General features: G+C 36.9%; 1 pseudogene; it reads right to left on the bottom strand.

Annotated features, from left to right (window-relative positions):
• Window positions 1–253,533: 253,533 nt before the first annotated feature.
• Window positions 253,534–254,435, bottom strand: LOC138442957 (EKC/KEOPS complex subunit GON7 pseudogene; annotated as a pseudogene).
• Between the last annotated feature and the right edge of the window lie 33,923 nt (window positions 254,436–288,358).

Raw genomic sequence — 288,358 nt, 5'->3', positions numbered from 1 at the left:
TATATGCCAAACACTGCTATATCCTAGAAGCTTATAAACATGAGCAAGCCAGATTTCTGCCTTCAGAAATCTGAGCGTCTACAGGAGACAATGGTACTCTTTGTAAAATGCTATTAAAACTCCTTATCTATATACACTTAAATGGCTTCTGAATTGAATTACAGACCCCTTTATATCTAGTCAATTAATGATAATAGTAAGTAAAAATGAAATTATCACACATTAATAAAGAGCTAAGTAGGTCACAGATAAAGAAATCTGTGTCTATGAGGCCATGATATGTGTTTGATCACCATGCTTGGTTTACTTTACTCTTTATCCATTATTCTAGCCTAAACACTTAAAACTATGCAGTTTTGCAAATATGATTATGCCAGATATCATGAATGTTTCTACATACATTCCCATTTTGGACAAATATTTTTAAAATTGGTCAGTAGCATTCTCTGGATCTACAAAGGCCAAGACCTGTTCTTCAAATAAGCATTTTTTAAAAATGTATTGCCATGAGGCATTTGCTTTTTTGTGGTTAAGGTACATGCCATGTTAATATTTGTTTATGATGGCATCATTTTACAATATCTGTTGCAGGTAAATTTTTTAGAAAAATACCTTCTTCCAACTTAGCAATAAGCAACCTGCCCTAGATAGAACTGTCATCCCTAACTTTGCTTTTCCAATGATGTATTTTATTGCAAAACTAAATGTTTTATGGGAAATAGATGGGAAACAGTGGAAACAATGTCAGACTTTATTTTTGGGGGGCTCCAAAATCACTGCAGATGGTGATTGCAGCCATGAAATTAAAAGATGCTTACTCCTTAGAAGGAAAGATATGACCAACCTAGATAGTATATTGAAAAGCAGAGACATTACTTTGCCAACAAAGGTCCATCTAGTCAAGGCTATGGTTTTTCCAGTGGTCACATATGGATGTGAGAGCTGGACTCTGAAGAAAGCTGAGTGCTGAAGAATTGATGCTTTTGAACTGCGGTGTTGGAGAAGACTCTTGAGGGTCCCTTGGACTTCAAGGAGATCCAACGAGTACATCCTAAAGGAGATCAGCCCTGGGTGTTCATTGGAAGGAATGATGCTAAAACTGAAACTCCAGTACTTTGGCCATATCATGCGAAGAGCTGACTCATTGGAAGACTCTGATGCTGGGAGGGATTGGGGGCAGGAGGAGAAGGGGACGACAGAGGATGAGATGGCTGGATGGCATCACCGACTTGATGGACATGAGTTTGAGTGAACTCTGGGAGTTGGTGATGGACAGGGAGGCCTGGCGTGCTGCGATTCATGGGGACGCAAAGAGTCAGACAAGACTGAGTGACTTAACTGACCTGAACTGAAATGTTTTATCAATGCAAGAGCAGTAATTTAATTTAATAAATATATTTGTATTCACCAGACAGTCAGTACCCTCAATTATGATATATAAACTCAGGCAATAAATTAAAAACATCTAGAATATAGGATCTTCAGTATCATCTTTCTAAATTCCTCATATATGTGTTAATATTCATTATTTATGTTTCTCTTTCTGACTTACTTCACTGTGTATAACAGACTCCAGGTTCATCTGCCTCATCAGAACTGATTCAAATGCATTCCTTTTTATAGCTGAGTAATATTCCATTTTATATATGCACCACAACTTTCTTATTTGTTCATTGGCTGACGAACATCCATTCATCTGTCAATGGGCATCTAGGTTGCTTCCATGTTCTAGCTATTGTAAATAGTGCTACAATGGACATTGGGGTATATGCGTCTCTTTCATTTCTGATTTCCTTGGGGTGTATGCGCAACAATGGGATTTCTGGGGCATACGGTAGTCGTATTCCCAGTTTTTTAAGGAATATCCACACTATTCTTCATAGTGCCTGTTCCAGTCTGTATTCCCACCAACAGTGTTAAAAGGGTTCCCTTTTCTCCACACCCTCCCAGCGTTTATTGTTTGTAGATTTTTTGATGATGGTCCTTCTGACCAGTGTGAGATGATATCTCATTGTGGTTTTGATTTACATTTCTCTGATAATGAGTGATGTTGAGCATCTTTTCATGCATTTATTAGCCATCTGTATGCCTTCTTTGGAGAAATGCCCATGTTTTGATTGGGTTATTTGTTTTTCTGGTATTAAGGTACATGAACTGCTTGTATATGTTGAAGATTAATTCTTTATAAGTTGTTTCATTTCCTGTTATTTTCTCCCATTCTGAGGGCTATCTTTTCACTTTGCTTGTAGTTTCCTTCATAGTGCAAAGGCTTTTAAGTTTAATTAGCTCCCATTTGTTTATTTTATTTCCATTACTCTAGGAAGTGGGTCGCAGAGGATCTTGCTGTGACGCAGTGCAGCAAAGGAGACACAGATGGAAACAACGGACTTTTGGACTCTGTGGGAGAGGGCAAGGGTGGATGATTTGAGAAAATAGCATTGAAACATTTCCATTATCGTTTGTCTAATAGATGGCAAGTGTAAGTTTGATGCACGAATCAAGGCACACAAAGCCAGTGCTCTGGGACAACTGGGAGGGGTAGAGTGGGGAGGGAGGTGGCAGGGGGATTCAGGATGAGGGGTACACATGTATACCTGTGGCCAATTCATGTTGATGTACGGCAAAAACCGTCACAATATTGAACATAACAATAGAAGTGTTCCCCATCCAGAATGGGAACACATGTGCACCCGTGGCTGATTCATGTCGATGTTTGGCAAAAACCACTGCAACATTGTAATGTAATTAGCCTCCAATTAAAGTTAATAAATTAATTTAAAAATAAATAAAAATACAAAAAAGATAATAAAAGTGTTATATGTTTTCAAAGTTTGGTATTAAAAGTTTGGCAAAAAAGATCATGGGGTGAACATTTTATTAACAGCACACAACGTTTAGAAAGGTAATAGAGATCAACGAATGCACTGATGGTTTTGTATCTACTATGATGTATAAGATTGCTCCTTTTATAGAAATCACTTACTCTGTTCAAGTTTCTGCTTTCTCTCCCTCTCAAATCCCTTGTGAGCTCCACCATCTGTTTTTAAAAGAGCAATATACCTGTCTAGCCTCCAGCTATTTTGCCTGTGACTCAAGCAATCAGATGAAACAGTCAGTAACTTGACAGAAATGGCAGTTCTTTTTGTTTCTTAGCATCTCTCCAGAAACAGCATTTTAACTCTCTCCATTTCAAAGCAGTAAGCCAGTTTTCTTAGGATGTGGCTTGTCAACCTAACAGCTCTGTGTAGAGGACCTGAAAGTGAGTGGCTTGCAGAAGCTGAGAACAATGTCTGGGTGTTAGACAGCAAGAAAACAAGGACTTGAGTCTTACGGGAGCAAGGGACTGGATTCTCCCAACCCAAACACATCCCTTTCCCAGGGCCTCCATATGTTATTGGGCATTTACACTGTTTAGCGTTAAGAGTGTTGTTTCTGAAGAAAGACTACTTACTTTGTATTTCTATTATGAGCTTGCTGTGTGACTTTGGGAAAGTCATTTAACATTCCTGTGCTTTACTTTCTACAAGGGTAAAATGTGTCTAACAATAGTATTTAATCTATAGGGTTACTGTGTAAATTAAATGAGTTAATACATTAAAAATTTAGAAGAATTCCTGGCATATAGAAGAGTTCTCAATAAATATTATCTGTTTATACAGTATACCATATTTTTGGTTTTTACACCTGTTAACACAAATGCCTAGATGAGAAATGTAGTGACAAATAATTAAATCACTAAGAACAAAATCATTTTCAATTACAAAAGGTAGCGAAGTATAACTTATAGAGAAACTTGAAAACAATGTAAACCTGTTTCTCCCAGGGGGGAGGGAACAATTTGCAAAAATGACTAGTACTTGACTTATCCTACACTCTCAGAACTTGGATAATAGTTGAACTCTTGCTTTATCCAAACTGAGAACAATTTAGAGTTCTTAATTTCCATGGCTCAAATAACCTTTCAATTGGAGAAGGCAATGGCACCCCACTCCGGTACTCTTGCCTGGAAAATCCCATGGATGGAGGAGCCTGGTTGGCTGCAATCCATGTGGTTGTGACTTCACTTTCACTTTCACTTTTCACTTTCATGCATTGGAGAAGGAAATGGCAACCCACTCCAGTGTTTTTGCCTGGCGAATCCAAGGGATGGGGGAGCCTGGTGGGCTGCCCTCTATGGGGTCGCACAGAGTCAGACATGACTGAAGCGATTTATCAGCAGTAGCAGCAGCAGCAATTTGCCTATACTGAATTATTTTAAATTATCATTACAAACTATTAGAAGAGAGGTGACATAAACCCCTCAATACATTAAAAAATGGTGGCACACTTACTGCTATAAAGTTATGAATCAATACAGTGCCAAGTACAAATAGAAATACTAATTCCCTAGGGAACAAGAAGGAGGTTTGCCCCTGCAAACCCTCATTAGCTAGAATTGTTCTCTAACTTGGGATTTTGCTAAAATGCAGATGCTGAATCAGCAGTTCTGGCATGGGACCCAAACCTCTGCATCTATAATAATGCCCCCAGTAATACCCTCATCTTTGACCCATAGACCCTCTTTGAAGGCAAAGGGGTGGGTGGAGCATCACCATTGCCCACAAGAACAGCATGTTCACATGGTCCGTTTACCATAAATCAAGGACTTTAATTGAAGTTAATTTCTCTAACAGTTTGCTCAAATTTCTTGGAAATAAGCAACAAACATTTGAAGTATATATGAAAAGAAATAACTTACAATAATCCCCAAATCACTACAACTTTTAAAATCAGTTTTAACTGTAGAGTAGTATCATTTCCAAGATCAATGTGAAAACTCCTGGCTATCAGAATTAACCTCCTGTGCCTAGTTGGTGACTCAGAAATCACATGTGGAGTATAGGCAAGGTTACCCAGAGAATGTCTTCACTTACATACAAACCACTTAATAAATTCAATAGTCCAAGGACACTCAAAAAACAATATTGACTTAGAGCCCATTGGTAATTCTTGGGCCACGGCCAGTTATACCGGAGAACCTGCTATAGAGGCATATTTGCACTGGCTTTGCTTTTAAACCTATTTTATTTACAGCATAAATTGAAATTACTAGGCAGTAATAAGCTTTATCTTTTTAATTTCCTTCTTTTAAGTTCCCGTCATGATTTTGCTCTCTAAAAGCTTTCCCTTTGTTTGATTAATTAAACAAATTTATACACCCATTTACAAGGCATTTCCCCAAGTGTTACTGGAAAAACTAAGCATACATTTTGCACTGTACATAAAGGAGGCTTGAATTATAAAGGTTCCATCTAAATGATACATAAAATTTCCCCTTTACAATTAATATGCACACCAAAAAACTGCAGCCAGCAGGTTAGCACCAGATGAAAGTGCTTTCACTGGATCCATCATTTTCTCAGTAGCAATCTCTGACTGACTCTGCTCTTAGATAATTAAACAAAGCTCCTATTAGGTTTAACTTCATTAAATGAACTAAGTATTTTCACTTTGTCTCCAATCTGATGACAACTTGCATAAGGAAATGGAAAGAAAGTAAGGTAAATGCAGTTTGCTGCTGTTTGACTTCATGAACAAAAGGAAAGCACAGCTACTGCCAGTTCCTCTTCCCTGCCTGGAGCACTGTGTTATCAGAATATACTTCCTTTGGTCTTTTAGATGGCCCTGATTGGGGCAGGTAAGGTATCTAAGACTGAGTGGTTAAGTGGTGCTTTGCAATACATGGGGAGAATTTTTCATTGACAAGGCAATGAGACAGTAGTTAAAAGTGAATTCGCCTTTATCCATTCATCTATTGATGGACACTTAGGTTGCTTCCATGTCTTGGCTATTGTGAAAAGTGTATATATACAATGGACTACTATTCAGCCTTATAAAATAATGAAATAATACCATTTGCAGCAACATGGATGGACCTAGAGATTACCATACTGTGAAGTAAGTCAGACAGAGACAAATATTATATGGTATCTCTTACATGTGGAATCTTAAAAAAAAATAGTATAAACGAACTGCTTTGCAAAACAGAAAGAGACTCATAGACATGGAAAACACTATGGTTATCAAAGTAGAAGTAGGGGAGGTATAAACTGGGAATATGGGATTAACAGATACACACTACCACATATAAACTAGATGAACAAAAAGGATTCAGTGCATTAGCACTGGGAACTATGTTCAACATCTTGTAATAAAGTATAATGGAAAAAAAACAAAAAAATAATATAGATAAGTACATTTGGTCACTAGTTCAGTCGCTCATTCGTGTCTGACTCTTTCATGACCCCATGGCCTGTAGCAACTATGCTCCTCAGTCTGCGGAGTTTTCCAGGCAAGAATATTGGAATGGGTTGCCACTTTCTCCTCCAGGGGATCTTCCTGATCCAGGGATCTCTGGTCTCATGTATCTCCTGTATTGGCAGGTGGATTCTTTACCACTGTACCACGTGGGAAGCCCCTATACATATTTATGCATAGCTGGAGCAGTTTGCTGTATGCCTGAAACTAATGCTATGTTGTAAATCACCCCCACATCAATACAAAAAAGAGAAAACGGTCCAAAGATTTAGGAAAAAGAAAGTCACGATGTTATTATATAGAAGAAAAGATATATGAACCAAAAGTTCATACACATTTAGCTACCATTCCTTTCTCTCTGGGAACAACTTCAAAATACATAGAACCCCTCCTGTTCCACAAGGATATAAAGTTAATCATGACAGAAGGAGGCAGTGACTGAACTCTCCATTCAGCATGTGGTTTTGTCTGAAAGGACTGAGCTGAAAATTAGATTTTAAGTTTCATCTACTCTACTTTCACAGACAAAACTAATGGACATGGTCATAGGAATTATGTTGGGTCCTTACTTGTATGTAAGGTGCAAACAGAGAAACCATGTATGAACACAATGCCTTGACATGCACTGAGGTGACTGATAGAAGTGGCTGACACAGGAAGTCTTCATAGAAAAGTAGCTGTCAGTTTCAAACTTGCAGCGTTAGATAATCCATATACTTAGGTAAGAAGGTAGCAAAGACACTCCAGAAAAAAAAGAACAACTTAGAAAAACTGACCTGGCACAGTCTCTTGTCCCCAGGTCTGCCCAGGTGCTCTGGATGCCCAAACTACATCCACTATTATCCCCTGCACATTACCAGCATCAGCACCACACTGCCACGTATACATGCACACTCTCTGATTGTGCCTTAACAAGAAATCTAAATGAGAAATTAAACATCTTCTTTTCAAAGTTAAGACACTTTGGGAGGAAGAAGCAATTGCTCTTTCTCTTACTGGAATAATTTTCTTCATTCAGGTGCTCACACTTCTAATATCAGAGACGGGTCATGTCCATTAGGTGAGAGTTTAGTTTAACAGGTAAGACAAATGCTATTAGAAAATCAAGCATGCCACAATGGAGCAGATATTAGAGACCTGATATTGGAGATTCTCATAAACAATGCTTCCGATTTCAAAACTGTGCCTAAAACTTATCGTGAGCAAGGGGACAAAGAATATATCTCTCTTCCCTCCTCTCCTTTGTTTCTTCCATCTTCCATCCTCCTTCTTCCTTGATCTCTCCTACCTTCTCCCCATAAGCCTCCTTTTTCTTTATCCCTGCTCCCCTTCCTCTGCCTCTCCTCTTTTTCCCTCTTCTCTCTCTCACTCCAGGGAGGAAGCAGTAAGTCAGAAAAAGGACTAAAAGCTGAAAGCTATAGTTCTAGTTATTTATGAATTCAATGGACTTCAACAGCCTGTGCTACACAACCAATAACTATGTAAAACATTTCCATGGAAAATATTCTGATGCAAACAATCAACCTAGGTATGTGCACATTTAGAATATAAGGCTTCCCAAAGCACAGAGGCAACACCAAGGTAATTCCTTACACTATCATGCTTAGCCCAAAAGCAAGATCCAGGTTTTGATGTGTTCTTGAGCTTACAGTTTGTTTGATATTCCCCTTAAAGAAAAAGAATGCAAGTGCATAATTGGGCACTAATTGACTAGAGATGTCGTCAAGAAAATTAGCGATACCAAGGGAATATTTCACGCAAAGATGGGCACAATAAAGGACAGAAATGGTATGGACCTAACAGAAGCAAAAGATATTAAGAATAGGTGGCAAGAATACACAGAAGAACTATACAAAAAAGATCTTCACAACCCAGATAATCACGATGGTGTGATCATTCACCTAGAGCCAGACATCCTGGAGTGTGAAGTCAGTGGGCCTTCGGAGGCATCACTATGAACAAAGCTACTGGAAGTGATGGAATTCCAGCTGAGCTATTTAAAATCCTAAAAAAATGATGCCTTGAAAGTTCTGCATTCGATATGCCAGCAAATTTGGAAAAGTCAGCAGTGAACACAGGACTGGAAAAGGTCAGTTTTCATTCCAGTCCCAAAGAAAGGCAATGCCAAAGATTGTTCAAACAACTGCACAGTTGGCACTCATCTCACATGCTAGCAAAGTAATGCTGAAAATTCTCCAAGCTAGGCTTCATAGTATATGAACTGAAAACTTGCAGATGTTCAAGCTGGATTCAGAAAAGACAGAGGAACCAGAGATCAAATTGCCAACATCTGCTGGATCATAGAAAAAGCAAGGGGATTCCAGAAAAACATCTGTGTCTGTTTCATTGACTATGCTAAATCCTTTGTGCGGATCACAATAAACTGTGGAAAATTCTTAAAGAGATGGATATACCAGACCACCTCACAGGCCTCCTGAGGAGCCTCATGCAGGTCAAGAAACAACAGTTGGAACCAAACATGGAACAATAGATTGGTTCCAAATTGGGAAAGGAGTGCATCAAGGCTGTATATTGTCATCCTGCTTATTTAACTTATATGCAGAGTACTTCATGCAAAATGCCAGGATGGATGAAGCACAAGCTGGAATCAAGATTGCCAGGAGAAATATCAATAACCTCAGATATGCAGATGACACCACCTTTATGGCAGAAAATGAGTAGGAACTAAAGAGCCTCTTGATGAAAGTGAAAGAGGAGAGTGAAAAAGCTGGCTTAAAACTCAACATTTAAAATACTAAGATCGTGGCATGCTGTCCCATCACTTTATGGCAAATTGATGGGGAAACAATGGAAAACAGTGACAGACCTTATTTTCTTGGGCTCTAAAATCACTTGCGATGGTGATTGCAGTCATGAAATTAAAAGATGCTTGGTCTTTGGAAGAAAAGATATGACAAACCTGAATAGCGTTTTAAAAAGCAGAGATGTTGCTCTGCCAACAAAGGTCTATCTAGTCAAAGTTATGATTTTTCCATTAGTCATGTTTGGATGTGAGAGTTCGACCATAAAGAAAGATGAGCACTGAAGAATTGATGCTTTTGAACTGTGGTGTTGGAGAAGACTCTTGAGAGTCCCTTACAGTGCAAGGTGATCCAACCAGTCCATCCTAAAGGAAATCAGTCCTGAATATTCATTGGAAGGACTGACGCTAATGTTGAAGCTCCAATACTTTGGCCACCTGATGTGGAGAACTGACTTGTTGGAAAAGACCCTGATTGTGGGAAAAATTGAAGGCGGGAGGAGAAGGGGATGACAGAGGATGAGATGGTTGGATGGCATCACCGACTCATGGAAATGAGTTTGAACAAGCCCTGGGAGTCGGTGACAAACAGGGAAGCATAATGTGCTGGAGTCGGTAGGATTGCAAAGATTCAGACTCAGCTGAGTGACAGAAATGAATTGAACATAATTTCATAACAAAGTGATGATTCCTACTTGAAAAAAAAAAGAACTCACAACAAAATATTGAAGGTTTGTTTGTAGACTCAGGTCCTTTTTTGCTTCCAATTTTTTAGAGAATTTGTTAAAAATGTTTTCATAAGAAGGTATCCTTACTGCAAGTTGATTTTTCTTCCCCACCTAGAACACTCTGTGCATATCCACGACTCTCAAAGGCCCTAAGAAGTGAAAAGCCCTTCTTCAGAAACTTTAAAGAGTTTCTTTAGCTTTATGCTAAATCCATCTCTGCCTAACACATCCATATCCTTTCAAATGAATTTAATTTCTTTTAAGAGAAGAAAAAAAAGGACAATTTAAAAAACAGGTTCTTTGATCATTTATTTTTGAGACTCTCAGAGCTTACATATGTACCAGTACTGGTTATTACTGCATGAATTTTTAAGGAAAAAATTTCCATCTTTTATATGCATCAATAAAAAGACTTAAAATAGTTAATATTATTTACATATCACTTTAACTATTTTCAATTATTTAAGTACTTGTCTATTTTATGTTTATTAGATTGTTTGCCATATTTGTCTATTCTAGTTATAGTTATCCTTATAGTCTAAAAAAAGGCAAACATGAAATGAAACCTACCAGTAATTCAGCATATATCCAGTTTGGTTGTGTTCCTTGACTTTTCTTTAATCAGGTAGTTTGAAAATTTAGGAGGGGTGAACTAAACTGTTTCTTTCCTTTAAAATCTTTCCAGCAACTCAAAACTGCATTAGTGATTTGAAAAATAAAGCCTCTAATATCATGCACCACATTTATTATATAGTGGCAAGGTTTTCACACTTCATCATCGAACCAAGAATTCTGTCATCTTGTGAAAAGATAGCAAAATTGCCTATACTGGTGAGATTTGTAAATTGGAGCTGAGTGTGAAGGTACCATGATGAGAAAGCACATTAACCAACCCAGAGTTCAATACAAGATTAACACTTCAGCCTAGACGTGTGTGAAAGGTTGCTAACGCAAACTGAAGATGCAAAATTTAAGACAAAGATTCGATTACTCAGTTACACAGTTAAACACAATTTCTAAAAACAAGAAGCATAACATGTCTTGCATCCGAATTAAAGACAATTTCATACATTTCAGGATAGAACTTATTCTAAACAAGATTCAGCTACTCTAGGAGCCTGATATTTTTAATGCCTCTCCTTTAACAAAAAAAAAAGACTAGAGTTAAGCTGATGTTCAGAAAGTTAGATTAAAATTAGCGGAGTGAGAGCACACAGCCAGAACATGCCTTCATTACTAAGCACTCATGGAGCCTGCAACTGAAGACAAACTTCCTTCAGTTACCTACCTCCAAGTATTGTAATGATCCCCAACAGTAGGTTCTTCACTCATCTAGCACTCCTTTCTCTTCTTGAAAAAAAAAAAAATATATATGTATATATTAATCAATATGCATTTATGTTTCCTTTTGCTACCTCCAAGCCCTGTTCTTCCAATCATCTCTTGGTATGTTTAATAATCATAAAATTAGTTGTAGGTGATACCCTTTCTTGTTGCTACAGGTAGACACTGTGTTAGAAGCTTTATATTTATCGTCTTGTTATATTTACCCAACACCTATATGATTTAAGTACGGCTTTTACCCAATTTTTTAGATGCAGAGGGTTATCTGACTCTTCTTTTGCCTTGTTCTAAATCTGTGCCTTTAAGAGATTTCATCCTCTTTATTAACAAACATAGTCCTTTCCCTCTTTCCTTACTTTTCCCAAGTTATCTACTCCCCTTTCTTTACCATAAATGAATGTGCCTTTAATGCCATCTTTTCTTCAGTCTATCCATTTATTTCCTTTTTCCTTTCAGTGAAGAAAGATTTTTCTTTTTGGAACTGCCATCTATAGGACTTTCTGTCAGCAGTTTTAAACTCTGGTTAACTTTGACCCACTGAATCTGGTTCAGAGCCTGCTGACTTGCTGAAACTGCTCTGTAAAAGATCACAACCACTGCCAAGTCAAACTGTCCTTAGAACCTGACCATTTGACTTCCATATAGCAAATAATAACTCAACTTTAACACAATATGAAAGTAGAGTCTCTCAGGGTGAGTTTGATGTATGATGCATGGCACCCAAAGCTGATGCTCTGTGACAACCTGGAGGGATAGGGTGGAGAGGGAGATGGGAGCGGGGTTGAGGATGGAAGGGATACATGTATACCTATGGCTGATTCATATTAATGTATGGCAAAAACCATCACAATATTTTAAAGTAAATATCCACCAATTAAAATAAATTTAAAAAGTAGACTCTGAAACTGGAAATGTTATAATTACTTCCACTTTTCCACTCCTGTTATTAGCTATCTATTGCTGCCTAAAAGATGACACATTTATTAACTTATATTTTTCTGTGAACCAGGAGTCTGGGTACAGAAAATTGGGCTCTTTTTTAGGATGTTATGATGCTATAAACAGGGTGTCATCTAGACCCTGCTGTCTCACTTAAGGCTCTATTAGAAGAGGGCCCAGTGAAAACTTACTCAGGTTGTTATTGGCAGAATTCATTTCCTTGAGTGTATAGGATCAAACGCATGAGTTCCTTCCTACAATACCTTGAAACTAATCAGTAGTATCTGTTGAGAACACAATAGAATTAATAATAATATTACTATTTAACTAATACACAAAAATGATCGTCATGACCCAGATAAGCACGATGGTGTGATCATTCACCTAGAGCCGGACATCCTGGAATGTGAAGTCAAGAGGGCCTTAGGAAGCATCTCTACAAACAAAGCTAGTGGAGGTGATAGAATTCCAGTTGAGTTATTTCAAACCCTGAAAGATGATGCTGTGAAAGTGCTTCACTCAATATGTCAGCAAATTTGGAAAACTAATCAGTGACTCCAGGACTAGAAAAGGTCAGTCTTCATTCCAATCCCAAAGAAAGACAATGCCAAAGAATGCTCAAACTACCACACAATTGCACTCATCTCACACACTAGCAAAGTAATGCTCAAAATTCTCCAAGCCAGGCTTCTACAGTATGTGAACCGTGAACTTCCAGATGTTCAAGGTGGATTTACAAAAGGCAGAGGAACCAGAGATAAAATTGCCAACATCCATCGGATTATTGAAAAAGCAAGAGAGTTCCAGAAAAGCATCTACTTCTGCTTTACTGACTATGCCAAAGCCTTTGACTGTGTGGGTCACAGTAAACTGTGGAAAATTCTTAAAGAGATGGGAATACCTGACTCCCGAGAAACCTGTATGCAGGTCAAGAAGCAACAGGTAGAACCAGATAAGGAACAGACTGGTTCCAAATTGGGAAAGGAATACATTAAAGCTGTGTATTGTCACCCTGCTTATTTAATTCACATGCAGAATACATCGTGAAATGCTGGGAAGATAAAGCACAAGCTGAAATCAAGATTGCTGGGAGAAATACAAATAACCTTAGATCTGCAGATGACACCACCCTTATGGCAGAAAGCAACGAAGATCTAAAGAGCCTCTTGATCAAAGTGAAAGAGGAGAGTGAAAAAGTTGGCTTAAAGCTCAACATTTAGAAAACTAAGATCATGGATCTGGTCTCATCACTTCATGGCAAATAGATGGGAAAAAATAGAAACAGTGAGAGACCTTGTTTTTTTGGACTCCAAAATGCAGATGGTGACTGCAACCATGAAATTAAAACACCCTTGCTCCTTGGAAGAAAAGATATGATCAACCTAGACAGCATATTAAAAAGCAGAGACATTACTTTGCCAACAAAGATCTGTCTAGTCAAAGCAATGGTTTTTCCAGTAGTCGTGTATGGATATGAGAGTTGGACTATAAAAAAGCTGAGCATCAAAAAAAGAATTGATACTTTTGAAGTGTGTGTTGGAGAAGACTCTTGAGTCCCTTGTACAGCAAGGAGATCCAACCGGTCCATCCTAAAGGAAATCAGTCCTGAATATTCATTGGAAGGACTGCTGCTGAAACTGAAACTCCAATACTTTGGCCACCTGATATGAAGAATTGACTCATTGGAAAAGACCCTGATGCTGGGAAAGATTGAAGGTGGGAAGGAGAAGGGGGCAACAAAGGAAGAGATGGTTGGATGGCATCATCAACTCAACAGACATGAGTCTGAGTGAACTCTGGGAGTTGGTGATGGACAGGGAGGCGTGGCGTGCTGCAGTCCATGGGGTTGCAAAGAATCGGACACGACTGAGTGACTGAACTTACTCAATATTTATTGTGTATTTTGTATGTGCTAAGTGTAGCCCTAAATTCTTTCATGTTTTAACTCATCACAAAAATCCTATGATGTAAATAAATACTCTATGTTACAGGAAAAAAAAAAAAACAAACAACTGACCCAAGAATAAATTAAGTGAATTCCCAAGTTCATATAGCTAATAAATAATGGAACTGAGACTCATGAAAATGCCTTTTGAGATAAGAATTAGCACTTCTAATCACCCTACCATAATAGCTTTTTTAATATAAATTATTTATTCTTTTAAATCTGGAAAAGTGGAAGGAAGTCTTGTGAGAAAGTAAATGATGTTTAGGTTCCCAGTGAAACTGGAATTCGTTAAGCAAACATTCCATGTTTTTATTTTTTATTACTCCTAAGCTTTTTAACATCTATAAAATCAGGCTAGTCATTAATGCTGCTAAGTGCTGTCTTGCCCCTCACACATTTTAATATATCAATCTTGGGAAGATGGTTCAATCATGAATAGACCCTTACTTAAGATAAAATAAATGAGATGCAGTGAAGGGCAAACACTGAAAGGAGTCAGACTGAACATAGACTGGTGCTATTGTCATGAATATTCTTATTCAGATAGATACATATATGCCTTCTTGGCTTCCTCCCCTAAATAAGTTACTAAAGCATTAAAGTAAGTAGTAAAATAACATCAGTCAGTTGATGTTCCATAAGTATTTCTTAATCTGTATCCAGTTATGGCCACATTCACCACAGACAAAGATGCCCAGACACTTGAATAAACTGCTTTGAGACCAAGAGTGAGATACCAGGGTGGTAGGTTATTGATGTCACTTTACTTTGATCATTGAAGTTAGAGGAAAGGGGATTGAAATAGACAACTGATTCAAGGTTATGGCTCTTGTATATACTACCTTGAATTGTCAACATTGAGTGAATATGTTCTAGAATCTAAAGCAGCTAACACGCAATGCCCATAACTTTATAAACTTTGGTTTCCTCATTCATAAAAAGGAAGTAGAGAGTTACTAACTTCAAATTAAATGTTAGTTTATTAAAAATTAGGTAAGTTAATTCTAGAATAAGGCCCAGATCCCAAGTGTGCTGGCAAAGAGTAAGACTTTAGTATATACTATTTATTAATATTAGCCCTTGTAGTATTGTTACGAGAATTAAATAAGATTACATATAATATATATACTGCTTTAGCTTGAAAATTTATACTTATTATAACAATATTATTTAATTATTAAATATTATTATAATTGCAGTATAATACCATGCTCTCATTAAGTGCAGAGAAGGCAATGGCAACCCACTCCAGTACTCTTGTCTGGAAAATTCCATGGACGGAGGAGCCTGGTAGGCTGCAGTCCATGGGGTCGTGCAGAGTTGGACAGGACTGAAGCGACTTAGCAGCAGCAGCAGCATTAAGTGCTTGCTTTTTGGCCAACTTATACCCAACCTATCAAACAAGGATTTCCCAGTGAGATCTTAGAAAATATCACATGTGCTACTGAAAAGTTTGATATAATTTCATTAAGATTGAGAAGTAAACTTAATGTTCCTTATTGGATTTCTGCATGGACATGGAAGGACTTTCATGACAGCCAATCTTTCCTCTAGAAGCACTTTCAGATCTACTTAAATAAAATCATGCTAAAATGTAGAAATAATATAATCAAATAAAATGTGAGGTCTCACATTGCCTATATTACTAGAACATTAGAGGTTTCAGGGATCAATTCTGTAATCCAAATTCTTCAGGTTCTGCATGCCATTTTGCACAAAGTAGTAGGGGTTTTACACCGAAGTTAAACATCAGTCAGGATATTTTTTTACTCCATTTAACAACAGAGACGGGCTTCCCTTTTGGTTCAGTGGTAAAGAACCTGCCTGACAATGTAGATGTGGGTTCGATCCCTGGGTCAGGAGAAGGGATATGACATTCCTGGATCAGGATCCTCTGAAGAAGGAAATGACACTCAGTCCAATATTCTTGCCTGGAAAATCCCATGGATAGAGGAGTATGGTGGGCTACAGTCCACGGGGTCACAAAAGGGTAGGATGTGACTTAAACAACAGCAGCAGAGGTAAATGGAAGAGGATATCATCACCAATGGCATTATATTCATATTCTTAGTTGATGCTCTGATAAGTTTCCTAATAGAAAATGAAGAAAATGGTTTCAATCTAGGGGAAAAAATCAATAGCTGATGTTGCAAACGACAAAACGGCTGATCTGAATGATATCTCAATATAGATAAGAGGAATAAGACAAGAGGGATACAAAAGCAAGAACCCTACCATATACTTAGTAAGTTGATTGGTATTGTCTCATTATCCACTGAACTTTGGAAATTAATGATTAGTATCTTCTTGTATGTCAGGAATAAAACATGGACATATTCTCCAGCCTAGTCTCAGGCAAGGTTACCAAGCTCCCACTTAACCAAGGAAAGTTTCACCAAAAACATTAAAAACAACTGAGTGATTCCCTGTTATTCCTCTGATGAAGGATACAATGAGCTTAGGGATAAGTAGAAAGGAAGATAAAGAGAAGGACGGGCATGGATAAACCAAATCAACCCCTCTTTTTGTGTGTCAGAGTTGGCCGAATATCAGTCACAAACACAGTTGGTTCCATAAATCCTCATAGTAGTTAAAGCATTTTATCAGAGCTTATTAGACTGTGATAAAATGTATAGTTCAGTAGATGTCCTCATATATTCTGGAAATTACCAGCACCCATTTATAAGGAACCTGTATTACTAGTTTTAATTAACTGAAATCATCTGCTTGAAATTATGCTCTCAATTTAGCTCACATTTCAATCTCCATAAATTCTTTCTCAGTGTTCTACTCTGAGGAATGCAAATGGGTCCTGTGCCAATCCCCAGGAATGCCTAATGGCATCAGGCAGCGGCATGATGTAAAGCGTTCAGCAATACACAGAATGGGGAGGGGGTACTATACTAAAGTAGCCCTGTTACACTGATTTAACCTGAAGAACAAGAAAACTTTTCATTTACACTGAATTTACCACTCTGGTTGGAAAATTAGTATTAATATTTGAATCAAACATAGTTTACTTGACCTATGGATATTATATCTTTTCCATATAGCATATAACATTATATTTCCTTGTTTTTGGCCAGGCAGCTTATGGAATCTTAGTTCCCCAACCAAGGATCAAACCCGCATCCTGGGCAGTTAGAGCACAATCTTAACACTGGACCATGAGGAAATTCCCAATATTTGTTTTCTTTAATGGAATTATGGGTGAAATTGACAGTATTCTTCATAAAATACTAAATTTTTCTACAAAATGGTATCTGATGCATTTATCTATATGAAAAGAAAATGATATATGTATGATAAATATATATATATATATATATTTGCCATATCAAAATTTTTTTTACACTTTATTTCCTTTCTATCCCTTTTACTCGGAGAAGGCAATGGCACCTCACTCCAGTACTCTTGCTTGGAAAATCCCATGGACGGAGAAGCCTGGTGGGCTGCAGTCCATGGGGTCACTAAGAGTCAGACACGACTGAACAGCTTCACTTTCACTTTTCACTTTCATGCATTGGAGAAGGACATGGCAACCCACTCCAGTGTTTGTCCCCCAGGGACGGGGGAGTCTGATGGGCTGCTGTCTATGGGGTCGCACAGAGTCGGACATGACTGAAGCAACTTAGCAGCAGCAGCAGCAGCAGCAGCAGCAGCATCCCTTTTACTAAATCTAAAATGAAATGTTGTTGATAAATCTCAACATTTAAAATGTCACTACATGAGAAAATAGTTTAACCACATTATTTTATATATGCAAGTGATAATTATCAACTGTATTGTAAGCTAAATAATGTTTAGTATCCAGCTTTGAGAAGAGTAAACTAGGTGGGGTGAGACAGGATGTTAGAAACATTAAAAAAAATACTTTAAAATACTTGCTGAGTAAGGTTTATAAGTGAAGAAAAGGTAGTTATTTGCTTCTTTCTTTACTGTGACCTGTCTACCGGTTCTGCTGTGAAATGCATGTAAGTCTTTACTGAGTTAATTTTACAAACAGACTAAGAGAGTCAGAATTTGATGCAGTTTCATCTGACTTGTCTCTGCATGAATACTGTTTCCTCTCTGACTATCACCATTCCAAGAATAGTTCTCTGTAAACAGTAGGTGCTTAATAAATATTGTTCATTAACTATGCAATTAAACTGGTAGTACATATTCCTGTTTCTAATGCTTCTTGGCAATCAGACTAAAAGAATACAAAGAACTAATTTGCATCACATGGGTGAGCACAGAGAGTGTTTAATTCAGTCTAATGTTCTTTCCAAATGGTTCAATATTTCCTTGAATTGAGTCTCTTTCTATGATCAGGCAGAGTGAGTAAGATACTCTCTGGGAATAAAGTGCTCATCCATGTGATGAAAATTAACTCCTTCAGAGCACCAGGGAGTTAATGGTAAATTATTTCTTCTTAGGTACCAAAATGAATTAAATTGCCAATTAATCACTTCCCAGGTCGTGCCAAACTACAGGCTGCAGTTTTTGAAAATGTCTTGGGTTGCTGAATCTTTCCCCCTGCTTCGTGCTCTTTGCTTTCCCCTCATCTAGACCAAACTTGAGATGTGTGTGCACAACGAAGAACATGAATAGCTTCTGGACAGACCAGCTGGCCTGTAGCATCAGCTGGCTGTCTGGTCAACAGTACCCCCTCTTGCCATGCTGACAGAGCCCTGCTTTTATTTCAATGCACAGAATGTTTCACTGTCAAAATCAGAGTTCTGGTGTTTGTTTTCTCAGGTACCGTGACAGCGTAAGGTGAGTCGTGGTAGTCTCATTTCCCTTCTCAGGGTGTAGTTTAGGTGTGGATATATGACCCAGTGTGATCTCTGGGGTGTGAGGAGAAGTCTGCTGGGGTAGTGCTTGGTACAGGTTCCTGACAAAGTAGGACACAGAAAGAAGCAACCTTTCTTCTGCCATGTGGTGTCTGGACCTCTAACGGCTGTAGTCATCTTGGCAACAAGAGAGCAGAGAGGCGCAGGATGAGACTAAGGCTGAAGGCGATGGGATATAGTTGTGGAAGGAACTGTGTCCCTGAAAAGGTCAATGAGGCCTCTGATGGTGCTGGGCCCTGCATCGCAACCTTAACTCCAAATAAGTGAGAGGAATAAATCTCTGGCACACTATGAAACAACATATTCCTTATTGCTTACATCAGTTGAGACAGAGTTGTCTGCTAATTGTAGACTAATGAAATGCCTCCTTTGAACCTATTTTACACCACCAGAAATAAATATTTATTTTTATAGGATCTGGGAAGTTCTCTAAAATTATCTGTTCTTGTCAAAATAAGATCCCTAAACAGAGACTAGGTCTTGGTTGCAGACATTAAGAAGTTAGTTTTTAGAATTCTACATTCTCCCAACAGACAAAGTACAAAAATACTGTTTATTATTAACTATTTAAATATTTCTGAGTAAAGCCCAAATTTACTCCTTTTAAATATAAAATAATATCCTTATTTATTTTTAGTGCTTTGAAATATTTACTGGGAGAACTGAAGTTCCCCATTTCTAGGTGGAAACTTTTTCATTGCAATGCATAGCCAATATTTTGACTAGGCTTTACCATAAAAGCAGAACTACTGTGTGCAGAGAATCTTCCTTTGAATGGTGACCCCAAGAACAAATGCAAAATGAATTTGTTGGAATTAGGTAAAAGAGAAATAAAAATAAAATGGAATACTTTGGGGTAAAAACACATACTTTGTAAATAAACTTACCAGGGACAGAGATAGGAGGATATAAAAGAATAAATATGTAAATGGAGGCTTATTCACAGAAGCTATTTTATATTTCAATAGCACCTGAAGAAGTAATATGTACTCTGAATTGTTATCCAAAGATCACAAATCAATTTTTAGATAAGTGGTCCTACAGCTAAATATCAAGAAAGAGTAATACATATCATAATGACATTTCAGATGGGAGAAAAGCACATTTCATAGTCCTAAAAATAGTAAAACATATTCATTTGAACATCTGGTCACTTCAGATGGAAAATCTAAAGGTTTGCCGTGTATGTTATTATATTAAAAGTCAGAGACAAGTACTGGTTGGGAACAAAGGCTCACTTGTGTGCTTTTTCACAGCATTAGAGTGAAATTAATTAGTATTAGCTGACACTCATGAATATTGTTAGTTTGCAATAATGCCAACTGAACAGCCCTATTGAGTGCTCACTATAATTCTGATAACCTTGAATACAAAACAGAATGGCATTCACATCTTATTTTCATTTATCTGTAAAAAAAAAATGATATGTTCTTTCCTTAAAATAAAACTATCCTTTCATTGCTCCTAACTGTGTGAAATACAGTTATAGTTGAAGGAGAATTTGCATAACACTTTGAAGGGCTTAATAGCTATAATAATTTTAATTTACCATGGAATGTTTATAATATACAAAAAGATGAATTCTTTATTGTGAGAGGGGATTATTTAAGGCATATCATCTAATCAAGAAAATAATGGTAATACATGGGTAGATGACACACAAGGGTTTATTTTTTGCAAATAAGTTGGAGATTTTCCTGTAATGATTTGGACAATGAGTCTCTCTGGAAAGGAGCTGCTTGGAAAATGAGGTTCTTTTTAAATGATTTATCTTAAAATTGGCTTGTTGTCTTCAGTGAGATATCTTCTCTAGCCTTTGGAATTTTGACTCACATTGTATGAAAGGATCCCTATAGTTTCTCTTATCACCCTGCTTTTGATCTGACAGTATGATTTCTTCACCCCAGAGTTCTAGATAGAGACAAAGACACAGTGCAGAGCTCTCTGGTGTATTCTGTCAGATATTAAAATCTATAATCTGTATAACATCACTCTTCCAGGAAATGTCAAATGGCGAATTTAGTCATTTGATATTAATTATAATAATTAATCAAATCATTTTTGAGGGAAAAACTAATTTCCTTTTCAATAATTTGCATATTTTTTCTGATTAGCTTCCCTCCACATCTAACTGCTTAAGAACTAAAGCCTTGTGTTGGCATATGGAACAGTTTACCAGTTAATTGTGTAACCTTTCTGTTGGTTAGTTAGATTCTTTATATATGAAATTAATATAGCAAGAATATAAAGCAGAATTATCACTATGATCAAATGAGGCGGTATATACAAAAGTGATTATGACATCACATATATGCTTATAGATATGTATATGTGCTGTAGTAAGTAATCAATAAAGTACTTTTAAAATGATGCAGTATTGCTAAATTTTTGATAAATCAACTCTGTTTACTCATTTAAAATGAGTTCCTTAAATTTCCAGCATCAGTATGAATGACTTTTCCATTCTATGCTTCAGAACATTTTGAAGGGACTAATGAATGAATAATTACATATAAGCATATACCTGTATACATGAATGCTATATACTTCTATTTATTGCTTTAAATAAAAGAGTAGCTTTTAAAAAAAGTTAAAAGGCATTTAAATATCCTCAACTATTTTTTCCTATAGCTCCACCACAAAATATTTCAAGGTTACTGAATACTGATTTTAGAAGTTATCAAATTTTGTGAGCAACTGTATTTTCAGTCAGTATGTAAGTAAATGCCAAGTCAGAATTTTCTATTGTACATGTGAGATGCTGACATGATCATTTACCAACATGTGAAACTGTGCAGAATCCAATGCCAAGACTGTACAAGGCATATGCTGTACATGAAAAATAATGTTGCATGTAGCTCATACATTTAATAAATGATTCATAAGAAGTATTCTTATAAGTCTGAGAAGGCGCAAGTTTTCTATCTAATACAATAAATGTTTATACTTTAGTAGGATAAGTTTAATGGACTTTTATCTGTATTTTATCTTTTTCTCCTTTTCCCTTTGCTTATTTAGATGCATTACTACATATTTATGGAGACTTTGATTCCTTCTAGAGATAATGTTTTAGACATTTTTAATACCACATCTAGTTAAGACTTTAAATGTTTTGGCATCAGTTCAGATCAGTAAAGTTGCTCAGTAGTGTCCGACTCTTTGCGACCCCATGAATCACAGCACGCCAGGCCTCCCTGTCCGTCACCATCTCCCGGAGTTCACTCAGACTCACGTCCATTGAGTCAGTGATGCCACCCAGCCATCTCATCCTCTGTCGTCCCCTTCTCCTCCTTCCCCCAATCCCTCCCAGCATCAGAGTCTTTTCCAATGAGTCAACTCTTTTCATGAGGTAGCCAAAGGACTGGAGTTTCAGCTTTAGCATCATTCCTTCCAAAGAAATCCCAGGGCTGATTTCCTACAGAATGGACTGGTTGGATCTCCTTGCAGTCCAAGGGACTCTCAGGAGTCTTCTCCAACACCACAGTTCAAAAGCATCAATTCTTCGGTGCTCAGCCTTCTTCACAGTCCGACTCTCACATCCATACATGACCACTGGAAAAACCATAGCCTTGACTAGATGGACCTTAGTCGGCAAAGTAAAGTCTCTGCTTTTGAATATGCTGTCTAGGTTGGTCATAACTTTTCTTCCAAGGAGTAAGCGTCTTTTAATTTCATGGCTGCAGTCACCATCTCCAGTGATTTTGAAGCCCCCCAAAATAAAGTCTGACACTGTTTCCACTGTTTCCCCATCTATTTCCCATGAAGTGATGGGATCAGATGCCATGATCTTCATTCTCTGATTGTTGAGATTTAGGCCAACTTTTTCACTCTCCTCTTTCCCTTTCATTAAGAGGCTTTTTAGTTCCTCTTCGCTTTCTGCCATAAGGGTGGTGTCATCTGCATATATGAGGTTGTTGAAATTTCTCCCGTCAATCTTGATTCCAGCTTGTGTTTCTTCCAGTCCAGCGTTTCTCACGATGTACTCTGCATAGAAGTTAAATAAGCAGGGTGACAATATACAGCCTTGACGTACTCCTTTTCCTATTTGGAACCAGTCTGTTGTTCCATGTCCAGTTCTAACTGCTGCTTCTTGACCTCCATATAGATTTCTCAAGAGGCATGTCAAGTGGTCTGGTATTCCTATCTCTTTCAGAATTTTCCACAGTTTATTGTGATCCACACAGTCAAAGGCTTTGGCATAGTCAATAAAGCAGAAATAGATATTTTTCTGGAACTCTCTTGCCTTTTCCATGATCCAGCGGATGTTGGCAATTTGATCGCTCATTCCTCTGCCTTTTCTAAAACCAGCTTGAACATCAGGAAGTTCACGGTTCACGTATTGCTGAAGCCTGGCTTGGAGAATTTTGAGCATTACTTTACTAGCATGTGAGATGAGTGCAATTGTGTGGTAGTTTGAGCATTCTTTGGCATTGCCTTTCTTTGGGATTATAGTGAAAACTGACCTTTGCCAGTCCTGTGCCCACTGCTGAGTTTTCCAAACTTGCTGGCATATTGAGTGTAGCACTTTCACAGCATCATCATTCAGGATTTGAAACAGCTCAACTGGCATTCCATCACCTCCACAAGCTTTGTTTGTAGTGATGCTTTCCAAGGCCCACTTGACTTCACATTCCAGGATGTCTGGCTCTAGATGAGTGATCACACCGTCATGATTATCCGGGTTGTGAAGATCTTTTTTGTACAGTTCTTCCAGGTATTCTTGCCACCTCTTCTTAATATCTTCTGCTTCTGTTAGGTCCATACCATTTCTGTCCTTTATCAAGCCCATCTTTGCATGAAATGTTCCCTTGGTATCTCTAATTTTCTTGAAGAGATCTCTGGTCATTCCCATTCTGTTCTTTTCCTCTATTTCTTTGCATTGATCACTGAAGAAGGCTTTCTTATCTCTTCTTGCTATTCTCTGAAACTCTGCATTCAGATGCTTATATTTTTCTTTTCTCCTTTGCTTTTCGCCTCTCTTCTTTTCATAGCTATTTGTAAGGCCTCCTCAGACAGCCATTTTGCTTCTTGCCTTTCTTTTCCATGGGGATGATCTTGAACCCTGTCTCCTGTACAATGTCACGAACCTCATTCCATAGTTCATCAGGCACTCTATCTGTCAGATCTAGGCCCTTAAATCTATTTCTCACTTCCACTGTATAATCATAAGGGATTTGATTTAGGTCATACCTGAATGGTCTAGTGGTTTTCCCTACTTTCTTCAATTTAAGTCTGAATTTGGTAATAAGGAGTTCACGATCTGAGCCACAGTCAGCTCCTGGTCTTATTTTTGTTGACTGTATAGAGCTTCTCCATCTTTGGCCGCAAAGAATATAATCAATCTGATTTTGGTGTTGACCATCTGGTGATGTCCTTGTGTAGAGTCTTGTCTTGTGTTGTTGGAAGAGGGTGTTTGCTATGACCAGTGCATTTTCTTGGCAAAACTCTATTAGCCTTTGCCCTGATTCATCCCACATTCCAAGCCAAATTTGCCTGTTACTCCAGGTGTTTCTTGACTTCCTACTTTTGCATTTCAGTCTCCTGTAATGAAAAGGACATGTTTTTTGGGTGTCAGTTCTAAAAGGTCTTATAGGTCTTCATAAAACCATTCAACTTCAGCTTCTTCAGTGTTACTGGTTGGGGCATCGACTTGGATAACTGTGATATTGAATAGTTTCCCTTGGAGATGAAATAAGACCATACTGTCATTTTTGAGATTGCATCCAAGTACTGCATTTCAGACTCTTTTGTTGACCGTGATGGCTACTCCATTTCTTCTGAGGGATTCCTGCCTGCAGTAGTAGATATAATGGTCATCTGAGTTAAATTCCCCCATTCCAGTCCATTTTAGTTCAGTGATTCCTAGAATATTGACCTTCACTTTTGTCATCTCCTGTTTGACCACTTCCAATTTGCCTTGATTTATGGACCTGACATTCCAGGTTCCTATGCAATATTGCTTTTTACAGCATCGGACCTTGCTTCTATCACCAGTCACATCCACAGCTGGTTATTGTTTTTGCTTTGGCTTCATCCCTTTATTCTTTCTGCAGTTATTTCTCCACTGATCTCCAGTAGCATATTGGACACCTGATGACCTGGGCAGTTCTTTTGGTGTCCTATCATTTTGCCTTTTCATACTGTTCATGGGGTTCTCAAGGCAAGAATACTGAAGTGGTTTGCCATTTCCTTCTCCAGTGGACCACATTCTGTCAGAGCTCTCCACCATGACCCTCCCGTCTTGGGTTGCCCCACGGGCATGGCTTGATTTCATTGAGTTAGACAAGGCTGTGGTCTTAGTGTGATTAGACTGACTAGTTTTCTGTGAGTATGGTTTCAGTGTGTCTGCTTTCTGATGCCCACTCCAGTACTCTTGCCTGGAAAATTCCATGGATGGAGGATCCTAGAAGGCTGCAGTCCATGGGGTCGCTGAGGGTTGGATGCGACTGAGCAACTTCACTTTCACTTTTCACTTTCACACATTGGAGAAGGATATGGCAACCCACTCCAGTGTTCTTGCCTGGAGAATTCAAGGGACAGGGGAGCCTGGTGGGCTGCCATCTATGGGGTCGCACAGAGTCGAACACAACTGAAGCGACTCAGCAGCAGCAGCAGCAGTCCTCTGATGCCCTCTTGCAACACCTACCATCTTGCTTTGGTTTCTCTTACCTTGGGCGTCGGGTATCTCTTCACAGTGCTCCAGCAAAGCACAGCCGCTGCTCGTTACTTTGGACGAGGGGTATCTCCTTACCGCCGCCAAATCTGCTTGCTATAGACCTTGTAGATAGATCACTGCTGTTTCTTTTGGTCACTTTCATTTGTCAGCACTGAGACAAATGTTGTAAAAGGATGAATGAATTATATGTTTATTTGCAATGAAGGTCTCCTTGGTTTCCTGTCCTGGACTATGATGATTCTGCAAGATAGCAGCTGCATTTCACAGGAGATAACATCTCATTTCTAAAGAGGATTAAAGTGGCCTCTGAAAATGTGACCTGTAAAGATATCATTGGAGAAACACCATGTGCAATAAAGTTACATAAGAAATATAATGTTGCTGTTATTGTTTAGTCGCTCAGTTGTGTCCAACACTTTAGCGACTACATGGACTGTAGCCCCCCAGGTTCCTCTGTCCATGGGATTTCCCAGGCACAAAACTTGGGGTGGGTTGCCATTTCTTTCTCCAGGGGACATTTCTGACCCAGGGATCAAACTGCTTGGCAGGTGAAATCTTTACCACTGAGCCACCTGGGAAGCCCAATGAATATAATAACTTTAGTATATAAGTTAATTTATTATATGAAATAATACCTGCCCTATAATTTATACAACCCACACGTGCATTTAAACATGATGATGTGATGCTTTTTGTACAAATAATTCATTTTTCCACATGCATTTCATATGACTTAAAAGTTATCTCAAATATTTGCTTGTCTTGTTGTACTGTTCCTATTACTTTGAACAGTGCTGGAAATACCCTGGTTTGAGAAGATTCCTTAGAGAAGAGAATGGCTACCCACTCCAGGATTCTTGCCTGGAGAATCCCATAGACAGAGGAGCCTGGCAGGCTACAGTCCATGGGGTTGCAAAGTGTGGGATACAACTAAGCAACTTTCACTTTCATTGATAATATTTTAATTTTCATTTTAGAAGTGTAGTACATTTATCTAATGACTATAAATGTACATTTTCATATTCTACCTTTAATGACAGTAAGAACGTCACTGTCAAGGGGCATTCCTAATATCACCTCACACTAAACATGCCCAGAACCATTCTAGGGCCAGAGAGGAGACTGTCATTAGGACCCAAACAGACTCTATAAAGTCTCACAGACTTGAATATGTCTGACTGCCTTTCTCTACCCTTTGCTACTTGATGAAAAGAAAAAAAGAAAAGCAGCTACAATGACCGTATCTAAGAACAAAGTCAGTATCTGTCACCAGTATGTTCTCCACAATCCTATACGGGAACATCTGGAAACTAAAAGCCATGATCTTTGATACATGAAATTTATTTCCACTTGTGTGTCTCACATGGGCCATGCTTTGGACTAAGAAGACAACCAATGAAATTTTAATAACCTAGAGAAAACACTAAAATTCCTTTATTACAATCCTTGGAAAAATGCACAGTAGATTATTTTTAACTGCCCTATAAAATAAATCCTCTGCCTTAATTGTATATTCTCGGTTATTTTATGAGCACTCTCAACTAGGCACAGTGTTAGTTGCTGGGTATGTGTTAGCAAAGAAAACAGATCATAAAGTTCCTTATAGACATTATAATCCATTGTAGAGGAACTGGAATCATACAGTAAACAAATTGATTAGTAATTTTTCTTTATCAGTTGTCAACTTCTTCTCTGGAATAAATGAATTTCTTATCATATCCTATTACTTAAGTGATCTAGTTCAAAGAACCTTATGCATTTTTTCTTTTTTGCAAGATGTGTCAACTCATAAAATTGTACTATGCAGTACCAACAATTGTGGAATCAGGTCAGCTTAACACAATATCTAATGAAACCATTTTATCTGTTCCTGGTTCCTCAAACAAATGGACTCCCTCTAAAATTCTTCCAGAAGATGAAAGAGTATGGATAAACTCAATGTCCTGCTAATCTTCAGTTCGAGCTTCAATAGTAATTGATCATTAGGGATTCTCATTTTAGTACAGTTCACCTGTAGCAAAAGGCAGAGGGGAAATAGTCTTAGCAGAATGTAGTAGCAGATCATAGAATAAGAGGCTGTAGCAATACAAATGAGGTTATAACATTTGTCTAGGAGAAATCTGTCAAGGAAGGAGAATGCAGTGAATTACAGGCCAAGAATGTGGCTTTTGTTCATCTCTAAAGTGTTTTGAGGAGAGCAGAAGTATTCATCAGGATTGACTTCAGGGAGATGTACTTGCAGTATTCCATAGAATGAGTGATCTCAAGTACTCTATTTTATCTTTTAAAAAGCAGTTAACAATGCAATACTCTCAAGCTCCTAAATATTGATCTATCATTTGCCTCCTTATATTCTATATTAGTGTGCTTCCCAGGAGGCACAGGCGGTAAAGAGCCCACCTGTCAATGCAGGAGACGTAAGAAACTTGGTCCCTAGGTTGGGAAGATCCCCTGGAGGAGGGCGTGACAACCTACTCTAGTATTCTTGCCTAAAGAATCCCATGGACAGAAGAGCCTGGTAGGCCACAGTCCATAGGGTTGCAAAGAAGTGGACATGACTGAAGTAACTTAGCACGCACACATGCTATATTAGTACAATGTATGTCTGAGCCAAGCCATATGATTTCCACATAATCTCCTCAATCTCATTTATTCTTTAAATCAGTACGGTGTGGTAGTTAGTCACTTGGTAGTGTCCGACTCTTGCAACCCCAGGCTCTCCTATCCATGGGATTTTCTAGTCAAGAATACTGGAGTGGGGTTCCATGCCCTCCCTCCACTGGATCTTCCTGAGCCAAGGATTGAAACTGCATCTCTGCTGTCTCCTGATTTTGAGTCTATAAATCAGTATAATTATAGACTCAGAATGGTCAGGCACCATAATATTCATGGGTTTATCCATTAATTTTGTCAACAGCTATTTATTGATAGCCTAGTGCATGTCATGCTACTATTCTAGTATGACATTTACACTCTGGGGTATAAAAGTGAACAAAGTAGGCTGAAATCCCTGTCCTTATTAAGCATACATTTTCCTGGGGAGAGAAAAATCAATAGAAAAAAAATGTGCAAATTTATAGCATATTGAAAACAATGATTAGTGTAATTTGGAAAAATTAAGTGGGGAAGCTGAATATGGAAGCCAGAGTAAACTAGAGATATGGAGTTACCATTTTAAATGGAGAAGAAGCTATTTAGAAAAGTCTTCACTGAGAAGATAAACATACTTATAGTAAAAGGACTAAAATGGGGTTGTATTTAACCCTCCTAGTACACATGCACCTATACCTGAATATGATCATTTAACACTTTCAAATAAATCATTTGATGGATACCACATTTCTACTCTCCTGCCATTAGGAATCAGAAAGGAAGACATTTTCTTCTTTTAAAATGACATCATTGCACTATCAGAAATCAGAATGCTTCTTAAGAAGCCAAACAAATTGGATGTGATTCTCGGAGACCATCCGTTACATGGCAGCTAGGCTAAAACTAAATTTGCATTTGGCATCGTCTAACTTTACTTGAGCCACAGTAAATAATTCCATCAAGAGTCCCTGAGGAGTACATTTTGCAGCTCACAAACTCAAAAGGAGGCAGCACTACACCCAGTCGTATATTCTAGAGAGGCCAGTTGAGATTCTACCTCTTCCAAAAATGATCTCAGCCAGAGCCTTCCCAAGCTACACGGCGCGGATCTTCGTGGGACTAAATCCTGGTGAGCAGATAAACAGCATGCTTGCCCTCTTGTCTATGGCAGATTTTACTAAGAGGTCATGACAGTTTTGCCACAGAGTACTGAAACTACCTCAAAATTCTCAAGTTAGACTTCTGGGAAGCACCAGTGTAGCTGAGATGGCCTTTAAGATAAAGCAAACAGTCTTCAGTTGATAGAGAGTCAAAGCTCTTTTAAAACGGATCCTACCAATTGCTCCCCTACTGTTTATTTCCATGTGGACAGGGGATGACCCTCCAAGTGGGCAAGAATATAATTCAACTCCTTAATTTCCATTACAGATTGTAACCTTGCTGCCAGACCATCTGGTATATTTTCAATCATCAACATAGATTTGTGTGTGCCAGGTACTTGCCTGAGAGGTCTGTTTCAAAATAACCATTATTTAGCTCTAGGCAAAATATGGCTGAGGCAAGAGCTTCTCATCAATAATGGTCTTTAGGTAGGTTCAAGTTATCGCACTAGAAAACAATGTACTTGGGCTTACTTCTTAGCAATGATTTGTTGCAATTGATTCTCTTGTCAGTTTTCAGTATTACCAATATATATCTAACTGATGACACTTTCTTCGTTTTCTGCAGATATTAAAGACATTGTTATTTAATATCTTTTGCATGTGATACATTATTACTAAGGTTATAAACAAGAAAATGCTTATTTTTCCTGAAAGCTGACTCTTCTCTTTTAGAATGACTAGAAGCCGTATGATTTCAGTTTGCTTCCTATGTTGGCAGCCACAAATTTCAAACCTGAATGTAAAGCTGCAACAAAAGCTTCTTCATATTTATAATTTGGTTCTCACCTTTCCTGCTGGCTACTTGTCTAATTTTATTCTGACCTTTTTAAAACTACTGTGTGAGGAATATCAGTTTTATTTCAGCCATCTTCAACATACATAGAAGTAGGCACATGTGTATTAAAAATTTAAAAATCCATTCAGACTTTGTTGTGTGGATACTGCTGTAATGAATACATATACTCCACTTCACTCTCTTGTCTGGGCTACTGTAGCGACCATCCAGCAGTTAAGCCAGCTCACAGCTCTGTACTCAGTGGGGGTTGCCCTCGATGTCAGGATAGGAGCAACCCGGGCTCTGTCCTCCCTATAGGAGGACTTGTAGTCAACCATAGGCTGCTGCAAGGACATAAAGGCTCTGCCTTTCATTTCATCTGAAGCAACTGAAGAGCTATTCTAGTGCCAGCACTGCACATGCAGTCGGATGAGGCCTCACTTGCAACTGCATTGTAGATCAGAATTCCCTGCTCTATCTTGTCCCTTGAGGTGAATCGCTTAAGAATGAAAAGGTGCAAGTATTAGTTGTTCATTTGTGTCCAACTCTTTGCAACCCCATGGACTGTAGCCCACCAGGCACCTCTGTTCTTGGAATTTTCCAGGCAAGAATACTGGAGTGATTCTCCAGGGGAGTGATCTTCTCCAGGGGAAATTTCCGACCCAGGGATCAAACTTCTGTCTCCATCATTGCAGCCAGATACTTTACCATCTGGTCGTTTCCTACTGCAGGGGATCTTCTCAACCCAGGGATCAAACCCGTGTCTCTTGCTTCTCCTGCATTGGTAGGTGAATTCTTTACCACTAGCACCACCTAGGAAGCCCTCACTCCACTTCACTCTCTTGCCCGGGTTACTGTAGTGACCCAGTACCAGCTGTTACTGGTCACTGGTAGCTGTTACCAGTTCACAGCTCTGTACTCAGTGGGGGTTGCCCTTGATAATGAGGGAAACACATTTATCTCTAGATAAACATGTACACAACTCCTTATCTCAGAGTGTGTTTACAGGAAACCCAATGTGAGTTACCATCTGAGTTTCATTTGCTTTTTCTTTTATTTGTGTTGTTTTTGTTTCGACAGGAAGACTATTTCCTAGGCAATGACAATCTAAATACAATTTTGATGAATTAATTCAGATGGAGAATGTTATTACTTGTTCTAGTTCAACATGTTCTTTTACCAAATAGTAGAAGGGAACTCGCTCAGTCGTGTCCGACTCTTCACGACCCCATGGACTGCAGCCTACCAGGCTCCTCCATCCATGTGACTTTCCAGGCAAGAGTACTGGAGTGGGGTGCCGTTGCCTTCTCCAAATAGTAGAGTGGGTCTGTTAAATGAGCTTAACCTACCTATTATGCATACTTTCTATCAGTCTTTTCAAAGCGATTTTTCAGGGTTTGTATAAGAGGTAAGCAGATATTGGAAATCATTTTACTCATTTTGTTTGTTTTGGTTAAGGCATTCAAAACCAAACTATGGGATCTCTATGACTGGCTGCTGAATGTGGGAAGACGGAGTGTAGCTACTATAAATTTCTTTTTATTAAAATTAAATTTATTTATTTTAATTGGAGGCTAATTACTTTACAATATTGTATTGGTTTTGCCATACATTGACATGAATCCGCCATGGGTGTACATGTGTTCCCCATGCTGAACCTCCCTCCCCATCTTAAAAGTAAAAACAGATGATTTTCTGAACATACATAACATTCTTCTACTAATAAAATGTACATATCATAGCATTATATTAATCTTTGAAGCAGGAAAAGTGATTGTAAATTTAAGAAATTACACTCCTGTTTACATTTTTAGTCCCAAAGCAATCTTTAAAGTGACAACTTGCCATTAGTTAATGTTTACAATTGATGGGTAAAATTATTTCCTAAATGGACTTCATATGTTTTCGTAAAATGTGGTATAAGGCACATTTATTTTAAATGAACAATGTATTCATAACAGCAGATATTATGCTATTTCTACCATTCACTTTGAGAAAAAAAAATTAAAGAATATAATTTTGGATCTTTGAGTTTAAAGATGTTACATATTTTTTCAGTTACAAGTACACAAATCATTTGCTAAGGGTTTATACATAAATTTTTCAAATTTCCTTTACATCCTTGAAAATATTCTTGACAAATGTATTAACTAGTTGGGCAAAATTGGTCAAAATCCTACATTCTTTCAGTCAAGAAATAATCACTGAAATGAACATGAAGAAGATTTATATTTATTCCACTATACATGTCAGGTGGCTGACAACTTCTATATGCCTCTGAATATAATGCAATACATGTAAACAATTATATTTAATTTTCTGCTATTTACATTAGTCAACTAATGGAAGTAAAGTGAAGTCACTCAGTCGTGTCTGACTCTTTGTGACCCCATGGACTGTAGCCTACCAGGCTCCTCCCTCCATGGGATTCTCCAGGCAAGAGTACTGGAGTGGGTTGCCATTTCCTTCTTCAGGGGATCTTCCCAACCCAGGGATCGAACCCAGGTCTCCCACATTCCAGGCAGACGCTTTAACCTCTCAGCCACCAGGGAAGCTCTTATAAAAACAATAAGGGCTTCTCTAGTGGCTCAACTGGTAAAGAATTCTCCTGAAATACCAGAGATCTGGGTTCGATCCCTGGGTTGGGAAGGTCCCTGGAGAAGGGAACAGCTATCCACTCCAGTATTCTGGCCTGGAGAAATCCATGGACTGTATAGTTCATAGGGTCAGAAAGAGTTGGACACAACTGAGCAACTTTCACTTTGCATTTTATATGAACAATAGCAAATAAAGATAAACAGTATTTACCTATAAAACTATACTGAAATGGAATTATATTAAGCATAATTTTAAAACTTTTCATGGTGAAATGCTTCACATATATAGAAAGCAAATATTGTTAACATTTTGCTCCATTATTTTTAGATATTTTTTAACATTGTATAAAACACACATAATTGAAGCTTTTGTTTGTAGCTTTTCCTATTTCTAGTCTTTCCTTTCCTCCCCAGTGTTAATTACCATTCTAAAAATCGGGTCTACTTTGTCCATGTTTACTATGTAGTATGTGTTTGCAAATGATATGCAGTGTTGTTTTGCATAATTTTAAGCTTTATATAAGTGCTTTTATATTGCAGGCATTGTTATGCAACCTGTTTTTCCTTTGTCTTAAAATTTTTAGTTTGTATTGTGGTGTAGCTCGTTAACAACATTGTGATAGTTTCAGGTGGACAGTGAAGGGACTCAGCCATACATATACATGTATCCATTCTCTTCCAAAATCCACTCCCATCTAGGCTGCCACATAATATTGAGCAGAGTTTCATATGCTATATAGTACATCCTTGTTGGTCATCCTTGTTAGTTTTAAATATGGATTTATTCCTTTTAATTTATGTAATACCTAGGACATTTAACTTCCATTGTGTTCCCTTGTATAAATATGGTATCTAGATGGCTCAGTAGTAAACAATCAACCTGCCAATGCAAGGAGACAGAGGAGATGCTGGTTCCATCCCTGGGTGGGGAAGATTCCCAGGAGGAGGAAATGGCAACTCTCGTCAGTATTCTTGCCTGGAGAATTCAATGGACACAGACCCTGGTGGGCTACCATGCATGGGGTCACAAAGAAGAAGTTGGATGCAACTGAGCTCCCGTGCATTATATTATTTTATGCATGTATGCTCAATAGTGTCCAACTCTTCTTTGTGACCCCTTGGACTGTAGCTGGCCAGGCTTCTAGGTCCATGGGATTCTCCAGGCAAGAATACTGAAGTGAGTTGCCATTTCCTCCTCCCCGGGATCTTGCTGACCCAGGGATGGAATCAGCGTCTCCTGTGTCTCCTACACTGCAGGCAGATTCTTTACTGCTGAGCCATCGGCTGCAACTTTTTAATTGTTCTCCTAGCATAATTTTGATGTTTTTGTTATTATTGTTTGAATATGTATGTTTAACAAATAAGATCTTCCTTATATATAGTATATATGTGCAAAAGTTTATCTTATAAATGTTTGATGTATACCTAGAAGTGTCGTTGTGAAAGATGACGCCAATTTCTTAGATAAAACAAAGTTAAAAACCAGGTTATTTTTATATTTACACACCCAAACTAAGATAGAAAACTACTGGTTTCTTAACACTTGTTTCTCTGAGGATCTCAAACCTACACATTTCATAGTCTTCTATTTCTTACTTTTAATGAATTTTTATCATCTTTCATAAATTTATCTTTCAATTTTATTGTTATCCTTCTCTGCATTAGTTTTCTCTGCTGTTTATTTATTTTCATCAAGTGATTCCTCCTGACTGGGAAGTGTTCTTTGTCTTCCTCTTATCCCCTCCTCTGTGCCTCTTCCTCCAGTTGTATACCTCCCCCCACCCCCCCACCCCCGGCCTCCAGTCTATCATTCTCTCAAGATTCAGCCCTGTTTGTTATGCAGTTGCTCCCATTTCTGCTTTTCAGGATTGTAGGTCAAGCATCAGATTTTATAGCACAACATTTTAAATCAACTATACTTCAATTAAGAAAATAAAAATAAGAGAATCAGATTTTATACATCTCCTCAGAGATGATATCAGACAATTCGGTCACTGAGTGAAAGGATTGGCTCAGTTCTCTCAGCTTAATTCTTTCTGCCTTCCTCCTCCCCAGACATATGGCTTCATTCAGCCTGAAACACCAGGCAGCTGCTGGAAGATACAATAGCTAAACCATGGAGTAAGAGGTGAAGGAGGAGGAAAATCCTGCATATACAATATTTTCCTGAGTTCATATTATCTTCATACCTGCTTTTCAGTTTACATGTCATAAATATACAATTTTGCAATACACTTATATTATTCCTTCAGTGACTCTCTAATAGATTTTCATATGGATGTACCATACTTTAACTAATTCACTCTCAATTCAGTTCAGTCACTCAGTCATGTCTGACTCTTCGTGACCCCATGGACTGCAGCACACCAGGCTTCCCTGTCCATCACCAACTCCCAGAGCTTACTCTAACTCATGTCCATCGAGCTTGTGTTGTCATCCTAACATCTCATCCTCTGTTGTCTCCTTCTCCTCCTGGTTTCAATCTTTCCAAGCATCAGGGTCTTTTGCAATGAGTCAGTTCTTTGCTTCAAGTGGCAATGCAAAGAACATGATCCAATTTGGAAGCACTCTGTTGTTCTGTGTATTGGAGTTTCAGCTTCAGCATCAGTCTTTCCAATGAATATTTGGGACTGATTTCCTTTAGGATTAACTAGTTGGATCTCCTTGCAGTCCAAGGGACTCTCAAGAGTCTTCTCCAACACCACAGTTCAAAAGCATCAATTCCTTTTTTTGATGCTCAGCTTTCTTTATAGTCCAACTCTCACATCCACACATGACTACTGCAAAAACAATAGCTTTGACTAGACAGATCTTTGTTGGCAAAGTAATGTCTCTGCTTTTTAATAGCTTTTCTTCCAAGGAGCAAGTGTCTTTTAATTTCATGGCAGTGATTTTGGAGTCCAAAAAAATAAAGTTGCTCACTGTTTCCACTGTTTCCCCATCTACTTGCCATGAAGTGATGGGACCAAATACCATGATCTTAGTTTTTTGAATGTTGAGTCTTAAGCCAACTTTTTCACTCTCCTCTTTCACTTTCATCAAGGGATTCTTTAGATCTTCTTTGCTTTCTGCCAAAAAGGTGGTGTCATCTGCATATCTGAGGTTATTGATATTTCTCCCAGCAAACTTGATTCCAGCTTGTGCTTTATCCAACCTAGCATTTCTCATGATAAACTCTGCATATAAGTTAAATAAGCAGGGTGATGACATACAACCTTGACATATTCCTTTCCCAAACTGGAATTCTGTTGTTCCATGTGCAGTTCTAACTGTTGCTTTTTGACCTGCATACAGGTTTCTCAGGAGGCAGGAATTCCCATCTCTTTAAGAATTTTCCACAGTTTGTTGTGATCCACACAGTCAAAGGTTTTGACATAGTCAATAAAGCAGAAGTAGATGTTTTTCTGGAACTCTCTTACTTTTTTGATAATCCAACGGATGTTGGCAATTTTATCTGTGGTTCCTCCGCCTTTTCTAAAACCAGCTTGAACATCTGGAAGTTCACAGTTCACGTACTGTTGAAGGCCTGGAGAATTTTGAGCATTACTTTACTAGCATGTGAAATGAGTGCAATTGTGCAGTAGTTTGAGCATTCTTTGGTATTGGAATGAAAACTGACCTTTTCCAGTCCTGGGGTCCCTGCTGAGTTTTCCAAATTTGCTGGCATATTGAGTGTAGCACTTTCACTGTATCATCTTTCAGGATTTGAAATAGCTCAACTGGAATTCCATCACCTCCTTTGTTTGTAGTGATGCTTTCTAATGCCCACTTGACTTCACACTCCAGGATGTCTGGCTCTAGGTGAGTGATCACACCTTCGTGGTTATATGCATCTTTAAGATCTTTTTTATATAACTCTTCTGTGTCAGTATTTATTTATTTGTATATTTCTGTTACCATTAAACCTTGCAATGAAGATATTTAAATGTATGTCCTTGATACATTTGCTCAGTTTTTCTCTTAAGATAAATTCCTAATAGAATTTGTGTATTAAAGATGTGTATCTTTCAGACTACAGAAAGAATTGCAGTAAAAACTTTCAAAAGCATTATTTTATCTTTAAATCTGGAAAATAATACTTAGAAAAACTCAATCATGTAACTAAATCTTTATTTGGAATTCTGTCTCATAGAAAATTAAGTTGATAATATCACAATTATCAATTAATGAAAAGTAGCAAGAGTCAGACACGACTGAGTGACTTCACTTTCACTTTCACTTTCTTGCATTGGAGAAGGAAATGGCAATTTCCACTCCAGTGTTCTTGCCTGGAGAATCCCAGGGACGGGGAAGCCTGGTGGGCTGCCCTCTATGGGGTCGCACAAAGTTGGAGATGACTGAAGCGACTTAGCAGCAGCAGCGGCAGCAGCAGCAGCAATGTTTATTCATCTATTATTCATCTATTCAGCACTGTATTATATATTGTAGATATTATAAGAAACTAGTTGTGAAACTTGGTTTCCTCAGGACTTCTTAACATTCTTAAAATAAGTGCTATTTTTAATGTGGACAATATCTATCAATATTTATCATATTAAAATAAAAACTATGAAGCTTTAATATATATATTAATTCATTTAAAACAACATTTATAATCTCATTGCAATTTAATGTAAATTTAAAAATTAAAAGTAAAATACTTTTATAAAACAAAAAACAAGTAACATTAAGAGTGGCTTTGCTTTATAATTATCCAGTTCTCTTTAATGTCTTATTTAATAGAAGACATCTGGATTCTCATAACTTCTTCTTCATTCAATCTCTTGTGAAATATTTCTTTGGTGGAAAGATGTAAAGGAATCCAGTCTGTCATATTAAATAGTTGAAAAAAAAGAAAAAGAACTTTTGCAGATTAATCATGGATAGTCTTTCTTGTATACCAAACTCAATGTGTGGTAGTTTCTTAAATGTAAGTTGTGATTTGAAATCTGAAATCTTCTAAAAGAAATGGTCATATTCTGTTTTGTTAAATTTTATCATTTTATCTTCACTCTGAACAGATTTTGGAGTACCACACATTGGTTCTTTGAGGAAGATAAGTTCACTGGGTTCTATACATCTTCTACATGTCGACAGAGTCCAATATTTAACAACAAAAAAATCATATGTCTTACTATCACACAAATCTCATCAGAAAAGTCTTTAGAATTGGGAGGCTGTCAAACTCATGCTGGTGAATACAAGTGTTCCAAAATTATAATTTTTACTCCTAATTTCAAATGTTATTATTGAAGAAAACGTACTGTCCAGTGTTTTTCTTAAAATAATGAGCTCATTTTCAAGATATGTTTATTAAGTGTCAAAGTCTGGATGTCTATAGTTCATTAGTACTTTCAAATAAAATTGTATTTCATGAAAAGATAGCCAGGTTAATTTGCAATGCAAATAACTACATATGTGATTTTCCTCAAGACAATGATCATATTTTGGTACGCAGTAGTGCTTTCTGCTTACATTCCGTTTCGTCATACAGCATATTAAAAAGACAGTATTCAGCTAACTGAGATGTGGAAAGGATGTTAAGGGCAGTAAGAAAATAATCTTCTAGGGAAGACCAGCTGGGAAGTTGTTGCTGTAATCTGGGCAAAAGATAATGAGAGTCCAAGCAGGAAAAAACAGCTTTGTGAAATATTCAACAGTTTAAATTATCAGAATTTGGGTGATTAGATGTAGGAGTGTGGGAACGGGTCACGTCCCCATGAGAGGATGGTTCTTTCATTTCTGGCTTTGACAGCTGGGTGAACAGTGGTAACACTGAGATCGGGAACTCAGGAGGAGAAGCAGGTTAGTAAGGGGTAGAGGCAGGGGAGAGACAGTTCTCAGGGGAGGAAAAAGTTTTCCTCAACCTTCTTAGGGTCCCTGATTGGGTCTAAAAATTAAACTCATGAGGCCAGATTAAGAGGAGATTGCAGGTTAATAGATTATGGGATATGCAAACCTTCACAAAGGTATGAAGACATGAAGAAATGGTCAGACCTTTGTTCTTTTATGCTGCTTTGATGAAGAGTGGACAGCTAAGGGGAACACGACAGGTTAAGAAGTATGAGATAAGTATAGTAAACTTGGAGGAATTCAAGAAGACCTATTTATTAGGATTCTTCTTGGCATTCCTTTGTCTGCAGAGATGAGGATGCTCTTTCCTCCAGATATAGAGAGGGTCCCTATCACATGAGGAAATACATTATAGCCTGTTTCAAGGAAAGGTGAAGCAGGGGGCAGGTAAGGGTGCGGGAGTTCAGAGCGATGTTCCTGCTTCTGCTGCTTTCTCAGACTCCTTCAGCTTAAAAGAGTCTGTTAAGGTGACATATTTTGTGTGTCCACATCAGATTCATTTTTAGTAATATGTATTTAATGTATTTGTAAGAGATCTTGGGGATACATGGTGTAGACCCGAGCAAGGAACAGAAGGGAGAGAGTGGGTCTCTATCTGCAGATGTGATGAATACAAGTCCTCAGCATGAAAGTGGTCCAGCAGACAAGGGTATGGAGCAAGGTGAGCAAGGAAGTAGGGGTAAATCTGAGGAACACAGCATTTAAGCATGGAAGAGGAGCCCACGGGGGAGACTGGGGTGGAGGGATGGAGGGGGAGGGGATGTTGTCTCCTGTTCCTGGAGTCAGGAAGGGACCAGGCAGGGATCACCTGTCTTATCAGCAGAGAAAACAAGAGGAATCTTGGCCAGAACAGGTTCCAGTAGAGAACTGGGCAGAAGCCAGATGAGGAAAAAGAAATCTGAAGGAGAGTCTTCAGATCATCTAGAAAGATGGTGGCTGCCTCCTTAAAGGGCCATTTCTATCTGCTACTGCAAGGTGATGCCTGTGTGTGCTCAGTCCTTAGTCATGTCCAACTCTTTGCAACCCCGTAGACTATAACCCACCAGGATCTTCAGTCAACAGAATTTCCTAGGCAAGAATACTGGAGCATGTTGCCATTTCCTACTCTAAGCGATCTTCCCAGCCCAGGGATTGAACCCACATTTCCTGTGTTGGCATGTGGATTTTTTTTATCACTAGTGCCACTTGGAATGCCCCCTGCAAGAGACCACCAAAGTGCAAACCATCTATGGCTTGTGTGATGCGTGCTGAATAGGTGGAAAGCAGGTACCTGAGGTACAAACTGGCCAAGTTTCTGACAGTCGGGTTTTTCTTTCAGGTAAAGACCACAGGGAAGGCATTTGATTAGACGTGGGCAAACACTGGAGTACCACATGTGGTAAAATGGGAATATTATGGAATATAAAAAGAAACAGAAGTCCCAGAAAATCCAGATGCTGGGTGGATCTGTAAAAATGGTAATGGGAGACAATTCCATGACTGCTGTTTACCATTTCAGTAGGACAAAAATAAGCTATGAAGAATACCTAATCTAAGAACTACTGAATAAAAGAAAGAAAAAACAGTGGTAGACTCAACAAACAAACAAGCAAACAAAAAACAGATGAGATGAGAAAAAAAAAGGAAAAATAGAAGGCCTAGCTTCACACAGATGATGACCTAAAGTAGGTGGATCATAGCCACATATTCAGAGAATAAGGAATCATGAAAACAAAATTTTGCACTTAGAAATTTTTTTATGTCAATCAGAATGTAGACTACAAAGCAGGAATTACTTTATGTTCAGCGTCTAGGATGACAGATCCTGAAAAGCTCTCATACTGTCTCCTTCGATAAAGCTGGTAAGTTTGGTGGACTTAACCCCAGAGAGAATTTGGCCCCATATGGGCATAAACACAAACTTGAATGCTTAGAAGTAATGACCTTTGTTTTTTCTCTTTTTCTTCTCTCTTCCTTCCCTTGCCTTTTCTGTTCTTTTTTTCATATATTTATTTTTGACCAAGGTACCCAAATTTTCAACCAATTCCGAGAATCATAGCTTCTACTCAGTCAAGTTTATGCTCAGATTTGCAGACATCAGGGGAAAGCAGGTTACTATGAAATTCCATGTGGGAATGACTTCTCCCAATTCAGGTAGCATGCTACTCTTCCCTTCTACCACAGTCTGTAGAATTCCCCCAAGCTGTCATCTATCATATCGTAGGATACCTCTGGAGTTGAGAAACTCACTCTGCCTTCTGAAACCAATGCCCATTAGAACAGTTTTTTCATCATACTGCATCAAATTTTGACATTTTATTTCTTTAAAAACCTTTGTCCTAGAACAATATAGTAGGGAGAAGAGAATTTTATATGCTTTACTGCAATCTTACAGATTCTCTGTTTCATTGAAAGTGTGAAGAACACATTACCTGGCTCACTTTAAGCAAACAATAATCCTCAAGACTATAGATATAAAATAATTAGTAATTAATAAAATTATTATATCTTACTACTTCAGCATCCGTAAGTAAAATTAATTTTTTTCTACCCCTGTGAGTGTATGACATTTGAGAATATAATGGCTTAGACTAAGTATCTTGTTGCCACTGCCTTGATTCAAGTTAAGGAATCAACTATTTTTATCCATCATTGCCTTTTATCATCAGTGCCAAGGTCAACACAGTAAAAAAGTCAAATAGCATTTTGGCATTATTATAAAAACAGCTTTGACCTCACAGACACTTGAAATGTCTCAGGTATTCCCAAGAATCTTTGAACCACACTTTGAAACTAATTCTGTAAGAAAAGAATCCCTTTAAAGAAATAATTAGGGAAAAAAACAGCTTTCATATTTTGAATATTTCAGATGCAATTTGTTGCATGTTACCATTCTTCTTAAAGATAAATTTACATTAATTCCTCTAAGTAAATGGTTTATTTATACACTGAAGGTTTTTATGATTCTTTGGAAGTACTCATATCACATTCAATATTAGACCACTAATAAATTTTTTGATGCAAGCTCATGTTTAGTTCCAGAGAAGGCAGTGGCACCCCACTCTAGTACTGTTGCCTGGAAAATCGCATGGATGGAGGAGCCTGGTGGGCTGCAGTCCATGGGGTCACAAAGAGTCAGACACGCCTGAGCGACTTCACTTTCACTTTTCACTTTTATGCACTGGAGAAGGAAATGGCAACCCACTCCAGTGTTCTTGCCTGGAGAATCCCAGGGACGGGGGAGCCTGGTGGGCTGCTGTCTCTGGGGTTGCACAGAGTTGGACACGACTGAAGCGACTTAGCAGCAGCAGCAGCAGCAGCAGCATGTATAGTTCAGCTATATGTGCACACGCTCTTTTGTCTACAGTAACTGAAAATGTAGCTTCAGTGTTTAGAATAAGGATAGCTTACACCTCAGCTATTGGGAAATAAAATCTTGCCTTGTTATATGATAACTTAGTAATTGTTTATTGAAAAGTGCACTCACCTTACTCTTAATATATGACACCAATTATTTAAGATGTATTCAGATTTCCCCAGTGTTTGCAGAATAATTAAGCAATTTCTGAAAATGGTGTTTATGTTTTCAGTTAAAATTTTAATATAACTTTCAAAGGTATCTAATTTAAGATTGGCTACTGGAAGACTCTGACTCAGTTTATTATATAATTGGTATATGGGAGTTATGGGCAATATCGTGGTGTGAGAATGGAGCACTGGTGTCATAAGGAAGCAATAATAAAGCTGCATTAGACAGCTAATTCACCTATCTTGAAATTAAGTAACCAATCAAAATTAGATGCTTTTCATTCTCCACCATTCTCTCCAAATTCCACGAAAACCCGTACATAGTAGATAATATCCAGAGAGCTCACAAACACCATTCCTCAGTAAGGCTTTCCTTCCTATACTTTTTCTAATATTTCTGGTAAATGCCACTTCTCTTCTATTTCAGTAACTGTGACAAGTAGGCTACTTTGGTTGAAAATCAGAAATTCATCTGGTTCTATTTAACCTTAAGAAATTAATCGTATTGGGAAAACTGGTCACTACATGCAAACGAATCAAACTGGATGACTTTCTGACACCACATTAAAAAATAAACTCAAAATGGATTAAAGATTTATATGTGAGATCTGAAACTATAAAACTCTTAGAAGAAAACAAGGGCAGTATGTTCTTTGACATTGGTCTTAGTTGGATACATCTCCTCAGTTAAGGAAAATGAAAGCAAAATTAAACAAATGGGACCTAATTAAAAATTGTTGCACAGCAAAGGAAAGTATCAACAAAATTATAAAAGACTACTTATTGAATGAAAAATGATATTTGCAAGCAACATATCTAATAAAGAGTTAATATCCAAAATATACAAAGAACTGAAGCAACTCAGAAAAAACAAGTAACTTGATGGAAAAAGTTGGCAGAGGAAATAAATAAACGTTTTTCCAAAGAAAACATACAGGTGGCCAACAGGCATGTGAAAACATGCTCAACATCATTAACCATCAAGGAGATCAAATCAAAACCACAATGAGATATCACCTCACTTCTGCTAGAATGGATATCATCTCAGTTCAGTTCAGTTCATTTGCTCAGTCATGTCCGACTCTTTGCAACCCCATGGACTGCAGCACACCAGGCTTCCCTGTCCATCACCAACTCCCAGAGCTTACACAACCTCACGTAAATAGGGTCGGTGATGCCATCCAACCATCTCATCCTCTGTTGTTCCCTTCTCCTCTTCCCTTCAATCTTTCCCAGCATATCATCTAAAAGACCACAAATAATAAATGCTGGCAAAGGATGTAGAGAAAAGAGAACACATGTACTAGTGTTGAGGATGTAAATTAGTTTATGACTATGAAAACAGTATGGAGTTTCTTCAAAATAACTAAGACTAAAACAACCGTACAATCTAGCAATTCTACTTCTAGGTATTTATCAGAAGAAAACAGAAACACTAAATCAAAAAGATATATGCACACCTATGTTCATTGCAGGCCTTCTCTGGTAGCTCAGTGGTAAAGAATTTGCCTGCCAAAGCAGGAGACGCTGGTTAGACCCCTGGGTTGGGAAGATCCCCTGTAGAAGGAAACAGTAACCCACTCCAGTATTCTTGCCTAGAAAACCCCGTGGACAGAGAAGCCTGATGGGTTACACAGTCCATGGGGTCACAAAGAGTCAGACATGACTTAGCAACTAAGCATAGCACAGTATATATACAGAGGAGCCTGGTGGGCTACACTCCATGGGGTGGCAAAGAGTCGAACATGACTGAGCAACTAACGCTTTCACATCCATATATATATAAGATGGAATCAGTTCAGTTCAGTCACTCAGTAGTGTCCAACTCTTTGAGACCCCGTGGATTGCAGCACCACCAGGCTTACCTGTCAGTCACCATCTCCCAGAGCCTAGTTAAACTCATGTCCATTGGGTCAGTGATGTCATCCAACCATCTCATCCTCTGCTGTCCTCCTCTCCTCCCACCTTCAATCTTTCCCAGCATTAAGGTCTTTTCCATTGAGTGGGTTCTTCGCATCAGGTGGCCAAACTATTGGAGTTTCAGCTTCAGCATCAGGCCTTCCAATGAACATTTGGGATTGATTTCCTTTAGGATGGACTGGTTGGATCTCCTTGCTACTCAAGCGACACTCAAGAGCCTTCTCAAACACCAGACTTCAAAAGCATCAATTCTTCAGTGCTCAGCTTTCTTTATAGTCCAACTCTCACATCCATATATGACTACTGCAAAAACAATAGCTTTGACTAGATGGACCTTTGTTGGCAAAGTAATGTCTCTGCTTTTTAATATGCTATCTAGGTTGGTCATAGGTTTTCTTCTAAGGAGCAAGCGTCTTTTAATTTCGTGGCTGCACTCACCATCTGCAGTGATTTTAAGCCAAAAAAAACTTAAAATCTCTCAGTGTTTTCACTGTTTCCCCATCTATTTGCCATGAAGTGATGGGGCTGGATGCCGTGATCTTAGTTTTCTGAATGCTGAGTTTTAAGTTAACTTTTTCACTCTCTTCTTTCACTTTCCTCAAGAGGCTCTTTAATTCTTCTTTGCTTTCTGCCATAAGGGTGGTGTCATCTGTATATCTGCAGTTATTGATATTTTTCCTGGCAATCCTGATTCCAGCTTGTGCTTCATCCAGCCCAGCATTTCACATGATGTACTCTGCATATAATTTAAATAAGCAAGGTGATAATATACAGCCTTGATGAATTCCTTTCCTGATCTGGAACCAGTCGGTTGTTCCATGTCCAGTTCTGTTATTTCTCAACCTGTATGCAGATTTCTCAGGAGGCAAGTCAGATGGTCTGGCATTCCCATGTCTTGAAGAATTTTCCACAGTTTGTTGTGATCCACACAGTCAAAGGCTTTGGCATAGTCAATAAAGCAAAAGTAGATGTTTTTCTGGAACAGTATCAATATAAAGGAATGAAATCTTAAAGTCTGTGATAACATGAATAGGCCTAGAGGGTATTATGTTAAGTGAAATAAGTTCAGTTCAGTTCAGTCGCTCAGTCGTGACTGACTCTTTGCAACCCCATGAATTGCACCACACCAGGCCTCCCTGTCCATCACCAACTCCTGGAGTTCACTCAAACTCATGTCCATTGAGTTGGTGATGCCATCCAGCCATCTCATCCTGTCGTCCCCTTCTCCTCCTGCCCCCAATCCCTCCCAGCATCAGTCTTTTTCCAATGAGTCAACTCTTCGCATGAGGTGGCCAAAGTATTGGAGTTTCAGCTTTAGCATTAGTCCTTCCAAAAGAACACCCAGGACTGATCTCCTTTAGAATGGACTGTTTGATCTCCTTGCAGTCCAAGGGACTCTCAAGAGTCTTGTCCAGTACCACAGTTCGAAAGCATCAATTCTTCAGTGCTCAGCTTTCTTCACAGTCCAGCTCTCACATCCATACACGACCACGGGAAAAACCAGAGCCTTAGAGAAAGACAAATACCATATGATTTCACTTATACGTGGAATCTAAAAGACAAACAAACAAAAAACCACAAACATAACGAAACAGGAACAGAGTCATAGAGACAGAGAACAAACAGGTGGTTGCCTGAGGGAAGGTGCGTAGAGGGATGAGAGAAATAGGTGAGGGAGACTGAGAGGCATACACTTTTAGTTGCATAAGAAAAGTGAATCATCGATAGAAAATGTATAGCATGGGAAATATAGTCAATAATGATGTAATATCTTTGGCAACAGATGGTATTTATTGTGGTGATCAATTCAGAATGTATGGAAATACTGAATCATTATGTTGTGCATCAGGAAATACCGTAGTTTTGTAGGTCAACTATACTTCAAAACCAAACAGACCAACAAACAAACTCACAGAAAATGAGATCAGATTTGCGGCTTTCAGAGGAGTGGTTGGGTGGAAGGGGAATTGGATGAAGGCATCAAAATGTACAAACATGCTGTCATAAGATAAATAAATACCAGGACTTTAACGTACAGCGTGATAAATATAATTAGCACTGCTGTATGTTACATTTGAAAGTTGTTAAAACAGTATATCCTAAGAATTTTCAAAATAAGGAAGTATTTTTCCCTTTTATTTTCAATCTATATGAGATGATAGACTTTCACTAAATTTATTGTAGTGATCACTGTTTTATGTAAGTCAAATCACTATGCTGTACACCTTAAACTTATTCAGTGAAAGCGAAAGTCGCTCAGTCATGTCCGATTCTTTGTGACCCCATGGATTTAGTCCATGCAGTGCTGCTGCTGCTGCTAAGTCGCTTCAGTTGTGTCCGACTCTGTGTGACCGCATAGATGGCAGCCACCAGGCTTCGGCGTCCCTGAGATTCTCCAGGCAAGAACACTGGAGTGGGTTGCCATTTCCTTCTCCAATGCATGCAGTATTGTATGTCAAACACATCAATAAAACTGAATGCAAAAATAACAAATTTTTTTGAGAGATGTTTGTTAAAATAGTAAAAGTTAAATCTATTTTGAGGCTTACAAGATGTAAATTACTTCTTTTATCAAAATTCAGGTGATTTAAAATTCTATTCCTAATAAATAACATATAAGGTTATAACAATTGTATTAATGGTTATCTGATCTGCACCCATCATGGTAACCTATTCTTGCAGCAATCTACATTGTTATTTCTTTTCCATAAATACTGCTATAAGACGCATTTTAAACAACATCTGACAAACAAGTTGATGACTGAACAAGCTGTCATTTCAACTACTGACAGTACTTCGTGATTCTGGCATGATGAAGCATCCCACTATTTACAAGCTAGTCATTATCTTGCGCTCTAAATAAAGATACAGAATTCAGTTTAATAAGCATTAATTGACTATGTTGCTTGCCCAAGACACAGTGCCAGGAACTGAGGGTACATAGTTCTTGGCACAAAGGAGATCTCAATTTTGTTAGAAAGAGAGTTGTATAAAGCAAACTCTAATGCTAGGAGGTCTGTGATAAATACTATAAAATAAATTTAAAGATGTTTAATAGGAAAGAATTATCTCTGACTGGGAAGAAGGGCTGATGACTTCACAGAAATGTTGCACCTCAAATAAAGACTGCATTTTGACAGCTGAGGATGGTGCCGTAAAAGTCTCCAACACCTGGTCATGTGGTTATAGTCTGAAAATATACAGCAATCTGGATATAGCCCGCAGGTGGTGCACAAAGGTTCTAGGGAAGGTGGGGAGAAGGACTCAGTGACAAAGAAAAGGGAGGAGTGCATTCAAGTGAATTCTGAAACTTCGTTGATGAAAACTTCTATTTCGTCCTTTTTGTCTTTTTTGCTGGAATTCTCAACTGCAGTTCTCAACGTGCAATTAAGTGGCACATTATTTTGCCAACAAAGATCCAGCTAGTCAAAGCTATGATTTTCCAGTAGTCATGTATGGATGTGCTGCTGCTGCTGCTCCCCCGTCCCTGGGATTCTCCAGGCAAGAACACTGGAGTGGGCTGCCATTTCCTTCTCCAATGCATGAAAGTGAAAAGTGAAAGTGAAGTTGCTCAGTCATGTCTGACTCTTCATGACCCCATGGACTGCAGCCCACCAGGCTCCTCCGTGCACAGAATTCTCCAGGCAAGAGTACTGGAGTGGGGTGCCATCGCCTTCTCCAGTATGGATGTGAGACTTGGACTATAAAGAAAGGTGAGCACCAAAGAATTGATGCTTTTGAAGTGTAGTGTTGAAGACTCTTGGGAGTCCCTTGGACTGCAAGGAGATCCAACCAGTCCTTCCTAAAGGAGATCAGTCCCAAATATTCATTGGAAGGACTGATGCTGAAGCTGAAACTCCAATATTTTGGCCTCCTGATGCAAAGAACTGACTCACTGGAAAAGCCCCTAATGGTGGAATAGATTGAAGGCAGGAGGAGAAGGGGATGACAGGGCATAAGATGGCTGGATGGCATCACTGACTTAATGAACATGAGTTTGAACAAGTTCTAGGAGTTGGTGATGGACAGGGAAGCCTGGTGTGCTGCAGCCCACAGGGTGGCAGAGTTAGACATGACTGAGCAACTGAACTGAACTGAACTGAATTAACTCCCCACAGACCCAAAATAGATTCTGGAGAGAGAAAATTGATTGGTCCATTCATACTATCTTTCTTATTGAAAAGGAGTGAAGTCACCAGGTTGAATAGGGCTGGCTGAATAACTAGTTTATTCAACAAACCTTGGTTATTTAATGTGAGCCAAAAAGTGAGCTGCGTGCTAAGGGTACAATGGTGGAGAAAATAGAAATGATTCTCATTCATACAGAATGTACAATTCATTTGGGGAAATGGATGTTAAATAGCCATAGAAATATTTGCTTAAAAACAGTTAAAATGCTCTGAAGGAAAAAATTAAGAGTATAATTAGGTTATTTCAGATATTTCTGACTCATAAGCCAGGTTGGCATTTGCGTTTCTCTCAGTGGTAGACATAGGTTTCTAGATTAAATGGTTATTTGTGTACACAGTTTATACCTTTCACAATAGCAACATTCAAGGGAATGAACTCTGAAATAAGGATTTTCATTAAAAATCTGTTTCAGCTAACTGTCACTTAGCTACTGTCATTTGATCCTGCTTTTCTATAGGGACAATAATTGCTACCTTATAAGGTTGTAAACATAAGAATATGCATATGTACATATGCATATGTACAAAGGTCTACAGATGAAATTTCTTATATTAACTAATATAAAGACTATCAACACCACTATGGAATTTCAAACTAACCCAGGGTATCATTCAGAAAACACATCTCTTAACTTGTATCAGCTAAAATATGGACAAGATAACATGCTTGACAATGTCAGCTTTTAAAGTTGGTTTTTAATTAAACACTATCTCTCTTATCTTATCCCCTATAGTTAAGAACTAATTGATAAACAGAAGAGTGTATCTCTTAATGCCAGTTGTATTTCCAGAAGTGCTGTAATGGGGAACATGATTGGACTGTAAAGGCAAATTAGTTCCCAACCATTATCTGTAACCCACACGCTCAGTCTAAACTTTGGGGTAGTTCATCTGAGAAAAAGTTTGCCTGCAAGAAGGCAAACGCTACATAAACAGCAGTAAGGGTAATCACTCTATATTATTTTTGATGTCTGATAGAAGGAGTCTAATGAAAAAAAAAAATGTCTTTAAGACCTGCTTCTTAAAAGTTAACCTGGCCTGACCAAGGTCTGCTCTCCAATTGAAAGCAGACACACAGCAGAAGGCATCTGCCTGTCCAGGGGTGATGCTACTCTTAAAGAATGGCAGAATGGCCCCAAGATGTTCATGTTGAGTTCCTTCCTACAAGTCAGAAATGTCACCATGCTTCACACCCTCTAGGAAACACGATGGCAAGCAAACAGAGTCATCATAAAGATCCATCAAATGCAGGAATAATGAGGGCAACCCAGACCAGAGGTGCATGGGATTATGTGGGCAGAAAAGTGAATATGAAGGTGAATATCAAGAATAGATTGAATCAACTTTATACTTTAGCTTAAAAAGAATCATCACTGTATTATTCTAAAATAAGTTGCTCACCACCTTTGACTAATGATACATATAATGATCCTCTCCAACCCATATAAAGGGCTTGCTTTTCCTTATCAAACATATTCACACCATATTCCATTTGACCTATAAGGTTATAACTGTATGTAAAATCATTCCCAAGGACTATTGATAGATTTGTGTCATAAAAAAAATGAACATAGTTTTCTTAGTAAAAAACCTCAGAAATAAATAGAATATAATTATGACAATTCTACAGTTATTACTTTAGCATTTTGAGCCCTTGACAACTAAGCAAAAGAAAACAGCTCTCAATGAGTTCTTGTTCAGTCGCTCAGTCATGTCTGACTCTTTGCGATCCCATGAACTGCAGCACCCCAGCTTCCCTGTCCTTAACCATCTCCCAGAGTTTGCTCAAATTAATGTCCATTGAGTCAGTGATGCCATCAAACCATCACATCCTCTGTCGTCCCCTTTTCCTCCTGCCTTCAGTCTTTCCAAGCATTAGGGGCTTTTCTAATAGTCAGCTCTTCACATCAGCTGGCCAAAATATTGGAGCTTTAGCTTCAGCATCATTCCTTCCAATGAATACTCAGGCTTGATTTCATTATGATTGACTGATTTGGTCCCCTTGCTGTCCCAGGGACTCTCAAGAGTCTTCTCCAACACCACCGTTCAAAAACATCAGTTCTTCAGTGCTCAGCCTTATTTATGGCCCAACTCTCACATCCTTAGGTGACTACTGGAAAAACCATAGCTTTCACTATACGAACATTTGTTGGCAAAGTAATGTCTCTGCTTTTTAATGTGCTGTCTAGGTTGGTCATAACTTTTCTTCCAAGGAGCAAGCATCTTTTAATTTCATGGCTGCAGTCATCATCTGCAGTGATTTTGGAGCCTCCCAAAATAAAGCCTCTCATGGATTCCATTGTTTCCCCATCTATTTGCCATGAAGTGATGGGACCAGATGCCATGATCTTAGTTTTTTGAATGTTGATTTTTAAGCCAGCTTTTTCACTCTCCTCTTTTATTTTCATCCAGAGGCTCATTAGTTCCTCTTTGCTTTCTGCTGTAAAGGTGGTGTCATCGGCATATCTGAGGTTATTGATATTTCTCCCGGCAATCTTGATTCTAGCTTGTGCTTCATCCAGCTTGTTATTTTGCACAGTGTACTCTGCATATAAGTTAAATAAGCACAGTGACAATATACAACCTTTTCCAGTTTGGAACCAGTCTGTTCCTTGTCCAATTCTAACTGTTGCTTCTTGACCTGAATACAAGTTTCTCAGGAGACAAGTAAAGTGATCTGGTATTCCCATCTCTTTAAGAATTTTCTGCAGTGTTTCGTGATCCACACAGTCAAAGCATTTAGCATAGGCAATGAAGCGGATCTCTGTCTGGAATCCCCTTGCCTTTTCTATGATCCAATGGATTTGGGCAATTTGATCTCTGGTTCCTCTGCCTTTTCTAAATCCAGCTTGAACATCTGGAAGTTCTTGGTTCACATACTGTTGAAGCCTAACTTGAAGGATTTCAAGAATGACCTTATAAGCATGTGAAATAAGTGCAATTGTGCAGTAGTTTGAGCATTCTTTGGCATTGCCCTTCTTTGGGATTGGAATAAAAACTGACCTTTTCCAGTCTTGTGGTCACTGCTGAGTTTTCCAAATTTGCTAGCATGTTGAGTGCAGCACTTTAACAGCATCATCTTTTAGGATTTGAAATAGGTCAGCTAGAATTCCACTGTCTTCACTAGCTTTTCTCTTAGTGATTCTTCCGAAGAGCCAGCTGACTTCACACTCCAGGATGTCTGGCTCTAGGTGATTTACTGCACCATCATGTTTATCTGGATCATTAGGGTCCTTTTTGTATAGTTCTGTGCATTCAGGAAGTTTATCCCTTCACTATCACTTAATTCTCTTGAAAGATTCTCACTTTAGCTTGCTGTGTTCCTTAAAGGGGTGGCACTTTTACAGGTACTTGATCTTTTCAAAGACCTCAGAACTTTGGGAAAAAAAGAAAGTCCTACTATCTTTAATGGGCTCCCCAGTGGTTCAGGGGTAAAGAATCCACCTGCAAGGCAAGGGACATAGGGAACGCAGGTTCAGTCCCCAGGTGAGGAAGATCCCCTGGAGAAGGAAATGACGGTCCACTCCCATGTTCTTGCCTGGAGAATCCCATGGACAGAGGAGTCTGGCAGGCTACAAGGGTCACAGAGAGTTGGACACAACCGAAGAGACTGATCCTGCCTTGTTTTTAATAACTTCTGATTTCCATTTCATGATATAATTCTTGAAGGACCTGTTTGAGCTACAAATAAAACATTCCAAGTTTTTACCTGTATCATACATACTTCATATTCCACCCTTCTGTTATGTTTTGTTTTCAAAGCTACTTAGACATTTAATTTAATTTTATCTTTACAAATAGGATGGTGGTAGGAAGAAAGAAAAATATATATAACTTGCACTATCACATTCTAAAGTACAAGGCATAAAGTTGTCACATGTGAAATCTGTTTTAGGCTTCCCACTTTACAAAAAATCAGCTTGCATTCCTCACTAAATTCCTTTGAGGGCTCAGGGAATTTTGATGTTTTCCTTTTAACTGGACTAACTTGTACCCTGCCACGATCATCTTCTAAGCCCTTCTAATTCTACCAGGTGGTAATATTTGTGTGTTAGTTCTAACTATGGTGTTTTTGACACGTCAAGTCATAAAGCAATATAATCCTTCATTATAAACCTCTAATCATTTTATCTCAATACTGTTTTTCCCATACAGGCATCAATTTCCTTTTCCCCTCCCATCTCCCAAGAAACAAGCTCATTTAATTAGACATTTCTGGTCTGTCCAACCTTGGTGAGCTCTACAGTCAGTAATAGGAACAAAACATTAATAGGAAGAGCAAGGTATAATCTATAATAGGGGCTCCCTTCATTATGAAACACCTCCTATTCAGCATTTATATTAATGCATAATTAAGTAGCTGTCTCGTTAAAGCCTTTACTTATATCAAAGCTATATCTCCAGAACACCTCATTTTCCCTGAGAGTGAATGAGAGTCCCTAAAGAATTCACTTTTTAATGTAACTATTAAAAATGCAACACAGGAATTGAAAATGTGGCTAAATCGTTTAGTAACCTCTTTTGACATTTTCATTACATCTCCTATTACTGGAATCAAAATGAGAATAAGATTATTTCAGAAATTTAAAAGAAACCCTGCATGGCAGTCTATGCGTGACATGCAGTGTAGAATTTCATATTGTTGAATTTATCATATTAAAAAAAAAACAGGACAGAATAAATACAACTTTGCATTTTTCATCCCGGAGGACCTCTTTCCTGAATATATTTGGGAGCAGGCTTCTCACCAGTGGCTATGAGAGCTGAGTATCCTTCGCTGAGGATTTTATAGGCGGGATTCAAATATGCAGTAGGAGGCTAGACTTATTATCACTGCTGCTGCTGCTGCTAAGTCGCTTCAGTCGTTATCACTAAAACATCTTTTAATTGTAATAGTCTGATTTAATTGTAGTTACACAGCTAGCAGGTAGACTTCTAGAAGGAGTTTTCCTCTTTGCCTTGTCCTTCTGAGGCAGATGCGTAGCTCATGGGATAAGTAGGAAGCAAGGACTTTTAGTACGCTCTGTGTTTTCTACCACCAGTCAAACGGTATTTTTCTTTCAGATGCTTGGAAAGGCTCATCATTGTGGCCATGAGCCTCTAGCGTTAGTGGACAACAGCCAAATAGTGACTGTTTACAGAAATATTATTTTTCAGACATAGTGGTTCAGAAAGTAAAGAATCCGTCCACAATGTGGGAGACCTGGGTTCTATCCCTGGGTTGGGAAGATCTCCTGGAGCAGGGCATGGCAACCCACTCCAGTATTCCTGCCTGGAGAATCCCCATGGACAGAGAAGCCTGGCGGGCACAAAAAGTCGAACACGACTGAGCAACTAGGCACACATGGTGCTTAGTATTTTACTTGCATTGTCTAATTGTCTCATGTTAATTGCAGGGTTTTAATAATGCTAGTAGTCCTTTTGACAAAAACAAAGGCCTTACTTAGTCCTGTTTCTTACTACTTAGTCCTATTTCTTACTAATGCCAGGGAATGGTGTGAAAGTTGTTGGGCTGGCGGAGGATGCAAAGTGAAAGCCGAAGATTTGACTTCTTCCTATGCTGTCAGTGGGGTGAAGTGGGCTGTCCTCTTGCCTTGTGGGGAAAGGCATGCGCCAGCAGTCTGTGTTCAGCTGGTAAGGCATTCCACCACTTATACTTTTATTTGTTTGTATATTCATCCATTCACCAATATTTATACATTGTCTTCCAAGTGTTAAGCATTATGCTTGCTGATAGAGATTACATTAAGAATAAGACGGACATCTGTTGTGCCTGGTAAAGTATAAAAAGCGACTGAGATCTATCTTAGATTGTTAGTAGTGAGCTGGGGTGCTAGGAAGAGGAAATAGCTTTGGATTACCCAGTGGGGAACTGTAGCATAATACATAGTATTACAGCCATTTGTCAGAAACTTCTCAGGGGTGATTTATCAAATAGTTGACGTCAGAAACTCAGTCCTTAATATTGTGGGGAAAATCTAATCCTCTCGTGACACGACTCCTAGGCCTTGCCCAGCTCATCCGGCTAAGGCTCTCCTTTCGGCAGACATCACAGATGCCTGGGGAGTGGCTGAGAAGATACCTTTAGCCTAGTGGGCTACTTCTCTTCTCCCTGTGTCAGTTTGTAATGAAGCTGTCAGCCAAGGTGATTTATCTTTGTATCATGTGCTCCTTTAAGAATTTCTTTCTTGGATAATTGAATGTCACTCATCCAGGGAAGATCCTACTTCCTACATTAGGATGTCAGGGGATGCACAGCAATCACGAGCTGGATGGCCACATATGGGAGCACACCATACATTACAGGAGAGGCTCTGCATGGCTGATTATTGTACAGAGAGAAGCAGAGCAGCCTTCCAGCTGGAAACCCCAGCAGGCTGCAGAATATGCAGAAAATGCCTTTACCTCACTAACTGAAATGTAAAATTATAAAGTTAAATGTTGAGGCAATGCCAGAAGAGTTACTTCTGCAGTATCCTTGCTGCCTTGACATGCCTTCACTTAAATGGAATACAAACAAACAGAACTGCTTCCAAGTATGACTGCTTTGACTGTTGCTCCCATCTTGCCGTATTTTATTGTGTCCAGATATTTGAAGCACTCTCCATAAATTAATTCTAGGTGATGTATGTAAGTCAGTATTTATTCAATAAAAAATGTCTGAGAGGAGAGTGAGTTAACAGTGATAATCTCTGGATGGTGGGATTATGATAGATCTTTAATATCCTTTTTTGACTTATCTGTAGTTTTAACTTTTTACAAATACATATGAGTTACTTTTGTGACAGAAACAATTAGTTTACATTTTTGTTAAAGTCTGTCATCCAATAAATTGAGAAAAAGTATGTTATCTAAATAAAGTAAATAACCAGTATCAGAAATTCCTAAATGTTGGGTCAATATGATGGTTCAAATGGTAAAGAATCTGCCTGCAGTGCAGGAGACCTGGGTTCAATTCCTGGGTCAGGAAGATCCCCTGGAGAAAGGAATGGCTACCCACTCCAGTATCGTTACCTGTAGAATTCCATGGACAGAGGAGCCTAGCAGACTATAGTCCGTAGGGTTGCAAAGAGAGTTGGACATGACTGAGTAACTAATACTTTAACTTTCTTTTCTATCAATTAAGAAAAAAAAAGTATGTTATCTAAATAAAATAAATAATGAGTATGACAAATTACTAAATGTTGGGATCAATATTGTAAAATGGAATATGTGATATTAATTAATATTACTCACATTTTCCATTTGTCTTTAGACCACAAGTTGGAAAAACTGGAATGCTATATTGAAAGTAATAGAAACTGATTTTTTTTTAAACCTTATAGTTCTAAGTAATGAGTTTCTCTACTGCTTTGGCATTTTGCTTTGTAGAATACCTCTGCTTGTTAACATATTTAAGTTTTTTCTTTTTCATGAAATAAATTTGTTATGCATGTTCTGGGGTGTCTATTCATTAACATCCTCCTGCTGTTCACATTTTATTAATGAAACAACCCATCTCCCCCCTACCAGCAGACACTTAATTCCTTCCTAGAATCCATCTGCTTTTCATGGGCTTCAGAGGCCAAATTCCCTTGCAAGATCAACTCTAACAAAAGCTTAATTCGACAGATGAGTTAAATACCAAAGATAGTTAGCTATTTCCCAGTATCAGAGCTCCGAAAGTGTGTTTTTACTATGACTACTACTCACATGACTGAGGGGTGGATGATTAGGGAATTCATGTTCTACTTGTAAAACTTGTCACTCAAGTTTTGAATACACACTTGGCAAATTTGGCTACTTTCATTTATCTATTTTGCTGTGCTTCCTACTTTTTCTTTTCTTCCTGCTGCCTCTCCCTTTCTCTCTCCTTCCTTCCCTTCCTCTTAATGATAAATATAACAAACATCTTATTGGCCCATTTATAATTTACTTGTATCAATATCAGCCAGCTCTTGTCAATCAAACTGAGTCCAAGAAATCTTCAAGGAGGAACATTTACTGAAGTTGTATGATATGGAGTGTTGCTGTGTTATTAATTTTGAGAATCTAGAGTTCTGAGAAAATTCAAACCTGCACTGAGGTTAAGTTCAAATCCATTTTAAACTTGCAAAGTCTTCTGTGTTATATTATATACACATATATATCAGCATTGTATAGATGTGCTAATATCAAAGTATTATAAACACAGTTTAGCTTCTGGTCTCTCATTGTTTTTCCTACTTTTTAATTTGTGATGTATTATATTTAATATTGAACCAATGGAAAAATACTCAACTGTTGTTCTAGCTTAGTCTTGGACCCTTTTCTTTTCTCCTTCCACAGTTACCGCTTTGGTTACTTCCTCTGGCCTCATGCCTCTAGATACTAACTGCACACGGATCATCCCAAATTTTATCTCCAGTGTGGATCTCTTCTCTGAACTCCAGACTCATAAACCCAGTTGCCAAATCAAACCTCTGCTTAAATGTCAAATAGTCATCAAACTTGACATGTTCAAAGATGTTTCCATCTGTAGTCTAACCTACTACAGCCCTACCTTCTCAATTAATGGCAACTTTATCCTTCTGGTTGTTCAGGCCAATATCCTTGATGTCATCCTGGTTTTCTGTCTATTTTTACATCCCATACTTTACCACCAAGGAATTCTATTAGTCAGACTAAAAGACTATCGGAATATGGTTATTACACTATCTCCAGCAGTTTTACCTCCTGCAAGGAATGATAACCTCTCATCACTATTGCTGCAAATCCTCAAACTAGATTCCTTACTAATAGTCCTTTTTGTTACAGTCTATTGTCTCTTCTTGACAGAGTAGCTGCAGTAATTGAAACAGACTCAACATGTCCTTTCTCCTGGATCTCTATCTCCCTCAGAATAGAATAATTTGTTTATATGATCCAGCGCCTCACATCTCTCAAGCCCCATTCCTATTACTCTTTCTTAGTCCATATTCTTCCATCACCGGTCACACCCACAACTGCACAACTGGGTGTTGTTTTTGCTTTGGTTCTGTCTCTTCATTCTTTCTGGAGTTCTCTCCCCACTGATCTCCAGTAGCATATTGAGCACCTACTGACCTGGAGAGTTCATCTTTCAGTGCCCTATCTTTTTGCCTTTTCAAACTGTTCATGAGGTTCTCGAGGCAAGAATACTGAAGTGGTTTGCCATTTCCTTCTCCAGTGGACCACGTTTTGTCAGAACTCTCCACCATGACCCGTTTGTCTTGGGTGGCCCTACATGGCACGGCTCATCATTGAGTTAGAAAAAGCTGTGGTCCATGTGATCAGATTGGTTAGTTTTCTGTGATTGTGGTTTTCAGTCTGTCTGCCTTCTGATGTAGAAGGATAAGAGGCTTATGGAAGCTTCCTGATGGGAGAGACTGACTGAAGGGGAAACTGGATCTTGTTCTGATGGGTGGGGGCATGCTCAGTAAATCTTTAATTTAAGAGATCCAATCAGTCCATCCTAAAGGAAATCAGTCCTGAATATTCACTGGAAGGACTGATACCAGAGCTGAAACTCCAATACTTTGGCCACCTGATGTGAAGAACTGACTCTTTGGAAAAGACCCTGGTGCTGGGACAGATTGAAGGCAGGAGAAGAAGGGGATGACAGAGGATGAGATGGTTGAATGGCCTCACCAACTCAATGAACATGAGTTTGAATAAATTCCGGGAGTTGGTGATGAATCGGGAGGACTGGCATGCTGCAGTCCATGGGGTCACAAAGAGCTGGACACGACTGAGTGGCTGAACTGCACTGAATCCATATTCTACACAGGCCACACTGGACCCCACACTGTTTTACAACCAGTTTAGGTCTTTGTCTCTCATGGATGTCTCAAATAGACTTCCTCCAATTACCTGCATGGCTTGCCCTCCTTACCTGCATCATGTGTTTGTTCAAAGAAAAGGGCAGAGAGATGTAAAGGCAAAGAGCATGGATCCCAGAACCAGGTTACCTGTGCTAAGTCACTGCTCTGTCACTTCCCAGTTTTGTGGTTGGTGGGCACGTTAACCTTCCTGTCCTTCCCTTTTGTTTTTTATGCCATGGAGTTAATAACAGCATCTGCTTCACAGAGTTGTCATGAGGATTAAATGAGTTAATATTTGAAAAGCACATAGCCTGGAAGATAGTGTTATACAAGCGTTTTCATAAACAAAACAAAATGTCATTTTCTTAATCAGGTCTTCCCTGACTCTCTGTGGAAAAATTTAAACCATCTCTCACCCCACCATTCTGCAACTCTCTTTCCTGTGTTTTCTCTTGCCCTTTGTTCTTACTTCTAAGAATTTACTCATTTATTTCAGTACTTACCACTCTTAATAGATGCTATGCTCCATATAAACAGTGATATTTTACTGTTAATTAACTAAAACAGTTTCTGGAATATAGTAGATATTCAATAGCTATTTGTCCAAAAAAAATGAAATTAGTGATAATGCTATATTTAAATGAAACTTGGAAATAAGCTAAAGCCCTTAGATGCATGGATCCTGCTTTGGATTCCATTTTGAGAGTCCTTTAGGGTACAACATGTTATAATTTGAAATGCAGCTGCTGATATTGTTTAGGTTTTTATCCTATAAGAACAGGGTCGTTGGTTTTCTCTCTAGACTGACATTTTGGGTGATGTCACCTTAACTATGAAACCCTGCTTGAGATAAATTGCCAATATAACTTGCAGGCAGAGAAGCCAGATTAATGCTATTTGGCTGCATTCTAAATGTCATTGTTTTTATTTCAAAAGGCCAGGAAATAACATTTTAAATACTTGTAGCACCACTATTCAACATCAATGCATTCAGCAAAAAAGGCAGAATCTGAACTATCTCTATTCAATTTTTACCATTTTAGAAACAGAGCTTTATAGAGATGAAATATCTCTTGACACATAGTAGGCATTGGTGTAGTGAGAGAAAGCACAATGATTACATCTTGTGAGTTTTTGAAAGCCCACTATTCCCAAAATGAGAAAGAAGAATCAACATGATTCTTAAACATATTGTTGATTCCTCAACAGCCTTATAACGGTTGATAAATAAATAAATAAATATAAGTTTAAATCAGATACATGTATTCTGTTACTTTTTTATATCTCCCCAAAGATGGATAAATAATTACTATCCATTTAGGAATTATGAATAATTAATAATAAATTATAACATTAACTTTCTCTCTATCAAAAAGTCATTTGGATAGTGTGCTTGAATGTAAACAGTAGAAAATATCTTTTCCTAGATTTAATTTCAATATTTTGTTGACACTGGTGTTGAGTTGCAAATGAGACACTTTGAATCATTCAAAGAAGCACACTAGGAACTGGCAGCATCTCTCCCAGAAAGCTCACTCAATAAATATTTATATCTCATGTTTCAAAGAACATTCCATGAAGATTATATTTCATATGTTTATTTTAAAAGGATTAACATGTAGTGGGATTTGGGATCTTTAGATACTAGAACCATTAGCATAATTGATGAATAATGTAAATCACAATAGAGAAACCATTTTTTATTTTTCCTTTATAATATATTATTTATCATTAAATTGATATTATAGAGTTTTTAGTTATAAAATTAAAAAATTCTAACCAGCAATTTGCATTTAAAAAATTAATACCTTAAGAGAATGATGAAACTAGACTATAGAAAATGTTTGCAAATCACATATCTGATAAAGGACTTGCATTCAGAATATATAAAGAACTTTCAAAATTTAATAATAAAACCACAAACAACCCACTGAAAAATCTGGCAATCAATCTGAACAGTACTTCTTCAAAAAAATATACACAGATGGCAAACAAGTACATGAACACAATTCTCAGCATTATTAGTCATTAGGGAAATGAAAAATGAAATCACAAATATTGACTCATACATATTAGAATATTTAAAACGGCTGACTATATCAGGTGTTGCAAACATTTGAATAAATTGGAATTCTCATAAACTGCTGATTGGCATGTAAAATATGCCACTTTTGCAAATAGTTTTGCAGTTTCTTACACGGTGAACATACAGTTATCTCAAGCTCAGTTATTTTACTGAGCATTTATTAAAAATAAATGAAAGCTGATTTTCATCAAAAGAATTTTCTTGGATGTTCAGAATAGTTTGTTTGTATTAGTCTCAAACTAAAATCAACCAAAAGTCCTTCTAGATTATCAAATTTTATATATATACACACACACATATTGCACTCTTATTAGAAATAGAAATAATGAGCTACTGATATATCTAACAACATGGATGAATTTCATCTAATGATACCAAGTAAAAGAAGCTCAACAACAAAAAGTATACAGTGTATAATTTAATTTATATAAAATTCTAAAAAAATGGAAACTAATCTCCAAGACAGAAAGCAAATGAGCTGCTGCCTGGGGGATGAGCCAGTAGGGAAAGGACAGAATGAGGAATTAGAAAGAGGCACAAGAAAAATCTGGATGGAAATGGATATTTGCTATATTGACTGTGTTGACTATTTTGCAGGTATATGCAAATGGCAGAACTTAGCAAATTATATAGTTCAAATACACGTTGTATGCCAATTATACCACAATATAGCTGAGAAAGGGCTTCCCTGGTGTCTCAGATGGCAAAGAATCTGCCTGCAATGCAGGAGACCTGAGTTTGATCCCTAGGTTGGGAAGATGCCCTGGAGGAGGGCATGGCAACCCACTTCAGTATTCTTGCCTGGAGAATCCCACGGACAGAGGAGCCTGGTGGGCTACAGTCTATGGGGTCACAAAGAATTGGACATGACTGAGTGACTAATACTTCCAGTTCTTCCATGATAGCTGAGAAAACATACACATCGGAGTAAATATTTTATTTACATGATAATGATGGACAGATCTAGTCCACAAAGAATCTATATCACCACCTGTGCAATCAGAACTGTTGGTGATCAGCAGGAGGCTGGGGACTCAGACCCTCCTGTGGAGAAGTGCTTGATCCAGAGGTGAATGGGCTCATTGTGGACCAATTAAAGGAAGCTGTGGTGCTTAAAGACCAGAATAGGACATCCTAGCCTCAAGGCTAATTCTCCCACCATTCATCCATTTTTATTTTGGAAAATTTCAGTTCTGTGAAAATTTTAAAGGCCAGTAATAATAATTACTTACATTGCTGTTGTTTTTGTTCAGTTGCTAAGTCATGTCCACTTTGTAACCCCATGAACTGCAGCATGCCAGGCTTCCCTGTCCTTTACCATCTCCTGGAGTTTGCTCAAATTCATGTCTATTGAGTTGGTAATGGTATCTAACCATCCCATCCTTTGCCACTCCCTTCTCCTTTGGCCTTTGATCTTTCCCAGCATCAGTTTTTTTGAATGAGTTGGCTTTTAGCATCAGGTGACCTAAGTATTGGAGCTTCAGCTTCAGCATCAGTCTTTTCCATGACTGATTACTTACATGTTGTTCAGTTGCTAAGTTGTATTGAACTCTTTGTGAAACCATGAACTGTGACCCAACAGATTCCTCTGTCCATGGAATTTTCCAGGCAAAAACACTGGAGTGGGTTGCCATTTCCTACTCCACAGGATATGTGGAGGGAAAAAAAAGAAGAGATACAAAATAATTATCTGAGTAATAATGAGTGAAACATTCTTAAAAGTTATGACAAACACTAGACCATAGGTCAAGGAAGTTCAGGATAAATACCAAAAACCCACCCTTGGACATATTATACTCAAATTGAGGAAGACCAAAAAAAAAGTTGAAAATCCTGGAAGAAGTCAAGGAAGCAGTGAGGAGGTTGTAGGGATCTTACCTATATAGGAATGAGGGAAAGAATTACAGACAGACAACTTTGTATTGGAAAACATGTAAGCAAGAAACAAATTGAGTGAAATGTTCAAAATATGTTGGAAAAAAAATATGATCAACCTAGAATTGCAAATTCAACCTAGAATTACACTTCAAAGTGAAGGGTATTACCAGTTTCCAGTTCCACATGTAAGGAACCTGGAATACACCACTTCATCTTAACAGCAAGTAGAAAGCTCAGCAGACTGGAATATCAACAACCCTTCTTAGATTCCTAAGAGAGGTATGCCCCCAACAAGAGGAGACAGATGAATGCGGAGAGTCATGGTTTACCTGAGGAGCCTTCTGAGTGGAAATCTCCAGGGGACCAATGCTGGAGTAGGAAAACTTGAGCTATAATTGACACATTACCGGAAGCTCAGTGTAGACAGCTCTGAGAGTTAAAAACTCCAGGGAGAATCCAGTCACTGGAGAGCCAACACAATTTTGTGTGATGTACATCTAGGAGCTCATCCAGGTTTTCACAGTAAATGATGGAGGAAAACCCCCTTTTGGCTTCCAGCAGGAAGAGTGGAAAGGGAAACATTTTGAAATATGCTAGGGCACTCTCACAAAGCCTGCCCTAAGGAAAAACTAGTTTATCAGAGGCTAATTTAGTGGAGTATTATCAGAGCCTAACTGACCTATGGAAGGGAAGTGACTGACTCCAGTCAGTTCTGTCCTTCCAAGTGGTAGAAGGTAAATACCCAGCTCCAGGCCAATTCAGTTATCCTCGCCCATAAAAGGAGGGAGAAAAAAAGCTGAGAAACACCCTTGCGAAGTTCACAGTCAGAGGCATAGTCTCGCTAATGGATTGAGAATGAATACTGGATTATATCCCAATATATAAAACAAATATTCATGAGCTTATGGTGATATAAATAAATAAGTAGGGGAGAATATGGAAACCTTCTGTGCTGAATAATTCCAAATAATTTCTATAGATACTCCACCCGCAATTAGCTGGAGCATACTCCTCACTCCTTAAAAATGAGTTTCAAAAGTTACTTCCTTACAAAGACTACAGCATGGAAAGGGGGTAGAAAACTTTAGAGTGCATAGTCCTGACAAATGTCCCCTAGCCAGGCCATTAAAGTCAGCATCAATAATGACAAATCTTATTGACAGTACATAACCTTGATACAATACAATATCATGATAATGACATATCACCCATGTGGCCTCACTACTAAAAAAAGTAATGTCAGTCTGATTTTGAGAAAAAAATATCATACAAACCTAAAAGAGACACTACAAAAACCTGACCAGTATCACCTCAAAAATTTAAAGGTCATATTGTAAATAATGTTGCAATGAACATGAGGAGTGAATATATCTTTTCCAGTTAGTTTTTTTTTTTCATTTTCTTGGATAAATGCTCAGAAGTACAGTTGCCAGATCATATGATCTTCTATTTTTATTTTTTGAGGCTCTTCTGTGCTGCTTGCAACTCTACTATGAAACTATAACCCAGGAACTTTTTCTGCTCTGTGCTCATCCACCAGGGATCTCCTTTTAATGGGTTCTATTCCTCCCTATCAATGAGATTAAAATCAACAAAAACAACAAGGTTTAAAACTCTAACAAAAAATTGGACATAGAACTTTGTTTCCTTCCAATTAGGAGTTAGCATAGGGATCTTGTGACTTTGTTTCTGACTCAGTACTTGCTGTCAATAGGAAACTATAGTGACCAATAATGACAGCGGCTTTTGGAGCCTGACAGTTCTCTCCTGTTTTGAGAGTGGTGGATCCCAGTGAAGGGCTCTGAATCATTAGAAATAATTGATGTGATTGTCCTTGTTGCACTGTCCTCTGTTTTTATTTGAACTAGCTTCTTAAATCTGCTTTTATGTTTCCCATCTTAAGCGCACTTTGGTTTCTGTGCTCATTCTAACTAAACTAAAAAGTGTGTCAATGACTTCTTTCCTCCCAAGATTTAGAGTTAAGTCATCATCCTAGACCCAATGCCTTGGAGATTTAACCTTAAATTATTGTAGAATGCAAGTCACATTTCTATCCCTGTTTCTAAAACCTTTAATGTTGGCCCCTTTGGTGTAAATGTTCATGGGGTTCTCAAAGCAAGAATAATAAGTTGGGTTGCCATTCCCTCTTCCAGATGGTGTATTAAAAAGCAGATATTACTTTGCCGACAAAGGTCCATATAATCAAAACTATGGCTGTGGTTTTTCAGTAGTCATGTATGGATCAGGGAGTTGGACCATAAAGAAGGCTGAGTGGCAAAGAATTGATGCTTTTGAACTGTGGTGTTGGAGAAGACTCTTGAGAGTCTCTTGAACTGCAAGGAGATCAAACCAGTCAATTCTAAAGGAAATCAACTCTGGATATTCATTGGAAAGACTGATGCTGAAGCTACAGCTCCAATACTTTGGCCACCTGATGCAGAGTCAATTCACTGGAAAAGACCCTGATGCTGGAAAAGATTGAAGGTAGGAGAAGAAGGGGATGACAGAGGATGAGATGATTGGATAACATCACCAAATCAATGGACATGAGTTCGAGCAAACTCTGGAAGATAGTGAAGGACAGGGCAACCTGGTGTGCTGCAATCCATGGGGTAGCAAAATGTAGGACATAACTTAGCAACTGAAAAAAACTGATGTAACTAGGTTTCTATCTTACTTTACTCTCTTATAACTTTAATTACACTTTTCAGTGTCAAACACTCCTCTAGACAGGAGTCCTGCTCTCAAACTCAGCTCACACACTAGAAGTGTTTTCCCGAGGAATAGAAAGACAAAGCAGGTATAGAGTGTGAGACCATACACTCAGGGAATAAAACTAGATTCTGTTTCCCTTTTCTGGTATCATCTCAGTTTCAAAACTGTAATAATAACTGCAACTAAGGTTTCTAATTTTTCATGTTTACTATATCCCAGCAATTCTTTTCCACAACTCAGTCTAAGAAACTTTCAAGACATTTTCCCCCATGTACCTCTCTCTTCTTCAATCATGTCACTAATTTATAAAATGATAAGCCTATGAATATGCCACGATAGTTAAATATAATTAAGCTAAATGCCCTGTTTTTAAAAATGTATGTATGTTTAATAACATATATTAATATTATTTTATATTATTTATAATTATTTTATTTATTTTATAACAGTTATATATATATTTTAACAGAACCACTGGTATATATTTACACTAAAATAACACAGCATTTAATATATATTGGGACTACTGGTTTTTTTGACAGTAGGAAAAAATAAGAAAAGGAGACAGGAAAGAAGTGATGGAACAGAGTAGTTATGAAATATTCACTGTATTTTAGGAATAAATTTGGATCTAGCCTCTGAATGATCTTGAAAATATTTTCATCTCTCCTTCATGGGAACAGATATGTCTCATATACTAGATCTATTATTTCAAAATGCCATTTCATAAAGTTTGCTAAAGATCTTTTGTCAGCTTAAATACTATCAATCCATTCAAGAAAGAAAGTTAATTTCCACCTTTATTTTCCAATGTTTTCAGATTTGCTAAAAATTCAATACTGAGTAACAGAAGTTTTTTTGCTAGTTTCTCTTTTTTTTTTTTAAACCCTCAAGACAACCCCAGGGTGATATATTTCATTCAATTCTGAGAGCAGGCCAAACTACTTGAGTAGGTAACATTTAAAACAATTCACTAGACTCTTGAGGTGATTGCTTTTAGGCCCTGGGGCATTGCAGCCACATTATAGTGGGCTCACTGAATGCTTTCAGACTCAGATGACATCATCATACATTTGGTGTCTGTGGTGTTCTAAGAAAGGTACTTCTGTCCTCAAATATTAATGAGTTGATGATATGATGAAAGAAAGAAAGAAAGTGAAGTCGCTCAGTCCGACTCTTTGCGACCCCATGGACTGCAGCCCACCAGGCTCCTCCGTCCAGGGGATTCTCCAGGCAAGAATACTGGAATGGGGTGCCATTTCCTTCTCCAGGGGATCTTCCCGACCCAGGGATCGAACCCAGGTCTCCCACATTGCAGGCAGACGCTTTAACCTCTGAGCCACCATGATATGATAGGTTACTCTTATTTGGGAAACTGGTTGAGTATTTCTTTAGCTGTGAACATGGATTTAATGTGTCTTTATAACTTAATAGCTAGTGTTATAGGGCTTCCCAGGGGGCATAGGGAGAAGGCAATGGCACCCCACTCCAGTACTCTTGCCTGGAAAATCCCACAGACGGAGGAGCCTGGTAGGCTGCAGTCCATGGGGTCGCTGAGGGTCGGACATGACTGGGCGACTTCACTTTCACTTTTCACTTTCCTGCATTGGAGAAGGAAATGGCAACCCACTCCAGTGTTCTTGCCTGGAGAATCCCAGGGATGGGGGAGCCTGGTGGGCTGCCATCTATGGTGTAGCACAGAGTCAGACACGACTGAAGTGACTTAGCAGCAGGGGGCACAATGGTAAAGAATCTTCCTGTTAATGCAGGATGCAAGACATGAAGTTTCAATTTGTGGGTCGGGAAGATTCCCTGGAGTAGGACATGGCAATCCTCTCCAGTGTTCTCCCTTGGAAAAATTCCATAGACAGAGAAGCCTCTGGACTTCTCAGGTGGTGCTAGTGGTAAAGAATCTGCCTTCTAATACAGGAGACATAAGAGTCATGGGTTCAGTTCCTGGGTTGGGAAGATACCCTGGAGAAGTCCATGGCAACCCACTTCAGCATATTGCCTGGAAAATTACGTGGACAGAGGAGCCTGGAGGGTTATAGTCCATGGAGCTCACAGAGTTGGAGTGATTGAGTGACTCAGCACATACACATATAGCTATCTTGCTGCTGCTGCTGCTGTTAAGTTGCTTCAGTCGCGTCCAACTCTGTGCAACCCCATAGACGGCAGCCCTAGCTATCTTATACCTATATAAATACAAACTGATGATACCATCTATTAATATTATTGCCAAAAAGCAGCTATTGAAATTTATATATATATATGTATATATATATATATGTATATATATATAAAGTAAACAAAATGATACAAAGCTGCTTATACTGTTTGATCTCAACTACAATACAAACACTCAGAAAAAATAAAAATAAAAAACTATCCTAATTGTGGCATTTATTTGAAAAATAGAATCATGGATGACCTATTTTACTTCTTTATACTTTTCTATACTTAACTTTTTCTCCCCTCTCAGAATATACAAAGACATATTTGTATAATCACATATGAATATAAAAATAAAACCTTATTAAATTTAACAATGAATTAAATACAAAAAGTATCAATATTCTGCCAAGGAATGTTCAATTCCCAGCCTTTCCCTCTGGGATCCATCGACTATCTATCCACACCTTCATAAGAACCCTAGTTGGTGAACCCTAGTTGGTTAAGCAGGGTAATTTACAGCAACAGATACAGAGGTCTAACAAGCAAAGAGACTCACCCAAGCTGCCAAAATTAGAAAGTGGTAAAAAATTAAAGTTTCTCAGGCTCCTATTCAGATTCTTCTCACTGTGCCGCATTGTCCTGTTTGCACTTCTGAAACTTATTAGCATAAGTAGTACAAGGTCTGTGCTGTGTGCTTAGTTGCTCAGTCATGTCCAACTCTTTGCAACCCCATGGACTATAGCCTGCCAGACTCCTCTGTCCATGGGAAGTCTCTATGCAAGAATACTGAAATGGGTTGCCATGCCCTCCTCCAGGGGATCTTCCCAACCCAGGAATCAAACCCAGGTCTACCGCATTCCAGGAGGATTCTTTACCATCTGGGCCCCCAGTAAAGCCCAGGGCAAGATCTGAGGACTGCATTTTCAGAAGCAGTGCTTCAACATTCGTAGTCTTCCCTGGACTTATTCAGCAATATATCTGGACCTATCTTTTGGTTTTAAGTTCTATATGAACTAGTATCAATCTTTCTGTCTTTTCATTCATACATCAAATGTATTTTGAGCATTTAACATTTTCATAAGTTTTTCAAAGAGATGGGGGAGGTGTTGCATAAGACAGAAAAGGTCACTGCTTTTGTTTTATGTGCCAAATAATACGGTAATTTCAGGGAGCAAAAGTTTCCGGAATAAAAAAGGTTATATGGAAAGAGCAGATTGGGTGAGTAAAGTACTTGATTAACAAGGGAAGGTAAGGAAGTAACATCATGATTGAGAAAAGACTGGTGACAGGAGCTAGCTACACAAAGAGGCGGGAAAAAAACCTGAGAATGCTAAGGCAGAAGAGAGTCTGGCAACTGAATGAAAAGAAAGAAAGCAAATGTTTCTGGAGTATAGTGAATATGGGAGCAGTAATCCAAGAAATATGCAAAATTATATCATGACTGCCAGTAATGAGTTTGACAAATCATTGGACTTATGCAAGGAAATGGCATGAGCTATATATATGCTTTATAATGGTCATTATATGAAGACTAGGTTTTAGAGTGTAAGGGCAGAAGCAGGAACACCAATTAAGAAGTTGTGAAAATAGTCTTAAAACAAGGTAATGGTGTCTTGAATTAGAGGTATAAAGTGGGAAAAAAAATGAGCAGATTCAAAATATTTATCAAAGGACTTGCTGATATCCTGAATGTTTTGAGTGAAGGGATGAAAGTAATCAAGAATAACTTTGGGGATTTTAACTGAACAATTGGATATGTGATCTGCCATTTACTGATCTAAAGAAGACTAATGAAGAGATGATTTGGAGATGGAGGGAGGAATAAGGACTTTATTCCAGATATGTTCTGTGTAAGAAGACTAGTATATATCAATTTGGAGACATAAATTTGTAGTTAAATAAAAAGTTTTGAGTTTAGGAGAACTTGAGAAGATTTACAGGAAATTTCATCTTGAGTACATGGGTTATATTTTAAGCTGTGGCCTTGGAGGGATCAGCAGTGGAGGGGGTGGAGAGACAAAGCAGAAATGCCCTGGGTTCAGCAATATTTAGCAGTCGGAAGATACTGAAATATCGACCAATATGCTATGAAAAAAGTCAAGAGAAAGAAGGAGATGGAAACTGCATAAAACACTATTAAGAACCTGAATAAGATGAAGACAGAAAAGTAGGGACAGAAATGACAGCAGATGGAAGGCTTTTTTATTCAAAATGTCACACTGAGTAAATGACATTGTACTTCTTATTCCTGATAATTAATATTATAGAGAGTAATTTAAAATGTTATAAGCCCTCAATAAGTCAAAGATAAATTTAAACCATATGTTATTATGTCAGCAATTCCAAAAAGAGTAGAGAAAAAGAGAGAAGGCATCCCAATCTTAAACTGCTTCAGAAGTTTGGACAGTGGGTGAATACTTTGGAACTGCCTGATAAACTGTTGAAAATCTCAATAGGCATGTCAGAAGTAGAATGAGCCAATCAAAGCAATGATTGGTGACACCAGTTGCAGCTTTAGGAGGACATGGGGAAATGGTGCTCATAGAAAGAGCTTAATATAAATGAAACCCTCATTTCTTTAACCAAAGGTTTTTCTGACATCACTTGTGAATGTTCTCAAGTATTTACATTGAGTTACCAACATTCTAATTACTTCTTCCAGCTGGGAGGTAGAAATAAATGTGCTTGTAATATACAATAAGTTCCCCACATACAAGTGAGTTCTGTTCCCAAACTGTGTTGGTGTGAATCCAAAAGTGTGAGTCCAATTTTGTTCCTAGGTCCAACAAAGTTAGCCTAGATACCCAGCTAAAACAATCAGCTATATAGCACTGCACTGTAACAAGTGCTCACACATAAACATACATAAAAGAACAGAGAAAATGAAACAGTTTATTATTATATATAGTACCTTGAAAAGCACAGTAGTACGGTACAATAGCTACTGCAGAGGGACTGGCATGCGTGTTTCCATCTTTGAAAGTTCACAACGTAAATGTTTGCATGTAGGGAACTTACTGTATGGGAAATTTCCTAAAATGACTTTGGCTAGGTGAATAGTTCATACTAGTCAATGGTGGAAAAATTAAGGAAAATAATAATACATGTGGAATCAAATCAGTAGAAATCTTGCAGGCCCTGAGTTATTCTTATAGGTATTTTTAAACTTAAGGATTTATAGTAATTATTTAATATGAATAAGAAAAGTCAACTATTCCCACAACAATATATGTAAATGTGTTAATGGATCAGTCTCTAATAGAGTCTTAAGATTTCTGATTCCCAGGTAATTATTTTTAAAATTTGCTTTTAAACCTAATTTTGGTATAGAATGTCAGACAGCCTTACCTACCAGAAGAGCAACACAGTGCGAGTAAAGCTACACCATTAGTGAAAGTGAATATACAATTTTGTTCTACCAACATTTTTCATTTCATGAGGTAAATGGGATGGTAGTATCCACAGGAAATAACTAACTACTATTTTTCATATAAATGGAAACAGAAGTAGTTTTCTATTTCTTATAAAATTGAGAGCAATGGAATATTAAAAGAATGCCTTTAGCCTTTTATATTTTATTCAACCAATTTACACTGAGAGGTTAAAACATATGAACTAAGTTTGCTCTTTTTAATCTTTAAATGGTTATTTAATTATGAATTACATATAGCAAATCTGGGTAAATGTTTAAAAAGACTTAATCTTTCCAGAATAAAGTTGCTTATATTAATGTATAGCAAAGTAATGACCATACCATGACAAAGGCTATTCTGAATTAGGTGGTTTAAACTCATCACTTGATTTATAAAATTGCCAAATGGGGATAATCAGGCACCACTCAGAGATTTTCTCCAATAATTGAAAACAGAAGTTTCTCATCTTGATAAGTGGACCTAATGATCCAAGTTTAGGCATTTCCAGTATCTGCAACTGTTGATATTTCTTTCACCCATTCTCGAATCTCATATATTTACTCCTCTGGACATGGCCAAGAGTTTATGAGAGAGCTATTGACTAGAAACAGAGGGAAGCTCTCTAGGTCTGAACTGAGAAAAAGTAAAGCTCAGTTGAATTTGCATGCTTATTCTCCAAAGCCCTGAAAACAGCTCATTTTAAAATATCAAATAAATACCCTTACTTTATGTTTCCCACACGCTTGAAGGTTGAAAATAGTGCTCTGCATCAGGAGTCTTATTTCCATGTCACCCTGTCAAACAGTTGTTGCCGTCAGCTATGAAAGTGCTACAGTCTTGAGAGTGCCATGCCTGAGTTTTAATTGACTTCAAAGAACATCCGCTCAATGAAATGAAACTCAGTGTTGGAAGGAGATTGTCCCAAGGCAAATCAATAAGGTCATTTTAGGGGCTCTAAGTTTGAGAGGGAGTTCCCTCTAGTATATTCTCTCATATGCATCCAAATCTTTTTACTTTTTTTTTTTTTGTAAGAAGTCTAAGTCCATATTATCCCTTTCTTTCATGTGTAGCTATCATTCAGGTGGTTAATTTAAGGGCATTGTTGGCTCACTTTAAATGAGAACCACTGAAATCCGCTTTTGATTTACGTAGAATTTCTTTAAAATGATAGATCTCCAAAATGTTTATGTTGTGATAAGAGTAATGTTAATTCTCAGTAAGTCTGGAGTAAGACATTATAAAATATTTATTCATTTTTCCCCTATAGCAGGATACCGTTTCCTCAGAAACACATCTCCTATTAATATGATATGTTCAATTTACATCATGACAAGATCTCTTATGCTTCATTTCTGATGGAATTTTAAAATATTCACATAGTTGTATATATCAGTGGTTCAAAATATTTGTATGTAAAAAGACTTGTAAATTCTTAAGTGTAAGGTTATTTAGATATGAAGTGATTTTGAGAAGATAAAATTTAGCAATTGTGAGAGACTCCTTAGGAGCTATAAAGTGTTAGTCCCGATCACTCTCTAAATATAGCCTATATTCATATGTTGGAGATTTTAATTAACATATATGCTTTCAGCAAGAGGTCTTATATGGTCATCACATTTAGTTATAAAACATTTAAGGAAAGGAAACCTTTAAATAATTCCCAAACATCCTTGCAGTGCCTCAAAGACTAATTATTCTTCTGAGATAGCAGATTTCTTTAAAGGAACATTATAAAGAAATGTTATTTACAATGAAAATAGTACTTTATCCTTTAGATGTAGTGTTTTGCCTGCAAAGCGTAGGTCTTAGTTATAAAATAATGACAAGCTTGGCAGTGAGGATACCAGGATACCAGAGGATCACTGAGCCTTCCCCTGCTTTGCTGTCAAATTTGATTTCTTCAAACAAATGAACTACTGGCAAAAAAAAAAAAAAAAAGAACATTATATTGAACACATGTCAACTGATGTAGTCCCTAGTTACTTACAAAGCTCATAAGATTTTGAATAATTTGACTGCTGGCTTTGTGAAAAAAAAATCCCCATTGCCTATTGAGTGGTATCAGAAACACTTTCATCAATCACATCAGATTTGTTTTTTAAAGATAATAAACAATTCAGATAATTACTAGGTTTTAATAGCCTCTTGAGAAATCTGTATGCAGGTCAGGAAGCAACAGTTAGGACTGGACATGGAACAATAGACTGGTTCCAAATAGGAAAAGGAGTACATCAAGGCTGTATATTGTCACCCTGCTTATTTAACTTCTATGCAGAGTATATCATGAGAAACGCTGGACTGGAAGAAACACAAGCTGGAATCAAGATTGCAGGGAGAAATATCAATCACCTCATATATGCAGATGACACCACCCTTATGGCAGAAAGTGAAGAGGAACAAAAAAGCCTCTTGATGAAAGTGAAAGAGGAGAGTGAAAAAGTGGGCTTAAAGCTCAACATTCAGAAAACGAAGATCATGGCACCTGGTCCCATCACTTCATGGAAAAGAGATGGGGAAAGAGTGGAAACAGTGTCAGATTTTATTTTGGGGGGGCTCCAAAATCAGTGCAGATGGTGACTGCAGCCATGAAATTAAAAGACGCTTACTCCTTGGAAGAAAAGTTGTGGTCAACCTAGATAGCATATTCAAAAGCAGAGATATTACTTTGCTGACTAAGGTCCATCTAGTCAAGGCTATGGTTTTTCCCATGGTCATGTATGGATGTGAGAGTTGGACTGTGAAGAAGGCTGAGCGCCGAAGAATTGATGCTTTTAAAGTGTGGTGTTGGAGAAGACTCTTGAGAGTCCCTTGGACTGCAAGGAGATCCAACCAGTCCATTCTGAAGGAAATCAGCCCTGGGATTTCTTTGGAAGGAATGATGCTAAAGCTGAAACTCCAGTACTTTGCCACTTCATGCGAAGAGCTGACTCATTGGAAAAGACTCTGATGCTGGGAGGGATTGGGGACAGGAGGAGAAGGGGACAACAGAGGATGAGATGGCTGGATGGCATCACCGACTCTATGGACGTGTTTGTGAGTGAACTACAGGAGTTGGTGATGGACAGGGGGGCCTGGCATGCTGAGATTCATGGGGTCACAAAGAGTCGGACACGACTGAGCGACTGAACTGAACTGAACACTATATTTAATGCTGTGTTTAATACTGTATTGCATATCAAGAGGAAGTCATCCCTATCCCATCTAGAGATGTCCATCATTATCAAGGTGGGATTAGTCTATTTTTATAATGAAAGTTCTCTTTTTTGTTCCATCCGTTTGTTTCCCACACACTGACAGCCTTGCTAAGGCATGAGACTTCTATGCTCTGTGCATCTAGTCTCTCATTTCTCCATCCTTGTGACCTGATTCTTGCATGGATCTAGTGAGTCTTGTGGCAACTGTCTCCCTAATCTGGACAATACCTACTTAGTCTGTGCACAGGGCATAGACAAGGTATTAGTTGCTTTGGTTGTCATAACAAACTGGATGGCTTAAGACAAGAAAAATTTAGTGCATTACAGTTTTGGAGCCTAGAAGTCTGAAATCAAGGCATTTGCAGAGGTCCCTCTGAAACTGTGGAAGGAATCTTTCTTTACTTCTTCCTAACTTTTAATAGTGGCTGACAATCCTTAGTACCCTTTGGCTTGTAATTATATCTGTCCAGTCTCTGCTTTTTTCACCACATGGCCATCTTTCTGCCATCTTCCCTCCGAGTGTGTCTGCTTAAGTTTCCCTTTTTAAAAAGAACATTAGTCGTACTGAATGAGGGTTCACTCTAATTGCCTTACCTTGGCTTGACTAAATCTACAAAGAGTATATTTCCAGATAAGGTCACATTTTGAGTTACTGTGGGTTAGGACTTCAATATATCTTCTTCTGTGGAGTACCATTCAACCCATAACAAAGAATATAGTTTGCTTACTTTTTAAAAGATTATTTTCAGAGGTGAGGGATATACTCCTAGACATAAAGAGCAGAAAGACGAAATTCTGATTTGTTTGTTTATACGTTCTGTTTGGTAAGGAAATTTTGGTGTCTTCAGTTGCACTATTTACAGTCTTTTAAGTCTACACTATTTAGTACATGGTTTGTCAAATAAAAAGAATTCTTGTCATCATAAGACATATCACTGATTATTGAATTTCCAACGTAATATATGTCATGAAATCAACAGAGTACTTGCTAGTTGCTAGATCCTTAGGGACATTTAAATAGGACAGGCAGTCAAAACAGTGAGGCTTTAACATTTCTTTCCCTATCAATTTCTTTATATATATATCTCTCTCAAATATTCAGCCTTTAGAGTATGTTTCTTCCTTAGTCATTTCACCTCTGCCTTTTATTCTTCCTTTTACCAAGTCCCAGAGCTTTGAATTGTGGTGATTTATTCCAGGAAACAAAAATAGCATTTTACTTTACCATAGCATCTGTCAAGGAATGGACATGCTGTTTCTGCCTTCCACTGAGCCATCTCTGCTTCACTGATAATTAACGTGTTTTGCTGTTACCAAACAGTACCTGCACAGAGTAATGTTTTCAGGTGCCATAAAAGTCATTTTACCTGAAAGTGTCATTGATTTACTTGTGGCAATATAGGATTCCTTGATTAAGAGTTTGACAAATCCCCACTGAAGCTGCATAATAAATCAATCTTTTACTGGAAAAGCCTGAGAGGGGGGTAAGTGAAGATTCTATACATTAATACCTGGGGGAGAGTTACTAACCTCTGTTCTCTGGTGATCAATCACCTTGGCTGGGTTGGACTGACAATGTCTGGAGGTCATCTGGTTAATGAGACAGCACTGGGAAAGTCCTTTCCAGGATTACATTGTATCAGTCAATCATTAACATCCATACTAGACACACAGATCCATTTGCTACATTTGAGAAAAAATCTAGTGAAATATATTCAGAGTGGACTAATGATTATAAATGGATTACATAAAAAACAGTTAAGAAAAATATGACTTTGCTCTTAGAGTACCTTCATTGGGAAGAATTATAACAAAGTTGGCTTGAGGTTTTGTTATCGGCCCCCAGTCTTTTTTGAATACTGATTAACAATTGAGAAATTACATTATTTTTGTTTTAAGTGGATCAATAGTGGCGATATCAATATTTGATTGAGACTGCAACACTGTTGACCAAATATCAACATGTAGAACATGGAGGTCTGGAAATTATCTCAGGAATATGTGTGCTTGAAAAACATGGAAACCAAACTTCAAATAAAGAAAACATTTACCTTGCATGATTCTTTTCCTTCTTTCAGGAATATTACTTTTGGCTATTAACTGCAGGGCTGAATTAAAATGCATACCTTTCTTTGTTTTCTGAGAAAATAAAAGTGGAAAAGGAGTTAGGGCCCAGTGCTCATTTAGATTTCATTTTTAATCTCTGATAAACAAGGCAAATTACTTTATTTCTCTCAGATAAATAGCAGACATCATTCATCTTTATATCCTCAGAAACTAGTAAGGAGACACTTGGAAACTGTTTCGTAAACAGTTTTTTCCTTTGTTTTCTTTATAACAATTTAAAATTATTCAAATCTCATACAAAATTGATATTCACTACTTGTCTTTCTAAAGAAGAAAAAAATCTTTAAATTTTACCCAAGATCATCTATCTTTCTGTGATACTGAAGTATAAACACATACCTTATAGAAAGGCACATTTATAATTTAGTATCTGATATAAGTGCACATTTACATAAAACTGACTTAGACTGATAAAATACTGAAGATTTCTATAGCTACTAATATTAGAATTTTCTGTCATAGTTGTCTGATAATTTCATTTTTTTCTCCTTCTCAAAGTATGTGAATAATATACTTTTAAGTTTCTGGTTCTGTATTATACTTGTCTGTTTATAAGTCTATCTCCTGATATAACTTAAATTTCTGGAGATTGTTGATACTATCATGTTCATTTAAACATAAGTGATTGGAAATAGTCATAATTCATAACTGATCATTTTTTTGCACATCCAGTTGATTTATAAAATACAGCTTAATTCATAGTTTTAGCAACTTTTACTACACTTAAAAGCCTGTACACAGGCTCCTGTTTTAGTTATAATTAATTATAAGTAAACCATTTACTTATAATTAATGCATGAATGAATTTTAAGTTTCATAACTGAGGTGTTCTTAAGAGAAGCCTTCTGAAAATATTTTCCACTTACAGATACAGATTAAATTGTTTTTTATTTATTAAACTTATTTTTTTGTGTGCTTTCTGAATTTCTGTATATACTACTTAACCTAAAACTAACCTAGTAACCCTACATGCCACATGATCCCTGTGGCAGTATCTGTTTGTCCAAGGATAGCTTCACTGCTATCAGCAATCACACAGGGTCTTCTGCTGTGTGACTTTTCCACCCCCATCACATGGAAGGCTTCCCTGTGGCTCTGCTGGTAAAGAACCTTGCTGCCAGTGCAAGAGATGCAAGAGACATGGGTTCCATCCCTGTGTTAGGAGGATCCCCTGGAGAATGAAATGGCCGCTCGCTCCAGTATTCTTGCCTGGAAAACACCATGGACAGAGGAGCCTGGCAGGCTCCTGCCCATGGGGTCACAAAGAGTCGGACACGCTTGAGTGTGCTTGCAAATGTCAAGTGGTAAACTCAGGCACCTTTCCCTTGCACCTGGTATGGCCTGCTTTTCTCAATTATATCCGTAGAAGATGGTGCACACGATGCTGCATGCTTTCTGAGGCTCAGGAAAGGAAGTCTTGCAGCTCTTGCCTCAGTCTTTTGGAATCCTCATTTCTTCCTCTTGGAATGTATCCTCTCAGAACTCCCCTGGCTGCTTTGAGAAATGTCAGTCCCATGAAGGGAGGAGGAGATATTAGAGTTAACAGTCTTAGCTGAGCTCACATCCATGTTATCCCAGCACAGGAGTCAGTTATGTCACAGAAAAGCTTCCAGATGACACTGGTCCCAACTCACCTGAGACACCAAATGCCCCCAGATGTTTCAGTTTGCAGCCAAGGTTCCAAATATTGTGCAGCAGAGATAAGCCAACCACTGATCCTTTCCTGAACTCCTGACTCACAGAATCTATATTTGTGCGATACTGCTAAAATTGGGTGAGTTATTGGAACATTTTCTCAATAAATACCTAATATTCTTAAATATCTACTTCTGTAAAACATTGAATATAATGCAATGGGCTATTTGTATATCCACATATGAGCTTTCTTAATATTTTTTAAATAAAATAATATCAGAGATCATATGTAAAGTAATAACAATATGGGAAATATAGGGCTATCTCATTATTACCATATTAAACAAGAGAAATCAATCAGACAAACTAATTCCCTGATCCTGTACAATGTTACGAACCTCCATCCATAATATCTCTATCAGATCTAATCCCTTGAATCTATTTGTCACTTCCTCTGTATAATCATAAGGGATTTGATTTGGTCATACCTGAATGGCCTAGCGGTTCATTTAAGTCTGAATTTTGCAATAAGGAGTTCATGATCTGAGCCACGGTCAGCTCCCAGTCTTGTTTTCACTTACTGTATAGAGCTTCTCCATCTTCAACTGCAGAGAATATAATCAATCTGATTTTGGTGTTGACCATCTGGTGATGTCCATGTGTAGAGGTGTCTCTCGTGTTGTTGGAAGAGGGTGTTTGCTATGACCAGTGTGCTCTCTTGGCAAAACTCTGTTAGCCTTTGCCCTGCTTCACTTTGTACTCCAAGGCCAAATTGGCTTGTTACTCCAGGTATCTCTTGACTTCCTACTTTTGCATTTAGAGCCCCTATGATGAAAAGGACATCTTTCTGTTTTTTTTTTTTTTTCATGTTAGTTCTAGAAGATCTTGTTGGTCTTCATAACTTCTCTCTGGCATTAGTGATTGGGGCATAGACTTGGATTACTGTGATATTGAATGGCTTGACTTGGAAGCAAACTGAGATCATTCTGTCATTTTTGAGACTGTACCCAAGTACTGCATTTCAGACTCTTTGGTGACCTGTGAGGGCTACTCCATTTCTTCTAAGGGATTCTTTCCCACAGTAGTAGATGTGATGGTAATCTGAATTAAATTTGCTCATTTAGGTCCATTTTAGTTCACTGATTCCTAAAATGTTGATGTTCACTCTTGCCATCTCCTGTTTCACCACTTCCAATTCACCTTGATTCATTGACCTAATATTCCAGGTTCCTATACAATATTGTTCTTGACAGCACTGGACTTTGCTTTCACCACCAGACACATCCACAACTGGGTATCATTTCCATTTTGGCTCAGCCTCTTCATTCCTTCTGGAGCTATTTCTTGGCTCTTCTCCAGGAGCATATTGGGCATCTACCAACCTGGGAAATTCATCTTTTAGTGTCATATCTTTGCCTTTTCATATTGTTCATGGGGTTCTTAAGGCAAGAATGATGAAGTGGTTTGCCATTCCCTTCTCCAGTGGACCACATTTTTTCAGAACTCTCCACCATGAGCTGTCTGTCTTGGGTGGCCCTACACAGCATGGTTCATAGCTTCACTGAGTAGAAAGGAGAGATAAGAAAGCCTTCTTAAATGAACAATGCAAAAGAATAGAGGAAAAGAATAGAATGGGAAGACTAGAGATCTTTTCGAGAAACTGAAAGATACCAAGGGAACACTTCATGCAAAGATGGGCACAATAAAGAACAGAAATGGTATGGACCTAACAAAGGCAGAAGATATTAAGAAGAGGTGCCAAGAATACACAGAAGAATACATGGAAGAACTATGCAAGAAAGATCTTAATGACCCAGATAACCGTGATGGTGTGATCACTCACTTAGAGCCAGGCATCTTGGAGTGTGAAATCAAGTGGGCCTTAGGAAGCATCACTATGAACAAAGCTAGTGGAGGTGATGGAATTCCAGCTAAGCTATTTCAAATCCTAAAAGATGATGCTATCGAAGTGTTGCACTCAATATGCGAGCAAATGTAGAAAACTCAGCAGTGGCCACAGGACTGGCCACTGTTTTCATTCCAATCCCAAAGAAGGGCAATGCCAAAGAATGTTCAAACTACCACACAGTTGCACTCATTTCACATACTAGTAATGTTACACTAGTAATGCTCAAAATTCTCTAAGCAAGTAATGTGATACTAGTAATACTCAAAATTCTCCAAGCAAGGCTTCAACAGTATGTGAACCATGAAATTCCAGATGTTCAAGCTGGATTTAGAAAAGACAGAGGAACCAGAGATCAAATGACCAACATCCACTGGATCTAGAAAAAGCAAGAGAATTCCAGAAAAACATCTATGCCAAAGCTTTTGACTGTGTGGATTACAACAAACTGTGGAACATTCTTAAAGAGATGGGAATACCAGACCACCTTACCTGCCTCCTGAGAAACCTGTGTACAGGTCAAGAAGCAATAGTTAGAACCAGACATGGAACAATGGACTGGGTCAAAATTGGGAAAGGACTATGTCAAGGGAGTATATTATCACCCTGCTTATTTAACTGATAGAGCAGAGTACATTATGCAAAATATTGGACCATAAAGAAGGTTGAGCACTGAAGAATTGATGCTTTTGAACTGTGGTGTTGGAGAATACTCTTGAGAATCTCTTGCATTACAATGAAATCAAACCAGTCAAAGGAAATCAATCCTGAATGTTCTTTGGAAGGACTGATGCTGAAGCTAAAGCTCTAATACAATGACCATCTGACTCGTTTGAAAAGACCCTGATTCTGGGAAAGACTGAAGGCAAGAGGAGAAGGAGATGACAGTGGATGAGATGGTTAGATGACATCACCAACTCAATGGACATGAGCTTGAGCAAACTCCAGGAGACTGTGACAGACGGGGAAGCCTGCTGTGCTCACAAAGAGTCAGACGCGCCTGAGTGACTGAACAACAACATCCCTCATCTGGACTTTTATGAAAAATAATGCTAAATATATAATCTGAAATCAAGATACTTAAAACCTTAAAGCCTCATAGTTAAAATAATGAGTAGTGTATTATTATTATAAAATAACAGCATTACTTTGATTAAAACATGCCTTCTTTTGATTTATGTATTTATTATCTAGTTCATTCATTTAATTATATAAATACTGGTGTATTTAATGCACTATTGAGGTTTTCTCAAGAAATAAAAGCTGTTCTCCCAATCATATTTCAGTTGTTTCCTTTAATTTAGTGAGGTCCAGAGTAAATTATAGATTAATTGTGGTAAGTTTGATCACATAACTATTTTCATTCCAAATACATATGAATCTTGGCAGAGCTGTAATAAGAGTAAATATTTAAATAATGTAGATGATTAGCCAGGCATCTTTCCAAATAATCAGAGATCTTTATTATATCTTCATAATAATAGGGATGCCATAATATGCTACGCTTTTTATTCTTTTTTTTTTTTTAACAGAAGAGGAAAGTGAGGCGTAATTTACCTCAGTTCACTCAACTAGGAAGTGTTGGAGCTGGGATTAAATCTTAGCCATCTGACTCCAGAGACTGAGCTCTGAAGCCCCACACTGTTGACTCTGCAAAGGTAGAAAAGCAAAGCAAGAAAAGAGTTGGTTAGAATTTAATGAACACCCCAGTTAAAATGAAGTTAGAGCATCTATAGATTCTCTTGCAATCATTTTAGCTTTGATGCCATGCTATAACTTAAAAATTCAACAGTTGAACTGTTTTAAGGTAAAAAGGAATTGAAGTCACTGTGCACCTTGTTTATATAAAAGAAAACCAAAATTCTGTTTTGTTTTTATGAGTTTATACAAATCATAATTAAGATAGTGAAGAACAGAATTAATGTTACATTGCAAGGGACAAAGAACACCAGGAGACAGAAGGCGTCTGGCTTAGCGTCCAAAGGAGAGGCAGCTGTGCTTTGAAACATGGGCATGTAGCACCATGACCTGCCTGATACGCGGCAATTCAACGCCTGACAGCATGCACACCTGAACTTCTTTCTAACTGGTCCTCTCCACATGCACTTCACCTTGTACACACAGCTTCAATAATTACTGCTTTGTCAACATGTAAAATCTTCATGAAAAGGCTTAACGTAATTGCAATCTATTAATAGGACTCCTCTTTATCTTTTCATCGCCTGTGCCAATGGCATTTCTTTATAGTTAATTTCATATCTTTAATGGACAGTATAAAATACTATATTCAGAAAATGACCACTTTTACTATTCACTTTTTTAAAAAAATTGAATTTGTAGCTAATTCCCGCAACTTCTGAAGAAAGGAAATGACAAATGCTATTAAATCAAAGCCCTATCTTCAAATCTAATTATGTGAGGCCAAGGTATGAATATCATTATTAATATCATTCTAGTAATCTGATTGAATATTTTTAAAAATTTATTTGATGATTACATATTTCTTTCTCTATATCTCTCAAGTCCTCCCACAAATCCATTTCTTCTAACCTTCTCCCATACCTCCAGCTCCTAATTCCTTATAAATCTCTCTTTTAAGGAAAGAAAAATCAGTAAGACTTGATTAGATCATTTGAGCAATGCTTTGGTTTCCAGCATTCAGAACTAACTCCCGTTTATTGACCATATCAAGCCTCCAGAAATGGCCAGCATGCCCAGCAACGCAGTATTTGATACAAGCTCACTGAAGTGGATATTTCCCCATGTACTCCTCTCTCTTTCCTTTGTTACTAAGATGGATGTAAGGCATAAATCAGTTAATTTCAATTCCCTACAACTCTACCAGATCCTAGCAACTGTTCTTGGAATATCAACTGCACAAACTTCAAGCAATTATAAGAAACTTAAAGCTCTTTCTTTTCTTCTCAACTTTTCAAGTGTTCCTTTTAATATTATTAAAGTAGTCCTTGCTGAAACAAAAGGCACTTGATAGGTGTCTGAGGAAGACAAGGATTCTATATTGTGAACAAAATTGGAGAGACTTAACGTTTGTTAGAAGAGATGTTCTGGGTTGGAATTATGATAAACAAGTTTATCTAAGGCTTGGACATGAGAACTCTACCTAGAAATGCACTTCAGACAATGAGATTTATGGTGAGTTGGAATGGGGCAGAAAGAGAAGCATTTAGAGGAAACAGGGAATGTCTGGAATAATCACTCTAGTTTATTGTGATTGAAGATGGAAAAATTATTAAATTAGACTCACAGTACAGAATTACATATTACCCTCAATTATTTATACCAATAGATATTCTGTTCTTTATAGGAAAAATGACTCTGTATATTTACTAAAAGGATGAAAGGAATAGGTGATTATACCTTATTGGTAAAATTCTAAAATAAACTTTTATACAGTGATTTGCTCATTTATTTTTAGCTTATTCTGGAAAGAATTTGAATATATTGATGCTCAAAAATGTATATAATTGTAAGGCTAAAACAAATACTTGAAGAATAATGTATATTTTAATAGTAAAGATAAGATAAACAGTCTGAAATTAGTATCCTTAAGACATCTCATATGCTATCGAATGACAAAAAAAAAACTGGTTTTAAATTTACAAAATGTCAAAGCAACAAGCACAGATGATGTAACATTCTTAGTTTTTTAGATAAATATCTTTTTTTTTGGCTGATAAGATATGATCCCAATTTTCTGCATGAAGTGAAAGCACATGGAGGACATCTATGACACCATGAATAATATCCCCCAAATAGACACAATATCAAAGTTCAAGGTACACTTAAGTAAATAGATGTAGGAAATCTTTGTGTATTATTCCTGTAATGGATTTTTAAATCTGTGATCTTTAACAGCTCTAAGCCAACTGCAGGAGCTTTGTTTAACAATGTGATTATCACTATTTCTTCATACTGTTACAGAAATTTATATTGTTAGAAACCAAAAAACGTTCTAAGGACTTTTTTTCAGTGCTGGCCTTGTGTTGGGAGATGAATATAAAGTGAAGCAATTCAGACATGACCTCTAATTGGGCTCTACTTCTGTCTATCTGTTTTCTCACTTACCTTTCTTGACCTATGCTATTTGACCTATGATCACTTTTATTGTATTTGTGATAAAAAATTCTAGTTTAGGTCCCTGTTTCAAATACATTTCTGATCATTTTTTGGTCCCAGCCTCACAGCTTGTGTCTGCCATTATTTCATTTGTGCAAAATCTTGGCATTCTTAACCTCTTTGATATTTTATGACTGCTGAAGTTTGGAGGTAGAAATAAAGAGAAGGAAAAAAAGGACACAAAAGAAAGTCTAAGATAAAGTGGGTACAGGAGGGAAGTAGAAGAACACAACAGTCATATAATTTGTTCACACAGTGCTAGCTAGCCTAGGAGACTAAAGGAAGAAAGTTAGATTGTCAGGTCAATTTCATATCATTGTCCTTGAAAGCTGAAATAATCCTACTCATATTTTAAAAATTGATCAGAAATGCATGTAATTTTTCATTAAACTCATATACTTTCTTAATAAAGTTACTGAAATTCTGTATGTTGTTCCAGCCAAGTAATCATATATAATAATGATCAAGTACTAGTCATAAGAATTTGCTTTCATAAGAAAGGACAAAACTAAAACAAAATGAACAGAGCACTACCACCCTAATGAAAACTTTACTGAGAAGAAGATATTTAAAACATATAATAATCTCAAATACTCTAAATGATAGAACAAATTTATTTGGTTGTCATGAAGAGACCAGAAAACCTTCTCTATTATGCTAACCTAATTGGATTGGGTTATTTCCTTTGAATTTGCATCTTTGATTCTTCCCTTTCATTAACTTCCCAAATGAAAATCATCAGGAAATCTCCTCCAGAATGTATCCTGACTCTGACTTCTTACCATCTCCTCCTCCATATCTTTCAGTTCAGTTCAGTCGGTCAGTCGTGTCCGACTCTTTGCGACCCCATGAATTGTAGCATGCCAGACCTCCCTGTCCATCACCAACTCCCGGAGTTCAGTCAGACTCACATCCATCAAGTCGGTGATGCCATCCAGCCATCTCATCCTCGGTCATCCCCTTCTCCTTCTGTCCCCAATCCCTCCCAACATCAGAGTCTTTTCCAATGAGTCAACTCTTTGCATGAGGTGGCCAAAGTATTGGAGTTATAGCTTTAGCATCATTCCTTCCAAAGAACACCCAGGACTGATCTCCTTTAGAATGGACTGGTTGGATCTCCTTGCAGTCCAAGGGACTCTCAAGAGTCTTTTCCAACACCACAGTTCAAAAGATCAATTCTTCAGCACTCAGCTTTCTTCACAGTCCAACTCTCACATCCATACATGACCACTGGAAAAACCATAGCCTTGACTAGACGGACCTTTGTTGACAAAGTAATGTCTCTGCTTTTGAATATGCTATCTAGGTTGGTCATAACTTTCCTTCCAAGGAGTAAGCGTCTTTTAATTTCATGGCTGCAATCACCATCTGCATTGATTTTGGAACCCAGAAAATAACGTCGGACACTGTTTCCACTGTTTCCCCATCTATTTCCCATGAAGTGATGGGGCAAGATGCCATGATCTTCGTTTTCTGAATGTTGAACTTTAAGCCAACATTTTCACTCTCCTCTTTCACTTTCATCAAGAGGCATTTTAGTTCCTCTTCACTTTCTGCCATAAGGGTGTTGTCATCTGCATATCTGAGGTTATTGATATTTCCCCCACCAATCTTGATTCCAGCCTGTGCTTCTTCCAGCTCAGTGTTTCTCATGATGTACTCTGCATAAAAGTTAAATAAGCAGGGTGACAATATACAGCCTTGACGTACTCCTTTTCCGATCTCACTGGAGCCTCCATATCTTCAGTCCAGATTATTACATTCTCTTGTCTGAAATACTACAATAATCTCTGATATGGTCTCTTTCTCTTCTTGATTCCAAAAAATCTATTCACTACGCAACAGTCAGGGACAGTATTTTAGTGCAATCATGCCAATGAGATATCACCTCATATTGGCCAGAATACGTATCATCAAAAAGATTATATAAAAACAAATGTTGGTGAGGATGTGGAAAAGAAGAGAACTCTTATTCTCTGTTGTGGAGAATGAACATTGGTGCAGCCACTGTGGAAAACAGTATGGAGGTTTCTCAAATTACTAAAAATAGAATTACCATATGATTTGGCGATTCCACTCCTGGGTATAGATTAGAAAAATATTATAACACTAATTCAAAAAATACATACACATCAATGTTCATAGCAGCATTATTTACAATAGCCAAAATATGAAAACAACTGAAGTGTCCATCAACAGATGAATGTCTAGAGAAGCCATGGAATGAATTGTTTCCATTTACAGCAATGTGAATTGACTTGACGGGTATTATGCTAAGTGAACTAAATCTGACAGAGAAAGACAAATGCTGCATGATTTCACTTATATTTTGAATTTTAAAAAATACAAGAAACTAGTGAATAACACAAAAGAGAAGCAGATATAGAGAACAAACTAGTTATCAGTGGGGAAAAGCAACATAAGGGTAGAGGGAAAAGCTATTATGGGATTATAGAGAATCATGAGTGAAATTTTTGAAAAATTTAAAGCACTAGATTATTTAAAGAATCTTTCCTTCAAAAGAAAAATGTGAAGAAAAAGTAACTAAAGAAGGAACATCATATTTCACATCTACATGGAGTAAAACAGACATGAAAATATAGAAGTGTAAAATTCATGCAAAATAAAAATCTACGCATTCATTTTTAAGCTAAAAGCCAAATAAAACATTGTGCTATCATGCCAAACTTCTATCCCATGAACTCAATGTCCCATCAGGCCATCCAAGGTTTGCACCCCTGTTCCTGTCCCTCCAAAGTCACTTTCTGCACCTCTCCCCATTGTTCACACTGCTCCAACCACACTGGCTTTCTCGGGGTAGGAGAACTTGAGCTGTTCTTACTTTGCCTAGATACTACCTCCGGGAGAGAGCCACAGGACCACAGCAGTTTCTCCAAAATGCCTTTAAGTATATGCTTAAATGTTATCTTAGGAAGGACTTTGCTGTCTCTTTTAATCTCTTAGTAAAGGAGGAAATAAAACAGGCTCTATCTTGAAAGCAGGACTCCATCTTGAGCTGGACTGTGGATGTTGAGCTATATGCCCAACGTATCTATGGAAATGACATACCAACTTGAAAACCAGGCTCCCGGAAGGAAGAGCCCCAGGGCTCTCCATCACCTAAAAGAATACCCTAATTATCTGTGTAACCAAATAGAATCACATATTCTATTACGCTTATTGGGGAATGACCACAAGCCTATTGATAATTGTCCACTGTTAACTAGTTAGGTTTAAGGCATATGAATCACGGGTTAACTTTGATTATATCTTTCTTTTTCCTTTGTTCAGACTAGTTTCAGGGAATCTGGGGAGGTGGGTTTGGGCAGGTACACTTAGGATATATAAGGTTTTCACAAAAACTGGTCAAGGTCCTTGGTTAAGAGGAGACTCTGCCTTGGGCCTGCCAGTATAATAAACTGAACTCCATTTTCTGCATTATCCTTCTGAGTGAGTTTGTTTCCCGGAACCTGTGGCTACAACATTAGAAGCAGGACCTTCCATCTTACCCTATATTTTTTCTTTCAGTTCTTTAGACACTTTTAAATGTGTACTATATCAAACATATTAAAGAAGGTAAAAATAGGTATATGTGTAGAATTTAAAGAAGCAAATTAAATGAATATGCCTGCTACTCAGTAGAAGGAACATGATTTTATCAACCCCTGTGAAGCATCTATGTACCCTTCACAGACTGCACATACTTTACACCACATCCTTGTCCCTGACGCCCAACAGAAGAACCTACTATGATTTTAGTTTCATGCCTTTTTCAATAGGCTTACCCCATATGTTTGTACAACTGAAAGATATATTACTTAGTCTATTTTCTATGAAAAGAAAGATACTTTCAGGTAATCTATGGTTTTTTGCCTCAACAAAGTGCTTTTCTGATTCATCCATATTGATTCAGATGGATAGGACAGATTAAATTCTACTACTTAATCTATCACACGAATATCAATAATTCTGAAAGGCCTGAGATTTAATCCTACTCAAGGGCTAACCAGTTAACCTGTCACAGTTTCATGACTGTTGCTAGAAGACACAAAACCTCTTGGGTCAGAGACAAAGAACTTTATTTCTCACACAAAAGAAGCAATAGGAGTAACAGAATCTTTGCTCAATACCCCAAGCCCCAGTTTCCACAGGGCAACAAGAGGAGGGCCAGGTGATACTTGCATGCACAGTGGATTGTGTCACAGGAAAGAACACTGAGATTATGAATACAAATCTTTTGTAAAGAGTATTTAGCATTTTTGCCCTTAGCTGTCCAGGAAAGAAAAGGAAAGAAAGAAAAGATAGCGCTAAGTCATGTCCCAGAACAAGATGTGCAGAAACATTAAAGACCTATGAAAAACAGTCCCTTGGTAACTAGTAATGTACAGATAATTTATTCTATACTTGTTAGATGAGTGAATAGTTTCCAGATTTTTGTACTATTAAAAATATTGCTGAAAACATTCTTTTACATGTGGTTTGGTTAACACATGCAAGAGTTTTTAAGGGAATATTCCTAAGAGGGGAGTTGCTGGGCTGTGTTTTCACCAACAGCATATACTCATTTTCGTTCCATTTCATCCTCAATAGTCCTTTATATTGTCAAACCTCATATTTTAGCAGTTTCATGGGTGTAAAATCATCATTTAGTTTCAATTTTTATCTGCTGCTGCTACTGCTGCTGCTAAGTCGCTTCAGTTGTGTCCGACTCTGTGTGACCCCAAAGATGGCAGCCCACCAGGCTCCCCTGTCCCTGGGATTCTCCAGGCAAGAACACTGGAGTGGGTTGCAAATTCCATCTCCAATGCATGAAAGTGAAAAGTGAAAGTGAAGTCACTGAGTCGTGTCCAACTCTCAGCGACCCCATGGACTGCAGCCTACCAGGCTCCTCCGTCCATGGGATTTTCCAGGCAAGAGTACTGGAGTGGGGTGCCATTGCCTTCTCCTTTCTATCTCTTAATACCAATTAAATTGATCATCCTTTTTGATGTTTTTGCTTTTCGGAAAATCCTGTTCACAGTTTGACCCATTGTTATACTTAGATATCTTTTTCTTATTAATTAAGTATTCTTTATGTGCCATGGATACTACTTGGTTAATTTTATTTGGGGATATCTTCCAGTTTGGGGGTTATGTTTTCTCTATCTGTATGACATCTTTGAAAGAACACACTCTTATTGGACTTATTTTTAATGTAATTAAAATTGTTACAGTGTCACTGATAATGTGTTGTTTTGCAATATGTTAAATAAATCTATTTCGAAAGAGGTCATAACAACTTTTCATTGATGATTTTGTTGTTTTGGTTTTGTTCCCCTTCTACTTAGGATAAACTAGTTTCTGGAATCTGAGAATGCATGTCTTCTAGAACAAATCCAAGTCATTATTATTTTGATTATTTCTTCTCTCTCATCTTCCCTATTCCTCTCTTTAGGTGGTCAATAACTATAAATTGAATAAGTTTTATATGCCAAACTCAATTTAATCATGTCAGTTCATCTCTTTGCTTCAGAGTTTTTAAACTTTTTTTTCCCCCCATATTTGTCTCTCTATTTGAACTGCATTCATGGATGGAGCAGCCTGGTGGGCTGCAGTCCATGGGGTTGATAAGAGTCGGACACGACTGAGTGACTTCCTTTTCACTTTTCACTTTCATGCATTGGAGAAAGAAATGGCAACCCACTCCAGTGTTCTTGCCCGGAGAATCCCAGGGATGGGGGAGCCTGGTGGGCTGCCATCTATGGGGTCGCACAGAGTTGGACACGACTGAAGTGACTTAGCAGCAGCAGCAGCAGCAGCAAGTTATTTATTAAAATCTACCAGTTCACTAATTATCTCTTCATCTGTGTTGAATATGATTCCTCTCCTATCTGCTAAGTACTCAGTGGACTTTTTATGTTTTGAAAATTCAATGTATGTTTTTTCATTTGACATAATTTTCATTTTTATTTATACAAACATTTAAAAATAGAATATTTCTCTCTGAATCTTAAAAATTCCAGTGCACTCATTTCTACTGTTTGGTTAACTTCACTCTATAGTTTACTTTTACTGATTTTTACTTTTCCAGCTTTTTATTTATGTGTCTTACAATTTTAGTGTGAGCTTTTTTGTTTTGCACTTTATCTGTAGAACCTACTCATCATCAGGTTACAAAGTGTCTTTTCCTAGGATTTCTATGCTTATGTAGGACAGTTGGGAGTTAAAAAAAAAAAAAAGTGGCAACAAAGTTAAACTTTGGCATATGGAAGGAGGAGCAATAGCTACCTAAATTGAATTCTAGCCCATATAAGTACAGAAATACCAGGATGAAGTGTTGTTTTGATTTTGTTTTGTTTTGTCTTATTTTGCCTTGTCTTTTCCCTCACATTACACCTAGAGCTGTAAACACAGTAATATTCTTTAGTTTTATTTGTCTACAGGTTTTTTTAATTTTTCCTATTAGATAAGAAAAGTTATCTTCAGCAATGTTCATTTTATATAGGTATTTTGACTTTGTTAAATTAATATTTGTTAAATGAAGTACAAGGGCTCCCCAGGTAGCTCAGTGGTAAAAGAATCTGCCTGCCAATGCAGGAGATGCAAGAGACACGGGAAGATCCCCAGGAGAAGGAAATAGCAATCCACTCCAGTCTTCTTCTCTGGAGAATGTCATGGACAGAGGAGCCTGGTGGGCTATAGTCCATAGTGTTGCACAGCATCAGACGCGACTGAGAGATGGAACAAGTGAAGCACAGGATGCCCCATGATGAATCAGGGTTCAACAGACCTTACGAAAAATTGAGATTGAAAAATTTATTACCGATCGGTTCTAGAGAAGTACATAACAAGACCCAAGGTGCCATATGGAGAGGTTAAAGCAGGGTGTAGAGAAAGGAGAAAGAACCTGGGCACATAACTTTGTTAGGGTTAGTGGATGGAGATGTTTGAGGTTCCTGGGCAAAGGTCAGGCACAACCTGGGGTATGTTGCATCTTTCACTGTTTTTTTGGGTTGTGACATCACAAGAACAATTTTGCAGGTCTAGATTAGTCATACTATGCCATGTGGGACCCCGTATTTCTGCACAGACCCCCCCCCCCACCACACACACACACACACACACACACAAAACCAATCTGACTGATCACCTCTGTGTCATTTAATTGACTCTCCATTTTGCTTTGCATTCGTATGAGCACTTCTAAAGACTGAGTCTTTTCCCCTCAGCTGTTTATACTTCAACAGAAATCAGTCATTCCACTAAAAATTATTTTGACAATCAACTATAATTTTTAACTCCAACTCTGGTCCCTCTTCCACTCTCTCCATGTCCCTACTGCCTATAGGACACTTCAGTTCATATGATTCACTCTAGAAACTTAATGGTTGCTATGCTTTTACAAAAGTTATTATCTTCCAGGAAATATAAATCGCTTATTTGCATGTCTCTCTAAATCCTATAAATAATGTCATTATTCTTCAAATGATCTAGGCTCCACACCAAGGGTCAACTTGTACTTTCTCTTTATACACCGTCATTTCCTCTGGTATCATTTCTTACTATGTTTGGCATCTCTCTTCTATATTGTTAATATTATAATAGCCTTCAAAGGGTCTCCCTGCTCTAGAATTCCCTTCCTTCTTCAATTTGTCCTACCTAGGACCAAGTGAACCAGCTGGGAGAGCTTTATAGTGAAAAAAGGGGAAGACTTCAAAGATGCTCTGATCAGAAGCTTCAGCATGGGGAAGCTGGAGGGAACTGATTAGAAGCAGGCCATGACCTTTCTGACTCAGGTATCAAACCCGAGTCTCTTGGCAGGTGGCTTCTTTATCACTAGCACCACCTCGAAAGCCACTGCATCTTACAATGGAAATCATTTGACTTTCTCTGATTGGCCCTGAGTTGGAAATAGGGCAAAACGTAGGGAAGCTGGCAGTCACTGATCAAGTCTTTATGGTTCTGTAGCCAGTCACTACAGAATTTGTTGATTGGCCTCATGGGCTGGTGGCTAAAGAATTTGTGGGTCAGAGTATGTGCAGCTATGGTCTTATCATATGGTCTGTCCAGTGTAATTCAATCTCTTGATATAGATGCTTTATGAGTAAAATCGCAAAATGTATTTATTTAAAGCTCTTGTGTAATGTCTGGCATACTACATGTGTGTGTGCTAAGTCATTTCAGTTGTGTTTGACTCTTTGCGACCTATGACCCTATGGACTGTAGCCTGATAGGATCCTCTGTCAATGGGATTCTCCAGGCAAGAATACTGGAATGGATTGCCATGCCCTCCTCCAGGGGATCCTCTTGACCTAGGGATCGAATCCACACCTCATTATGTTTCCTGTATTGGCAGGCAGGTTCTTTACCCTAGTGCTGCCTGGGAAGCCCCTGGCAAAGAAAAGCACTATGTATAAAACATTGCTAATATTAATAACAATAATGGTAATTCTTATTATTGTTTACATTCTAAACTAAGAAAACTAAGAAACCTAGCAACAGCAAGACTGGAAATGTTCTGTTGCCTTCCTTTTGACTATGTGTGTGTGCTCAGTTGTTTCAGTCAAGTCTGATTCTGTGTGACTCTATGGACTGCAGCCTCCAGGCTCCTCTGTCCATGGGATTTTCTGGGGAAGAGTACTGGAGTAGGTTGCCAAGATCTAGGGGATCTTCCTGACCCAGAGACTGAACACATGTCTCCTGTGACTCCTACACTACAGGTGGATTCTTTACCACTGAGCCACTGGGGAAGCTCATCTTGACTAGAGAGCATGTCAAATAAGAGTTATATTGACTCATTGGAAATTGTCATTTGTATAGGTCAAAACTGTTTAAATATCTCCAATTTTTAATGGCTCCATTACCAAAATTATTTTGGTAATTATTTAAAAATTTGCTATATATTAAAAATTACATGGTGGTCCATATATTTACCTTAAAACCTTTATTAATAATCTCCTTCCTTTTCTATTGCCTCCGTCACTTATTTCATTCAGATGATGTCAATTTTTCAGAGGAAAAACATGTATAACTACAGACAGACTGATAATCACATAGAATGATTGGCACAAAACAATTGTTTTAAAAGGGAATAAATCAGTAAGCATAAAAAACAGGTTGTTCACACTACTTTAATATTTCTAAAATGTATAGCATCTCTGAAGGAAGAAAGTATTGGAAAATCAATCACTTCCCTGCTGCGGTATTTTGCAAAGTACATTTACAGAGAAGTACTGCATAAAGGAATGAAATATTTGTGACTTTGAGAATGTGAGTTAATTTGCTTTCTGCCACTTGGAGAACTCTCACCTCCAAGTCTAGTTTGCTTGCTTTCTGTGCTATCGCTGTATGAGGTAAGCCCAGGTACTGCCTACCCTATAATTTGCGTATGATCACTCATATTATTTGGTGATGATGCTTTTAAGTCTATTTTTATGTAAATGAAGAACATGGCAAAATAACTCTACAATAAGCCTAATGGCATTGTTCAGGTTGTATATCTAATTGCTTTCTTTATTATCCACTTGACTTTCACACATTTAGGCAAATTGAGTGGGGTGGAAGCCAACACATTTTATCTTAAACAACTGTTTAAATTTTAGTTTACAGGTGATACAGCACCATTAACCAGTTATGATTTTTATCCTACTATCTAGGTGAGCTAAACAAGAAAATTGGCTCCAAAAATAACCCTTAGAGGTTGACTGTAGGTAGCTCTTCCTAGACATCATCATTCACTGTATTAATGATGTAAATTCACAGAGGGATCAAATCAATTCAATTTTTTTATACATAGCCAGGATATAATGAATACTTGCTTTACTTCTTCTTTGTAAGAAAACTTTTGTTTTGTAATAGCTGTAAAGATGTACATAAAAAAGTGACTAAACCTGAATTCGAGTGATGCTTTATTTATTTACAGCTATAAAGGAAAATTTCATAGGGTAAATTAATTTCCAAGTATGTAAATATTTCAGAAGAGAAATTTTCCTCCATAATTAAGTTTCATTGTTATGAAAATGAAGGCATGCTTTTGCATATGGTAAGTTCACTCTTGGGGCTCCCAGTTGGCCCTAGTAATAAAGAACATGCTTACCAAGGCGGGAGACACAAAAGACATGGGTTTGATTCCTGGGTCTGGAAGATTCCCTGCAAGAGAGAAGGGCAACCCACTCCAGCATTTTTGCCTGAAGAATCCCATGGACAGAGGAACCTGGAGGGCTACAGTATGTAAGTTGCAAGCAGTAGGACACAACTGAAGTGACTTGGCATGCATGCAATGTCACTCTTAGCCTCTCCTACCTTCCTATGTGTAAAGAGAAAAGTAAACGTCCTTACCAATTCCTGAAAGATGTTTCTTTAAAGACTTTATTCTCTTAAGAGAATTATTTGGCACGAGTACAAATATCACTGAGCTTTTATTAAAGTGTCTTTTACACTGCAGCATTTTTAATGTAATCAGGAGAGAAGCCAACATATATAGACTAATAAATAACTTAATGTCTTACAATGGATATCTGCTGTGGTTGCACATAATCAGAATTATTATCTGCCCAGCAGATGGGTGCTTAGCCAGTTGGATAAAACTTCTATTTTAACAGCTTTCACACACACAAAAATGCCTCAATATTGGAGAACGTTTTTCCTTTTGTCATCTATTTCCCACAAAATAACTGAAATAACTTGATATCTAATTGCAAAGTTTCAAATTCTTTTAAAACATACTAATTAAGGGGTAGTTATAACACCTTTTATCTCTTTACATTTACTCGTCCTTAATTTTACAATTACTGAACTAACAGGGAGTGCAATGAATATAAAACTAACTGCAGAACTTCTTGGGATAATCTCCCAGGCATTCAGCAGCCTTTAGCCATATGGGTTTTGCATGTATAGTTCCAAAATGGCTCTTTTCCATATGCATTTATGGAGAAATAAAAAAAAGGAAAATATATTTGGGTGATATTGAAGACAAGTGTTAGCAACTACTAAACTGAGTTTGCCATAGGCCAGATAGCATTCATTTGTAAACCTCTGGATACAGGCTTGCCTTTGATGTGACCAGTTTATGTTGGTTCTTATCTATCAGCAGCAGTTCAAATAACAAAGACTGGAACTTTTTATTTTTGGCTTGCTTCTTAAATTCAAACCCAGTATAAAACTGTTTTAGTACAAGTACTGTTTCTTATTAGAATTGTGCAGCTGACATCTTGCATCCCTGAGAGCCTGTGCACCCATTCCCAGAATCTCTGTGTGTTGCTGTGAGCTTAGGAAAATTGTGTGAGTGCTTGAGGCTACCATGCCCAGTAGAAGCAACAAGTACCTGGGAATTTATTTTCTGCTGATGCAGCCAGGCCTGTAGGCAATGACTGACTAATTCTCCTGGTAACACTGAAGGAGTTAGGGAGGGAATCCTAATTCCCTCATCCAAGAAATGACTGGCCACTCTAGAGCCCCTACCCTCAGGAAACAGGCAGAGGCTGGGACTTCATCTAAAATTACAGCTTTGCTTGACTCTCTTGTTTCCCAATCTTGCTTTGCCCATATTGTTTCCCCAGATCCTTGGCTCAAAATCTGCTTATCAGAGAAACAACTGAGGACAAGTTGTATCTGTGCCTTTCACAGTGAGTGGTGTATGATAAGGGGTTGATGGATAATTGTGGAATGAATACATACTAGCAATGTGAGAAAAGTAGATAAAGAGGTCCTTGGTTGAGAGATTTAGGTAAATTTGATAATTTTCTAATGTCTTTTTTCACCTTTCCTTGAGGGAAAGATATATTTTAGCACATGCTTGCAAACTGTTTTATGCAACTGTTTGATATTCAGTTTTAAATGGCATTAGGGAGAGGGGCATGAGGTACATATAGACATTTCACCACATTGAGCAAATCTCTTTATCTGATTCTACAAGTGCATAAGAGTTGCAAGTATTCTCTGTGACTGCAAGTAATAATCACAGTAAGCTCTTGGGACAGGTGTCAGCACAAACGCTAACTTTAATAACTTACTAAGAAAAACAGAGCAGCATAAAGAGGATTTACAGGAACTTGACTGATAATGCATATGATGAAAATACAAATACCAAATCACATATTCTAAATTTTAAAGTTTTAATTTCAACTTTAATTGAACCACAGTCATTGTAAAGCTATTTTATCTGCTGTTAGAATGAACCTCAACACTATATGTGGCATAATAACATTAAGCTTCTTATGAAGATCTAGAAACTTACAATAAAACTCAAACACAATTTGAGTACTAAGAACTTTGCAGTCCAATACTATATGGTTATTAATGTATGCATGAGACATAGAATCTTTGACTTTTTCCCTAGAGATGTATTTCATTTTAACAGAAAATAACACTTTCAAATAACTATGCATGAGGTTTTTAATGATTAAATTGTCTGTCATAATTCTTGATTCTAGTCAGTAAGATACAATAATTAATGAATAAGTTAGTTGCTTTTAATGTTCTATAGTTTAGTGATATACAATTTACAGTGTCTCAGAATCTTTCAGAGTTATGCCTAGATGAGCAGACATCTGATATATTGCTTCTTTGGTAACGGTATAATAGCCAAAGAACAATTACTAGCTTTGTGAGGATGACATTTTATCAATGGAACTTCCATTAAGTTAGCCTTCCATCTTGTTAATGTCATGCTCTTTTTTCAGGACCTTGACATCATTATAATGTGTCACTGTAAGGGGAAAAAAGATGTACTTTTTAAGTGCCATAGATATAAATGTGTATTCCTGTCTCTGGTAAATTAACATTCAAAGCTTTCTCACTGCAGTCATTTTAAGGACTACACAGGAATAATATAGATATAAAAAGTACATCATTTTTGACAGGAAAAAAATACTAGTTGCCCAACTGCTTGTTAACATTCACTCTTTACATATGGCATTCCGAAAAAAGTAGTTTTTAAAAGTGTTTTCATGGTATAGTCAGCATTCTGCCTCACTTGTCCTAATGGTAAAGCTTAATCTGAATTAAGTTGAATATTCATAAAGAAGACATTTTAAATAGCTCTTCCATATATACTGAGTCATCTTATTGGTTAGAAATGAAATGCTTTAAAAAAATGAAATGTGCTTTCCTCTTATGTGATTTGATTGTTACTGTGTTTTGTGAGGACAGAGTAGATGAGGAAGTATAAAGTGTAGTGAAATTAATGATTACCTTAAGCATTGCATGCTATTCAAAGTGGTTATGCCTGCATCAAGCCAAAAGGAAACATTAAAAATTCAAAATTTCAGGCATATAGCCAGTATTCTGATTGATTGGACTACAAGTGACTGATCTGATACAATACTTTTTCCATCAAGGAATTGCCCAGTGTTTGATGAAGCTGACCCAATCTGTCAACTCTGTAGGTGGTATCATATTGAATTAGGAACATATCAATGCCCTCTCAATAAAACTGTGTGCTTTTATTTTTTTACTAGCTAACCTCATATACTGTAACTCTGGTCATGAGGTAACTATCCCTTGATGTATTCAAAATAGTTAAAAGTATTCTCCTATCCATTTGGAGATGAAAATTACAGAAAAATATCAATTCCACTAAAACAAGAAACCTGTCATATTTGGCATATCCATTCCATCTTTTTTACCAGTGACTTCTTTGGTTATTTTAATAAATGTGGTAGAGCTCCCTGTACTTTTCAAACTCCTCAGATTTTTTCTATTATTGTGTAATGTATCAGTCAAATATACAAATGAAATCAATTTCAGGTATTCCAAAGCAATGTAAGGAGGACTTTTCCTGTGGATAAGAGCTTTCTAGGCTTCACAGTCCCAATCATTGACCTAAGATTCTTCTCCCTTTTAGAGATACCTCAGACACTAACTACTGCTGGACAAGGCAGTTGGAGGCACAAGGGTTATATGTTAAACCCTTGTAATGTTTTAACCATAAAGAAAACACAGAATCCTTCTCTTAATTCCTTGTTGCACAAGTGAAACCCAGCTGGAAGATATAATCACAGCTTAAGTAAGGGTTCATGTATTACAGAAGAGAGATACAAAAGTAGATAGGTTTTATTTTTTTAGATTTAATAACTCCCTGCTAAGGACTCCCACTGGAAGGCCCCATACCCAACATCCCTTGACCTTTGGCCTTACCCAAAGTGGGGGAAGACAGGCATCACCTAAGACCCACTGTCAAGCACACACAGATTTTACATTTCAGAACCCTGCGATTCAGTTTCATGCACATGCATACACACACACACACAATGGTAATATTTCTGAACTACTAAATTCTGTCTTCTAAATGTTGGCTTCCTGTGTCTTTCTTTATTAAAAAGGACCAACATTCTAATACAAAGCAATATATGTTCACAAGAGTTGTGCACATATGTTAAAGCTCTTCTAATGCCCTGAATTATCTTTCCATTTTTCTTTCCTTTTGTGACTAGGCTTTTAAAAGAGTAATTTTAAAACTACTATTTTTCTTGCTCTTTCCACTGTCTCTTGCACTGGGACTGCTTGCAATCAGGTATCTACCACTGCATAGCTTGAAACTGACCATCTAATCACAAAATCAAGTGACCCTTTCTCAGTTTGGATCTCTATCAATTCCTCTGTAACTACCCACACAGCTGACTATCTTCTTAAAACTGTATTATCCCTTAGATCCAATAAACATATACTATTCTGCTGTTTCTCTTGATACACAGCCTGTTCCAATCTTTTATCCTTTACTGACTCCCCCTGTTTCACTACTGCCTAAATGAAGCTGTGTTACAGGATTCAAAGTCTTACTTCTTTTCACCTTTATTGGTCTGTTTTCTTTGGCAGTACTAACCCAATTAGTTAAAGCCATCTCAACTTTTTGAGTACTTCCTAAATCTCTGAACCTTGATAACCCCTGACTGATTTAGTCTATAATCTAAAACTATCTGTTGTGTTATCTAGCTGAATATCCTGAAAGACCTCTCAAACACATTTTAAAATGATATTCATTTCAATCATTAAAACAACTTTATTCCTAATTTCTCATATTTGGTTTTTGATTATTCTACTTTTATTAATTACCTGGTTCCCACAAGCCTATATAGCATTTTACTTCTCTGTGCTCTTCACTTCATATATCTAATCATTTTTCAGGGAGGTTTTGTCTTTGAATTATATTTTGACTTTGTACTTTACTTTCAATAGGCTTTCTCCCTACTTAAGTTGTTTTTCTCTTCAAGTTTGACCTTAGCTGTTTCCATTTTTATTTTCCAGTAGGTCTGATTATTAATTCTTATTCACAGTGAAAAAAAACCTAATGAAATTTGAAGTTCTCTTCTGGCACAAATACTCCATTTTTTTCTGCTGCCACAGTTTTATGTGCATCAGTCCAAAAAATTATCATTCATGCACACAAATATATTTCTAAATCATTTCCAAAGTAGCTGAAACAATGTGCTCCTAGCAACGTATGAAGATGCGATTTCTCTACTCTCTTCTAAACCTTGTGTTATCATACCTTAATATTTGCCAATCTGTTTCTTTATTGTTTTAATTTGCATTTTATTATTTATGAATAAGATTTAACATCTATTCATATGCTTACAAGTAATTTGTATCACTTTTTCTATGAAATGCCCATGCATATTATCTCTTTTTGCTTCCCTTTTTGTATTACTGCCTCAAGCCTCTTTTATCTTTTATGATGATTACAGATTGTTTCTAGATTAATTTTACTAATTCATATTTCCAGAATAATTCCCAGTTAAATACTTTAAATTATTGTAGATTTTTCAACTGATTTAGATCTCCTAAACCAAAAGTTCTTATATACAAGTACTAGGAAGCAGAAATCTGAATGATTTTAGCTGAAGGCATTTCCTTAGGAGGACATTGAGAAACTCACAATCTATGACAGTGCTTGAGAACCATATTTACATGTCATCCATTTGGGAAAAAGAGTATCCAAAATTATGCTACTAAAATCTGTCATCAAAGATACCAGTGATGTTGCTCTGTATCATCAATACTGAAAAAAAAAAAGAATGCTTTCAATTAGGAACACCCATGGACAACTTTGGAAAATAAGCGTTAGCTGATCCGTTTGTTACCATACCTACCTGGTCACTCACTTGAGATTAAGCAGCTGAGATGTGTCTATCTGGTTGTTCTACATCCTTTCCCTGAGCCCTACATTCAACAGAAGCATAGAAAGCAATTCTCTAGCACCTTTCACTTCTATAGTTGGATGTGTGCTTTGCTCCACAAGTCAGTGGATTCTCCACACATAGAAAGGGTTTCAAAAGTTAAACACTATGAAGAATGACAAAGGTCTACTATACTCTAAGAAAACCATAATTCAAAGAGACACATGTACCCAGTGTTCATTGCAGCACTATGGATAATAGCTAGGACATGGAAGCAACCTAAATGTCATGTCCATCAACAGATGAATGGATAAAGATGTTATATGTATATATGTATATATGTATATATGTATATATATATATATATGTATACCCACACAACATGCATATAGAATGGAATATTACTCATCCATAAAAAAGGAATACAATTGGGTCATTTGAAGTGATGTTGATGAACCTAGAGTCATACAGATTGAAGTAAGTCAGAAAGAGAAAAAAATATGTTGCATATTAACACATATATATGGATTCTAGAAAAATGGTGCAATGAACCTATTTGCAGAGCAGGAATACAGGTGCAGATGTAGAGAGTGGACGTGTGGACTTGGGTCGGGGATGGGGAGGATGGGATGAATTGAGAAAGTAGCACTGACATATATATACTACCACAAGTACAATAAATAGCTAGTTGGAAGCTGCTATGTAGTACAGGGAGCTCAGCTCCGTGCTCTGTGATGTCCTAGAGAGGTGGGATGGGGGGAAGGTCCATGAGGGACGGAATACATGTATACATGGGGCTGATTCACTTTGTTCTATAGTAGAAACTAATGCATTGTAAAGCAATTACACTTTGATAATGAAATTTAAAAATAAAGTTGCTATTAATCCCCTTATATGAATAATATTACTTCTTTACTTCTTTTAAAGAGCTAGTTGCTTTATTCTTAATATAGCCTATGGTCAGCCTCTCTAGACATAATACAAACCTTGATTTTCTTGCATGCTCCCTTATTTCATGCTTTCTGCCTAGTCTGCTTATCTTCTGGCATCTCCTACTCATTAAAAAAAAATTCTACTTTAAGCATCTTTTCTTTGAGGCAGCCCTATTAATTTATCCTCTCTCAGCTGTCATTGAATCTAATTTCACCAAACAGTAATACCCACTGCACTTTTCTTTCTCCAAAAATTGTTCTAATATGTACCATCTTATCCTATTATTCTGAAAGCACCAGTTTTATAGGGAAAATACCATTTCATTTTTTCAATGCATTAAAATATTCAGATTAGATATCAATTTAAAGAACTCATCAAAAACAGATTTCTAATTTCTTGACATTCTTTCACTGATTCAGCAATTGAGTTCCAACTGTATATGCCAATATTCTGCTTAGAGCTACAGATATAATGAAGAACAAAGCTGACTCAACGTTTTATAGATCTTAGAAATGAAAAAACAAACTACAACACTAACAAAAAAAGTACAGATACATTAAAATTTCAGTAAAGTTTTTAATGCTTGAAATATGTTATGAAAATTAGATAATTTTCTATGTAAAGTACAGTTTGAAAGAGTGCATTAGGGAAATGGTTTGATTAGCTAGAAGGGTTAATTGTCATATAAATGAAAATGATAACCGCATGAATTTAGGTAGTAGCAATGGAAGCAGAAAGAAGTAACAAGGATTCAAAATGTATGTTGCAGATATAATTGACAGGACTAATGATCTACATGTTTTATGGGAAAGAAAATGGCAAAGACTGCACTGTATTTTAGCAGAAATGTTTTTATTTTTCCACCACACTTTTATCACTCTTCACTCCCTGACCTTCCATAATACTTTTTGTCTTTCCAGGGTATTGTACAGTACAATAGATAATTGTGTTAAGAACACTACAAATCCACACTTTTCAAATTCAGCTGATCCTATAACAGCAGAGATATATCAGGAAATGAAACCCACAATATGAACGGGGAAAATTTAGTATAAAGAATGGTTAACTATGACTAGGGAGCAAACACAAAGAGTAACAAGAACTCCAAAGAATGTCCTAAGGCTGAAAGGCACACAATCAAGGAAGGAAGGACATTGGGAGGGAACTCCCATTCCAAAGCTGGAATTCAGATCTTACCGGACCAAGTGTGAGTGCAGCACACTGGATGGTGGAGAAACTGCCTGAGTTGCAAACAGTCACTGGGCTAGCAAGAAATAACTTTCATGATATGTAGGCTAAAGGTGACAGGTCAAATACACCTCTCCAAGGTAGGGGGCCGCTGAGACTGGCACAGTTACAAGGAGTAGAGTTATGTACAAAACAGCAGCTGGGACTGGCAAGCAGGAAACAGCGTTCCGGGGTGCAGAGGGTCTGAAACCAGAAGACTAAGGTGTAGATTTATTCAGAATCTAGAAGCTGGACAGTACAAAGTCTAGGGTTTACACTGTCTGCATAAGTGGCCCACTGTGAGTCAACCGCCCATCTACTGAGGATGAGGACTCAAGCTTGCCAAGAGAGATTACACACTCTAGGTGCACAGCTGGGACTGACCATCGCTGGTTGTTCCTCTTTCACACTACTGTAAACCACACAATAGAAATGAAAAGAATCAAAAGGAAGGACTCGTTAACCAGAAAGAAAAACTCTGTCCTCTTGTAATGGTCCTCTGGTACCTCCTACTATCAAAATTTAAAGTTGTACTTGGAGCAAAAAAGAAATTTATGCCAGCACAAGCTCCATTATCACTATGGAGGTACCGAGGGTGGATTAAGAGCTGACAGGAAATACCCTGATAACTGGAAGAACTCACTTTTGTGGACACAATTTCCACTGGCTTCTGAAACACACATTTGAACTTCCATATGACAATGAGGCAACTCTGTTTTTCCCACCTAACAAAATATAGCTGTCCTTCTTAGAAATGAAGTTTTTACCATTTCTCCAAACTCACTATGACCATAATATTTTATCACACAATCTCTGATAATTTCATTAGCTAAACACTAAATAGTTTTCTCCTATAAATTTTATATAAAATAAAAAGGAAAAGAAGGAAAGGGAAAAAATTGCATAGTTCTATATACAATTATGCATATACCGATAATGAACAGAGAACAAATATGAAAACATGCTTTAGTCCTCCTTTCTGCAAATGGTCTCAAAACTGTAACATATGTGCTTCCTTCTTCTAATTCTGCATAATGCATTTCCCTTGCACTCATGTAGAGCCTCAGTGGTCAATGAAGCACAAGTCATAGCCCCCCACCTCAGAATGAAGGCCTTAGGTTTCAAATAGTTTTCTTTGCCAAAATTTGTATAACAACAACATAATTTCCTCTGACAACTGAAAACACTTAATCCAACTAGGAGGTTGTGTGGCATAAGATCTTTAGAATGGCCAGAGAACAGTCTTTCCTTCTAACTGAATGTAGCATTACTTTCACTTTCCCAGAAAGTAGTATAAGTAGTCATCCAACTTGGGCCACGGACCCAGAAGATACCAGGGAACTTGAGTATCTGTGTGGAGAAACATGCTTCGGTAATTTTGTGACAAGTTATCATAAGACATTCACAGCATAGACCCTTGGAGGAGCCTATTCTGTGTGCTGCAGAGATTATTCTTTAAAAAGTAGTTCTTAGTTATTAGATCTTAGGAACCAGGCATATAACAAAGGGGCAGCAGCAGTGACTCTGGTAAAACTGCTCATCATTAGTCGCTTTGTGTACAACTCATCAAGTTGAAAAGTGTGGTGGGGCCAACAGGAATACATTATAAAACAGAAATGATGAATCAGGGATCAGGCTTAAAGGCCAAAGTAAACTGCATAGAGGTGCTCCATATGTCAAAGACACCCACCACTAGTGCACTGATGCCAGCTCACATCTATGGCTTCAAAGTAGAGAAAAACATATATATCTAAGAAAACAGGATGACTGGAAGAACAAGTAAGTGATAACAAGAAATGAGACTGGATAGAGGAAGAAGTCAGTCATGAACAGCTTTATAAGTTACATGAAAAGATTTTAAACTTAACTGTAAGGGCCGTTATTAAAGTTCTCAGCTGGGTTAATCCATGAACAATACATGTTTTAGAAAAATCACTCTGACTTCACTCTACTCAATGGAAGGTGTGCGGGAGCCAAGAGAGGGAAAAAATGTTTCTTACCAGGTGGTTGCAATAATTAAGCAGTAACCGAGGAGATGGCCTTCACTAAATTCTCATCTTTACGTATGCATGTTCCTTTCACTAAGTCTACAAAACATCTACTTATTCATTTTAAATTGTGTACGCCCCCCCCCCCACCCCGCCACAACAAAGTTAGCATTTCAGAGAAAATGCTATTTTAGCTCAAGGACTAATCATCCACATGTATACAATTAATATGTCACAGAATTGGGATTTAAACTCAGTCTGTATGATTTCAAAGCCAGAGTTCTTACAGAAAAATCCAATGGGGAAGGCAGATATGGACATATACTGATAAAATGCAATGTAGTTTAGAACCCTTAATAATGGTTGAATAAAATATCATAGAATCACTGTAGACAGCATGTGATTGCACAAATGGATAAAATTACCATAAAGTCCTAAGACACAGAATATTGTTAGTTTACTTGGGCATTTTTAACTACTACAAATTGCTATATACAAGGAACCCAGTATTTGGAAGATTGCCAATTACAAAAAATTCATTGTTTTGTCTTTGTGGCTTAAGTGAAAAATAACACATAGGCATATCTACTTTTGTTCCCAGGACAAGATTTTGCTGTACACTCTTCATTCCTCAGTTTGTCAAGCAAAGGGTATTTGCTAATTATGTGATAAACAAGCTTTCAAAAATAGCTGAATTTTATTACTGTCTTTTATCTATTTTTCTTTGCTTTTGCTGTCATTTAAAAAATCAATATAAGCTCATTTGATAAAATTTCAAGCTATATAGAATTATAGAATGTATAAAGTGAGAGAACTTTCAACATTTTGCTTTATCTTTTCAGACAACTTCTTTGCCAGATGTGAGATTCTATCATAGCCACTATATTTGAAAAATGTTTAAATCTTATGAGATAAAGTATTATCCAGAAAGAATAATTATGTATTCCATACACAGTTAATGGGAACATATAATTTTACAACTAACTTTGAAAAATTGTGAGCAGTTATCAAGTAGAGAATATGCATAGTCTGTAACTTTATTGCAGTTCAACTCTTTAGCATATATCTTGGAAAAATGCTTGGAAGTGTTTATCAAGTGATATACACATATCACATGTATATTTTTGTTTTTATTTTCCAGTTGCTAAGTCATGTCAAACTCTCTGCCACCTGATGAACTGTAGCACACCAGGCTTCTTGTTCTTTCACTATCTTCCAGAGTTTGCTCAAATTCTAAAGAGCAAGCATCTTTCCTGGCTGCAGTCACCATCCACACTGATTTTGGAGCACAAGAAAATAAATCTGTCACTGTTTCCACTTTTCACCTGTCTATTTTCCATGCACTATTGGATCAGATGCCATGATCTTCATATTTTGAATGTTGAGTTTTAAGCCAGCCTTTTCACTCTCTTCATTCACCTTCAAAAGGCTCTTTAGGTCCTCTTCACTTTCTCTAACTAGAGTGGTATCACCTGTATAACAGAGGTTGTCGATATTTCTCCCGGCAATCTTGATTCCAGCTTGTGAGTCATCCAGCCTGACATTTTGCAGGATGTACTCTGCATATCAGTTAAGCAGGCTAACTATATACAGGCTTGACGTACTCCTTTCCCAAGTTTGTACCAGTCCAATGGTCATGTCTGGTTCTAATTGTTGATTCTTGACCTGCATACAGGTTTCTCAGGATACAGGTTAGGGGGTCTGGTATTCCATCCCTTGAAGAATTTTCCACAGTTTTCCATGATCCTTATAGTGAAAGGTTTTAGCATAGTCGATGAAGCATTTGCAGATGTTTTCTTGGAATTGCCTTGCTTTTTCCATGATTCAGCAGATGTTGGCAATTTGATCTCTGGTCCCCCTGCCTTTTCTAAATCCAGCTTGTACATCTGGAAGTTCTCAGCTCTCATACTGCTGAAGCCTAGTTTAAAGGATTTTGAGCATAATCTTGCTAGCATGTGAAATGAGTGCAACTGCTATGTAATTTGAACTGTCTTTGTTATTGCCTTTCTTAGTCTTAATGTCTTTAATATCTAGTTCCCCAAAGAGGAAAAATAGGAAGCAGGTGAAGAGGGGAGGGAGAACACTGCTCTTTGAACCCTGGAAATCACTTCAGTTGGAGAAGGGCCTGCAGTAATGTGAGAAAGCACAACAAAATGGCTGCTCATGTTTTTGTCTGCATCTCTGTAGCCAGAAGGGCCTTCTCGGCTGGCTCAGCAGTGAAGAATCCACCTGTAATGTAGGAGCTGCCAGAGACATGGGTTTGATCCCTGGGTTTGGAAGATGCTCTGGAGGTGGGCATGGCAATCCACTTCAGTGTTCTTACCCAGAGAATCCCATGGACAGAGGAGCATGGCAGGCTACCGTCCATGGGGTCGCAAAGAATTGGACACAACTAAAGTGACTTAGCACACACCCATGCACTGTAGCCAGAAGCAACAATCAACAATCAGAACACACATCCTCAATATTTGGAAGGCTGAATCTTCTTATCCAGCCTTGCTTCCATAAGCTGTGTGTAGGTTGATCCAGGCACAGGTGTATAGCTGCCTGCCATGGGGCTGGGGCTGGGGAGTGGTTAGCATCTACTGTGCTAAGAGCTGAAACTGATCAGAAATAACTGCAACTGACTGTACAAGCCTTGTTCTAGAAGTTACAAGCCTTCAATGGACCTCAGAGTTCCAAAATATTAATAGCTGAATCAGATATAGATTTTGCTCATTTCAGGTGGATTCTTTACCCCTGAGCCACATGGGAAGCCCAGTCTTCTCAAAATGCTTCCTCTTAAAAATCCATTACTGGCTAACAATTTCTATTAAAAATAAAGTCCTTTGAAGCCTTACTATAGTAAATGCCCATCTTGTTAGCCTCATTTCATTCCATTTTTTCTGTTTTTATTTTTGCAGCCAAATCTGTCTTCTTTTTGTACCCAAATATATCAGTGCTATTTCCCATTTAACTTTGCATATGTTTCTCTCCTCTGCCTAAAAGTCTCTTCTCCAGTCCCTTTTATAGAAATAATACCTACTCATTCTTAAATCTCAGCAAAATGTCCATTTTCAGGGAATTTCTCCAGACATATCACTCTCCATAATTTATGTACACATACAGATACACATTGTTAAGGCTGCCTTTTGTTTTCTTTATACTATTTTTTTTCTTTTTTCAAATTACACATTTATTTGTATAATTAGTTAATTATTATATTTTTCTCTTCTGGATAGTTCAAGAAGAGCAAAGGCCATGCTTATGTTTGCTTTATGCACTAATTCCAGGGTCTAGAATAGCGTATGGGACACAGCAGTTATTTAGTCAACACCACACGGATCTCCCACTGCTTCAGTCATGAGACAGCTTCTATGTGGAAGGACTGATTTCCCCTTTTCTATTATAACCTGGAGTTAATTGTGTGACACTTCTGTCTTGATCTACTCCGACTTCCTCATCCAAATAGTCCAACAAACAGTGGTATTTTATTAATCTTCAGAAAACACTGCTGGGATCATGCCACTTTCTTGCTCAAATATCGTGTCTCAGAATCAGTGACTCCTCATTGACTCTAAGATAATTCCCAGTTTTTGATATGTTGGTATGAAACCTGTTCTCTCTCACCAGACTAAATAGTCACTATCCACAAAACACTGAAATTGATTTGCTCTCTCTGGAGATTTCCTCTCACCATGTGTCTTGCTTGAGTTGCCTTGCAATATTCCTGCTAACCTCCTCCTTAGCCTTTACCCTCTTTGTGCCTTACCATCACCACCCACCAAATCTGTGATATGATTTCAGACCACTGAAGTCCTGAGTTCTGCTCTCAGCATCCCGATATAAAGTGATGATTCTGCCTTCTGAATGCCTAATGTGCTCATCACATCGTCAGCAATTAATCACTTACTTCCGGTTCCTTCCTCTCCTAATGGGGCTTTCACTCTCATTGTGATCTATTACTGATATTTAGGCTTCTTACTAATGTCTTAAACTTCCAAGTGGATAGATCATAAGCACTTTAAGAGCAGGAGCTGCTTTTGTTTCTTTGTATCCTCAAATGCACCCACCACAGTGGCTTTCCTATTGTGTGTGCTCATAAATATTTTTATTTGATTTGATTTTACTGAAATTGTTCCAGGCTATGCAAACTGTGTTCTGCACAATAATTGCTGCTTTTTTCAAAATGAGCCATGTCATCTTTTGAGCACAGTATGAAAGTCAGTAACTAAATTGAGGCATCAGACAATTATGGCAAAAAGATGAGACATGTAAAAGCTGGGGATGGAGAAGGCATATGAGTGAATATAGAACAAAAAGGAAAAATAAGATAGAAAACAAATGCATACCATTTATCTTATGTAATAATTTCTTGTCAATCAATAGTAAATACAATTTTGGCCTGAAGAAGCAATAAATGGTGATAGAAAGGATTGAAATTTTCTGACCTTAAGTGAAAATAAAACAAAAGAATATGGAGACATGGCTTTTGCTTTTAAAGTTTGAGCCTGGTTTTTTGTCATTAATGGTATAGTGGTCTTTCTTGGATCAGTTCCTGAACTGAAGTTAGTAGCAAGGATGTCATTAATCTATTTGTCTGTCCCTAACAAAGGCATTGGTATACATTCAGCACAAATGAGAAGACAGAAGTCCTCTCAAAGGTTGAACTACATGTTAATTTCTAGAATTAAGACTCAAGGAAAATTTTTTTCTGAGTTTTATGTGAATATATTCTATTATTTGATATATGACCCTTTTCCATTTTTCTCTCACATTTGTACTCTAATTCATGAAAGGATCATTATATAGTTTGATTAAAAATTATGTTTCCATTACCAAATAATGTATTTTAAATACAGTTCTTCTAATAGTCTGCTGCTCAAAAAAAAAAAAAAGGGACAAATACTAAGAGTAACAGGAAAACATGTACATACACACACATTATATACATACCACACACACACACATATCATATACATACCACACACACATATTATTGTTATTGCTGTTTAGTCGCTAAGTTGTGTCCAGTTCTTTCTTGTGGCCCTATGGTCTGTAGCCTAACAGGCTCCTCTTTCCATGGTTTTTCCCAGGCAAAGAATACTGGAGTGGGTTGCCATTTCCTTCTCCAGGGGATCTTCCTGACCCAGGATCAAAACCATGTTCCCTGCATTGACAGGTGGATTCTTTACCACTGAGCCACCAGAGAAGCCATATATATACACACATATATATAAATTAATAAGTATTATGTAATTATTTACATGACTAAAACCATCTTTCAATATGACCTTTAAAATATTCCCATCTATTCTGACATGTTCAATCATAATGTCCTTTTTCAGTTAAAATAATTTAATCTTTTTAACATTTTTTTTCTTTCCTTTGATTCATTCTGGTTGAATGAACTGACATTAGTTTCAAATAGTAGGGTGAAATATGAAAGGAATATGTTTAGTTCAGTTCAGTTTTGTTCAGTCACTCAGTCGTGTCCGACTCTTTGCGACCCTATGAATTGCAGCACACCAGGCCTCCCTGTCCATCACCAACACCTGGAGTTCATTCAAACTCATGTCCATCGAGTCGGTGATGCCATCCAGCCATCTCATCCTCTGTTGTCCCCTTCTGCTCCTGCCCCCAATCCCTCCCAGCATCAGAGTACTTTTCCAATGAGTCAACTCTTCCCATAAGGTGGCCAAAGTCCTGGAGTTTCAGCTTTAGAATCAGTCCTTCCAATGAACACCCAGGACTGATCTCCTTTAGAATGGACTGGTTGGATCTCCTTACAGTCCAAGGGACTCTCAAGAGTCTTCTTCAACACCACAGTTCAAAAGCATCAATTCTTCAGCGCTCAGCTTTCTTGGAATGTGAGTCCAAGTCTCACATTCATACATGACCACAGGAAAAACCATAGCCTTGACTAGACGAATCTTTGTTGGCAAAGTCATGTCTCTTCTTTTGAATATGCTATCTAGGTTGGTCATAACTTTCCTTAGCAGGAGTAAGCGTTTTTTAATTTCATGGCTGCAATCACCATCTGCAGTGATTTTGGAACCCAAAAACATAAAGTCTGCCACTGTTTCCACTGTTTCCCCATCTACTTGCCATGATGTGATGGGACCAGATGCCATGATCTTAGTTTTATGAATGTTGAGCTTTCAGCCAACTTTTTCACTCTCTTCTTTCACTTTCATAAACAAGCTTTTTAGTTCCTCTTCACTTTCTGCTACAAGGGTGGTGTCATCTGCACATCTGAGGTTGTTGATATTTCTCCCAGCAATCTTGATTCCAGAGTGTGCTTCTTCCAGCCCAGTGTTTCTCATGATGTACTCTGCATATAAGTTAAATAAGCAGGGTGATAATATACAGCCTTGACGTACACCTTTTCCTATTTGGAACCAGTCTGCTGTTCCATGTCCAGTTCTAACTGTTGCTTCCTAACCTCCATATGTGTTTCTCAAGAGGCAGGTCAGGTGGTCTGGTATTCCCATCTCTTTCAAAGTTTTCCACAAGGAATATGTTGGCAGCTCATTAAAAATAGCAGATTTTTAAAGTAAAATAATTTAATTACTAAAAATGTAAAGTTGTGATCTTGTTGAATTATTAATATACCATTTTATTGATTGGCAGCACAAAGAACCCTCCCATCTGAAAGCATATGGAAACAAAAGACCTTGCTTTTTCCTGTTATGATGTTTTGCATTATTTCTCCTTTGTGCTCTCTTTCTAATATTCTAAATCCAATCTCCTAAACACAGACACACACAGACACACACACACACGCACACACACACACACTCCCTTGCCACTTACTTTCTCAGTATGAAAAAGGCATTTGGAAACAACAACCCTTTTCTTCAGAATCTGTGACTGTAGATGAGGCCCAACTAACAACAAGTCTTTATCCACGTTGCACTGGTACCTTTGGCCTCAAGATCCATAGAAAGTGAAGTTGCTCAGTTGTGTCTGACTCTGCGACACCATGGACTGTAGCCTATCAGGCTTCTCCATCCATGAGATTTTCTAGGCAAGAGTACTGGAGTGGGTAATTCTCTGACAGAAAGAACAGAATGTACAGTGTGCATTGATTCTTCACAGCCATTTTCTGCTGCCCCTCTGACTACTGCCCTGATTGTGAGCACCAGATGTCCTGGGTGAAATGGATCATGCATACACCATAGCCTGAATATAGTCACTAGAGGTAAATGCAGAGAAGGTGGTGGTGAGATGCGTAAAGGCTCATGAACCCCATCAGCAATAAGGACCAATATTTTGCCCTAGGGTTTCACAAGATATCATTATAGAGTAAGTATGACCCATAAAGTCTTATTGATCATCACATTGCTTTCTTGTAAACCCTAATTATCTCCGATAAAAGTGCAGTCTGGCAAATTCCCTAGAGAGATCAGATGGCATTTTTGAGTCTGAAGCTTCAAGGATACTTAATTGAAATATGATTTTCCTACCTTCTATTTATTCAGCTGTTACTACCTATGTTTCATAAATTGAACATGACCAACCTTCATAAGTCCCTAGATTTTTATTTTCCTGACCCTTCTTCTTGTCTCTGTGGCCTTCCGTGATATATTTTTCTTACAGAAATATGTGTTTTGAAGAATTGCCCTTAGTGTTGCCTGCAACCTTCTTCCTCCCACTCCAATGCATAATGATAAAACTTCAGTTTAAAATATAAATAATGTAGGACTGTGATCTTTCCATTATTCCAGAAATGAAATCATGGTAACCTGAGCATTTCTGAAGTCTGAAAACACTACTTCACATTAATCCAGGTATGGGACAAGTATTATCAACCTAGGAAAAAAGAATCTTTCATCTGTTTCAAGTACAATTTAGAGCTATTTAAAAACATGCAAATAGTATATTGTTGCATACAACGGTATGAAAACTTTGAATTAAATGAAGAATAGAGCATTATTTTGCATTAGAAATCTTTTGAATTTATTATACTCTGCAGAAGTTTACACACAAAAATAAGATTTATTTCAGAACATGACCTTGACAGCCATACCTACAAATTAAGTCCTAGACAAAACAATCCTTTTCAGCTAATTTCACTGAATCATTAACTTTCTTTTAAACTAACCTTCCCCTAGGTGGCACCTGTTGGAAGAATTGAGCTTGCACTTGACATTCCATCTCTACCATCCTCTTTCTATTGATTATTCCTGGGATATTCTTTACTTTCAATCCTTTATTATTATCTGTATAGTTGTTGGTCATTTTCAAAGTTTGCATATAGAAACATAAAAAGAACATTACAAATCAATGGATGTTTGGAGGGTGCCCCACAACATGGTAGCTTTGGGGATGCAAGTATTAACTCTTCATGGTCCCTGTCTTTGATAAACTCACAATCTGATGGAAAAGTAACCAAAAATGTGATTTTAGTACATTGTGCCATTTGAATTAATAGAGACACTCACAGGATTCCATGAAAGTGCAAAAGAAAGTCCTCTATCTCAGATTGAAGGCTTAAGAAGTAAAAAAATGAACAAACAAACAAAGGTTTCCCTGGTTTCTGTTTTGAATGACAGTTCAGAAGTAAGCATGTGGAAAACAAAATGGTATTTGTTCCGGGCACAGAGAGAGACATAAGCCATAATTGGAGAGACAAAAAATACTAAGCCTCTTTCAAGTAACTACAGCTAGAACACGTCTTAAAGCATGGTCCCTGACCTGCGCAATCAGCATCCTGAGAAGCTGTTAGAAACACACATTCTGAGGCGACATCTCACTCTTACAGAGTAGGTATTAGCAATTTGTGGTTGAACAAGTCTCCTGGGATTTTGACCTGCACTAAAGTTTAAGAACCACGGGGAAAGAAATCAAGCATTATCTGAAATGGGGCCTAATGCTGTTTGTTACAAGGTGCCACTGAACAGTTTTACCAATGGGTGTCACGTGAATACATTTGAGACTTCAAAGAGACAAATATGGTGGTAGCACAAAAATGACGTTATCATCTTCAGATTATCTTAATATTATTTTATACGAAAGGTTGATTCCTCTGAATAAGACTCAGATGAATGTTCAGTTTGAGTCCCATGGTAGGAAGCTATTGCTAAGCGCAATGATATATGGCTGGTACTGCTTATCTTTTTATAAGAAAAATTCAAAGAGTAAATGAATATGAACTGAAATTTTTTTCAAAAATGTTTGTGTTAATTTTAAAAAAGTTTCTGTGATTTAAAAACTATGTAGACTTTATTTGAATTAGTGAGGTGATACTTGAGGCAGTGTTTTATACAGTTAATGCAATGTATCCTCACCAAGATTATTTTGAAGAACTAAACCCCTGAAATGATTTTCAACATGATGTAGTTGTTATTTTGCAGCTGTTTATAATATCCAAATATGGTCAATACTGATTGTTGGAGTTTACAAATAAAAACAGTAAATCATAGCATAAGACAGCGGTGGTAGAAAATAAAGATTGTTTTACATCCAAATTAAAGAACAAGAAATTTATTTTTATTATTTTCTTTACAGATAAAATAATGCATATTTAATATTAGAGACTTTAGTTATTGAGCCAATTTTTAATCCTTTGTTAGTATTCAATGAAAAATTGTCCTCTCATAAATTCCCCTCACACAGTTTATCTTTGAGAATATTCTTCCCATTTATCCTAAATATAAATGTGTCCCAGACTAATATAAATAAGATTTTGGTCTCTATTAACCAATATTTCAAAACCAATAATTACTTAGCCAGCTCTACCAGTGTTTTTGGCATAATTTTATTTGATTTTTCAAAAGTCACTTTCAGAGTCTTGTCCGTTACAAATAACAAAGCTGTTCCCATTTTGGCGCCTGCAATGAAACTATCCTTAACCTGGAATCACAATTCACACCTAATATGCCAATCTGAGTCCATTTAAACCATTCAAAACTGGATTTTCTATAAAGCGATATTTTTTTTGTGAAATTGAATTTTCTACTTCAGTTTTTGGTGGTTTAATACATGCAAAGGCCAAATAATGATGCTGGTTAAACACTTCCTTATAATTAAAGTATCAATGAGCTTTCACAGAAATTTAAACTATGTTTCCAGTATTTCTTTGCAAAATGTGTTACTCATATTTAGATTTGTAATTACTCAATTTTTTACATTATAATTCACAATAAGGAGATATAATTTAAAACTGTGTACAGAATAGAACCAATGGGGAAATTACAATGCAATATTGTTTTATTTTACATATGAAATGGCATAATGATCCTAATAGTATAGAAATATCAGAGTGCAATATAAACATCATTTCATTTAATCTTCACAATCATACTGAGAGTCAAGTACTATGCTGTTTTGTCAATGAAATCACTGTGGTGCTAATAACTGAGTCTGCTTGTTACAAGTCGAGGCAGAAAACTCAGGGTTTCACTTTCCAAGGCCAATATTCACTTCCTCCTGCCACAACTTGAAAATGGTACACAGTTCAAATGCTATATGACACAACTTCTCTACTGTAAAGTTAAAGTTAGCAAAAGTTTCTTCAACAAGATTTTCCCAATATATCAGCAGCATGTTTGTAAAGTGTTTCCGTAGAAATGTCAGCATTATATTGAGCTGATTGTCATTTATTAGAGGGCTTTACATGTAGGAGCTCAATTCCAAGCATAAACGTCACTATTTGGAGAGCCTTCTGGCCCTACTGTTGCATCTAACATAGTTTCTGAAACACTGAAATACATTGTGAGGACATATTACTTAATTATTGATGTATATTAATGCTAACATTTGGGATAAATACAATATGCATGGAAGTCAACACATATATAAAAGAAGTAATCCATAATTTCTCATTCCATCTATATTTTGCTGTCCCTACTAACCAATATGACAATCTCACCTTCATTTATGACAAAGTACCCACATACATACTTGGACTTCCCTGGTGGCTCAGACGGTAAAGCGTCTGTCTACAGTGCGGGAGACCTGGGTTCGATCCCTGGGTCGGGAAAATGCACTGGAGAAGGAAATGGCAATCCACTCCGGTGCTATTGCCTGGAAAATTCCATGGACAGAGGAGCTTGGTAGGCTACAGTCCATGAGGTTGCAAAGAGTTGGACATGACTGAGTGACTTCACTTTCACTTTTTTCAAACACATACATACACATTCCCTATTTCTCTTATGCTCTCTCTCTAAATATATAGCCCACCAGGCTCCTCTATCCATGGAATTCTCCAGGCAAGAATACTGGAGTGGGTAGCCATTTTCTTCTCCAGCGGATCTTTCCAATCCAGGAATCAAACCTTGGTCTCTTGCACTGCAGGCATTCTTTATCATCTGAGGCACCAGAGGAAGTCCATATATGAATATACATACATACATATGTAACTTATTTACTTTGTCTTGGAACATATTCATTTCTGCTTAGAAAAAGAGAGCAGCAATTTTTTTGGAGCCAGAGAACTCTGGGATAAATCCAAGACTCTGCCTCACATGTTGATAATATAATTTCTGGTGAGTTAACAGGACTGAGCCTCAGTTTACTCATTTATACAACTTAGGCAATAATGCCTACCTACAGTGATGTTAATGTTGAAAAACTATGTAAGAAACAAATATAATATTTGTTAGATGGCAGGTAAATGACATATGGCAGTCATAATAAAGGGCTTCCCAGGTGGTACTAGTGGTAAAGAACCTGCCTGCCAATGCAGGAGACATATGAGACATGGTTTTGATCCCTGGGTCAGGAGGATCCCCTGGAGGAGGGCATGGCAACCCACTCCAGTATTCTTGCCTGGAGAATCCCATGGACAGAGGAGCCTGAAAGGCTACAGGTCCATAGGGTCACAGAGTCAGACATGACTCAAGTGACTTAGCACACAGAACACACCATCATAATATGGCAGCTATTATTTGGTGTTTTTGATCAAGGGTATCATAGACAGATATTTTGACATCACTTTCTAGGATCAGTTCCTTTGTTCCAACTAATTGTTCCATTAGTTTTTTGATATGACTTTGCATTGCCCTTGCCACATAACCTTGCATGTCACCTGCTCTTCCTCTAGTCATGCCCAGCGAAAAGCTCTGCAAATGTTCCAGTTCCCTAAACAAGCTCATTTGGAAAGTGGGTTGCAGCAGGAGGAAGACAGCAGTAGGGAGGAGACAAAGCACAGATTTATACCTACAGTGCCAACACCTCAGGGGCATCCTAAGGAGTATTTCCACTGAGTCGAGAATGTGCAGTTGGCATAGCAATATGAAAAGGCAGTGAGTGAGATCTGTCAGAGTGAAAAAGTACCAAATTTAGCAGGTCAAGGTTTATCAGTATGATTTCAAAGAAACATTTAGAAGGCAAGAGACATCCATCCATGTCTAGACATTACCATGTAAGACATTACCATGTCTAGATAGGGGCTTAACTCTTAATTAGTATAGCTACTACAGCAGAACAGTAAACAAAAAATATAGTGTCACTTGACAGAGGCTGTATAAGTGATATGTACAAAATAGTAGCTAAAGTTAAAACAAAAAGTTCCAAAAGCAGAAGAGTCCTTGCCAGTCATTTACTGGTAAATCAGGTACAGGGTCAGCCTTGGCCTGGAACACGAGGCAAGGGGCACAGAAACAGTAACTAGCAACATGCTTGACAGCGGAAACATTTAAAAAATAATACTAAAAATGATGGAGCTATGAAAGCGTTTTTCTCTGGAAAAGGCTCTGAGGCTCTAATAATGGGCCTGCAAGAAATATTCACTCCATTTCCTGGACTGCAGGCCTGTTTCATCTCAGAGTATAGCGCCTGTGTGAAATGGCTGACTCTAGCTCAGTAGTTTTAAGACTAGTCACTTCTACTTCCCAGGAAGGGAGACAAGCAAATCACAGAGGATTTCTATGTTTACCAAAGGATGGTCTTTCTTGGTAGCACAGGTTTAGAGGCACCACTCTGAACAGACATGACTTATTTTCTTTGGTAGTAGAGAAAGAAAGGAACAATATAATTTTCACAGAACATAAAGAAGATAGCAATTATTCACAGAATATAAATCATTGTAGAAAGCATTTCATATATTTCTGTTTTACATTTTGAACATTCCTTCTTGAACATTTACTTTTCCTCATTCCCGAATGAGGGAATGCTCATTCGGCTTTCCCTCAGTAAAAACTAATCATACCTGCTGGCTAACTCAGAACATTCACAAAATCATCAGAATGACATTTTCCACTGGGGTTACATCTCAGTCCACTCTCTGTATTATGAGTGAAATTGGCACCTGGACAATTTCTTACAGTCTCAGGATTATACGCAAACTAATTTCCTCATTCGCCTCCTCTACCTGGGGAACAAACAAAATGCTGTTTTTCTCTGCCCTGCAACCTGCCATTGTCCTTCAGCACATTAATACAACTGTGATTCCTTTTTGAGGGCTGCTGTGACAATGTGACATTCTCTGTACACCTATGTCCTGCTTCTGTCCTGCTCTAGTCTGTTTTTTTTTTTTTAAATTTTATTAACTATTATAGCACTTTGTCAACAGATCTTCTCTGTTAATAACACTGCCTCATGCATCATCTTATCTGAACTATAAAGTGAACATGTGATGTAGGTAGGGTGGGTCTCTATACTCCCATTTTGGGGGTAAGGAAATACAGTTTTATAGAGCATAACTAATTTGCTCAAGATTATAGAGCTCATAAATGATGAAATTAAAACTAGAGCTAAGGTTTTCTGTTTCTTTTCCAGCATCCTCTTTTATAGCTAATTACAATCCACAACTACGTTAATTTTCACACAATATACAAAATAAAAATAAAACATCTTACTTAAATTTAAGGTCCTAGCTAGTTTGGAAGTTACACTAAAGCCATAGAAATTAGATTTGTAAAAATGCAATGCTAATTGTTTGCTCAGTTAACAAACGCAAAATGAATTGGAGAAAATAGAAATTTTAAAATGTTCACTAGTTCAACAAGTGCTTGTTGTTTAGTAACTGGGGAGTCATTAAAATGAGATTATACTTCACAAAGGCTTATAAAATGAGAAAGAAAATGGAATTGAAACAAAAGAAAGGAAAAAAAAGGAAGGAAGAAAGAAAACTAATATTCGTTGAGTCCTTACTGTGAAATGTACTCTCATTTAAAGTACCGCATCTAATAGAGTTACATTAAGAAGGGACTTGTTTGGGTGGAGAGGTAAGAAGGCATCTCTGTCAGGTAACTTATAACTGGCCTGGCGTAGACTACTATGAATGTGACATGTGTAGACTTCATTCAGGAGACTGCTTCAACGACATAAGGGATTCAGGATAATGATTATTAGGAAACGAGTTTGGTTAATTAGTGCAGGCTGAACTTGCTCAATTCTGAAAGAGATGGGAATACCAGACCACCTGACCTGCCTCTTGAGAAACCTGTATGCAGGTCAGGAAGCAGCAGTTAGAACTGGACATGGAACAACAGACTGGTTCCAAATAGGAAAAGGAGTACGTCAAGGCTGTATATTGTCACTCTGATTATTTCACTTATAACTCTGTACTTATATATAAGTACATATATAAGTGCATATAACTCTGTACTTCTATGCAGAGTACATCATGAGAAATGCTGGGCTGGAGGAAGCACATGCTGGAATCAAGATTGCAGGGAGAAATATCAATAACCTCAGATATGCAGATGACACCACCCTTGTGGCAGAAAGTGAAGAACTAAAAAGCCTCTTGATGAAAGTGAAAGAGGAGAGTGAAAAAGTTGGCTTAAAGCTCAACATTCAGAAAACTAAGATGGCATCTGGTCCTATCACTTCATGGGAAATAGATGGGGAAACAGTGGAAACAGTGGCTGACTTTGTTTTTCTGGGCTCCAAAATTACTGCAGATGGTGACTGCAGCCATGAAATTAAAAGACACTTACTCCTTGGAAGGAAAGTTATGACCAACCTAAACAGCATATTGAAAAACAAAGACATTACTTTGCCAACAGAGGTCTGTCTAGTCAAGGCTATGGTTTTCCCAGTGGTCATGTATGGATGTGAGAGTTGGACTATAAAGAAAGCTGAGCCCCGAAGAATTAATGGTTTTGAACTGTGGTGTTGGAGAAGACTCTTGAGAGTCCCTTGGACTGCAAGGAGATCCAACCAGTCCTTTCTGAAGGAGATAAGTCCTGGGTGTTCATTGGATAGACTGATGTTGAAGCTGAAGCTCCAAAACTTTGGCCACCTCATGCGAAGAGTTGACTCATTTGAAAAGACCCTGATGCTGGGAAGGTTTGGGAGCAGGAGGAGAAGGGGACAACAGAAGATGAGATGATTGGATGGCATCACCGACTCAATGGACATGGGTTTGGGTGGACTCCAGGAGTTGTTGATGGACAGGGAGGCCTGGCGAGTTGCAATTCATGGGGTCGCAAAGAATTGGACATGACTGAGTGACTGAACTGAACTGAACTGAACTTGCTCATAACTTAAAATAAAAAAGGTTTCTCTACACGAGAGGTACATATTGTTTCTATCTGCACTCTGTTTCTCACTTCTTCTGCTGTCATCATTTTAATTCAAGAGTGGAGGAAAGTTCCTTTCTCACTCTATATCCATATGACCATATTCCCCTTTCAGCTTCAGGATAGGATTGAAAGTTGGAGGTTGCTGTTTATATACAAATTTTATTTTTCCATGGATGAACACAAATTTTTATTTTTGAAATTAGTCTGAAAAATGGGCAACTATTAAAAAATTAGGATAGAAACCTAAAATATGGGTGTTTATCTTTTAGGTAATAGGGAATTAATATTTTTATTATTGTTACTACTATCATTAACATTACTGTTATATCAGAATATGCTTTATGTGGGGAAACTAACATTTCATGTGGGGAAACTGTTTTATCTCTAATCTGACATCTTGTTTTCATCAGTTAGCTATTTCCATATAGCAAACCACATTAAAAGCCTTAAAATACATACACTCACGTGTGTGTATGCATACTCAGACACAGACAGACACACACGCACACACTTATATTTATCTCATGAATCTGAAGTTCAAGAATTTGGATTGATCACAGACATGTGACTGTTGAGGAGTGGTCTAGTCTGGAATTGGTTAATCTTAGCTTTTCTCAGTCAACTATCTGCAGTCAGCAGGTAGTTTTGCAATGGCTAACTAATTTATGATGTCCTCAGGTAGGCCTTCTTCTCAGGGGGCCTTTAACCATTCAGGAGCTTTGCTGGAGCTGGTACACATGATGGCAGGGTTGCAAGAGTAGTAATAGGGCAAGATCCACTTTACAAACACCTTTCAAGTCTGTTTCTAACATCTCTGCTACTGTTCCCATGGACTGAAGGAAAACACGGGGCCAAGCCCAGAGGGAGTGTGCAAAAAGCACTGCCAAACAGCCTGGACACAAGAAAGTATGACTACATCTATCCACTGTACTTGCCTATATGGATTCTGAAATTACGGGGTATCTGACTACAGATTTCCTCCAAACAAGGTAGGTATCGGTAACTAGTATTCATTTAAGCTACTCTGGGCCTGTGGCTCACTTCTAGCCTCAGAGAGTCCCTCTCAAAACAATTAACATTTAATTTTGACTCATATTGCTAGAAATAGAAGTCATCATTATTATTTGCATTTGTAAATTTAATATACAATAAGGTTTTAACTGAATGTAAAATCTTGACCTTTTTATTCAATATGTGCATACTAGTTTTGCAATAAATGCTGGAGAGGGTGTGGAGAAAAGGGAACCCTCCTACACTGTTGGTGGGAATGCAAACTAGTACAGCCACTATGGAGAACAGTGTGGAGATTCCTTAAAAAATTGCAAATAGAACTACCTTATGACCCAGCAATCCCACTTCTGGGCATACACACCGAGGAAACCAGAATTGAAAGAGACACATGTACCCCAATGTTCATCGCAGCACTGTTTATAATAGCCAGGACATGGAAACAACCTAGATGTCCATCAGCAGATGAATGGATAAGAAAGCTGTGGTACATATACACAATGGAGTATTACTCAGCCGTTAAAAAGAATTCATTTGAATCAGTTCTGATGAGATGGATGAAACTGGAGCCGATTATACACAGTGAAGTAAGCCAGAAAGAAAAACACCAATACAGTATACTAACACATATATATGGAATTTAGGAAGATGGCAATGACGACCCTGTATGCAAGACAGGGAAAGAGACACAGATGTGTATAATGGACTTTTGGATTCAGAGGGAGAGGGAGAGGGTGGGATGATTTGGGAGAATGACATTCTAACATGTATACTATCATGTGAATTGAATCGCCAGTCTATGTCTGACGCAGGATGCAGCATGCTTGGGGCTGGTGCATGGGGATGACCCAGAAAGATGTTATGGGGAGGGAGGTGGGAGGGGGGTTCATGTTTGGGAATGCATGTAAGAATTAAAGATTTTAAAATTTAAAAAATAAAAAACTAAAATTAAAAAAAAAATTAATTAAAAAAAATTGTAGACTTTAAAAAAAAAAAAAAAGATCTAAATAGACATTTCTCTAAAGAAAATGTACAGATAGCCAAAAAGCACATGAAAAGATGCTCAACATCACTATTTCTTAGAGACATGCAAATAAAAAACTACATTAAGGTATCACCTCACATGTGTCAGAATGGCCACTGTCAAAAAATCCACAAACAATAAATGCTGGAGAGAGTGTGGAGAAAAGCGAACCCTCCTACACCGTTGGTGGGAACGTAAGTTAGAAAAGCCGTTATGGAGAAATGTACGGATTACTTAAAAAATAGAGACCATATGACCCAGCAATCCCACTCTTGGAAATGTATCTGGAGAAAATCAATATTTGAAAGGGTACATGAACCCCAATGCTCATTGCAGCACTGTCAACAATAGCCAGGACATGGATGAAGCTCAAATGTCCCTTGACAAAGGAATGAATAAAGATATGGTACATATACACAATGAAATATTACTCAGCCATAAGAAGAAGCAGAAGAGTGCCATCTGGAGAGACTTGGCGGAACCTAGAGACTGCCATCCAGCGTGAAATAAGTTAGAAAGCCTTTTATAACTAAATATCGTATAATATTGCTTATATATGTAATCTAGAAAAATGATATAGATGAACTTATTGGCAAAGCAGAAATAGAGTCATAGACATAGAAAACAAACTTCTGGTTTGTTTATGGAAACAATTATGGAAACATATGAAAACAGTATGAAAATGAGAATCAAATTTGAAAACTGGGCTTGACATATATACATTACTATGTATGAAATAGACAGCCAATGAGAACCTACTGTTTAACACAGGGAACTCTACTCAGTGATCTGTAGTGACTTAAATGTGAAGTAAATCTATTAATAAGAAAGAGTGTATATATGTGTATCTATATTTATATATATATATTACTTATATATATAATATATATATATATTTACAAAATAAACATTGTACAGCAGAAACGAACACAACAGCTATACTCCAAAAAAACATTTTTTCAAGTTTCAAATAAGTTCCATTTGGTGAGGTTTAGAAATATCAGAATTACTGTCTCAGATTTTCACTACATCTGTTGCTCATTCACACTGAGGAAAAGAAAGAGAAATTGTGATGGGAAATAATAATAAAAGTAATAAACATTTCATCCTGATTCTTATATACCCCATATGCTACTGAGCCCTTAACAGGAAACATCTTCCCTCATCAGGATGACTAAATGAGGCATCAGCTTGCACAAAATGCTGTTTTGTAGTACAAATAAATATTTATTGAAATATATTATTTAACTGTATCTTAAAATTTAGCTAATAATAATATATATACTTAATTATACTCTCAAAGTTTCTGCTGTTCATATTATTAGTTCTAAGTATGCTTTATTTAATTTTACTGTTCAATAATAAAATGTTTTTCTTAAAAAACTTTAAATAGGAATGATCAAATTTAACTTACAGACAATATATTATTCCCTAAATATATCTGTTGCATTCTACTTATTTTTAAAATAGGTACCTATTTTAAAATGCTCTTCTTAAAATGCAACTTTAAGACTCTTTTTTAATATACCCACCCAGGAATTTTTCTTGCCTTTTCCCACAGTGGTAGGTGTTTCTCAATCCCAACTTAAAAGTCTTATAGTTAAAAGTATTTCTGTGGAAATAACTTATTTAAAAAAATATCTGTACAAAATTAAAAGTCAGTTTTTCAGTTTCCTTATGGCCTGAAAAGAAAATTAGCCTAATGAGTAAGAATTAGAAGGAGACATTTCAGGATTCTTGTAATGGCGTACAGCGTGGGGACCTGGCATTAGCTCCTTGGGCGCTTGCTCTCAGGGCAGGGACCTGTTCTCTCTTTATCAGCTTTTGCATGGATTACCTCAGGCACTTTCTGCATTCAGTCTTTCTCTTTCCTTTTCCCTTGTGTTCTTAACAATTTGCTGTGGGCATTTTCACTATGACATACCACTGAGAACTATTCACCTACTTTCTCCCTTCCTGGGAGACTGAAAAACCTTCCTGGGAGACTGTAACTGGAAGAATGATGACACAGGAAAAGGCTGGGGAAGCTGGACATGGGCAAAATGTGATTAGCATAATATGTACCCATTAGACCTAAGGGAAGAAAATGTGTTTTCACCCTCTGCTGGCTCTGCTGCTTTGGACTAGGTGGCTGCTGGGTATACTGCACATGCCTCTCAAAAGTACATCTTCTTAATTAGTTATAGGTGACTGACTCATATGAGCTGGGAGGTTAAATCAGACCTCCTTCAGAATTTCTCAGGGCCACTGTGAATATCAAGATTCTCTTGAATTTTCTCTTGTCAACCAAATTGGAAATTAATTAATAAATTAGCAATGAAAATTTAAGGCAGTCTACATTTAAGATTATTGGATGATTCTGTTTCACGGTGTGTATTAAATATTTACTGTGACCACAGCAACAAAGCACTGATGGGAAGATTTCAGAGCAAACAGAAGACAAATTTCCTCTTTTCAAGGTCTATTTAGACAGTCTTCAGGAGCAATTACAACAGAAGAAGTGGAGAACACAGCCATGAGATTAAGAAACCAGGCAACTGCAAATATAGTGATGAAAATGCAACAAAGCATCACAACTTTATGAGCTATACACTCATGTGCGTATATGTGTGTGTCTTTGAGTTAGATTATATTTTATGAAAAAGTTGCTTCTTAGTTCACTATTGAAAGGTATCTATTTGTTAGAAAAGAGAACATAAAATCATGAAGATAGTAACTCTTCATGCTGCTCTTTAGTCATTAAATTGTGTACGACTCTTTGCAGCTCCATGGTGGAACTGTAGCCCACCAGGCTTCCTGTTCATGGGATTTCCCAGCAAGAATACTGGAGTGGGTTGTCATTTCCTTCTCCAAGATGACTCTAGAAAAAGTAATTTCTTTCACAAAGTTATTCTAATACGTATTTAAAAACTTAACTCAAAAATTTCCCCTAATGATCTGCTTGCTCCTCCTCATCCTATCCATTCTCTTCAATAGTATCACTGATAACAGCTTGTCTAAACCTTGACCTTATGATTACATCTGATTTTCCTTCACCTTCATATGCTATGTCAGCCAGAGACCTTGTTATCATTCTAGCCAACTCTGTACCTTCAAAAGCCTCTGGCAACCACCCCCTCCTCTCCATCTCTATTGTTTTATTTTTCAGCCTCTTTCAGTCCTATGTGACAGGAACAATTGATATGGCCTTTCTGACTTTGATTCTTTGCTGTTGAAGCCATATTCTACTTTGCTAAAGTCATGATCTTTTAAAAAAAATCGTGGTGAATTTCTACTTCTTGTAGAAAAATACAGGTTTAGTCATAGTATATGTAAAACAATGGAAACTTAACATTTATACAGACTCTGAACGATGAGAATATCCTGAGAGAGAATTTTATACAATTCATTCAAAATTAGAAAAACTACTTTGCCAAAGGCACAAAGTAAATAAGAGAAGAGCTGATGTTTGTTTAGCTCTGTCTGCCTGCCTGCAAAGCGAGGCTCTGGCCTATCTCTCCTGCCTCACTACATCGCCACCCATCGCAGGTCCCTCCACTCCTAGCACACTGGAATCTCGCTGGCTCTCTCCAACCTACACTTCCTATTCATTTGTCTCATCGCTACCCATCTCTGAAAAGTGAAATCAAGTGGATCTTCATTTCCTCAGCTTCCCCCAAAACTCTTCCCCCAAGAAAAAGTATTTAATTATGCATTTGCATCTCCATAACATTTCGTATATCCCTAAATTGAGCAAGTTTTAGATTATGTCATAGTTATTTGGATATTTATTCATCTCATCCTTTAGGCTGCATGTACGTTGAGACCTGGAACGATAGAGCACTATTTTCTAATATCCACTGCACCTAACATAATTTGTATTTCATATTAGAACTTTAATAAATACATGTTGAATTAAAGTAATTTATTATAGTGTGATCATATTAAAATTGGCTTATGTAAGAAGACTGAGAAAGGCATTTCTTGTGATTGCATGAAGAAATTGTGTTTCTTTTTAAATTGAAGAGTCCTCAGTACTTAGCAAATACAGATCTAAATGTATTTATTATTATCTATATACAGATACATAAATGTCTCTGCATTATGTAAACACATGCACATGTTAAAATACATTTGAACATAAACAATGTAGTTGTGCATATAATAAATATCTATTTTTATTCAGTCAGTTATCAAAAAAGACTGCAGTTAACTTGAACAACTGCTTTCATTACATCCAATCCTTAACCTGAAATATTAATTTTTAGAGCCAGTGCATAGACTTTAGCAATAATCCATTAAGGGATTATTAAGGGAATAATAATCCAAGGGAAAAAAAGTCCAAAGCTTGGGAATAAGCTTTTAAAAATCATATCCATAATGAAGTTTGACTCTAAGAAATATAGTTTTGTTTGAGCAATTTACTATTGAGTAGGGACTAATTTACAAAATTATATATTAATTTATAAATAACTGATAGGTAGTAAATAATTTCCATTTATTAATGATTCAAATAAATTTTATCCACCTGAAAGATCAATCCAAATCTTACAGTTTGCTGTCCTTAATATATTGACCAGTTTTATATCCATCTGAGCAAATTTGTTCGAGCATTCTTTTTTCCCACAGATTTTACATAAGAGTCTCACCTATCCTCTTCTGAATTGTGGTATTTAGCTAATTAATGAGTGAAAAGATGATTAACATTATTAACCATCATGGAAATGCAAATCAAAACTATAATGAGGTATCACTTCACACCTGTTAGATTTGCTAGTATCAGAAAGACAAGCAATAAGTGTTGGTGAGGATGTGGATAAAAAAGAATCTTTGGTGCACTGTTGGTGGGATTATAAATTGGTATAGTCATTTTGGAAAACAGTATGGAGTGTCCTCAAAATAGAAGTACTATATGATCCAGCAATTTCAGTTCTGGGTAGTTTTCCAAAGAAAACAGAGATACCAAATCAAAATGATACATGTGCTCTATATTCATTGTACATCATTTAAAACAGTCAATACATGTTAACAGTCTAAGTCTCTACCAATAGATAAATGGGCAAAGAAAATGCATTTTACAGATACACACACACTCTTACACACATACATATATACAATGGAGTATTATTCAGCCAGAAAAAATGAAATCTTGCTATTAGTGACAAGGATAGACTTTGAGGGCATTCCTTTAAATGAAATAAGTCAACCAGAGAAAGACAAAAACTGGATAATCTCACTTATATGTGAAATCTTTAAAAAAAAAAGGAATCTCATAAATACAGAGATGAGGTTGATGATTATTACCAGTGGCAAGGGTTATGGTGTGGTTGAAATGCAAGAAGGGGGTCAAAAGGTACAAAAATTGAGTGTGGTAAGCAGAATAATGATTCCCTCAAACAATTCATACCCTAATCTCTATGATTCCTGAATGTTATCTTACATGGCCAAAGGAATTTTGCCAATGCTTCTAAAGTTGCGGAATTTGCGATGAAGAGATTATCGCAGATTATTTACGTAGGTCCAAACATATAAGTTCTTAAAAGCAGAGGGCTGTTCCTAGTGTGGTCAGAAAGAGAGATTTGACAGTAGAAAATGGTAGAAAATAATGTGACAAAAAGGACTCAGTGCCCTATTGCTGGTTCTCAGTGAAAAATTGAAGACTCATTCTTGATGCTAAGGGTAGTCACTACCTCACAGCCAACAACAGCAACAAAAAACTTAGTGACCTCAGTCTGTAGCCACAAAACTGAATTCTGCCAGTAACCCAAATGAGCAGGAGACAGACTTTCCTCTTGAGCCTTCAGGAATGAACACAGCTGTGCTGGCTTCACGGTTTTACCCAGTGAGACTCTTGCTGAATTTCTGTCCTACAGAACAGTGTAACAATTAACTTGCCTTACTTTAAGCCACTAAATTCATGGTAATCTGTTAAAGCAGCAGGTGAAACTAATACAGTGAGTTTTAAAATCTTTGTTGTTCATCTATATTTGTGCAAGTCAATTTTTTAACTTTTATGAAAATTATACTTTGATAATTATAATGTCTCCTTGAGCGTCTATGCCCACTTTGGAAATGACTTAAGTGAGCCTCTGAATTATGGATTGACAAATACTACTTGTCTCCTCTGTCTTAGAAATGAATGATCTTCTCCAAGAATATCCTTCTGTTTAAGGCAAACATCCTCTGATTTGAAGGTCTTCCAAAGGTGATTTATTCCTGAAGATTGGCTGGTATTGAATATCCCTTAGAACCTATAAAATAGATGCCATTTGTTTATTTTTGCCTTTATTTCCAGTATTTTGGGAGGTGGATCATAGAGGATCCTGCTGTGATTTATGTCGGAGAGTGTTTTGCCTATGTTCTCCTCTAGGAGTTTTATAGTTTCTGGTCTCACATTTAGGTCTTTAATCCATTTTGAGTTTATTTTTGTGTATGGTATTAGAAAGTGATCTAGTTTCATTCTTTTACAAGTGGTTGACCAGTTTTCCCAGCACCACTTGTTAAAGAGATTGTCTTTAATCCATTGTATATTCTTGCCTCCTTTGTCAAAGATAAGATGTCTATAGGTGTGTGAATTTATCTCTGGGATTTCTATTTTGTTCCATTGATCTATATTTCTGTCTTTGTGCCAGTACCATACTGTCTTGATGACTGCGGCTTTGTAGTAGAGCCTGAAGTCAGGCAGGTTGATTCCTCCAGTTCCATTCTTCTTTCTCAAGATTGCTTTGGCTATTCGAGGTTTTTTTGTATTTCCAAAAACCTTCTGCACAACAAAGGAAACTATAAGCAAGGTAAAAAGACAGCCTTCTTAATGGGAGAAAATAATAGCAAGTGAAGCAACTGACAAACAACTAATCTCAAAAATATACAAACAATTTATGCAGTTCAATTCCAGAAAAATAAACGACCCAATCAAAAAATGGGCCAAAGAACTAAATAGACATTTCTCCAAAGAAGACATACAGATGGCTAACAAACACATGAAAAGATGCTCAACATCACTCATTATCAGAGAAATGCAAATCAAAACCACAATGAGGTACCATTTCACACCAGTCAGAATGGCTGCGATCCAAAGTCTACAAGTAATAAATGCTGGAGAGGGTGTGGAGAAAAGGGAACCCTCCTACACTGTTGGTGGGAATGCAAACTAGTACAGCCACTATGGAGAACAGTGTGGAGATTCCTTTAAAAAAATTGCAAATAAAACTGCCTTATGACCCAGCAATCCCAATGCTGGGCATACACACCGAGGAAACCAGAATTGAAAGAGACACATGTACCCCAATGTTCATCACAGCACTGTTTATAATAGCCAGGACATGGAAACAACCTAGATGTCCATCAGCAGATGAATGGATAAGAAAGCTGTGGTACATATACACAATGAAGTATTACTCAGCCATTAAAAAGAATACAGTTGAATCAGTTCTAATGAGGTGGATGAAACTGGAGCCGATTATACAGAGTGAAGTAAGCCAGAAAGAAAAAACACCAATACAGTATACTAACACATATATATGAAATTTAGAAAGATGGTAATGATGACCTTGTATGCAAGACAGCAAAAGAGACACAGATGTATAGAACAGTCTTTTGGACTCTGTGGGAGAGGGAGAGGGTGGGATGATTTGGGAGAATGGCATTGAAACATGTATACTATCAGGTAAGAAATGAATCGCCAGTCTATGTTCGATACAGGATACAGGATGCTTGGGGCTGGTGCACGGGGATGATTCAGAGAGATGATATGGGGTGGGAGGTGGGAGGGGGTTTCAGAACTGGGAACTCATGTACACCCGTGGTGGATTCATGTCAATGTATGGCAAAACCAATACAGTATTGTAAAGCAAAATAAAGTAAAAATAAAAATTAAAAAAAAGAACCTATAAAATATATCTTGATTGAGCATCACAATTTTCTATGCTTGGAGAAAAAGAAAGAAAATACCTTTGTTAGAGCCTTTTTATTCTGAGAAGACAATATATCTATTAAATTAAAACAAATTCTAAGCTGAGTGAAGTTTAAGAAACAGCCTAAGATCCATTTAGAAAATAAATTAAAGAAAGCTATTTCTGAAACAGAAGGATGGTGACAACTTTGGGAGATGCTAGAAGTATTGATATGATTCTAAAAGGCAGTGTGAACGATTTTATCTGACTTCCTCCTCCACTTTATGGGGAAGCACTTTACTGTCTTACATAAGTAACAGGATACAAGTTATGGAAGTTAAGAATTTTTTGTGTCTTATTTTAATTGGCTGAAAAAAGAATTAAGAAATATCAGCCAATGTTTATAAACAACTGTTCACTGGTAAAAGTTATATAATTTCAACCAGCATTTGATCTGTAAGATGGAAAAATAACCTTAGAATATTTGGATAATTCATCAAAAGTAGACAGCTATTTACATGCTACGGTTCAATCTCCTTAGAATATATGAGCTAAATAATAGGAAATTCATTTCACATAAAGAATTACCTTGAAACAAATTATAAATGCTTACTCTTTGTTTTTTTTTTTTCCTTGTATCTCCTTGGGGAAAACGCCTTTTATCCAATTTTCCAAAATTGTCTTTTATTAAGTGTTTCCATCTTCCTATGGACAGACGGAATGTAAACACATACACACACAGATTTATATCAATCTACAACTTCCTATATAGCTTCCCCAGTGGCTCAGCAGTAAAGAATCTGCCTGCAAGGCAGTGGCCACTGGAGATGCAGGTTGGATCCCTGGCTCAGGAAGGTACCCTAGAGAAAGGCATGACAACCCACTCCAGGATTCTTGCCTGGAGAATCACATGGACAGAGGAGCCAGGTGGGCTATAGCCCATAGGATCACAAAGAGATGGACATGACTGAGTACTGATCATGCACACACACCTTTCCAGGCAGCACTAGTGGTAAAGAATGTGCCCACCAATGGACTCAATGGAAGAGACACAGTTTTGACCCCTTGGTCATGATCTTCTGGAGAAGGAAATAGCAACCTGCTGCAGCATTTTTACCTGGAAAATCCCAAGGACAGAGGAGCTGGTGGGCTATAGTCCATGGGGTTGCAAAGAGTCAGACATGACTGAGTAAGTGAACACAGCACACTGCCTTTTCCAACCAAAAAAAAATGCAATCTACATTAATAAAGAACATACAAGTTGCTTATACATTTGAACAATCACACAAGATGCTTCTCAGTGAAGAAATGTATAAAAACATGGTTGTGTAAAGGTATTCTATTTTGCCTAATGCTAGGTAATAGTTTGGAAAGAAATGAAATTTATGAATTGTTTGAGCAGTACTTTGTATGTTGCATAGGAAATTCTTTTAATCAAGCTGTTTGGGAAAATGAATTCATCATTCATTGAAAAAAGGAAGTAGAAGGAGAACATTATTTTATTTTAACTAACACAACAAGAACTTTTTAAATAAAGAGATCTCCACCTCAAGTTTTGTCCTTTAAAAATAATGTACCATGATTTATGCCAGTGAGTTTAAAATTAAAGTGTAAGTTATTGTTCTTAACTAAATACTGACAATGAAGCAGATTTTATTTCTATTTTCCATCACTCTGACTATACTCACATGGAATACTGATCTTTGTATTCATTTTTCCAAGGTAAAACTTAGCCATAGTCTAAAGGGAAAATTATATATTTCAATTTTATGAGATTTATACATTTCAAACAATCAAAGTTTCCCTTTAGACAATACTTTAACTTAAAAAAATGTCAAAACTTTACCTTTGACTTAATGATATGTTTCTTTAAAATACTGTCTTGTCTGTGGTTTGGTTTCATATCTATAACTCAGAATTAATAAAGTTTCTTAGCGTAGACCATGGGCGGGGGGTGGGGTGGGGTAGGGAACACGGATTTAATCTGATTGCAAGTTTAGACAATTATAGCCTCTCTTCCCCATATTCCTGCCAATCTATTATCCCTAACACATAAAAATCCCTCTTTTCCACTGCCTCAGAATACATTAATGATTTAGAGCATTAATGAGAGATATAAAGATGAAACGAGCTGGAGCAAGGACATATAGAAAGAGAGAGAAAGAAAATGAGTGCATGAGAGAGCAAGAGGAGCTTTGACCTTCAGAATTTCCTTCTTGGGTTCAAAGACACCACAATAACTTTTACTAATTAGCTCTAATATAACAATTTAGAATGCAACATTCACATAAATGTGACTGAAAAATTAGCACTTGAAGAAAATGTGTCTACTCTCTAGGACATATGACAAAAAACAAAATTATTTTTAAATTAATAAAGAAAATTAAAGAATAAAACACGTCTGGGAAACACTCTTTATGTACAGAAAAGCCTTTAAATTATATACAGCAGGCAGACAGATGACATTATATGAAATTCAACTGGTGCAAGCAAATGATTAGATATCATTTAATTTTTATATAATAATCTTAAAAAAGGGCAAATTAATGCTTTCTTCTGTTTAATAATTGCTTTGGTCTGAGTTCATATGTAATATCATTTACCGAACATACATGAAAAATAATTATTAGTTCTCAAGAAAATTATTCAGTAGAGTGTGTAGTATGCCATTAATTGAAGGTATATTTCTCAAGATACACAAAGATGCCTCCATGTGATTCAGTAAAATACAAATCTATCTAATGATATGTATGAGGTAAGAGAATTGGTGTGTCAGCATTTTCAATTTAATTGAAAAGCTTCAGATTACCATTACCTCTATGCCAAATAACATACATTATTCCTCAGATGATAGACAAACATGTCTAATCATTTTATTTCTGGGCATGCACTGTAAAAGAATTCATAAGAGAAATTATTGCTCTGTGTTTCATCATCTTTTCCTGATCCATTTGAAAACCATTAACTTCCAAGAAATTGAAACAAAGAATCAATGGATATGGGCACAAAGTATATCTGAAGTACTGTTACTGAGGTCCTCCACTTTGCTTCCCAAACTCTGATTTAACAAATAAATTTTCCATAGAAGAAAATGTTGCAAGTTTAAAATAAACTTAATCTGCCTGAAACGTGACTGGGATGAGTTCTGGTAATAAAAAGATAAAAAAGTCTGTCTTTGGTTCTGCCAGTGTTTGTCTACAGCTGGTAAGGCCTAAGAGCCAAGAGTGAGTAACATAAGTAGGTCACATATATAAAACACTTACATAAGCTTTCAGTTCAGCTCAGTTCAGTCATTCAATCGTGTCCGACTTTTTGTGACCCCATGAATTGCAGCACGCCAGGCCTCCCTGTCCATCACCAACTCCCAGAGTTCACTCAGACTCGTGTCCATCGAGTCAGTGATGCCATCCAGCCATCTCATCCTCTGTCTCCCCCTTCTCTTCCTGCCCCCAATCCCTCCCAGCATCAGAGTCTTTTCAGTGAGTCAACTCTTCACATGAGGTGGCCAAAGTACTGGAGTTTCAGCTTTAGCATCATTCCTTCCAAAGAAATCCCAGGGTTGATCTCCTTCAGAATGTACTGGTTGGATCTCCTTGCAGTCCAAGGGACTCTCAAGAGTCTTCTTCAACACCACACTTCAAAAGCATCAATTCTTCGGCACTCAGCCTTCTTCACAGTCCAACTCTCACATCCATACGTGACTACTGGAAAAACCATAGCTTTGACTAGATGGACCTTAGTCGGCAAAGTAACGTCTCTGCTTTTGAATATACTATCTAGGTTGCTCATAACCTTTCTTCCAAGGAGTAAGCGTCTTTTAATTTCATGGCTGCAATCACCATCTGCAGTGATTTTGGAGCCCCCAAAAATAAAGTCTGACACTGTTTCCCCATCTATTTCCCATGAAGTGATGGGACTGGATGCCATGATCTTTTTCTGAATGCTGAGCTTTAAGCCAACTTTTTCACTCTCCTCTTTCACTTTCATAAACAGGCTTTTTAGTTCCTCTTCACTTTCTGCCATAAGGGTGGTGTCATCTGCATATCTCAGGTGATTAATATTTCTCCCTGCAATCTTGATTCCAGCTTGTGTTTCTTCCAGTCCAGCGTTTCTCATGATGTACTCTGCATAGAAGTTAAATAAGCAGGGTGACAACTGTGGAAAATTCTGAAAGAGATGTGAATACCAGACCACCTGATTGGCCTCTTGAGAAATCTGTATGCAGGCCAGGGAGCAACAGTTAGAACTGGACATGGAAAAACAGACTGGTTCCAAATAGGAAAAGGAGTACATAATCTTTACATCCCCATAAAAAGCCTATTGGGTAGGATCCTTCCCCACATTTTAGTAATGAGCAAACTGAAGCTGGGACTTCCCTGGTGGCTCAGTGATAAAGAATCCAGCTGCCAGTGCAGAAGACATGAGTTGGATCCCTGATTTGGGAAAATTCCCTGGAGAAGGAAATGGTAACCCACTCCAGCATTCTTGCCTGGGAAATCCCATAGGCAGAGGAGCCTGACGGGCTATAGTCCACATGGTTGCAACAGTTAGACAAGGCTTAGGTTCTCTAAAACAACAAGAACAAACTGAAGATGAGCCAGGCAGAGTAACTTGCCCAGGATTATAGAATAAATAGATGGAAGGGACAGGGCCAGACCTGACCTGCTCCACCTTTTATACTGAACTACCACACTAAAGGACTATCACTAAGTTCAAATTTATTGGCTCTGCAACTGGTACTCTTATGGAAATAACTGTGTTTATTTGGATTTTTTTAAAATTAGGTATGACTGGGAAAGATGTATGGAAGAAATACAAATTCAAGGAAATGCTAAAAGATGAAATTCAAATGAGATTTGGGGAGAATTTTTGGATTTTATTTATTTGTGCTACTATTGGCTTCCCTTGGAGGCTCAGTTCTTCATCTGCCTTTGATGCAGGAGTCTCAGGAGACTGGGTTTGATCCCTTAGTGCCAGGAAGACCCCCTGGAGAAGGGCATGGCAACCCATGCCAGTATTCTCTCCTGGAGAATCCCATGGACAGAGAAGCCTAGCAGGCTATAGTCCATGGGGTCGTAATGAGTTGGACGTGAATGAAGTGACTTAGCACATGAGCGCATCCACAGGAAAATAGTGCCATTGTTTCATAGAAATCAACAGAATGGTAAGAATTATTTTTAAGGTTCCATTTCTCTTAAATAAAATCCTTGCCAAAATAATAGTAAAGTCAGTCCCATGGTTTTAATATATTCATTCAGTATTTCGGTTATATTTCACTTAAACTGCATATCTATAGAAATCATGCACCTCTTTATGCCACCTGAGGATTAAGCATATTCAAGTGAACTGACAAAGAGCAGCACTACATGCAGGTGAGAAAGCTGAGATACTTGACACATGCCATCAAAACGCTCGTAATCAAGTAGAGGAAATAAAGCATGTCCTACCATCTATTGTGGAAGATAGACTATCAGAATGCTGTGCCAGGCAGATGAAGTCCACTGCAGATGGTGACTGCAGCATGAAATTAAAAGACGCTTCCTCCTTGGAAGGAAAGTTATGACTAGCCTAGACAGCATGCTAAAAAGCAGAGACATTACTTTGTCAACAAAGGTCCTTCTAGTCAAGGCTATGGTTTTTCCAGTGGTCATGTATGGATATGAGAGTTGGACTATAAAGAAAGCTGAGTGCAGAAGAATTGATGCTTTTGAACTGTGGTGTTGGAGAAGACTATTGAGAGTCCCTTGGACTGCAAGGAGATCCAACCAGTCCGTCCTAAAGGAGATCAGTTCTGGGTGTTCATTGGAAGGACTAATGTTGAAGCTGAAACTCCAATATTTTGGCCACCTGATGCGAAGAGCTGACTTACTTGAAAAGACCCTGATGTTGGGAAAGGTTGAAAGCAGGAGGAGAAGGGGATGACAGAGGATGAGATGGTTAGATGGCATCACCGACTCAATGGATATGAGTTTGCATAAACTCCAGGAGTTGTGGTAGACAGGGAGGACTGGCATGCTGAGGTTCATGGGGTCGCAAAGAGTTGGACACGACTGAACAACTGAACTGAACTGAACTGATGGCTCTTAAGGAGTCAGTGGAAGCTACAGAGAAGAGTCAACTTATGCAATGAGCCTAGGAGGCAGGCAGACAATATTTGGACAGATAACAGAGTAGGCAGGAAAGAGAAACAGTGCTAAGAAAGAAGTCCTTGAAAAAAAGCACAGCAGTAATGACAAATACAGCCTATTCTATATAATTTCATGTAATTTTTGGAAGAATATGAATGGCAGTAAGGTGGAACCATAATTTGAGGGTGTCTGACTACAAAATTAAGGAATTTGGATTTAACGACTGCCCATGAAAGATATTCAGCAAACAGCTCATGAATTCTGTCAAGTCCTCAGCTAGAATAAGTACATAATGTATCTTGTAATGATAGGTAGATTTCTTCAATTTCATATTAGAGTGGTGTTAAAAATCACAAGAGAGCTGTAACATTAGGGGAGACTATCCATTTCCTTGTCAGAGATCCATAGATGTTTAGACTGCCATTATGCAGTAGCCTTCAGTCTCAAGGAACAAACTGTAGCCATCAGAAAGTAGTACTTCCCTTTGCTGGAAAGGCAAATTAATCTAATTTCCATATAAATACAATCACACAGATAGTTGTAGGCTTCTCTCAAACCAACTATCCCCCATAGATAAGGTTCATTTAAATAAATGATATCAGTAATAAGAGACACATGCATTTTTTTGCCAATAATTTTGTAGCTTAAAACATCAATAAGTATTAGTGACTTTTCTAGGCTATATTAAAAATATGGGAAATAAACTGTGCTAAGTATTCTTTATGTGATGAAACATGTATACTTTATGATGATATTAGAAAAGGATGAACATGTTTATAATATATTTACTGAAAAAGAGTTGTGTTGATGGCATGCTCTACTAAGATATATACAAATGTAAGAAAAACCTTGAAGGGCTTCTGTTAGCATTAATATTCTGTTTTTAATTGCTGGAGTTTAATATTGCTTCCATTTTTAATACTACTTTTGTAACTCAATCACATGGATCCAGTTGATTCCAAAAGAGCTCTCAGTATATTCTAAATAAAATGGTATTGAAGAAAATCACAATGATGTCATTATCCTACGTTATCTTCCTATTCCAAGCACACAGGAAAACAGACTTATGCAAGTATTATATATTTAAGACTTTGTCCCTGTTGCCTTTACCATTAAGTGATGAGATCTGTTCTCTCATGCTAATCTTAAAGTAATAGATCTCAACATCTTTTTCATACAAACAATACACAGATACACAAATCACTATCTATTAACCCTGATGTATAACTGCATCAATGCATGGGGTTTATTGGGGTAAAACATATGGGCAGATAAATATCAGAGCACATTAAATCCATGAGCTCTCAGGACAGAGAACACAGACCATCTATGGCTGGACTGGATTATGCCCCAGGGAAAGAGCTCCTGGTGAAGCTGCTTTCTACCAAGGGAAATAGCAGGCAGAAACTACCAAGACAAAAGCAAAGCAAGAACTTTCTGTTCAAGGAAAATGTCCTGACAAAAATGCTGTGTCCACATAACTCAGAATCGGTTATGAGCCAGTTCTTCCATAAGCTTCCCTAGGCTAATGAAGGGCTTCTTGCCTTCTTGCTCATCATCAAAAGTGGAGGAATGGAGCCCCTCCAAGGTTATTGAATTTGTCTCTTGTTATCTGTATAATGTAGTTTGGTCAAATCCCATGTCAAATAGTTGAGCAATTAAGTAATTAGTACAGCTAATAGATGTAATATTGTAAAATATTTTTCTTATACAGAAAAGACAGAGACAAAAATTTAGTAGTGAGCCAAAACTGGGACATGGTTGAGAGTAGGTGGTATATAAACAGTGCTATCTATCATTTCTGGCTTGAAATTGTAGTTTCACTATAGTTTGAGAGATGAAATAGGTATATGTGAGAACATTTCAATAATTATGATGCTCCAAAAATCTAAAATGAGTTGTACAGTAATCATAAGCTCAGCTGGTAAAGAATCCACCTGCAATGCAGACCCTGGTATGATTCCTGGATCAGGAAGTTCCCCTGGAGAAGGGATCAGCTACCCACTCTAGTATTCTTAGGCTTTCCTGGTGGCTCAGACAGTAAAGAATCTGCCTGCAATGCGAGAGACACGGGTTTGATCCCTGGGTCTGGAAGATCCCCTGGAGGAGGGCATGGCAACCCTCTCCAATATTCTTGCCTGGAGAATCCCCATGGATAGAGAAACATGGAGGGCTACATCCATGGGGTAGCAAAGAGAGGAACATGACAGTGACTAAGCACATGCGCTTGCTACTTTAGCAATTTTATGGTGCCCATGTATAACAAAAGAAACATTCCCTAGTTGAATAAAATTATAAAAAGTAACTTTTCATGATTTTAGAAAGATTAATGTGAAGTACTTTAAATATCATTTGAAACCTGTTTTTTTTTAACATTTACCTTTTGCTGTTTTCAAATTGAATTTAAAACAAAGAAAAAAAATTAACACCTGTGAGTATGAGACATAATTTTTTTCTCTTCCAACACATAATCAAAATTTTAACCATTTTACCTGTAATTAGCTTTCAAATGACTATTTCTATTTTTATTTTTCAAACTGCAACATATTCCCCCCTTACAAGCACCTGCTATTTAAATTTTAAAACTGTGGCACGTTATTAATAATTAGTTACTCTTGTAACTATTGCTCTTCTACTTGTAGGTTCCAATCACTGACATGTAGTTATAAATGTAGAATACAAGAGGCTATATTAAGTAATTCCAAAATGAACCATAATAATTCAACAAGTTAAATTCTCGTGCACTTTAGAATTTTATGTAGTTCTGAGATCTATATAATCATTAATATCAAAAACCTATGTTTATGTTCAGAGTAGGTTGTATCCAGGGTAGAACAAGGGTAGGACATTTTTCTTGAGATTTAACATATACACTTTTGTCATTCTCCATGAGAAATAACACAGTATTACATATACTTAAATGCAACCTATATTCAATCACTATTGCATCTTAACATTTCTGGCTATTCATCTAATATAGTAACAAGTGGACAAAAATTTTAGCAGGACATTTCCTGAAGTACTTTTTAGTCAGAATAATAATATATCTATAGTATTTTCTTTAATTTCATGATACCAGATTATTTTCATGTTATTTTAAAAATTTTCCCTTTTTTTTAACATTTAACATTTACTGCATACTGATACTTCCAAGGACCTGAACACTACTTATCTAGCAATCATAAAATCAGGCATTAGACACTGTTCTTACCCCAAACTGCAGAACTGGTAACAGACGACAAGGTGTTTTAGTAAGTTATCCAGAGTCATACTCTTAATAATTATGACCCCATACTTATGCCTCTATTCCATTTATGTTAGGAGAAAATATGAGGTTGAGAGAGGGTTGAAATTATATTATTTTTTTCTTTTAATTTATTGATAGGACCTTGTTCAGATCTTGACTTTTGTTCAAGGAAAGGATATACAGTCCCAGTTTCTGAAATATAGATTGTTCTTATAGTTGCATAATAATTTAATAAAAGTTAAAAAATAAAAATTAAATATAACAAAGGTTTAATAAAGCTTAAACTTCCCTTACAGACACCTTTAACATAATCTAGAAAAAAGAATAAAAGTCTTTATCTATTAAAAGCTCAATGTGTCATTTTCCACAAGTGCTGAGGACTTTCAAGCCACAGAGAGAAGCATTTGAAGTTGTTTATATTTAACAAAGTCTGTCTGGTTGTTTGCAGTTAGTCACAGGACACCAAGTTAAGCAAGACACCAAGAAAAATTAATCAACCAACCAACCAACCAACCAAATAAACCCCAAATACTAAATTAAATATATCAGAATAACTTTGAATTGTATCACTTGACAAATGTCGATATTTAAAACAAGATTTATTTATTAAGTATGTCTATATATTAATCAGAATTCTCACTCACTAATAATTAGGAAAATGTATCTGCAGGAGAGTAAACAAGCCTAGACTTAAAAACCTCTACACATCATAATGTTGCATGTAGAGCTGTACATTTCAGGGAACAGGAGACAAGGGTTAATATGAAAAATATGGGGCTTCCTTGATAGCTCAGTTGGTAAGAAATCTGCCTGCAATGCAGGAGACCCCAGTTCGATTCCTGGGTTTGGAAGATCCCCTGGAGAAGGGAGAAATAAAACATGAAAAATAAGAGAATTAAAAGATGTTGACTACCATTTATTAAAGTCTACAATATGTTTGTTACCTCACATATCCTATTTAATTTAGTTTTTAACAACTCTATTATATAATGCACGTAAACGAACAATTTGTATCTAACAGAAGTTACATAAATAATTCAAGGTCAGCTACCTGAATATGAGCAGTGAAATCTAAACTGATAGCAAGTATAAAAGAGCAATAATTATGAGGTGAAAGAGAGCTAGATTATTGAGTGGATGATAGCTTTTACTTTAATTTTCTTTATTTTCACTGATACATTCAAACGTAGAGATTCTTTACTAGATTTCTTCATGGCCAAGTGAAATGAGTAAATATCTCTTGTAAATGTTTCAGAAGTCAACTAGTTTATTTCCATTTCAACCATCCTGATTTCAGACTTTGCAAATTAAAACAGAAATTCTAATGTGAGAATTTACAAACATGTTGATAGCAGAGATTTAACTGTCACAAAGGTAAATCCAAAACTCATTACATTTACACAATTTGCAAATTTAGCAAAATGTGAAATATAAGTTTTGAAAGCTAGAGTAGGTGGTGATAGGAAAACATTCATAATATTATCCAACTTTTGGAAACTTTCATGAAGAAGGTAGTAGTTAATGAATTATTTATTCATTAAAAGCAGCACTTAATTCAGAGGAGAGTCCTAGATTTCTGTATTTGTGTAAAAGAAGGTTTTGTTTGGCTAAAAAGGCAAGGAGAAGACAATTAAATATTAGACACTAATCATTAAAAGACAGGGTAGGTATGTTTCTGATCTGCTTTTTAATAAGCAAATGAATTACAAGCTGATATTTTGCCCACTTAACTATCTGGAAATTATATTTTGGAACAGATTTTCAGTATACAATTTCTGGGAATAATTCCCAGAAAGATATATGATCAGACCCAGTCTCTTTATCTTTATTTTTCCTTGGGATAAATATAAACTTATTTTGAAACACAAGGTATACAAACAAAAACAGTCATGATCTGAAATGTGTGGTTAGATCCGAGAAGGGCTCTGCTCTTTTGTGTGTTACACGGAGTCTACTGGCAGTGTGGACTGACAACATGTACATAATCCCAGAGCCCCTGTGGGATAAATTGGCAGGTAGCGCAGCTTGCTGATAATCATGGCTGACATGTGCTTCCAGGTATTTGGCAACTGAACGTACTATGTGTATTCGTCGGCTCTCCAGCCACACTTAGGGTTAGGGGTGGAGGAGAGGGGAAGAAACTAAGAGTAGGAAAAGTCATAAACTTTAAGAATTTACCTGATACATGGATCTTAAGTAGAATCAAATTTTCCTTTAAATTAATCAGTAGACATTAGCTTTTTGATATCACAACTCCTCTTTCTCCCTTTAATTTGCTTTATTCTATTTCAATTTCATTTCTAAGGAAACTAAAGCATAGGTGTACTCTGTCTCCTGCCAAGATCCATACTCTGAAAATTTAGTGGTAGCTTCTGGTGACATGAAAGTTTTTTTATTCTAGCCTTAATTGAGCTGTTTTTCTTTTTATTTTCCCTTCATCTGGCAATGGTCTACTACAACTAGGTAAATGAACGAATTAATTAAATAATAGATTAAGCTGGGATTATAATAATCCTTGCTTAAATAAGGGCTATTCATGTCAACTAGTGATCTTTTCAAGGTGGCATGCTGGGATTTCTCATAGATATTTCTTCTGTGCTTTAAGGTAAAATCGTCTCATTAATAACATTTCTTGTCTTTAACTTTTAGGCATGTTATAGGTTTTCTTTTCTATGAATAGTGAATACAAGTGCATTTTTGACATCTCGAAGTATTAATTTCTTTTTCAATGTAGTCTTGTAATGTTATGTAAGTATGTTTAAGTTCTTACTAGTAGACATATCACAACATTTTTTCATGGGCAACAAAGCTGTTTCTGGTAAAACAATATTTTCTCACAATATTGAGGAGTACATGAAAAACTCAGAAGTTAATCATCAAAGATGTATGTCTATAAGTTAAAAAAAAAGTAGTTTCAGTAATCTTGAAGATCATGGCTCATTCTGTCAAAAGAAGGTGATCCTTTTAGGCACTGTAGGCTAAATCATAGGAGCTGTTTTTATTAATCTCAGCTAAAGGCCTTATCAAGTTTCTATTTTTCTAGATTTCTAACTAGAAGGTGAGATGGGTATTTTTATTCCTTCAAGATATAAGTGTAGCCAATGAATGATTTCTCGTTATTACCTTAGATCAATAATGAGAAAATATCTCCTATGGAGTTTTACATTTGTTACATTTAAAAACAGAAGACTCTCTGTATAAGGCACTTACATAGAATAGCCCAAACTTGCTGGGTTTACATCATTTATATAAAAAGGCCCTATTTGAAGGTATAGCTCTATAAGATCACTTAGCAGATTAGAAACTATGTTTAGTACAATTTGTGAGAACTTTTAAGCCTTTAAATTAATTTACTTCTTTCTTAAAAATTTTATTTAAAAAAATCTAGTGTAATAAAATAAAATTTAATCAGATAAAATTACCCATACATCTACATTTTAAAATAGTCAATCTTAACACTGTGTTTTCACTGTTAAAATTACTTAGCATATCTGTATGCATTTATCATGCTTCATATACTGTTTTTAACTTAATCTTAGTGATATAACATTAATATATTTTATAACACAAATGCATTTCTATAATGCCATTTCACATGGCTGTGTAGGGTTCCAACTTAAGGATTTAGATCAGTAATTCCAACAGCAATGCTATGACCTGAAGTTTATTTATATTTTTCCACTACAAATGTCCTTGCAGCAAAATTTTTATACATCTTTAATAATTTTCTTAAGATTACTGCTGAATATTAATAGCTAGTACCTATGGGATAAATACTCTTCTAGGTATTTTTACATTTATATTTCCACATAGAGCATACTATTATTACCTTTATATTAAATATGAAATAATTGAGGCATATTGAGCTAAAGTACTTTGGCCATGTATTGTGAAAGGCTGACTCATTGGAAAAGACCCTGATGATGGGAAAAATTGAGGGCAGGAGGAGAAGGGGGTGACAGAAGATGAGATGGTTGGATGGCATCATCAACTCAAAGGACATGAGTTTGAGCAAACCCCAGGAGATGGTGAAGGATAGGGATGCCTGGCATGCTGCAGTCCATGTGGTCTCAAAGTGTGGGACACAACCTAGCAATTGAACAACAACAACTTGACCAAGTTTACAAGTGGCCCCAGTGTGTGTGCTTTTCAGCATACCAATGACTATATATATCCTTTATTCAATTGGTTACTATTACTAAACTGTTTCCAAGCAGGCGGCTGCGAGAGGAGCTACCCTGCGTCCGAGGTCAGTGGTGCAGGGAGGAGATACCCCACGTCCGAGGTCAGGGACACAGGCTCTTATTTTTTGGGCTCCAAAATGACTGCAGATGGTGACTGCAGCCTTGAAATTAAAAGACGTTTACTCCTTGGAAGAAACGTTATGACCAACCTAGATAGTATATTCCAAAGCAGAGACATTGCTTTGCTGACTAAGGTCCGTCTAGTCAAGGCTATGGTTTTTCCAGTAGTCATGTGTGGATGTGAGATTTGGACTGTGAAGAAGGTAGAGCGCCAAAGAATTGATGCTTTTGAACTGTGGTGTTGGAGAAAACTCTTGAGAGTCCCTTGGACTGCAAGGAGATCCAACCAGTCCATTCTGAAGGAGATCGACCCTGGGATTTCTTTGGAAGGAAGGATGCTAAAGCTGAAACTCCAGTACTTTGGCCACCTCATGCAAAGAGTTGACTCATTGGAAAAGACTCTGATTCTGGGAGGGATTGGGGGCAGGAGGAGAAGGGGATGACCGAGGATGAGATGGCTGGATGGCATCATGGACTCGATGGACGTGCGTCTGAGTGAACTCTGGGAGATGGTGATGAACAGGGAGGCCTGGCGTGCTGCGATTCATGGGTTCACAAAGAGTCGGACATGACTGAGCGACTGAGCTGAACTGAATTGCTTTTAATCAGGAATGGATGAATATTTCTTTTCTATGAAGTTTGCATTGATCATTCAAGAATTCACAAAACACTATGCTAACATATTAACATTCTATTTACTGACAAGGAATGCATTAGGCTAGTTGATACCCTACCAGACTGAAGTTTGTTAGACTTAGTCCACCAGCATACCTTATCATTTCTGTTTCAGCTAGGAAATGAGGTAAAAGCTTGAATTAACATTTTTTTGGTGTCACTGAAAATTCATGAACTGTTTTAAAGACTATAGTGTACTGTGAACTCGTATGATCTTGCCAGAACTTTTCTTCCTAACCTGTTCCTTTAATTTCACATCAATTCAGCCTGAGGATGAGTATGCTTGTATCATATTGCATAGCTCCACCTACCTAATTCACTCAATTATTTAACCAACGTGAAAGAATGCCCAACAGAGATGTATTATAATGAGACTGCTCCATTAACTTTGAATTTCTGGCATAATTTATTTTTGGAAAGAAGATGGAAGAAAGCATATCAGTCTAACTTCATATGACTTGTAATCAATATTAAAGGTTCCTGTGTAGAATAAATACCAAGGTGCCAAAGCAAAACTGGATGGATAATAGTTTATATACTTTGAGTTGTCTGCTTGGAGAATTATTTAAAAATACAAGCTCATCCACTATCCTGTTGTGACTTGAAATCACTCCAGAATTTATTGTTCATAGTAGCCAGTAATTTCATATTCTAGAATCAGTAAGTCAGAGTATTTGATACCAATAAAAACTTAAATGCCTTACATGCAAACCTTATTTTAGTGATTTGTAAATATGAGCAAAGAAAACACCGAATATTTTTATAGGTGAAAAGAAAACTAAAACCCAAGGTATTGGAAAATGATATTCGGTTAAATCTTCAATAAAAAACAACACTTTGGGAAGCAAAACAGTATTTCTAAATAAATTTATATGCATAGCTGGACTGCTTTACAAGTTTTCTACCTTTTCTTTGAATACAATTCAGTTTTATTCTGAAGATGATTTCACATGAGGGGAAGCCCAGATAAATGTACCATTTAAGGGTTGTGGTTTGACAGAATGATAGTTCCAACTTTCAGAAGCTATGAAGCTCATTGTTCTATGAAGAATTTGGTAGACTTTTAAAAAGTGTAACTAAATTTCTGTTGCTGATATAACTGTTACTCTTTTTGAATCATTAAACTATTTGTTTACCTTTTTCATCTCCTAAATGAAATTGATAAAAATAGAAGTGGATCATTTTGTATCCTCTTTTCTTGCACAACACTGAAATGGCACACATTGCCTTTTATGGGAATTCTTTGAAAGAACAAAAATTAATAACAGGAACATAGCAATCAAACCATTTTATTTATAATTTACTGAATACCATTGGGGCTGGTGCATGGGGATGACCCAGAAAGTTGTTATGGGGAGGGAGGTGGGAGGGGGGTTCATGTTTGGGAATGCATGTAAGAATTAAAGATTTTAAAATTTAAAAAATAAAAAACTAAAAAAAAAAAATTAAAAAAAAAATTTAAACATGTATAAAAATGTGGATTCAATTAATGTTGAATATCTTGTGATTTTCATCCATAAATTGCAAAGCAAATGTTTTGCAGGTTAGTTTATATGATCATCTATAATTTCATATCATCTGTGAATCCTTTTAACAGATTGCCATTTTAAAGGCAATGGGTACAGTATGCAATCTTTGCATCTCTATATGGGAGCAAGTCAGACCAGAACTGTGAACCTGAACTGGACCTATACAGCAGGCATTGCTGTTGCCCTGCTCAGGTCCACTCTGAAGGCTGGTGTGAGTGCTGACTGCTATCAGCTCGCAGCTGCCTCTTCCTTTGAATATGTTCTCTCCTGATGGGACCTGCTTGGCAAGAAGATAATCTAGGAAATTATGTTTCTCTTCCACTTCTTGGGCAGCCTGTGATCAATGACTTAATGACAAGGGTGAAAAAAAGGTAGGGTCCTTGCTTTATGGTGGGTACCAACAGAGTGGTAACATTCCCTATGAAATGAGAACAAAGACAGATTTCGCCTGCATTCACATCCATGCCTAGCTTTTTCCAGACTTATTCTGCTTCCCTCACTTGCTACAGGTGTCACTCAGACCATTGCTTCAAGGTATCACTTGCTCAAAATTCTATTTCTCTGACTCTGCTTGTAGTGAACATAGATGGACAATGTGCTATCCCTACTGAAAAAAAAAATCAGAGTTCGCTGACATTGAAATTATTATTATTTTTTTGATATTAATTGTAGGAAGCTTCAGGCTTCCCAGGTTGCACTGGTGGTAAAAAGCCTGCCTGCCAATGCTGTGGAGATGTGGGTTCAGTTCCTGCGTCAGGAAGATCCCCTGGAGGAGGGCATGGCAACCCACTCCAGTATTCTTGCCTGGAGAATCCCATGGACAGAGGAGCCTGGCGGGTCACAGTCCACAGCCTCACAAACAGTTGGACACGACTAAAGCGACTGAGCATGCATGCACACCTGTAGGAAGTTCTAGGTGATTATGATTTTGTATATTCATTCATAAGAACGAATGGAAATTTCCATTCCAAATAGGAATTTTCCTGCTTGCTTCATTGAGATAGAATTGACATATGGAAATGCATAAGTTTACAATATATAGCATAAAGTTATGATTTATGAAATGATTTCCACAATAAGTTTAGTGAACAACCACCATCTCATATGAACACAAAATAAAAGAAAAATTTTTTTCTTGTGATTAAAACTTAGGATTCACTCTCTTAACTTTCATATATAACATACAACAGTGTTATTTATATTAATCATGTTTTACATTAATCATTTATATTAATCATTAATCATGTATATTAATCATTAATCTCTAGTACTTATCTGAAATTAAAAAAAATGTTTTCAGAATAGTGGTTCATTTCTTAGTCCTACTCTGTTTGCATTTAAAATCAATGTAGTGGCCAATTGAAAAATAAAAGTGAGATTAGTTTTAAAATATACTTTCACAAAAGTTGTATGCTTACCTTTAAAACAGTTTTTTATTTTCTCACCATGAGAGTAATAAGAGAATTTAATAGTACCAAATAAGATTGTCAATTTTTTGTAGGATGTAAGTAGTTTAGTAGTTAGGATCAACAAAGAATATGAAGAAAACCCAAATTCTTCCCTAAGTGTGCTGGGTTCCTCACTGTTTTTCTTTGCTTAAATGATATTCACACTTGTTCTTATTGAAGAGGAAATAAGTATGTGCTTGGAGCCTCGCAGACAACCATTCATCATTCTCTCATGCAAAAGATAGAAAACTCTGTACCAGCACAGAAAATCCAAAGGCAGCTACAGTAACAGAAAATCAATAGGCTGTATTAGAAAACTCAGAGGCTAATCAGAGCCCAATCTCCAGGCATGATGTACTTCAAGAGAAGCATCGCTTTAGCCCATAACTCAATTCTCTGAACACCACAGACTGCAGATTAATTCAAGCATTTAGGGGGAAAATGAGGGTCTTTAAAATATACATTTTGTTCTTTACTGCCTCCCAAAGAAGCTTCAGTGCTGTACTGTAATGAATAATGATAACATACATTCTTAAAAACTGATGTTAGCTCAGTCATTACACCCAAATAGAATGAGAGGCCCTGCTGTGTGAAGCAATGAGATGTCATTAGTAAGCAGCATCTCTGCTAAAGGGAGAATGCATATTGTTACTTGTTAAACATACTATTAATATTGGCAAAGGTAAATGACAATTGACTACTTTCATAAGCAGCTGATTTTGCTGAAATATTTTAACTAATCCTGAACCCTAAGAGAAGATACTCAAATTGAAATTTGTTGTGCGAAAAATTTCAAAAAAGTTGAAACTGACACTGCATAATAAAGATGCATTCAGGTTAAACTATTCAAAAATGCCAAGCTCTAAAAATATACCTAAATATTTTTCACTGGTGTAATGTTTTCCTGTTGGAAACTCAAAACATTTTGGAATATATTACATGGAAAATTTTTCTAAATTTTCTCTACAATAAGTTGAATATATTCTTAATTCAAGTATTTTTCCCTTGTGGGAATACATAATTTATACAAGAATTTTAACAAACAGCATTATATAGGTTCATAATATATTTACCTTCTTTTTTATTTCTGTGAATTTTTAACATTTAAAATCATCAACATGTCTTCAAAAATAAGCTTGCTTTTTTGGATAAATGTATCATACATCAGCATAATTCTGAATTGCTGTTGTTCAGTCACTCAGTCATGTCCAACTCTTTGTGATCCCATGGACTGCAGCAAGCCAGGCTTCCCTATCTTCACTATCCCCTGGAGTTTGCTCAAACTCATGTCCACTGAGTCAGTGATGCATTCCAACTATCTCGTCTTCTGTAGTCCCTTTCTCCTCCTGCCTTCAATCTTTCCCAGGATCAGGGGCTTTTCCAAAATGAGTCAATTCTTCACATCTGGTGACTAAAGTATTAACACTTCCTCTTCAACATCAGTACTTCCAATGAACATTCAGAATTGATTTTCTTTAGGATTGACTGGTTTAATCTCCTTGCTGTCCAAGGAACTCTCAAGAGTTTCTCCAACACCACACTTTAAAAGCATCAGTTCTTTGGAGCTTAATCTTTATGGTCTAAATCTCTCATCCACACTTGACTCCTGGAAAAACCATGGCTTTGACTAGACAGACCTTTATTGGCAATGTCCCTGCTTTTTAATACAGTGTCTAGGTTTGTTACAGCTTTTCTTCCAAGGAGCAAGCATCTTTCAATTTCATGGCTACAGTCATTGTCCATGGTAATTTTTGAGGGAGCCCAAGAAAATAGTCTATCACAGTTTCCATTGTTGCCTCATCAATTTGCTATGAATTTATGGGACCAGATGCCATGATCTTAGTTTCTTGAATGTTGTCTTAAGCTAGCTTTTTCACTCTTCTCTTTTATCTTTATCAAGAGGCTCTTTAATTCCTCTTTGCTTGCTCCCATAAGGGTGGTGTCATATGTATATGTGAAGTTATTGATATTTCTCTTGGCAATCTTGGTTCCAGCTTGTGTTTCATCCAGCCCAGCATTTTGCATGATGTACTCTGCATATAAGTTAAAAAAGCACGGTGATAATATACAGCCTTGATGTATTCCTTTCTCAATTTTGAACCAGTCTGTAGTCTGCTGTTCCATGTCCAGTTCTCATTGTTGCTTCTTGACCTGCATACAGGTTACTCAGGAGCAGGTAAAGTGGTCTAGTAATCCCACCTCTAAGAATTTTCCATAGTTTGCTATGATCCACATAATAAAATGATTTAGTGTAGTCAATGAAGCAGAATAATATTTTTCTGGAATTCTCTTACTTTTTCTATGATCCAGCGGATGTTGGCAATTGGATCTTTTGTTCCTCTACCTTTTTGAAATCCAGCTTGTATATCTGGAAGTTCTTGGTTCACGTACTGTTGAAGTCTAGCTTGAAGGATTTTGAGCATGACCTTTCTAGCATGTGAAATGAGTGCAGTTGTACAGTAGTTTGAACATTCTTTGGCACTGCCCTTCTTTGAGATAGGAATGAAAATTGACCTTTTCCAGTCCTATGGCCACTGCTGAGTTTTTCAAATTTGCGGGCATATTGAGTGCAGCACTTTAATAGCATCATCTTTTAGGACTTGAAATAGCTCAGCTGGAATTCCATCGCCTCTACTAGCTTTCTTTGCTTATAGTGATGCTTCTTAAGGCCTATTTGGTTTGGTACTCCAGGATGTCTGGCTCTAGGTGAGTTATCACACCATTGTTTTTATCTGGGTCATTAAGATTTTTTGTATAGTTCTTCTTGCTACCTCTTCTTAATAACTTCTGCTTCTATTACCGTTTCTGTCCATTATCGTGCCTATCTTTGCATGAAATTCTGAATTCTGTGTAAAAAGTTCTTGTTTCAGTATTAAAGGGACATTTGCATTTTAATGAACTCCCGATTTTATCTTAGTTAGGGTGTGTGTGTGTTAGTCTCTCAGTCGTGTCTGACTCTTTGTGACCCCATAGACTGTAGCCCATCAGACTCTTCTGCCCATGGGATTCTCCGGGCAAGAAAAGTAAAGTGGGGTGCCATTTCCTTCCCCAGGCTTAGTTAGGTTAGCAACTTGAATTTAGATACTGTACAAATATATGTACTTATTGTAATAAATGAAATATGAAAATCAATTTGAATCCAATAATCTTAACAAAATGAAGTAATATCATGAAAATGGAACCCTGCTTGGAAAGAAAAGCTAATTAAGAGTTTTGTAATGCCCCAGAGAGAGAAGTTTACAGAGAGGAGTCATAGCTGGTTTAAGATTGGCACCTCTGTCAAATGTGACAGCTCATTCAGCTGTCCCATGGAGACACAATTCAGCATCTGAGATGACAATTAATAGACTTCAGAACACTTTTTAGAAATGCCCAATGTTTAGAGTGCTTACAGAAGCAGACTTTCTGGAATTACTGTAATTCTATATATTAATAAATGCTTTGTCAATATGTGTGTATCTTTTTACCAGTGAACTATTGCTATGTTGACATGCCAAAAGAAGCATGCTGTACATATTAAGAAATATTTTTACAATAGATAATTCTTTCTGTTTACCTTTTGAAGACAGATATTATAATTTACAATGTCAATATTTAAAAATCAAAATGCATCACCTTTGTGGAATGATATTGGTAAATAAACTCATAAATAAAATAAGTGAAAGGATCTAATTTTAGCATAAACTTAAAAATATTTTACCTTTTTAAAAATCATTTAGCAACTTTGAGATATCTTCTTTTTAAAGAGTTTTAAATAAAATTCTCAGACATGTTTATATACATAGTATATTAATACAATTAATACAATATTCATTTTAGAAGCTATATTTGGTAAATGATTTTTTGAGGTGATTAGGAAAAGACTATTTTGAGGCATCAATGGTTAGTTTTCTGAATATATCATATTATATATTTCAAATGGTTGATTTCATGTTCTTTTCTAAGAACAAAAATGTTTTAATTGTCCCTGCTACCATCCATTCTACTCCTGCCATTCTGTAACCTTACATAAGTCACTTCAGTGTCTTCACTGTAGAATCTTAATTCTATCAACTGTAAACATTCTACTATACAAAAGTTTGAAAATATTCTTGAAAACACATATGCAACAAAATAAAGTTATTTCTTAATTATCCCTCCAACTCTATTCTCTCACATCACATAAAATCCATGTCACATGGTCTTTAGAAAAGAATTAATTTTATAGTGTACCCTGTTATTTTAGGTTCTAGAAATCTTCAAGTATTCACAATATGTTATTGAAAAAAACCTTTTAGATACAAATTATATAAATCAAACTTAAACTGGGGAGACTGCACTCCATGGGTTCAGTCACTGCTGGATGCATGAAATCAATGATGTTGAGGCCATGATTATTTCATACTCAAACTCTCTATTCATAAAGTTGATAGAGAGCCTTCAGGGGGAACAAGACACACATTCTAACAGCTTCTCATGGCCAGTATGAAAGGGACATTGAATAACAATGAAAAAAATGCCCTTGGAAGAACTCTGGTCTAATTTTGTCATAGATATTTGTTGAGTAAATGAATCCCAACTCCTCCCTGTGTCTTTACTGCAGCTTAGGGTTGATAAATTCTGACTTGTACCTTTACAGGTGGCCCCAAAACCATGAACAGGGAGTGACTGGGTAAGCTCCGTATAGAGACAAGTTTCACAAAAATAAATGGCTTTGCTTCTAGAATAAAAAATGGTAGAATGGGTGTTGAATATCTCAAAACAACAGATGTCAAAGCTATCAATAATAGATTTCCTAGAACCCTATAGTAATTTACATGTTGGCATATCCCCATTATCAAGAATTTAGGAAATGAAACATCCTAATTGATAAGGATCTCATCTATCAAACAGGAGAACTGGTTCCTATAAGGAGATTCATGAAAATGTTGATACTCTATGTAACTATAGAACAAATAATCTATCATATAAATGCTGCTTTTCAGATAGTCTTACATGTGTATACCTCATACCATAGTTTTGTTCTTTAAAAGATTATTAGAGTTTATAACATTAATTTTAGCAGAAAATCCCCTATTCCTTTCATTTCTTTACAATTTTATCCATTGAAGACCACTGACTATTCAATATAAAGAAGCTCCCACAGTCTGGATTTGGCTGTTCTTATATGCTCAATGTAGCTCAAAATTTGGTTTTTCCTTTGCTTTTCCTGGATATTGGCAGATGAATAGAGAGACCTGACCAGACTCAGACTCATTTCTTTGGCAAGGTCATGAATGGCGGTACATTCTTTCATCAAGGACAGGGAATGGTAATATCGGATTTTCTCTCATTTTTATTTGTACGCAATGTTCACATCCATTACTTCGCTGGTATGGCTAAGTGGTGATATTCCACCATTTCTTTTTCAATTATTGTTTGGTATACTTTTTTTTTTTTAGTTTTTTATTTTTTAAATTTTAAAATCTTTAATTCTTACATGCATTCCCAAACATGAACCCCCCTCCCACCTCCCTCCCCATAACATCTTTCTGGGTCATCCCCATGCACCAGCCCCAAGCATGCTGCATCCTGCGTCAGACATAGACTGGCGATTCAATTCACATGATAGTATACATGTTAGAATGTCATTCTCCCAAATCATCCCATCCTCTCCCTCTCCCTCTGAGTCCAAAAGTTCGTTATACACATCTGTGTCTCTTTCCCTGTCTTGCATACAGGGTTGTCATTGCCATCTTCCTAAATTCCATATATATGTGTTAGTATACTGTATTGGTGTTTTTCTTTCTGGCTTACTTCACTCTGTATAATCGGCTCCAGTTTCATCCATCTCATCAGAACTGATTCAAATGAATTCTTTTTAACGGCTGAGTAATACTCCATTGTGTATATGTCCCACAGCTTTCTTATCCATTCATCTGCTGATGGACATCTAGGTTGCTTCCATGTCTTGGCTATTATAAACAGTGCTGCGATGAACATTGGGGTACATGTGTCTCTTTCAATTCTGGTTTCCTCGGTGTGTATGCCCAGCAGTGGGATTGGTATACTTTTATAAAGACACATTTCCCCACATCTATTATATGCCTATCTATTGGTATAGTTCTTAAAGAAAGAGCAGTGACAATGTTTGATTGTATTACTCTGTTTACCAATTTTTTAGGATAATAAACTATTTCTCTATTATGTTGGATAGTTCATATGTTAACTTGAGTAGGCTATAGTTACCAGTTACTCAGTCACACAGTTACCTTGTCATTGCTGTGAAGGTTTTTATATAGATGGTTATGACCCATAATCAGTGACTTTAAGTAAAAGGAGATCATCCAAGATAATCTAGGTGGGCATGAATTAGTTAGTTAAACACCTTTAAAAACAGGACCAAGGTTTTCTTGAGAAGAAATTCTGCCTCTGACAAACAGCTTCAGTTGATGTGACAGAGTTCTAGCCTACCCTTGTTCATAACCAGCCCTTTGGGTGTTAAACTGACCTTATAAGCCTCTCTCTCTCTCCATATATATATATATATATATATATATATATATATATTTTTTTTTTTTTTTTGATTCTGCTTTTCTTGTTGAACCCTGATTGGTAACAGATTTTAGTAACAGGTGTGGTTCCAGAGGAATAGCAAGATAAGGATGAAATTTCTAAATTTGTTCTAGGTTTTGCTGAATTGCTTTTCTACTTGCTTAGATTTCAAGCACTAATGACTATGATTTTCAGAGGTTAAAAAAAAAGGGCTCTCAAAGTCCACATTATGATTTGGCAACAGAGGTAGTCAAAATATCACCTTGTATACTCCTAATGAAATACATAAAGAAATGATGTTCTACATGACCATTCATTTGCTGGTTTAGAATATTTTAGTCAAACTAAGAGAATAATATTTCTCTTGATTATAGTGGAAAAAACAGTGAGGAAAGGAAAGGTTATCACAGGGCTTCAAATTCTCAGGTTCAGCTGAGTATAAATGACCTGAAAGGTTCTGTATCTGCCTTGAAAGAAACCTTTGTCTCCTGTTGCCACAGAACTGAGAGTTATGAAACAAGTCAGAATCTCAGAGAAACAGAGAGTAGAGTGGTGGTTACCAGGGGTTGGGTTAGGGAAAATACGTGTCTAGGGGTGAAAATTCTAGTTATAAGATTAACAAACTCTGAGAATCTAATGTACAGTATGACTGCTTATAGTTTTAATATTGTATTATAGACTTGAATGTTGCTGAGAGAGTAGATTTTAAATGCTCTCACCACCACAAAGAAATGTTAATTAAGTGCTGACGCTGTAATTGTACAATGCTGATAATCTTGCAATATATAAATGTATCAAATCAACATGTAGTATAGCTTAAACTTTCACAATGTTATATGTCTATTACATTTCAATAAAGCTGAAAACAAAAAATCAGAGTCTCATTTTGTGCATGATGGGATTATAATGCAAACTGAATCTCCCACCTCATTGTTTGGGAAGGAATAAGATCCTGAAAATTCAAATGGGGTCATATATGCAGAACACTTGGAAGCAAGCAAAGGCAAATCCCCAAATTCTTCTCTGTCAGCACAAGCCTTCCTGAGACTGCTGCATTACAAGGCACTGCAGTTGCTATTTAGGGCCCACTCCAGGCGTCTCTTTGTTTTAAGACGTAACTGCACAGAACTATATATAGCCTGGTCCTATATTTAGACTCAGTCACTAAGGGGTCTCAAAGGATAAGGTGCAAGATGTGAACAATGAAAAAGTGACTTACACATCAAAAGTACTGCATGATTATTTTTAGTATATACACAAATACAGAGATCTGGGGAATATCTGTGGGAATGGATTTTAAGGGTGTGGGTAATGGTAGAAAGAACATAAAATTAGATCAAGCCCTATTTATTGATATAGGACCACTAAACAGGGATCCTGGACTCAGCGTTTGACTGAAGATGTTAGAAAGTGCTCTAAATGTTGCTTTGCTTGATTTTCTGAAAGATCTTAACATGAACTATGTACATTAAATGAAGCTGAAATATCAAAACTATCTTGGTAAACTATGGAGAAAAATGTCCAAACATTTAGAGATATTAGAATGTTTGAATACATTTACCATGTTAAGATCTACTCGGTCATGCTAGGAGGGTACACAGAACTTACCTTTAATGTGCAAAAAATGTGAGAAATTTGTGAGGGGAGTTCCAACATCCCTGAAGAGTTCTGTGGCCATTGTACGTTCATGTAGGGTCAGAATGCTACTATCCAGCTTGAATCCCGAAATGCACAGGGATAACAGGATACCAGGATGGCAGGGATCAAGAGGTGGCATTTAGTTATAAAGACTAGGTGACTGTAGTTGGGAGACAATTCTCCTTAAATATCTAATTTTTATGCATCTTGCTGATTCTCTTAGGAAAGACATTTACAGCAAACTTAAGAATGATTGTATAAGGAAATATTTTAGGGTAATCAACTTAAACACCTTTCCCTCTCCAAAGATACCTGGGGGTAATAAAAATAAGTCCTTCCTCACCTCTCTGGAGGTACTTGTTTACATACAAAAATAAACATAAGTTCTTTCTCTGTCTCTCTCCGGAAAGCAAGTCAGGCCAGTCACAGGCCTAATATGTTCAGACTTCCCTAATTTCTAATTTTCTCTCCCATGAGCCAGGTTACTGTATGCACAAGTGTTATACGTTTCTCATTGTGTCACCCTGTGATGACTAGGGTTTGAGTAATCAGTGCTCATGTATTGTTCTTGTTGCTACTTTTGCTATGAATAAAAAGATTGTGTGTCTCTGACCGAAGGATCTCATATCATTTTATGTCTTCTGTCAGTGTGTGTATATGTGTGTGTATAGATAAAATCAGACTAATTTGTTGCCTACAAGTAGGATGAAAGCTCAGCCCCTTTCCAGTTTCTGACTTATGATTCGACACGTGTAGTAAATTTCAATGAGTGAAAATTATATTTTTATAAATATAAAATGAAAGATAAAAGCTTGAGAAGATTTTTTGCTAGTGAACCACTAGCTAGTGAACCACATTGTGGACCACTTTCCTATTATAAATAGGTACATCAGAAACCCTGAAGAGTGGGATAAGCTGATTATATTCATTGAAATAAAGTATTGGCTTGTAAAATTTGAGAGACTAACATGCTATGTGTTGGTTATTCAATTACCATGAAAATCCACTACAAAAATGTCACCACTTGATTATAAATATGCAAGAGTTCAGATATATTTCATTAATTACTGATATTTTGGTGTGCATAATTTTGTCCTTAAAATATATATAGTCTGACAACATAATGCTCCAGGAAATCTTTGCTAGTGGTAGAGTGCTAAAACTGTCCCCTGGGAATACTGGTGGCTACTACTGACACATCAGAACTGCAAATTCTGATGCATGTATATAGGTTTGGAACTTCAGGAAAGCAGTCATCACTATGGGACAAGGTAGAAGAGAACAGCTTCATAAAGCAAAGAGATTTGCTGACATTGAAAGAGTTTAACACTGTTCTAATGGAACCAAACTTTAAATTTCTTCTGCATAGCTAAATATTGTATAAATTTATTAACAAACTAATGTTTTTCTGGTAGCAGTATTTAACTTTACATAGTTATTTCTAACTTGAGTCTACACAGACATAATATATTTTACGTGCATTTTAAATATCATATGTAAGATTTCAAACAATTTGGGCTTTAGCAGGATTCAGACACTGGAAGATGTAGATTTTTCAAGATGAGTCACTCCTTGCTAACAATGTTTCGACTGATTCCCTCCATACTTATAATTAAATCCAATTCCCTTAACAAAATCTGTAGAACATCTGGTTGATTTGGCCCCTCACAATTATTTTAATCTGGCCTAATGAAATTCTTATATTTGCTTATTAAGTTTCAGCCACACTAGGGTTTGGACAATTCCACGAAAATATTAAATCTTCTCTCGTATTAGCATATTAACCAAGTTCCAGAATCTCTGATTAGCTGCCACGCTCTCAATGTTCTCTATTCTCTTTCTCAACTTCACATATTATTTCTACAGAACAATACAACATTACATATATTTGGTTTGTAATTATAGTTCTTCTTTCCTTCTTATATATCTTTAATAAAGAGAAAAGCATTACATGTATTATACACTGATTAGAATGGGTAGAATATAGCTTAAACACAAATTAGAATCTCTCTAATTATAGTAATGAAAATTATCAGACAATGTTGAACAAAGAATAATATGTAATTCCAAAGGAAGGGAAATCTCTACCATAGAAGTTCTGCCTTTGGGATGACCTAGTAACGATCTTACATACTGATCACCCACAGATAACAATGATAAATTCTGCTCTGGACAATAAACTCTGGTACAGTGAAAAGACATAAGCCTACTATGAAGGGAATTTTAGTATGGAAGAGTGAAAAAGTGTTGAGGGAGCTTCCAACACTTATGGCTTTTAGCCCGAGAGTAACTCAGAGCAGCCAAAACTCCAGTAGAAAATGTATGGCCTTCTGGGCCTGAGGAGCCATTGAATAGACTAGATGACAATCCAGGCACTAGAAGATGGTTATGGTGTCCTAGCAGAGATCCAGAGTTGAGGATTTTGTATTAAATGAGTAAACTCCTTGAAAAATCTGTAGGTGCTTCGTGAAGCAGGGATGCATGTTGCAAACTGAAAGAAGCCTTGTTAAAGAGAGTGGCAGGGTGGGAGGGGGGTGAAGAAAGGGATTTGAACTTCAATAAGTATTGAGTTATAGATTAAGAGAATGTGTTTCACTTTGAGTCTAAGTTAGCTACCTGTTAAAATTAAAACATCAATATTCTTCAGGGGAATATAACAGAATTCATAGCCTCCAAAATATATCATTCATAAAGTCTTGGAAAAGTTGAAATTTCCTGATACATAAAGAATAAGGAAGACTGATCTATTCTTTATGGGGGGGGGAACAGATATTAATCCCAAGATGTTGGATATAACAACACTTAAAAGTGGTTGATGCTTTTGAACTATGGTGTTGGAGAAAACTCTTGAGAGTCCCTTGGACTGCAAGGAGATCCAACCAGTCTATTCTGAAGGAGACCAGCCCTGGGATTTCTTTGGAAGGAATGATGCTAAAGCTGAAACTCCAGTACTTTGGCCACCTCATGTGAAGAGTTGACTCATTGGAAAAGACTCTGATGCTGGGAGGGATTGGGGGCAGGAGGAGAAGGGGACGACAGATGAGATGGCTAGATGGCATCACTGACTCGATGGATGTGAGTCTGAGTGAACTCCGGGATTTGGTGATGGACAGGGAGGCCTGGCGTGCTGTGATACATGGGATTGCAAAGAGTTGGACATGACTGAGCAACTGAACTGAACTGAACTGAAAAGCAGTAATATAACTATGATAAATGAGGTAAGAAGAAAAAAGTGAATTCAATGAAACAAGCAATGAAAATTTCAACAATAAAAACTACAAAAAGGAGTAAGAGATAATAAAGACCTGAAAAATATTATATCTGAAAAATGGACTTAAATTTGACTAATGAAAAAGTGAGCCTGGGAAAAGATCAATAAAGATGATCTGATTTGAATACCATAAAGAATAAAAAGTTCAGGAAAAAGAGAACACAAACTAAAATACTGGTTGCAGACAGTAAGCGCAGGTGGCTGCGGCTGGCACACTAAGCACGGCCGAGAGGAGCCACCCCTCGTCCAAGGTCGGGGCGATAGCCGAGAGGAGCTAGCCCACGTCCGAGGCCAGGGCGGCAACCGGGAGGAGCAACCCCACACCCGAGGCCAGGGGTGGCGGCCGGGAGGAGCAACCCCGTGTCCAAGAAGCAGTGGCTGCTCAGGCACAGGAGGGCCTAGAGGAGCCATCCCACGTAGAGGTCAGGAAGGGCAGCGGTGAGGAGATACACCTCATCCAAGGTAAGGAACACCAGCAGAGAAAACCGAAGTAAGATAGTAGGTGTTACAAGAGGGCATCAGAGGGCAGACACACTGAAACCATACTCACAAAAAACTAGTCAGTCTAATAACACTAGGACCACAGCCTTGTCTAACTCAATGAAACTAAGCCATTACCTGTGGGGCCACCCAAGACGGCCAGGTCATGGTGGAGAGGTCTGACAGAATGTGGTCCACTGGAGAAGGGAATGGCAAACCACTTCAGTACTCTTGCCTTGAGAACCCCATGAACAGTATGAAAAGGCAAAATGATAGGATGCTGAAAGAGGAACTCCCCAGGTCAGTAGGTGCCCAATATGCTACTGGAGATCAGTGGAGAAATAACTCCAGAAAGAATGAAGGGATGGAACAATACCCAGCTGTGGATGTGACTGGTGATAGAAGCAAGGTCCAGTGCTGTAAAGAGCAATATTGCATAGGAACTTGGAATGTCAGGTCCATGAATCAAGGCAAATTGGAAGTGGTCAAACAAGAGATGGCAAGAGTGAATGTCGACATTCTAGGAATCAGTGAACTAAAATGGACTGGAATGGGTGAATTTAACTCAGATGACCATTATATCTACACTGAGGGCAGGAATCCCTCAGAAGAAATGGAGTAGCCATCATGGTCAACACAAGAGTCCGAAATGCAGTACTTGGATGCAATCTCAAAAATGACAGAATGATCTCTGTTCATCTCCAAGGCAAACCATTCAATATCACAGTTATCCAAGTCTATGCCCCAACCAGTAACACTGAAGAAGCTGAAGTTGAATGGTTCTATGAAGACCCACAAGACCTTTTAGAACTAACACCCAAAAAAGATGTCCTTTTCATTATAGGGGACTGGAATGCAAAAGTAGGAAGTCAAGAAACACCTGGAGTAACAGGCAAATTTGGCCTTGGAATGTGGAATGAAGCAGGGCAAAGACTAACAGAGTTTTGCCCAGAAAATGCACTGGTCATAGCAAACACCCTCTTCCAACAACACAAGACAAGACTCTACACATGGACATCACCAGATGGTCAACACCAAAATCAGATTGATTATATTCTTTGCAGCCAAAGATGGAGAAGCCCTATACAGTCAACAAAAACAAGACCAGGAGCTGACTGTGGCTCAGATCATGAGCTCCTTATTGCCAAATTCAGACTCAAATTGAAGAAAGTAGGGAAAACCATTAGACCATTGAGGTATGACCTAAATCAAATCCCTTATGATTATACAGTGGAAGTGAGAATGAGATTTAAGGGCCCAGATCTGATAGATAGAGTGCATGATGAACTATGGAATGAGGTTCGTGACACTGTACAGGAGACAGGGATGAAGACCATGCCCATGGAAAAGAAATGCAAAAAAAGCAAAATGGCTGTCTAGGGAAGCGTTACAAATAGCTGTGAAAAGAAGAGAAGCGAAAAGCAAAGGAGAAAAGGAAAGATATAAGAATCTGAATGCAGACTTCAAAAGAATAGCAAGAAGAGATAAGAAAGCCTTCTTCAGTGATCAATGCAAAGAAATAGAGGAAAAGAACAGAATGGGAAAGACTAGAGATCTCTTCAAGAAAATTAGAGATACCAAGTCAACATTTTATGCAAAGATGGGCTCGATAAAGGACAGAAATGGTACGGACCTAACAGAAGCAGAAGATATTAAGAAGAGGTGGCAAGAATACATGGATGAACTGTACAAAAATGATCTTCACGACAAAGATAATCACGGTGGTGTGATCACTCATCTAGAGCCAGACATCCTGGAATGTGAAGTCAAGTGGGCCTTAGAAGGCATCACTACGAACAAAGCTAGTGGAGGTGAAAGAATTCCAGTTGAGCTATTTCAAATCCTGAAAGATGATGCTGTGAAAGAGCTGCACTCAATATGCCAGCAAATTTGGGAAACTCAGCAGTGGCCACAGGACTGGAAAAGTTCAGTTTTCATTCCAATCCCAAAGAAAGGCAATGCCAAAGAATGCTCAAACTACTGCACAATTGCACTCATCTCACATGCTAGTAAAGTAATGCTCAAAATTCTGCAAGCCAGGCTTCAGCAATACATGAACCGTGAACTTGCAGATTTTCAAGCTGGTTTTAGAAAAGGCAAAGGAACCAGAGTCAAATTGCCAACATCCACTGGATCATGGAAAAAGCAAGAGAGTTCCAGAAAAACATCTATTTCTGATTTCTTGACTATGCCAAAGCCTTTGACTGTGTGGATCACAAGCAACTGTGGAAAATTCTGAGAGAGATGGGAATACCAGACCACCTGACCTACCTCTTGAGGAATCTGTATGCAAGTCAGAGAGCAACAGTTAGAACTGGACATGGAAAAACAGACTGGTTCCAAATAGGAAAAGGAGTATATCAAGGCTGTATATTGTCACCCTGCTTATTTAACTTCTATGCAGAGCACATCATGAGAAACGCCAGACTGGAAGAAACAAGCTGGAAGCAAGATTGCCAGGAGAAATATCAATCACCTGAGATATGCAGATGACACCACCCTTATGGCAGAAAGTGAAGAGGAACTAAAAAGCCTCTTGATGAAAGTGAAAGAGGAGAGTGAAAAAGTTGGCTTAAAGCTCAACATTCAGAAAACGAAGATCATGGCATCCCGTCCCATCACTTCATGGGAAATAGATGGGGAGACAGTGGAAACAGTGTCAGCCTTTATTTTTGGGGGCTCCAAAATCACTGCAGATGATGACTGCAGCCTTGAAATTAAAAGACGCTTACTCCTTGGAAGAAAAGTTATGACCAACCTAGATAGCATATTCAAAAGTGGAAACATTGCTTTGCCGACTAAGGTCCGTCTAGTCAAGGCTATGGTTTTTCCAGTAGTCATGTATGGATGTGAGAGTTGGACTGTGAAGAAAACTGAGTGCTGAAGAATTGATGCTTTTGAACTGTGTTGTTGGAGAAGACTCTTGAGAGTCCCTTGGACTGCAAGGAGATCCAACCAGTCCATTCTGAAGGAGATCAGCCCTGGGATTTCTTTGGAAGGAATGATGCTAAAGCTGAAACTCCAGTACTTTGGCCACCTCATGTGAAGAGTTGACTCATTGGAAAAGACTGATTCTGGGAGGGACTGGGGGCAGGAGGAGAAGGGGACAACAGAAGATGAGATGGCTGGATGGCATCACTGACTCGATGGACGTGAATTAGTGAACTCTGGTAGTTGGTGATGGACAGGGAGGCCTGGCACACTGCAATTCATGGGGTCACAGAGTCAGACCCGACTGAGTGACTGAACTGAACTGAATATGAAGAAAAATATGGCAGAAAGAAAGTTTGAGAAAATAATGTGTGAAAATTTTTACAGTTTGGTGAAAGTAAGATCAGAAATCAAGTTGATGAAATGTTAAGAATAGCAAGCCTAGACAAAGCATAGTAAAACTATTTAAAACCATTAATGAATAAAAGTCTTGACAACATCCAGACAGAAGTAATGCAGTATATCCAGGGGAATGAGTCAGATGATAGTTGGATTCTCAACAGGAGTCACAGAAAACAATTGGATAACAATATTAAATGCCAAAAGGGGAAAAAATAGCCTAAAATTTTAAATCAGCCATTTGCACTGGAATTACAAGATATTTTTATGCAAAAGAAAACAGAATTTTAGCCTTTACTGCTTACCATACATGAAAATTAAGATAAGCCATAGACCTAAAACTGAAAGCTATCATTATAACACCTTTTACGGGCAAACATATGGACAGTATTTTTATATTTCAGGAATAGACAGAGATTTCTTAAATAAAACAATGGCACTGAAAACATGGGAATGCATGTAAGAATTAAAGATTTTAAAATTTAAAAAATAAAAAACTAAAAATTAAAAAAAAAAATCAAAAGCAAAAATAAACAAATGGGATCTAATTAAAATTAAAAGCTTCTGCACAACAAAGGAAAATATAAGCAAGGTGAAAAGACAGCCTTCTGAATGGGAGAAAATAATAGCAAATGAAGCAACTGACAAACAACTAATCTCAAAAATATACAAGCAACTTATGCAGCTCAATTCCAGAAAAATAAACGACCCAATCAAAAAGTGGGCCAAAGAACTAAATAGACATTTCTCCAAAGAAGACATACGGATGGCTAACAAACACATGAAAAGATGCTCAACATCACTCATTATTAGAGAAATGCAAATCAAAACCACAATGAGGTACCACTTCACACCAGTCAGAATGGCTGCGATCCAAAAATCTGCAAGCAATAAATGCTGGAGAGGGTGTGGAGAAAAGGGAACCCTCCTACACTGTTGGTGGGAATGCAAACTAGTACAGCCACTATGGAGAACAGTGTGGAGATTCCTTAAAAAACTGCAAATAGAACTACCTTATGACCCAGCAATCCCACTGCTGGGCATACACACCGAGGAAACCAGAATTGAAAGAGACACATGTACCCCAATGTTCATCGCAGCACTGTTTATAATAGCCAGGACATGGAAACAACCTAGATGTCCATCAGCAGATGAATGGATAAGAAAGCTGTGGTACATATACACAATGGAGTATTACTCAGCCGTTAAAAAGAATTCATTTGAATCAGTTCTGATGAGATGGATGAAACTGGAGCCGATTATACAGAGTGAAGTAAGCCAGAAAGAAAAACACCAATACAGTATACTAACACATATATATGGAATTTAGGAAGATGGCAATGACGACCCTGTATGCAAGACAGGGAAAGAGACACAGATGTGTATAACGGACTTTTGGACTCAGAGGGAGAGGGAGAGGGTGGGATGATTTGGGAGAATGACATTCTAACATGTATACTATCATGTGAATTGAATCGCCAGTCTATGTCTGACGCAGGATGCAGCATGCTTGGGGCTGGTGCATGGGGATGACCCAGAAAGATGTTATGGGGAGGGAGGTGGGAGGGGGGTTCATGTTTGGGAATGCATGTAAGAATTAAAGATTTTAAAATTTAAAAAATAAAAAACTAAAAAAAAAATGAATTAGATTAGTTTTTTTAAAATTCATCAAAAATAAAAACATCCATTCACCAAAAGACATTGCCAATAAAATGAAAAGGAAAACCTTCTATCAGCTTAGTGAAACATATCTTGGTTTCCAGGATATATAAAGAATTTCTAGATCTCGACATTGAAAAGTAAACAATCCCTGTAAAAACTGGAAAAAGTTTTTATAAGTTTACAGAAAAAGATTTTAAAATGGACAATATGCAGGAAAAACTGCTCAATGTTATTAGCCATTGGGTAAATTCACATTAAATCACAATAAAGTACTAGTACATATGGATTAAAGGGGAAAAATTAAAAGAATTATCACACCAAGCTTTGTTGAGGATATGGAATAACCAGAACTCAAAAAAAACACAAACAAACAAACAAACCAGGTTTCTCTGATAGCTCAGTTGGTAAAGAATCTGCCTACAATACAGGAGACCATGATTTAATTCTTGGGTTAGGAATATCTGCTAGAGAAGGGATAGGCTCCGCATTCCAGTATTCTTGGGATTCCCGGGTGGCTAAGAGGGTAAAGAGTCTGCCTGCAAACTGGGAGACCTGAGTTTGATCCCTGGGTCAGGAAGATTCCCTGGAAAAAGAAAATGGTAACCCATTCCAGTATTCTTGCCTGGAAAATCCCATGAACTGAGGAGAAGCCTGGTGGGCTACAGTCCATTGGGTTGCAAAGAGTCAGACATGACTGAGCAACTTCAATTTCACTTTCATGTGTCATTGGTTTGTAGGTAAAATTCTACAATTTGGGTGGAGAATATGAACCAGGACTTTAAAAAATAAACAAACAAACAAATCTAAATATACATGTACTCTATGACTAGCATTTTCAACACTAGAGGAAATCTACATCCCACAAGACAGCTTTAAATATGTGATATTCTACTATTTTTTATTGTTTTATTTGCTGATGTTGAATAACTTGTATTTTAAATCGTAGCATTATTCATCATAGCCAAAAACTGGACATAATCCAGGTGTCATTTGAAAGGTGAATGGATAAAAAAAATGAAGAGTATTCAAACAAAGGAATAATAGTGAGCAATAAAAATTAATGAATTACTGAAGCACAGAATGACATATATGTCTTTCAAAGCCATAATATTGACTGAAAGAAAACTTACACAAAGTATTTATTGTATAATTCTATTTATTAGAGATTCTTAGAAGAGGAAAATCTAAATCACGTTAGATAAAACCAGAACAGTGGTATCCTCAAGGGAAAGTAGACAAGAATTGACTATTAAGTGATATAAAGAATTTTCTGATAGTGATCAAAATGATCTGTATCATAAGAGTTTGAAGTATTAAAATATACATCTGTCATAACTCAGCTTAATATGTAAGGAAGTTTGTGTGTTTCTCTGTACGTAATTTGTATGTGTAAGGAAATAATTTTATGCAAGAAAAAGCTTTTAAAATATTTAACTAGTCAATGATATTTATGCTAAAGTGTTTAGAGAGAAGTATATGAAGTCTATAATTTACTTTGAAGTGTACCCAGAAAAAGATTACATGTTGCATGAATAGAGCCAGAGATATATAGAAATATACACAGATAATAAAATAAGAATAGTTAACATTAATTTTTAGAATTTGGGTGATGAGTTATGGATATTTACTATAAAAATCTTTCCACTTCTTTATCTGAAATTTTTCTTAATCTTATTTTTGTGGAAAGAACTTACTTTGAACCTCCTACTCATCACTCAAATATTACAAAAGTCAGAAACACAGACAGATTAGGAACAAATTGAAAGTAGGGATCACATTTGTCCTTTTCACTAGATACCTGACATGTAGGTGGTACTCAAAGAACACAAAGGATATTTGTCGAATGAATAGCTAAGTTCATCTCCGTCTACTGTAAGGCTAATTCTTAATTAAAGTGTTATACTTACTCTGTACTGTACACATTTTAACAAATAATCTAATACACTATTCTCTAGAAATAATGAGATACGAAAAAAATATATTTCACAAGTGAGTATTGGATAATTGAGCCTAACATTCTGGTTCTTCATTCAAGGAATTTCAAACCTATACATTTAGTTCGAAAGAATTTAGACCATATGAGTTTGGAGATAGTCACCTAAATAAAGCAATGATGAGCCTGATATTACAAACTAAAGAAAGCTCTCTCTACTCTTCAGGCTAATGGGATATTGGAAAGAGAGAAGATAATATTATGTCTTTGCTGCCTGCTTGGGATCTCAGAGGAAGTGGAATCTAAGATCTGTCTGGTGAACCATCCACAGAGCCTCCTGTCAGAAGCTGGATCTCAGAGATAGGGGGCTGCCCAAGGGAGATGGAAACATTAAGAAAGTGGAGCTACTACTACACGACATTTGAACTCAGGAGCAAGGAGGAAAAAACACCAAGCCTCTACCTTCTTGTTTCCCATCCCTGCCAGCACTTCTTGTCAGTTTCTTCCAGCTTTGGAAGTGTGATCTGTATAGGATAATTTTCTTTTTAATGATACAAATAGGGCAGAGGAATGTAAAGGATGGATGTGAAGAAAAACAGTCAAATGATGGCTTCACCTACTATAATACATTTCCTTATATTACATCCATAATAATATCTGATAATAACAACAGTGAGATAAAGAGATTACAAAATGTAAGTTGTTTAGCACAATAGCATGTTGTGAATTTAGGGGTAGCTGATTATTATTCTCTCCCTATTCCTGCCTTGACCAGAAAGGGAGGAAGTTACATTCATAACTTTCTTGAAGTGCATATATTTGTTAATTCCCAAAGTAGCAGAGGTACTAACCTGATTAGGGTAAGTTTGACATTCATTGGACAGCACGTCTCATACTTTGTCTCAAACATCATCTTTTTATTATTATTCAATTCAGTTTAGTTGCTCAGTCGTGTCCGACTCTGTGGGCTCATGAATCACAGCACACCAGGCCTCCCATCCATTACCAACACCTGGAGTTCACTCAAACTCATGTCCATTGAGTTGGTGATGCCATCCAGCCATCTCATCCTCTGTCGTCCACTTCTCCTCCTGCCCCCAAACCCTCCCAGCATCAGAGTCTTTTCCAATGAGTCAACTCTTTGCATGAGGTGACCACGGTACTGGAGTTTCAGCTTCAGCATCATTCCTTCCAAAGAACACCCAGGACTGATCTCCTTCAGAATGGACTGGTTGGATCTCCTTGCAGTCCAAGGGACTCTCAAGAGTCTTCTCCAACACCACAGTGCAAATGCATCAATTCTTCGGCACTCAGCTTTCTTCACAGTCCAACTCTCACATCCATACATGACCACTGGAAAAACCATAGCCTTGACTAGATGGATCTTTGTTGGCAAAGTAATGTCTCTGCTTTTGAATATGCTGTCTAGATTGGTCATAACTTTCCTTCCAAGGAGTAAGCGTCTTTTAAGTTTATGGCTGCAATCACCATCAGCAGTGAGTTTGCAGCCCCGCAAGATAAAGTCTGACACTGTTTCCACTGTTTCCCCATCTATTTCCCATGATGTGATGGGATCAGATGTCATGATCTTCGTTTGCTGAATGTTGAGCTCTAAGCCAACTTTTTCACTCTCCTCTTTCACTTTCATCAAGAGGCTTTTTAGTTCCTCTTTACTTTCTGCCATAAGGGTGGTGTCATCTGCATATCTGAGGTTGTTGCTATTTCTCTCGGCAATCTTAATTCCAGATTGTGCTTCTTCCACCCTAGCATTTCTCATGATGTACTCTGCATATAAGTGAAATAAGCAGGGTGACAATATACAGCCTTGACGTACTCCTTTTCCTATTTGGAACCAATCTGTTCTTCCATGTCCAGTTCTAACTGATGCTTCCTGACCTACATACAGGTTTCTCAAGAGGCAGGTCAGGTGGTCTGGTATTCCCATCTCTTGAAGAATTTTCCACAGTTTATTGTGATCCACACAGTTAAAGGCTTTGGCATATTCAATAAAGCAGAAATAGATGTTTTTCTGGAACTCTCTTGCTTTTTCAATGATCCAGCAGACATTGGCAATTTGATCGCTCATTCCTCTGCCTTTTCTAAATCCAGCTTAAACATCTGGAAGTTCATGGTTCACGTACTGTTGAAGCCTGGCTTGGAGAATTTTGAGAATTACTTTACTCTCATGTGAGATGAGTGCAATTGTGCAGTAGTTTGAGCATTCTTTGGCATTGCCTTTCTTTGGGATTGGAATGAAAACTGAGTTTACCAGTCCTGTGGCCACCACTGAGTTTTCCAAATTTGCTGGCATATTGAGTGCAGTACTTTCACAGCATCATCTTTCAGGATTTGAAACAGCTCAACTGGAATTCTTTCACCTCCACTAGCTTTGTTTGTAGTGATGCTTCCTAAGGCCCACTTGACTTCACATCCTAGGATGTCTGGCTCTAGGTGAGTGATCACACCATCATGATTATCTTGGTCGTGAAGATCTTTTTTGTACAGTTCTTCTGTGTATTCTTGCCACCTCTTCTTAATATCTTCTGCTTCTGTTAGTTCTGTACCATTTCTGTCCTTTATCGAGCCCATCTTTGCATGAAATGTTCCCTTGGTATCTCTAATTTTCTTGAAGAGACTTCTAGTCTTTCCCATTCTGTTGTTTTCCTCTATTTCTTTGATCACTGAAGAAGGCTTTCTTATCTCTCCTTGCTATTCTTTGGAACGCTCTATTCAGATGCTTATATCTTTCCTTTTCTCCTTTGCTTTTCACTTCCCTTCTTTTCACAGCTATTTGAAAGGCCTCCTGAGACAGCCTTTTTTTTTTTTTTTTGCATTTCTTTTCCATTGGAATGGTCTTGATCCCTGTCTCCTGTACAATGTTATGAACCTCCATCCTTAGTTCATCAGGCACTCTATCTATCAGATCTAGTCCCTTAAATCTATTTCTCACTTCCACTATATAGTCACAAAGGATTTGATTTAGGTCATATCTGAATGCTTATATATAATATATGTAAAAATCATCCGGAATTCTTACTCCTTTGTCACAAGTTTATAGGTTCAGTTCAGTTCAGTCACTCAGTCATGTCCAACTCTTTGTGACCCCATAGACTGCAGCACACCAGGCCTCCATGTCCATCACCAACTCCTGGAGTGTACTCAAACTCATGTCCATTGAGTCAGTGATGCCATCCAACCATCTCATCCTCTGACATCCTCTTCTCCTGCCTTCAATCTTCCCCAGCATCAGGGTCTTTTCCAATGAGTCAACTCTTCACATGAGTTGGCCAAAGCATTGGAGTTTCTGCTTTAGTATCAGTCCTTCCAATGAACACCCAGGACTGATTTCCTTTAGGATGGACTGGTTGGATCTCCTTGCAGTCCAAGGGATTCTCAAGAGTCTTCTCCAACACTGCAGTTCAAAAGCATCAATTCTTTGGCGCTCAGCTTTCTTTATAGTGCAACTCTCACATCCATACATGACCACTGGAAAAACTATAGCCTTGACTAGATGGATCTTTGTTGGCAAAGTAATGTCTCTGCTTTTTAACATGCTGTCTAGGTTGGTCATAACTTTACTTCCAAGGTTAAGTGCCTTTTAATTTAATGGCTGCAGTCACCATCTGCAGTGATTTTGGAGCCCCCCCCCCAAATAAAGTCTACCACTGTTTCCCCATCTATTTGCAATGAAGTGATGGGTCCAGATGCTATGATCTTAGTTTTCTGAATGTTGAGTTTTAAGACAACTTTTTCACTTTCTTTTTTCACTTTCATCAAAGGGCTATATAATTCTTCTTCACTTTCTGGCATAAGGGTGGTGTCATCTGCATATCTGAGGTTATTGATATTTCTCCCAGCAATCTTGATTCCAGCTTGTGTTTCTTCCAGCCCAGTGTTTCTCATGATGTACTCTGCATATAAGTTAAATAAGCAGGGTGACAATATACAGCCTTGACATATCCTTTCCCTATCTGGAACCAGTCTGTTGTTTCATGTTCAGTTCTGACTGTTTCCTCCTGACCTGCATATAGGTTTTCAAGAGGCAGGTCAGGTGGTCTGGTAGCCCCATTTCTTTCAGAATTTTCCACAGTGATTGTGATCCACACAGTCAAAGGTTTTTTGGCATAGTCAGTAAAGCAGAAGTAGATGTTTTTCTGGAACTCTCTTGCTTTTATAGGTTTGAGAGAACCTCACTTGCTTTTATAGGTTATAGGCTGTTTATAGGTTCATTCAGTTCAGTTCAGTCACTCAGTCATGTCCGACTCTTTGTGACACCATGAATCACAGCACGCCAGGCCTCTCTGCCCATTACCAACTCCCGGAGTTCACTCAAACTCACGTCCTTTGAGTTGGTGATACCATCTGGCCATCTCATCCTCTGTTGTCCCCTTCTCCTCCTGCCCCCAGTCCCTTCCAGCATCAGAGTCTTTTCTATGAGTGAACTCTTCGCATGAGGTGGCCAAAGTACTGGAGTTTTCAGCTTTAGCATCATTCCTTCCAAAGAACACCCAGGACTGATCTCCTTCAGAATGGACTGGTTGGATCTCCTTGCAGTCCAAAGGACTCTCAAGAGTCTTCTCCAACACCACAGTTCAAAAGCATCAATTATAAGTTAGATAATCACAATTACCTCCCTTGTGGCCACCTGGACCTCTTCAGACCCAGCCGGCCTTGCTGAAGCACAAGAAGATTCAAAGGTGAAAGTTGGAGAAGATGTCATTCAGACCCTAATCTAAGCCTTTATCTTGTTCTTCACTATAGCATGTAAAAGACAGCCTTACATTTGGCATTTTAAGTTTCTGGTACAAATTTTAAAAAATGCTGCTTGATTCCCATTTGGCTGGAAATCCTGATGTATATATTTCTTCAGCCAGATCCCTGGTGTGGTAGAGGAAGAAGTGCTTGGCCTTGAATCCCAAACAGTAAGCACTAAATCAACGGTAGCTGTTTTTGTTGTTGTTGGAAAGAATAACATGCTATAAGAGGTTTTGAACAGGGAGAGTTAAATGAAGATAACACATGGAATTTTTATCTTTTCCCAAATTTCAATTTTATATAGTTACTTCATATATGTAAAGGGGATGCTTTCAACACTCACTGAACCAAATAATTTAGGGATGATGATACCTGTTTTTTCTTTTAAGGCTAAAACCTTCTGATATTATCTTGGATTAGAAATGTTTATTCATTCCGTGGTGCTTCTTCTCAAAGAGAAAGGGAAGAGGTTATTTTGAGAAACAATATTAATGGCAAAGGATACCATAGAAACTGCACATAGCAACAAGGAAAACGATCACTGAACAATGCTGAAAAATATGGGAAGATGAAAACAAAGATCATGCTCAAAAAACACTTACACAATGCAATTATCAGAGTAAGGTTATAAATATGAGAAACTAAAATTAACTGATTAAAAGCAAAACTAAATTTAATTCAGAGTAAAAGGTATAGGTACAGGAAAAGCTGCTATCTTCCACCCCCAGTCCTATTAAGCTTTCTAGTTCCCCACATCATAGAATGAATTTCTGGTTAACTGCTTAGTCACCTAAGACATCACCAAGTCACATTTTACTAGTAAAAAGTTGATCCACTCTCCCTATTTTGCCCCATGTGGCCAAGGGCTCCCAGAGGATGACCTTGCCAAGCCTTATTCACTTTGCATTTCTTCTCTGCATGCAGGATGGAAAAATAAGTTGAGCCAGGGTGATTATAATCAACCAAGTTGTGTTACTATCCTCTAAATATTAAAAAAAAAATACTTTAGACAAACCTTAGCTCCCTGAAATTGTTTTGATTCCTTTGGATATAGACACTTCAATATCCCAGTGTTTTAATTTCTGCTACTTTACGGCAATGCTTTATTCATGCATGCATAAATATTTTTCCGAGTTGGCTTTAAATCAATCTTTTTAATCCTCCAAATCTCGACATCTGATATGAAGGATTAACCAATAATGTATTTGTGTCACATCAAAATTAGTTTCAAATTGTGGAAAACTAACTTGAAATTAATTCTGTACCATAGTGGATCTACTTAAGGCACACAGGAAAATTCAAAATGAAATTAAATGTATATTAAAAATTTTTTTCTACATATGGGTTTTGAAAAGTCTAAATTTAAGATGCACTTATGTAAGTTGAGAGGCTTCCCTGTTGGCTCAGCAGTACGATTTCCACCTGCAATGTAGGAGACACAAGAGGTGCTAGTTCAGTCCCTGAGTAGGGAATATCCCCTGGAGGAGAGCATGGCAACCCACTCCAGCATCCATGCCTGGAGAGCCCCATGGACAGAGATACCTAGTGGGCTACAGTCCATGGGGTTGCAGAGTTGGAAGCAACTGAGTGCACACAGATCTGAGTTGAATGTGTAAGAGGCAATCAAATTGACAAGTTTCTCCTCTTCTACACAAAACTGGACTTCATTTCTTAGCTTCTGTTGCTGTTAGATGGTTGACTATAAGTAGACTGAGGGTGAAATGATGTATGTCAGAGTTCTGTCTATAAAATCCCACTACATAGGATCCACTGAGATCTTTTCTCTTTTAAGATAGCTGGAATGGAGACCAAGTCTATGGCACACTTGGGAGACTTTTGCTGAAGATATTAGAGCCATAATATGGAATAAGTGAGAATTCTTAAGGAGCTTCCCTGGTGACTCAGTGGTAAATAATCTGTCTGCAATGCAGGAGATGCAGGTTTGATCCCGGGATTGGGACGATTCCCTGAAGAAGGAAAGTCAACCCACTCCCATATTCTTCCTTGAGAACTCCCATGGACAGAGGTGGCTGAGTCCATGGGGTCTCAAAATAGCTGGGCATGATTTAGAGACTAAAACAACAACAAGAATTCATATACATACCCCTATTTGAAGAATCGTCCACTTATTAGGGGCTATCATTTTGGACTTCATATTATCATAGCAATAGATATACTTCATGTAACTACCACACTAGGTTATTGGATTTTGGAGGTTTATTTGTCATTACAGCATTACTTTAAATAATTAAAGTAAGGTAAATCAGAATACATTTTAGTAAATTCCCTGCAACATTGAAGTTATCATACATCTTAAAGGAGATCGGAGACCAAAATAGATGTCATATCAATCCATGTGCTTTTTTGGAGGCCATTCTCCCAAATGTTGTTTTTATATGTCTAGTATCTGATTTTGTTTATGATTACCTTTTGCACAATGGGAAACAGGCTTAGGAAGCAGAGATAGTACCCCTCTTCAGAAGAGAAGGTGAATGGAGCTGCTGTCTAGGATAATAATGTCCCCATCTGATGTAAGAGTTGGAGATTCTTTTGTAAGATTGGTGATACTCTAAGCTGTTCTCATTTGGGAGACAATCCACTATGTATGCAGTATCCAAAAGGGCCCACCTCTCCATCATTCTTGGGGCCTGGAGAGTAAGGTTTTCTCTATGAGAACATGAAGCTCAAGCTGCCTGCTGTGCCCTGAGTAATAAAGTCCTTTATCTCTGATTCGGGTATCTGCCACCATGTATGACACTGTGGGATAAAATCTCATAGTCTTCACCATTCTTGACAGCCCTCTCCACATGTGTGTCTTTAAGTAGATGTGGGTGCAATTTGTCTGTGTTGATGTGTCTGTGTCTACAGAGACTATATCATGCTTCCTGCTCCTTGTTACTTCACCAGCTGCTCCCTCCTGCTCCTCCTGTAGGAACAGTAGATATACTGAGTTTCTGTCAGTGAAGAGTGCCTGAAACAGAAGCATCAGAAACAACACTCACATGTAATTAGTAGAAGTAGAAATAAAGAGTAATAATGATGATGGCACTGATGATTATAACTTAGAAGATTATGTCAATGGCAGTCATTTAAATACGCTTCATTTATTAAGTCATTTAAAACTTAAAATGCCACTCTAAGCTGGTACCACTGTTATCCCCATGCACAGTTCTGTACAGCTGCCTGTAAGTAGTTACTTTGGATTTTTGTGGAACTGTGTACAATATTATGCTACTGCTAAGTCACTTCAGTCGTGTCCAACTCTGTGTGACCCCATAGACAGCAGCCCACCAGGCTCCCCCGTCCCTGGGGTTCTCCAGGCAAGAACACTGGAGTGGGTTGCCATTTCCTTTTCCGGTGCTACAGACTAGTGTAGCATAATACTAGTCCATGTGGGCTGCTATAACAAAATGTAAACTAGATGGCTTATTAACAAAAGAAATTTATTTCTCATAGTTCTGCAGGCTGAAAGTTCAAGATCTAGACACTATCAAGATTGAGTTCTAGTGAGTGCCCTCTTCCTGATTTATAGCTGGTGCATTTTCTCTGTGGTTCTCACATGGTAATGGGGGTAGGATCTCTGTGGAGCCTATTTAATAAGAGACTAATACCATTCACGATGGCAGAACCTCCCAAAGTCCCACCTCTTAAATTCTGAGGTTAGAATTCAACATATGAGGAGGTACGTTTAGACCAAAGCAGGTAGTCTAGATGCCTTGGAAATCAGATGGTGCCACAGGCTAAGCATTCAAATGGCATGATGTACTACAGCTGTTAACAAACCTCAGAACTTATTTGTCAACCCAGATGAAGAAAGGAATAAGAAAAGGAAATTCGCATTGATTTTGCTTTTAAACTTTGTAGTTGCCTGAAGTGGCTGTGAAATTATATAATCAGTGTCCAACTCTTTGCGGCCCCATGGACTGTAGCCTACCAGGCTCCTCTGTCCATGGGATTTTCCAGGCAAGAATACTGGAGTGGGTTGCCGTTTCTTTCTCCAAGGTAAAAATGAAACTTCTAAAATTAAAATTTTTGTTTTTGTCATTTTCTTTTTTTGAAATGTGATCGAGTGATAGATTTCTGAGCACAGTTACCATAATTTGTAATGATTATTACTGGAATTAGAGTAAAATAGCAACTTCCTTAGGCTTCTTAAATACCGGATCTACTAAACACAGATTGATCAAGAGCATAGATTAAACAGTAAAGAAGAAAGCCTGCTTTATATGTGATTCAGCATAGGGAAGATGAGATGCAATTGCTTTAATCAATTTGCCAAGTCTTCTCTATATTTTATTTAGAAGACATAGAAACGGAGTAACATGGGATACTGTTTTACTAAAGTGTGACTTTCATAGATCAGTAAACTCCAGAAGACATAGAGCTTAGTTTTCTCCTTCTGTATTTAGCAACCTTTAGCTCATATCCTGGGAACCCCGCAAAATGAAAGGCACACATATTTCCACTGAGATTGTTTTCTCTCTTTTAATAACCAAAAGGTGATTGGTCATGCAATGATGACTTCGATAAGAAGGGCTCTGGGACTCTCCCTTAAGCACTCTACTCCATATCTGTGTCTTTTACAATAAAATATAGAGAAGACTTACATTGATTAAAACTATTGCCATCCTAGTCTTATCTATCAATATGTTGAGCTGTTCAGAAAGTAGGCACTCTTCTTTTCTGATTGATCCTTCTGGTTCCTCTGTCCCTTCCAGATCTGGCATTCAAGAAGCTTACAGTAAGTTTATTCTTACTCTAATTTTTTTCATAACAATGGGAAGTCAAATTATTGAGGATATAATTTACTACTGATTTTCAGCCAAATTATTCATCTTGATTTATAAAATTCCTTATTAATTACATTTCAAATTATTGAGTTCACATGATACAGCTTTCAAAAATGTAGTTTAATCCACTATTTTGCATTAAACTGAAAACGTCTAATTTCCATTTAATGTAAACTAATCATGATACACTGAGATCTGCTAGAATTGCTATAGGAATGTTAATGATACAATATAAAAATATGCTTGGGCTTTCTAAGGGATAAAGGAGAGGATGTTCTCCTTTTCAGTAAATTGTTTTATTAAAAAATGCACAACATTTAAGAACAGTGTTCAAGCTTTGACAAAAGAACACATTTAAAGATAATCATAAAATTACTGGCAGTACTACCTTTTGAAAGTAAATAAGCTCTCTCATGCAAATTACATTATGAGCACTTGAGAATTTTACACAGATGATGTGCTACCACTGAGAAAGATTGGGAACTCACCAGGCATAAATCATCTGTTGCTGCGAAAGTGTGTGTATGTATGTGTACAAGTGTGTATGTGTGAGCATGAGTGTTTAGTATGTATCTATATTTCAACTTTATTAAAATAGTTTAGCACAGTGATTTTTGTAGAATACTAACTGTTCTATTCCAGGAGACACTGGATAGAAGAAAGAAGGATCCAGCAGGTGAAGCTTTACCCAGTCCCTTTAATGAGAACAATGTAGACTTACCTAGATTAAAGAAAAAAACCTTTGAAAAGACTGTGTTTTGAGAAACACATCCTGGAGCCCCTAAATGGACCTACATAAATGTAGTCAACTGATCTTTTTCGAAAAAGCTAAAGAAGCACAGTAGGGTGAAGATGGTCTTCTCAACATATACCAGTGGGAAAATAGGACATCAACATGCAGGAAAAAAAAAAAAAAATCTAGACAGACCTTATGCTGCTGCTGCTGCTGCTGTTTAGTCACTAAGTCATGTCTGACTCCTTGCAACCCCATGCCTGTAGCCCTCCAGGCTCTGCTATCCATGGGATTTTCTAGACAAGAACACTAGAGTGGGTTGACATTTCTTCCTCCAGGGGATCTTCCCGACACAGGGTTCAAACCCATGTCTACTGCATCCCCTGCCCGGCAGGAGAATTCTCTATCATTGAACCCCCTGAGAAGCCCACACAGACCTTACACTTCTCACAAAAGTTAACCCCAAAAGGATCAACAGTGTAAAGGTAAAATGCAAAATAACAAAACTCCTAGAAGATAACAAAGAAGAAACTCAGGTGACTTTGGAGTTTTTATGCTATTATGGGAGATACATTATCAGTTAAATTCAGTCAGTCAGTCATCTACACTCTTTGCAACCACATGGACTGCAGCATGCCAGGCCTCCTGCCTATCAATAACTCCCCGAGATTACTCAAACTCATATCCATAGAGTCAGTGATGCCATCCAACCATCTCATCCGCTGTCGTCCACTTCTCTCACCTTCAATTTCCCCCAGCATCAGGGTCTTTTCCAGTGAGTCAGTTCTTCACATTAGGTGGCCAATATTTGGAGTTTCAGCTTCAGCATCAGTCCTTCCAATCAACATTCAGGACTGATTTCCTTTAGAATGGTCTGGTTAGATCTCCTTGCAGTCCAAGGGACTTTCAAGAGTCTTCTCCAACATCACAGTTTAAAATCATCAATTCTTCGGCACTAGGCTTTCTTTATAGTCCAACTCTCACATCTATATTTGACTACTGGAAAAACCATAACTTTGACTAGATGGACCTATGTTGGCAAAGTAATGTCTTTGCTTTTTAATATGCTATCTAGATTTTTCTAGACTTTTCATAACTTTTCTTCTAAGGAGCATGTGTCTTTTAATTTCATGGCTGCAGTTACCATCTTCAAGGATTTTGGAGCCCTCCAAAATAAAGTCTGACACTGTTTCCACTGTTTCCCCATCTATTTCCCATGAAGTGATGGGACCAGATGCCATGATCTTCATTTTTTGAATGTTGAGCTTTAAGCCAACTTTTTCACTCTCTTCTTTCACTTTCATCAAGAGGCTCTTTAGTTCTTCACCTTCTGCTGGTGTCATCAGCGTATCTGAGGTTATTGATATTTCTCCCAGGATTCTTGATTCCACTGTGCTTTAACCAGCCCAGTGTTTCTCTTGATGTACTCTGTGTATAAATAAGCAGGGTAATAATACACAGCCTAGAAGAACTCTTTTTCAGATTTGGAACCCGTTTGTTTTTCCGTGTCCAGTTCAGGCTGTTACTTCTTGAACTACATACAAATTTCTTAAGAGGCACGTCAGGTTGTCTGGTATTCCAATCTATCTAAGAACTTTAAAGACTTTGTTGTGGTCCACACAGTCAAAAGCTTTGACATAGTCAATAAAGCAGAAGTAGATGTTTTTCTGGAACTGTCTTACTTTTTCTACGATGCAACAGATGTTGGCAATTTTATCTCTGGCTCCTCTGCCTTTTCTAAATCCAACATGAACATCTGGAAGTTCACAGTTCACGTATTGTTGAAGTCTAGCTTGGAGAATTTTGAGCATTACTTTACTAGAGTGTGAGATGAGTGCAATTGTATGGTAGTTTGAAAATTCTTTGGCATGCCTTTCCTTGGGACTGGAATGAAGACTGACCTTTTCCAGTCCTGTGTCCACTGCTGAGTTTTCCAAATTTGCTGGCATATTGAGTGCAGCACTTTCACAGCATCATCTTTCAGGATTTGAAATAGCTCAACTGGAATTCTATCCCCTCCACTAGTTTTGTTCGTAGTGATGCTTCCTAAGGCATACTTGACTTCGCATTCCAGGATGTCTGGCTCTGGATGAGTGATCACACCATGGTGATTATCTGGGTCATGAGATATTTTTTTTACAGTTTTTCTGTGTATTCTTGCCACCTCTTCTTAATATCTTCTGCTTCTGTTAGGTCCATACCATTTCTATCCTTTGTTATGCCCATCTTTGCATGAAATATTCCCTTGGTATCTCTAATTTTCTTAAAGAGATCTCTAGTTTTTCCCATTCTATTGTTTTCCTCTATTTCTTTGTATTGATCACTGAGGAAAGCTTTCTTATCTCCCCTTGTTATTCTTTGGCAGTCTGCATTCAAATGGGTATATCTTTCCTTTTCTCCTTTGCCTTTTGCTTCTCTTCTATTCACAGCTATTTGTAAGGCCTTCTCAGACAACCATTTGGCCTTTTTGCATTTCTTTTCCTTGGAGATGATCTTGATTCCTGCCTCCTGCACAATGTCACAAACCTCCATCCATATTTCTTCAGGCACTGTGTCTATCAGATCTAATCCCTTGAATCTATTTCACTTCCACTGTATAATCATAAGGAATTTGATTTGGTCATACCTGAATGGTCTAGTGGTTTTCCCTACTTCTTCAATTTAGTCTGAATTTGGCAATAAGGAGTTCATGGTCTGAGCCATAGTCAGCTCCTGTCTTGTTTTTGCTGACTGTATAGAACTTCTCCATCTTTGGCTGCAAAGAATATAATTAATTGGATTTTAGTATTGACCATCTGGTGATGTCCATATGTAGAGTCTTCTCTTGAGTTGTTGAAAGAGGGTTTTTGCTATGACCAGTGTGTTCTCTGGGAAAACTCTATTAGCCTTTGCCCTGCTTCATTCTGTACTCCAAGGGCAAATTTACCCATTACTCCAGGCATTTTTTGACTTCCTACTTTTGCATTCCAGTCCCCTATAGTGAAAAGGACAACTTTTTTGGGTGTTACTTCTAAAAGGTTTTGTATGTCTTCATAGAACCATTCAACTTTAGCTTCTTAGCATTATAGGTTGGGGCATAGACTTGGATTATCATGGTATTGAATGGTTTTCCTTGGAAACAAACAGAGATCATTCTGTCGTTTATGAGACTGCATCCAAGTACTGGATTTGGACTCTTTTGTTGACTATGATGGCTACTCCATTTCTTCTAAGGAACTCTTGCCCAAAGTAGTAGAAATAATGGTCATCTGAGTTAATTTTACCCATTTCAGTCCACTGATTCCTAACATGTTGACGTTCACTCTTGCCATCTCCTGTTTCACCACTTGCAATTTGCCTTGATTTATGGACCTAACATTCCAGGTTATTGTGCAATATTGCTGTTTACATCATTGGACTTTACTTCCATCACCAGTCACATCCACAACTGGGTGTTGTTTTTGCTTTGGCTCCATCTCTTCATTCTTACCAGTAGCATACTGGGCACTTACCAACCTGGGGAGTTCAACTTTCAGTGTCCTATTTTTTTTCCTTTTTATACTGTTCATGGGTTTTCAAGGCAAGAATACTGAAATGGGGTTTGTCATTCCCTTCTCCAGTGGACCGCATTTTGTCAGAACTCTCCACCATGAGCCGTCCTTCTTTGGTGGCTCTTCATAGCGTGGCTCATAGTTTCAATGAGTTAGGCAAGGCTGTGGTCCATGTGATCAGATTGTAATTATGTTATTATGAGGGATACATTATACATATGTCAAAATACATGGAATGTACAATTTCAAGAGTAACTCTAATGTAAAGTATGAACCAGGCTGGTAATCTTGTCCAACATAGATTTATTAGTTGTAAAGAGATAAACCACTCACTCTAGTAGAGGGATGCTGTTAATGGGGGAAGTTGTATATGCATGGGGGCAGCAAGTGTCAGAGAACTCTCTATACTTTCTGTTCAATTTTGCTATGAACTTAAATGTCCTCTAAAATATAAAGTCTATTACTAATATATATGCCATGTAGAAGACAATGTCTAGGGAATAATGTTTTTAATAGTTAATCTATGCAGGGACACTTATGCAAATCTAATCGTCTGTCCTCTGTGCCACCAAAGTATTTTTCCACCTGAAATCTAATCCTAAAATTACAAAGCACTTAACACTACCTACACTGAATTTTTTTCCTCCCATTTGCTGGGATGCATTTTGATTTAGAGTTTAAATATCAAAGTTACAGAATGCAACAAGTTTCTTGAATAATGACATAAATTCTTCAGTAATCTGAAGAGCTGCCAAGGAAAAAACACAACCAAATATAACGAATTCTAGCCTTCTAGTTATCCTTTTATGGGATGATTCAAAGAATGCCTTGAAGAAAACGAGGCAGAGTCATCAGGAAACCTTAAATTCAATTTTGAGGCAAAAGGAAAAAAAAAATGGTTTAGGTAGATTTATCCAGAGTAAGACAAGCAGAGAAAAAATATCTTAGTTCTACAAAAATTTACTGTAGATAAATACTTCATGAATTAGCCACAGAGGTAATACAGAGAAAAAAAGGAATAAAGTTAGGGACACAACACAGTGTGCAAAAATCTGAAAGAAATAAAACACTCTGGAAGAAGATATATCTTAAGAGAAAAGAAATGTTTCAGTAAGTAGTAATTCATTTCCTGGCAATTAGAGAGAATATGCAATTCCCAAAACAAGTGACAAAAGATCAAGTGTTATTAGCATAGAATGAACTGACAAAATAATAAAGGAAAAGATTTTTCATGGAAAATACACAACTACTGAAAAATCATAAGTTAGGGGATACAGACAGCTAGGCTTCAACAATACATAAGCCAAGAACTTCCAGATGTAAAGCTGGATTTAGAAAAGGCTGAGAAATCAGAGATCAAATTGCCAAAATCTATTGGATGATAGGAAAATCAAGGAAATTAAAAAAAAAAAACTACTTCCACTTTATTGACTACACTAAACCTTTGACTCTGTGATTCACCACCAACTGTGGAAAATTCTTAAAGAGATGGGACTATCTGACCAACTTACCTGTCTCCTGAGAAATCTGTATGGACAAGAAGCAACAGTTAGAATCAGACATGGAACAACAGACTAGTTCAAAATTGGGAAAGGAGTACATCAAGACTGTATTGTCACCCTGCTTATTTAAATTCTATGCAAAGTACATCATTCAAAATGTCAGACTGGAAGACTTGTAAGCTGGAATCAAGATTGTTGGGAGAAATATCAACAACCTTAGATATGCAGATGACAGCACCTTAATGTCAGAATGTGAAGAGAAATTAAAGAGCCTCTTGATGAGGATGAACAAGGAGAGTGAAAAAGCTGGCTTAAAACTCAATGTTCAAAAAATGAAGACCATGGCATCCAGTTCCATCACTTCATGGCAAATAGATGGGAAAAAGTGGAAGCAGTGACAGATTTTATTTTCCTGGGCTCCAAAATCACTGTGGATGGTAACTGCAGCCATGAAATTAACAGATTCTTGCTCCTTGGAAGAAAATCTATGACAAACTTAGACTGCATATTAAAGAACAGAGATGTCACTTTGCCAACAAAGGTCGGTATAATCAAAGCTATTATTTTCCCAGTAGTCATGTACAGATATGAGAGTTGGACCTTTATGGCCCAACTATGAAGGTTGAGCACCGAAGAATTGATGCTTTTGAATTCTCATGGTAGAGAAGACTCTTGAGAGTTCCTTCAACAGCAATGAGATCAAACCAGTCAATACCACAGATAATCAACCTTGAATACTCATTGGATTGACTGATGCTGAAGCTGAAGCTCCAATACTCTGACTACCTGATGCAAAGAGCTGAGTCCTTGGAAAAGACCCTGATGCTAGGAAAGATTGAGGGGAGGAGGAGAAGTGAGTGACTGAGGATGAGATGGTTGGATGGCATCAGCAACTCAGTGGCCATGAGTTTGAGGAAACTTTGACAGATAGGGAAGGACAGGGAAGCCTGGCCTGCTGCAGTTCACGGGATTGCAAAGAGTCAGATATGACATAGGGACCGAACAACAACAAGGGGATACAGCAGTGATATGGAGAGTATAAAAATGTAAAATAGGCTACAAATACAAATGATACTATTTAGTGCCAGAAGTTAGTGCAGTAATGCCTATCTATCAAGCATGAAAGCAAGTATTGTGAATTCTGAATTATATTCTTAGGAAGCTGTATTTCATATACAAAGGCATTAGGATGATACATTTAGTGTGCAGTAATTCAGGAGGTATAATGTTCACTGATACTCTAGAATTCACAAAATGATTCAAAAGAAATAACCTACTTATGAAGAGGAGAGTATTTAGGGGACTTTTGATAAGGCTTCCAACATGCAAAATTAATTAATTAAATTAAAATTAATTTAAGCTGTAAAATTAATCTAAGCTAAACATGCTCATTCTAGTCATCCTCCCAATAAAATTTCAAAGCTGGGAATGGAAAGTCCAACAACACTGAAGGGAAAATATGTTACTAACTTCTGTGAAAAATTTCTCTATGACTAAGAGAGAAACAAGAAAGAGAAACTTTCTCTTTTTCACTCAGATATGTTTCTCCTCTTCATCTCATTATGTTTGAATGTGACTAAGTTGCCTAAAGTTTCTCCAGCTACCTACTCTAGGTCTGAGGTTAAAGGTAACAGTGGTTCTCCATGACAGCATTTAGACCAATGTTCACTGCAGTGTTCTTGGATTCTGTGTTATCTGTGAACTCCTAATTATGGCATATATATTTCCTAAATTTTTAAGGCAATTTGAATGGGACTTTTAAAACTTATTTCCAAAAGAAGCATCTTACCTGATATCATATGTTGTGAAAATGTTGATAGAGATAAGTAGATTCACCAAAATGTATGCTTAACTAAATAACTGTGGTGACTGTATTAAGAAATGAATGATAAAGTTTATATTCTCAAAGGACAAGTTATACAATATAAAACATAATGAATGTTATTTGCTATCTCTACTCTAGTGATTGTGATAGAAATCCCAGAATATTTTATTGAGAAGGAGAAAGAGGGGTTAAAGAAACCTTTTATTAGTTCATCAATCTTTTCATCTTCCACATCGGGAATTAGTCAACATTTTTTTCACTGAAATTAATAAACTTAGAAAGACAGATTCAAGTCGTGATTTAAAGGAAAAATATATTTCTGAGTAAATAAAACAGATTATCACTTATATGAGGCACCAAACAGAACATAGAGCAAAAGGGAGAAAAAACAGAAAATAAGGAAGCATCAACAAAATGTCAGATAAGATGACAGAAATAAGATTAAACAGATCCTCTGGGAGAGGCAGGCAGCTCTGATCTGCCTGCTTTTTGCATGATCTTGCGCAAAACGGTAATCTTTCAGAGCCTCAGTTTCTCATTTATAAAATGTAAATGACAGTAATAGTAATTATCATAGATTATAGTGGGGATTAAATGGTTCAAAGCATATAATGATTTGAATGGTAATGGCCAAAGTAAGTTTTCATCAAAAGTTAGTTTTTACTGTTGTGGTGGTTCTTCACAAAAAGAAAGCAACGATTATGATTTGTTCTCGGAAAACAAATCTCAATATTATTAGGCTGACCAAAAAGTTCACTTGGTTTTAAGTAAAATAAAAGGTACATTTTTCATTTCACCAACATGTTTATTGAATAACTTACTCACTAATCAAATGAACGTTTTGGCCAACCCAATGCAAAGTTGCCAATTTTCACCAAACTAATGCTTTCAATATAACTAAATCAAAATCTTTGTTGATTTCATTTTTACACTTGATAAATCTAAATATATATATATATACATATATATATATGTATGTATGTATATATGTGTATGTATATGGAGAAGGCAATGGCACCCCACTCCCGTACTCTTGCCTGGAAAATCCCATGGATGGAGGAGCCTGGTGGGCTGCAGTCTGTGGGGTCATGAAGAGTCAGACACGACTGAGCAACTTCACTTTCACTTGAGTAATCCTACTCAGTAGAAGAAAGCATGGAGAAAATACTGATCTTTTTTTTTTCCAAAAAATTCTGTTGGTTACCTGGCTAGCTATTTGGAAAATAAATCTCTTACCTGGGTTATACTAATATTTATCTGCTTTCATCTGTTTTCTGATAGATCCAATTGTATAAGAGAACATGTATAGTCCACTACTACATGAAACTTGTTAGGGCTTTTTAGAGGACATTTTAGTGAAAAGAGTAGTTGACAGCTAAAATGTTAAAATATTTTAAAATACTATATTTTTTATAGAATATATTGGAATATATTGGATTCTGTCAACAGACTCATGATGCTTTTAGCACCATCCTCGCTGTTACATTCTGTGAAATCAGCCAGCTTCCGGCCATCTTTACAGGGGCATGATTGGACAATTGATACTTTGAGATGCCTGCTGCTCACATCACAGTGAAGATAAAGCCTAGTTGATTGTAAATCATATGTTTCAGCTAGAATGCTTTCAAAAAGTTTTGTTTTTGCTGGCTTAGTTGAGATTCCTGGGCTTGTCTGACGTTTCAACTTCACATCACAGTAGCTGATAACTGTACTTACCCAAAGTGCAAACTCAGAAGCCAGAAAGGAGTTTTCTGTCATAGGTGGTACAAGCAGTGAAGTTCAGTGGGAACTTGAGTGGAAATAAAGCATATCATTTAATGTGGGACTCAAAACTTCGGATTGCATAAATTCAGAGAATTAATCCATTTATTTATTAAAAAAAATTTTTTTTTTGGAGCACCTACTAACTGCCATGAAGGTATACTGGTTAACAAAACTGAGAAGGCCCTGCCCTCTAGTGGGAAGAGAGACAATAAACAAGTAAAAGAATAACAGCAAATTATGTTAAGCACTGACTTTTTGATGACAGTTGCAGTCTTTAACCCTTCAAGATCACATTCTAGAAAAATAAATCTTTTTTTCCTCTCTTAAAAATATTGATACTCAAATAAAAAGATCCTTTAAATGTTTAATTAAGAATGCATTATTGGCAATTCAGTGTCCTGCATATGTAATGGTTTAAATTTTTTTTTTTTTTGCTAAATAGATTGAGTTAAATATGACATATATAGCGGTCTTATTTCTCTAAAAATACCGAGAAATCTGTGACACTCATCAGGTAGAACTAAATGAACGGTTACAGTAATAAATAAACCAATGAATTTAGAAAATATTTAATAGATGTTGATTCTGATTTATGAACTAATATACCTACTTGTTTAAGTTAGACTTTTTCTTGTTATATTTTACATGACAAAAACAGTCTGTATACTTGAATAAGTTCCATGTTCTACTGAAACAAACCGTTGCATATATATAGTATTCAATCTCAACAGCAATCCTAATAGCAACAGTTGTTTGCATACTTTGAGTTCAAAGTGTTTGCAATTTGTGGTAGATTAAGCAAGGCAATAATTACTTGTACTTGAGGGATATACTTATATAAAGTGATCTAAAATGCAATGAGTTATTTCTGCCCAGACAATTTTCCCTAGGTACAAATACAAATGAATGCATACACTTCCTTTTAACAAACTGAAAACTATCTCTGTATCAGTATTATCCAGTCTTAACTGTGCATATAGATCTTATGTGTTTCATTCAAGTCTTATTTATAAAATATTGGATGTGATCACAAATGGCATCATTTTGATGTTTGGTATAATTTCCAATAAGTAGTTTATAATGCTTACATTTTTTTTTTTTTGCAAATCATCAAGAAAATAATAAAGCATGAAATGTTACAAAGTTTGAGATTCAAATGAAAATTTTAAAAGCTATGCCTCTAATGACATTCATATGGAAATATGAGTGATTTAGAATTGAAACCAATATGATATTGTAAAGTAATTAGCCTCCCCAAAATTAATTAATTAATTAAAAATAATGATAATGGTTACAATAAAAAAATAATAAATTTGAGCTTCGGATGCCTTTTATCAGTTGGAGTCTATAACTGTGTTGTGGAAGAAAGGTGGAGCATGATGTGGGCAAGTAGCAAGAGGAAGTTGACTAGACTTTATTAATCCTTTGCAGGGTGGGGAGGTAGTGGGGGAGCATGGGGCTTCTTGGGGTACTCAAATGCTTAAACAACCTTATAGGAAAAATAGACATGAGATGATAGGATACCGATTCCTGTCTTTTTTCCCTGAGGATCAGGGATTCCCTCGTTTTCAATGCACTATTGGTACACATTGCAGCTTGAAGCTGGGGAAGAGGGTTGAGAGAGACCAACAAAAACAAATTCACTCGAGCTACCAAGTAGAGGTGGTCACTTTGGAATGAAGAAAGAAATGAGTTTCTCCTGCATACTCTTTCTGGGAACCACCAGGGATGGAAGCTCCCAAGCTAACAATCAAGTCATACCACTTACTTCTATTTTCCAATAGTGTTCATTTGCTTCCCTTTCAGCTGTCACCATCTGCAGTTTTAAGCATGATTCCTTTTCTCTGGCCTAATAGCGAAAAGAATAAAAATTTAAACTTTGAACCAGCTCTCCGTCTTCCAATGTCCATAGTTTTCTTGAGATTGTTATGTGCAATAAACTGTCACATGCAGGGCCTAAAATGAACACAAACACAGATACACACTCACAATAAAAAATTAATATATTTTTTCAGAAATGTTCACAGTCACAGTGAAGGAGTTGTTCTTTTTTTCTTTAATAGAAGGAAGATGCTCTGTAGTCAAGGACATAGCAATGCAGGGAAATAACAGTCTCTGTATAGAAAGTTAAAGGATTGTAGATTCATTTCTCCAGAGCTCCCCCTGAAAATGTGAGCAAACCAGATTTAGAGATGACAGAAAATTACTAATTGCAAATAAACTATTTGTAAAATCACCTTAAGACCTGGTAGTGTTAATAATTTCCTTACATCGAGAGATTTAGATTGATTGAAACATTTTTGTTATAGTAGAGCAATAAACATCTTTTACTGTAAAGTTCAACAAATTTTAGCTAGTTCCTTAAGATATATTCCCAGTTGTGAAATAACTGGTTCAAAGGGTTTGATTTGTTTCTGTCAGTTACCAAATATTTTAAAAATTAATACAGTGCACGTTTACAAGCAAGCATGCTCATTATATTTTCCAGTGAAATAATTTCCGTAAACTTGCATGTTCAGTCACTCAGTTGTGTCCGACTCTTTGTGACTCCATGGACTGTATGTAGCCCACTAGGCTCCTCTGTCAATGGGATTCTCCAGGCAAGAACACTGGAGTAGGTTGCCATTTCCTACTCCAGGTCCATTACCTTGGTGTTAAGAAAATTAGCAAATACTCTCCATCCCTGACACACACACAAAATCCTAGAATGAGTCCAAAGAAACATGTAGATTTTTACTTCATAGTTTAAAAAAAAAGTTTGCCTTTCTAGTACACGGTCTAAGTTTAATAAGAGAATTCTGATAGACTATTCATACTTGGTTTTGTTAGCTTTCTATTTCCAGTGTTTTTTTATATTAAATAGTGTGCCTTTTAATGGAAAAGCATGCCATTTCTTTTTCAGCATCAATTAAATTACATTTTGATTCCTTAATATTCAACCATATCAACAATTTAAAAAATTGTTATTCTTTTGATAAGTTAACCCAGTATTTATCTGTGTGCATGTTTCATTTTTATATATTATTTATTTTTATAAACTAGTGCCAAGCCCTCTCATCATATGATTTTTCCTGGATAAAAATGCTATCCCTGTCTCTAAAATATGAGGTGTACTTTTTACTCCTATAAGCTAGATTACACCTTTTTCATTACATGTATCAATTTCTATGCTGTATAACACATTGTCAAAAATTTGATACTTGAAACAACATATCTTCATCATCAGTTTTCAGGTCAGGAGTTCAGATCCTCTGCTCAGGACCTCACATTTTGACAATCTGTTGGCTTGGCTGTCTTATTTTTTTCTGGAACTTGAGATCCTTTTCCAAACTCGTATGGTTGTTGATAGAATTCATTTCTTTGCTGTTATATCCACTGAGAGCCCCACTTTCTCGCTGGCTCTCAGCTCCTAGAGGTTCTTAGATCCTTGCTATGTGGCCTGCTCACAGGCTGTCCACAACACAGCCACTCACTTCTTCAAAGCCAATAGGAGAAGCTCTTATACCAGACTGCTCAGACGGAGTCTTATATACACTATTTATGGGAGAGACTATCTCACAACTTTAGTAATATTCTATTGGCAAGAAGCAAGTCCCAGGTTTGTATCACATACCAGAAGGAGAAAAGATTTTTAAAAGGCGTGATTCAGTGAGGATCATCTTAGCATTCTGTCTCCAGTATGCCTGCATCTAACTACCCTGGGATACATCAAGTTAACTGTTAAATATCCCCCCATTTCTGAGTCTTGAATTGATTCTCCTATCGTTCTTCTATATTGTCCTACCAGAATGAGAAATCTGATCAGTACATGTAGGCTAGTTTTCTAAATTTCTGTCACTTGTTGATTTTTCCCTCATAATCTAGTCTTAATAATAACTCACCTAAACTATACGCAATATTTTGTAATTTAAAAAGCACTTTTTTGTAATGTTTTTCTTTACCAAAAATTCCAATAAATTTGAGTGGTGTCAGTTCATAAAGGTACTTTTGCTCAGAAGCCAAGCAGTATGTAATTTGCTTGATATAGTATAGTGTTGATCGACACCTTGTGACTTTCTTGGTCTGATAGTTTTTGACTATCCCCATTTTGGAATAATTAGATAGTGGCCTCCAAGGGTTTTTCGATTGGCTTGGGTCATTAGTTATCTCTCACTCTGATTGCATTTGTGAGATGCAATAGGCAAGATAAACATGGTCCTTGGACCAATAAGAACTCTGAAAGCTTATAACCATGCAACTAAAAAAAAAAGGAAGATTTGAGAAAAATGATGAAGCTTTGAAAGATAATGATATGGTTTACAAGAAAAACTAGTCAATAAGTATAAGTCAAAAGTCAAGAAATAAAAATTAAATACGAAAGAAAGCTATGTGGGAAATAAATGTCAGCAAGAAAAGAAAGAGAAGAAAAACAAGTTTTAAATTTAAATTTAGAATAAACGTTTCTGAATTCATTTCAAGACTATATTAATTTGAAACTTGCTGGCTCTGAGTTTAAAATACAGGAAACCACAATTTAAAAATTATATGAAGAAATATTCCCTTCTTTGACTCAAGTTCTGTGATTATTGTAATCTCACATCTATGTTTCCCCACTACATATATAAGAACCTCTCTGAAAAAATTACACTATTTTATGCTGAAATATGTAATTTAGACTGAATTATATTCTCTTTAGTATCAAGACAAACATCTTAAGTTACATCAACACAGAATTGTAAACGTTCATGCTAAAATGCATGTAATAATTTAGTGATAAAAATTCTCTACATGGAAAACATAAACCTACTCCTAGGTAAAGACATAATAAATTAAAGGCAGGTAGAAATTAATATAGATAGTCTAATAAGTTATAATCATTAAATACAACTGAGCATTAATTTCTGTACTTACATATTAAAGTTGTCATTGGAATAAAGAAAAACCACATACTTAGCTATTGCACTCATGATCAAACAGGATCTCAAAATTAAATGTTCCACCCTAAGATAACATCTGCTTTTGAATTTCACGAAGATATAATTTCCTTCATTAAACAAAATTAAAATAAGACATTTCTAAAGACACCACAACTTTAAACCTAAGAAATCGTAAATAAATATCACCTAAGATTCTATTTCATAATTTGGGAATCAGTTTTCTACAATATACAGTTTATACAAACAGCTGATAGACTGAAAAGAGGAATCATGGTATCTTCTATTTTACTGTGATAAGCAGATATCAATCTTTGTAACAAAAGACAGAATGACTGTTGTCCTGGTCTTGCAGCTATCAACAATTTTACAAATGTTTTCTCAGTATTTGAAAGGTCTATCCACTTGAGTAAAGTTTTACCAAGACATCTCCAATGATTAGAAGTTATTACAACTCTCTGATAATAAAAAAGTTTGAAAAAACCTTACAAGGGAAAAGCTGAGCTTCTCTTCCTTTAATTTTTTTTTTTAACAAAAGCTCACCTAGTTGACATCTAAATCCTTTTCATTGCGCAACTGTGTCTCACTGTGCCCCTATCTGAAAGTAAGTCTCAGTTCAGTCAGTTCAGTCGCTCAGTCATGTCCGACTCTTTGCGACCCCATGAATTGCAGCACATCAGGCCTCCCTGTCCATCACCAACTCCAGAGTTCACTCAAACTTGCATCCATCGAGTCGGTGATGCCATCCAGCCATCTCATCCTCTATCGTCCCCTTCTCCTCCTGCCCTCAACCCCTCCCAGCATCAGTCTTTTCCAATGAGTCAACACTTCGCATGAGGTGGCCAAAGTACTGGAGTTTCAGCTTTAGCATCATTCCTTCCAAATGATCTTTAGAATGGACTGGTTGGATCTCTTTGCAGTCCAAGGGACGCTCAAGAATCTTCTCCAACACCACAGTTTAAAAGCATCAATTCTTCAGTGCTCAGCTTTCTTCACAGTCCAACTCTTACATCCATATTGTTTTTCCCACTTGAAAAAACAGCCTTGACTAGACGGACCTTTGTTGGTGAAGTAATGTCTCTGCTTTTGAATATGCTAAAGGAAGCAAACATTATATAGGGCACACTGGCAACCCCTTCCCTTAAAAAAATGGGTTCTGTTTGTAGGTAACAGAGAAAAATGAATATTGGTTGGGTGACTAACAGTTCTGCTACTCCTATGGATGAGCACATATGCTTCACAGGATTGTATAGCTGGAGATAAATGGGCAAAGAATTATAGCAATCTGCTAAGACTGATTACACTTCCGGAGCGGGAATAGAGGCTAGAAGAGATTAACTTTTAACACCATGTATATACTATTTCACTTACTGCAATAAGATCACATGTCCCTTTTCTTTCAACAAAATGAGTATAGATAATTGAAAAATAATGGATGAAAACATATCATGAAAGAAAAACTGAAAACAATGAAGTGTTTCAGTTTCATTAAACCCTAGAGTGGAATGGATCTATCCAATTTAATATTCTATTTAAAATGTTATACTGGTCATGGCCATCAGAAGACTAATGCTAGAGAGCAGTATTCTCTTGGTAAATGGATAATGAGCAGAAGGAAACAAATTAATATTAATTTAATCTTATATGCTTCCAAACAATTTTTAAAACCACGGATATAATCTACTATACAAATAATGAAGACAAATTGATAATATGCAAAAATGGATATGAGAGAAGGAAGAGTGTATGAATAAAAGCTACCAAAGGCTCAGATGTGTTTGGAGCTGGGGAGTACATCAAGAATGATGGTCTGTGAGGGAGCATACAGTGGGGGAGGGGTTGATAACAGCTTTGACTTGTTATGGAGGAACATGGATCAATCTTGATCTTGTAGTCAGAGAGACTCATGTTGAATTTGAGATAGGGCTGGAATAATGCAAGTCCAATTTTAAGGAAAACAGCTAAAGACAAGGCACAAGGTGAAGAAACTGTTCATTTAGTTATACTGAAGTGGCATTAAATGACGATGTGCCCAGGGTGATGCTGTTATATTTATTGACATGCTTTCCCTAAAAAGTGATATTGTTAACACAGGAAGTATTGTGAACAAATGTTTGGAAGAATAAATGATCTTGGCCTCTTACGTGAGCTGTAACTATCTCAGTGTGGTTGACTATGGAGTGAAGGAAGGAAGAAGGCTACAGTCAGGCAGAACATTTCCCACTGGGGTCTTAATAGCAAGAGTTTCTAAATTGTGAAAAAGAGACTGGGTGCCATGTTGAGGGCAAAAGGAAGCCAGTGAAATTCTTTAGGAGGGAGGTTTCCATTTGATAAAAGTTGCTCTGAAAACACATAAAGGGAAGATCAAGATATGGCAACTCTTTTAAGAGTTTCAGAAGATGATCAGCACTTGAACTACACAGGTACCAGAACTAGAGAAAAGATTCCTGCAAAGAAATCATACTCAAGAGATTCTCATTATTTCTAAATTGAAAAGTCATTAATATCATTTGCTTCATCTAATGGATAAAAATAGCATGTATTGATAATGAATTTACTTATTTTGAAATAGATTATCATCCCCCACCCACCAAGTCTTGTAAATTACATTTAGATGTCATGAAACAAATATGTGAAGAAATCTGTATTACAAGTAATGAACATATGTTTCAACATCGGGTAACACTTTCCATGATAGAAACATTGCACATAAACTATCATTTCACACCATGCTGCTAAGTCGATTCAGTCTTGTCCGACTCTGTGCAACCCCATGGATGGCAGCCCACCAGGCTCCCCCATCCCTGGGATTCTTCAGACAAGAACACTGGAATGGGTTGCCATTTCCTTCTCCAATGCATGAAAGTGAAAAGTGAAAGTGAAGTCATTCAGTCGTGTCTGACTCTTAGCGACCCCATGGACTGCAGCCCACCAGGCTCCTCCGTCCATGGGATTTTCCAGGCAAGAGTACTGGAGTGGGGTGCCATTGCCTTCTCCATTTCACACCATAAAGCTGATCAATATGCTTCTTCAAGGTAAAGTTTTAACTTAAAAATATCTTTCTGAATAATGCATAATATGAGAGTGCATATGTTGTTGTTGAATGTTTCGTTCGACCTAATGTCTAAATGTTAAGTAGGTCACAGAGCTGGACATGGTTTAGCAACTGAACACAGCAAACACACACACACACACACACACACACACACACACACACACATACAGAATACTAATATCTTAGACTTTTCAAAAAACCCCAAGTCATAGTGGTAATCAGGCAATCTTGTGGTAATAAACAATGACCTCAATGGCTTAAAACAAACAAATATGTACGTGTACTTCTCATTCTGGTTATAAGTAAGTCTCAAGTTTTTCTCACAAGGTGGCCCAGGTAAATGGAGTTTTCTCTCTATGGAATGTCTAGTCACCATGGCAGAAGGAAGGAGACATACTATACATTGTCTCTTAATGACTTTTGCCTGGAAGTTATAAATGCTCTTTGTAGTCATATTTCATTTGTAAAAGCCAACAGTGAGGACATTTTAAAATTCCACATAGAGACATAAAATCCTACCATGTGCCCATGAAAACTCGAGTTAAAGGTCAAGCAAACTAATATCTACCACTGTAATACATTAATTTTCCTTTCAATGAGATTTTGATACACAAAAGAAGAATAGAAAATCCAGGAGGAACAATGTCTATTCACGTTCTTAGCATGAGCACATTTGGGGAAAGTATACTCAGTAACAGAGATTTGAATGAACATTCAATTTAAAGTCACCTTGGCTCTATAGAAATTTTAAGTAAGTTAGAAATATAGAAGAGAATAGAACTTTTACTTCAAAAGCCTTAAAATAAAGACTTTAATTCTAGTTGCTAATGATTTCTTACCCAAGTCAATTACATACATGTTTTGTATAATGTACAAGCACATGTCATATTTTATTATTTTTACTTGATTGCAAAGAAAAAATTACCACAAATGATTAAATTTTAAATGGAATCTGAACAATAATTTATATAATATTATCTGAAGAAGTTATTTTTGAAGTTTTAAGTTACTATGCTTTTATGATTCTCTAAAATTAGAATGATTGGTGAGAACAAAATTACATAATATGGTGCAGAATACAAATAGGCATCTGCTTAATTTTCTTTTATGCAAGCCATAAGTAAAGAAAATGCAAAGAAAATAAAAGCTGACACAATCCTTTCTGTTCAGTAAATAAGTCCTTTTTTTCCAAAAGGCAGGCTTCTCTGGTGACTCAGATCATAAAGAATATGCCTGTAATGCAGGAGACCCAGGTTCAATCCCTGGGTCGGGAAGATCCCCTTGAGAAGGGAATGGCAACCCACTCCCAGTATTCATGCTTGGAGAATTCAATGGACTTCATGTGCCAAAAGGCAGATGCATTTGTTAGTGTCAAGACTTTTGGAGCCCTCAAATATGATTAACATAATGATATAATAATAGCAACTATATAGTGAATATATTCTGGCTGCCAAGCATGGAAGGTGTTTTACATACTTAAGTTGTTTAATGTTTAGAAAACATCCCCTGGATGAAGTTTCATGTTCCAGTTTTTTTCATAACATGTTTTATTTGAGATATAATTTATATAATATAAAATTCATTTTTTCAGAGTGTGCAATTCAACAGTTTTGGTAGATTGATATAACAGTGCAACAATCACCACTACCTAATTTTAAAACATTATCATCATCCCTAAAAGGCACTCCAAACCCATTCGCAGTCACTTTCCACTCTTCCACAGCCTATCCCCTGGTGATCTTCAATCTACTTTTTGTCTCTAAGTGTGTGCCTATTCTGAACACTTCATATAAATGGATTATTTTTTTCCTGGGTTCTTTCACTTAGCACCTTCTTAAGGTTCATCCGTGCTGAAGTTTGTGACAGTACTCTATTCTTTTTTATGGTTGAATAATACTCAGTTGTATGGACAGATCACAGTTTTTTATACATTCATCAGTGACAGACATTTGGACTGTTTCCACTTTTTACTTATCACTGATGTTGATGTGAACATATGTGCTTAAGTTCTTACATGAACATTTGAAAATTTTCTTGGTATATACCTAAGAATAGAATTGTTGGTAACTATATGTTTAACTTTTGAAGGAGGGGACGAACAATTTTCCATATTGTCAACACCATTTACATTCCCATCAATAGGGTATGATAGTTCAAATTTCTTCATAACCTTGGCAACAATTATTCTTCCTTTTTTTAAAATGGAGTATAGTTGATTTAAATGTTGTGTTAGTTTCTGCTGTACAGCAAAGTGAATTCGGTATCATATATTTACCCTTTTCTTCAGATTTTCTTTTCCCATAAAAGTCATTAAAGGGTATTAGGTAGAGTTCTCTGTGGTAGGTTCTTGTTAGTTATCTTTTTTATATATTGCTGCTGTTCAGTTGCCAAGTTGTGCTTGAATCCTTGAGACCCCATGGGTTGCAGCATGCCAGGCTCCTCTGTCCTCCACTATCTCTTGGAGTTTGCTCATACTAATGTCCACTGACTGAGTGATGCCATCTAACCATCTCATCCTTTGCCACTCCCTTATTCTTGTGCCTTCAGTCTTTCCCAGCATCAGGGGCTTTTCCAATGAGTAGAGTTTTAACATAGATGGCCAAGTATTGGATCTTCAATTTCAGCATTTGTTCTTCCAATAAATACTCAGGGTTGATTTCCTTTAGGATTGACTGGTTTGATCTTGCAGTCCAAGGGAATATCAAGAATTCTTTGGCATTCAGCCTTCTTTATGGAGCAATTCTCACATCCATACATGACTACTGGAAAAATAAGAGCTTTGACTATACTGACCTTTGTTGGCAATGTGATGTCTTTGCCTTTTAATATACTGTATAGGTTTGTCAAAGTTTTCCTAAAGAGCAAGCATATTTTAATTTCATGGTTACAGTCATTCTCCACAGTGATTTTGGAGCTCAAGAAAATAATGTCTGTCACTGCTTCCACATTTTTAATATTTTATATTTTATATATAGTAGTTCAGTTCAGTTCAGTTCAGTTCAGTTCTGTAACACTGTCATGTCCGACTCTTTGCGACTCCATGAATTGCAGCACGCCAGGACTCCCTGTCCATCACCAACTCCAGGAGTTCACTCAGACTCATGTCCATTGAGTCCGTGATGCCATCCAGCCATCTCATCTTCTGTTGTCCCCTTCTCCTCCTGACCCCAATCCTTCCCAGCATCAGAGTCTTTTCCAATGAGTCAGCTCTTTGCATGAGATGGCCAAAGTACTGGAGTTTCAGCTTTAGCATCATTCCTTCCAAAGAAATCCCAGGACTATTCTCCTTTAGAATGGACTGGCTGGATCTCCTTGCAGTCCAAGGAACTCTCAGGAGTCTTCTCCAACACCACAGTTCAAAAGCATCAATTTTTTGGTGCTCAGCTTTCTTCACAGTCCAACTCTTACATCCATACATGACTACTGGAAAAACCATAGCCTCGACTAGACGGACCTTTGTTGGCAAAGTAATGTCCCTGCTTTTGAATATGCTATCTAGATTGGTCATAACTTTTCTTCCAAGGAGTAAGCGTCTTTTAATTTCATGGCGGCTATCACCATCTGCAGTGATTTTGAAGCCCCAAGAAATAAAGTCTGACACTGTTTCCCCTGTTTCCCCATCTATTTCCCATGAAGTGATGGCACCAGATGCCATCTTCGTTTTCTGAATGTTGAGCTTTAAGCCAACCTTTTCACTGTCCTCTTTCACTTTCATCAGGAGGCTTTTTAGTTCCTCTTCACTTTCTGCCATAAGGGTGGTGTTATCTGCATATCTGAGGTTATTGATATTTCTCCCGGCAATCTTGATTCCAGCTTGTGTTTCTTCCAGCCCACGTTTCTCATGATGTACTCTGCATATAAGTTAAATAAGCAGGGTGACAATATACAGCCTTGACATACTCCATTTCCTATTTGGAACCAATCTGTTGTTAAATGTCCAGTTCCAACTGTTGCTTCCTGACCTGCATATAGGTTTCTCAAGAAGCAGGTCAGGTGGTCTGGTATTCCCCTCTCTTTCAGAATTTTCCGCTGTTTATTGTGATCCACACAGTCAAAGGCTTTGGCATAGTCAATAAAGCTGACATATATGTTTTTCTGGCACTCTCTTGCTTTCTCAATGATTCAGCAGATGTTTCCAATTTGATCTCTGGTTCCTCTACTTTTTCTAAACCAGCTTGAACATCTGGAATTTCATAGTTCATGTACTGCTGAAGACTGGCTTGGAGAATTTTGAGCATTAATTTACTAGTGTGTGCTGCTGCTGCTGCTGCTGCTGCTGCTGCTGCTGCTGCTGCTGCTGCTGCTGCTAAGTCGCTTCAGTCGTGTCGGACTCTGTGCCACCCCATAGATGGGAGCCCACTAGGCTCCCCTGTCCCTGGGATTCTCCAGGCAAGAATACTGGAGTGGGTTGCCATTTTCTTCTCCAATGCGTGAAATTGAAAAGTTAAATTGAAGTCACTCAGTCGCTCAGTCGTGTCCGACTCTTAGCGACCTGCGTATGAGATGAGTGCAATTCTGCGGTTGTTTGACCATTCTTTGGCATTGCCTTTCTTTGGGACTGGAATGAAAACTGAACTTTTCCAGTCCTGTGGCCACTACTGAGTTTTCTAAATTTGCTGGCATATTGAGTGCAGCACTTTCACAGCATCATCTTTCAGGATTTGAAATAGCTCAACTGGAATTCTGTCACCTCCACTAGCGTTGTTTGATGCTTTCTAAGACCCACTTGACTTCACATTCCAGAATGTCTGGCTCTAGATGAGTGATCACACCATCGTGATTATCTCGGTCATAGTTCTTATGTGTATTTTTGCCACCTCTTCTTAATATCTTCTGCTTCTGTTAGGTCCATGCCATTTCTATCCTTTATCGAGCCCATCTTTGTATGAAATGTTCCCTTGGTATCTCTAATGTTCTTGAAGAGATCTGTAGTCTTTCCCATTCTGTTCTTTTCCTATTTCTTTGCATTGATCCCTGAGGAAGGCTTTCTTATCTCTCCTTGCTATTCTTTGGAACTCTGCATTCAGATGCTTAAATCTTTCCTTTTCTTCTTTTCTATTCACTTCTCTTCTTTTCAGGGCTACTTGTAAGGCCTCCCCAGACAGCCATTTTGCTTTTTTGCATTTCTTTTCCATGGGGATGGTCTTCATCCCTGTCTCCTGCACAATGTCATGAACCTCCATCCATAGTATATCAGGCGCTCTATCTATCAGATCTAGATCCTTAAATCTATTTCTCACTTCCACTGTATAATAAGGAATTTTATTTATGTCATACCTGAATGATCTAGTGATTTTCTATACTTTCTTCAATTTAAGTCTGAATTTGGCAATAAGGAGTTCATGATCTGAGTCACAGTCAGCTCCTGGTCTTGTTTTTGCTGACTGTATAGAGCTACTCCATCTTTGGCTGCAAAGAATATAATCAATCTGATTTCGGTGTTGACCATCTGGTGATGTCCATGTGTAGAGTCTTCTCTTGTGTTGTTGGAAGAGGGTGTTTCTTATGACCAGTGCGTTCTCTGGGCAAAACTCTATTAATTTTTGCCCTGTTTCATTCTATATTCCAAGGCAAAATTTGCCTGTTACTCCAGGTGTTTCTTGACTTCCTACTTTTGCATTCCAGTCCCTCATAATGAAAAGGACATCATTTTGGGGGTGTTCATTCTAAAAGGTGTTGTAGGTCTTCATAGAACTGTTCATCTTCAGCTTCTTCAGCGTTACTGGTTGGGGCATAGACTTGGATTACTGTGATATTGATGGTTTGCCTTGAAAATGAACAGAGATCATTCTGTCATTTTTGAGATTGCATCCAAGTACTGCATTTTGGACTCTTTTGTTGACCATGATGGCTACTCCATTTCTCCTGAGGGATTCCTGCCCATAGTAGTAGATATAATGGTCATCTGAGTTAAATTCACCCATTCCAGTCCATTTTAGTTCGCTGATTCCTAGAATGTCAATGTTCACTCTTGCCATCTCCTGTTTAACCACTTCCAATTTGCCCTGATTCATGGACCTAACATTCTAGGTTCCCATGCTATATTGCTCTTTACAGCATCAGACCTTGCTTCTATCACCAGTCACATCCACAGCTGGGTATTGTTTTTGCTTTGGCTCCATCCCTTCAGTCTTTCTGGAGTTATTTCTCCACTGATCTCCAGTAGCATATTTAGCACCTACCGACCTGGGGATTTCCTCTTTCAGTATGCCTTTTCCTACTGTTCATGGGGTTCTCAAGGCAAGAATACTGAAGTGGTTTGCCATTCCCTTCTCCAGTGGACCACATTCTGTCAGACCTCTCCACCATGACCTGCCCGTCTTGGGTGGCCCCTTACAGCATGGCTTAGTTTCATTGAGTTAGACAAGGCTGTGGTCCATGTTATTAGATTGACTAGTTTTCTGTGAGTATGGTTTCTGTGAGTGTGTCTGCCCTCTGTTGCCCTCTCGCAACACCTACCATCTTATTTGGGTTTTTCTTACCTTGGGCGTGGGGTATCTCTTCACAGCTGCTCCAGCAAACTGCAGCCACTGCTCTTTACGTTGGACGAGGGGTATCTCCTCACCGCCACCCCTCCTAACCTTGAATGTGGAGTGGCTCCTCTGAGCCCTCCTGCGCCCATGCAGTCATCACTCCTCGGGTGTGGGGTAGCTCTTCTTGGCCCCTGCCCCTGACCTTGGACGAGGGGTAGCTCCTCTGGACGGTGCACTTCTGCACAGTCTGTCGCAGCCGGCACTCTTATATGTTAATCCAAATCTCTGAATTTTTTCTTCTCCTCCTTCCCTTTTGTTGACCATAGGATCACTTTCTATGTGGGTTTCTGTAAATAAGTTCTGTTCTGAGTCATTTTTGTAAATATGTTAATTTTTATAAAATGTTAGATTCTACATATAAGTGATATCATATATTTGTCTGGGGTCTTCCCTTGTGGTTCAGCTGATTAAAAATCTGCCTGCAATGCGGGAGACATGAGTTCGATCCCTGGGTAGGGAAGATCCCCTGGAGAATGGAAAGGCCATCCACTCCAGTATCCTGGCCTGGAGAATTCCATGGGGGTCACAAAGAGTTGGACACGACTGAGCAACTTTCACTTTCATATTTGTCTGACTTACTTCACCTTATATGTCAACCTCTAGGTCCATCCATTTTGTTGCAAATGGCATTATTTCGTATTTTTATGGCTGAGTAATATTCCATTGTATATATGTACCACATCTTCTTCATCCATTTCTCAGCTGATGGGCATTTAGGTTGCTTCCATGTCCTGGCTATTGTAAACACTGCTGCAGTGAATATAAGGGTGCATGTATCTTTTCAAATCATGGCGTCTGCTGGGTACTACATAGCCAGGAGTGGGATTGCTGGATCATATGGTAACATTATTTTTAGTTTTTTATTTTTAAAGAATCTCTATATTGTTCTCCATAGTGGCTGTCTCAATTTACACTCCCACCAACAGTGTTAGAAGGTTCCTTTTTCTCCACCCTGTCCCCCATTTATTGTCTTCAGATTTTTCAATAGTGGAAATACTTATTATATTGTCTTTTTTATTGTAGCCACCCTAGTCAGTGTGAATCTGTATCTCATCGTCATTTGAGTTACATTTTAAAAGTGAACATCTTTTCATATGCATACTGGCCATTTATATGCTTTCTTTGGAAGGAATTCTATTCAACTTTTTTGGCCATTATTTAAATTGGGTTGCTTTTTACTTTTGAATTAAAATTGTTTCTTATATATTCTGGATACAAGTTCCCTTATCATATATGTGATCTGCAAAAATTTCCTTCCTATTTGTGGGTGAGAGTTTTCCTTTATTGATGGTATCCATTGGAGCACAAGTTTTTATTTTAATGAAGTTCAGTTTATTTCTTCTGCAGCTGCTTGTGCTGACATATATAAGAAATCATTGTCTAATCCATGGCAAAGATTTACCCCTATCTTTCTTTTAAGAGTTTTATGGTTTTAGTTATAACATTTAAATATATGAACACTTTTAATTCTTTTCTATATATAATGTGAGGTGGGGGTCCAACTTAATTCTTTTACATGTTTATATCTAGCTGTCCTTTCAAAATTTGTTGAAAATCTTTTCTTTTCCTAGTCAATTCTCATGGTACCCTTTTTGGATCACATTCTAATTTTTCAGATAGACCAATAAGGCCAAAATAATTAAATATAATATGAAGAATATATAATGTCACAAATGACACAGATATATGTTTTCAAGCCTGAACAATCTGGCTTCTAAGTCTTTTCACTATACAAGAATGCTTGACTCTCTGATCTTCAGACTTTGAGATGGATGTATCACACCTTGAGTTATTATAGCATCTCTGAAGCTACATAGACACATTTAACACCTATATAACAAGTCAGGGCTCAAATATGATAACAGAGAATTTATAAGAACTTTTGACAGTCAAAGGGAAACTATATATAAATATATATATGATAAATATGTATATATTTATTTTGTAGCTTATAGCATATATACTAGTACAGATATAGATTTATACAGCTTGTGTGTGTGTGGAAAAATATATATAGATAGGTAGATAGATAGTGCTATAATAACCACAGTGTTTTATTTTTTAAAGTAATGTTTAGAAATTTCAGGAAACAATTCTCTAGAATGAGCCTTTTCCATTTAACATTTACAATCCTGACAATCTTACTCTTCTTCATAGTACTCCCAACATGTTGGAAGACATCACACAGACATATGTCTTAATGAAGGATTATAAATGTTCTCAATAATTTAGGTGTATAAAATAAATGAATATTTACTGGCATTTAATAGAAAAATCATCGACCTTTTCATCATAAAAATCAATGTTTACTTGATAGATGTTTAGATCTATTTTAACTCAAGAACATATTTGAATAAATTTGGGTTATTAATTAGGGTAGATTGCTCATGGATCCTAAAACTCATATGTTGAGAGTAAGAAAATAGCAAATTATAATGCTTCCTGGAACAAAGTCAGACTCTTGAAATAAATCGCCAAGAAATCATGTAAAAAATAAAGATACCAATATATTTTTAGTGGAGTTTTAAAAAGTATCTAGCTAAAAGCTGAAAAAGAGAGAAAGATCTCTGTATTTAGGGTATGAAGTACAAAACACAGAAAAGTAAGTTACTGAAAGAATATAGATGATATTAAAACATTTTTCTGTTATAAATGCTTATACTCCACTTATTTGGAGTGTTAGCATAGTGACTTTAAGATAGCAAGTTTAATTTTGTATGTAGTTTTCCATTCCAGATTTAAGTTAAACGTTGTGCTTCTATCTCTGCTATCTCCTCGTCCCCTCCTCCTCCTCCTTCTTCCCCTCCCTGCTCTCTTTCTCTCCCCTCGCTCTCATTCCACCTACCCCCATGACTATTATCAATTTTCTATCATCTTTGAACACTGTACTCCCAGGTATAAATTTATTTATTTATTTATTTATTGTCCCCCTGCTTTTTTTTTAAATTTTTTTTAATTTTTATTATTATTATTTTTTTAATATCTTTAATTCTTACATGCGTTCCCAAACATGAACCCCCCTCCCACCTCCCTCCCCATAACATCTCTCTGGGTCATCCCCATGCACCAGCCTCAAGCATGCTGCATCCTGAGTCAGACATAGACTGGCGATTCAATTCTTACATGATAGTATACATGTTAGAATGTCATTCTCCCAAATCATCCCACCCTCTCCCTCTCCCTCTGAGTCCAAAGGTCCATTATACACATCTGTGTCTCTTTCCCTGTCTTGCATACAGGGTCGTCATTGCCATCTTCCTAAATTCCATATATATGTGTTAGTATACTGTATTGGTGTTTTTCTTTCTGGCTTACTTCACTCTGTATAATTGGCTCCAGTTTCATCCATCTCCAGGTATAAATTTATATTATTGCTCACAATATTCATAATGTGAATATCAATAAGTTTTATATAAGTGAAGATAATCTGAAAACTGTTTATAGCCATCTAAATGGAATTTGTATAGCACTGATGACTTATCTGAAAATTATCTGGTCCATGGATTTTTAAATTATAATTCTCCCTACCTTTTTTGTCTAGATTACCACTATTGCTTTGAACAGTGACTTGCACTGAGTAGCGATTCAATGACTGAGAGAAGTACTCATAGCTGCATTCAGAAGTACTGACAATTGTACTAAGTACTATTTTTATCGTTGATGTTGAATTTGTTATTATTACTAGGTAAGAACCTATGAATGGATCCATTGTGCTCACTTTTGAGTCAACTGCATTATCTTATATTTAAATGTCAGCATACTGACATTTTATATATTACAAAAAGAGAGACACGTAGGAGACAGCAACATTTTCATGGTTGTTCCTAGTGAAATAGCTCTTAACTTGGGTACCAAATACTGCATGATGTAGCAACTTGGTCATATAAAAATATTCATAATTTGAATGTTTGATCATAATTGTTAAATCATTTGGTGGAAAATTCTGTTACCATTATTGTTTTAACCATTAATTCCAGGAGCTATAAATAAACTTAAAACAACTCATTTTTGCCCACTTAGATACCTACAGTAGCTTCTGCACAAGCAGGTGATTCATTAATTTAAAAGACTCATTAGACATAATCAACGTGACCCTAGTGCTTTCACTAGCTTTAGAGTCTTAATATTCAATGTATCTGGAAAAATTAAGATTAAGAAAGTTATTTAAACTATATTTACTTGTGGAACTATCCAATTTATCACAAGGTAGATGCTGATCTTACTTTAGTCATTTAAACAGCTTTAAAGGTATCATTTTCACCTTAATTTCACAACTTTAAAGCAATGTATATTATTCAAATGATATAGAATATGGAATACGATAAATATTAATTTCATTATTTAAATATATTTCAATACAAAATCCAATAAACCACAAACGAGAACACTGAATGTTGAATAATAAAAGTGATTTCTCCTAACTGTTGTAAACATTAAAATGCATCAAAACAACAACAACAAAATCCTGGAGTTTTCAGCAATAATATCAATTAAACACATTAAATAAAATAAAATGCACATATGAGTGTCAAAATAAAATGTTGGTATAAAAAACAAAATCTTAAGAGAAATCAAAACAATATCTGATACAACACTTTAAATGAGTGGACATAGAAAGCAGCTGCTTCATTAAACCTATGCTTCGAAAATACTTAACCAACATTAGAGTTTATGAGACATTACAGGAAAATCTCTGAGTAAGATTATAAAGCTCTTTACATTCCCAATTTAAAAATTACTGATAAGGAACAAGCCATATACAATTGACTAAACAGTTATCTAATGCATAATCATCTGTAAAACAATTACCACAAATGAATAACAAGCAGGGTGGCTCTAGTGTCAAAGCTGACTCTGTGTTACACGCAGCAAGAAAAATTGATGAAGGGACCTACTTCTGTCCTTGACCTTCTGCTGCTTAAAATTATGTCACTTTAGTTTTGTATCATTTGCTGATTTTTGTCTGAGTCTTATTCTTTATTAAGTTTAGCAGTCACTTTTCTTGTATAATAAAATTTATGCACATTTTTCACATAAAATTTTCATTTAATCCTAAGTCCCTGGGTTTTCAATTACATCAGATGTTAAGAGTTTTAATCAACTGGAAAAAAATAGTAAGAGAAGAGGTCTTACTTTTTGTGCAGAAGTCCAAAAATGATTCCTCTGTGCAGAAGAAATTGATGTTTTGTATTTATTTTGTAGCTCTGGAAAATAGAGCTACTTTTGAATTTATGTTAGAGTGCTAAATCTGTGGCACTCTATGAAGACATCGCAGCTGACTGACAATATACTTTTTCATATTAGTATGCTCCATTCAATGTATTTTTGTTCATGATAGAGAAGTTCTGAAGGCTATGAAATATGATATTCCAAAGTGTACTCACACTATTCTTATATTTATTATATATTGTCCATATTGTTTCCTGCTATATCAGATAATGCTATTTAGGTTATGTTAACATCACAGAATGTACTGTAAGTTGTCATAATTGTATTACTATGGACTAGCCCAGGTTTCCCAGGTGGTACCAGTGGTAAAGAATCCATCTGCCAATGCTGAGAGACTTAAGAGACACAGGTTCTGTCCCTGGGTAGGGAAGATCCCCTTGACAAGGACACAGAAACCCACTCCTGCAGTCTCACCTGGAGAATCCCATGGACAGAGAAGCCTAGTGGGCTACAGTTCTATAGTGTTGCATAGAGTTAAACATGACTGAAGCAACTTAGCATGCATGCGTGCACAAACTATTTTAAATGGCATTGGAATTATTCCCTGTTTAAGGTTAGCTTACCTTAATTCTAAAATCACTTGATATTCTTGCCGTTTTTAATGGTAGGTTTATTTTCCTTTAGTTTTTTCCTGAGATATAATTCATATATAGTCCTATATAAGTTTGAGGTGAACAATATAAGGATCTGATTTACACACATGATGAAATGATTATCATAATAAACTTAGTTCATATCCATCATCTCATACAGTTACAAAAGAATAGAAAAGAAAAAAATGTTTTCCTTATGAAACTCTTAGGATTTACTCCTGCAATAACTTTCATATGTAACATACAGCAGTGTTAATGATATTTATCATGTTGTGCATTTTATCTATTAAATATTTTTTGCACCTTTGACCACCTTCATCCAATTTCCCCTACTCTTATCCTTCGTCTTTGGTAAGAGCAAATCTGATCTCTTTTTCTGAATTTTTCTCTGTGTGTGTGTGTGTGTGTGTTTGAAGTATAATTGACCTAAAACACTAAGTTAGCTTCTGTTACACAACATCATGGCTCGATATCTCTATACATTTCATAATGTTTGCTACAATAAGTTTAGTCATGATATATCACCATATGATGATATTATATTACTATTGACTGTATTCCCTACATTGTACATTTAATATCCCTGACTCATTTATTTTGCAAATGTAAGTACGTACCTCTTTGTCTCCCTCACCTATTTCTTTTCTCCTCCCATAATCCCTCCCTTTGAGCAGCCACCTGCTTGTTTTCTCTATCTATAACCCTGTTTCTGTCTTGTTAAAAGTTTGTTCGTTTGTTTGTTTCCTAGATTCCACATGTAAGTGAAATCATAGCATATTTTTATTTTTATGTGTGACTTATTTCACTTAGTTAAATATCCTGCAGGTCTACCCACTTCATTGGAAATGGCAAGATTTCATTATTTATTATGTCTGAGTAATCACCTATTATGCATAGAATATTATACTACATATGTAATATTTATGCTAATATATGTAGATATATCACATATTATTTATCCATATCTTGCTTATTGTAAATAATACTGCAGTGAACATACAGATGCATGTATCTCTTTAAATTAGTGCTTTTGCCTTCTTCAGAAAAATATCCAGGAGTAGAATTGATGGGTCATACGGTAGATCTATTTTTTAATTTTTTGAGGAGTCTCTACATTGTTTCCATAGTGAAAACATGTTTACAACAAAATAAAATTAAAGAAAAGCTCTTAAAAAGGGGAATCTATAAGTGAACTTTTGCTTTTCTACTCAAATCTTTCGTTAGTTTACAACCATAATCTATTCAAATTAACTAAAATAAAATTAGATGGGGTGAATAAATATTAAGATCTCAAGGATTATATAGATTTTTAAAGAGTGGACGAATAATCCTTCATTTCATAGGTATGAAGTTTTGGAAGACTAGGAGCCTAAGTCATTTTCTTCGCATCTCAGAGCCATATGGCCTCCTCTACTGCCACTTCTTTCTGCATGCTTTTTCTCTTGACTGACATCCCCTTGAACCTTATTGTGCCCCCATACAACATGTCCTAAATCTCCCTTTCATATTATGACCTTTAGGGATGGTTTCTATCTCAGAAAACAGAGATGCTTAGATTTTTAGATTTGAATTGATTGATCTGCATCATCTGTGCAGCAAGTCTGTATGTTGTAAATCAGAAAACAATTTATGAATTGTGTGTGTCTTCTCCATTCCAGAGTCAACTTCTGGTCCGGTCAGTTGTGGCTGAGGGTGTTAATTATTTGTTTATTCCAAAGGAGCAACAGGCAGAGATTTTCACAGAAAGGGGTTCCCCAGATAGTTGACATGGATTTGCAGCTCCAATCAATGGCTTACTATAAATACTTTGTGGATGACTAAGCAATAAAGTAAACTTAAAGAAGAAGTATTTAACTCTCATAGTGACCATGAGGTTGGAAAGGGTATGCCTACAGAAAGAGAATGGCTCCAGTGTTCTAACTGACCTTGAATCTTCAAGAACCATGAGAAAAGGGAATTCCTTTTTCAGAAGAAACAAATTTCAACAAAATTCTAGGCAAGTAAATTCTCCTACCAAGAAACAAAACATAAGCTACAAGGGATCATCTTTTCCATGATTTAAACCACATCTGGTATCAAAGCCTCTATACTTGAGCTGTGACATAAATGTGTCACTGGGTACATGTTCTGGGAATTATTTTAATTAGTCTTAAGTCCTTACTCAAGTCATTCATGACTTTGGGTAATATCCTTAGCTTTAGTTCTAGGCTTTACATTTTACTTAGGTGAATACTTTAAAACATACATACTCAATACAAACAGTACCCAAAAAATTACCTATGAGGGTAAACGAACTGTTTAAACCAACATTTTATAGCAAAGAAAGTTGTGCTATGTTCTCTTCCCACTCTTTCTTACACTTGGTTCCATAGTTTGATATCCTCAAGTTCTTTTCATTTTGGGAGGAAGAAGCGAAACAAAGCAGTTGTTAAGGCTCTGAAAGCAAGTGTAAATTTGCTGTGAGATGCAGAGAGCTCACCCTGGTGCTGTGTGACAACCTAGAGGGATGGGATGGGGTGTGAGGTGTGAGGGAGGCTCTAGAGGGAGGGGACAGATGTATATTTATGGCTGATTCATGTTGATGTATGACAGAAATCAACACATATTGTAAAGCCATTATCTTCCAATTAAAAGTGAATAAATAGATTGACTAGAAATAATTTATGTAAAATAACTTAGATATTTAAAATAAGAACTTTATCAAATTTCTTTTTATGTAAAAATTTATGTTATCTTACCTTATCTTTAGTTATATAAACTTTAAAGAGTTTTTGACAATTGTATGATACACAGTCTTGCTGCAAAGTCACCTAGGTCAAAATCTACCATATTATTAATACTCCAGAATTCTCCCTTAGCCCCGACTAACTCCAAATTCTATTTTCCCCCTGACATAAATATTTTAAATGGACGATAGATTAAGTATGTATATATGCATGTATATTTACATATTAAACATATATATATATGCACACACACACATAGCACAGGAATATATATTCAGATAACCTGACTTTTACTCAATCGTCTTTGTGTTTTATTCTCCACCTACCTAGGAAACACTAACATTGTTTAGTTTTGCCTGTTTTGAATTCATATACATGAAATTAATCTACATTTTCTTTAGTGTTATATATAATTCATTCAGCATTATATAAAGTTCACCCTTACTGTGTGTAGTTCTAGTTTATTTCATTCTGTTTCACTGCAGTGTAGTATTCCTTAGTATAAATATATGGCCATATTATTCATTGTACTGTTGTTGACTTTGAAGCATTTGTACCAGTGATCAACAAGGACATAGCCACTTATATATATCAAATATATATTCAGGGTTTGAATTGCTTGATTACATGTTATGTATATTTCAAATGAGAAGATAATGCCTCATGTGTTCTAAAATATTTGTATCCATTTACAGATTAGTATATGAAAATGTGTGATGCATCTCACAGCAAATTCCCTCTGGCTGTCTATTATATGCATGATAATGTATATGCTTCAATGCTACTGTCTCAGTTCATCTCACCTTCTCCTTCTCCTGATGTGTCCACAAGTCTGTCCCTATGTCTGCATCTCTTTTACTCAGTCATGTCTGACTCTTTGTGATCCTTTGGACCATGGCCCACCAGGCTACTCTCTCCATGAAATTTTTCAGGCAAGAATACCAGAGTGGGGTGCCATTTCCTTCTCCAGGGAATCTTCCTGACCCAAGGATCAAGTTGGCAACTCCTCCAATTTCTGCATTGCAGGCAGGTTCTTTACCTGGTGAACCGTTGAGGAAGCCCTGTTGCTGCCCTACAAATAGATTCATCATGTAGCATTTTTCTAGATTCCATATATATGTATTAATATATGATATTTGTTTTTCTCTTTTGACTTACTTCATTTTGTATAACAGACTCTAGAATGACTCATCTCACTAGAACTTAAATTACTTTCCTTCCTATGGCTTATTTAACTTATATGCAGAGTACATCATGAGAAACACTGGGCTGGAAGAAGCACAAGCTGGAATCAAGATTGCTGGGAGAAATATCAATAACCTCAGATATGCAGATGATACCACCCTTATGGCAGAAAGTGAAGAGGAACTAAAAAGCCTCTTATGAAAGTGAAAGAGGAGAGTGAAAAAGTTGGCTTAAAGCTCAAAATTCAGAAAACTAAGATCATGGCATCTGGTCCCATCACTTCATGGGAAATAGATGGGGAAACAGTGGAAACTGTCAGACTTTATTTCTTGGGGCTCAAAAATCACTGCAGATGGTGATTGCAGCCAGGAAATTAAAAGACGCTTACTCCTTGGAAGAAAAGTTATGATCAACCTAGATAGCATATTCAAAAGCAGAAACATGACTTTGCCAAAAAAGATCTGTCTAGTCAAGGCTATGGTTTTTCCAGCATGTATGGATGTGAGAAATGGACTGTGAAGAAGGCTGAGTGGCGAAGAATTGATGCTTTTGAATTGTGGTGTTGGAGAAGACTCTTGAGAGTCCCTTGGACTGCAAGGAGATCCAACCAGTCCATTCTGAAGGAGATCAGCCCTGGGATTTCTTTGGAAGGAATGATGCTAAAGCTGAAACTCCAGTACTTTGGCCACATCATGCGAAGAGTTGACTCACTGGAAAAGACTCTGATGCTGGGAGCGATTGGGGGCAGGAGGAGAAGGGGATGACAGAGGATGAGATGGCTGAATGGCATCACTGACTCAATGGACATGAGTTTGGGTGAACTCTGGGAATTGGTGACAGACAAGGAGGCCTGGCGTGCTGCGATTCATGGGGTCACAAAGAATCAGACATGACTGAGCGACTGAACTGAACTGAACTGAACTAAAATCGTACCCCATTAGTGTAGGAAGGGAAGAATATGTTTCAAGCTTTCAACTACATTGGCCCCAAGTTGTAGACATCTAATTCCCCAGGGTATTGAATGAACTGGACTGATGGATTAGTAATATTCCATTGTGTATATGTATCACAACTTTGTATCCAATCGTCTATTGATTGACATCTAGGTTGCTTCCATGTCCTGGGCTTCAGTAAACGGTGCTGCAATGAACATTGGGGTACAAGTGATTTTTAGAATTGTATTTTATTCAGAGTAAATGCCCAGTAGTAGGATTGCTGGGTCATATGGTAATTTTTTCCCAATTTTTTAAAGAAATATCCATACTCTTCTTGGAGAAGGCAATGGCAACCCACTCCAGTACTCCTGCCTGGAAAATCCCATGGACAGAGGAGCCTGGTAGGCTGCAGTCCACAGGGTTGCTAAGCGACTGAGCGACTTCCTTTTCACTTTTCACTTTCATGCATTGGAGAAGGAAATGACAACCCACTCCAGTGTTCTTGCCTGGAGAATCCCAGGGATGGGGGAGCCTAGTGGGCTGCCATCTATGGGGTTGCACAGAATCAAACATGACTGAAGCGACTTAGCAGCAGCAGCAGCAGCACCAGCAGAAGCTATACATTTCTCCATCATGGTTGTATCAATTTACATTCCCACCAACAGTGCAAGAGGGTTCACTTTCCTTCACACCCTCCCCAGCATTTATTATTTGTAGATTTTTAATGATGAACATTCTGACCAGTGTGAGGTGATACTTCATTTTACTTTTGATTGGCATTTGTCTGATAATAAAGAATTTTGAGCCTTTTTTTCATGTATTTATTAGCCATATGTATGTAGTCTTTGGTGAAATGTCTGTTTTGGTCTTCTGCCCATTTTTCATTGGAATGTTTGTTTTTCTGATATTGAGTTGCCTGTGCTGATTGTGTATTTTGGAAATTAATCCTTTGTCAGTTGCTTCATTAACAATTATTTCCTCCCCATCTGAGGGATGTCTTTTCATTTTGTTTATGGCTTCCTTTGCTGTGTAAAGGCTTTTAAGTTTAACTAGATCCCGTTTGTTTATTTTTGTTTTTATCTCCATTACTTGAGGAGGTGGGTCACAGAAGATCTTGCTGTAATTTATGCAGAGAGTGTTCTGCCTATGTTTCCCTCTAACAGTTTTATAGTTTCTGATTTTACATTTATGTTTTTAATCCTTTATTTGCTTATCTTTGTGTATGGTGTTGGGAAGTGTTTTACTTTCATTGTTTTACACATAGCTGTCCAGTTTTTCTAGTACCACTTATTGAAGAATCTATCTTTTCTCCATTGTATATTCTTGCCTCCTTTGTCAAAGATAAGGTGTCCATAGGTGCATGGGTTTATCTCTGGCCTTCCTATTTTGTATCATTGATTTATATTCTGCTTTTGTGCCAGTATTATATTGTCTTGATGACTGTAGCTTTGTAATACAGTCTGAAGTCAGGAAGGTTGATTCCTTCAGCTTCATCCTTCTTTCTCAATATTGTTTTGGCTATTAGGAGTCTTTTGTGTTTCCATATGAATTGCAAACTTTTTTTTTATTATAGTTCTATGAAAAATGCCATTGGAAATGTTATGTGGCTTGCATTGAATCTGTAGATTGCTTTGGATAGTTTAATCATTTTCACAATTTTGACACTTCCAGTCCAGGAACGTGGTATATCTCTGCAGTTATTTATGTCCTCTTTGATTTCTTTCATGAGAGTCTCTTAGTTTCCTGTATACAGCTTTTTTGTCTCCTTAGGTAGGTTTATTCTGAGGTATTTTATTATTTCTGTTGCAATGGTGAAATGGTATTGATTCCTTAATTTCTCTGATTTTTTATTTTTAGTATATAGGATTGCAAGGGATTTCTGTGTATTGTTTATGTATCCTGCAAATTTACTAAATTCACTGATTAGCTCTAGTGATTTTCTGATAGTAACTTTAGTGTTTTCTATGCATAGTATACTGTCATCCATAAACATCAAGAGTTTTTCTTCATCTTTTCCAGTCTGGATTCCTTTTATTCCTTTTTCTTCTCTGATTGTCATGGCTAGGAGTTCCAAAATTGTGATGAATAATAAGATGGAGAATGGACACCATTGTCTTGTTCCTGATCTTTGAGGAAATGCTTTCAGTTTCACCACTGAGAATAATGTTTATTGTGGATTTATCATATATGGCCTTTGTTATGTTGAGGTATGTTTCCTCTATGGGGCGTCGCTGAAGGCTCAGAGGTAAAGAATCTGCCTGCAATGTGGGAGACTTTGGTTCAATCCCTGGGTTGAGAAGATACCCTGAAGAAGGGAATGGCTATTCATTCCAGTATTCTTGCCAGGAGAATTCCATGGACAGAGGAGTCTGGCAGGTAATAGTCCATGAAGTTGCAGAGTCAGACATGACTGAGCAACTAAAAGGTTTCTTCTATGCCTATTTTCTAAAGAGTTTTTATCATAAATTTGTGCTGAACTTTATCTAAAGCTTTGTCTGAATCTATTGAGATTATCATATGATTTTCATCTTTTAACTTGTTGATATGGTGTATCGCATTGATTGTGTATATTGAAGAATCCTCACATCCGTTAGATAAACTCAGAATGATCATGGTGTATGATCTTTTACATGTGCTGTTGGAATCTGTTTGCTAGAATTTTGCTGAGGATTTTTTCATCTCTGTTCATGTGATATTGGCCTGTAATTTTCTTTTTTTGTGATGTCTTCATCTGGTTTTGGTATCAGGGTAATGGTGGCCTCATAGAATGAGTTTGGAAGTGTTCCTTCCTCTGTGATTTGCTGAGAATTTGTGAAGAATAGGCATTAGCTCTGGAGAGTGCGATGGCACCCCACTTCTTGCCTGAAGAATCCGATGGATGGAGGAGCCTGCTGGGCTACAGTCCATGGGGTCGCTAAGAGTCAGACACGACTGAGTGACTTCACTTTCACTTTCACTTTCACACACTGGAGAAGGAAATGGCAACCCACTCCAGTGTTCTTGCCTGGAGAATCCCAGGGATGGGGGAGCCTGGTGGGCTGTCGTCTATGGGGTCGCACAGAGTCAGACACAACTGATGCAACTTAGCAGCAGCAGGCATTAGCTCATCTCTAAATGTTTGATAGAATTCACCTGTGAAGTCATCTGGCCCTGGGATTTGGTTTTTGAGAGATTTTTGATCACAGCTTGATTTCAGTGCTTGTGATTGGCTTTCACATAATTTCTATTTCTTTCTGATGCAGTCTTAGTTGAACATTTCTAAGAATCTGTCCACTTATTCCAGGTTGTCGATTTTATTGGCATATAGTTGCTCATAATACTCTCTTATGATCCTTTGTATTTCTGCATTGTCTGTCTCCTTTTTCATTTCTAACTGTGTTGATTTGAGTCTTCTCCCTTTTTTTTCTTGATGAGTCTGTCTATTGGTTTGTCAATTTTATTTTCTCAAAGAAGAAGCATTTAGTTTTATTGACCTTTGATATTGTTTCTGCATTTCTTGTTCATTTGTTTCTGCTCTGATCTTTACAATTTCTTCTACCTTTTTTACTATTGTTTTCCAATTAGGCAATCTACTGATTTTAATCAAGTTGTATTTAAAACTGATTACATATAAAATGAAAATAGGCATATTGGAAGGAGGGAAGGATTTATGGGGGAGAGGGGAACCTGTAAATAGATGTGCCACTAATGATTATAAGCCATATTTTTTTCTATCTTTTCCCTAGCATGTATATGACCAATTCCCCACTGTACTCATTTTTTTTTTTCTTTTTGTGTGCCTTTCTAAATGTTACAGAGAGAGGTCAGGGACTTTGGATAACAAATTACACTTCAAAGTACTATATGAAAGAACAGAATAGTGAGGCACTGAGTGTGCCATCCCTCTAGGAATGGGTATCCCTTACTATAAGGAGCTGCAAGCCCCGAGTCACTGCCCCCCCCCCCCCCCCCACACACACCTTATTCAGAAACATCTTTGTTGTTCCATTAGCCTCAAGCTTTGCATGTTAAAAACTTGCTTTTCTCTCATTTTTTTTTCTTCTTCAAATGTCCTAGAGATATGGTGACATAGTAAGGAATAAGGGTAGAGTCTAAAATCATTTTTGGCTTAGCTGCTTCATTTTAAATAGGAGAGAATTGTAAAATAATTGACTGACTTCCGCTGAGTTCTTACAGAGTAATAGGTGGTGATCTAAGGGTCCTTTTTGCATAAACTCATTTAATCCTGTTAATAATTCTTAAAGTTATATTATGATTATAAGTTTATAGGTGAAAAAGCAAAGTTACACAGCTATTTAGATATTTTATCCAAATTACACAGCTAATAAGTGATGAAACTAAAAACCAAACACAGGTAATCTGGCTCCAGACAACCTAGTCTATTAATAATACTTCCTCATATCTTAAAATAATAATTTAAAGTATTTTTTTTGGCTATGTCACACTGTCCAGAATAATGCCATTAGTAATACGTTTTTAAACCAAAGGAAGTTAATGGTGAACCTAACCACAGTTACTCTATTTTCCCCTTTCTTTCTCCTTTTTTTTTCTCTAAAATAGTGAAAACACTATAATATTCAATAGAAAAAATTATGCTATTTTGTAAGCCTTCTAAAACAATTATTTACTTAATTTTTAGTGATAATTATATATTCTGGCTTGTTCTTGGTTAAGCCCAGAATGTATAGTAATGCAGTTGAGCCTTACTGTCATCTTTTAACAACCAGACTGGCATAATAATAGATTTTTATTGTTAAATATGATTTCTTAGTACTCCTATGTTAGTCATTAACACAAAAACCAAGTATTACTAATTCTCCCCCAATAACTTAGTAAGCTGCAATCTCTTCTCAACATTACCAAGTGAGGCATTGTCACACGACTTGTTTTTTTCTAGTACGTGTTACTTGACACTAGAGCTTTATAAGCCAGAGGATACACCAAATTCTTTTCTATCAAAATGACAGTTTCAGTTGGTGGGATTATCTATAAACATGGGTCAGAGATTCAGGACAACATGTGACAGGGTGCCAGTCAACCTTGACGGACATGAAGCATGGAAAAAATAATTTTTTGTTGAGGTTTGGGGGTTGATTGTTATAACAGCATAACCTAGATTATTCTAACAGATACATATTCCATTACGAAAACATATAAACACATGATTCTTCAAAGAAAATATCTGCTTTTACAATAGTACCTTCTTAGTAATATTTTGTCTCTGAATATATTACTGTTTCAAATACTTCTGTTGTTATTTAGCTGCTAAGTCATGTCTGACTCTTTTGTCACCTCATGGACTGTAGGTCACCAGGCTCTTCTGTCCATGAATTCTCCTGGCAAGAATACTGGAGTGGGTTGCCATTTCCTTCTCCAAGGGATCTTCCTGACCTGAGGATTGAACCTGTGTCTCCTGGATTAGCAGGCAATGCTGAGCCACCAGAGAAGCCCTTTAATAACTTCTAGATACTAACAAAATAACTTTCTGGTTTTATAGAAAACAATTTATAAAGTAAAACAATGTCTTCTTATAGAACAAGGAGCAAATAACTCATATAAATTGTTAAAATAGTCGTATGACAATTTTGTTGTTTAGTCGCTAAGTTGTGTCTGACTCTAACCCCATGGACTGAAGCACACCAGGCTTCCCTGTCCTTCACTATCTCCCAGAGTTTGCTCAAATTCATGTTCATTGAGTTGGTGATGCTATGTAAGCATCTCATCCCCTGTCACTGTAGTCTACTGTTTCTGTCTTTTTATATTGTAATGTAGTACTAATGCCACACTGATTTGTTATACAGAAAGAGTTGAGAAATTTTCATGTTTTATTTCCACTGTTCTACCTTCTTTTTTTAATCAGGTATTTTTTCTTGAAATGGCTTTGTTTGCTGGCATCTTCTGTCCACTATAAGGGATTCAAGACATAAATCAATATTTCAAAAACATTTTCATACATTTCCTAAAACCTGTATTAATGTTAGTTGCTTTTATAATAACAGTACTTTACTGTCTTTATTGCTGTCATTTGTTGAAGAAATGAAGCTCAGAGAAATCACTGACTCAGTAGACAGTAATTTATAGACAACAAAATTTAAAGTAGTTTAACTTGTCCATGCTTAAATGAGTGAGAAAAAAGTGAGCTTTCATTTTATTAAAAAAAAAAAAAGTATCAGACTACTGTATAAAACTTTGGGAAAGCATTGTTTTACAAGTGCTTTATGTTCTTGGCAGAAAGCTTGACTCTAAATAGAAGTTCACCCAAGTAGAATTTAAATTTGCACATTCTAATGCATTGCAGCAATTTCTACTTCACTGAAACTGAAAAATCACTATATCTGTATTTTATATAAGTTGATCTTATGGTACGTGCATAATGTTACTGCCAAAAAGTTATACAATATGCAATAATATTCTATTTACAACACATTAAGATCCTCCATGCTAGTCATGTATCAACTAATATATCAGATTGCACAGTGGTCACAGTTTTCAAGAAAACCATACAGATGTTTTAACATAATAGCAGAAAAGAAATGGCACTGTAGTTCAACATGATAGCTTTAATTTACAGTTTCTTAGTGTTTATATTTGGAATATTATACAAAGAATGAATGGCTATTTTTCCATAGGCATCCTATGTTTTCTATCCTTATCCTACTTCTAGCTATACTTATAATTGACTTTGTGACTGTGTCTGAATTCAATCCTTTCTAATAACCATAATGACACCAAAATCATTCTTGCATTAGCATTTGGCCTGTGTAAGTTCTGAAAGTATTAACTGTAAGAATAAAATTCGGGTTGAAAAAGAGTCCTAGAATTCCCATTAAAATGATTATTGAGTATAAGGTGACTTCAAAAGTTAAAGACAGTTCCCAGAAGCATCAGCATAGCAGAGGGAGAATGATATGCTTTAATACAGATTTATATTAATAATTGTTATAGCTTTGGTTTAAGAGGAACCTGTAAGAAATTTTTTTCAGTACAGAGAAGGATGCATGCATCCTTAGTTACTTTAGTCGTGTCCAATTCTTTGCAATTCTATGGACTGTAGCCCTCCAGGCTCCTCTGTCCATGGCATTCTCCAGGCAAGAATACTGAAGTGAGTTGCCATGCCCTGCGCCAAGGGATCTTCCTGACCCAGGGATCCAATTGCGTTTCCTACATCTCTTGCAGGTAGATTCTTTACACACTGAGCCACCTGGGAGGCCCAACAAAGAAGGAAAACAAGTAGTTAAAGTATATGCACCAGGCATTTTTACATAGACGACAATTTGCCACTGGCTACCAGAGTAATTTTAACTATTAACAACATAACTGTTAACAAAATGTGTCTTAATAAAAAAATGATGTTTTGCTAAATAAATTATCTTTTCACTTTTAAGTATAACAATCAAGAGACTGTAACTTCAGTGCTACTTTGGTGATATTTCAGGTGAATCTCTATCTAATATTTGACATATATTCAACCAAATCTTTCTCATCTGAATTTTCATGTTAAAAAGGTGTGTTGGGTGGCCATCAACAATATTACAGGACACAAGTGAAATATAATTATTTGAGCACACATAAGTCTTACTGATGCATTTATTTCCTCCTATGCTCAGCTGTTAGGCCCCTTAAATAGTTAGGCACCAGAATCTTAGAATATCTGTGTATTAGTTTAATGGAAAATGCTAAGATTTTCAGAGATGTGATATGAAATAATACTGAAGTACAAATTAAATCATGTGTTTTGCAGTGATATAAAATAAAATATAATGGATATTATAAGTATATGCATACATATAAATACTATAAAACTATTTCAGAAACTCAACAATGAGGTTCAAAAATGATAAAGACAAGCAAAACTTACTATTAATAAGTAGCAATTATGCCACTGAAACAGTAAAATGAACATCCTGTCCTTATTGCTTTTCTACCCTCCTACTAAATTTGGCCAATTAGATACAGAAGATCATAGGAAGACTCAAAGCACATTTACAGGGTAATTGTACTGAGAGCAATCCAATTATGTTTAAATGCTTCCGTAATATTATCATTCTTATGGAAACCTCTGTTACACCAGCTTTATTTAGGAGACAGAGCAGATGCTGCTTTCCACTTACCTACTTCCCCTCATTCTACTAAGTCTGGAATGTGGTCCAGTCAGGATATTATTCAGTACACACTGTCTCAGAACCAGTCCCTGTAAGTGAAATTCACTGGCTATATATAGATGCCCAGGATTAATGCATAATAGATTGGAAAATGATGAGCTATTTCAAGTATTTTTACATCACCATCATAAGATGAATAACTCTATGTCTTTGTTATATGATTTCAGCTCTCCAAATAACCATTTTTGAAGAATAGTATCTAGCAAGCTGTCATGATTTGGTGTTTACTGAAGATGTTCCTAGTCTAGACTTTCTTGATTCTTTGAGTGTCATGTGTTCTAACTTATCAAAAGAAAAGTCATAAGAAAGTAACTGTATTATCTAGAAAAAAATTCTTATTCTAAAACAATTTCAATAACATATAATTTTTTCTTTAATTCTAAAAATATAATTTGGATATTTTATTCTACATATTTCTGCTATGATTCACTCATAGGAAAATATCTACCTTTTTTTTTTCTGATGAGACATGACAAATATAAATATCCATAAGGATGGCTGGAAAACAGCAAAACAATGCATTATGCCGAGTTTTGTCTGATTTTGTATATTTCAAATGATGTATATACTATTATACCTTTGTACATCCAGGTTTCAAGTAACATATTCAGTTCAGTCAGTTCAGTCGTTCAGTTGTGTCTGACTCTTTGCGACCCCATGGACCGCAGCATGCCAGGCCTCCCTGTCCATCACCAACTCCCGGCGTTTACCCAAACTCATGTCCATTGAGTTGGTGATGCCATCCAACCATGTCATCCTCTGTTGTCCCCTTCTCCTCCCGCCCTCAATCTTTCCCAGCATCACAGTCTTTTCCAATGAGTCAGTTCTTCGAATAGGGTGGCCAAAATACTGGAGTTTCAGCTTCAACATCAGTCCTTCCAATAAATACTCAGGACTGATTTTTTTTAGGATGGACTGGTTGGATCTCCTTGCGGTCCAAGGGACTCTCAAGAGTCTTCTCCAACACCACAGCACAAAAGTATCAATTCTTTGGCCCTCAGCTTTCTTTATAGTCCAACTCTCATATCCATATATGACTACTGGAAAAATCATAGCCTAGATGGCGGAGAAGGCAATGACACTCCACTCCAGTACTCTTGCCTGGAAAATCCAAGGACAGAGGAGTCTGGTAGGCTGCAGTCCATGGGGTAGCTAAGAGTCGGGCATGACTGAGAGACTTCACTTTCACTTTTCACTTTCATGCATTGGAGAAGGAAATGGCAACCCACTCCAATGTTCTTGCCTGGAGAATCCCAGGGGCAGGGAAGTCTGGTGGGCTGCCGTCTATGGGGTCTCACAGAGTCAGACACAACTGAAGCGACTCAGCAGCAGCAGCAGCAGCAGCAGCAGCAGCAGCAGCAGCAGACTAGATGGACCTTTGTTGGCAACGTAATGTCTCTGCTTTTGAATATGCTGTCTAGGTTGGTCATAATTTTCCTTCCACGGAGCAAGCATCTTTTAATTTCATGGCTGCAGTCACCATCTACAGTGATTTTGGAGCCCCAATACATAAAGTCTGTCATTGTTTCCACTCTTTCCCCATCTATTTGTCATGAAGTGATGGGACCAGATGCCATGATCTTAGTTTTCTGAATGTTGAGTTTTAAGGCAACTTTTTCACTCTCCTCTTTCACTTTCATCAAGAGGCTCTTTAGTTCTTCACTTTCTGCCATAAGAGTGGTGTCATCTGCATATCTGAGGTTATTGATATTTCTCCCAGAAATCTTGATTCCAGCTTGTGCTTCATCCAGCCCAGCGTTTTTCTTGATGTACTCTGCATATAAGTTAAATAAGTAGGGTGACAATATACAACCCTGATGTATTCCTTTTCCTATTTGGGACCAGTCTGTTCCATGTTCAGTTCTAACTGTACTTCCTGACCTGCATACAGATTTCTCAAGAGGCAGGTCAGGTGGTCTGGTAGTCCCATCTTTTCAGAATTTTCCAGTTTCTTTGTGATCCACACAGTCAAAGGCTTTGGCATAGTCAATATAGCAGAAATAGATACTGAATCCTATCTAATATAATGCACACAATGTAATTGAGTGTAATACATAGATACATAATTTTATTACACATTAAATTGCTGGCTATATAATGTTGAAAACATACAAAAATCCAATTTCTCAAAATCAGTTTTTATCATTTTTTCTCTCTAACTGTTAATGACTTAATATGTCTCTCATAAAAACTGAATGAACTGTTGCCACTACTCTAGACAACCAAACAATATGCATTCTGCAAAATGTTGATAATAAAATTTTATTATTTGATCCAGTAGCACATATTTCTTGTCACAATGAATGATTTAGTATTAACTACTCTAAAACTGAAATCAGTTTTTGACACATATTCTCCAATGTCTAATTGGCCTATATCCAGCAACTGAATCCAGCATGCTAACATGTTTAGTTACCTCAGGGTATATTTTACAACTAATTCAGCTTTTAATCATTTACTGGGAAGTCAAATCACTTAAAATGCAATATTTTATGGGCCCTGGTGAATGATTGATAATATTTGTTATGAAAATGGCTCAGGGTAAAATTACCAAGACCATCTAGAATGGAATAAGTCTTTAAGGTCTCAATCACTTATTTATTTTTATGTTGGACCAGATGCAGAATTATTTACCAAGGAAACACCAGGTCCTGAATATTTTCTTCTGCTATCCTCCTGTAGATATGGCCTGACTATTTTAGGCTTGAAATTTGTTTCCTTTACAGACATCAACTATCCTTGGCTGATTATAAAGCATATGGGCCTGTCTTTTAATCAACAGAATGACTACTGTGTCTCCAGATTCCCACAGACTATAATCTCATACTCTTTGCTCCTGAATATTAAGATAAATGAAAAGAAACAGAAAATATTATTGCTATTAATGGGGCTGTTCTTGGAAAACATTGGATCATGTATCACCCTTTATGTTGAGAATAGCACTTGATAGTGAGCCAGAGTCTCAGAATTGTACTTGAATGTCAATATTTCAACATCTTGAATAAATACTTTTATTAGACTTCCCTGTGGCATCATGTGCTCAGCTAGGACTGATTAATGCTGTAGGAGCTATCATATAAAGTCTGCATTTGTAGTAATTTTATAGATTTTTAAAGGACCTTATCTATTACATCACAGAGTGGTTCCTTGAAGCATCAGGGGAAATTATCCAGAATTTTCAGAAAAACTATTTTTATATTATGATTATGTTGAATCTTAAGATTATGTTTCTCCCTTCACTGTAGTTTCTGAGAATCATAGAGTTCAATCTTTACCTAGAGCTAACAACATATTAAGAATTCTGTTATTTTTATTTGAGTACTAATCTTATCTCTGCTGCTGCTGCTGCTGCTGCTAAGTCTCTTCAGTCGTGTCCAACTCTGTGCCTACCAGGCTCCCGCATCCCTGGGATTCTCCAGGCAAGAACACTTCAAATTAGAATTTTTGTTTGTAATTTATCAGAGAGTTCACTCTTATTAACATCGTTCTCTTTTTCTTAATTCACTTTTTTTTTTTCATCATGTCCTGCGGCATGTGGGATCTTAGTTCTCCAGTGGAGGATTGAACCCATGCCCCTTGCAGTGGAAGCATGGAGTCTTAACCCCTGGACCACCAGGGAAGTCAACTTAAGTAACTTTTTGACATTTACTTAAAAAAATCATATTAATAATTTATTTATTTAGAGTAGCTTTAAATTCACCTTAAAATTGAAGAGATGTACATAGATTTCCTTTATAGCCCCTGACCATACAGATGCATAGCCTCCCCAATTACCAGCATCTGCCACCAGAGGGGTACAGCAAGGGAATTCCAGAAAAAAACAAACAAAATAAAAACATATACTACTGTTTCACTGACTATGCTAAAGCCTTTGCTTGTGTGGATTACAACAAACTGTGGAAAATTCTTAAAGAGTTGAGACTATCATATCACCTTACCTGCCTCTTGAAAAACATGTCTGCAGGTCAAGAAGCAATAATTAAAACCAGACATGGAACAACAGACTGGCTGAAAATATAGGAAAGGAGTATGTCAAGTCTGTATATTGTCACTTTGCTTATTTAACTTCTATGCAGGGTACATCATGTAAAATGTTGGGCATATGTCTTACAAGCTGAAATTAAGATGAAAGTGAAAGTGTTAGTTGCTCAGTTACTCTTTGCAAACCCATGAACTTTAACCCACCAGGCTCCTCTGGCCATTGGGTTTTCCAGGGAAGAATACTGGAGTGGGTTGCCATTTCCTTTTAATCTTCCTGACTCATGGATTGAACCCAGGTCTCCTTCATTACAGGCAGACTCTTTGCCTTCTGAGACACCAGGGAAGCCAGAATCAAGATAGTCAGGAGAAATATTAACAACCTGAGATATACAGATGATACTACTTTAATGATAGAAAATGAAGGGAAACTAAACAGCCTCTTGATAAGGGTCAAAGAGGAGAGTGAAAAAGTTGGCTTAAGGATCAACATTCAAAAATCTAAGGTTATGGCATCTGGTCCTATCACTTCATGGCAAACAGAAGAGGAAACAGAGGCAGATTTAATTTTCTTGAGCTCCAAAATCACTGCAAATGGTGACTACAGCCACAAAATTAAAAGTCACTTGTTCTTTGGCTGAAAAGCTATGGCAAACCTAGTTAGTGTATCGAAAATCAGAGACATCACTTTGCTGACAAAGATCTGTATAGTTTTTTCTGTAGTCATGGATGGATGTGATAGCTGGACCATAAAGAAGGCTTAGTGCTGAAGAATTGATGCTTTTGAACTGTGGTGCTACAGAAGACTCTTGAGAGTCTCTTGTACAGCAAGGAGATCAGCTAATCAATGCTAAAGGAAATCAATCCTAAATATTTATTGGAAGGATTGATGCTGAAGCTCCAGTACTCTGGCCACCTGATGTGAAGAGCTGACTCATTAGAAAAGACCCTGATGCTGAGAAAGATTGAGGGCAGGAGAAGAAGGGGGAGACGGAGGATGAGATGGTTGGATGGCATTATCAACTCAATGGATATGAGTTTGAGAAACTTCAGGAGAAAGTGAAGGACAAGGAAGCCTGGCATTCTGTAGTCCATGGGGTCATAGAGAGTAGGACATAATTTAGGAACCAAAAACAATAACAAATCACTCAAAATCCATAATTTACACTGCAGTTCACTTTTGGTGTTGTGCATTCTATGGGTTTGGAAAAATGTATTATGACATGAATTCATCATTATATTATAATATAGAGATAATATGATAACAGATATAATAACAGATACATCTTAAAATAAGTGTATGTAAAGATACTCTACATTATGTGGCATCATATTACATTATCACGTAAGCATGTAAAAACATATACCACTTTATGCATCATCAAGGAAAGGTAAATTAAAACAACAATAAGATACTACCACACACCTTATAGAATGACCCCAAATCTAAAACACTGACAACACCAAGTACTGGTGAAGAGGTGAAGCTAAAGTCCTCTCATTCATTTTTGGTGGGAATGCAAAATGGTACAGCCGATTTAGAAGACTGTTTGGCAGTCTTCCAAAACTAAATATAGTCTTATCATATGATCCAGAAATTCTGCTCTTTGGTATTTACCCAAAGGAGTTGAAAACATATATCCATACAAAAACCTACACATGGATGTTTATAGTAGCTTTACTCATAGTTGGCCAAAACTGGGAAGCAAATATGATTTCATTCAGTAGATGAATTGATAAATAAACTGTGGTACATACAGACAGCACCAGAAAGAATGAGTTATTAAGCCATGAAATAATGAAAAAACTTTAAATGTATATTATTAAGGGAAAGAAGCCAGTCTGAAAAGGTTATATATTGTATAATTCCAATTATGTGACATTCTGGTTAAGGCAAAACTACAGAGACAATAAAATGTTTATATCAGTGCTTTCCAGGGGCTTGGAGTTTGGGAGGAAGGGAGATGAATAGGCAGAGCACAGAGGATTTTTAAGGCAGATAAAATATTCTGTACATAGTCATGTATTGATGTGAGAGTTGGTCCACAAAGAAAGCTGAGTGCCGAAGAATAGATGCTTCTGAACTGTGGTGTTGGAGAAGACTCTTGAGTGTCCCTTGGACTGCAAGGAGATCAATTCAGTCAATCCTAAAGAAAATCAGTCTTGAATATTCATTGGAAGGACTGATGCTGAAGTTGAAGCTCCAGTACTTTGGCCACTTGATGCAAAAACTGACTGATGCAAAAACCCTGATGCTGGGAAAGATTGAAGGCAGGAGGAGAAGGGGACACAGAGGATGAGATGGTTGCATGGTATCACCAACTCAATGGACATGAGTTTGAGCAGGCTCTGAGAGTAGGTGATGGACAGGGAAGCCTGGCACGATGCAGTCCATGGGATCACAAAAAGTCGAACAAGACTGAGCAACTGAACTGAACTGAATCGGTGATATCATAAGGATGAGACATAAGTCCAAACTCATATAAAATGTACAACACCAAAAATGAACTCTAATATAAACCAGCAATTTTGATGATTATGATGCACCAATGTAGGTTCATTCTTGGTAAAAAATGTGTCATCTTATTGAGTGACATTGATAATGAGGGAGGCTATGTATATGTGGGATTAGTCAAAGAGGACATCCCTGCATCTTCCCCTCAGTTTTGTTATGAACCTGAATCTGGTCTAAATATATAAAATCAATAAAAATTAAAATAAAAATTTTTTGAATGGATGAAACACAATCAATTTCTTTAATGAGTTCACAGTTCAAAGAAGTAGACAGATAAGTGAATGAACATTATCAATAACATGCAGTGAGCTAGGCCACAGAAGAGTCAAGGGCTGGGTGCTAGTGAACAGAAAACAGGGATCTGTAATCCGCTTTAACTCCAATAGATCAGGTCAAAGTCAAGAAATAATTTCCTGGAGATGGTGATCCAGCTGAACCTTGTAATCATCATTTTGATAATATTGATAAATTCATTTGCTTATATTAAAATTCATCATAACTTAACTCCCATGATTTTTATCAATAATTGTATTCCACCCCGACTGTCCCAAGTCTGGTTACATAGAAAAGGCAGATTTATCAAATCAGAATTAGAAGATCTGAATGTCTTCATGCAGTCATTTTTCCTGCAAATTTATGTAAGAAGAAACAAATTGTATCAAAATCACAGGAATTATTTCTAAGTTTTATTTTAGTTATCTACTATAGAAATAAATGGTGTTATTTAAGACTCATCCCATTCTGGTGTATTTATATTTTAATTAATACATTATTTTTGGTGAGACATGGTAATGATGTCAATCTATCATTAACTTCCAGCTAACTTATCTCTAATACTTTCAATTTATTCCTAAAGTCAACACTCTTTTAGCAAGACTATGCTTGAGAAACATTAGGTAACTTTTCAGAATTGCTTGTTAGGCTTAAATGACAAACCAAAACTGTGGTTTTTACAGAAGCAAGTAAAATCCTCCAAAATATCAGGCTAAAGATTTTGATTAATCTTAGTAGCCTGAAGGAAACATTTAGGGATTGCTTCTTTTAAATGCATGCAAAGGTCATTTCTTCTATTACTTGAAAATTATTGTTGTTATATTGTATAGTTGTAGCCTAGAGGCAAAATAATGAGTAATTATTGAAACATATTTTATCTCTAAGTTTTTGTTATAATAATTCATTTTTTGTGATATGAAATGTCTATAAATACAATTATAAAATTATAAGCACATTGAATTTTAATCAATATCTCCAATTGTTCAATTATATTATAACCAGATCAGTTATTAAGACTTTAAAATACCATTATATTTGCATAATGCTTAAATTTAACTTCTTTACATATTTAATAATTTTTCAGCTTGAGTTGGATACCTACTCAAAGATAACAAAAATAGGGTAGCTTGAACAAAATATTACAAACATGAATTATCCACCACTTAACTACCTTAGAGTTGCTTGCCATATTTTGCCATACTAATATTTTAAATCCATGTAATATCTTTGCACAATTTCTTCAGCTTAAACTAAACTATTAACTGTAAACCAATGGTTTCTTGACACAGGATTTTATTTAACTTACTTTTCTTGTATTATATGCCTTTCATTCTGTTGTAATTGCTTATTGCTTCCATTACAGCAATTACCATTCTTCATAGTTTCTCTTACAGAAAATTTCCTGCACTTCCTATTACTTAGAACATAATTTTATAAGTGACAATAACCAAGGGGGAAAGGAGAAGGTACAGAGTTTTTATTTCTGGTCATAAAAGTACCGCTTGTTGGTTTTCTGCTCAATTGATTGTGTTCATCATAACAAATCCAGGATCACTCCTGAAGAGATGGTCATAAGAAGAATGAAATCCCCGGTAAATGGGACATGTTACAGGAAGCACGTAACTGAAATCAGCACTTGCTGAGCTTGTGCTGTTTCAGGAGCTAGATAAAATGTAAGAGCCACCATCTCCCATCTAGTGACTTATCTTTATGACTATTTCTCAAAATAGTAGCATCAGCTTCATCTTAGAAGTAAAGTGCAAAATCGGACTCTAGAGTTAGGGTCTAGTAATCTGTGTTTTAAAAAGCCCCCCGCCCCCACCACTGCCCTAAAGATCAGGATGTGTGCCAAAGCTTGAGAACTACTGTGTTAGGAGTTGTTCTTATAGATCACTTCTCTTCCTCACAAAACTCTTATCTTTTTAAGGGAAATTATACATATTCATTAAAATACAGGACTGCTTCATGACCTTTCCCCAAGTAGTCTGCATTCTCCCTGGAACAGGGACCTCTCCTCTGTGTTTGCTCATGATGGGTCACTTAGCTCTCTGCAACATTATTTTGGGTGAATGACATTAAGCTTTTGAAGCTGACTCTAACAGATAAGTATTATACAAATATACAAATTATTATAATGAAGATTATATAAAATATTAAAATCAAATGTGAGGGTAAAAATTGATATGGCCTTTCAGTTACTACGGCTTACACATGTCTTGTGATTACTTGGTAAGATACAATATTGAGCTCACAGACATTTTCATAAATGTTTACCATAATTAGGTTAATATTTATATTTATATAGTCCAGTTTCACTGTATATAAAAATACATATATTATGTCATTTATTTATTCATGTTAACATAAAAATGTTTACACTTACATAATACAGTTTAAAATGCTTTCATATCAATTGTCTCTTTTAATATATAATCAGTTTTTGAGGCAAAATATAGAAGTCACCAACAAAAGAAGTCAATTGAGAAGCATTAGCTCACACTTTTTCTGAGCTGCTTTTCAAAACTTACTGTCAGGATAATATATTTTAAAATTTTGCACTTTGCAAGAGTTACATCCATATTGCTAACTCATGTGCTTCACTGTTTAACCTAACTTTAAAAAGGTTCATTGATGATCTCTAGTAATTTTCTGGTGGAGTCTTTAGGGTTTTCCATGTAGAGGATCATGTCATCTGCAAACAGTGAGAGTTTTACTTCTTCTTTTCCAATTTGGATTCCTTTTATTTCTTTTTCTGCTCTGATTTCTGTGGCCAAAACTTCCAGAACTATGTTGAATAGTAGCAGTGAAAGTGGACACCCTTGTCTTGTTCCTGACTTTAGGGGAAATGCTTTCAATTTTTTACCATTGAGGATAATGTTTGCTGTGGGTTTGTCATATATAGCTTTTATTATGTTGAGGTATGTTCCTTCTATTCCTGCTTTCTGGAGAGTTTTTATCATAAATGGATGTTGAATTTTGTCAAAGGCCTTCTCTGCATCTATTGAGATAATCATATGGTTTTTATTTTTCAATTTGTTAATGTGGTGAATTACATTGATTGATTTGTGGATATTGAAGAATCCTTGCATCCCTGGGATAAAGCCCACTTGGTACCACTTCACACCAGTCAGAATGGCTGCGATCCAAAAATCTGCAAGCAATAAATGCTGGAGAGGGTGTGGAGAAAAGGGAACCCTCCTACACTGTTGGTGGGAATGCAAACTAGTACAGCTACTATGGAGAACAGTGTGGAGATTCCTTAAAAAATTGCAAATAGAACTACCTTATGACCCAGCAATCCCACTTCTGGGCATACACACCGAGGAAACCAGAATTGAAAGAGACACATGTACCCCAATGTTCATCGCAGCACTGTTTATAATAGCCAGGACATGGAAACAACCTAGATGTCCATCAGCAGATGAATGGATAAGAAAGCTGTGGTACATATACACAATGGAGTATTACTCAGCCGTTAAAAAGAATTCATTTGAATCAGTTCTGATGAGATGGATGAAACTGGAGCCAATTATACAGAGTGAAGTAAGCCAGAAAGAAAAACACCAATACAGTATACTAACACATATATATGGAATTTAGGAAGATGGCAATGACGACCCTGTATGCAAAACAGGAAAAAAGACACAGATGTGTATAACGGACTTTTGGACTCAGAGGGAGAGGGAGAGGGTGGGATGATTTGGGAGAATGGGAATTCTAACATGTATACTATCATGTAAGAATTGAATCGCCAGTCCATGTCTGACGTAGGGTGCAGCATGCTTGGAGCTGGTGCATGGGGATGACCCAGAGAGATGTTGCGGGGAGGGAGGTGGGAGGGGGGGTCATGTTTGGGAACGCATGTAAGAATTAAAGATTTTAAAATTAAATAAATAAATAAATAAATAATAAAATAAAATTAAAAAAAAAATAAAAAGGTTCATGCAGCTACCTTTCTCCCTTGGCTCCCGGTCTGTTCAGTTTTCTTATCCTTGATGACAGTATGCATAGAAAGCTCAAAGCAATCTCACAAGAATAAGATTCATCATGTTAATCCTTTATTTACTGATTTTCTAAGTAATACTTGGAAATAATAGGTGTAGGTTACTATTCAGTTTTACTTTTAAAGCATTTACAGAAAAAAAAGTACTACCAACACAAGTATGTTAACACAAGTGCAATTATCTGTAACATGTAGCATCAGGTCTGCCCTTGACATTTGCAAAATTAAGACAAGAGCAGAAATGGGGGCTCAAAACCTTATAGATAAACATATAAATGTTACATTAAACTCTAAACAACAAAGAGTTAAACATGCTCTAATCTCTTCATTTGGAAAAGGCTCTCCTCAAAATTAAGTGGAAGAACAGAGTTTAGTACCTAAATGTAGCCATACAGTGTGCCCCTGCGCCTCCAGTCCTGGCTCAGTCCTGCACTGTAGAGAAGAGCCCCTTGGCCTGGATTCACACAGGAGTCCAAAGTCTCTACAAACAACCTCCCCTTGGCCAACACTTGAGCCTGGCGGTACCCATGACAGTAATATAATCCACCCTAGAGAGAACCCAGGCAGGCTGTGGACAAACTAGGAGCCATTTGGATACAAAAGTCCAGCACATAGGATTTGTTCAATACCATGGTCCGGAAGGTGAATGGGGTTTGAGTGCACACATCCCGGCAGGCCCAGGGATGCCTCAGCTTATGGAGAGGGGCAGCTGGAAGGAAACGAGAGTGTGGGTCCTCAAGCATATGGCAATGTAGATAGGGTTTCTATGTGTCTTGGTCCAAGGGTGGACCTATGCAGCACACAAATAAAGAAGGCCTTTGAAGGTAACACATTCTACTTGTCTTTGTCCACATCAGTGAATTTCATCATGATTTTACTTCTTTTGAAACAAATAGCTTTCAAATCCCCTACTCCCCACCAAGTATTTCCAAGTTGGATTGAAATCTGTCCTCTAATTGATTTTCGCATCATTTTTGTTCACTTTTTTATCTCATTATGATGGTATTACTGTAAGAAAGGAGTCATGTTGCCAGGGTAAACAGCGTGGAGAAGAGGCATTGCTGTTGCTACAGAAAACAACTCTTGAGTAACTTTCCATTGTGATATTAGATCCACTCAACTTGTGTGAACAGTTTACAGTTTCTGCCTATTTCTCACCTCCCTCTGTCCCTCTCTCTTCCCCCCTGCCCAAGTATGGCTCTCCTTTTGATTTCTTTTTGAGCCTACTCTTTTTCTACCAGCTATTTAATATGAGCACTGTCTCCTTTATTCAATAGATTTTCTCTTCTCTTCGTTACTGCACACTCAACACTGCCAAACGACAGCACTGGCAGCTCATTTAAACTTAGAGAACCGTGTTCTGGTGGTAACTCTTCAAACTGGCCTTGAATTAGAACATCTGCAGCAGCCTGTGCTAGATGGTTTCTCTGCCATTATTACTGCCCCACAGGACAGAACTGGGCTGCCCAAAATTGGCAGTGAGACTAGAACAGAAAGCCAATCTCAATCTCCCTTCAAGGTTATTTTCTATTTTCACTTAACATTTTCTGTGCCTTATTCTATAATTAAACTTTTATCTCAAAAATTATTTCATTGAAAGGAAGATGTAATATCACTACTATAGGCCAATCATCAAAATTGGAAGCAGAATTACAAATGACTTGTTAATTTATCAAACAAATAGGCCAACAATTAAGCTGGTTTGCATACATTTAGTGGTTTTCATATTAGACATTTTTTTGTATTCTTGTTTACTTTATAATATTTTACCTAATATTTTGAGTCATACTAGTTTACTGTGAATAAAAAATAACACATTTTTACACATTTTCTTGGGCTTTTCTTCCTTGAGATTTAAACTTAACTAGGAAATATATCCCCATGGTATATCAGGCTGTGTGCTCTAAACATTCTGAGTAACACTACTGGGTTGACCAAAAGGTTTGTTTGGTTAGTAACTATACTGTTCAATAAAGTTCTCCATGAAAATGAAAAATATGTTTTTTACCTAGATATGAATGAACTTTCTGGCCAACCCAACATATTAGCATATTTTCCATGAACCTACAGTGGTTAAATTGAAAAAAGCTTCATACTCTAGTGCTTTCCAAAAAGGATCCTGGTTATTTCCACCTCATTCTAAGCGGAAAAAATCTCAAATCTTGTGACTACTAATTTGTCTTTGTTGTTGTAATTGCTGCTGCTGCTGCTACTAAGTTGAATCAGTCATGTCCAACTCTGTGCGACCCCATAGACGGCAACCCACCAGGCTCCTCTGTCCCTGGGATTCTCCAGGCAAGAATACTGAAGTGGGTTGCCATTTACTTCTCCAGTGCCTGAAAGTGAAAAGTGAAAGTGAAGTCGCTGAATTGGGCTAGTTGTCACTGAATGCAAATGAATCAGATTTTTATTAGGACATCATTTTGCTTAAGGAGACATTTGCAAAGAGATGATGTTAGTGCAAAGCAAAAAACATAAAAGTCAAGAAAATACTGGAAAAGAGGATGAAGTAGAAGATGTACATAGGAAAGTAAACAAACACTGGGGAAGTAAAGAAAGCAAGATCTACTGGTACAATAATAGTGAACAAGCACAACTAGTGGGATGCAATCAAAACCATGTTTAACATGTTACCACTGTGTCCATTTAACTTTGTTCAGTGGGGCTAATTTTCACTTGTCATTAGATGAAAATTTAGCCACTTACAGCTTTTCTGCCAACTCTCAGCTAAGTCAAGTTGCTGTCACCTTGCATCACAAAGCAGAGCCTAATTCAGTACAATGAATACAGTCAGAGTACTGACTGTGCAATGCCTAGTTACATATCTTAAAATTCAAAGGTTTTTACTTTACACAAAATGATAGTTACTCCCCTTTTCCCAGTAGCTTCTGTCTTAAGTGAAAAGACATAACTTGAATGCTTGCAGTCATGGGCAACTGCCAGTCAAGCTGCCTGCATTTGGGGCTTGCCCGAGGTAGAAAGCAGAGTCCTTCCCGAAGGCAGGTTTTTTTTTTTTTTCTTTTTGGTTTCTTTGGTAATCTCCCTGCTTCCCCCATTACAGAGGGATATACCCTCCTTCAGTTACAGCTTTCACAGGTCTGAGTTTGATCAGAGGAGCAAAACTGCTAACGGGAGATATAGAGTAAGCAACGTACAGCAGGGAGGCCTTCTCAGGTAGCACAGTTGTAAATAATCAGCTTGCCAAAAGATGCAGGTTCAACCCCTGGGTCGGGAAGATTCCCTGAAGAAGAGTTACCCCCTCCAGTATTCTTGCCTGGGGAATCCCATAGACATAGGACCCTGGCAGGCTACAGTCCATGGTGTTGGAAAGAGTCTGATATGAATGAGCGTGCTCACACACATCTACACGCACAGTTTACTGCAGGAATCATATGATTGCAGGAGATTGTAAAGCAGTCTGTTGTCCTGAATCTGGTGATGACTCTAGAGTTCCTAAGGTCAGTCAGACTGTCTGTCAAAAAGGAAAGCTAGACATGGATGAGAACAGAGACAAACTGCACCTTGCAGGCATAAAGATACCTTCAAGACAAACTATAAATCAGGGAAGGTTCATAAACCAAAGCTATGTAGCTATTGGTAATTTTCAGGATAAAAAGGCATTCTTTGATTTGGAGTTGCACACTCACATTGGGTCAACTAGCTAAAGGAGAAGTTCTAGGAAATAGGAATTATGAGCTCAAGTATAGCATTATGCTAATTAGGTGAGTCAGTGAAATAGCAACCCTGTATACAAAACCCACCTGACCTCTGCATTGACTTTCAGAGTTCAATGGTTAAGATTTACTTGAACCTTTCAAGTCTCTTTAAGTTTTCCCCCTCAGTCTGTTTCTCCCATCAGGAAGCTTTCATAAACCTCTTATCCTTCTCCATCAGAGGGCAGATAGATTGAAAACCGAGTCACAGGAAACTAACCAACTGATCAAATGGACCACAGTTCAGTTCAGTCGCTCAGTCGTGTCTGACTCTTTGCGACTCCATGAATCGCAGCATGCCAGGCCTCCCTGTTCATCACCATCTCTCGGAGTTCACTCACACTCACGTCTATCAAGTCAGTGATGCCATCCAGCCATCTCATCCTCTGTCATCCCCTTTTCCTCCTGCCCCCAATCCCTCCCAGCATCACAGACTTTTCCAGTGAGTCAACTCTTCTCATGAGGTGGCCAAAGTACTGGAGTTTCAGCTTTAGCATCATTCCTTCCAAAGAAATCCCAGGGCTGATCTCCTTCAGAATGGACTGGTTGGATCTCCCTGCAGTCCAATGGACTCTCAAGGGTCTTCTCCAACACCACAGTTCAAAAGCATTAATTCTTCACCGTTCATCTTTCTCCACAGTTCAAATCTCACATCCATACATGACCACTGGAAAAACCATACACTTGGCTAGACAGACCTTGTTGGCAAACTAATGTTTCTGCTTTTGAATAGTCTATCTAGGTTGGTCCCAAGGTCAGTAGGTGCCAAATATGCTACTGGAGATCAGTGGAGAAATAACTCCAGAAGGAATAAAGAGACAGAGCCAAAGCAAAAACAACACCCAGTTGTGAATGTGACTGGTGATAGAAGTAAAGTCTGATTCTGTAAGGAGCAATATTGCATAGGAACCTGGAATGTTAGGTCCATGATCCAAAATGAATTGCAAGTGGTCACACAGGAGATGGCAAGAGTGAAAGTCAACAATTTTAGGAATCAGAGAGCTAAAATGGACTAGAATGGATTAATTTAACTCAGATGACCATTATATGTACTACTGTGGGCAAGATAACCTTAGAAGAAATGGAGTAGTCCTCATAGTCAACAAAAGAGTCTGAAATGCAGTACTTGGATACAATCTCAAAAAGGACAGAATGATCTCTGTTTGTTTCCAAGGCAGGCCATTAATATTGCAACGACCTAAATCTATGCCCTGAGCAGTAATGCTGAAGAAGCTGAAGTTGAATGGGTCTATGAAGACCTATAAGACCTTCTAGAACTAACACCCAAAAAAGATTTCCTTTTCATTACAGGGGGCTGGAATGCAAAGATAGGATAAGAAATACCTTGAGTAAAGGGAAATTGGCCTTTGGAGTACAGAATGAAGCAGGGCAAAGGGTAATAGAGTTTTCCCAAGAGGATGCACTGATCATAGCAAACACCCTCTTCCAACAACACAAGAGAAGAACCTACACATGGACATCACCAGATGGCCAACACCAAAATCAGATTGATTATATTCTTTGCAGCCAAAGATGGAGAAGCTCTATATAGGTGCAAAAAAAGAGACCAGGTGCTGACTGTGGCTCAGATTATCATCTCCTTATTGCTAAATTCAGACTTACATTGAAAAAAGTAGGGAAAAGCACCAGACCATTCAGGTATGACCTAAATCAAATCCCTTATGATTATACAGTGGAAGTGAGAAATAGATTCAAAGGATTAGGTCTGCTAGACAGAGTGCCTGAAAACCTGTGGATGAAGGTTTTAACATTGTACAGAGGCAAGGATCAAGACCATCCCCAAGAAAAAGAAATGCAAAAAGGCAAAATGGTTGTCTGAGGAGGCCTTATAAAATAGCTGAGAAAAGAAGAGATGCAAAAAGCAAAGGAGAAAAGGAAAAATATACCCATTTGAATGCAGAGTTCCAAAGAATAGCAAGAAGAGATAAGAAAGCCTTTGTCAGTGATCAATGCAAGGAAATAGAGGAAAACAACAGAATGAGACAGAGTAGAGATCTCTTCAAGAAAATTAGAGATATCAAAGGAACATTTCATGCAAAGATGGGTTCAACAAAGGAGAGATGGTATGGACCTAACAGAAGCAGAAGATATTAAGAGGTGGCAAGAATACACAGAAGAACTGTACAAAAAAGATCTTCATGACCCAGATAATTATGATGCTGTGATCACTCACCTAGAGCCAGACATCCTGGAATGTGAAGTCAAGGGTGCCTTAGGAAGCATCACTATGAGCAAAGCTATTGGAGGTGATGGAATTCCAGCTGAGCTATTTCAAATCTTAAAAGTTGATGCTGTGAAAGTGCTGCACTCAATATGCCAGCAAATTTGAAAAACTCAGCAGTGGCCATAGGACTGGAGAAGGTCAGTTTTCATTCCAATCCCAAAGAAAGACAATGCCAAAGAATGCTCAAGTGGCCATACAATTGCACGCATTTCACAAACTAGTAAAGTAAAGCTTAAAATTCTCCAAGCTAGGCTTCAACAGTACATGAACTGTGAACTTACAGATGTTCAAGCTGGATTTAGAAAAGGCAGAGGAACCAGAGATCAAATTGCCAACATCCTCTGGATCATCAAAAAAGCAAGAGAGTTCCAGAAAAACATCTATTTCTGCTTTATTGACTATGCCAAAGCCTTTGACTGTGTGGATCACAATAAACTGGAAAATTCTGAAAGAGATGGGAATACCAGCCTTCCTTACCTGCCTCTTGAGAAATCTTTATGCAGGTCAGAAAGCAACAGTGAGAACTGGACATGGAATAACAGACTGATTCCAAATTGGGAAAGGAGTATATCAAGGTTTTATATCGTCACCCTGCTTATTTAACTTATATGCAGAGCACATCATGTTAAATGCTGGGCTGGATGAAGCACAAGCTGGAATCAAGTTTGACAGGAGAAAGATCAATAACCTCAGATATGCAGATGACAGCACCCTTATGGCAGAAAGCAAAGAAGAACTAAAGAGCCTCTTGTTGAAAGTGAAAGAGGAGAATGAAAAAGTTGTCTTAAGACTCTATATTCAGAAAACTGAGATCATGGCATCTGGACCCTTCACTTCATGGCAAATAGATGGGAAAACAGTGAAACAGTGATAGGCTTTATTATTTTGAGGCTCCAAAATCACTGCAGATGGTGAATGCAGCCATGAAATTAAAAGAAGCTTGCTTCTTGGAAGAAAAGTTATGACCAACTTACATAACATATTAAAAAGCAGAGACATTACTTTGCCAGCAATGGTCAGTCTAGTCAAAGCCATGGTTTTTCCAGTAGTCATGCATGGATGTGAGAAATGGACTATAAAGAAATCTGAGCTCCAAAGAATTGATGCTTCTGAAGTGTGGTGTTGGAGAAGACTATTGAGAGTCTCTTCGACTACAAGGAGATCCAACTAGTCCATCCTTAAAGAAATCAGTCTTGAATATTCATTGGAAGGACTGATGCTGAAGCTGAAACTCTAGTACTTTGGCCACCTGATGTGAAGAACAGAGTCATTGGAAAAGACCTTGACTGGGAAAGATTCAAGGTGGGAGGAGAAGGGGACAACAGAGGATGAGATGGCTGGATGGCATCAAAGACTCAATGGATGTGCATTTGAGTAAACTCCGGGGGTGGATGATAGACAGGGAGGGCTGTTGTGCTGCAGTCCATGGGGTCTCAAAGCATCAGATACGACTGAGTGACTGAACTGAACTGAACTTCAAGTCATTTGAACGTTTCTCCCATGGCCACCATGGCCTGAAACCATATACGTAAGGAATTACTAGGAAATGCAGAGTCAGATTAATGAAGGTGTAACAATGTAGGGCCACCACAAAACTCACCATTTATCTGCTGGTGCAGATACAAATCACAAGAAAACTCATCTTGTCTCTTCAGAGAATTGTTCAAACACCAAATGGCAAATTTATTTGGCAACATCTTAATTTTAATCTCAATGAATCACTGTCTCTTTGCACAAATCAGGTCTATGGGAAATATATATCCAACACTCTTGGTAGGACTTCCCAACCAAAATACCTTCTTCTCCTTTACTTCTGCCTTCAGACTAGGTTCACTGATCCTGCTTCAGAGAATAGATGTCAAACTGAAAGACCTCACTGAAGCCTTTCTCTTAGATTTGAGGGGAAGGGCAGGAATTCCTTTTCCTGAGGGTGGGTGGGGTAGTTTAAGGCCAGATCAGCTATCTCTAGAGAAATTCCCATTCTCCAAATCCCCATTCCTAAATACCCCCAGTGAGGGTGAGAGTTTTGGGAATCATGTAGCTATCTTGTAATACCTCCCAAGTAAATTCACATCTTGTTCTACCACTGAGGTTTATTGTGTTTATTCTTTGTGACACTTCAATGACAGCATCCAATTTAACTCTGGTTTAAAGAAAAAAAAAAACATACTTAAAAGTTTTATACTTCTTTATGCATTTAGCCAATGCCTAAAATTCTTATTTAAGTTTAGAATCAGTATGGCATAATGGCTAATGGACAACCTTTATTTTCCTGTAGGTATATGGAGAATATTAACCACGGTTTATGTTTCAGTCTTACAAGAACGATATTAATGTTAATTATTTAAATATTAACTATCAGTCTTCTTAGGACACAAAAATGTTGCACATATCTTACTTACTATTTCATTTGTATTTTTAAAGACAATTTAATAGCAGCTCTGAATTCTGCATCCTCTTCTACTGGTAGCATAATCCTATAATTTTTCAATAAAACTAATAGCAAAGCCAACTCTAGCTTGAGAATCATAAAAAAAGCCTGCTGCCTCTTCAATATTGATGATCTGATAATTAAAATGAGACCTGCTACTAAACACAATCATTTCTGATCCTGTGGAGAGAGCTGTACGTTTGAACTCTTCACACCATATTTTTATATACATAGAATTGATAAGCAAAAATGGGTTGGGAAGATTCACAATCAGGGGTGATCTCACGCAAAGTTAGAATACATGAGGTGGTGTGGTGAGGATGGACCTAAATAGGCAGAATATGAAAACCACAGAAACTGAAAAAGGTACTGGGAGGCACTTTCTCATTACTTTAATCTGTTAATAAAGAATATAAAATAATAATACAAGAGAATATTTTAAAATTACAGACAATAAAAATAACCAGTTTATGTAAACTTGAAGGAGAAGTCTGAAGACTTAAATAGCAATTTAGCAATTCCTTTTTGATAGGACAAAAATGCTGCAGTGAGTAGAAAAGAAAAGCCAAGTGTTTCTCTTTTGAAAATATTTGAGATTTATTTCTCAATTTTGGAAACTCCTTAGATAATTTTAAAGCAATTTAGTTATATGGCATGTAATACAGTGAAAGAATAAATTAATTGTGATAGTACCAAAGATTTCCATAAAATTTATCTTAATAAATTTGTCTAAACAAAATAAATAAAATTGCTATACTGCTACTGCTGCTGCTAAGTCATTTCAGTCATGTCTGACTCTGTGCAACCCCAAAGATGGCAGCCCACCAGGCTCCCCCGTCCCTGGGATTCTCCAGGCAAGAACACTGGAGTGGGTTGCCATTTCCTTCTCCAATGCATGAAAGTGAAAAGTGAAAGTGAAGTCACTCAGTCATGTCCGACTCTTCACGACCCCATGGACTGCAGCCTACCAGGGTCCTCTGACCATACAATTTTCCAGGTAAGACTACTGGAGTGGGTTGCCATTGCCTTTTCCACTAAAATTGCTATGCAAATTTATCTAAATACAAAGTAATATTATTTATTATATACAGATAAGTGGTAAAGAATGGGGCTAGAGGAATCAACCTTCCTGACTTCAGACTATACTACAAAGCTATAGTCATTAAGACTGTGTGGTTTTGATACAAAAACGCAAATATATACTAATGGAACAAGACAGAAAATTCAAAGATAATCCCATGTACCTATGGACACCTTGTCTTGACAGATAAGGCAGGAATATACAGTGGAGAAAAGAGAGCCTCTTCAATAAGTAGTACTGGGAAAACTGGACAGCTACATGTAAAAGAACAAAACTTGAACACTTTCTAAACACTATACACAAAAGAATCTCAAAATGGATTAAAGGTTTAAACTTGAGGCCAGAAACTATAAAACTCTTAGAGGGAAGGGAAAAAAAAAAAAACATAGGCAGTACACACTTTAAATATATAACAGCAAGATCATCTTTGACTTACCTCCTAGAGTAATGGAAATAAATGGGAATTAGTTAAATGTAAAAGCTTTTGCACAGTAAAGGATACTATAAACAGGATTAAAAGGCAACCCTCAGAATGGGAAGAAATAATTGCAAATGAAGTGATGGACAAAGAATTAATCTCCAAAATAGACAAGCCATTCATGAAGCTCAATACCAGAAAAACGAACAATCAATAAATGAAGTATCACCTCACACTGGTCAGAATGGCTATCATTAAACAAACAATAAATGCTGGAGAGAATGTGAAGGAACGAGAACCCTCTTGCACTACTGGTGGGAATATAAACTGATAAAGCCACGATGGAGAACAGTACAGCAAATCCTTAAAAAATAGGATAGGACTACCACATGAGCCAACAATCCCACTCCTGGGCATACAATATGAGAAAACCAAAACTGAAAGAGACACATGTACCCCAATGTTCTTGACAGCACCTTTTACAATAGCTAGGGCACAGAAGTCAAGTAGCCCTTAGGAAGCATTACAATGAACAAAGCTAGTGGAGGTGATGGAATTCTAGTTGAGCTATATTGTATCCTAAAAGATGATACTCTTAAAGTGTTGTACTCAATATACCAGCAAATTTGGAAAACTCAGCAGTGGCCATAGAAGTGGAAAAGGTCAGTTTGCATTCCAATTGCAAAGAATGGCAATGCCAAGAATGTCCAAACCACTGCACAATTGCACTCATTGCACATGCTAGCAAGGTAGTGCTCAAAAATCTTCAAGATAGGCTTCAACAGTACATGAAGAGAGAACTTCCAGATATACAAGCTGGATTTAGAAAAAGCAGAGGAACCCGAGATCAAATTGCCAGTATCTGATGGATCATAGAAAAAGCAAGAGAATAAAAAAAAAATGTGCTTCACTGACTACATTAAAGTCTTTGTGTGGGTCACAACAAACTGTGGAAAATTTAAAGAGATAGAAATAGCAGACCACCTTACCTGTCTCCTATAAAACCTGTATGCAGGTCAAGAAGCAACAGTTAGAACCAAACATGGAACAATAAACTGGTTCAAAATTGTGAAAGGAGTACCTCAAGGCTATATATTATCATCCTGCTTATTTAACTTAAATGCAAAGTGCTGCTGCTGCTGCTAAGTTTCTTCAGTCATGTCTGACTCTGTGCGACCCCACAGACGGCAGCCCACCAGGCTCCCCCGTCCCTGGGATTCTCCAGGCAAGAACACTGAGTGGGTTACCATTTCCTTCTCCAATACATGAAAGGGAAAAGTGAAAGTGAAGTCGCTTAGTAGTGTCCGACTCTTAGAGACCCCATGGACTGCAGCCCACCAGGCTCCTCCATCCATTGGATTCTCCAGACAAGCGTACTGGAGTGGTACATCCCAGTAAATGCCAGGTTGGATGAATCACAAACTGGAATCAAGATTGCTGGGAGAAATACCAATAAGCAGAGCTATGCAGATGATACCATTCTAATGGCAGGAAGTGAAGAGGAACCAGAGAGCCTACTGATGAAGATGAAAGAGGAGAGTGAAAAAAACTGGCTTAAAACTCAACATTCAAAAAAGTAAAATCATGGCACCCAGCCCCATCACTTCATGGCAAATAGATGTAAAACAATGGAAACAGTGACATACTTTATTTTCTTGGGCTCCACAATTACTGGTGACTGTAGCCTTCTTCTTGGAAGGAAAGCTATGACAAGCCTAGAAAGTGTATTAAAAAGCAGAGACATCACTTTGCTGACAAACATCTGTATAGCCAAAGGTATGGTTTTTCCAGTAGTTATTTATGGATGTGTGAGTTGGAGTTGGGCCGTAGAAAAGGCTGAGCACCAAAGAATCGATGCTTTCAAATTGTGGTGTTGTAGAAGACTCTTAAGAGTCCCTTGGACAATAAGGAGATCAAACCAGTCAATCCTAAAGGATATCAGTCTTGAATATTCATTGGAAGTACTGATGCTGAAGCTGAAGTTCCAATACTTTGGCCACCTGATGTGAAAAACGGAATCACTGGAAACACCTTGTTTCTGGGAAAGATGAAAGGCAGGAGGAGAAGTGGCCAGCAGAGGAAGAGATGGTTGGATGGCCTCATCAACTCAATGAACATGAGTTTGATCAAACTCCAGAAAGAGTGAAGGAAGGCACACCAAGGAAGCCTGGTGTGCTGCAGTCCATGGGGGTCACAAAGAGTTGGACACAACTGAGGGACTGAACAACAACAACAACAGCAGCAACAGCTGTATAATTTTGTGAATATTTTAGGAAATGTGAATAAAAATCCCAGTTATTATCTGACTATTTACTTTTCATGCAGGCTACATTAACCAATTTTCAAGATTACCTTGAATCATTCTCTGCCTACCTATACCTTTATATACATCACTTACACATAATTTGGTCTATATGACCAATACGATTTAGTAGAAGTAATAGTATGCATCTTCCTAGATTAGAATATGAAGGCACTGTGTCTTCCAGCCTGGTCACTCTCTTGTGTCAGTGTGTCTGTGAAAGTCCGTCATGCAGTTCATGGTATGAAGAGTCCAAGAGGTAAGAAGCTAAAGCCTCCTCTCAATAGCCAGGTGAATGAGCTGAGATGAGGTCAAACCTTTAGAGAAAAGCATCATGGGCTCACAGCCTGATTGTGACCTCATGGGAAAATGTGAACTAGAACTATGTCACTAAGCTTCTGCCAGAATCCTGACCCTCAGAAACCATGTGTGAGAGTTAACTGGTTGCTTCAAGCTGCTAGTATTTGAGGCAATTTGTTACATAGCAACAGATATTATGCACAGGCCAACTTATAAACATATATATATATATATTTACATATTTTATTAAATATATAAATATGTATAATATGCAGATATGTGGAATATATAAATGCAATTACATATTTTATTAAGTATATAAAATGTGTATATATACACATATAAAATGTATAAATATATTTGCATGTTTTATTATACTATTCAGTATATTTTATATATTATTAAATATATATTAATACCTTTATACATGTCCTTTAGAAAAAGAGTTTAAGAGATGAAGAGAAATTTCACAAAGGAGATAAAAATGAGGTAAGAAAACATTATTGTGGGAGAGTCATGTTTTCTTTGAACTTAAAAACAGAAAAAAAGTTGTAATGCAGAATTTCTTAACAAAAATAGTAGAATGATGATGAATATATTAAGGACCATTCTCCATGAAAACCCTAGAGCATTATATGCATTTTCTGCCAAGTGATCTAGTGCACTAAATAAATATAACATCACAACCAATCTTAAACATCTAAACCCCTTGAGAAGCAAAATCACCATTAGATGAAATTTTAATGCAATTTTTGTGGTTCTTACTTTGAGAGCTTTAGAACAGTGCTGAACAGAGTGTTGAGAGTGAAGTTGAAATAACTCCTAATCCTAAGATTATGGATCTCATAGTTTTGTCTTGAAACATTCCTTAAAATTCAGATCTAGCCAGAAATAAGATTATGAAATAAGTATTACTGAAATTTCAGAGTACAGAATACAAAAAGCATTTTAAGTCAATGGAAAGATTATGTTTGCTCAGAGAAAAAGAATAAATTAATGATAATATTATGTGTCTTGTAACATTCATATAAAACATCTGAGTGTGACTTCATAAGCAAGTATGCCTTAATTACTATCCAATTGAAGCAGCCTACAAAAATTTAGGGGAGAGGGATATTCAGACTACCCTTAAATCAAAGGTGCTCCTAACAGAGCAATTTTTTTTTTTTTGTCTTCCAGTATGTATTTACAAAGGCTATGCTTTCCACACCTTTCAATGTTACCAATAATCATCTATGAATTGATTTTTCTTCAGAAATAATCATACAACTTTTAGAACCAAGGTTAAGGGCTTCCCTGGTGGCTCAGCTGGTAAAGAATCTGCCTGCAGTGTGGGAGACCTGGGCTTGATCCCTGGGTTGGGAAGATCCTCTGGAGAAGGGAACAGCTACCCACTCCAGTATTTTGGCCCAGAGAATTCCATGGACTGTATAGTCCATGGGATCGCAAAGAGTTGGATACAACTGAGTGACTTTCACTATCACTTTAAGGGTATGAAAGCAAAAATGACAAATAATATAATAGTTAAATAATTTTGTAATTATTGCATAACAATTATAATGTTTTATCCTCATAACTTTATATCCTTATTTCATAGGTGCATAAATAGCAATAGAGTAGTTAAGTAACTTGTCCAAGATCACACAGACATATTTAATGTTAATGTCCAGTCATGCTTTTTTTTTTTTCATTCTAATGTCATTCAATAGCATTCTAGTGGCTTTCCCATGTATTCTGGCACCTCTGAGATGTCTCATAACCTTTTGAAGACTAACAGACAGATCTGTTGGCCTTAGCACATGTCATCTCTGACTTTCTCTGATATTCACAATCAGTAATAGATCACTGCTAATCTTTGTAAAGGAAAAAAGAAAAAAAAAAGAAAAAAAGAAAAGAAAAGTTCCTTATTTCTGCTATTTTGTTGTCTTGGAGGAAGAAAGAAATAACAAAACCAAAATTAGTTAGGGACTTCCCTGGCTGTCCTCAACACAGAGAGCCAGGGTTGGTTCCCTAGTTAGGGAACTGGATCCTGCATGCTGCAACTAAGTCCCAGAGCAGTCAAAAAAAAAAAAATATATATGTATACACATATATGTACATATATATACATATATATACATATATTGAACCCGGGTCTCTCGCATTGTAGACAGACGCTTTACCATCTGAGCCACCAGGGAAGTCAAGAAAAGCAAATAAGATCCAAATCCCAAACTTCATCAGACTTTACAACCAAAATGATTGAAAATTTACCTAAACATTTCAGAACAAATTTGATTAAACTGGCCTTTTCAGTGAAATTCTCTCAACATATAATGGGATAGGAAAAAAAAATGAATACTGATCCTCATTGATCAAAAGCCAATATATTGCTAGAGCCATAAACAGCCTCATTTTACACGTGAAGACAGTGAGGCCTAGAAAATCTGTGTGTAACCCAAGTTCATATCATTGGGATCAGAGAGTAAATCTCTTTTTTCCTATTACAAAATATTTCCTATTCATTTTATAATTTTTATAAATGTTTTTATTCAAGGTTCATATTCAGTGGTGCTTTGTCCAATATATTGTTACAAGTTCCTATCCTCACCATTTTCTTTCTTCCATAAAGTGATGAATACATAGCTAAAAATTATATATTTAAAAGAACATTTCAGATTATATTAGGTTTTAGTAAAAGTATTAGGTACTTCTAGTTGAACTAGTAAGAAGTACTAATGTACTTCTAAGCACACATAAATGTGTATAGTTACATATTATTATACTATAGAGTTACATATTGCCTAAAAACTAATGGAATTTCTATATCATTGACTCAATCTGATTTTGTCAGAAAAAAAATGAGTACATATGCATGTTCTTACACAGGTATATTCATACACATGCAGGCGCATGCACAAAATCTGTAGAGTTAATGTCAGAGATTCATGAGTTTCCTCAAAGTCTATCCAGGAACCTTGGACCTCATTTTATTGCATTTTTTTTATTGTAAATTTTTATTTTTATTTTTACTTTATTTTACTTTACAATACTGTATTGGTTTTGCCATATATTGACATGAATCCACCACGGGTGTACATGAGTTCCCAAACATGAACCCCCCTCCCACCTCCCACCCCATATCATCTCTCTGGATCATCCCTGTGCACCAGCCTCAAGCATCCTGTATCCTGCATCGAACATAGACTGGCAATTCTTTTCTTACATGATAGTATAAATGTTTCAATGCCATTCTCCCAAATCATCCCACCCTCTCCCTCTCCCTCAGAGTCCAAAAGTCCACTCTACACATCTGTGTCTCTTTTGCTGTCTCACATACAGGGTCATCATTACCATCTTTCTAAGTTCCATATATATGTGTTAGTATACTGTATTGGTGTTTTACTTTCTGCCTTACTTTACTCTGTATAATTGGCTCCAGTTTCATCCATCTCAATAGAACTGATTCAAATGTATTCTTTTTAATGGCTGAGTAATACTCCATTGTGTATATGCACCACAGCTTTCTTATCCATTCATCTGCTGATGGACATCTAGGTTGTTTCCATGTCCTGGCTATTATAAACAGTGCTGCAATGAATATTGGGGTACATGTGTCTTTTTCAATTCTGGTTTCCTCGGTGTGTATGCCCAGGAGTGGGATTGCTGGGTCATAAGGAAGTTCTTTTTTTTTTTTTTTTTTGCAAAAAGGCAGGAAGGGAGTTTATTTCTAGCGCGCTAGGGTCCGAGTCTCATCCGACACAGCAGAATCCGACAGGGACCCCGAACAAAGGGATATGGCGGTTTATATACAGTCAGTTCCTTGTCTCAGTTACAGGAGTAGCTGGCATTACATGATTGGCTAGACAGGATGAATGCATGTCCTGTCTCTTTCTGGTTGGTGTGTATGGGAAGTCTTCCTAATTTGGTCAAGGAATGCTGTTTTTTTTTCTTCCCAGCTAACAGGAAACATGACTCCGGTCACTGGTGCTATGCACCTCACTGAGCCGTCCGGCCTGCCTGACATTCCCCCCTGTTCTTAGATCATACAGAGGAATCTTCCTCTGGTTCCTGAGACACAGTCTGATATTGTTGCCGAAGCACGAACAGCTGTACTGTATTTATGCGTTCCTTTACAAAGGCTACAAGTCTATTGATAATGCATGGGCCAAAGGTAAGCATTAATAAAAGTACTAATAGGGGTCCCAGATTAGGGTGGTCAATAAAGGGGACTGTTGAAACCAAGACTCAAACCACCCTTGTTGAGCCTCACGTTCTCTTTTACATTGGGCTAATCCTTCTCTCACTTTGGCCATAGATTCCCTGACTATTCCAGTGTGATCCGCATAAAAACAGCACTCTTCTGCTAGGGCTGCACAAAGTCCTCCTGGTTGCAGAAAAAGCAGATCTAAACCTCTCCTGTTTTGCAGGACCACTTCAGATAAGTGAAGTTAAAGATGATTCTAAATGACTAATAGATTGTTCTGTACGGGTAATGTCTTCATCTATGGCCACTCTTAAAGAGTTAAATCCTTGACTTTGCATGGACAGAGCTGCTATTCCAGTTGCGGCCCGGCTATTCCCAGACTGAACATAGTTGCTATGGTTATGGCAGTAATGGGCTCTCTCTTAACTTTATAAGCTCTTTCTTGTTGATTAAGAGTCAATTTGTGGGCCCAGTAATCATATACAGCTTCTTCTGGTCGATACAGTATCTTTGGTATCACAGCCACCATAACACAGAATTCTTTTTTAGGGTCAAAGATTAAGCATGGAGTCAGCCCCGTGTGTGAACAGACCCACCATCCTCCCATCCGTGGTATTAGCCACCTGGCTATGGGCTAGGGAAGTTCTATTTGCAATTTTTTAAGGGATCTCCACACTATTCTCCATAGTGGCTGTACTAGTTTGCATTCCCACCAATAGTGCAAGAGGGTTCCCTTTTCTCCACACCCTCTCCAGCATTTATTGCTTGCAGACTTTTGGATCTCAACCATTCTGACTGGTGTACTAGAGCTAATCAATGAATATAGTAAAGTTTCAGGATATAAAATCAACACACAGAAATCCCTTGCATTCCTATACACTAATAATGAGAAAGTAGAAAAAGAAATTAAGGAAACAATTCCATTCACCATTGCAACAAAAAGAATAAAATACTTAGGAATATATCTACCTAAAGAAACTAAAGACCTATATATAGAAAACTATAAAACACTGATGAAAGAAATCAAAGAGGACACTAATAGATGGAGAAATATGTTCATGGATCAGAAGAATCAATATAGTGAAAATGAGTATACTACCCAAAGCAATCTACAGATTCAATGCAATCCCTATCAAGCTACCAGTGGTATTTTTCACAGAACTAGAACAAATAATTTCAAGATTTGTATGGAAATACAAAAAACCTCGAATAGCCAAAGCAATCTTGAGAAAGAAGAATGGAACTGGAGGAATCAACTTGCCTGACTTCAGGCTCTACTACAAAGCCACAATCATCAAGACAGTATGGTACTGGCACAAAGACAGAAATATAGATCAATGGAACAAAATAGAAAGCCCAGAGATAAATCCACACACATACGGACACCTTATCTTCAACAAAGAAGGCAAGAATATACAATGAATTAAAGACAATCTCTTTAACAAGTGGTGCTGAGAAAACTGGTCAACCACTTGTAAAAGAATGAAACTAGATCACTTTCTAACATCACACACAAAAATAAACTCAAAATGGATTAAAGATCTAAATGTAAGATCAGAAACTATAAAACTCCTAGAGGAGAACATAGGCAAAACACTCTCCGACATAAATCACAGCAGGATCCTCTATGATCCACCTCCCAGAATTCTGGAAATAAAAGCAAAAATAAACAAATGGGATCTAATTAAAATTAAAAGCTTCTGTACAACAAAAGAAAATATAAGCAAGGTGAAAAGACAGCCTTCTGAATGGGAGAAAATAATAGCAAATGAAGTAACAGACAAACAACTAATCTCAAAAATATACAAGCAACTTATGCAGCTCAATTCCAGAAAAATAAACAATCCAATCAAAAAATGGGCTAAAGAACTAAATAGGCATTTCTCTAAAGAAGACATACAGATGGCTAACAAACATATGAAAAGATGCTCAACATCACTCATTATTAGAGAAATGTAAATCAAGACCACAATGAGGTACCACTTCACACCAGTCAGAATGGCTGCGACCCAAAAGTCTGGACCTCATTTTAGATCACTGTTGAAATATACTTATTTTTTACTGCTTATAATGACTATTTTCCTCCACGATAATGTAAATTCTTGAAAGTTGATAGAGATAGTATTATTTTTAGTTATTATTGACTTGAGATATATTAATATGTCTTTTGTTACCCAAACAGTATTGACTGGAAATGTTATTAATAGGTTTTTTGAGAGTAATACAACTAACATCACCATGAAAAGATAGAACTTAAAACTGAACAAGGGTTCATTATTAAACTTATGATTGTTGTTATTATTCACATTTTGCTCTATAAGGTTTTTGTTCCAACCTTGTGTATATTATAAACACAAAATTTCAAAAATCATTTAATTATTTTATTGTCAACCATCAACACTGAAATTTGCTGTTATCTGGGGGAAGTTACTTAACCTTTCTGAGCCTCTGTTACTCATTTGTAAGTAGTTATGACCTATTTTGTTCTGGTATCTAAGGAATAAATGAGATGGAGCATGCCAAGTGTTTAGAACTGGGTAGCACATGGTAATCTCTCCATAACTATTTGATACATGATAATCACTTGATTTCCCACTAAATAGATTTTAATCTGTGAATTATGATGGAATGCTTTTCATTTAATTGTTCTTATTCTTTCTTTTACACTCCTTTATGTTTTCAATGAACTTTCTTACATAAATTTAATTATATACACACACACACACAAACAGACATTGTCAACATCATCATCATTTTTTCCCTTAAGAAACAAATAGCAAATTGGAATGAAGAATTTGGAATGAAGAATTTTTCAGTAAATCTTTTGCAGTTATTTTCTCTGATTGTTTGAACAACATATATACTAGTGTCTCAGAAGATGACAGTTCTTTAGACTATAGCTCTGATTCAGATGATGTGAATATCAGACCAACAAAAAGACAAAAAAAAACTTAAGATTGGTTCTGAAAGGGAAAGAGAAAGTGAAACTCATGGTGCTGGAGAATGCTCCTGTACTTCAATACAAGAGCTGACTGAAGACAACATCTCATGGAAATCAGAAGATTTTACAGGTTTATCAGATGTAACTACTGAGTGTAATAACCAGCAAAGTGTTAGTGAGAGAAAAGAATTAATTTGGGGCCAGCCAAAATAAAAATCAGTGGCCACAGATATTAGTTTCTACAAAAGTCTCCTGGTCAATAATAAGTTCAGTTTATTTGTTGGTCTGATTGATTCATGCTGCAAAGGAAAGAAGCAAACTACTTGTTTTGAGGAAATTTAGGAATTTATTGGGAACTGTATTTATCCAGATCATCCCTATTTCCCATTTTCATCAATGATTGACATTCAACTAGATTCATTATGATAGAAAGAAAGAAAACTTTGAGTTTAGGAGATTACCACCTTTTGTAATTATATTCTAGATAGTTAATAAACTGGGCCTTGAATTTGAGAGTTTTCACAACATTCATGTAAGAGGTAAATAAAAGTCTTTAGAGGAAAAAAACTTACAAAAAATCACTTGTTGTGGATTTTTAAAAAATAATGAGCAAAGCAAAATCCTCCTGGCTTGAGAATGCTTATGCCAATTTTACCTGAAAGCAAGTATTTTACTTTTGTAACAGAAATCTTCAGGAACAAGGTCTATAATGGAACTGCTGAGAAATCTGTAACTATGGATTTGCTACTGGGTTCCACAACAATGCCTTACACGTTTCTTTGTGAAAAAAATTGAAAGCAGCAGTAATAAAGCATAGATTTATAATATTGAAATTCTCTCTTTCTCTCCCTCCAGCACCCTCTCTGTTTTTTTTAACCTCCAGGGAGAAAACCAATTAGAGAAAGACAATCTAGATAAATAGACTGGGAAACAGCCTGGCTCTCTCTATGCTTCATTACCCTTCCTCTTTCTCCGCTCACATTTTCCACAAATGGCTTGATTATGTTTACCTGACATCCTCATACTTCCCTGCTGACTGGCTGTGGGTGCTTTGAAGCCAAAAGAGACAATGTTTTCCACAAACGTTTATACTCCTTTGTAGAGAGGCCAGTCTTTCTGAATATGCAGCTGTAACTTCAATATGCCTGTGACTGTAGTTCCCAGAATTCAAAAACACTTGCTGAAACTATCCTTGCACAACAGACGTGAGTGGAAGCATGATTGCACTAGGGGGGTAAATGTTCCACATTAACTAAGTAAACACAGAATCAGAGGTTGGAAGTCCATGCCCTGAATTATCAGCATGCCCCCTAAAAGGCTGATCAAACACTGAACTCCTTTATATTTCCAGAAGCCAAGGCTTCAGAAATATGGCTGCCATGTTTTGATCCCCTTTACTCTCAAATAAAGCAGGATAATGGCCTCTAACTGTTTCACTGAAAGAAAATGCTTTTTTCCATGATGAATCTCTTTGCAAACACTGTCTGGGATGAGAGTTGCAGGGAAATAACAAGTGGCAGAGCTGATTTTCCTGAGCTCTCTTTATGGATTGAGCCATAAATCTATAACAATGTGAAGGCTTCAGAGATTTTGTAGTTGCCCTCATAAGAAATAGACATCATTCTAATTTCTTACAGTTCAGGTTGTAGAAGTAGGCATTTTCCCCCTAGTCACCAGACTATGAATCTGAGTAACTAATCTACTGATAATTACATGTGATGCTTCAAATTAGAAACCAATATTACATGTGTGAATTAATGGCATTTCATTATGTGTTACTGTCTCCATCATAAACTGTGACTAGATTTAAGCTTTGCAGGTCTGAGTAACTCGGGAGAGTTCTGTTCAGGTGCAGTTTCAATCAAGGGTAGTATGAAATGATGAATGAAGGAACCAAAATACACTGAATATATCTCAGAGGCAAAATCAGCTAGAGTGCCCCAGTGTGTGTGAGTCGAATTTTTCTCATGCTGGAGCATTGCAGGAATGGAAAGTAAATGGAGATTTAAAATCCTGAGTGACTCTCAATCTACACCACAGATTAAACAAGTCATATTTATGAATTTTAAGTTAGACTGGTTACAAACTGACCCAGCTCACTGAGTGGAAAGAACTTGGTCTGAATTTGTGAACCCTAAATCGCTGAAATCCAAGCTTTGTCTAGCAAGTGATAAAACTGAATCAAGAACAGAAGCTGAATTTAATAGAGGCCCCAGTGATTCTCCTCTCTCATTTGCAACCTCCAACTTTACTGGCTTGTTACAGCTGAATAAGCAGCACTTATTTAGTGAATAAAATGCTGCCTTCCCTATCTCCTCACCCCTCTTCTCAAATTATGCAGTTTTCTTCCCAAACTCAGCCTGCTATTTTAAATGAAAAGAAAAGCTGCAGCCCTATCTCTGCATTAGTGGAACATGGAGGACACTAAAGTTCAGCTCAAAATGATGAATCAGTGAAGAAGCCCTCCTTCTCTGCCCTTATTGAGGGCTAGCCCTGGCCTGTTAGCTCAAGGCAAAATTTGCATTTATTTGTAAGTGTGGATAGGGGTTACATATCATTAATTTGCCACTAGTAAGGTTACTCCCCAATATCTGTCTCAGTAAGGACTGGGAAAGCAATTCATTTTTCAGATTTGGAAGATTGCCACTTCTAAATAGATTTTATTATATTCACCTCAAATACACTTACACATGATGAGTCTCAAATATATATTAATACTACATTTACTTTTTATATAAATATTTAGGTGAGGAAATATAAAAGGAATTTTAATGCTTTTTACTATATTCCAAATCCTTGTAGAGGAATTGATGCTTTTGAACTGTGGTGTTGCAGAATACTCTTGAGAGTCCCTTGGACTGCAAGGAGATCCAATCAGTCAATTCTAAAGGAAACCAGTCCTGATTATTCATTGGAAGGACTGATGCTGAAGCTAAAACTCCAATACTTTGGCCACCTAATGCGAAGAACTGACTCACTGGAAAAGGCCCTAACGCTGGGAAGATTGAAGGCAGGAGGAGAAGGCGATAGATGAGGATGAGATGGTTGGATGGCATCACCGACTCAATGGACATGAGTTTAAGTAAGCTCCGGGAGTTGGTGATGGACAGGGGAGCTTGGCATGCTGAAGTCCATGGGGTTGCAAAGTGTCAGACATGATTGTGACTGAACTGAACTGAAATCCTTGTATTTTTTTTTCTCCAGAATTATCTCTCTGCCATCCTAATTTTTTCTCACTCTCTCTAGTTTTCTTATATGTTAACAATATAATAATAGATTTAAATACTGGGGTTTCTATTGAAATATATCATGATTCCAGATACTGCCCTACTACCTGACTACTTCACTGAAATTGATTATAATGTCTCTGATCATGATGTCTTCACTGAAATTGATCATTGATCCTTTGTCTCTTAGCTGTATCTAGATTAGACATTCTTTCAGTTTACTCAGGCTAAAATTTGTAGCCCTGAATTATGTACACTGATGGACTTCTCTTCTCAAAAACAATGTAACTTTTGAGAAAGTCAGTGTACCCTTAATTGCGCCAATGATGCTGCACACTCCATAGTTTGTTAGTCAGGTTTACAACCCCAAAGCAGTATACTCTTTCCTTTTTCTCTATCTTTTAAAAACTGTAATTAGTTTGTTCCAAAGCATTTCTAAAACATATATTTAATCTATAATTTGGGGGACATAATAATCCCTAAGTGCCATACAATCAGTCTCTGAAACTATGGAGACCTCTGTCCTGATTTTATACTCACGGTTTTGAAATCTCTAATTTTCCATGTGATTCTATTCTTTCCAGTAAGAATCACCTTCATCAAGTATCAATTTCTCTTTCAGAGGCCAACATATACTTGTAATTGCATCTCAAATTAAATTTATAGTTAAGGGATTCTCTTGTGACTGTTAATTACTAGGTCCAACAAAATGAGAAAGGAGGAGAATTACATTTGTCTATCCTGTATTCATTATATGCATCCTCTTATTTTAGACTCAGGGCAAAGCTGAAAAGAAAGGAGTATTTTTTTTTCCTTTATACAGGAAAGAAACTGAGACTTCCACATACCAGAGAATGTTTTTAGATCCAAAACTGACAAAACTTCAGGTAAAAACTTCCCTAATCTAAAGAGGGACAGGGAGATAAGGAGAGTGAGATAGCAGGAATGCCATTTGCCACTGCCAGGAAACAAGGATGCTATACTTGAGATTAACTGACAGGGGAACAATGATCTTCTTCTTTCATTAATTCGCACATGTCCTGTATAGTCTCTAAATATATTTATTCAATAGGTGATGCAAACTGCTTGAGATATAAAGGAGTATTACAGAAGAAAACAGAAAAAAACAGTGCCCAAATTAACCCTCAGCCCAGAGTACATACTAATTGTGTCCATGTACTTTTGTTGAAAAATAAATAACATAAATGATAGAGCCAAAATATCAACTTTTAATTCATGGATAGATGTGATTAAAAATCACTGAAATTATGAACTGCATCATCATGGTCAAGCACATCCTGCTGATTGTTTTAATTTGAGCAGATATATTTGTCAATTTGAATTAAAGTGCACATTGCAAGGAGTATGCATGCTTCCTTTCAAGGTCTTGTTAGGACAATATGCCATAACAATATTAAAAAATAAACAACTCATGTACATATTGGGAACGAAATACTTCAAGAAATAATATAAAGACTAAAGAAGTAAAACATAATAGGTTTTTTTTAAGAATATGTACATATATATTTAAAGGATTTGATAGTTCCTTATTAAGCAAAATCAAAGTTTGGCTATAGAATGACATGAAATACCTAAGTTATACTCAGCACAGGTTGCTTACATAAAGACATTTCCATTTTAATATAAACAGCATATCACAGCATAAAAGCACACCCCAATTTGACTCTCTTAAGGTACAAGTTAAACATCTCTCTGTTGAGTGGTATCCTCCCCAGAAATCTGTATATTGAGTTCAGGTGTCGATTCGAAGTTTTCTTGGTTCTCTCTGAAGGTCTCTCCTTCTCTTCAGTATTTCTCACTATTCCCATTTTCCTTCTACTTACATGGAATTGTCATTCTTAAATTTAAATTAATTAACTGGTTAATTTATTTGGCTGCACCGGGTTTTAGATGCACATGTGCAGAATCTTTGATCTTCATTTCCACATGCTGAGTCTTTAGCTGTGGCATGCAAACTCTAGCTGAAGCTTGCGGGATCTAGTTCTCCATCCAGGGATGGAACCTAGGCCCCCTGTATTGGGACTGCAGAGTCTTAGCCACTTGACCACCAAGGAAGTACCTGACATTTTTAAAGTTAACACCTTATTTTCATCACTTGCTCATGTCAGTTCCTTGAAATGTTATTGTCCATAAACTTTGACATATATTTTTATAACAGAAGCAAAAGCTAAAAGATGTAGACACCACACAATTTAACCCATGGGTATTTAAAAAGTATAAAGTAAGAATTCAGTTGCCAACTTACTGGATATTATAAATTATTAAATGTCTATTTTATTTCCATGATCTGAAACTGACTTCTCACCCAAGAAAAGGGATTCATTTCTAAGCATTTATGTCTTTCTTTGGGCTTCCCTGGTGGCTCAGACGGTAAAGTGTCTACCTGCAGTGTGGGAGACCCGGGTTCAATCCCTGGGTTGGGAAGATCCCCTGGAGAAGGGAATGGCAACCCACTCCAGTACTCCTGCCTGGAAAATTCCGTGGACTGAGGAGCCTGGTAGGCTACAGCCCATGGGGTCTCAAAGAGTCGGACATGACTGAAGGACTTCACTTTCACTTTTCACTTTTTGATGGAAACAGAAGAAAAGTTTCCTTTTTAACAACACCATCCCGGGGTCAGGGTTGGGGGGTGGGGGTTGGGGGAAGCTTTCCAAATCAGACTACAAGTCCTCCTTAAATGTCAGTGTGTGGTAAATAAGATACGGTAGCAGTCTTTTAAATTTCACAAAAGCTAGTTAAGATGGTGTATTTTGCCATTTTGCAGATGGTCCGTCTGAGTTAGTTCTGTTATCAGTGTTATTTTCATCTTCTGAATCATGTTCATCATCAGCGGCGAAGACCTCATCGGGAGCCACCGTCACCCGGTCCTTTGCTTCCTGCTGTACCTGAGAGCAAAAGAGCTTCTTCACCAGCTCCCTCATCTGAGCCACACCCGATAAGCCCTGGAAAGGGCCGGTGACGCCCCAGGCCGCCTCACAAGGCACCCCTAGCTGCTGTCGCTGCACTTCCAGTCTGAGGTACTCACCCTGTAACAGCTCCTTAGCGACCGCAAAGCTTCAGGAGCATGCCACAGTCAATAAATTATTTTTAAGTTCAGAGAATAACTTGTCTCTCTTACTGCCTCCTTCCCCAAAATTAAAGGAAATATCACCTGCTGTAATAATCAAATATCTTTAGTCTGACTTTAGATGGCAATACAAATTCCAATCTTTGTAATCACTTCATTCCTACAAGAGTGTGAAATATACGTTTAATTAACGAAGGGTATAATGCAATAGTAGAGAAGGGCCCATGAAACATATGAAAATAATAAAACGCTGAGATTTGAAGATGAAAAAGATAATAGCATCTACCAAACAAGCTTTAGTACTCTCACTTGGAGATAAATTTGTTTTGTAGTAAGATGGATAGGTATGAATATATTTGTTGTGTACTAAGAGCAACCTCTATATATCACTGGACACTGACTCATTTCCTTGTACTCATCCCCAGGCTGTCCTTACCACGTCTGGGACGTTCTAAGGATGTTCCACACAGCCTGTCGATGCTGTGTAGTGATTAGTACAAGTGGCAGAGATACTGGCAAGAGAGGACTCATGAGTCCAGCAGAATTATCATCCTGCTCACGCTCAGTCATGTCTGACTCTTTGCAACCCTATGGACTATAGCATACCAGGCTCCTCCGTCCATGAGATTTTGCAGGCAAGAATACTGGAGTGGACTGCCATTTCCTTCTCCAGGGGAACTTTCCCACCCAGGGATCAAACTCAAGTCTCCTGTGGCTCCTGCATTGGCAGGCAGGTTCTTTACCCCTGAGCCACCAGGGAAGCTCCAGCAGAATCAAGTGCTAGAGTTTATATCCAAGGGTTTCCACTGAAGCATACCCCTCAAAGCAATAGCCTGTTCATTTTGACAATAGAAATAATTTTCAAATGGTTTGCTTCCTATATACATTTTATATTACCCCTTTTAAGAACAATTGTCTTCTGTGCATTTCAATGCATATGTCTCAAGTGAACAGTATGGTCCTGGTGAAACACGTGAGGTAAAGCAACATTTCTGCCATTGATCATTTCATCCATAAGGTGATTTTTGTCTTGAGGTTGAAAACTGTTGTGCAGTGTTTTACCTACTTAGTATCAAATAAATTTAGTAACTGATTTAAGAGAAAATATGATGATGTACATTTATAAAGAAATATTATTTTCTCATAAGCTTTTGTTTGTACCTACCAATTTTATTGAGATATAATTGACCTACAGCATGTATGTTTAAAGTGTACAGCATGATTTGAATCACACACATCATGAAATGATTAAGACACTAAGTTTACTGAACATCTATCATCTCAGATATGAAATAAAAGAAAAATAATTCTTGTTTCAATGAGAACTTGGGATTTACTCTCTTTAAAACTTTCATGTATAACATACAGTAGTGTTAACTATATTTATCATTTTGTACATTGCATTCCTAGGACACAGTTATAACTGTAAGTTTATACTGTCTGGCTACCTTCATCCAATACCCTCTTCCCCACACCTTTTGGTCTTTGGTAACCACAAGTCTGATTTCTTTTTCTATGAGTTTATTTGTTTTTGAATTATAATTGACTTACAACATTATGTTAGTTCCTGGCATACAACACAGTGATTCAACATTTCTGTATATTACAAAGATATCACTACAGTAAGTTACCATCTTTCACCATACAAAGATACTACATTATTATTCGCTTTATTCCTAACGCTGTGTATTCCATCCCCTTAACCGCTTTTTTTAGCTGAAAGTTGATCTCTTAATCTCGCTCGCCTACTTTTCTCTTTTCCTCCCGCGCTTCTCAGGCCACTGTTGACTACCTGTTGGTTCTATCTATGTCTCTGCTTTCTGGTTTGTTTCATTCAGATTCCACATATAAGTGAAATCATACAGTATTTTTCTTTCTGTAACTTATTTCACTTAGCATGATACCCTCTAGGTCTAAGTTGTCAAAAATGGCAAGATTTCATTCTTTTTATGGCTGAGTATTATTCCATTATATATACATATATAGCACATCTTCTTTATCCATTCATATATCATGGACACAAGTGGCTTCCATATTTGGGCTATTGTAAACAATGCTACAATAAACAAAGGGTTGTGTTATCTTTTGTAATCAATGTTTTTATTTTCTTTGGGAAAATATCTAGGAGTGGAATTGCTGGATTATATGGTAGCTCTATTTTTAATTTTTTGAGGACTTGCCATACTGTTATCCACACTGCTCTAACAATTTACATTCCTACTGATAGTGCACAAGGGCTCCCTTTTCTTCAACACTTGCTATTTGTTTCTTAAGGGAAATAATGATGATGATGTTGACAATGTTTGTCTGTGTGTGTGTGTGTATAATTAAATTTATGTAAGAAAGTTCATTGAAAACATAAAGGAGTGTAAAAGAAAGAATAAGAACAATTAAATGAAAAGCATTCCATCATAATTCACAGATTAAAATCTATTTAGTGGGAAATCAAGTGATTATCATGTATCAAATAGTTATGGAGAGATTACCATGTGCTACCCAGTTCTAAACACTTGGCATGCTCCATCTCATTTATTCCTTAGATACCAGAACAAAATAGGTCATAACTACTTACAAATGAGTAACAGAGGCTCAGAGAGATTAAGTAACTTCCCCCAGATAACAGCAAATTTCAGTGTTGACGGTTGACAATAAAATAATTAAATGATTAATAAAGCTAATTGCCCATAATCAGATATGTACTTAATCTTAAATATAATAAGAGGAGTTAACAAGCATCAGATATACAGTACTCCACATGCTTCATCTGGTTTAACTCTGGTAATAACTCTTCAGATTAGAAACTTTAATTATCACTTTACATTTAACAAAAGTGAGGTTTAAAAGGGGTAAATGATTTTCTCAGAATCACTCAAATTGTGCTCAGAGTGAGTGCCTGTATTAAAACCACCCGCTTTAACTCCAGAATTATTTCCCTTATCTACTATTTTAAATTCCCAGTCTAAGAAGCTATGCCATACACAATATACCCAAGCACACACACACACAAACTTAAGATGCTATTTTTCATTACTCCAATGATAGTAATCATACATACAGAAAACAGGAATACAAGTCTCATAGGAAAAAACAAAATCTTTGTGTACTGTAATATCAATAGATTACTTGCCTTCTGCTTATGCCACAGAAAGATTCCAAATTTTACATTGCAATAAAAATGACCAGCATGTTTCAGACCATTGACTCAGGCAGCTTCAAGATTTTAGTGTGAAAAATGGAACATCAAAAATAGACTTCCACATGAAAGACATCCTATAATTTGCCTCCAGATAAACACACAATCGGATTCTATATAGTATAAATATATACCATTGAAATAATTCAGAATAGCCAAGGGGATTGAAATAAAGGAAGACTACAAGTCTTTAAAAATAGTTGCTACAGTATGACAGTTTTTTTTAAACCTATATTGCTCATATTTATTTCTCCTTTTCCTTCCTATGTAGTGTTCAAGGACTTGTAATAGTGCATAATTTTTAATTTCTTATTTATTTATATGAGGTAATTCCAGCATATATACCACCATGGGCTCTAACAAATGTGGCAATGCAGCAAATAAAAACATGCTTTGTTTATTAAGTTGCACACGAGTGCAAATTTGTAACCAATTTCTGTAAATAATATATTTTGATGATAAGGTGCATAGTTCTCCTCAGAGCTTGAAAAAAAGATGGGAATGTAGATATAAGCTACAATATATTAATGGCACTGTATGTTTTGCACTGGCCTCGGCCACTCTATTGCATCAGGGCTTAAGAGTCACACTATATTACAATCCAATCCACCACCGAACCACACTGACTTCATACTGTTAGCGCCAACTTAGGCCTGCAGACCTATTCCATTCTATGTCTGTGGGAATGGCTGAGTTTTAGCCTACTCACAGGGAATGTGCCCAAGCCAGATAAATTGCTTGTCAACTTTTACCCTTGTCTTCATCTGATATGAAACAAAGATATGTCTTTTGCTGATGTAGATGGTTAATGGTCATGAGACACCCAGGGAGTGGGAAGAGCCCCAGTTCCAGGTGATTCTAACATACTTTTGACTTGGTAATAAAATACTTTTTTAGCTTTGGCCCCTTTGAAATAGCCCTATAACCCTTTCAGCAGAGTGGAGTGTGGCTCTGAATGCCTCTGGATCTTGTCCACGAAATCATGCCTGTATGTGTGCTATTCATGATAAACTTCATAAATGTAATTCATAGAGTTGCATCCTTCCATTTTAAAGTTCCTTCTCTGTTTAGAGGATATTATTCAATATCTCATCTCCCAACAAACCATAAAGGCTAATTAATTCTCAGATTGCAGGCCTCCTCCCTTGGAAGCCACAAAATAAAATGGCACATATCTTCATGATAGTAATTTTAATATTCTTCAAAATATTTTATATGCAAATAAATATATGTCTGAAGTGAAGTGAAGAGAAGTGAAAGTGGCTCAGTCTTGTCCAACTCTTTGTGACCGCCATGGACTAAAAAGTCCATGGAATTCTCCAGGCCAGAATACAGGAGTGGGTAGGCTTTCCCTTCTCCAGGGGATCTTCCCATCCCAGGGATCAAACCAGGGTTTCCTGCATTCTAGGCAGATTCTTTAGCAATTGAGCTATCAGGGAATTCCAAGACATGTCATGGAAGAGGTAACAATACCCAAATTATTTAAAATGAAAAGACAAGAGTTAAAGCTTACTTGTACAGAAATCACCTTACAAGTCTATGCCCAACTCCCCATTTTTCGACTATTTGTTGTTGTTCAGTCAATAAGTCATATCCAAGTCTCTAACCCCATGGACTGCAGTGCTCCAGGCTTGCCTGTCTTTTACTCTCTCCTAAATTTGGCTCAAACTCATGTCCCTTGAGTCAGTGATGCCATCCAACCATCTCATCCTCTGCCATCCCCTTCTCCTACTGCCTTCAGTCTTTCTCAGCATCAGGGTCTTTTCCAATGAGTTGGCTCTTTGCATCAGGTGGCCACACTACGGGAGCTTCAGATTCACACTACTGGAGATTCAGATTCAGTCCTTCTAATGAGTATTCAGGGTTGATTTTCTTTGGAATTGATTGGTTTGATCTCCTTGCTGTCCAAGGGACTCTGAAGAGTCTTCTCCAGCACCACCATTCAAAAGTATTTTCTACTATAGGTGCTTTCTACTTAGGGCTTCTTAAGCAGAAATATCTGAATACCTCAGTTGATATTCTGATGGAATATGAGGTAGGAAGAAATCATCTCACCACTGGTACTGATCTTGATCGTGATTGATTTCCTTCCTTGGCTATCAAGCAAAGCACACTTGTATTTAGGTCTCTGCCTTTGTGTTTTTATGGCACAATTAGTCTCCAACCAAGGGTAGAGTTTTACTATAACTTTTGCCTACTCATAGACTGGGATGTAAGCTCATATATATGAGTCTACAAAGATACCTTATATATCGTAAGATTATAAATACACACAGATGGTATTAAAGTGAATATCTGAATATTTTTTTCATTATTAAAAAGAAAGAAGGCCTATAATAGTTCTAGGATTTTGATCTGGGAGATATATATATATATATATATATATATATACACACACACACACACACACATACTCTCACACACACATACACACACGCAAATACACAAACATATACATACATGATTTATTTTGGTAACTCATTTTCCTTACAAATAGAGATTTTTAGATCCAAGCAAAAGTCTGTATTATCAATCTTTTAAAACAGGAAGATCTGGCAATAATTTGCTTACATTCTTGTGTAGCAGCAGTCTTCAGTACCTAAATAGGGAATGACACTTCATACATATTATTTGTTCTTTGGTTGGCCACAGTCCCCACCACTCCCTATTATTTATTGCTTTAATCCATCTTCTGTTACTTATTTCACCCTTCTGGCATTTGAGCATCAAGACAATTATAACAAGTACATACTAATTCACCATTTTGACTACTAAGTCATTCATTATGTAAAGCATTTTAGTAAATATGACTGAACTGCATATGAATTGAAACAGCCTAACTATGATATATGTATCTTACGGTAGCATTGATCCATTGCTTGTCAATGTATGTTCATTATTTTAAATTAATGATAAATTTTCAGGTTAAAAAAAGTAAAATATGAAGGAAGAGAGAAATTGCTTAGAGAAGTTGAAATTGATTGTCTACCTCACCTAAGTACAAGACCATAAGAACATTTTTGTGAGGGAAAGAGGATGTCAACAGTTTAACTAGCTTATGAACATAAGTGATTCAGTCTTCAATTATGGGATGCTTACAAGTAAGGTTAGCCATTAACCCTACTGTAACTCTACCTAAACAATCTTGGCTTACTTTCAAAAATGGTAAGTATGCATAATGATGGTAATTTGTTGAATTTAGTTTTGTATTACTTGACCTTACAGAATTTGTAGTCAAAACTCAAATATATTTTACCTAGTTCACAAAGCCTGATGTATTTTTCTATAAATCTCCTATTCTTAAAGAACAAGTTCAGAAATGTTAATCATAATCATGGATGAACTAATGCTTATTAGTAAGTTTAATCTATCCAGGTCAGAATTTGTTAGAAATGAGAACAGCAAAATAAAAACACAATGGTCATAATGACTTCTGATTATAATCAAATGTAAGGCAACCTGAAAAGAAATTTACCAATTTACTTAGGTTTTTAGAGTCTTTTCTTTGCGAAGGTAGTTAAAAGTAGAGCTCAAAATAAGAAAACACTGTTGTGCAGTGAAAAATATTCAGAAATTTTCAATAGATATTCAGAGAAGAAAATGAAATAGGTCTATGTATGTAATATTATATTTTGACTGATAGGTGCATGCACACACTGGATGCTAAAGTCTACTTTATTTTGGACCAAGAAAAGGAGGTTACCAAAATATTTCAAAAGAATAAGCATTGTTTCAAAGATGGTTAAAATATTTTTGTCAAATTATATGCATTTAATTCATAATAAATTAATTGTTTTTAGATTATCAAATAACTTTGCAATAAATTTTGCCTCAGTATCAATTTGGGAATAAGTCAGATCCTTACCTTGATTAATCTTGTGATCTTTAGAAACAAACTTCTATTTTCAGGCCTTAGTTTCCTCAGAGAGTAACCCCTCTAACTCAGAAATTCTGATATAGATTACTTTGATCTTAATATGCAATTCTAGAAACAAAAATTCCAATTTCTAAACAATTTATTTCAACACTTTATAGAAAACACCATGATAACTATTAAAACGGTTATAATTCTCCTCTCTCCTTTTGTCAGAATACCATCAAAGATAAACATCTAACTTTTTTTATTTTTCAGTCAGCCATCCTATTATTCAGACTGATTCTGAAAAAATCAGGTTGTCCCTAATAAAGGCCCCATAAAATATGTGTTATTTTTACAAACAGAGTAGAGAATACAATCAGAAAGAGAAAAAAATAAGAATTTGGGAGTAGAAAAGTTTGAGAGAGAAAGAAAATTATCACAATTCCCAGATAATAAAATTTGAAACCTATAGGCACAAGAAAAACAACTACAAAATGGCTTCATACTATAAGAGAATGTGTTTTAAGTAGCTTCTTATAAGACTGATTTCTTTATAAAAAGAAACTTTCCCATATTTCAAGAAGAAAAACACTATGAACATCAATTAAATTGAAGAACCCTTCTACTAAAGCAATGATAAGATAAAATATTGTGAAGCAAATTTAGAAGAAATAAAAAAACGTAAAAAATTGAGGAACATAAAATGAAAAAAAAAATGAACAAATGGTAATTAATACAAATGCTAACATTTGCTAGATGAACTAAGTATTAATTCTTTGGGATTTAATTTGAAAAAATAACCAGAGTAAAATGTCATTTTTTTATGTTACTGGAAATAATGATGCTAATTTCAAACATTCTGAAAATAAAATAATTTAGCATCTGTAGAGGCATGTTATCACAAATCAATGGAAAATACAAAATTCAAAGATGGACATGACTGTAAAAGTGATGTAAGATGTGAGCAAAATACATTTTGCAATTTTTTTTAATCTTAATTTACCTTTTAAATGCCAACTGAATTATAATACGGTATGTATGGAGACTATAAACAGTTCAATGATCCTTTACAAAATGAACAGATAGCCATAATCCAGATGAAGATACAGAATATTACCATCATCCCAGAAGTCTCCATATCATTCTCCCCCAGTTAATTAGCATTTCCAAAAGAATTTACCCACTTGGTATGCCTATGGTTGAGCTTTACATAAAAGAAAATACTTAGTACATATTATTTTGTGTCTTGCTTCTTTCACTCACCATTAGGGGTGTGAGGTTTATCACTTTGTTGCTTATAGCCATAGTATACTATTTCATTGTTGATGAACATCTGATGTGTCATTTAATTTTTTTTTCAAAAATTTACATTCATGGTCTGCATTTAATAGATCAGAGAGTATTACAAGCTCAGATTTAGTAAATTTTGATAAAGAGTTTTCTAAAGCAGTATTCTCATCCTCATCAATTCTTGAAATCCTTTTTAAAAAGTTTTTTGTCATTGTTATTCTTTTCTTTTTCCCCCAACTGTTGTAGTAAGTACATGGGTGGCATTTAATTTTGGTTTTGTTCTTTACTTCTTTTGTGACAATTGATGTTGAAATTCTTTACACAGGCTATTTGATCATTTTGATATCATCTTTCTTTTTAAGTCTTTATTGAATTTATTACAGTATTGCTTCTGTTTTTATGTTTTGCTGTTTTGGCCATGAGGCATGTAGGACCTAAACTCCCAAAACAGGGATTGAATCCACACCCTCTGCAATGGAGGGTGAAGTCTTACCCAGAGGACCACCAGGGACATCCCTGAATATCATCTTTGTAAAGAGTTAGTTCAAGTTTTATCTATTTCATAAAATGTAGATCATCTTTTTTTTCTTACTGACAATTAGACATTTTTTGTTCTGGATACACATTCTTTTTGTATATAAATATGTTTTCTCATTCTGTAGCTGGACTTCTTCTTTCCTATGGTGTCTCTTGAAGATCAAAACTTTCCAATTTTAATGGAGTTCAATCATCAATACTTTTAATCATAATTATTTCTTTTTGAAGACAATTATAAAAAAAATTCTTTTTCCCCTCTGGTGTCACATGATAGTATACATTTTCTTGTAGAAGTATTTTTGCTTTATCATCCAAATAGTTCTAAATCCACCTGGAGTTGATTTTATGGATGTTATGAGGTAGATGGGTTTATATTTTCTTATGCAGGTATATAATTAACTCAGTCTCATTCATTAGAAAGATCATCCTTCCTTACCACATTGCAGACACATCTTTATCTTAAATCAGGCCATTTTCTCTTCTATGTGTTCTATTTCATTAGTCTATTTGTCTATTCTTGAGTAAATACAGCGCTGCTTTAATAACTATGACTTTCTTATTTGTCTTGATGACAATTATATCATCCAACAATGTTCATTTCCTCAAGACCTTGTTAACTATTCTTGATTATCTCATTTCTACATGAGTTGAAATCAGCTCCTCAACTTACATGCTGAAATTTTTATTGAGGTTTTACTGAATCTAGTTTTACTCAGGGAAAAATGACGTTTAAAATACAAGATTTTTTTCTATTGACTAATCTTCCTTATTTTATCTCATAAATATTTTTCTTGGTATAGAAATCTTATACAAGTTTCTTATTTGATAAATAGCATATTTTAGAAATTACATTTCTTAATTTTTTTTAATTTTTATGTATTGATATTTAATCTAGTAGCCTTTTTAGAGTCTCAATAATTTTAATGGTCTCCTTGTAACAAACTTTTGAATGTACTATACAATGTCATCTATGGATAATGAAAGTGTCACTTTATCCATCCCAACCCTTATTTCATTTTCTTCTATCTCCAGTGAAATACTGAATAGAAATGTTGCTAGAAGTCATCTCCATCTCTATCTCATTCTTAGTTTCACAGCAAAATTTTATAATATATCACCATTAAACAGGATGTTTACTGTAGAATTTTGGTCAATACTATTTTATTAAGTATTGTATTAAGTAAGCTTTCTTTTGTCTTTGGTCTGCTAATTATTTTTAAAATTCAGGAAAAATTGATGGATTTTGTCCATCTATTGGTATGGCTATATGATTTTTCTCCCACATCATGTTAATGTGGAGCATTACATTGATTCATTTCTAAGCATTAAACCCAACTTGAAATTGTAGAATAAATCAAATTTTAAAGCATGCATTTTTATATGCTTGAATTAAATTGTTTAATGATTTTTCCTCTTTTTAAGAGTTGTCCCATTTTCTCTCCATTTCTAGGAATTTGGTTGTATGAATATTACATATTTTGACCATACAACTTATATCTTTATAAACTTTTTCTACATTTTCAATTAGTTTTTTCTCTCCAGAATTCAGTTTGATATTTTCTATTAAACTATCTTTTCATTCACTAATTATCTTTCCTGTTCTGTCAAGTATATGGTTAAAGTCTATAGAATTATAATATCAGTTATTTATTTTTACATTGGAACATACATTTGACTGTGTGGGTAGATTTCAATTAGATCTGCTAAAATTCTCTGTCTTTTCTATATTGTGGCCATTAAAATTAACATTATTTAACAATACTATCTGTTATCCCAATGGTCTATTTCCATTTTCTATGTATTTTTTAAGGCTTAATTCTTATTTTATTTTAATATAAATTTATTTATTTTAATTGGAAGCTAATTACTTTACAATATTATATTGGTTTTGCCATACATTTAAATTTTTAGTTATTTTATTATTTTTTGATAACTGGGTCAATATTATTAAGAGGCCTTTAACATTAGCTAAGTATCTAGATATTAAGGTTTTCCTGAAGAGATTTTCCTCTGGCAGTTAATTAATGCTACCCTACCCTGTTCATTTAATTTATATGCAGAGTATATCATGAGAAATGCTGGGCTGGAAGAAGCACAAGCAGGAATCAAGATTGCTGGGAGAAATATCAATAACCTCAGATATGCAGGTGACACCGCCCTTATGGCAGAAAGTGAAGAGGAGCTAAAAAGCCTCTTGATGAAAGTGAAGGAGGAGAGTGAAAAAGTTTGCTTAAAGCTCAACACTCAGAAAACGAAGATGATGGCATCCAGTCCCATCACTTCATGGGAAATAGATGGGTAAACAGTGGAAACCATTTCAGATTTTGTTTTGGGGGGCTCCAAAATCACTGCAGATGGTGACTGCAGCCACAAAATTTAAAGACGCTTACTCCTTGGAAGAAAAGTATGACCAATCTAGACACCATATTAAAAAACAGAGACATTACTTTGCCAACAAAGGTCCGTCTAGTCAAGGCTATGGTTTTTCCAGTGGTCATGTATGGATGTGAGAGTTGGACGGTGAAGAAAGCTGAGCACCGAATAATTGATGCTTTTGAACTGTGGTGTTGCAGAAGACTCTTGAGAGTGCCTTGAACTCCAAGAGGATCCAACCAGTCCATCCTAAAGGAGATCAGTCCTGGGTGTTCATTCGAAGGACTGATGTTGAAGTTGAAACTCCAGTACTTTGGCCACCTCATGCGAAGAGCTGACTCATTGGAAAAGACCCTGATGCTGGGAAAGTTTGAGGGCAGGAGAAGGGGACGGCAGAGGATGAGATAGTTGGATGGCATCATCGACTCAATGGACATGGGTTTGGGTGGACTCCGGGAGTTGGTGATGGACAGGGAGGCCTGGCGTGCTGCAATTCATGGGTCGCAGAGTCGGACATGACTGAGCGACTAAACTGAACTGAACTTACTGTGGAACTGAGATATTTACTGATATCCTTCTTTACTGTCAAACCCAAGCAAACATAAAAACATTAAAATCTTCCTATTTCCAACATGATTTTTCAAAAATTCCATTTCCTTTTAAAGTCTGATTCTTGTCACTTCAGAGCCTGGCAAAGACTTGTTCAACTAATTCAAGTGAAGAAACAATGCCTGTCAATTAGGTTACTTTGGGTAGCTATTTATCATTTTCAAAGCATTAACAATATTTGGATTATTATTTCCTTAAATGTACTACTGAAATTCATCTCCCAGTTCAAACACTGCTGAGAAATCTCTACAAGGACTCCAGATTTTCGTATGTATTAAATGATTTATGTCCTCTTTGTTGAATTTTACATGTTCAAGGAAACTGATCATCATTTAACAAAGTCCATTTTATAGTATCATTCAGACACTTTAGTTTTCATTTACTATCAAAATTTTTGAGCCCAGCATCTATCTGTTATAAGGTAAGGGAGTTAGAGAAGGCAAGGTTCAGAAAAAGAATGAGACCGGCACTTTATAGGAACAGATCACCTTTAATGAAGTGAGAAGGGGCAGCAGTCAAATTAGCGAGCTGCTGCACTAACCTAAGAAATTAGTAAGCATATATAGGCATGTATGTGGAAAGTTACTGTCTTAAGGGGGCCTGTTCTTCTCCATGGTTGTTCGGAGTAGTTATTTCTTAAACGGCTGGGTAAGGAATTTTGGAGATTTGCCAGAGGCTGGACTGGCTGGGAGCTAGGCGCAATAAACCTAATGTCCATTTTTCCTTCAAGTGAGAGTTCTTTGTTTTGCATAGAATGGTGGGTAGGACCTGGAAGGGAGTTTTAACTCCAGGCTACCTAGAGCCTTGCAACTTTCCTTCATCTGTGAATGTGTTTTATGACAATATCAAGATCTTATTATATAACAGGAGACAAGCCACTCCTAGATCTAACCATTTATGCGGTAACGTAGGTAAGGAATTCATCACAATTCCTTCTAGACAGCACTATCCAAATATGAAGGCTATATATATATATATATATATATATATATATATATATATAAAATCACCTTCTCTTTTTCAGACAGAAGCTTGTAGCAAGAAAATGTCTTTCATGAATTTTGTCAACATTCACAATGTTTATAAATGCTAGAGCTTGATAGCTAATGATAAATCATGTTTACTCACCACTATGGAAGGAGAAGTCATGTTTCCATTTATTGCTCTCAGATCTCTTCATTTTCAAAGATACTTTTTCAGTTTTTCAACTTATCTTGATAGAGAGTGGTGTCTTTGACTTATCTAGTTGCATCTTAACCCAGCATTTTCTCACTATACATTTACATGCTTCCATCATTATGTTATCACCAACCATGTGAAAATTTCTCTTTTGGGGGGAGTGGGAGGTGATAATTCCTGCTACTAAATAACTTGATTCTTGAAATGTTGCAGTTAATGCAGCTAATTTCTTTTTAAACAAAACCTTTACTGACTTTGAGATTCCAAGAACTCTTTCTCAGTGCTTTCCTTGTTGAGTGACTGTGGTTTGTAATTGTGTCCTTTTGATTTTGTTGCTTCACTTAGAGAGTGTTTGCAACAAACTATGTATAATGGGATTAAATAATGGATTGTCAGCTCCTATAAAAATGAATGGCTTTCCTGGTAAATATGTTAATTGGAAGCTTTTATTGTTGCTGTTGTTATATATATATTTTTTCCTTTGTTGCTCTGATTCAGTTACTTGGAAATGACTTTGAACATTGCAATCGTTTATTTTCAATCCTACCAAAAGTATCTGCAGACTCACACCTGGAATCACCCGCTTTCACTTCACGCCTCATGTTCAGAAAACACCATACTGGATCCTCAAACATGTTTGCAAACAGAAACATTAATCAAACATATGTTTAATAATATAAAAAGAAAATCACAAAAAGTATTACAGCTTAACAGTTCTTCCAACCTACATGTCCGTCCACATTCTGTAACAGCCGCAGGAGGACTCCTGACTTGAGGTGCATAAAAATCTTGTCTTAGAATCAAGATAGAAGCTTTCTCTACTGTCCTCCTCACTTTCTTCTAAGAAGTCACCAGAAGCATGATTAAAGTCCATATTTCTGTTAACATTCTGTTCAAGGTAATGTAGCCTTCTTCTCTGAAGTGCTTCAAATTTCTCCCATTCTTCACCATTTCCCCCATTCTTCACTCAATTCCAAGGTCACTTTTCCAATAGTAAGGGTAAGCTGGAAACTTTCAGGCAGAAGCTGATACTGCAGTCTACAGGCAAGATTTCTGCTCCCCGGAGAAACCTCCATTCCACTTTTAAGGCCTTTCTGCTGATTAGATCAGCCACATACAGATTATAAAGGATAATTTCCTTTAAATAAAGTTAAGTCATTGTAGACATTAATCACATCCACAATATAGCATCACAGCACCACTTAAAAGACTTGTGTTTGTTTGAAAAACTGAGTCCTATAGCCTAGTTAACACATAAAACTGATCATCACAGGTAATTTTAGCAGTATTAAAATCAATTTCAATATTAAAATTGCTATATTAACCTCAGGCATAACACATCATTTTGTTGTTTTATTATATGTAAAATGTTAACAAGAAAGTGCTTTGGAAAACTAGAAAGGGTAGAGTTCATTCTTCTAATTTTATGTTACACAAACCTTGAGATGCACATTCAGTGTGTAATGCATGGGATAAATACACATAAATACACATGATTACCATGGGCACATATCTTACTATGGGTAAGATGAGCAGGAATTTATCCTAGGCATGGTAGAAAGGTAAAGTGAACAGTAATAGGCCAGATAAAATTTGTTGTGTACCCTGTTACAGCAACTTTGTCTTAGTTTTCTTATAATTAGCATCTTTTTGAATAGAGAGCTAATCACATTCGCTTTACAATGCAAAATGTCTTGGAAAGAAATCCACTGAAATTACAAAAAGATTTTAAAAACCCTCATATTGGAAACTGAATTCAAAGCAGATTTATAATATGGAGAAGAAGTAAAGCAAACCAATCAAAAAGTGTAAAAGATGTTATTTCCTGGTCTAAAATTCTGATTCAATATTAATATCATATAATGACAAACTCCAGCATTAACAATGGGAGTTGTTTCTAACAATACAGGAAACTGGATTCACAAACTAAATTATTAAAATGTATGGTCAAAGAAATTAAAAATAAAATAGGTCTGTGCAACTGATATTTACAGATACATACATCCTTATTTAACACCATGGCATGGACTTTGAATATTTTATTTTTTAAGTCACAAGTATTGATCTGACAGATATATTGCCCTTTTATAAAACTCAACATGCACATAAATTCTATATCAACTACTGCTCCCAATCCTAGTTCATTCCTTACAGAATACCAGTTATCAATTTGATTTCACAAATTATTCTATTATATATACAACAAATATACATACCAAGATCAATCCGTTCTTTAATTGCTTTGTTTGTTTTTACATAAATCATGATACATTGTCTATTTCAAGTCCTCCACACACATTATATGTCTTAGACATCTTTCCTTGACAGCTAATGTGTCTTACTTGTTTTTTTGTTAACTATCACACAGTATCCCAAAAACAAATTCAGTTACAGTTTGCTCAGCTAGTTTCTTTACGATGGGTATTTTGGTTGTTTCCAAGTTCCTGCTATGATTTACAATACATTCTTTCTCATGCATATGTACAAGTGATTTTACAGCACATTTTCCAGTTCATCTGGAGGGCTTGTTACAAGAAATATACCCATCCTTAGGACTTTTGCTTTAATATATCTGAGAAAAACCATGAAACTTTGCATTTCTGACAAGTCCCCAAGGAATAATGATGGTGAAAGTGCTGGTCCAGAGTCTCAGAGTCTGCCTTTTAAGCACTACTGCATTAAGTAACCAGCCCACCAGGCTCCTCTGTCCATGGGATTTCCCAGGCAAGAATACTGGAGTGGATTGCCATTTCCTTCTCCTAAACCTCTTTCTGAACTAGAAGTTGAACCCATGTCTCCTTCATTAGCAGGCAGGTCCTTTGCTGCTGAGCCACCTGGGAACCCCATTAAGTAACCACCGTGTACTAATAAAACTGGTCCACCACTAGCAGGACCACTTAGAACTTGTTAGAAATGCAAATGTTTGAGTCCCACCTCAGCTCTACCAAAGAAGAATCTGTGCTTCAACAGGGTGCTTCATCTGATTCTTCTGTATTATCAAGCCTGAGGAGCACAGATGTAGCCTAGACTTATGTAACTAAGATGTATGTTGGTATTGGGAAACCTCATCTCTCCACCCTGCTATTTAGTACTACATGAGTTACATAGTGTAATTTGGCACCAGAACAATCTTTTCATTAGTTCTAACAAACATCAGATAATTAATTAGAGTTATTATTTTAAAAAATAGGTCTAGCCAAAAATTACAACCTCAACATTGGAGGAAAAGCCATATGTTTAATACATTTTAAATTCTATACTTAACACTGCCAAATAGGGTAGCGACTAGTCACATGTGTCTATTTACATTTAAATGAAGTGAAATCTAATTAAACTTACAACTGAGTTCCTAAGTCCAGGAGCCACATTTCACACCCTCAACACCATCATGTGCTAGGGGCTACCCTGTTTGCATCATTACGGAAAGTTCTCTTGGACAATGCTGTTCCACAGGCACACCATGGTTACATATCTTCTTCCCTTTTCAATATCCTTTTCAATTTACTGCATTCAAAACATATTGACTCTGCTACTATGGCAACTGTGATTCATCTCTTGCAATCTTCCTTAGAAGATCTGTAAAATATTTCTAAGAGATAGAAGAATATAAATAGCACTACAATTATGTTCTTTTAGAATTCACTTATACTGTACATCCATAGTTTTGTTATTGAAGGTTATTCAAATGTGACTTGTAATTTATCCAGTGCTTTCTCCAAAGGGCTCAGTCCTTAGAGAGATACTTTTAAACTAATTCCAACTTTCTGGCTTTTATCTATCCCTTACTATTCTCAGTAGTGTTGTAATCAATAGAAACATGTCTAACTTACTTGAACTTTCTAGGCTTCTTTTCACTCTGCACTGCAATAATGAACTTTGCTTCTCTGCACTAGAGTCACTAGAGATGCAAGGGCAAATCAAATGTTTCTTGTGTTAAAAATAACTTTTTGCTTTCATAGAAAGAACTAAAATCCTAAGTATAAGATATATTACTTATAAAATTACATGGTGGCTATCATATAAACAGAATTCCCTTGTACTTAGACCAGCTCAATAAGCACAGCTATTTATAGAATTCAAGGAAATACACAAACTCTCTCCATTGTCAAAGCAGCTCCCCAGAGGCAAATTCACTATCCATGGATAATCAAGACTTATGGAATGCTACCACCATGATCCATTACTCATAGTATTACGATCCAAAGTGATTCCTTAAATACTTTGGTGAGATTGTGGCAAACTCATTTGGTGGCAAAATATAACCTGATATGATGGGAAGGGGTGTGACTTTTAGCCTATATTAATCCCGCTTGGTCTAATTATTCATATAACTTGCTTAAGAAATGCAAATATATTGGATTATGGGATATTAATTCATACCTTCTGGAGTATTTATGTACCAATCTTTTCAATGGAGTGTTGCTTTGAGTCTCAAATAAAGATATACTTTTTAGAAGGCAAAACTAATATTACTCATATAATCCAAAAAGGTTAGTATGCTTTGGTTGAGAAAACAGTATGAAAAAAAAACCTTAATTTGATTTAAGAAAACTATGCATGAAGCATTCAAATACAGTTTAGCCTTGGCTCGTATACTTACCAGTTTTCAGTTCAGTTCAGTTCAGTCGCTCAGTCGTGTCAGACTCTGCGACCCCATGAATCGCAGCATGCCAGGCCTCCCTCTCCATCACCAACTCCCAAAGTTCACTCAGACTCATGTCCATCGAATCAGTGATGCCATCCAGCCATCTCATCCTCTGTCATCCCCTTCTCCTCCTGCCCCCAATCCCTCCCAGCTTCAGAGTCTTTTCCAATGGGTCAACTCTTTGCATGAGGTGGCCAAATACAACAAAAACTCTCAAAAGCATACATTTCCTAGAAAATCAAATGCTATTTTTTTATATTGGTTAGTTTATACAATCATCTTTTCAACAACTGTACCACCAAGTCACATATGCTCTGAGTAAAAGGTGAAATCTTTTATCACAATATAACTTGAAGTATGATCAAATTATATACTTTTTAATTTAGAAGAACAAAATCTTGGATTTGAGTTATAATGTCTATTTTTAAAACTCTATTTCAATGTTAAGAAACAAGTTATTAATTAACAGTGCATAATAATATGACTCATATGATATTTTCAAGGAAGAAAAAAGGATGGAAAAACCTCTGTTAAGTTTGATGATCCTGCTCTATTACTGTCATAGAATTATACTGTCATAGATATTTTATCTCCTATTTCATTTATAAACTTTCAAATTTGTAATTACAAAATAGTATGGAAGCCTCTCACAGATGCAATGAGTCAAGACTACCAGCTGGAGAATGTAGGGTGCACGGGACTTTCAGAGTGGTTGGCATTCTAGATAAAGAAAGTCATTGTTTCAAGTTAATCTCCCATGGGATGAGAAAAATTGCTAGGTGTATGGGAGGAGAAAACTTATACTAAGAAATTGTCCCTGCTGCAAAGGTACTTTGAGTTATGTTTACATGTATGTGTATATAATTCTGAGTTGCACATAGCCACCATTTTTTTCTAATTTAATCAATATTCAATTTGGCAAAAACTTGTACTGAACAATATACATTTATGTATCATGGACAATGTATATTGTCCATGGACCATATAAATTGGATTCTGTCCCACTCAAATATAAGGTAAGCAATGGAGGGATAACTAATAACTTCTTGGAGACATAGATAATACTTATTAAAATTAAGTTGAACAACAGAAAATTATCATAAATAAAATGTGTAGAAATAATGTTACTCTCTTGAGAATTCATTTTTTTCCTAAAACACATACTCCAATTTAAATTCATCTAATTTTACAATATTTTAATATAAAGAAACACATAAGTATTGTAAAAATAAAGTACCAATAGTGAGGATGATATACAATGCTATTTATAAATAGAAAATGTCTTCTGAGTAACTCAAACATGTTAACTATGTCATGTTAATAATCTCCATGTACTTAGTTTAAAATTCCATACTTTAAAATGCATCTCCTGATATATAGATTTGAGGGAAAGATGGCGGAGGAATAGGACGGGAAGATCACGTTCTCCCTCACAAATTCCTCAAAAGAACATTTCAACGCCGAGCAAACTCCACAAAACAACTTCTGTAGGCTGGCAGAGGACATCAGGCAACCAGAAAAGCAGACCATTGTCTTCAAAAACAGGTAGGAAAAAATATAAAAGATGAAAAAGGAGACAAAGGAGGTGGGGAGGGAGCTCCGTCCCGAGAAGGGAAGCCCGTCCCGGGAAGGGAATTTTAAGAAGAGAGGTTTCCAAACACCAGGAAACACTCTCCCTGCCGAGTCTGTGGCGAGCCTTGGAAACACAGAGGGCAACATAATAGGAAGGAAAAATAGATAAATAATTAAAACCAACAGATTACAAGCCCACCAGTAACTCCCCCAGCGGAAAAGCAGCACAGACGCCTGCATCCGCCATTGGGAAGTGGGGGCAGGGCAGGGACGCGCGGGAGGCGCGGGCTGCAGAGCTTTGTAAGAATCGGGCAGGAACGCCCCACCCGCAACCAGAACGATCTAACCTGGGCTAGCAAACCAGACTGTGGGATAGCTACCACGCGAAAAGCTCGAACATAAGACACCGCCAGGACTGAGCACAGAACAAAGGACGGAACGGAAAAAGCCGACTGCAGACCATTCCCCGCCGGGGACAGGCAGCCAGAGCCGTAAGGACTGGAAAGGGGCAATTGCAGACCCGGAGAGACTTTACTTACCTAACTGCAAGCAGGCTCCTTTGCTAAGACTTCTGGGGGTGCTGGACAGTCACAGTCTGCCTCACGGGGTGCGCCAGCGGTCCACCCAGAGAGCTGAGCGGCAGCGGCGGAAAAGGTGACAAGCCGCAGCGATCGTGCTCGCCAAACTCCTGAGCTACTCGGACCTGGGAAGGGCACAAAGCGCAGTCCCAGCCGCATTTGTGCCTCTGAGGGCTGCCTGAGGGCCGAACCTGAGCGGCTTGGACCGGGGAAGTGCACGCAGCCTAGGGCCGGCCCCAGACGGCTCCCGGCTGAGCATCGTAGAGCCGGAGCGGTTTGTGCGCCGCGAGAAAGGACAGGTCAAGCGGGGCAGAGATACTGTGTACACACGACAGTGCTATTTGTTTGCAGCATCCCCCCTCCCCACAGCGCGACTGAACTAGTGAGCCTAAAAACCAGCAAACAGAAGAAGTTAAACAGAGGGAACCACCTTGGAAGTGAGCCCACAAGGCCCATAACATCAGAGAAGAGCCAGATATATTTTTAATTTTTTAATATTTTTAAAATCATTCTTTTTTTTTGCTTTTTGCTTTTTTTTTCCTTTTTTTTCCGAGCTTTTTTTTAATTGTTAAGTCTTCTATTTCTCCTCTAATTTTTATTTCTATAACTTAGTATTACTATTTAAAAAAAAAAAGACTTTTTTTTTTTTTAAGGCAAACACCATATATACTCTTTGGATGGTTGTTGGTGTTTTGTTTTGTTTTTTTGTTTGTTTGTTTGTTTTTTAATAATTCTTTTTTTTTCTTTCTTCCTTTTTCCTTCTGCTTTTCTTTAATATTGTATCTTTGAAAATCCAACCTCTACTCCAGATTTTTAATCTTTGCTCTTAGGTTTTTGTTGTCAATTTTGTACATTTAAAAACCCAAACTTCACTACCCAAGTTTACCTGAGAGCGAGATTACTGGCTTGACCACTCTCTCCTCCTCTGGACTCTCCTTTTTCTCCACCAGGTGGCCTCTGTCTATTTTCTCCCCCATCTCTTCTCTATCCAACTCTGTGAATCTCTGTGTGTTCCAGACGGTAGAGAACACCTAAGGAACTGGTTACTGGCAGGATTTGTCTCTCTCCTACTCATTCCTCTCTCTTATCCTCCTGGTCACCTCTGTCTACTTCCTCCCTCTCCTCTTCCCCGTATAACTCTGTAAATACCTCTGAGCGGTCCAGACTATAGAGCGCACATAAGGAAGTGACTACTGGCTAGCTTGCTCTCTCCTCTCTTGATCTCACCGCATCTCATTCCAGTTACCTCTAACTACCCCCTCCATCTTCTCTTCTCCTTGTAACTCAGTGAACCTCTCTGAGTGTCCCTCAATGTGGAGAAACTTTTCATCTTTAACCTAGATGTTTTATCATCGGTGCTGTATAGATGGAGAAGTCTAGAGGCTACTGTAAAAATAAAACTGAAAACCAGAAGCAGGAAGCTTAAACCCAAAGCCTGAAAACATTAGAGAACTCTTGAATTCAGGGAACATTAAGCAATAGGAGCTCATCAAATGCCTTCATACCTACACCGAAACCAAGCTCCACCCAAGGGCCAACAAGTTCCAAAACAAGACATACCACCCAAATTCTCCAGCAACACAGGAACACTCCCCTGAGCCTCAATATATAGGCAGCTCAAAATTATCCCAAAACCTTTGATGTCTCATAACCCATTATGGGTCACTCCACTGCACTCCAGAGAGAAGAAACCCAGCTCCACCCACCAAAACTCCAACACCAGCCTCCCTAACCAGGAAACCTTGACAAGCCACTGATAGAACCCCACCCAAAGTGAGGAAGCTCCATAATAAAGAGAACTCCACAAATTATCAGAATATAAAAAGGCCACCCCAAACGCAGCAATATAACCAAGATGAAGAGACAGAGGAATACTCAGCAGGTAAAGGAACAGGAAAGTTGCCCACCAAACCAAACAAAAGAGGAAGAAGTAGGGAATCTACCGGAGAAGGAATTCCGAATATTGATAGTGAAAATGATCCAAAATCTTGAAATCAAAATGGAAACACAGATGAATAGCCTAGAGACAAGGATTGAGAAGATGCAAGAAAGGTTTAACAAGGACCTAGAAGAAATAAAAAAGAGTCAAAATATAATGAATAACACAATAAATGAGATCAGAAACTCTCTGGAGGCAACAAATAGTAGAATAACGGAGGCAGAAGATAGGATTAGTGAAATAGAAGATAGAATGGTAGAAATAAATGAATCAGAGAGGAAACAAGAAAAACGAATTAAAAGAAACGAGGACAATCTCAGAGACCTCCAGGACAATATGAAACGCTCCAACATTCGAATTATAGGAGTCCCAGAAGAAGAAGACAGAAAGAAAGACCATGAGAAAATCCTTGAGGAGATAATAGTTGAAAACTTCCCTAAAATGGGGAAGGAAATAATCACCCAAGTCCAAGAAACACAGAGAGTCCCAAATAGGATAAACCCAAGGCGAAACACCCCAAGACACATATTAATCAAATTAACAAAGATCAAACACAAAGAACAAATATTAAAAGCAGCAAGGGAAAAACAACAAATAACACACAAGGGGATTCCCATAAGGATAACAGCTGATCTGTCAATAGAAACTCTTCAGGCCAGGAGGGAATGGCAAGACATACTTAAAGTGATGAAAGACAATAACCTACAGCCCAGATTACTGTACCCAGCAAGGATCTCATTCAAATACGAAGGAGAAATCAAAAGCTTTACAGACAAGCAAAAGCTGAGAGAATTCAGCACCACCAAACCAGCTCTCCAACAAATTCTAAAGGATATCCTCTAGACAGGAAACACGAAAAGGGTGTATAAACCCGAACCCAAAACAATAAAGTAAATGGCAACGGGATCATACTTATCAATAATTACCTTAAACGTAAATGGGTTGAACACCCCAACCAAAAGACAAAGACTGGCCGAATGGATACAAAAACAAGACCCCTCTATATGCTGCTTACAAGAGACCCACCTCAAAACAAGGGACACATACAGACTGAAAGTGAAGGGCTGGAAAAAGATATACCACGCGAATAGAGACCAAAAGAAAGCAGGAGTGGCAATACTCATATCCGATAAAATAGACTTTAAAACAAAGGCTGTGAAAAGAGACAAAGAAGGCCACTACATAATGATCAAAGGAACAATCCAAGAAGAAGATATAACAATTATAAATATATATGCACCCAATATAGGAGCACCACAATATGTAAGACAAATGCTAACAAGTATGAAAGGGGAAATCAACAATAACACAATAATAGTGGGAGACTTTAATACCCCACTCACACCTATGGACAGATCAACTAAACAGAAAATTAACAAAGAAACGCAAACTTTAAATGATACATTAGATCAGTTAGACCTAATTGATATCTATAGGACATTTCACCCCAAAACAACGAATTTCACCTTTTTTTCAAGTGCTCATGGAACCTTCTCCAGGATAGATCACATCCTGGGCCATAAATCTAAACGTGATAAATTCAACAAAATCGAAATCATTCCAAGCATCTTTTCTGACCATAATGCATTAAGATTAGATCTCAATTACAGGAGAAAAACTATTAAAAATTCCAACATATGGAGGTTGAACAACACACTTCTGAATAACCAACAAATCACAGAAGAAATCAAAAAAGAAATCAAAATATGCATAGAAACTAATGAAAATGAAAACACAACAACCCAAAACCTGTGGGACACTATAAAAGCAGTGCTAAGAGGAAAGTTCATAGCAATACAGACATACCTCAAGAAACAAGAAAAAAGTCAAATAAATAACCTAACTCTACAACTAAAGCAACTAGAAAAGGAAGAGTTGGAGAACCCCAGAGTTAGTAGAAAGAAAGAAATCTTAAAAATTAGGGCAGAAATAAATGCAAAAGAAACAAAAGAGACCATAGCAAAAATCAACAAAGCCAAAAGCTGGTTCTTTGAAAGGATAAATAAAATTGACAAACCATTAGCCAGACTCATCAAGAAGCAAAGAGAGAAAAATCAAATCAATAAAATTAGAAATGAAAATGGAGAGATCACAACAGACAACACAGAAATACAAAGGATCATAAGAGACTACTATCAGCAGTTGTATGCCAATAAAATGGACAACGTGGAAGAAATGGACAAATTCTTAGAAAAGTACAATTTTCCAAAACTGAACCAGGAAGAAATAGAAAATCTTAACAGACCCATCACAAGCACGGAAATTGATACTGTAATCAGAAATCTTCCAGCAAACAAAAGCCCAGGTCCAGATGGCTTCACAGCTGAATTCTACCAAAAATTTCGAGAAGAGCTAACACCTATCCTCCTCAAACTCGTCCAGAAAATTGCAGAGGAAGGTAAACTTCCAAACTCATTCTATGAGGCCACCATCACCCTAATACCAAAACCTGACAAAGATGTCACAAAAAAAGAAAACTACAGGCCAATATCTCTGATGAACATAGATGCAAAAATCCTCAACAAAATTCTAGCAATCAGAATCCAACAACACATTAAAAAGATCATACACCATGACCAAGTGGGCTTTATCCCAGGGATGCAAGGATTCTTCAATATCCGCAAATCAATCAATGTAATTCACCACATTAACAAATTGAAAAATAAAAACCATATGATTATCTCAATAGATGCAGAGAAGGCCTTTGACAAAATTCAACATCCATTTATGATAAAAACTCTCCAGAAAGCAGGAATAGAAGGAACATACCTCAACATAATAAAAGCTATCTATGACAAACCCACAGCAAACATTATCCTCAATGGTGAAAAATTGAAAGCATTTCCCCTAAAGTCAGGAACAAGACAAGGGTGTCCACTTTCACCGCTACTATTCAACATAGTTCTGGAAGTTTTGGCCACAGCAATCAGAGCAGAAAAAGAAATAAAAGGAATCCAAATTGGAAAAGAAGAAGTAAAACTCTCACTGTTTGCAGATGACATGATCCTCTACATGGAAAACCCTAAAGACTCCACCAGAAAATTACTAGAGCTAATCAATGAATATAGTAAAGTTGCAGGATATAAAATCAACACACAGAAATCCCTTGCATTCCTATACACGAATAATGAGAAAGTAGAAAAAGAAATTAAGGAAACAATTCCATTCACCATTGCAACGAAAAGAATAAAATACTTAGGAATATATCTACCTAAAGAAACTAAAGACCTATATATAGAAAACTATAAAACACTGATGAAAGAAATCAAAGAGGACACTAATAGATGGAGAAATATACCATGTTCATGAATTGGAAGAATCAATATAGTGAAAATGAGTATACTACCCAAAGCAATTTACAAATTCAGTGCAATCCCTATCAAGCTACCAGCCACATTTTTCACAGAACTAGAACAAATAATTTCAAGATTTGTATGGAAATACAAAAAACCTCGAATAGCCAAAGCAATCTTGAGAAAGAAGAATGGAACTGGAGGAATCAACTTGCCTGACTTCAGGCTCTACTACAAAGCCACAGTCATCAAGACAGTATGGTACTGGCACAAAGACAGACATATAGATCAATGGAACAAAATAGAAAGCCCAGAGATAAATCCACACACATATGGACACCTTATCTTTGACAAAGGAGGCAAGAATATACAATGGAGTAAAGACAATCTCTTTAACAAGTGGTGCTGGGAAAACTGGTCAACCACTTGTAAAAGAATGAAACTAGATCACTTTCTAACACCGCACACAAAAATAAACTCAAAATGGATTAAAGATCTAAATGTAAGATCAGAAACTATAAAACTCCTAGAGGAGAACATAGGCAAAACACTCTCAGACATAAATCACAGCAGGATCCTGTATGATCCACCTCCCAGAATTCTGGAAATAAAAGCAAAAATAAACAAATGGGATCTAATTAAAATTAAAAGCTTCTGCACAACAAAGGAAAATATAAGCAAGGTGAAAAGACAGCCTTCTGAATGGGAGAAAATAATAGCAAATGAAGCAACTGACAAACAACTAATCTCAAAAATATACAAGCAACTTATGCAGCTCAATTCCAGAAAAATAAACGACCCAATCAAAAAATGGGCCAAAGAACTAAATAGACATTTCTCCAAAGAAGACATACGGATGGCTAACAAACACATGAAAAGATGCTCAACATCACTCATTATTAGAGAAATGCAAATCAAAACCACAATGAGGTACCACTTCACACCAGTCAGAATGGCTGCGATCCAAAAATCTGCAAGCAATAAATGCTGGAGAGGGTGTGGAGAAAAGGGAACCCTCCTACACTGTTGGTGGGAATGCAAACTAGTACAGCCACTATGGAGAACAGTGTGGAGATTCCTTAAAAAATTGCAAATAGAACTACCTTATGACCCAGCAATCCCACTGCTGGGCATACACACCGAGGAAACCAGAATTGAAAGAGACACATGGTACCCCAATGTTCATCGCAGCACTGTTTATAATAGCCAGGACATGGAAACAACCTAGATGTCCATCAGCAGATGAATGGATAAGAAAGCTGTGGGACATATACACAATGGAGTATTACTCAGCTGTTAAAAAGAATTCATTTGAATCAGTTCTGATGAGATGGATGAAACTGGAGCCGATTATACAGAGTGAAGTAAGCCAGAAAGAAAAACACCAATACAGTATACTAACACATATATATGGAATTTAGGAAGATGGCAATGACGACCCTGTATGCAAGACAGGGAAAGAGACACAGATGTGTATAACGGACTTTTGGACTCAGAGGGAGAGGGAGAGGGTGGGATGATTTGGGAGAATGACATTCTAACATGTATACTATCATGTGAATTGAATCGCCAGTCTATTTCTGACGCAGGATGCAGCATGCTTGGGGCTGGTGCATGGGGATGACCCAGAAAGATGTTATGGGGAGGGAGGTGGGAGGGGGGTTCATGTTTGGGAATGCATGTAAGAATTAAAGATTTTAAAATTTAAAAAATAAAAAACTAAAATTTTAAAAAAAAAATAAAATGCATCTCCTCGAGAATAATTCAAAAGTCTTCTAAGTTACAGGAATTTTTTGCTGAGAAATTTTATGGAGTAGTCAGAGTATACTAATGCAGGTGACCAAGGGATCAACACTCGGGATTCCCCTGCCTCAAAGCTTAAAGAGTTTAAACTAAACTGATACTTGCAGGTGAGGAGATGGAGTACAGTGGTTAAACGAATTTGAGATGTTTCATAGCTTATTGGTTCTTTATGTGGACTCTTAAGTAACATTTCCTAATTCCCATTCCAGTGCTTCTAATTTTGAATCCGTCTTCCTCTCCCAATAAGTTGTGTGGAGCATCTTCCCAAATTTTTACTATTATGCAGGTTTTGTTTCTAATGGGGAACATTCTAACATATTCTCCACTAAGACAAATTTTTCTTAAGTTTTTACATACATGTATAAAAACAAAACTAACAAAAATTTCTATCTTATGTTTTTGATCTATCTCAGAAACCAAACCAATTCATAAAGAGAATGTTATATTTGCTTAAAAGAAACTTACATAGTCATTACCATAAATCACCCACTATTGTAAAAACTTTAATAATCATCAGTAAATATTAATAAACAAAATGATTAAACCTACTACTTTCACATTAATAATACTAATTTAATGTTGCAGAAGGGATCATGTTGCTGAAATTAAAATAATACACGTAACATGAATGGTAACTGTTTCAGTGTGCATTCTTTTGAATGTGCCTGTTCTACAACTAGTAATATTAGTGTCTGACTTTTAGTGAGTGCTTATCATGTTCCAAACACTATTCTAAAACATTACATTTTAAATATGTTTAGGGTTAGGGTTAGGTTCAGAGGGTAAAGCACCTGCCCACAATGTGGGAGACCTGGGTTCAGTCCCTGGGTCAGGAAGTTCCCCTGGAGAAGGAAATGGCAACCCACTCCAGTATTCTTGTCTGGAGAATCCCATGGATGGAAGAGCCTGGTGGGCTACAGTCCATGGGATCACAAAGAGTTGGACATGAGTGAGCAAGCTCACTTCACTTCACTTCAAAATGTAATTTATATATTTATATATTTAATTTAATATATATGTTCATAATAGTCCAATAAAAATGTACCATTATATTCCCAAATTTTCACTGAGGAAATTTAAAAATGAAGAATTGAAATAACTTGTTCAAACTAGCAATTAGTGAAGCTTGGTTGGAGATTCTGATTTCTTAACCTATTACTATCTAATGCTTCTGACTGCAGTGTGTCATGGTGTACTTCAAATACCGCTGCTATTATCTAGTTCAACAACTGCTAAACTGTCATTTGTACAGTGCTTCTTGACCACATTTCATCTTCATTTGGTGCAAATTTACATGTTAATTGGCCTCAGTCGTTTTCTAGATGGCACTAGACACAAAGTAGTGCATTTCACTGCCTATCATTGCTGTGATGTAAAATAAAAGCCTCCAATTATTAATTTCAGAAATCAAAATCCTTTTTATAAAAATGACTCTCCATGGTGCACATAATTTTGACCTTCAGAACTGATAAAATAATTTGACTATGGCAGAGGATGTAGGAAAATTTCTGTCATTTGGAAATTTGTCTTTATTAAACCTAAGACCAAACAGAAATGGTAACACAAATATTAAAAGTTCAATATTGGTCTTTACCTAACCACTTATGATTCACATAGTAATGCAAACACAGGCATCAAAATCATAAAGGAAATCTAAGAGCTCTGGAGTTTATGTATCATGGACAATGAATCATAACAAAATATAGTTGAAGATATGCTGATCTCCAAGAACACAACCAAATATTAGGAAAACACACTCCTAATCAGAGAATTGAAAAAGAGTGTATGGCCTTCTCACATTCAGAGTATACGAATGTGCAATCCCTGTATTTCTACAAACCTAGATCAATTAAGATTTGATTATTATTTCTGAGAATGTGATACACAAACTCTGATGCTAAATGTAGCTTCACAAATATTTTCACTAGCAAATTACACTATCCTTATGTTTCAATCCAATACGGCTTAGGAAAAGTTGTGGCATCAATGATTTGCCCTTTAAAGCCCTGTTAAGTGTCACGTCAATGTACTTTGACTCTGAAGGTCCTCCTCTCCGGGTCCTCAATGATGCTCTATGACTCTTCTGAACATTCACGCTGACATCCAGGCATACTCTGGAGCCTGCCTGCTAGACAGTACTCCAACTTCCAGAAGCCAGGTTGACATTGTATTGATGACTAACAATAGCTCAAATAACCGAAATTAATTACAAAGGAACACTTAGTTTTGCATCAGAGGACACTGCCACTGTTTAACTTTTAGCTCAAAAAATGCAATCACTTCTTGTAGAATTTCAAATGCACACACTATAGGGTGCATGTAGGGCAGACCTTCAATAAAATATATTTAGGATGATACAGCATGCATGTATATACCATTTTTGAATCTCTCATGTATGCTAAGTAAGGAAATACTATCTGCAAACTATCTGCATACCCCAGACTATTTGCATGTGGGGCCAACTGTGTTATCAGCTAAACTGCAGTCATGTTTGAGTAATGTGTCAATTTTATTGGTATACTGGCAAGAACTATGAATTTTTAAAATGAAGTATTATATCTACTCAATATTAGTCAAGAAGAATACCTTTTCTATAAATATGTAGAACAACATGGAAAGATGGTGGACTGATCTTTTCTAGTAAGGCTATTTGTATATCACATTTTATTCTAAGAATAATAATTATGAATGCTACCAATATACTGGGGGTCAGACTTCAAGAAGAAACACAAAGCTTTAGTAGCTGAATACTGCTGAGGAGACAAGTGTGACATACAACATTCACAGGTAAAGATGACTCATAATTTAAGAAATGATGTATCTGTGTAATTTTTAGAGACTAAAAAATACCAATTATATCAAATAGTATGTACCCAAATTTTTAACATTTTTCAACATACAGAATTTTTAACAACCTTTTAATTTTAAAATAGAGAATTCTATATCTAACAGAATCATTTAATTGGGAGTAAAATGTGGAAACAAAAAATAACAGAAAAAAAATAACAGAGATCAAAAATTAAAATTAAAGAATCAATTTAAACGACTAGTTATATGAGCTTATCTTTGATTAAATAGTAATTTGCATATTTTGTCCTTTAAGCTTTATCTTATTTTATTTTTGGCAGAATGTCTGGTTTTTATAGACTCAGACTGAAGAAAAGCAGCTTTTGAAGAAAACGCTGTTGCTGTATGTCTATCTCTTAAACCTAAACTTGCTGTAGCAGCAGCAGCAGGAGCAGCAGCTGTATTTGATGGTGGTATTTAATCCCAACAAAAAGTTTTCATTCCATGTCCCTTAAAGACCTTCTTGCCATTTTCAAATTTGGTAAGCAGAACATCTATGCCTATACTAAACATCCAATTAATGTACCTGAAAAATCAATGAAATGAAGTGGAGAATTCAATATTTTTAAAACAAATTCCTGAGCTCACTCCAAATCTGGTCCACTATCGTGGTGAAGTACCATCTTGCTAAACAAATCGTAAACTTAGATGTTATCCTTGATGCCTTTCCTTCACCTGTCCCACATAGTAAATTGTTCTCCAGTCCCTCTTAAATATCTTATGAGACAGTCCACTTTCTTCCATCTCCAGTGCCAGAACTCCAGCCCCAGCTACTTTTGTCTGGACTGATACTACAGTTTTCTAACTGGGAACCCTCTCTTCATGGCACTATCTAACCAATTACCTAAACCAAGGACAGAGCAAGCTTGAAAACCATAAATCTAATCACACAATCCACTACTTTAAAAGTTATCTTAAGACAAAGACTAAATTCAACAATCCAACCCACATTTCCTGTTCCTTCTGACCTTTCCTCCTTTCCTCCGTGCTCTCTGCGATCAGGCCACACTGGAATTCTCATGCCCAGCTATGGAACTCATTCTGCGCTCCTTGTTTTCCTTGAATCATCTTTCCTTCCACGCCTTTCCTATTTATGCCAAGTTAATTCTTAGTCTTTTCTCAAATTATAGATTTGTCACCACTTGTTTTGTGCTACGTTTCTCTATCCTTCCAAATGAAATTAGTGATCGATATCCCTAGTACTGTGTGTGCTTTTTTTCTTCACGGCAACATCTACAGTGACAATTTCATATATACGCATACGTATATATGTGTGTATATATATAACATAGCTCACTGATTAGTTTCTCATTTGTCAATCAAATGGTAAAATCTATGAACTGTACTTTATTCAAACATTATTATATCTCCAGGATGTTTGGTAGACTTAATAGCATTTGCAATATATAGATTATTAAATGTACAGCAAAAATTCTGAATTCTGAGACACACCGTGAGAAAAGATCCTGAGGAAGGATCATTTATAGAAATAGGACTCAACATTTCCTAATTTTACAATATCTCCTATATTGGAAGAGGCTTTTCTGCCTTTGGATTTGTAATTAACTTCATATCTAGAAATTCATTTGGGACTGTTCATATGCTTCCTTATAAAGATGATAATTTTGAAAGTATTTAAAGGTTCCCATCAGGTTGTAGATTCCTAGAAAATAGGGATTGTATTTACAGATCATTTCTGTCAATGCTTTAGGTCAATATGTAACACACAATACTTTAAACAAAACACCCACACACTAGCTCACTATTTAAATTAAATGAACACTGAATTGTTTTATATTTGTCATCTTCTCCACCAATCTCAATTCATCTGGAGAATTTTTAGCCACACAGTTGAATGAAATGTGTGATGATTCTCCCTCTTCTTCATCATTCCCTCCATCCCTGTCTGGTCTGTTGCTTATATCAATGCTGGCTTTACCTGTAGGTACACTCATGGAGATAAGTAATTATGTTCTAATGACATGGATATTAGTGGATATTTCTTATCCATTCCCCAAGCTCACACTTTCTCAAAAAGTAAATGTTTTTAATGTGTATATAATCATTTTTAATATAATATTCAGTAGCTTCAATAATATTATTACTGATAAATTTATGTAAAATAGGATGAAAAGAGTGATAACAATAAAATCAAAATACAATATTAAGAAATACAGGTTAAAAGAGAGAAATTTATATACCCATAATTTAGAAGTTAATGTGAAACTGACTTTCAGAATTTTGCCATTGAGGCTTTTTGTAAGTCTTCCATTTTTATAAGTTCCAATTCAAGCTGGACTCTTACATTAAAGCAAAGCTCAAATCATTTTTATATCCTATGCCTCTAGAAAATAGTCTTACAATAAAAAGAAACTTTGCTACAAGGCCTTTATTTTTATGTCCAAACTTGTGAGAGTATTTTTTTGCTGGACATTTATAAATCAAGATAAGTCTCTCCAGATGACCTTTAGTGACACTCTTTCAGCTGTCTCCTCCTGTTATTTTGCTTTTTCCTCCTCAAAACTGAACATAATTTCTTGTCTCTGTTAGTGCTGAGTTGAAGCAAAAATATCCCAACTGCTTTCTCCAAGAATTTGCCTTTTCCTAAGAGATAAGACTGACTTATCATGACTAACAGCTTGTTCACCAATACCTGTTTTAAGACATTCCCTCACAACTACTACTCACTCTGATAACTAACCAAAGATGTCAGGCTATAAACTGAGCTCAGTCCCAACCAGTCCTGGACACTAAAGCCCTATAAGTGTCTTCCCTATGGCACTCCTAAGACTCTTCCTAGTGCAGTTCCACCTTAATGACAAGTTTAATAAAATTAGATTTTTCAATCAATAAGGTTTTTTCGTGGTCTTTTGGGAGTTCAATAGTCAAGATTGTATTATCTTCCTATATTTCCTTTTGAAGTGCATTTCTAGCTTCAAAAGCTCAAAAGAGGCTTTGCCTCTTGCTTATTAACTGGATGACCTTGACTGTAAGTTATGTTACCCTCTAAGATGTCTTGAGCAACATGGACCCCTCATAGGATTCTTCTGAGATTCAAGAAGAAATGTATAAACAATATTAACTAACACATTTCCAAGTGTATTGACACATTTACTTCTTAAAATAACTCTAAGAGTCATTATCTACATTTTATAGATAAAGAGATTGAGGTACACAGAAGTCAAATGTGTTGAGGTTCACAGAACTTGTAACCAGCAACACTAGAATTCAAACTCGCAAATGCACCTCATGTGCTTTGTCCTTAGGCTGTTACCTCCACTCTCATTTAAAGGTCCTAGAGACAGGGTTCCACAATTACTTAAAGACAAACAAACAAACAAACTATATACATACATGAATGAGTGTATATAGGTGATAGACAGACATAGATTTCAGCGTAAAACATCAATCTTTATGATCAACAAATATCCACTCAGTGTGGTCAAAACTGTTTTAATATTTATTTATTTGGCTGTGCCACGTCTTAGTTGAGGCATGCAAGACCTAGTTCCCCAACCAGAGATCGAACAGAGGCCCCCCTGCATGGGGAGCATGGACTCTTAGCCACTGGACTACCAGAAATACTACACTGACTGAAAGAAATAAAAAGCATCCAATGTTGTTTGAAGATTTTGGAAGAAAAATGTCTAATGTTTCATTTTCATAAGCCAAGACAGTTGCTCAGGCAAGCCCCCTCACTTAATTTATTATTTGTCCATCTGCAAAAATAATTATAGCTTATAAGAATTTTGTGATAATGAAGTAATTAATTATGACAAGCAGTGTTGTACTTAAAGGAAGGAAGTTTATTAAATGGCTAGTGTGTTCTATGTATCTTTCTATGTACTACCTCATTCCACTTTTACAAGAATGCCCTGAGGTAAGAAGTTTTACTATTTTATTAAACCACTTTTTCCAGAGGTGAATTTTTAAGTTTAAAAAAGTAAGGATCTGGGCATTTGAGCTCAAGAGTTTCTGTTTGCAAATCCCAAACTCTTCAGAGTTTTCTCTTTTACTTCCCTTCTTCTTAACATCATTCTTCTTCCTGTTGTACACTGCTCAAATAACTCTTTTTATCTCTAGCTACTGCAAGGAGAAAACAAGTTCAGTGAAATCATGTCCTATTTCAGAGGCACAGTATTTTTGCTCTGATTTGAATCCAGAAGGATATTCAATATGATGAATGCATCAATACTTATGACATGGATCTCTACTGAGTTAAGCAATATATTGCTGAGTGTCCTTTGGAAATCTTGCTATATGACTCCTATGAGCCACATATTTCCATTTAACCATGGAACACTTTCTGTACTTTGGACAGGGAGGCCTGGCGTGCTGCGATTCATGGGGTCACAAAGAGTCGGACACGACTGAGCGACTGAACTGAACTGAAGTGAACTGAACTGATGCTTTTTGAAAAAAAAATCAAAGTGCAACCTTTTTTCTATGTCATTTGAGGAGTCTATGATTTCATTTGCTAAAGAAAAAATTCTTCATAATATGTGTTAAATAACAGTCCAGGAGACATTGTTCTGGAGCATCATGATAGATGTAGGGGCCGAGTCAATGGGGTGTGTTATCAGGGAGTGTCAGAAGTGGTGGATGAAGAACCTGATAATGTGGAATTTGATAATATGGGATTAGTACTATTAAAAAAATGAAGAAATAACTTATTTGCCTTTGTACATGTGGATTATTGAATAAGCTTAAATAGCATAAATGGAACTTGAATAGTGCACAAAATATAACAAATTAAATGGATGATCCTTAGTTTAG

This window comes from Ovis canadensis, chromosome 6 (genome assembly GCF_042477335.2).
Source record: "Ovis canadensis isolate MfBH-ARS-UI-01 breed Bighorn chromosome 6, ARS-UI_OviCan_v2, whole genome shotgun sequence".
NCBI classification, from domain to species: Eukaryota; Metazoa; Chordata; class Mammalia; order Artiodactyla; family Bovidae; genus Ovis; species Ovis canadensis.
Note: the sequence above shows the minus strand (reverse complement) of the source record. Positions and strands in the feature narration are given on the sequence as shown.